The sequence below is a fragment of the Tiliqua scincoides genome, chromosome 3 (assembly GCF_035046505.1).
Source record: "Tiliqua scincoides isolate rTilSci1 chromosome 3, rTilSci1.hap2, whole genome shotgun sequence".
Taxonomy (NCBI): domain Eukaryota; kingdom Metazoa; phylum Chordata; class Lepidosauria; order Squamata; family Scincidae; genus Tiliqua; species Tiliqua scincoides.
The window spans coordinates 23,871,708-24,160,065 of NC_089823.1; the positions used below are offsets into that span (position 1 = coordinate 23,871,708).

The following is a 288,358-nucleotide window of genomic DNA, read 5'->3' on the forward strand; positions in this document are numbered from 1 at the left end:
GAAAACAGCTTTCAAAGAGATCATAGTTACAGTTTTTAATTTTTTTGCCAAGTAATATGTTTCCATTGGAATTTACACTTTATCTGATTAGATTTCTCCATCAGCTACATACTAGGATCAAATGCTAAAAATGCAGCAAGAACAGGACTCTAAAAATGTGTATTTTGTATAAATAGTTTTCGAAATGTTTGATTTAACCAAATTGGTCTTGATTATGTTGCCTATGGCAAGCAATTTTGTATATGCCATATCGTCTAAAATGTTTATGACATTTTAGACGATCTGCTTGCAAGCAAAATGTTTTCCAATATTATTTTTATGCAGAAACTCAAAAGAAAAACCCTGTAAACCTTGTGTACATTTTTATATATTTTTTCTACTTGTTAATAAATGTCCTTTGAAATATCTTGTGTGTATACGTGCATTTCAAAGTATCTTCCCCTAAATAACTATGAGTTGTCTCCAGACATTTTTTTAAACAGCATACAGTATTTTATTTAGAAAAATCCATATGCAAACCCATCTCTGTGAGATATTCTCTTACTTATTATTTAAAAAAATTTTTTGCAGCTTTTCAGTCTTAAAGTGACCATCAAGACAATTTAAGATTAAAATTCACAATTAAAAAATCCAATAAAATGTCAGCAATATAAACATAACACGGTACAACAAAAAATGTGCACAATTTTTAATCTGAATATTTTAATGTTTCTTTAATTTTGTTGTGAGGATTTCAAAAATGCTATTTTTGGCATAGCATCAATAACTGACCCACAAATTACACTATGTAGTTGTATAATATGATGTGTATTACAATGCATTAAGCCAGCATTTCCCAAACTTGGGTTGTGATTTACTAGTGGATTATGAGCCCATGTGTGGTGGGTCTGATGAGATGCTCCTGGAAGTGCTGGAATATCTTATTGGGAGGCCCGGGAGGCCTCTTGTGGGTCACACCATGCCCACAACTCACTATTGGCCTCCATGAGCCTCACAGTGGCCCATGGAAATGACTTCCAGTTTGTGGGCATTTTGACCAGAATGCCAGTATGCAGTTGCTTGAACATGAGCAACCTTCTGGATTATACCTATCTAGTCCCCCTATCTGGCTTCCAGCAACAACCAACCAAAAGCCCCCAGTAGCTGATATTCAGTGACCTACTGCCCCTGAACCTGGAGGTTCCATCATGGCTAATATCCATATGGCTTGAATTATTCAGGGCACAATCCAAAGAGTGCCTTGGGCCAGCGCAAGTCCCCTGTGCCGACCTCCTGGTGTCACAAATGTGCCATAAGTCACTTCTGTGCCCCCGGGTGAGTCGGGAGGCTGGCTCAGGGGACTTAATGCGACCTTAGCAGTGTCAGTGGAGGGAAGTATGCACCAGCAGCAGGCTCAGGGCTCTAGGGACGGCGGGGGGGGGGAGGTATTGTGGGGATGTTCTGGGGAGAGCGGGCCTGTGGCTAGGACCAGGCCCAGGAGGGGGATGGAGCCAGGATCCAGCACTTAGGCCAGATTCTAACACTCTTCTGGGCGACCAGGCCTAGTGCTGGGCTGTTCAGCTCTGTGGCACCTCTTTAGGTGGTGTAGATCCAAGTAGCCCCATTCAGGCATTTGCCACATTACCCAGGGGAAGGGGAGTTGATTCCCTTGCCCTGGATTGCACTGCAGCTAGCTCCAGCTCTGCACTGGATACAGTGCAGGCCAGCCTGCCTGCCTGTTCCAATACAGGATAGGGCTGTCACCAGATCAGAACTGCTGCTTATTACATTAATAGCCTAATGCATTTTTGAGCTTCACGTACATTTTTCCAAACTGCAGCTGATCAGCAAACAGTGCTTGCCATTTGAAATGGAGCAGTTTGCTGACAGAGGTGTGAAATGAAAATGAAAGCTCAGAGATAAACAAATCATTCAAATTCAAAGGGACAAGAAGGAGCTAGCTTTAGATTGTACTGATTGGTGTCAAGGCATCCATAAAACAAAGAAGTTCAAAGGCATCATTGGTGCCAAGCCTGTGTTAGAGGGAGGTTTCTAAAGCCCGGGAAAGAATCTTCTCCGCCTTGACCAGGAAGATAAGAGGATTAGAGACTCCTGCTGTTCTTTGAACCTCACAAAGTCATGCTGGGAAACAAAATGAGGCAGGACAGAAAAGGAGCCTTTGCTGCAGCGGCTCATCAATAACATCAGTGTCCTGGTCCAGCATTTTCCGTGTACAACAATGATGTGCACAGTTTGGAATGTGCACGGGACAACTGCCGCATAGATTGTGTGTTAGATTGTGTGCTTCCACCACCATGGAGAGAAGGATGAGACAAGGTTGAAAATCCACCATATTGTGTCTGTGTATCCTGTCCTTACACACATAAAGTACCATTTCCTACTAGGGAAAAGTAGTGGATGAACATTTAAGTTACGTGCTGTGGTTTCAGTTTAAGCTTGGGACTGCTCCTGCTCCTGTAGAGGGGCTTTTTCTCCCCTTCCTCAGTCTATGGGGATGTAGGACAGGCTGTGAACAGACCTGTAGACTTACCAGCCCAAGTGGCTTATGGCAGAAAAACACTGTTGAACCATTCCAAAATAGACATAGATTCCAACACACGCCTGCTTCTCTGGGTCCAAAAATGAAACCATCTATACGTTATTCTCTTTAAATTTCTTCTTTTTATGTTAGGGCTGACCATGGCTGCAATCCTAATCATACTTTCCTGAGAGTAAGCCCCATTGAACAAACTTCTGAGTAGACCTGGTTAGGATTGTGCCCTAAGTTTTTATTTATATGTTATAATTGTACATTTATTTCTAATTGTATACTGCCTTGAACATAGGAAAGGCAGTATATAATTTTTTAAAATAAGTATGTAAATGTGTACCATATGCTAGGCACCAAATTTTCTCGATTCCAAAGAAATTGGAAAAGAAGCATTCCAAGCGAAAATCTTGATCTAAGTGTGCTCCATTTTGAGTCTGATGTCATTATTATATAGCGGCAAAGAAAACTTTTTCTCAGTCAGACCATCACTCGTATCCTGCACCTCTCCTACAGTAAGTGGTGCCTTTGGGGGCGGGGAGGACTATGCAATGAGGTCAGTGAGTGGGTTTTGGGGGGGGGGCAAGCACTGAGTTAAAACATGTTACTTTTCATTTCTGCGAAACACAAGTATACACTGCGGATTACTCAGCTTTGGAGAAATTACGTGTAATTGTAGCCCAAGGCCTGGAAATCCCATTAGATGCTGTATCACACACAGCTTACTCTTACAGAAACACCTAATTTCATTTAACAGGAAATAAACACTTTTGCTACACTTCTGTGCAACACTTATACTGTACATCAGTGTTTCTCAAACTGTGGGTCACGAGCCAAGTTCAGGTAGGTCCCCATTCTTTTCAATATTTTATTTTTAGGATATTAGACTTGATGCTACCATGGTATGTGACTGCATTGGGGGAAGTGTTACAGACCTGTACTTTTAACAAGCTACTATGTATATTCTTTTAACAATGATAGTTAATGGGACTTAATCCTGGGTAAGTGTAGGTAGGATTGCAACCTAGAATTGTAAAAAATTTACCTGCTTGATGATGTCACTTCCAGTAATGACATAACTTCTGGTGGGTCCTGACAGATTCTCATTCTAAAAAGTGGGTCTCAGTGCTAAATGTTTGAGAACCACTGCACTAAGCAATGGGGGATTTCCTTAGTTACAGTAGTGGTTCCCAAACCAGGGGTTGCAACCCAAATGAGGGTTGCATGGATGGGTCACATGGATCCAGACAATTCTGTGCTAAAATAAAGTTCACCAAGCTGAGGAAGTGACTATGAAACCAATCCAAGTTTGTCGTGTAAATATGCTCCAGGTTCTGTAGCATCTCAAGCTTTCAAGTATTTGAGAAACGCGGTATTCAGAAACGCAGTATATACTTACTGTATTCAGTAAGTGGTAAACGGCAACTCTCGAGGGAGAGAGAAAATAATACCACAGAGGGATGGAGGAAGAAATGGGCTTCTGATACTGTGAGATTATGATTTTGGCAACTTTGGACTGTTTATTCAGAACACTAACATAATTACAAGCTTAACTGTGTGTCTCTTTCAGATGTTGTGCATGAAGAAAATGAGCTTGGAGTCCGTTGTTTTCAGTACAGCCTTTCATGAGACTTCGCTCAAGTTATGTTGCCTTCTGTTGTTGTTTTAACCTTTGTTGGCACGAAGAACCTTAATTAGCTGCTCATTTGACTCTGTTCTTTGAAGCTAGTACTAATTATTGGCATAGGCTCTCGTCCCATTTGCCAGTCCAAACAGTCAGATTTTTTAAAATGACAAAGCCGTACCATCAACAGCTCATGCTTCCCAACACAGGAATTCTTCATAAGTTATCTGCAGTGCTGCTGCATATTACAAGAAGTGGTAAAACCCAGGTAAAAGTTGGAGTGATACCATGACATCACGTGCTAGTGAGGCACATGACATCACGGTGCCCCATGACCCAGAAGTGACATCATGACCTAGAAGTGGCCCTCATAATATGGCCATGATGGGAGAGGGATGCTATAGAGCAGGGGTGTCCAAACATTTTGGCAGGAGGACCACATCATCTCTGACACTGTGTTGGGGGCTGGGAAAAATAATTAATTTACTATTTAAAATTTGAATAAATTTACATAAATGAATATATTAGAGATGGAACTTATATGAATGAATGAAGGTCTTGCAGTAGCTCAAGGCCTATAAAAGGCTTTGCACAAAGCAAGGCCAGCCTTTCCTTTGCTGCCACTGCTGCATCACAGGCATGAAACAGCAAGTAGTGGAGCCCTTGTCCCACAGCTCAGGTGAGATGTTGAACAGTCATCCTCTTGCTAACAGGAGTTGCGGTGGGCCAGCACGGGCTTTAACAAGTCTCTGGAGGGCCAGAGGCTCATTGGAGACTGGGGGCTTCCCGAGGGACTGATTGAGAGCCCCCGAGGGCCACAGGTGGCCCCCTGGCTAGGGTTTGGACACCCCTGCTATAGAGCCTCACCTGCCTCCAATGACCACACGTCCCTGATATAATGGTCGGTATAATCACATTTTTGCCATCTCTTGTAGTGTTGAAAAAGGAAACTTGAACATCTCCAAGCATCTACAAAGTGGCAGTGCTTTCTCTCTTCTTTCACATGTCGCATCAAAATACATCTTTTCTGCTCCCTGAAAAGATACAACGAAGCATCGGCATGTATAACTGTATAGGTTACATTGCCTGTCCCATCATTTTTCATTGCTGTCCAATGTCAAGTTTTACTTGGTTGCTCCAAGTACTCTGAGACTTCCTGAACTCCTTCCTTTTCTCTTCTGCTAAAAGGCACCACATACATTGATCCACTTGTAGAAGTGCTAAACAACATCAATTTCCTCCTTGAAGGGAATGCTTATGCTGCACCAACATCTGGAGCCATGCATGCTCCACATAGGAGAAGGAGACATGCATGAATTCCCTTTTTGCACATGAAAGATCCTTTGTTCATTACTTATTACAATGTGTGGTACAAATGTCAACACTGGGATTTAAACAACTACTTTATCCAACAGCACTGTCACCTTCATCTCCTGAATAGCAAATTTTCTGTACAGTACTATATAACTATAAAAGTATTTTTATATATGGTATCGCGCTCTGAATGGTGGTTCTGGAACAGCGTCTAGTGTGGCTGAAAAGGCCAATTTGGGAGTGACAATCCCTTCCACACTGGGAGCAAGTGCAGTCTGTCCCTGGTCTATCTCCCTGGCTATGGGCCTTCCTTCTTTGCCTCTTTGCCTCAGACTGTTGGCAAAGCGTCTCTCTCTATATATACACACACACAAACACACACACACACACGCACACACACACACCTTTTCAACTTTTTAAAGTACGTTTGCAAGGGGCAAGAGCTGCAGTCCAAAAGACCCAAACCTAGATGCATAGAATTAGTTGCATAGTTCATTGGCTACCAGCCCCTGCATCTAAACTGTGCATGTCACAGTATTTCACTTTACATTTTGGCTTTCAATAACCAGATAAATTTCTCACATATTTCCCGTGTATGCATTTTCTGCTCTTCTGGAACTGTAGGCTCTGATTTGATTTTTAAAAATGTCAATAAATGTTTAAGTTGTGCATGTAAATAGTACACATCCTGATAACCATCATATAAAAGACTCAACATCTGACACGAATCAATTATAAAACCTTTCTGGAAAGGGCCTGCCCAAGTGGGCCCCAGGATGCTGAACTCAGCTCCCAGCTTCTGAACAAGTAATTCAACAATTGTGCTTCATACCACTGTTCCATATGACAGCAAGCTGAACAGGAAGTTAGCTTTTTCGGGGATTAGCTGCAGGTGTAACCTGTTATCCTTGTCACACCAGCCTCTAGCCATCAATCAGCAAATGAGAGAGATGACTGTCATTCAAGTTGATCAAGCTGCTCTTAGAATTGCAAAATTAGCAAGGAGTAAAAGCTGCTGACAATAGCCACAGTGCTTGTGCATGGTTCCTGTTTATTTCAGTGAGGTTTGGACTGGAGAACTTTCCACAAGATTTCACTCCTGAAGCCTGAAGCTCTTACAAAACCCACATTTTGACACCACTCTGCATACCAAATGCACCAGATGAAATCTACTTTACATCTGCTCATTTTAAAGTTGAGACATCCGCATGACACAGTTGACAACACTTTGGCAAGATTAATGCCTTGATCCATAGTTAGTGTAGCTGATGACTTATGCAGTGATTTTTGCCAGCACCATACTGGGGAATTAGAGGGCAGGTCCTCTCCTGGATTAGGAACTGGTTGAGGACCAGGAAGCAGAGAGTGGGTGTCAACGGGCAATTTTCACAGTGGTGGAAAGTGGAGTACCCCAAGGATCTGTCCTGGGACCTGTGCTTTTCAACCTGTTCATAAATGACCTGGAGGCAGGGCTAAGCAGCGAGGTGGCCAGGTTTGCAGATGACAACAAACCTTTCTGAGTGGTAAAGACCAGAAGGGATTGTGAAGAGCTCCAGCAGGATCTCTTCAAACTGGGAGACTGGGCAACAAAATGGCAAATGCGTTTCAATGTAATTAAGTGTAAAGTCATGCACACTGGGGCAAAGAATCAAAACCTTACATATAGGCTAATGGGTTCTGAGCTGTCTGAGACAGATCAGCTCTTGGGGTGCTGGTGGACAGCTCGATGGAAGTGTCGACCTAATGCGTGGTGGCAGTGAAGAGGGCTAATTCCATGATTGGGATCATTAGGAAAGGCATTGAGAATAAGACAATATTGTAATGCCGTTGTACAAATCGATGATAAGGCCACACCTGGAGTATGTGTCCAGTTCTGGTCGCCACATCTCTAAAAGGATATAATGGAAATGGAAAAGGTGCAGAAGAGAGCAACTGAAATGATTACTGGGCTGGGTCACCTCCCTTATGAGGAAAGGTTACTGTGTTTGGGGCTCTTCAGCCATGAACCTGGATGCCTTTAAGAGGGGATTGGACACATTTCTGGAGGAAAAGTTCATTATGGGTTACAAGTCATGTTAGGTATGGTTTTAGAGGTAGGCTATCTCAGATTGCCAGATGCAAAGAAGGGCACCAGGATGCGGGTCTCATGTGTGATCCCGGAAGCATCTGGTGGGCCACTCTGAGATACAGGAAGCTGGACTAGATGGGCCTTTGGCCTGATCCAGCAGGGCTCTTCTTATGGGATAGAGTTGATTGATTGGTTCAGTTTGCGGCACTGACTTATATTGGAGGAGGGATTGAAAAATTCATCAAAGCTCCCTTTCCTGCCCTCATGTCCACTTCAGTAGTGAATAAAATATTTTCAAATGTTTCAGCTGAGATGCTATAGAGTATATGCAAAACCTCCGAGACATCATAAGGCAGTTTGGATCCAGAAGTAAATAATCAGTAAAGACATTCCATTGCAAGTTTTTCTAGGCTCTGACAGATTTAATTAATTTGCTGACAAGGGCAAAGGTGACAGTTGCGTATTGAGAAACTTAATGAAAAGTGGATTATGTAATGTCTGCTCCAGGGAGGGTTATACTGATGTCTTTTGTACATAAGCAGCAGAGCAAGAGAGCTTCAGCCTTTGTGTTCCTCTTCAAGGACTGAAGTTCTGTAAACGGCTGGAGATGCAGCAAGAAATGACCTGACCTCTCGCCTCAGGACTTCCTTGAAAGACACTGAAGGCTACACAGCTGCGTAAATCAGAACAGAACTTGCCCCTGTCAGAAGGTGGTGATTCACTAACATTCACCCCCCCCCCAACAGCAATTACAGTACTACTGTTAGGAGGAGACTGCGTTGACACAGCTCTCCCTCTGTCCTTCTGAGCACTTTTGTCAGCAGAGGAGGGAGAAACTCTTGTCAACATCTCTTGCTTTGTTGCCGCAGTCAAAAGTACCTGGGAAATGAGACCAGAAGCTTAGCCCTGTATGAGATTAGCTTCTGGAAGCATTATTGACTACTGGATCTTCTCTCTCTCTCTCTGTGTGTGTGTGTGTGTGTGTGCCATGTAACTATGGATCATGGAGCCATATTGTGATTTTATATAAATATTGAATTTTACCCATATTTTGCTATGATGTACATGCCAATAAAGGTTATAAAAACAATAACTGTGGTGTGGGTGGGTCGCGAGCCAAGTTCAGGTGGGTCCCCATTCATTTCAATATTTTATTTTTAATATATTAGACTTGCTGCTACCCTGGTATGTGACTGCGTTTGGGGAAATGTTACAGATCTGTTCTTTTAACAGGCTACTATATATATGCTTTAAACAATGATAGTAAATGGGACTTACTCCTGGGCAAGTGTGGGTAGGACTGCAGCCTCGGATTGTTAAAAATTTTCCAGCTTGATGATGTCGCTTTCGGCCATGACATCAGTGGGTCCTGACAGATTCTCATTCTAAAAAATGGGTCCTGGTGCAAAACGTTTGAGAACCACTGCTCTAGAGTCTCTCTAACTACTCTCTGTAGTTGGAGAGTACGCTGGGGGGGGGGGGAGAAAGAAATATTTGCACTAACAATCTAAAATGTCTTATTGCCAACTTTGGTGGGAGGGGTCCACTCTACACTTGCAACCCAGCAGCTCTCTCACCCGCCCCCAGCCTATCAATAAGTGGCAGACATGTGTGGTTAAAATGGGAAAGGTATAATTAGCATTCTCTCTCCCTCTCTAATCTGCCTCTCTCAAGGTGCAATTGGTTGATACCTTGGCATGTAAATTACTAGGTACAGATGTTTAAACGGGTCACATCAAAGGTTTTGTTTAAAAGAAGATCAAAAGAGACTCCTTCAAAATTAGGACAAGAATGAGATGTTTCCATTTTTTGAGAAAGGAAGGGCCTGATCCCATGAGCTGCTGCTCTGCCGTACGAGCCCTTAAGCTAAACATAGCCTCCCAAGGCTTTGATCCACCACCTGGAGTTGCTGCCGGCCCAAGACCTGCAAAATCTGCAAGCCACATTATGTATGTTTGACCTGGTGGTTCACACAGTGTGTAGAACTCCTGCAGGCCTCCTGCAAAGCCTACATTAGCACAACAGTGAGAAAGAGAGCACCTCTGCGCAGACATGATAGCAGTGGCGTAACTAGAGGGGGTGCAAAGCACTAAGTTTTGCAGGAGCCTCACCATGGAGTGCAAGCAGCCCCCCCTCCCCCCGCCTTTGGAGCCATTCAGGGCAGTGGGGAGCAAAATGGAGGTGAATGTGATAATGGGGAATAATTTCCCTTCTAACAAGGTCTTCTGTTTCTTAAATGAAAAAGGATTAGATTTAATTCATTAATTGATCAAGGAGTCAGTTAAATAGTAGATGACTAGTCAACCAAAACAATTTTAATTGACTGCATCCCTAGTTATACATTTTTTAAAAAATTAATTATAATTAATTTAATACTTTTTTATTTAATACAACACAATGTCTTGGAGAGGAACCTCCCCTCCAGCAGATTAGTAACTAAAACTGGTAACTTTTCTCTGAAGTTGGATTTCTGTTCTTGGAACCAAAGTTTCCTGGCTCAGTCTAGGGAGTGGCTCATAGATGCCATTGTCAGGCACACTCCTTTCTGGAAATATCCATTTATTTAATTAGGACAGGGAATTAAAAGCGTGGCTAACGGCAGAAATAGGTTTATGTAATGATAGTTCCAACAATTCTTGACGTTGGAAGCTAGAAACAGAAGATGGATTAGGAATTATCTACCCACTTTGAACACAATAAAAACAATAAGTGAATTTCAGGGAAGACTTTGGCGAGTTCAGATGTCATGCAAAGCCAGAATTAAAACATGGTTTTACGCAGCATCCTCAAGTCTCAGGACTGTGGTTTCTGATTATGGCTTGCTGTCAAAACTGGTGTTAGTACAAGCCAGAATTGACTGGTTTACATGTCACCGCTGATCCTGGCTTGTTACAAATAGGAAGTGGAATTATTCTGTCACGCATGGATGAGGAGGGGTGAATGCATGTCCTTGAGGTTAATGTTGGAGGAAATTAAAAATATTTTTCCCTTTGGGGGAAGCAGAATAGCTTAAGCAGCAGAACCCCCTTTTGGGTATCACCCCAGGGAACCTCCCTCACCGGGCTGACTGCTATTCAGTGAAAAAAGGCAAAGAGGCAATGGCTTGTTAAAGTTGCAAAAAGAAGTTATTTACTTACAGTTCCATTGAGTGTATATTTACAGCATCTGATTAGAATCAGAGGTTCAGCTAACACTTAGAGATAGCAAGGCCCTAGAGCTGCGTTGCCCTGCATGCCTTGTGCTCAAGATGGCCTGGGCATCAGAGCCCTGGTGTGCACCATCTGAACAGGTCGGTGGTCAGAGGACAAGAGGAAGTGCTCAGGGGAGAAGGGAAGGATAAAGGGTTAGGGCCACACCCCACAAGGATCACAGAGAGAACAGACAGAAAGGTCAGATTCACTGGGCCATAGATTGACCCCTTCTGGACAGCATCCTGCCCCCTCTGGACAGCAGACAGAGTTGCACCAACTCCAACAGTTAAGAGATGTCGTACAAAACCACAGCTTAATCCTGACTTCATTTGACATCTGAATCTGGCCATTTTTAAACTCAATTTGACAACATCAGCAATTAACGAACATCAGATGCATCAATGAAAGGAGCATTTCAAGTTGTCTATCCAGTCCCCAAAATCTATTTGAACCTACTGTTAACGTTTCCTGTGTCTAGACGTGAAGATGGACACCTCCGGCAAATCAATCACAATCCATGATTCTCAACAGACCTGCAGGGGGATCTCCTTATCCCCTCCAAATTAGAGAACTTTTGGCACTATCTCTTCCCCAACCCAGAATCCTGAAAAGAAAGAGATCCTCCTGATCAGGAAATCCTCAATGCAGGTCCTGAATCAGCTACCCACTTTGAACAGGATTGCACTCCCCCTGTAAGAATGGGTGAGCAGCCTGGGAGTTCTAGACTCTCAGCTCTCTCTGGAGAACCAGGTGACAGTAGTAGCTAGAAGTGCATTCACCTCACCTAGCTTAGGCTGGTGCACGGAGACCATACTTGTCCTGGCCACGGTGATCCATGCTTTAGTAACTTCAAGACTGGACTACTACAACATGCACTGCACTCTATGTGGGGCTCCCCTCTAAAAGTTTGGAAATTTCAGTTTGGAAACAAATTAATGCAGAATGGTGGCTAAGGTGGTTACTGGAGTTGGACGATATGACTCTTCAGCAGCTGCACTGGCTGCCTATTCCGGTTCCAATTCAAGCTGCCAGTTCTAACCTTTAAAGTTGTCCATGATATGGGTCCAGGCTATCTGAAAGACCATCTCTTTCCATACATTCCAACCCGCCATCTTAAGTCATCTGAGAGGACTCTTCTACAAGTGCCACCTCCATCCCAGGTGAGAGGGGTGGCAGCTTGGGGCAGGTCTTCTCTGGCACCACAGCTATAGAATTACCTTCCGGGGAGTTGAGAACTGCTCCCTCCCTTATGGCTTTTTGGCAAAGGCTGAAAACATACCTGTTTCATCTGGTTTTCAGTTGCTGAGTGGATATTTGTCCTCTGTGCCTCTGAAAGACTGTTTGGACTTGACGGCTTCCCTGGACTTATTTGTTCCCTATTGGCTCAACGAGATTTGTTAGATTTTGCTCTGTTTTGGTTCATGTTTCACTGTGTAATATTAAAATTAATGTTTTAATGCTTTGATGTTTTTCTTTTTGCCTGTTGTGATACTTTGTACTTTATTATAAACATAGCTAACAGTTGATGGGGGGGACGGGACACACCACCATAGTTTATAAGGGGAGAACACCAACAAAGGCTTAATTAGATTTGACAGAAACATGTACAAGACCCCATTAGGACAGACTCCTTCCAATTTCTTTCAGGCTGGATCTGGCGAGGAGGTTCAGGAACCAGTGACAGAAGAGCAGAGACCTTCCCCCTTCTTCCTGTCCTCAGCTTATGCAGTGCTTGGCCCTTGATCTATAAGCAACCATATACAATGGCCAGCTGGAAGAAAAGATGACAGGGCTTCTGTTCCTTCTCTGTTGGAGATGTGCGGCTTTTTTCATCTGTGTACAGCAAGCCGCCTCTCCAGAAATGTGTTTGAACAACATCCCCATTGTTTATTTTATTGAAAAAAAACCCCAGACACTAACAACAAGATGACTAAAAACTGGAGCTATGCCAAAAAAAGGACTCCATTCACAGGCGATGAAATGGGTTTCAGTAATTTTCAGGACAAAACTGGGGCTGTCCCAGTGACCTTTGTCTTGACAGCTGGTGGCTGCCATCCTTTTCTCTCTAGAATTGTCCGTAGAATGACACTACATGATCATATCACATCATTCCCAGGGGAACTCTGGGGGGAACAAGATGGCAGCCATCAACTTCTGAGGGGAGCACTTCCCAGAGAAGTGTCACCATGAAACAGGCAGTAGTAAAATAGTGAGTCCAGGGCCCTCCATCTCTCCAAATTTGAACTGAAAGTTCCCCAGAGAATTTTCAACAGAGCCTTACCTAAAGCAGTAGAGCAGATAAGAGAAATAAAAGTTCAAACTCTAAAAACAGCATGAATACAACACAATGCCATTTTTACCAGCCCCCAAATGGTCTTAAGAGAGGGTACCAGATAAATGGATCAAGAAAGGATATTCCACAGATGGGGTACAGAAAATACTTGATCTCCACTATCCCGACCTCAGCAGGTTGGGGAACCCAGAGAAAGGCCTGACCAGCTGACCTCAAAGCATAAGCATTCCCCTTGCTATCCCAGCAATGGCTGTCACACGTGCTACCCCGGCAATGTCCATCCCATGTGCTATCCTGGTAATGGCGGTGCCATAAGGCACTTTGCTGCCAGTGGCAAGTGTGTTGTGCCAGCAGACAGGCCAGTGCCAGCAGACAGGCCTCAGCACCAAAAGGAAGTGGATTATGAGCGCCTGGCATTGAGTATCCTTGAAAGCGGAGGCTTTTAGGGGAGGGTGGGGGGAAGGTGGGGAGGGTGCGGAACTGGGTAGGGAGAGAGCAGGCCAGTGTGCAGATTGGACCTGGGAGGAAGGTGGGGATGGCGGCACAAGCTGCTGCCAGATCCTATCCCCCCTCCAGAGCTGAGCTGCCCAACATGTGTCTCCTTGGTTCTGCACCAGCGCAAGGGCTGGTGCAAATTTGAGTAGACCCATCAGGGCCAGCCACACTCAACATGGGGTAAGGTTTCCTTACCCCAAGGAGACCTGCGGCATTTTCCCTGACCCCATAGGATACAGCAGCATCCATTTCGGTGCCGCTGTACCTTTGGTCATGGCTACAGAAACCGCAATGAAATATGGTGTCTTTCAAAAGGTAAAGTGAGTAGAGCAAGACAAAGGAAATAAACATTGAGAGTGAATTCTTGAACATTTATGTTGCTAGCTCAGCCCCTCTTTTCTGTGAGTGGAGCAGTGTCTCTCTGGCATCGCCCCCCATGATTGCCATATCGGTGCCACTGTTTTGTACCTCCTTTATGCTTCAGTGCCAACTAAAATGGCGCATTGGGCTCAATTTTTCTACAGAGTCTGCACCTGTACTATTCATCCTGTATGATGTATGATAAACTGAGCATTCCAATTGGTAAAAATCCAGCTGTGACTGCCTGGGTGGAGGAGCACATGTGTGTGTTGAATAACTTTTAACTACAGTTCCTGAACACAGCATGTGTGGAAAATGGCACAGTTACAAGCAACAGAGTTTTACCGTTAACTAGTAAACATTTTGTCTTTTGTTAACTAGGATTCCTGTTTCTCCTATGCCTGCTAAAGCATGCACAGGTGCACGCGTGATTTATCTCGGTTTTAACAACTGATGAAGCATGTAAAGCAGCTGTTTAAAACCGTGCAGGATCTTAGCCACTGTGCCTGTTAGCTTTGCAGCTCTATTAACGGATGGCAACAGGGGAATGCTTTTAAAAAGAGCCAACAAAGTTAGGCTATAACTCAGTGACTGTGAAGCTGCTTTGCATGCTCAAGGTTCCAGGTTTCAATCCCAGTCATTAAGACTGCTGCCAGACTATGGAGATAACACTGAGCTAGATAAACCAATGGTTTTACTCTGCAGAAGCAGGTCCCAATGTGTGCCTGTAAGCATTACGGGTTGGAGAGCTTCAAAGCTGTTCTAGCATTTAAAGAGCAACAGCTGCTTTGGATAACTGAATGAATCCTAGTACTCCTCCACATGTGACTATACCTTTAAAGTTAATTCATTACAGGTGAGCTTTGAACTCTCTTGCTCTGCACTGCTTCCTACCTAGAGTTAAATTTATGAAATTTCTATTGCCAAGCTGAGATCCGTTTTGTGCATACTTAAAATGAACTCAGTGGGCTACTCACATGTGCAGACATTAACCATGGACAAAGATTTGAAGGCTCAAGATACCTCTTAAAGTCTGAGCTGTTCCACCTGAAAACAGCATGTGGGGGGGGGGGGTAAGAACATAAGCCCTGGTGGATCAGGCCCAGGGCCCATCTAGTCCAGCTTCCTGTATCTCACAGTGGCCCACCAGATGCCTCAGGGAGCACACACAAGACCACAAGATACTTGCATCTTGCTGCCACCTCCCTGCATCTAGCATTCTATTTACACTCACACACCCCAGCAAAGACAACAGATTGCAATTGGGTTGGACCTGTGTCACTTAATTAAACACAGTGACCAATTTTTAATGCATGAAACCCACTGAATATACCTTCCCTCCCTCGCCAGTCTGGGGTAGGCAAAAATCATTGAAAACTATTTGAAAACCATTGAGCAAGTACCCACAACTCCACAACTTTTGTTGTTACTGCTGACCCAGCCACAATCATTGTAATCAGACATGCTGCAACAGTGGCCTACAAAAGTTGTCAATGCCTCACAGAAACTGGTAGAGGGTATGGTTAGCTGTTCCAGAGGATGGCCTTGTAACTCATCACTGCTGGCCTACTTGGGACATTTTCTGCATTTAAAAAAAGACAGCACTCAGTACAAACTGAGTGGAAACAGCTAATCCTGTCTTGGGAAACCTTGGGGAGAGTTGTGGTTGAAAGGAAAGAAAAAAAAAACAATCTTTGCTTTACCTCTGGGCTTATCAGTGTGATCTCAACAAATAGAAATGACACTAATAGTGCAAGCCTGTGCATGTCTACTCAGAAGTAAGCCCCAATGAGTTCAATGGAACTTACTTCCAGGTAACTGTGTATAGGATTTCAGCCTAAGCATTTCACAACAGCATCAGTGGGGGAAAAACCCAGAAGCATCCAGTGCTTCTGGGTTGAGCATCTTGCTCAAGTAGACAAGAAGCCAAAGAGGTTATCGGTCATCTGAAGATAGATTTCCTAGACCTGCCAGAGGAGTCGGAGATGGAAGCCACTAGCACCCTTGGAGTGGGGGATCTATTCTTTGACTACATCAAAACATCTAAGCAAACTAACAAAGGCATAAATAGTCTGATTTGGAACAAATATGCATATACTCCCAGTCTTTAGTTCTCCTCAATACGAGCAAAAGAGTCCACAGAAATAAAGGATTGTTAAGTCCAGTTCTGTCTTGATTTTTGTTTAGCTGTGGCAGATGTGCAGTTTGGTCACCATGGTTCAGTAGGCAGTACGTCTGACTAATATGATGCTGGGGATAATGTAAAGTCACTTAAGCATTGTCTGGAGTGGGGGGGGGGAAGATTCTTTCTGTGTCAACACACCCTAATGATTCCTCAACTTGCTGGAGTTCAGGCCAAGTTCTAGAAGGAGCATCTTCTTCCATTCTTCTCTGCAAGCTCTTATGGGGAGAGCTTGCAGAAGGGAAGATTAAATGGTGGCTCTGACTGACAGCCCAAACCTGGACTTGACGTGCTGGCTTACCGCCGGCACGCAATGTCGCAAATGTGCCATAAGGTACATTTGCGAGGCCTAGCGCCAGGCCAGGACCCGTACTAGTAATGTATTGTGGTCTTCCTATGTTACAATGAGGTGGGTATTCCCTTTCTTGCTCTTTATTTTTAAATACTGTACTTCAAAGGAACTGCACATTGGACAGTTGTTCCTATATGGAAGTTGGTGCTGAACATTTTCTGTTTAGACTCTTTGTAAAATGCAGTTTGTTTAGGATTCCTGAATTTAACTTGAAAAAATATCAAGAACATCAGTGAGTTGTTGCTGTTTTAGTTCTGATAGTTTTACTGATGTCATGTATATTAAAGCAGTGGTTCTCACACATTTAGTACTGGGACCCACCTTTTAGAATGAGAATCTGTCAGGACCCATCGGAAATGATGTCATGACTGAAAGTGACATCATCAAGCAGGAACATTTGTAACAATCTAGGCTGCAATTCTACCCACTTACCGAGGAGTAAGTCCCATTTACTATCATTGTTAAAAGAATATACATAGTAGCTTGTTAAAAGTACAGGTCTGTCACATTTCCCCAAATGCAGTCACATACCAGGGTAGCATCAAGTCTAAAATATTAAAAATAAAATACTGAAGTGAATGAGGACCCACCTGAAATTGGTTTGTGACCCACAGTTTGAGAAACACTGTATTAAAGGCTATGTTTCTAGGTTTTTTTAAAGGATATTTTAATAAATGGAAACAGAACAGTTCATCTCCACCTGTCTTAAAAATCGTCTTTGACTCTGTCTTATCTTGTACATACTAAACAATCTCTGGACAAAACCTAAGGTGCACCTGTCATCTTCCACTGGTGTCAGTGCACATTTGTCAAGGGGCCATACAAGCCTTTCTTAGATGGCACATTACACCTGATTGGGGTTAGAAATGAGTGACTAAATATCAAATACAATAGAAAAAGGAATGGGCAGAAACAAGATCAGGGACTGTTGGGAGAGCTCTCACTGATTTGTAACGGTTTCTGACACCCAACTGTTGAGTAACTGCAACAACAAAGAGGCTTTTAATCCTCTACATTAGGCTGCAGAAACACAGAAGCTTTGGGGGAGCACAAGGAGTGGATTTTTAAGCTCAGGAATGACAGCTCAGTTCTGGTTCTGAACACTTAAAATCAGCAATGAGGTGCAAATTCCTTTTTCCACAAGGAGACATCCCTGGTGAGTGGACTGTGCTCTCTAACAAGGTATCAGCTACTGCATTAGAAAAGACAAAGACACAAAATATCACAGATGGTTCATTCTAATTTGTGTACAAGAGGCAGGAATGTAGGAGAACGAAGGCTTCTGAAGCTGGAGTTGTCACCTAATGAGAAATTCATTTTCTGGGTTTCAAGGCCACGTTCACCAAGATGGTAACCCAACGTTTTGCCCTAAACACTGCAGAGCATTATCAAGGGAATAAAGAAAAATACAACTAAGTTTCACTTGACAATGCTGAATGTGGCCTTGAAACCAGGAAAATAAATTCCTCATTAACCCATTTCTGCCCATCCCACAAGTGTGTACACATTTGATCCCTGTTGCATACATGCAACGTTGGGCAGAAATGGCTTAAGAAGTAGGAACGTCAGTGCACCCTATGCCACAAAGGCAACAGCTTTCCTGTAGCTATTTGCCTAACGCTTCAGTCAACGGCCACAATAAGCCACAATTATAAACTCCCTGTTTGCAATAAACACCTTTTATCACTGCCTAATGTCAATTATTCTGATATAGTAAGTTATTTTATGAAAGTTTTTAGTATGTTGTAAAAGCTGTTAGTTCACCTAATTCCCTTGAGGCTCCATTGGAAAAATGTTATAACAATGTGTGTTCCTGAACAAACACAGGGGCATGCTATATTCTCGTACAAAGTGACAAGTTTCATTTCAAAGGACATGGTGCTGTGCTTAGTTCTCAGCATTTTTATGAATTATATTTATAAATAAAGTATAATTTGTTTATTATTTAATTATAATCGCTTTAAAAATATACTAGGTAGGTGATATCGGTGGTATAGTGTCAGCAGATGCAACCACATACATGTGGAGGTGTTAGAGAATGGTATTATTTTTTTGCAGATGTGGTATTTTTTGCAGATGTGCAGATTGGTGGTATAGTGTCAGCAGATGCAGCCACACGCGTGTGGAGGTGTTAGAGAATGGTATTATTTTTGTATTAGAGAATGAGAACTGCAGAAAGCACTGTTATGTGTTTCTACTTCATTATTATGGGAATAAACCCACCACTGCGTATTCATTACCCCTCTCTCTGGACAAAATCCAACAGTGGCGGACCTTCCCTCGAGGCGCCCCAGGGCAAAGGATTGCAATGGTGCCCCCCCCACGAAGCCACCCCCCCAACTCACCTGGAGCAAAACAGAACCTTGCACAGCTCCAGGACCAACCGGAGAAGCCTCCTGAGGCTTTCCTGCCATCTTAAACTGTGTGTCCAGCAAACTGGACGCAGTTTCCAACCATGTTGGGAGCCTCATTAAGGCTTCCCGCGCAGTCCTAGAGGTGTGCTGGTTCTGCACCCAGGCATTTGCCCTGTTCCGTGAATAGTAGGTCCGCTACTGAAATCCAACTACCAGGAGAAAGGGCAAGGCAAGCAAAGGCCTTGTTCCTGTTGCTACTTGCATATTTGGAGAAGGAAAGTGGAAAGGCAGTGATTACAAGAAGGAAAAGAGCAGAACAAGGGAGGTTCCAGGCGTCAGCAGCTGGCCACCTGATGAGAAGATGTGTGCTCAGCAGTGATGCCAAACCCTAATTTCAAGGGACTAGCAACACACCAAGTGACTATGAGACTCATCCGTGTCCCATATAGCCAATTTTTACTTTCTAGACATACAGAAACTGTTCTGTGAAATCTTCGTAAAAGAAGCTTGTACCTTCCTTCGCAATTGTCATACCTTCATGTGGAATCTCATGCTATATATTGAGACACTTGCATATGAGGGTCGCAACAGATACAAGACTCTGTACAAAAGTGCCATCCAGGTTCTGTGTCTATGAGCTTTCTAGAACTGCCAACCTTGAAAAAAATCCATTTTTTCCAAAGCAGAAGTTAAAATAATTTCAACACTGTCATACCAACTTTCTCCAAAAGCAGCGGGGAGCCCTTGGAGGTGCCTTTTCTTTATCCTTATGTACCCATTCCTTATTGGCATCCCATCCAAGGCAATTACATGGGCGTGAATTTTACTGTTCATAAAAATTTCTGCCTACAGGATGATAAAATCTGATAGTTTTTCCACACCATTGTGACTACAGCCAAACTAAAGTACAGGAAAAAAAAAAACTGACATGTTAAAATTACATCTTATTTGCAGGAGGTAGTACTGGGACTGTGGTCGGTGTATAACCATTAAATGTCTTGCGAGACTTCTTAATTAACATTCAAACAGTACAGCAGGAAGATGGCTTAAGGACTGCACAGTAAAAACTGAAAACAGAGTGTGCCCTGAGCACATAGTTTAATGTAACCAGGAGTCAATGAGTGACAAGCTGGGAAAACGTATTTGTAGAGCTTAGGAAAAACTCTCCTAAAGAAACTTCTTAAACAAAAGCCTTTGGTTGAACACTTGTAGGAGCTTGGCGCTAGAAATCTCTGGGAAATTCCAGGGAGGAAATAAGGCCACACCTCTTTATACACATGTCATCTCTGATAGCATTCACCTTCTGGTGTTAGATGTACCAGGCAGACACAAAAAGATAAAACTACTGCTTCTGTTCTTACTTTCCTGCTACTTGATGTTGCATGCCAGTTTTAAAAACATGCAATAACTATTTCACTCTGTACTAAATTTTCCCTTTTAACCCCCTACTTCACTTCAGAGTTTATATTCAGGCAGCAACTTCAGTTGAGTTCTGTAGGCAACACCAACATTAAGGAATAAAGTCCCAGGAAAAGACAGGTAACCTTTCCACCAATATAAGTTCTCCTCAAGGTAAGGGAATATTTGTACTCTTACCTCAAGACTGTGTTGCACTTGCATTAGTGCTGGAATGTTGTTCCGGATTGGGCTGTAAGACAAGCTCAGCTGCCACATACTATATGCACAGTAAGCCCAATTGTGGAAGTGTGTCCTGTGTGTGGTGGCAGGACAAATGCACACATATTGAATTCATTCAGAAGACCTCATTCTTCACAATTCTCACAACATGGTGTAAAACCATTGTCATCGTAGTCTAAAACAGTATTTTTATAGTATTGAAATCAAATGTCTGTTTCTCAACTAATGTTAATTGGCAAGCTCCAATGGTCAAAAAACAGGGTCTAGAGACCCCTGTAACTGTCTCTTTAACAGCAGTTCACATGTAGCAATTAGCAGGTGATCATGTTTAGCTCCCAGCCATGAAAAAGCTCCATCTGCTTCTTCCTGCACCACAAATCTCTGTTAAAGACACAGGACAGTATTCTTCAACCTATGGGTTGTGACCCCAATGGAGTCACAAAAGCCTCACTTGGGGGTTTGCCGCAACCTTTCAAAGCCTATGCAAGAGAGGGCATGGATCCAATCCAATAATGGCACTGCCTTGTCAAAACTGAGTTCTGGATATAATCCTGCAGACCCGTCTTGCTGTCTTGCCTCGCAGTTCCTAAGGCCAGCCCTGCAACCACACAGGGTTGTTGTGATGAAACAAGAAGTAGGGGAAAACTGAGCAGGCAGGGCCAGGAGGTAGACAGATTAGGTACTGAGAGGGGTGCAGAAAGCGGTGGGTTCCAAGTCTCATTATTTATTTGGGTCGTGGCATGAAAAAGGTTGAAGACCACTGGCATCCCTTGCTAACTGGGCAACAGTCATTTTTTCAAGTAATATTTTCAGCAATATTACAATTACTGGTGTTAGTGCCCCTCTTATATTTATCTAGGGGAGAGAAACTGTCCCTTTTTACCCCAGCACAAGGTCTTTTCTAGTGACTGTTTGCTGGTGCTTCCTCTGCATCTTTTTAGATTGTGAACCCTTTAGCGACAGGAAGCCATTTAGTTATTTGATTTTTTCTGTAAACTTTTTGTTGAAAAGCAGGATGTAAATACTGTTGTTGTGATGATGATGGTGATGATGAGCCAGCCAGTGTGGCCCCCTTCTCAGCTGGTAAACCTAGCAGGTGGGGACCGAATGGAAAAAAGCAAGTGACAGTGTGTGCTAAATATATGAGGTACTGGTGGAACACCACTGGAGTTCAAATAGCCTTTTCAGGGAGAAGGAGGATGAGAAGTGAATGTCTGAATAACAGGATGACTCAAACATTATGAAAATGGGGATCACAAAAGATCAGGATCTCACACAATTTTGAAAAAGAATTCTTTAACTAGCTCAATCTCAAGTTATTGCAGAGCTGAAGGCCAAGTATAATTTATGATTCTTTTTGACATCATAATTTGTTTGGGAGTAGAGATAAAAGATTATGAGATTACAGTTAAGATTGTCTTTTTGTTTTACATGTTTTCCATTTGACAACTCGGTCAGGTGGGCTCAGAGACTGGCTGCAGGTCACCCACAACTTCATAACCAAGCGGGAACTAAGCCTAAGCTCCCAGGGCCTAATCTAACACTTTAACCACTACACTGCATGCCCATTCCAAAAGAGAGCTGCAATTTTTTGGTAATGAAAATATACTTTTTCCCTCCAGGCAACAGTGACTATATTCTACATGGTCTTTTGCCCTCTGAAGTCATATAAGCAACTCTTAACTTAGATTCAGTTTTCACTTTTTAAGAACAAATTGTTCAGGTACTCTAACCTGAGTATAAAATATACGTATTTCATCACACATTAACAAGTTACGCAAATATTTCTTTCAAAGGGGAAAAAAATGGGAAGTGGCTTCCAGGTGAAGATTGAAACACCATTTCTGAATTCATTTTATTTTACACAAAAAAAGTTTTACAGGCACTCTGTCAGATACAGCAGGGAGACCCAAAGCATTTCTATGTACACTGTTGATAATACATGTAAAAAAAATTCTCTATCAGTGCATTTGGTTTTCTTTTGTACTATTCAGAGTCAAAAAAGAAAGTTTCAAAATCTTGATCCAAATCTAAAACAAGGGCATCCACAAAATCTTCAACTGATGGACGTTTCTGGAGCATTCCTAAGGAAAAGAACACAAAATTTGGTTAGAAGGAGTTTGCAAGCCTGGTAGCTGCTGATGGGCAGACAACCCTGCACTTCCAGTATTTTGTACCACACTGAAGCACTCCAAAATAGCTGTCAAGATTTTCTGCCAAGAAGCACGGATTTGGCTTGAGTGAGAATTGATTTAGATGATTCATCAGCACTTCCCACTCCCCTCAGAACAAAAGAACACAACAGATTGTCTTCTGAAAAAATTACATTTTCTCCCACATTTTTACAATTTTTAGAAATCTACAAAACTGGGGGTAACCCCCCCCCAAAATTAAGTCTCTTGTAGAAAGGATGCCATGCTGTCGTCTTATTTATTTACTCAATTTTACCCAACTTTTCTCCCCAGCTTCTTCAAATTCTGCTAAGCCAAATCCTGTTACAGTCGCGTTTCTAGATATGATTTAAAGTGAATGGCTGACAGAATGATTCCTGTACTTCAGCGGGCAAAAAAAATAACCCACATTGGTAAGTAGCGGTTATTTCTTTGCCCTCTGACGTACAGGCGTGTGCCGCTTAACAACCTTCTGCTTAACAACAACACATATAAGAGGGTGGTCAAAGCAGAGCAAAAAGGCTCTTAATGAGGCAGTCAGGTCTCCCATAGCCTGCAGCAGAGTGTCTGTTTACACAACAAAGAGGCGCTTGATGCAAAGAAGAGGCAATTGGCCTCCAGTAGCCTGGGCAGCCAGTGAGTGTCTGGCAGGGAGTGTCTGTTTAAACAACAGAGGAACTAGATTGGGCTGAATGTTCGCTTAACAACCTAATCACATAACAGGGATTGTATACCCGTCGTTAAGTGGCACACACGTATAGGAATAATTTGTCAGTCATTCACTTTAAATCGCATTGGTGATTTATTTTGGTTGTCCATCTACTGATATCAGAAGGCATTTTTGAACTGGCCTTTGGAGCTCTAAACAGTTTTTGACCACTTATTCTGTACAGGACATTTACGTCATATATATATGGAAACCATACTTTTTTCTCATAAAGGAAAAAAAAACCATGGAAAACCTTGTATTTTTATGTTATTAATATTTTAAATGTTAAATTAGGAAACTTCCAATGCTGTTTTGAACTGGAAAAAGACACTTTATATAAAGTTTGCGCTACTTTGAAGTTAATCACTCTGTTAGAAATGCCAGTGTAAATATAACCTCACTCTACCCTTTACTGTAGGAATACCAAGCACAATCACTTAATTTTCAAACATGCCTCAAACTATTTTGTTTCCATGGGAATTATACTTGCTGCATTTAGGCAAAGTGAAATCTTCCACTGCACACTTTAATAAGCTTCCACAAGAGTCAACTGGTTTGATTAGGTATTTTTGCATATACTGTAATTGCCCTCCCTCCCACCAACTAGAAAAAGCCCAGATCTCGAGGCAATTTTAAACAGTTACTATAATACTTTTCTTGCTAGGATCTCAGCACATCATGGTTTTAATTAAGCTTAAAATATGTGCTTTGCAAGTGGCAACAAGAACGCCGATAAAAATGGTTGATGAATGGTGTAAATTACAAAAGGAAGAAACAAAAGAATATAATTAAAATGTAGTCAAATAATATTTTCATGATCAAAGGTGGTACAAGAGGTGTTCTGAACACTTTACTAGGCTGGCTGCTCCTCCCTTTAAGTTAAATACATATATGATAGAAAATATGGGAGATTTGTGTATATGTATACTTAATGAGAAGGGAGATAAAGAAGTTTGTGTTGCCAAAACAGGAATAAATTGCATAAAGAAAGAAGCCACCACAGGATTTAACAAAAGCCTGTTGAATGTATCTGCTTCACAATACGGATCACTTTTTACGAAGTAGTTCCCTCAATATCAAATGGAAGCTTACTGTAAAGTATAAAATCTTGTAGATTTAAAGACTTTATCAGTTGCTAGTTGGAAAAACACGTTTTGGACAAGCAGAATAACAGAAGCCAGTAAAGAACCTAAGAGTCAATAATGCCAGAGGAGCTGCATTCAGACATAATTCCCAGGTTCACAGAAATAGCCCAGTTGTGGAACTCACATTGTAACTTCCAACCCTAAAATAAAAAGCACTGAGAGATTACACCTCTTCCTCCATTATCCCTGCCACAAGTAGCAGGAAGCAGCTGTAGGACAGTCCTGTTGTGAGTACCACAAGCAGCCAAAACAGGTCGTCTTCTCCTTCTCGCCTGACCAGTAAGAAGACCAGGAGGGTAAGACGGAGAAAGCAAAGCAACCCCCCCCCACACACACACAATTCTTCCTCTTAGACTTAGGTCCATCCATCTGCCATCTCTTCCTCTTGCTTGCTCCTGCCCAAGCCCTGTTCAAACAAACAGATGGTTGGCAACCTTCAGTCTCGAAAGACTATGGTATAAGCCTACAGCACCTACAGTATTCCCAGGCGGTCTCCCATCCAAGTACTAACCAGGCCTGACCCTGCTTAGCTTCCAAGATCAGACGAGATCGGGCATGTGCAGGGTAACAGTTGCTGTCAAACAGACTGGACAGAAGAATGCTGGGAGAGCTTGCAGCATGCTTTGCCCAGCCCCACCTGTTTGTTATTGCAGGACCATATGGGAGCAAGCAGTGGGGGACTGCTGAACCTAAGGGTCAGGACAAGTGGGGGAATGGTCTGGATTGCTTTGTTCCCCTCCCCTTGATGGAACTGCTATTCCCTTAAACAGTCAGGCAGATGCTAGCGCTGGCAGCAAAACCAGCAGTAGGACACCTGTGTGCCAAGCTTTCTTTTAAGGGCGAATTATCAGAGGACTGTGTGCTGAAAGTGGCAGCTGATCTATACCAATTCAAGAGGAAGATCCCCTAGTACTACCTGGCATTGAGGACATCTTTGCAAAATCTTCCATGCTACCACAAGAGCTAGAAATTTTCATCACACAAAATGGAAACCGAGGTCATATGGAATCCAGAATTCATCAGAGAAGCAAAAGTCCTCACCCTCCAAACATTCCCATTGTTTGAGAACCCAAAGATCAAATGACTAATAACTACAATAGTGCCTTATGGACTATAAAGTCTAAAACAGTTGATACATATTGAAGACATAAGCCTGAGTTTCAAAGGAGATCTAACAAAGACAACTGCCGTTTTTAAAGCTGTGAATTTATTTTATAAGCATATTCTGACTCCAGTTCCAGTTCAGTCTCTCCCAAGCCTAGGGCAACTTCTCAGTTCACCTCCTTTGAAGTCCTACACGTTCCACATTACAACACTAGGGTTTGCCACGCCCTTTCTTGAAATGGCTGCCCCCAGCCTTCAACCACCCACAGCAGGAATACTGCAAAAACTGTGGCAAAAAGTTGCCCTCTCATTTCTTTGAAACTTCATAATTATTTTGGCTCCGTTAGCTTGGTCTATTAAGTTTGCATTTACTGCTGCTTACAACTAAGGCTAATACTACATTTGCTAGAGTCCTTTACCTCATCAAAGTGATAAGCAACCTTTCAGTGAATATGCAATAAGTGTTGCACCTGGTTAAAGCTAACAAATAAAATTCTGGGTACCAAAATATTAGGGACAGATATCTCAGAGTCAGAGTTGGAAGGGGCCTTCAAGGCCATCTTGAACAAGATTCCATTGTTGAATTGCTCTTACCATAAGAATTTCTTCCTATCCAACCAAAATCTTCCCTCTTACAGCTTAATCCTATCAGATTTAGCTGTTCTCTCTGTGGCAGCAGAGAACAAATCTTTGCCCTCTTCCATTTGACAGCCCTTCAGGTATTTAAAGAGTACGATTATGTCTCTTCTCTGTCTTCTTCAAGCTAAACATACTGAGTTCCCTCAACCTTTCCTCACAGGACGTCTTTTCCAGACCCCTGACCATCTCCACTGCCTTTCTCTGAATCTGCCCTAGTTTGGCTGCACCCTTCTTAAAGTATGGTGCCCAGAATTGGACACAGTATGCAGGATAAAGTCAGATTAAGTCTGACCATACCAGACCCTGCAACCATTTTTAACATTTTCAAGCTATAGTTCAGCTCTTGGCCCCAATGGGATCATGAAGATGGGTATGTGTCCACTGAGGAGTTAGTTTGTGGAACTCTTTGCCACAGGAAGTAGTGATGGCATCTTGCCTGGATGCCTTCAAGAGGGGGCTGTACAAATTTCCGGAGAAAAAGTTCATTACGGGTTACAAGTCATAGTAGGTATGTGCAAGCTCTTGGTTTTAGAGGCAGGCTGCCTCTGATTGCCAGATGCAGGGGAGGGCACTGGGACACAGGTTGTGTCTGTTGTCTTGTGTGCTCCTTGGGCCATTTGGTGGGCCACTGTGAGATACTGGAAGCTGGTCTAGATGGGCCTTTGGCCTGATCCAGTAGGGCTCTTCTTATGTTCTTATGTGGAGGAGAGAAACAGCCGCCAAGTACTTGGATCTTGGCTACCTTAAAATGGCTGAATTCACTGGTATTCTTCTGGGATGAATGTACAAAGGCAGGCAAAAAACTAGTGGTGGAGATATTATGCTTCTTAATATTGATGAATGCCTACGGGGTGTGTGTGTATAAAGATGGTATTTGAAAGCATCCTATAGTGTGGCTTCTATGGTTTTGGTTATAATTCTAAGTACTAATAAAGAAGAATTTAAAACCTGGATGGACACATCGGTGTACTCCCTTAAAGCAAACACTATCAAAACTTTAAATTAAAAATACACAATGAGAGGCACGCTTCATTTACAGGTGGTTTTTCTAGTACAAGCAGTGCTCAAGTGCAGTAGAAGAAATCTAGGGGAGTAAAAAGGTGATAATGGTTATATTACCTTGAACCATGAGCATGGGCTCTTTTCCACCACCATGTGCCAGCATTTCTTGGCGATAACGTTCACCCATCACCCTGGAGGGAGAAACAGGTATTTTAATGCAGCCACCTGCAATCACACCCACACCAGCTTCCTGTCACACCTGTCTCCGGGTTCTGTGTAGAACTGACAGAGATAAAGATCTAATGAGGCTGGCCACTTCAAACTTGCATGCCCATTCCAGAAACGCACTCACTGTATAATTTTAAGCTTGAAAGATTAGACTGTATTCTAACCTAAGAACAAAAGAATCCTTCACAACACAGGAGCTATTCCCCCCCTCCCAAAAAAGACCTCTTGCGAAGTAGATGTGTAACAGACTTATGATACCTGTCATTGTTTACAAAATTATGAAAAATGAAGATACTGGAATTTTATATTTCATTATATGGTTCCCTTCCCCCCCCCCACATTAAAATAGGCAGCAGAGAAATATAACAGTAGTCAGGTGTTTGTGGTTTCAAACAGTTGTATTAATCATGGATGGACTGAGAATCCTGTGACAACAATTTATTCCCTAGAAAAATTCAAGGATGTGTTGGGAGATTTAAAATATATGGCTGACATCTTTATACAGGCACAACACAACTGCTTTTCTGCAAGCAGGCAGGTGTGAGTTTCCATGTTATATCAAGGGTAGAAGTCAAGGGAATCCCAATCTGCCTTTGCAGTTAGAAAACATTTGCTTCAGGAAAGGATCCTGGCTGTCTTAGCAGGAGGAGGGGTATAAATGTATTTCAGATCCCTCCTCAAAGTCCCGGAAGCTCCTCAACTCCCCTTAGAATTTTCTACTTGCCTGAAGTCTAGTAAATTTGAGGTATTTTCTACAGATGTGGGAAAGCTAATAATGCATACAGTAATGAACTCTGATGCAATAAATTTATACTTCCAAATCCCCATGGGTTAATGTGGCCAGTTCCATACTGGACAGACCTATTATGACAATGACTGCAAAAGGGTTTGTTAGTTGGTGCAGCTTTTGCTGTCATGATGTGGTGAGAGGTTGTGAAAAGTACATGAGGCCTGTTGAAAACAACCTGTCACACATGCTGCAAATGCCTTCGCTTTATGGGGCGGGGAAGAATCCTCCCAGGTTAGGATGAGGCAATCTATATCGCTGTGTTATCAGTGGTTCTGAACTGGTAATAATGAATGAAAGAAGAATTTCCATTCCACCCTGCAGCATCTTCACTGCCCCCACCCTCATCCTAATCTACAGACATCAAGATGACAACAAGCACAATCTCTGTCTCTATTTACAGCAAATAAAGGGAGAGGAGAAAACAAAGCTGACAACCACAGTTGCAAAGTGATGACTCTAAAGAGCACAGTTGTGGTTCCTTGTCCAACTCTGTCCCAGTGTTGTGATTAGAGTTTCAGACTAAAATTCAAAATAACCAGATTCAATATCCCATGCAGTGATGAAACCCACTGGTGACTCTGGGCCAAATGCACACTCTCCCCTGAATCTACTTCACAGGGTTGTTGTGAGGATAATGCAGGGTGGGGCCTTGTACACCGCCATGAAGTCACTTAGAGGAAGGGGGGGGGGATAAGAACAACTAATTCCTAAGCATACATTTGTGCCTCTGTACTTGGGGGCACTTTATCAGCCTACCTCATCTGAGCTCTATCTCTAAATAAAAGGGAGCCGTATCCGCGGAACCCATATCCACAGATTCAGTTATCCATGGATCAGGTCCACAGTGCCACCCCTGTCTGCACGCCCCCTGGAGGCAAGGAGAGCTCCACTTCCTGCACCTCTGGAGGGTCCTCTGAGTGCAGCAGAAGCTTCAGATGTCCGTATGTGTACTCTGCCAAGCTCAGTTAGCCCTAGAGCTAAAAAAAAAAGTCATTTTTGGTTTCTCCACAAAACCAGAAGTGACATTTTTAATGCCTTATAAGGCATTGGGAGGCCTGAGGAAGCTCTGGAGGGTCCTTGGCTCCAGAGGGTGGGAGGCAAGCGTTCGCCTGTATCTGCGGTTTCAGTTAACCGTGAGGAGTTCTGAAATGGAACCCCTGCGGATGCAGGCGTAGACCTGTATTGTTTTCCTGTGTTTTACTCCTGTATTTGAAGAAAACATTATCACACATAAAAGAATAGTGGTACCGTTGTAGCAAGAATGTTTTATGATACCTGGAAATTGCATAGCACTTGGGTTCATTGTCTATGGAGGCTTGCACAATGCTATTGTATTTTGTACCTGTTGAACGGATCCTGCACAAAACACTGTTTCCATACCATAGATGCCACAGCTCTAGACATGAGGTAAGAATAATATTTGGCACCATAACCCACAAGGTGGCTGAAGCGGAGTTGCCAAGCCTGTGAGTGAGGGAGAAAAAAAGACAAGTTACAAGTTTTGTCACTTATGCAATGGTTCATAATATAAGTGAAAAAACTAACCCTTATGAGGCTTTTAAACAAAATAACATCTTGTAGTAAACAAAATGCCGTACAAACATAACATCTCAGTTACGACAATCTTAAGAATTTATTCATAAAATAAAGAGTGCAAAAGCACTAAAGAACGATACAGTGAAACTGACATGAAAATGCAGGTGTATCTAAATTGTTTCTTTGGAGGGATTAAAGGAAACCACAGTTTACATGGCACAAGTGCCATTGTGTTTTATTTTCTACATAGATGCATGCAGTGTTGCACCTGGAAAAAGTAAGCCTGCAAATGTCTGCCAAAAACAAAATTACAGTAAAGACATGTTCCTGCTACTAAAAAAAATCTTCCCACATGCCAAAGTACAAACTCAGAGGTAGATACAAAACATACCACACTTCATAGGTTTGTTTGTATATTTTTAGTAGATTATCATCACTTGTAATTCCACTTCTATTTGTCCATAAACTGTCAGTGCTTTACAATTCATAGTTTGATTCTTCTATGTAGTGCTACTGAATAGTGCTGAGTACTGGCAATGAAGTCAGTGTTGTCTCTCCAGGATAAGGGAGCTTGTGTCTTCACAAAGTGAGTCCAGCTGAAACGGCCACTAGGATTGTTCAAAATTTCCACTGAATCCAAAATGGAAACAATACAACTGGCACAGTAAAAAAATTACGTAAAGTCTGTTGTGCTCTTTCAACTACATAATGAGGAACAGAGCCTGGAGTGAATTCAGAACGATTGCTGGTAGAAATTACTGATGAATTTTCTTTTTACAGAAGCCAAAATGGCAGCAGCAAGGCCAGAAAAACAAAAAAAAAATGATTGTCCCTCAAAATGTGTTGGATATTGATAGCATTTTAAGGAGCCTGCTTTCAGAATGTTTTATAATTTAAAATAAATCTAAATTAAGAACAAGACCTTTTCATAGATACACTCACTACCTACCTATTGGGATTTCTTTTTAATTAGCCCTTCCATTTCAAATCAACTGAATAAGTACTGGCCAATTTTTCAATAGCTTCTTTTTATAAAACAGAACTGAAATAAAAAACCTAAGGGTGGCTCAAGAATTAATCTGGAACCCAACTGTGTCACTCAAATAATTCTTGGAAAAATACATTCCTTATTCCTACTAAATGAAATATTCCTTGTGTTCTGCCATTACCCAACAAGATTTCCCTATCATTCATTGTGTGGAGGCTGTATGCTACATTAAAAAACAAACAAACCTGCATGTGCCTCGTGGATTTCAGATTTGTTTCCAAATATCAAGCTTTATCCTGACTCTTCCTAAATTGGGGTCTGAAATTACAGTTCAGATTTGAGTGCAATTATTCCATAAACAGGAGAAAAACAACAGTATTTTTAACATTGTCAGGCCTTTTGCATCTCTCAGGCCTGGAATTGTTGTCAGCCAGGATGTGGCAGAGGGGCCTTGATGTTCAGGCCTGGTAAGCAAACGTAAACAAATGTAACTGCAGCACTGTGTATATATGTACGTATGTAATCAGATGCACCTGTGCTAGGTGGGAGCCATGTGACCTGGAGTGATGTGAGCCAAGTCAAGTTGGCAATGGAAAAGTGGTGCAATGCATCACTGGACAGCCAATCAGAGAGGGACACAAGACTGTCTTGTGACTATGAGGTCACCCTACTCTGATTGGCTGGCCCTGGTGTTTATGGGGGTGAGAGCAGACACCAAGTCTGGGTTTGCTATAGTGGAGTTCTGCGTGTCGTGCTGCTGGTCAGTGTTCTGACTTGGACTGCCTTATCGTGACTGTGCTTTGCTGTATCCCTGACTTCTGGACCATCCGACTGACTACTCTTCTGCCTGCTCCTTTTACCAATACATGCTTCTGAATCCAACAAGCCTGTGTCTGTGTCTTTGGCTCTGTTTGGGATCGTCTGCTTCCTGTGCTACCTCCTTATGCTCCCGTGCCGCTCTGCTACTGGGATGACAAGGGTCATCCGCCCCTGCCAACATGATGAACATTAACCATTTTCCCCCCAAATGAGTTCTCTAACCATAATCTACTAAAGAAGATACATTTAAATTATCAGGGAGCCAGGATAAAACAGTAAACAATGCTGGTCTTCATTTTAATTCATAAGTCTTCTATCCAAGAATCTGAAGCTTCAGCTTGTAAGGTTACATATCTTCCAAGAACAAAATCATGTTTCATATGACCAGAATCCTTATAATGTCCAGATAGTTCTACTTACAACATTGTGAGAGTTCAGATACTTTTCCTACTTTTAGATTTTCCCCACTCTTAAGAACGCTTTTGGGGAAGATTATTTTGATCTTTTGAAACAGTGGTTTTCATAGACTCCTAGAGTTGATCATCAAGGCCATTTAGTCACACCCCATGCTTGAAACAAACAACAAATCCTCCCTACACCATCTCTAAAAAATGTTTGTCAAGCCTCTGCTTGAAACATTCCAGTAAGAGAGAACCCACCACTTTCTTGGGTAATCAGTTCCATTGCTAAATCACTCTTACTATTAAAAATTTTCTTGATATTCAACCAGATCTCCTCTCCTGCAGGTTAAGATTGAAGTTTTCAAGCTTTCTGCCTAGAGAAAACCATTTCACCACAGACTTGGTTGACAGGAACTATGTCATGTCTGCCACTGCGCATTGCAAAGAATTTGGGGAGAATGCACGCCCAATTTACATAGCACAGTCATTAGGCTTCACTATTACCATATGTAAAGTGATCACATGTGCCCTATTCCCGCACTGCATCTGTGCACTGCTGAGATATCAGCACAAGTGAAATAACAAAAGTTCATAGATGTGGACAAAAGTTCATAGTTGAAAAGCGGTATATAAATACTGTATATATATAAATAATAACAACAACAACAACAACAATAATAATAATAATAGATATGGACAAACAGGGAATCTTGTTTTCCATTAGTTACCTACTTAATGAGGAACACTTGAGACACTTATGAAGAATCCCAGGGTTTCCCCCAAACAGTCTGAAATTGTTTATTATTTGAAAAGATTTGTTCTGAAACATTCAATAATAGTGCAATAGAAGTCCTTTTTAAAGATGTTTTTTCTGTAACACATAGATAGAAAATTGTTGAATACAGGTGGAGCCTATTTATCCGCGTTAGTTCCGTTCCGTGACTCGGCGTGATTAACAAAAAACGTGTTGTGCTAAATCCCATAGAGTTACGCAAATAGGCTGTAGCCTGACACTTCTGGATGGAAGGAAACTAAGGCAGCTGTTATCAATCCCCTCCCCTCCGTACTCAGCCCTCCCGCTTCTGTCCGATTCTTTCACAGGTGGGATGCTGACCTTTTAAGAGTCCAGTCCTATGCCTGCCTATTCAGAAGTAAGCCCCACTGTAGTCAATGGGGCTTACTCCCAGGAAAGTGTGGATCGTTTCGTTTGTGTCAGCTGGAGCAGGAGAGCCTGTACCATCTGGGAGAGGGGAAATTCGGCAAACACTCCCTGGGTATTTTAAAGCAAACCCCTCTGTTGTTACCACAGCTACCCCTGTGTGTGTGTGTGTGTGTGTGTGTGTGTGTGTGTGTGTGTGTGTGTGTGTGTGAGAGAGAGAGAGAGAGAGAGAGAGAGAGCTCCACCTTGCTGCATGTGCTCTGGCTGCAGAGGTTTTCTGCCCCCCCCTTCCCCCCTTCCCCTCTTCAGCCTCTTTGCTGGCTCAGGTGCTCCAGGAGTTCCTTAGCAAGGGGAGCCTCTTCCATGGCTCCAGGGCTATTTCCCTGCCTGAGCCTTTTTGCAGTGTTTCGGGCTACCTGGAAAAGGAGCCATCGAAGGGCAAAGGGGGCAAAGGTGTGTGTGACTTTCAGTTCCCCCACCCCATTCCCATTGAGACAAATTGGAAGATAAAAAATCCATGGATAAATAGGCTGCAACTATAGTAAATATGAAGAATTTTAAATGACAATTTAAGGAAGTGCTCAAATACTTCCAGGCACGAAGGAGAACTAAAATTTTGACTACTTGTAGGCCAGACAAGAACATAGGAAGAGCCCTTCTGGATCAGGTAAAAAGCCCACCCAGTTCATCATCCTGCCTTTCAGAGTGGCCCACCAGTTGCTTCTTGGTAGTTCACAAGCAGTAGAAGATGCCATATTCCTCTCCCACCAAGGCTTCCCCGCAACTGGTATTCAGAAGACTACTGCATCTGGTCCTAAACATAGCACATAATCATAATGACCAGTGGAAGACTTGTCCTGCATGAATTTGTATGATTTTCTTTAAAAGCCATCTAAACTGGTGGGCAGCTCTACATCTTGTGGTATTGAATCTCAGAGATTATGTGAAGTATTACTTCCTTTTGTCCATCCTGAATCTCTTGTCAATTTCACTGAGTAACACTGGTTAAAATGTTATGAGAAAGAACTTCTCTCTATCCACTCTCTCCAGAACTGACTGTATCACTTCTATCCACATGCTTCCTGATACTTCCAAAGAACTCAAAAAAGGTAATGAAGTGAGACATACCCTTGCAGAAGTCATACCGATCGCCCTTCAGCAAGGCTTGTTCGTCTTTATGCTTCATAATTTTATCTTTCATTACAGTTTTCACCAGTTCACTCAGAATAAATATTAAAGCTAATTGATTCTTTCCAAATATCCCTGGATCCCTTTTTAAAAATCCATTGGCTACTTTCTAGTCCCCTGACATACAGCCATACAAACATACGTATGGCTAAACAAAGCCCATACAAAGTAGTGGACATCCAACTTAATCACACTATGAGGTTAACATCAGGAAACATAAAATCAACACCCTCCAGCTGGTTACCAGTATTATCTAATATACCACCTCCACATCTTAGAAGACAACTAGACTTAAAAAACGGCAAAAACGTGAGGTAAACCAACTATTACCTACACATGAGGATTGTCATGATCAGACTTAGATCCTGGAATCCGTCATGGAAATTTGGACAGCAATTAGTCAGAGAAGATTTTGATATTGAGACAGCATGGCATCATGAGTGGACAACTTCCAAACCCAGATTTCTTTAATCCAGTGCCTGATCCAGCGCAATGTCCCTATGGCTCTGATCTTTGGAGGAGGAACTGGACAACGCTTAACTGAATTTGTACTAACCATAGCAGGTGCCAATAATGGAAATACAAATGGGGGTTGGTTGATAATCCTAACTGTGACTGCAGGAATGTTCCACCAACTTCACATCCCATTGCAATGGAATGCCCTGCTTAGAAGGTATCCCTGCAGGAACTACATTAACTTGAGGATACCGCCATCCAATGGTTAAATGATTCAGATATTTGGCCATATGTATAGTTACTTAGTAACTGTTCCTATATAACATATAGGTATTGGTATAGGTATAGGTAGGTATTGGCAACCTTCAGTCTCGAAAGACTATGGTATCGCGCTCTGAAAGGTGGTTCTGGCACAGCGTCTAGTGTGGCTGAAAAGGCCAATCCGGGAGTGACAATCCCTTCCACACCGGGAGCAAGTGCAGTCTGTCCCTGGTCTGTCTCCCTGGCTATGGGCCTTCCTTCTTTGCCTCTTAGCCTCAGACTGTTGGCAAAGTGTCTCTTCAAACTGGGAAAGGCCATGCTGCACAGCCTGCCTCCAAGCGGGCCGCTCAGAGGCCAGGGTTTCCCACTTGTTGAGGTCCATCCCTAAGGCCTTCAGATCCCTCTTGCAGATGTCCTTGTATCGCAGCTGTGGTCTACCTGTAGGGCGCTTTCCTTGCACGAGTTCTCCATAGAGGAGATCCTTTGGGATCCGGCCATCATCCATTCTCACGACATGACCAAGCCAACGCAGGCGTCTCTGTTTCAGCAGTGAATACATGCTAGGGATTCCAGCACGTTCCAGGACTGTGTTGTTTGGAACTTTGTCCTGCCAGGTGATGCCGAGGATGCGTCGGAGGCAGCGCATGTGGAAAGCGCTCAGTTTCCTCTCCTGTTGTGAGCGAAGAGTCCATGACTCGCTGCAGTACAGAAGTGTACTCAGGACGCAAGCTCTGTAGACCTGGATCTTGGTATGTTCCGTCAGCTTCTTGTTGGACCAGACTCTCTTTGTGAGTCTGGAAAACATGGTAGCTGCTTTACCGATGCGCTTGTTTAGCTCGGTATCGAGAGAATGTGTGTCGGAGATCGTAGAGCCAAGGTACACAAAGTCATGGACAACCTCCAGTTCATGCTCAGAGATTGTAATGCAGGGAGGTGAGTCCACATCCTGAACCATGACCTGTGTTTTCTTCAGGCTGATTGTCAGTCCAAAATCTTGGCAGGCCTTGCTAAAACGATCCATGAGCTGCTGGAGATCTTTGGCAGAGTGGGTAGTGACAGCTGCATCGTCGGCAAAGAGGAAGTCGCGCAGACATTTCAGCTGGACTTTGGATTTTGCTCTCAGTCTGGAGAGGTTGAAGAGCTTTCCGTCTGATCTGGTCCGGAGATAGATGCCTTCTGTTGCAGTTCCAAAGGCCTGCTTCAGCAGGACAGCGAAGAAAATATATTTTATAACATATAATGTAATTTTATTCACGATTACACCATGTTTTCAACAATTTATTGCTTGTTGTTTTTATACACACACACAGTGAATTTTATACAAGTCCAGCCTATATATACACAGATTTTTTATACACGGATTTGACTCAACACAAATGGCCCCTGCAAATGAGAAGGAATGCGCTGATCCCTGGAGAAGGGGAAAAATGCATCCCTTTAAAATCAGTTTAAAAAACTGCAGTCCTTTAAAAATAGCCTCCTTAATGAGAGAGAGAGAGAGAGAGAGAGAGAGAGAGAGGGCAGCTGGCTGGCAATCCATCAATCCAGCAGACCCCTCCTTTCCCCTTGAGCAGGTGAAAGAAAGGTGATCATTTTGCATTGGTGAAGGGAGGCGCTGAGTGAAGCACCTTTGTAAGCTCTTGGAGTAGGGCTGATTGATGGATTGTCTTCTTAATGACTCTTATCTTACATCACAAAGGTCATCAAGGCTGTTTTTAAATCACTGGAGCAAAGAAACTTTGTTTTTTAAATTGATTTGCTATAGTGTGTTTTTTTCTATCCAAGTGAGTGCTTGGAACAGAACCAAGCAAATACTTAGTCTCAACCTGTATAATGATGCTGCATTTTCCATACAATTAAATAAAAATAAAGTTCTCTGACACAGTGGCCAATTTAAGGGAAAAGTTACATATTTTTGCTAGAAGATCAATTTCACATTTGAGTTTTGTAAGAACTTTTGAGGTGGATGCTATCTAGATGCGGTGATTTGTAATGACAATTTTTGGTTTGTCATTAAGTCCAAGCACATTATCCCTTGACACTTGTGTATTTGATGTAGTTCTTCAGACTCCCTTCTTAGTTCAAGGAAGGTATCTGTCCTATATCCAGTATAATGAAGGTGGGTGCAAAGAACTCATTCAGTTTATCTGCAATCTCCAAATCCTCTTTAACTATCCTGTTCACTCCCTCATCACATCAGGGATCATTACTAACCATCATACTCCATGACTACATAGTAAATAAATACAAATATAACAATCTAAATATTACAATACCTAGAATATGTATTATATTTGTGTTTATTTACTGTGTAGCCATGGATTTTGACAGTTAGCGATGATCCTTGATATGACGAGGGAGTGAACATATAATATATAATAACCAGATGCTATACAACAGATTACAACTGAAGTGTTCCAACCCTGGAAGCATATAGAAGACTGTGCCCTTCTAGTAGATAATGGTCAGTGATGTAGGTCTTGCCATCTTCATTGTAGGTCACAGTGATTTAGGTATTTATCTAGGTGTGATGCCTTACTCCTTGTGAAACTTTAATTACTACAGTCTGCCACCACCCTATGAACAAATATGACGCTACTACACAGAAAGACAGACATTTGATCAGTGCCCCAATCTCCTGTGGAATATTATAGTGCTGCATTCAGAGTAATATTCTTTACCCTAAGGGCTTGAGAACTGGTGTGCAAGTTATTTCACAAACTATTTAAGGCTGCGATCCTATACACACTTACCTAGAAGTAGGTCCCATCAAACTCAATGGGGCTAACATCTGAGAAGTTTATGCATAAGATTGCACTGTAAGAGATGCTGTCAATGTGCCATTTCAGTCTTGCATAAGGGCGAAGTTTCCAGCAGAAACCCCAAACCAAACTTCCTCATCACTTGTTCCAAAGTTAAAAATGCAGATACAGATTCCAAACAAATGTGTTTTGAACTTGTGTTTTCTTGCTCCATCTCAGCCAGATTTTTGTACCACCAAACACTAAGAACAGTAACACATTTTTAATCCACTAGCCTCTAGCAAAGGCTTCCCAAACCTCAAAATTGGTTCCAGTTACTCTGCAACAAACCATGTTTTCAATTTAATCTCAGTCTACACCATTACAAAGACCTTCAATATGCTCAACTGTAAGCCAAAATTAAATCTGCTCCTTTGTAACACATCCTGTTAGCACTAGCAAGATGCCCTCTAAGGAAATGGAAAATATGTTTATACTGCAGTACAGAAAGGAGATTAGAAGCCAGCTAATACCATGTTTCAAAGGAACATAGGTATTAATCAATACAGTACCATATTCTGTACCACAATAAAAAGATTTCTAGCAGATTTTAAACGACAGCAACTTAAATGGGTTAGTAGTAGTTACCATTTAACTTTGATATTGGGCTTTTGATGAAAATTTCTAATAAGTATACCTATGGTATTCTGAAGTTTTGAAAATTCTGCCACTGAACAAGCTTGTCTTTCCAACAATGAAAAAAACCTACTGTTTTAAATTTTCCTTTAGAAAAAATCCCCTAGCTATACATACAAATAAGGAGCAAACACATCATCTTGGAGTTTTGTTTCCAATGTTACAAGCAAGGAAGCTAATGAAATCTTCAGCTACATCATCTGCTCCAGTAAGGTACGTACTAGGACTTGAAAAAGCTGCAGAAAAAAATTCCAGGCATTAACTAGTGGTGTGTTCTATAGCATCGCCCAGGGGTTAGGATAACATCCCATCTGTAGGTCATGTTGCTGCCTGTTTTTTTCATATAGTATAACTGACAGAAATGAAGATGCATGACTGATCTACAAAACTAATAGTTAAAGATGCCTGCTTCTCATCAACATAACATCCATCTACCAATGATTAACTTGTCTGAAGATTTTCCAACAACCCATACATGATTTTTATTAGAAAGGATGAAAAGCTAGCTGATCTCTTGTGGGCAAAGAGTCTTTAAAAAGACATACATTTGCCATATTCTCAGACTATAAAACCTAATTTTAAGGGCATTGCTACAGTTCCCCATATTCTACCTAGCATGCTCAAACCTTTTGATGCAAACTGCAGCTGCATGCTCTCTAAAGCGATCCGTTAAATCTTAAAGCTGTTAGCAGTTTTGGTTAGTCAGATCTTGATGGAATTATTTGACTGCAGTAAGTCAGTATTCTGATCCATCATTCTCAAAAGCATAAACAGTTCAAAGATAAAGCCTAGTTGAATGCAGAACTTAATACAGACCAACTTACGGCTTAGCCATAAATACCCAATGTTTTGCATTAAAGTTTTCAGCTGTATCTAAAGGCATCACTTTCAGCGAATGCTTCAGAAATGTTTGCAGGATTCAGGGCTCTCATGCCCTATTGACTATCTGTCCTCCATGATACCACTGTGTAGATGAATTGGCCTCATAGTATCATGATGCCATCTTCAATATGTGATCCCTGATTGCCTGAGACTGCTTGTGTGAGTAATCTAAGAAAATACTTCAATAATTAGGAGATTTCACCACAATGAGAAAATTCAACACAACTTCAGGCACATACTGCATGCAGAAGGTCCCAGTTCCTGGCGCTTCCAGGAAGGGCTGAGAAAAGTCCCTGTCTAAATTCTGGAGCTGCTTCCTATCAGGGCAAACAATATCAACCAATACGGACCAATAATCTAACTCAGTTGAAGGTAGTTTCATATGTTCAGTCCAAACAGAACTATATCTTAAGTGACCATTTCTTCCAACCCTGTCAATTTGCATTCACAAAAAGAAGTTCTACAATATTTGCAAACAATGACCCATGGAATTAAAACTTATAACCCTGTTAAGAAAGGTTGATTTCATAGGTCTTTAGAAGAGTCTGTAGCTCCTTTAAAAAGGGAAAGAGGGGGGACCCGGGAAACTATAGGTCGGTCAGCCTAACATCTATACTGAGTAAGATGGTGGAATGCCTCATCAAAGATAGAATCTCAAGACACATAGATGAACAAGCCTTGCTGAGGGAGAATCAGCATGGCTTCTGTAAGGGTAAGTCTTGCCTCACAAACCTTTTAGAACTCTTTGAAAAGGTCAACAGGCATGTGGATGCGGGAGAACCGTGGACATTATATATCTGGACTTTCAGAAGGTGTTCAACACGGTCCCTCACCAAAGGGACCACAGTCTGAAAAAACTCCACAGTCAGGGAATTAGAGGGCAGGTCCTCTCCTGGATTGAGACCTGGCAGAAGACCAGGAAACAGAGAGTGGGTGTCAATGGGCAATTTTCACAATGGAGAGAGGTGAAAAGCTGTCTGCCTCAAGGATCTGTCCTGGGACCAGTGCTTTTCAACCTCTTCATAAATGACCTGGAGGCAAGGTTGAGCAGTGAGGTGGCAAAGTTTGCAGACAACACCAAACTTTTCCGAGTGGTGAAGACCAGACGTGATTGTGAGGAGCTCCAGAAGGATCTCTCCAAACTGGCAGAATGGGCAGCAAAATGGCAGATGAGTTTCAATGTAAGTGTAAAGTCATGCACATTGGGGCAAAAAATCAAAACTGCACATATAGGCTAATGGGTTCTCTGCTGTCTGTGACAGATCAGGAGAGCGATCTTGGGATGGTGGAGGACAGGTCGATGAAAGTGTCGACCCAACATGCGGCAGCAGTAAAGAAGGCTAATTCTATGCTTGGGATAATTAGAAAAGGTATTGAGAACAAAACGGCTAATATTATAATTCCGTTGTACAAATCGATGGTAAGGCCACACCTGGAGTATTGTGTCCAGTTCTGGTTGCCACATTCCAAAAAGGACATAGTGGAAATGGAAAAGGTGCAAAAGAGAATGACTAAGATGATTACTGGGCTGGGGCACCTTCCTTATGAGGAAAGGCTACGGCGTTTGGGCCTCTTCAGCCTAGAAAAGAGATGCCTGAGGGGGGACATGATTGAGACATACAAAATTATGCAGGGGATGGACAGAGTGGATAGAGAGATGCTCTTTACACTCTCACATAACACCAGAACCAGGGACATCCACTAAAATTGAGTGTTGGGAGAGTTAGGACAGACAAAAGAAAATATTTCTTTACTCAGCGTGTGTGCGGTCTTGCCGCAGGATGTAGTGGCGGCATCTGGCCAGGATGCCTTTAAAAGGGGATTGGACAAGTTTCTGGAGAAAAAATACATTACAGGTTACAAGCCATGATGTGTATGTGCAACCTCCTGATTTTAGAAATGGGCTATGTCAGAATGCCAATGCAAGGGAGAGTACCAGGATGCAGGTCTCTTGTTATCTGCTGTGCTCCTTGGGGCATTTGGTGGGCCACTGTGAGATACAGGAAACTGAACTAGATGGGCCTATGGCCTGATCCAGTGGGGCTGTTCTTACATTCTTATGTTCTCCCTTCTCAATAATGAATTGTATATAAATTATTCTGATGTAATAAGTATTTTGCAGAGTCTGCTGTTTTCATTAAGGAACTGACAGCATACATTTGTATACTGGTATATTCTCTGTAGCACATCATCACTCTTACAGCCAGTGTTACATTATGCTTTGTGACACAATGCTAACAAAGGTACATCCTTGTTTCAGGAAGTCTTTGGTTCGGGTGGCTGGAATATTTTGATTTAGAAGCACTTGGTCCTGTATGAGTAGATAAGATTTCTAACATGACACTGACAGTCTTTCACCAAAATAAGAGACTTCAATACAAAAGTCTACAAAAGTCTTATGTGGGTACAATGAATGCTTCTTTTGTTAACGAGTCACCTCCTAACATGTTTTAAAGTCAAAGAAATTCATGTATCCTAATGCTACAGAAAGCAGGAATGAACAAGGTGAATCACACCAGAGATGTAAGCCTTGGGCAAGTAAACCGAAGTACGTGCTGTAAAAGCAAGTTAGGTTACAAATAAATACAGGATAAAAGCCAGGGTTGCAAGCAAGGAGTCCTTTCCAACCCAAAGTTGGCTTTCTGTTAGACAATGAAGGTGAAGCAAAGCCTACCCCATTGCATCAAGCAGAGGAAAAAGTGGCCTTTGTCTCCTAGTATGTGCCTGTTCAAATTCCAACATACCATCAGACAACAAAAAAACTGCTTCCTGGACAGACTGCTTCCAATCATTGCATTTTTTGTTCATGTGAGTGCATGTACGAGTCACTATAATGAAGTGGACGTGCTTTAGTGACTGCAATGTTTTCTGATTCCTTACTGGTTCACATCTTGTACACTTGAAGTGCTCGAAGTTTTGCTATGCATGGCATTAATCATTCTCCCCAGTGAAATCCTTTGTATCATTTAAATACTTGCATGTTGGCTTGACTGCAACAAACAAACCACTCTGATAGGATCCCCGTGGTCTTGAGGTGGGTGAGGCATGAGCATCCTTCCCTCATTTGAGTGTGAAAGAGCTTCAGTGTAATTGTAGTCAGGCTGATCTTATGGTACAGCCTGGTATGGTTCTGGTATGGTTCTCTCCTATGAAAAATTTCTCCCAAACCTACCCTGATAAGAGTTGCTGGAAGAGAGGGAACCCTACAAAATAAAGGAAAAGAAAGGAAAGAAAATAAAAACAAAAACTATGGAGGTTACTTTACCAGGAACATCACAAAAACCTATTGCCCCTGAGACAAGGTTGCTTGGGCAGGGAGAAATGTCCTCAAAGGGAGGCTTCATTGGAGGGCAGCCTTGTCTATGGACGGGAAGAAGGGTAACCCAGAGCCAGTGCACTGCCACAGTTAAAGCATCGGACTTGGGCCAGAAAGACCCAAGTTTAGGTTCCTGTTCAGTCATGAAGCTTACTGGATAGACTAGTCACTATCTTTCAGCCTTCCTGACTTCACAGGGCTGTTGTATAGATAAAAAGGAGAAGGGGGAGCAACATATGACATTCAGTGCTCCTTGGAGGAAGGGCAAAACTGTATACACATGTGTAAAATAAATAAGAATCCCAATGAGCAGACTGTCCTACAGCCACCAGCAAAAGAGAAGTGAAATTTTTTATTTGTTTGGGGAAAGATAAAAAGTGTACTGTATACTCAAGCCCTCATTTTTCTTAGCATTGTGGCAGTTGTTTTTCAACCTCTTCAAAAAAAGTTTCAAAAATTATTTCAAATCAAGTTTTTTCAAAACTACAGGAAACAAGCTTAAAAGAAAAAAAAACATAAAATAAGAAGTGCTCGGAATAATAAAAACTTATGGGTAGAAGAACTACTTAGCCAGAAATAGCTGAATAGCCAGAAATATCACGTTGGCATCCTTCAGTCTCGGAAGACTATGGTATCGCACTCTGAATGGTGGTTCTGGAACAGAGTGTCCTCTCCAGTGTGCAAAGCCTGGGTAAAGTAGATATGGAGGATAGACTGTTTCCCATGCAGCAAATCCCCCCTCTCCACGTCGCTGAAATGGTCCAATGGAAAGGCAGAAGCCAGTATGGTTGGTTCCAGCGGCGTTGCAGGAGTTGGCAGATCATGACTGTGTTCAGCCATGAACTGCCTTAGGGACTCCAGCTTCGGATTTTGCCTCGAGGTTGACTCCTGAAGCCTTTTCCATAAGTGGATGTAGCCACAAGGCAGTGGAGGTTTGGGATCAGAGTTTTCCTTCTCTCAGATGAGCTGCCCTTCCCAGGCTGACGAGTCCCATCTACCCGGTGGCTGTTTAGTCGCTTCTTACGACTAGTACAGCCAAACTGAGGGCCTCCCTCAGCCCCCAGGGGTAAGCCAGAAATACTGGCTTTGTATTGCATATATATACATATGTGCATACTAGTAAATAAAGATCTAAGGCTTTTTAACTGTAGTTTCTGGTCTTCGTTATAATACTATTTGCTGCTATTGCCACCAGTATTGCTTTTGGCAAAAACACAGGAAGGGCATATTCTGGTCAGGAATGGGGAAGAAAAACACAGTTGCAAAAAAAGGTCCTTGGGCATTTGAAAAGTGTTTAAAATAAGAGATTAAAATTTCAGTTTATAAAACTTCAGTTTATAACACTTACCAACTCATAAATAAGTCCAGCAAGACAAGGAGTATAAATATTTTTGCAGTAGTTTACACTAAAGAAGAGGAAAGGAATTTAACGTGCAATTAATCACTTAGGTGTTTGTGGAGAGGCACCAGATGGTTCTTGGATTCTTAATTTTACCCATTATCTATTGGATGACACGGCCAGTGGAGCTTAAATGAATCAGAAATGCTTCACTTTTCTGTCCAAGCACAACCCTATATATGTCCACTACAAAATGCAGGGCAATGAAGGCTTCAAACATCCACATCCAGACTTCAAGCAGTGATATTTCTTTTATTACGACAGTCTGGAGATGAGATTGGCAGGCAATCTTATTAGACAAAAGGCATCAGGTAATCCGAAGTATTTCCCCGAGGGAAACAGTAACTTTTTAAAAAATAACTTAAAATTAACTCATTCTAATTATAATGGGTTGATCCAAACATATTGGCTAATAAACTGGCATCTGAATCCTAACCGGCATTCGTGCAGCTAGGCCGTGTGGCCTGCACTGTATCTAGCGCAGATTAGGAGGCAGCTGGAGGTCTCCTTAGGCTAAGGGAATCTTTTTCCCCTCGAGTAACGTCTCGCCCTGCCCTACGGGGCTACTCACATATCTGCCAGTTACTTAGCTGGTGGAAGTTCGAGTAGCCCCATGTAAGGCTGCCTGGCCAGGGAGGGAGAATAGGATACACTGGAGGAGGCCTCAACCGATCCCGCTCCCTCCTGGGCCCAATCTGCCCTATTCCGCCTTCCCCGCCTCCGGAACACCCTCCAACCACCCTCTCCCAGCCTCTTGCCGTTTGGCGTGAAACTCACCCTGCCAGAGGCTCTGGGACTGGATGCAGCACCGGCAAGGCGGTGCACTTTTCCACTGGTGTTGCCAACTCTAGAGTAGTCACATATGCGCTTTATAGCACATTTGCAACATCTAGGCCAGCAGAGCGGTGGCTGCATTGGCGGAACAGTGAGTTAGGATTTTTTGTTAAAATGTTTTCAAGTGCATTACATCTTACAACTTCCAAACATTTGACAACAATGGAGTTTTCCTGTGAAAACATTTTAACAAAACCTGACTTAGAAAATTTAAACTAGTCCTTAGCATTTCTGATGTGATGATTCCAGCTGCGGGGAAAAAATTCCATGAAGTTTCATGAAACTTGTTGGCTCCACTACAAAGAAAATTAGTTGTTCAGCAAGTCCCACTGAAATTAACAGTACTTCAGATAGTCATAACTAACTTGTCCCACTGATCTCAACAAGGCTGAAATGTGACTAATTTTTTTGGACAGGGATGATTATCTGTGGTTTTTCTGTCTAAAGGAGGAAATGAATAGCTTTTATTTAAAAAGCCATTCAAGATTCGTGTGCTGGCTTTTAAAGTACCAACTTTTGTTAAGGTTTTGAAATAAATGTTGAGTTTATGAAACCAGTTCTATAAAGCAACCACCACAGACTATTTACAGAAAATTCCACAAAGGGTTTGTTGCACATTCATTTAATTTTTCTTTTCCTATACCCAGTCTCTTAAAAACTGGTTTTACAGTGTACTTTAAGATGACCCAGTTGAAAGTTAATCTGAGGGTACACGGTTTGTATAAACAAATGGGTTTTCCACTTTGGCCAAAGCATCGAGCTACAAGCTTTTCAAAACTAAGAGATGTTTTCACAAGTGACTCTAAAATCTGTATTTGAATTTCCTGTGTTTATAAACTGAATGAAAGAAACACAGTGACCACAACATATATTTGATTTAAAAATGACCCACTTCTGTTTTCTATTGAACATAAACAAAACTCAGAGGTTATATATTACAAACTAAAAACGTTCTTAGCATCACTTGTGTAAAATGCTTTTTAGACTAACCGTTGGTGTATACCTTAGGGAGTTATAAATACCGCAGCACCCATATAATTTTAAGTGATCTCCATAGACTTTTTCTGTACACTGTACTGCAGCCCTACACTGTGGCTAGGGTCCAAAGTGCTACTTTAGACATGCTCAATGTTTACTTTAAACAGCAGGCACCACCCCCTTCTCATGCCATATCACAGACTGCCTTATGAAACTTCTCTCTGTTTCAGAAGAGGCTCTGCCATGTAGTGAAGGTGGGGAAAGGTTTCTGTTTGAGTTACAAATCCAAACCTTCCCAAGATATACAGAAACAGTCATTTGGAGAGTCTATCCAGGGCAGAGTCTCCAGGCTGTGCATACAGCAGGTTAACTTGAAAACCACACCAGGTGTGATGGCAGTTACATCACACAATCCTGTTCAGGAGGATGGATGATTTTTTTTTTTTAAGAGTAAAAGAGGTATGTAAGTGAGGGGGGATTGTAACCTCCCCCTTGCCCAGCTCCCTCCACAGCTTAACTTCACACAGTCTGTCCCTTCACGTGTTTTTCTCTTTAGCTGAGCTCCGTTACTGGATGTGAAATCAGCTAGGAGAAAACTGAATGAAAGTTGTGATTCTTGTCAGCTGAGGTAGGCAGGCAGGCTGTGGTCCTGGACTGAAAGAGAACACAATTGCTTGAGGGGAACTGCTTGCTAGAGGCCATTCAACTCCCCAGAGCTCAGTTCAAGGTCAAGCCTCAATTTTGAAATGAGCCTCAGCGGGGCTTTGGTTGGGCTGACTGGGAACACAGCAGTCCTCGTACCCACCCACCAAGTCAACCAAACCTCCTGCTGCTCTTCTCAGTAACTTGTACAGCAACTAATTCCAGTCATTGGGAAGGGTGGCAGTTATCTGAGCAGTCAAGGGAGCACCTGCGCCTACAGTTCAGTCTTTCCTGGCAGGATCAAACCAAGCCCCTCTGAACATTTTGAAGACGATCCTGCTCCAAACATATACAGAGAGGGATATCATACTGGGCTGGTGGAATGGCACATAGCAGCATACCCTTCTACAAGCTCAGCCAAAGTGCCTCCTGATTGCCCTGGAGTCAAAGATTCCCCCCTCCAAAGCAAGCATTAGAGGCTGTTCGACTCTCTTGCTTATGGTCAACACTCATCACTCTTTGTCATTCCCCACAGATGTGCATGTCATGTGCAGGAAAAAAGTGCATATGTAAAAGGGAACACCGTGGAAAGAGAGGTAAAGGAATGACCCCCTCCCTCAACTGCAGTTTTTGGTGTGTCCTGATTGTTGCTGGTGATTTTAAAGTGGCTTCACATGGTTTTTAAGCAACATCACAGAACTGAAAAAAGAAGACGAAAACACACCACCAATTCTGCCTGTGGAATATGTGGGGAATAGATGCAAGTACGCTAAGAAATCTATGCAGAAAATTTGATACTTAGGAATTTCAATTATCTGTTGAAAGATGACAACCTTCAAAAGGACATCAGCTGTCTAACTCCTGTTTACCTTTAAAAGATGAATTAGAGTAAAACATGATACTCACAGTATTAGGAACGTATGGCAATCCATAAAATTTCTCTTGTGTTTCCTTTAAAATGCCTGTGGTTGACTTCTCTAGAGGATGTTTCCCATGGTAAATTTGGTCCAAGACAGCATAAAAGACCTAGACAGATAATATATACACTTGGCTGTGGTTCACGGTCTTGCCATTCAGCATGTGGTTAACCAATACAGACACAGTACAGAACAAAAAATAAGCAGTTTTAAAAAAACATGCATTTTCTTGCTTTTCTTTAACAGAGCAATATGGAATGACCGATGAAAAAAATGACTCTGCTCATAAGTTTAGTATTCCCAAGGTTTGGGTACAAATGAAGAACAATTTTTTTTCAAAATGAAGCTCCCACTGGACTGCCAGATAGATTCACAAAAAGTTGCTGCGTTGCTACATCAGGTCAGCATGTGCCTGTGCTCTTGCAATACAAAAGGATCTTTCCTTCTCCCTTCACAGAATCTCAGTTTGGAATTGGTGCGGCAGAAAGATACCAGAGCAGTTCTGAGGTTCCCACTTCTTGCACTAGCGTGCATCTTCACTTCTGGGGATAACAGGAACAGGTCAAGAGGGCAGGGAAGGGGAGGAAGAACCAAGGGCTGAGCTGGATCCTCCATGCTCTTCCTATTGTAGTTCTAAGGGCATCACAAAAGGCTTAGAGGCAGGAAGAGACATACTGCAACAATTTTCAGGCTTCTCTTAGAATACCATCACCACAAACACAAAAGACTGGAAGTTCCGGTAACCTCCCCCAACTTCCCAATGCAAGGCTACCACAAAGAGAGACTTACACTTGCCCTTCTAGAGGTTTGGGCAAAGGATACAATTTTGTGAGCATAAGTAGCACTACTTCTAAAGAGGAGGACTGACCCATCAGATTGGAATAATTTGAGGTCCACATGCTTTATCTTCTCAATGAAATCAAAGCGATTTAAACATGCTTAACATTGACTGGATGGTGCGCAGACATTCCTAATTTTTATATAGTCTTTTCTTGGCTCAAGAACCACCAATCAGTCCTGCATTCTGTAGAACTTGGCACTGAATATCATAGCATGACTTTGTTAGGAGCAAGCCACCCACTCTTTCAAATGCAATGTCCTGGCAGCTATAAAAACCAAACACATTCATCATTTTAGAAAAACAAGGTAATATTTCTGACATGGGGCATACATAGTCAATCTGTGTAAAAAGATATTTCATTTAACTTGAGATTCTGAGAAAACCAAAGCCTTGCTGCATTAAGCATGAAGGGAAATATCTGTAAAAACTGTATTACTATGAAGCTCCACAACTATTACAGAAATACCAGTAATTTTGTTGAAGGTTTCTTCATTCTGGTTTTTGGTAAAGGAAATGTTAAATATTTCATATTGCATGTGGGGGATCATACTTGGAGCTTCCCCTCCCAACAAAAAACAAACCCCAAACTTCCTTGCACATAAAATTCAGACAATTAGAGACAGGGCTAGGCTGCATACAACAAGGGTTTTGACAGGAAAAAAAAATTTAAAATAAAATTCCTCATTTCCTGTCTGAAGTGGTAGAGCACAAAAATGACTATCATGTGAAAAAAAGAACTAAAGAATCTCTATCACAGATTTAGTGTTCTATATATTTTCTAGTCCAGCTGTGGGTTTGGAGAAAACTAAAAGGGAAAGAGCAGAGACTTTAGAGATATAATTATCTAAACCTTGATATCCTGCTGTAGCTCTGAGAAGCCAGACATCTCACCACAATTATGTTTCAGAGGGCCCTGGCTCATTGTGAGATGAAATGGGTGACCTAGGCATAACTCTTAGTTACCCTGCAATTTTCAAGGACAGCTTAGTGTTGAAGAAATTGCTATGGCTGCCAAAAGAGAAAGAAAGTGACTAACGGCCAAACTACACATTTTTCCCTTGGCCATGCATACTTAGTATTATAGTATTTTAAAGATTAGATAGGAATTGTGGGGAGAAGGATCTGCAGGGAGCTCAGGATCAGGACTGCAGTGTGCAAGAATTGAGTTGCTATATATTTTTCCCCCTTTGCTATACTCTCAATGAAAACAGCACTCCAAAGCTGCTGTTAGCTCTGTCCCATTGACACCTTCAGCTGCTTAAAATACATTCCATTCCACCCCCACCAAGTGTTCTGGTCTTGATCCTGTCTGTCATCCTCCCACCCAAATGCTGGCTATTTAACCTAAAAAAAACCACACAGGTTTTTTGATACATTTCACTTGAAGTGTAGTTTGACAGGATAAGCCGTGAGTAGAGGTGAGAGAACACTGTTCTATTTTATGTGCGAATTTCAGTGTTTTCCAAAGTCAGAAGTGCAGAAAGCAGTGTTAAGCGTCTTTATTCAAATTTTATATTATAATTATAAACTATAATCACTTTAAAAGATGATATAGGTGGTACAGTGTTAGCAAATGCAGCCACAGTCCTTACTCATACAACCCCCCTCACCATTAAATAATAAATAAAGACCAAATTAAATATGATGACTCTCAATGTCAAGGCTCCAGGATGATATGTTTAAAGCAGGGGTCTCCAACCTTTTCAGCACAAAGGCCACATTGTGTATCTGACACAGTGCTGAGGGCTGGAAAATTAATAAATTTGAATAATAAATATATTAGAAATGGAAGAGGGGGGAATGGATTTTGAAAAAGGATTTGGGGAGCAGAAAGCAAAATTGATTTGTACAAAAAGAGGAGGGAATGGATTTTGAAAAAGAAAATTAATTTTGGGAGAATTAATTTTTGAAAGAAGGAATATAGTAGAGTCAATATTTTGGGGGAAATTAACGAGGAAATTATTTGGAGAGATTGGGGAGACAATATGTTGGTGGGATAAAGAGTTGGGGAACAATTGAGTAATAAGTTGGAAGAAATCTGAGAAATTAATTTATAAAGAGAAAACATGCTTTCAGTATGATTGGATAGATGGGACTGATTGGCCAGCAGACTGAACAGGGTATTGAATGTCTCCGGAACTCCTTCTCTCAGGTTTCCAAAGGATGTGGTTATAATTTTGGGAGTTGAGAATCAGGCAGAAGTTACTCTTGTGCCTGCCTCTCTCTCTGGGCCTTCTGGGGTGATCTTCGGAGAAGCCTCTCCAGCAGAAGCATCTCTCCACACAAAACTCTGCACTCCTGGCCTGTCAGCAGGTGGCTGTGGGCCAGAACAGTCAAGCTTGCCCATCATATGCTGCGGGCCACATCAAATCCTCCCATGGGCCGGATTTGGCCCCTGGGCCAGGGTTTGGAGACCCATGGTTTAAAGACTGCTAACCCAAAACAGGGAGATTCAAAAGCCAAATGCAGGACTAGAATTCTGTATAACAAAGAAAAGGCGTGAAGAATGGCAGTCTATGCAACTTTTCTTTGGAACTCCCTTGGATAGTCACTGAAGGTCAAACCTAGGGGATACTCTGCACAGTGATATCAAACCTTTTCTATAAGCTAGCATTTATTTGCTGGCTTTATGGTTCATAATTCTACTCAGTTTCAATCATTGGGAATGATACCCCACAACTCCATGCAGCAGTCAACCCAAGCACATCTAATAAACTCACAATCACTAACACAATCACGTGGGTGAATCTTGTAATTACTCTCCATGCATATTATTGGAGTACTGCTGACCATTAATACTGCCAAATCATACAGCAAGCAATCAAGGATTGTATAGTCCTGAAATGTGAACAAGGCATGAACTAACTAAATGCAAGGTTGATAGTATTACTGTATACATGTATACATTTCTTTCCTTGTGCAACGTATTTCAGATGGCTTTCTTTAAAAATAATAATAATAATAATGGCTTTCTATCAAGAAATTTTTAATTTAACAGATACAAGCAGAAGAGGGTCAGCAAATGGCTTCCCTCCTACTAAACTAGCAGCTCTAATAATTGAGTCTACTGGATTACCGACTCCTTTTTTGCAGATTAGTTTAGGATAGGGCTGTCCAAACTTTTTGGCAGGAGGGCCACATCATCTCTCTGACACTGTGTCGGGGGCCAGGAAAGAAAAGAATTACTTTACATTTCACATTTGAATAAATTTACATAAATGAATATATTAGAGATGGAACTGATATGAATGAATGAAGGTCTTGCAATAGCTCAAGGCCTATGAAAGGCCTTGCACAAAGCAAGGTCAGCCTTTCCTTCACTGCTGCTGCTGCATCACAGACATGAAACAACAAAGCAGATGAGGGAGCCCTCGTCCCACAGTTCACGCAAGAGGTCAAACAGTTGACCCTCACGCTGAGAGCAGCTGCATCAGGCCAGCGCGGGTTCCAGCAAGTCTCCAGAGGCTCATTGGAGACTGGGGTCTCCCTGAGGGCCAAACTGGGAGTTGTCGAGGGCTGCAAGTGGCCCCAGGGCCGGGGTTTGGTTTAAACCTCTGGTTTAGGGTGCCCAAGGCTGTAATTTTACATACATGCTTACCTGAGGATAAGGTTCATTAAGCTCGATAGGAGTTATATCTGAGCAGACATGCGTATGATTGCGCTATTAATAATTTGAGAGCCATAATAAATTGATTTGAGCCAAATCAAATGTGCTTTTCATAAAAAACAAAGATACAATATGTAATGATAGCCTTATTCAGTATTTTTTGGCACAGGAATAACAGATGAATAGTTATCCTTCTCTGGACATGGAAAAATTTGGGGTGGTTGAATTATTATGCCTGAGTCTACACCATTTGTATCATTTATCTAAAATGAAATCTATTCTAATTTAGAATGTTCAAATGCATTTCTTCTTTAAATTAAATTAGATTTGGGTTGTGGAAAAAAAATTACCAGCACATGTTTAGCTTGCAATTTTGCCAGAATGCATTCATTTATTATAGATTTGTTCTGGCTTATGTCCTTATCTGGGTCTTTACATGTAAAATACAAACATTTCCTAAGGATTAGGTTGCTCCTGTTTGAATGATTAGTTTTTCAAAAACACACTGCAGCTTAAGACACCTTTCAAGTCCATTGCCAGAAAGAAAACATGTAACTGGGCCTGTGTGCTCTTTGCCGAGTGTGTTTATGTGCTACACTGGTAGTTTCCAAGACATTTTATGTACTGGTCCTACCAAATAGCACTACCATCCTATACATACATCCTTGGGACTAAGTCCCATGAAACTCAAGGGAACTTAATTTAGATTGTTCCATCTGCATGCCAAATTTTGATGGCAAAAGCACTCAGGGCTAGCGCAGATGTAACACCGCCATCCTCTTAACCACATTAATGGCAACCAGTCTCAGAAATCTGCATGCCTTTCTCCTCCCTGCTCTCCTCTCCCTTTTAAAGAGAATGAAGAGAAATGTTGGTACTGTCCATAGCCCCAACTGATGCTGGCCATGGCTCCAAGGACTACACTGAAATATGCAGTTTTAAAGCAAATTCATTTTAACTATTCAATATTCATACAGTTGTGGCAGAGAAAGTACACCATATCTGAAAAATGATACTGTGCTAATCATATCTTGTAGCTTAGTAGTCAAATCAACATGGAGCTGGTGAACGTACCTGAAGCTGCATATCAGCAGACGCACAAACCTTTTTGGATTCACAGAGTCTTGACACCATGTTTTTGGGCAGTGGCTTGAATAAAAAGGGGAGATTAAAAAAAGAATGTTAACATACTTGGCCAAAATAAATCGTTGAAAATGTTTTTAAACCGTTTTTACACCTAACTAATGAACAGACAACAGAATAGTCACAGACAGCTAAACTTATGGGTCTAATAGAAAAGGATTACGGCTCAGGGCTCCCAGTGCTTCCTATTTGTCTCACCATCCTCATTTATCAAAGGACAGTTGCTTATTTTAAGAGATCTCTGCCTTGCCTTTCCATTCAAAAAGAACCCTCAAAAGTGGCTTACATAATAGTCAAATAAATATTTCAGTAAAATATTCAAATATTTTTAGTGAAGTAAATAGTCCAGGGAAATATTCATACTGAAACAGCCTTCAGTAGAGAATGAAAAGCAGGTAAAAAAAAGAGGTTACAAGCATTTCCTAAGGCAGGGAGTTTCATGTCCTGCACCTCTAATAACTGCATCCCTGAACTACATCCCAGGACACACAGAAGGCCCTTCTCAGCTGATCCTAACAAATGGGCAGACTGATATGGGGGAAGACCATCCTTTTGGGTGAACAAGACTTTTAGGGCTTTGAAAGGTAGAAACCAGCAGTTTGAAGTGGATTGGTAAGCAACCACTAAGGGCCCAATCCTATCCAGTTTTCCAGGGCTGGTGCAGTCATGCCAATGAGGTGTGTGCTGCATCCTTTGGTGGGAAGGCAGTCACAGAGGTCTCCTCAGTGTTAGGGAACATTTGTTCCCTTACCTCCAGGTTGCATTGAGGTTGCGCTGCTACTGGAAAGTTGGATAGGATTGGGTCCTAAGTTGGTACAGCAATAGAGAAATATGCTCCAAAAAGACATGGTGTGGTCAGAACTTCAGCTAGTCCAACATGGTGCTGCTATAGTTTCTAAACCAGTGGTTCCTGGGGAGCACTTGTCCCTGGCCCCTTAAAGGGGTAGGGAAAGGGGAAAGCAGCAACATGATCTCCAGTATCATGCTGCTGCCGGGGACGGGGACTTCACTTATCTCTCCCTGTGCTGTCCTTCGGGGGTGCGTGGAGCTGGCTTACAGGGGTGCGTGTAAGGATAGTTGGAAATGGAGAGATCTTTCATAGGGTCAATTTTTGCATGAATACACAGTTCTTGTGTGCAAATAATTCCTTTTTTTTTTTTACACAAAATCATACCCTCAAGACAAATATACAAGTAAGCTAATTCAGATGCAGATATAAGCATTCTGTTTAAGACATTAAAAACTATTTATCATTACCTATGTGATGATGTAAAAAGGTGAAGAAGGAATATAGTCAGGCATAAAATCTGTCTACTTCATGTTATACATTATTATTATTAAGAATATTTACATACCACTTCTCAACAAAAATATTCATAAAGCGGTTTATAGAGAAAATAAAAAAATGCTTCCCTGTGCCAAAAGGGCTCACAATGTAAAAAGAGGCAGAAGAACACAGCAAACAACTACTAGAAAAGACACTGTGCTGGGGTGAAAAGGGACAGTTGCTCTCCCCCATTAAATATAAGTGGAACTCCATTTGAAATGTGCCTCTCTGACACACACACACACACACATAAAAAGTACATGGAGGCTAATGTGAATTAAGGGTTTCAAAACATGCTACTAAAAATATATGGTGGGGCAGGGATACAATGCTGTACAAAAATCTAAATCTAAAGTTACTCTAGCTTCTAAAATGGAACCAAGATGTCTGGCATTACAAAGAACTCTTAAATCATGTCTGAAGCTTTACAACTGATGTGCTGAAGTGTTTAAGAATTGCTATATCAAAATGTACAAAAATCTAATCAAACAGCAACATGTTCAGGTTCTGCAACAGTGATGGCATCCAGAAAAACAAACGACACTGAAGTTCAGAGAATAAAAATAGTTGCATAAACAGTATTGAAAACTGTTATCAATTAAGCAGGTAGAATCTGGAAGAGAAAAATGGAGAAGTCATAAGTTGAAAGGCCGTAAGTTGACCGTAAGTTGAAAGACTGCCTCATGGAGTCACTGGCCAGGCAAGATGTATAATTTTCCCATCTAGAAAATGGTAGTATAGTTTTGAAAAAGTTAAGAACATCCAGTGCACAAAGCTGTAATTTTCAATATCATCATCTGACCAACAGGCATTTATTCTGCATCACAGTCAAACTGCTATTCCAGGACTTATTCCCCAGACACAGACCCCTAATTAGAATGATTTTTAAGCTCGAAGAGCAGCTTACTCTGATGTGAAACAAAAACCCCAAAGTGTAAAGACTACAAATATAAACATGAAACACAGACACAAACCTAAGACCACACACACAGGCCTAATCGGCGCTACTGCAGATAAAAGCTAGACAGGTGAACCAAGGCTTACCTCTTCTATATGAAAGAAATATAAATTTGAAGACATAATTAACTTTTTCAGGCTAGTAATTACTACTTTGGCAGTTAATCCTGTACTCATCTGTGATTTGCAGCTATACTGACAGCTGATTCAGGTGGTCTATGTTGTTAACAAGGAGAAGATAAGAGGGGAAAGCCCATAGGTTCAGAAAAAAGCATCACTGTCCTGAATTGTAACCAAAGCCATATTGGAGCATGACAAACCCACCTCATGCAAGACCAACAGGGTTTGTGGCAAAGCACACACAGCTACTGTAATACTTGTGATACAGCCACTGTAAAAGATGCCACGCTGGGGTGAAGAAAGATGGTTGCTCTCCCCTAAATATAAGAGGGTTTAAAAGGCAGCTCTCTGCCCAGTTAGCAAGGGTAACCATCTGAATAGCAAGGGTAACATATCTGAATGACATTTGTCAATTCTGCCAAAGTTATTTCAGAAAGGATCTGATTAGAGGCAACTAAAAATGTGTCATAGGCTACAATCCTATCCACACTTTCCTGGGAGTAAGTCCCATTGACTATAATGGAATTTACTTCTGAGTAGACATGAACAGGATTGAACTGATATTCTCTTACGTTTCCTAAAAAATGACTAAGTAGAAGTTTATACAGTTGTGAACAGTATGAAAAAAATTACCCTTCTTCTCTCATATGTTTCTAGGACTTGGGGGAACCGATACCGTAATTACATTGACAGGCAGTAGATTCAGGATAAATGGGGAGGAAAGAGTACTTCTTTACAGAACAGTTAATTTACATAGAATTTATATAGAAGTACCACAGACATGGTGATAGCCATTAGCCTAGACCAGTGTTTCTTTAACTGTGGGTTTCAAGCCAATTTCAGGTGGGTCTCCATTCATTTCAATATTTTATTTTTAATATATTAGACTTGATGCTACCATGATATGTGACTGCATTTGGGGAAAATGTTATGGACCTGTACTTTTAACAAGCTACTATGTATATTCTTTTAACAATGACAGTAAATGGAACTTACTCCTGGGTAAGAAGGATTGCAAGGAAGGATTGTAGCAAGGATTGCAGCCTAAGATTGTTAAAAATTTACCTGCTTGATGATGTCACTTCCAGTCATGACATCACTTCCTGACAGATTCAGACAGTGGGTCCTGACAGATTCTCATTCTAAAAAGTGGGTCCCCGTGCTAAATGTGTGAGAAACACTGGCTTAGATAACTTTAAAAGAGACCTGGACACATTCACAGAGAAAGACTGACCGAAGTCCACTAGTTACAACCACCTATGTATTCAGAGGCACCATACCTATGAATGTCCAATGCTGGGACAAGCAACAGAAGAGGCTTTTACCTTCAAGCCCTGCTTATGAGATTCTCAGAGGCATTCTTCTGGCTACTGCTGGAAAAAGTGCTGGACTTGACTGATCTTTAGTCATAGCTCCTGTCCAGCTACGTATGACTCACAATGGTCCCTAAACACCCAAGACAGATTCTCTATTTGCACATTTCATGTTCTTTGACAGTAGGCAAAAAAGTGTGCATTACAAAATATAAACACTGAAACACTTGGCAGCAGTGAGTGGATTGGTTTTATAGGGTTGCACTTTTTAACACAGTTACAGCCAAATTGGCTCTTTCAGAATAACTTCAATTTTTCACAGTTTTATATTCTGGCTGTTTCAAATCACATCAAGAAAGAAATCGAGTCCCTGAGCTGTCAGATGGTATCCTGTTTAAAACAGGATGAAGTAGCAGAATTCTCTTAACTGGTATTTCAGTAAACCACAAACCCACCTAATCTTCACTGAAATCTGTGCACCTCTAGGAGACATGGGGGGAAGGGGGAAAACCCATAATTCCAAGCCTACCTAAAGCACTCACTTTAGCAATTGCTCCCTTATGTCTTTAGAAAAGTGAACATAAGAACATAAGAACAGCCCCACTGGATCAAGCCATAGGCCCATCTAGTCCAGCTTCCTGTATCTCACAGCGGCCCACCAAATGCCTCAGGGAGCACACCAGATAACAAGAGACCTCATCCTGGTGCCCTCCCTTGCATCTGGCACTCTGATATAGCCCATTTCTAAAATCAGGAGGTTGCGCATACACATCATGGCTTATACCCTGTAATGGATTTTTCCTCCAGAAACTTGTCCAATCCCCTTTTAAAGGCATCCAGGCCAGTCGCCATCACCACATCCTGTGGCAAAGAGTTCCACAGACCAACCACACGCTGAGTAAAGAAATATTTTCTTTTGTCTGTCCTAACTCCCCCAATACTCAATTTTAGTGGATGTCCCCTGGTTCTGGTGTTATGTGAGAGTGTAAAGAGCATCTCTCTATCCACTCTGTCCATCCCCTGCATAATTTTGTATGTCTCAATCATGTCCCCCCTCAGGCGTCTCTTTTCTAGGCCAAAGAGGCCCAAATGCCGTAGCCTTTCCTCATAAGGAAGGTGCCCCAGCCCCGTAATCATTGCTTTGCAGACAGCAACCATAGCATCACATGTGAAACTTTCCTTCCACAAATGTTCCTTCTACAAATAATAAGAGGGATGGTCCTCTTATGGAGTAGAAACAGGTTGAAGAACCAGAAACAGAGAGTGGGTATCAATGGGTAATTTTCACAATAAAGAGAGGTGAAAAGTGGTGTACCCAATCAATTGGTTTTGGGGCTGTTGCTTTTCAATTGTTTTAAAATGACCTGGGGTTGGGGATATGCAGCGAGGTGGCTGAGTTTGTGGAGGACACTAAACTTTCCCCAATGGCAGATTCCAGAATTTGTTGTGAAGTGCTTCAGAAAGATTCCTCTAAATTGGGGCAATGGGCAGCTAAATGACAGCTGCACCTTAAAGCAAGCAAATCTAAAGTGATGCATATTGGGACAAGAAAGCAAAATTTTGGATATATGCTGATGGATTCTGAGTGGTCTGCGACAAATCATAAGAACATAAGAACAGCCCCACTGGATCACGCCCTAGGCCCATCTAGTCCAGCTTCCTGTATCTCACAGCGGCCCACCAAATGCCTCAGGGAGCACACCAGATAAGGGAGATCTTGGGGCACTGGTGGTCTGCTCGAAATCAGGAGGGAGATCTTGGGGCACTGGTGGTCTGCTCAAAGAATTTGTCAACCAAGTGTGCACTGGCTGTGAAGAAGACCAGTTCCATGCTTGAGATAATTAAAAGGGGGATTGAGAATTAAACAGCCAATATTATTATGCCAAATTGATAGTAAGACCACACCTGGAGTATTGTGTCATGTTCTGGTCACCACATCTCAAAAAGAATGTAGTGAAACTGTAAAAGGTGTAGAAGAGACAACTGAAACGATTAATGATCTCTCAAAGGTGCATGCAATGATCAGTGTACCCTCTAAGGTGCATGACCAAGTGACCACACACCTCCCTGCCGAGCTCCAGAAAGAGCAGAGATCGACAACCCAGAAATTCAGTTATGATGTAATGACATCATTGCTGAATACTGGAGGTAGCGTCACAACGCTGAGCAGCTGTCAGAGGGGTCTAGTCACTGGTGCATATCCCTTACAGGGAACACTGGTTGGAGCACCTCCTTTATGAAGAAAAGTTACAATGTTTGGGGCTTCTAAAAAGAAGGTTCCTGAGGGAGGACCTAATAAAATTATGAATGGGATGTATAGAGGGAAGTTCTTTTTTCTCTTGTACAACATGAGAACCATGGGACATCCACTGAAGATTCGTTCCATGTAGAAAAAATGTTGTGTGTGAAGAGCCCTTAGGCAGCCCCTTCAAACACCCCTCCTTTACCTCACAAGAATACATATACATATTTATGTTTGTTGCTCAAAAGTGACCTAGGTGTATGAGGATTTAAGTCCCATGGTCAGTTCAGTTCAACTTATCTCATACACTCGGCCTTAGAGTCACATGAAATTGTTAAGCTGTTATTTCAGAACAAACAAAAACAAGAACTATTTCAAACACTGACTACTGGACTTGTGGTATTTGCTACTACAATATATGGTGATGGCACAAGATGGCTTTAAAAGTAGTTTAGGAAAAGTCACAGAGCATAAGCCTATAGATGCTAAGGTAGCTAATCAGAACCTCCATGTTTGGAGCAGGATCCCTCTGAGTAGATACTGGAGATATAGAAAGGGGATCAGTTGTTACCATTATGACCTTCTTGTAGGCTCACAAAAGACATCTGGCTGGCCACTATGGGGAAAAGCCTGCTGGACTAGATTAACTTTTGGTCTGATTCAGTGGGGCTCTTCCAATATTCTTATGCAGTACCTGGTATATGTTAAGGCCAAAAGTGAAATGCAGGACTTATGAAAAATTCTCTGCTTCTGTGTAGTTTTGGAAGGAACTGTTTTTAGGGAGGTATGCCTGAAAAGCCATTTATGAATGCCTGAAATAATACAGATTTAAAATACAGTCCTTCGGATTTAAAAATTAGCCAATGCTTTTTGCTCTACAACCAAGAACCCTTGGAGAAAACCTTTTTGCTTAGGTTTCACTAATGCTGACATTAGAAGAGCAATAAATCAAAGGAATGCCTCTTAGTAAGCAAAAATAATGCCACAATAATGCCTGATCTGAGGAAAGCAAAAGCTGGATTTGAGCCTACTTCTAAATCTATGAAAACAAGCAGTTTTTTCTAGAGAACTAGAAAAAAGTACTAGTTTTGCTAGAACAGATTTTTTTTCTATAGAATAGATTGCAAACGACCAAAACAACCACAACAAAGAATAGGTCAGTTCTTAAACTATGATTACTCATTTTTGTGTATAAAGATACAGAAAATAAAGTCTCAAATAGCAAACTTTATTACACTGTTCATAGTTTCTAAAAGAAAAAAATAGGGCAGTAGAGTCTAAAATAATTTTTTTTTAATATTCCGTGAGGTAAAAGAAACACCCATTCACTTACAAGATTGCAAAACAGCAGTTTCAGGCTCAAAGCCTAATCCTACATTACAGCTCATCCTGTTTGCCCTTCAAAGTTGAATTCAAGTTGACTCAATTGCTTCCTGATACATAATGACTTTATGACAAACAAGTTCCACCACAAAACAGAGTAGGGAAGTTTCAGGAATAGGACACAGTGCCTGGCTCCTGAATGGAAAAAAGTAAGGCTTAGGCTGCAATCCTACACACACTTACTGGGGAGTAAGTGTCATTGAACTCAGATGGACTTACTTCTGAGTGGAGATGCATAGGATTGTGCTGTTAGTTTTCTAAAGGCATTTGGAAAATACAAAATCTTGACATTATTACAGTGTAGTTCCCCCTTGAGTCCATATCTGTTCATTCCCATAAGCAAATAAGGCGCGACAGTAGGGCTGGAAAAATACAACACATTCCTAGTTGGCAAGTCCTCTTCATAAAGTCAATATCAATTTTTTAGGCATCCAGTATCTTTCCAGCAGTAGTAAATAACTTCATAGAAACCACTGATAAGGAGCTATTCTAACCGCATCTTTAGGAACAGAGGAAGCTGCTTTTCACCACTGGTCCATCTAGCTCAGGAATCTTTACTGGCAGAAGTTTGCCAGCAGCTGGAGGAGGCCTTTTCCAGCCTACCCTGAGATGCTAGGATGGCACCTGGAACCTCTGATATGCAAAGCAAGCACACACTCTCTCTGCTCAGAACTCCCCCCTTTTCTGTAAAACAGGGCATTGAATGTAATAGATCTTGGTGATGACAGTTCCTACAAAGCACTGAACATCCTTAACTCACACTATTGTCTGTGGGATTTGTAGGCTTCTAGAATTTTGACAAATCTTATAAACACACTCAACAGGTAAGGGTTATTACATTTACTAGGGAGGCTTTAAAAATAAAACAGTATAACTTTTTTTCTTCTCTGTGTAATGTCCTATGTCTTATCACCTGCTATATACAAGAGAGGACATAAGAAAAATGTTTCTCTGCAGAGCATACTAAAAATAACAAAATCATGCCAATTTTTACAATCCACCTTTTCGGTTACCCCTACCTGGCCCGTCTGATAGTGCCTTGCAAACTGATTCACCACTCGATAATCATTTGCAAAGTATTCCATCAAGATTGAGGGAACTTCTGCAAAGTCGGTAGAACATCTTGTCCCTGTAAAGGATGAAGCAGATGTATTAACATGCAGGTAGCCATAACATTTACATAACTCTTCCTGTCTTCTGCAAAGCTCCTGTTAGCTTTACAATTTGCACTTTTGATGAACCAAGATAAATCATTCATTAAAAGTAAATACTTCATTTCTATAAAATTGTACATACTGGCAGAAAAACTAAATTATAATCCCATGTGTTTAGTACAAATCACAAAGTAAAACACAATATTTGCACAGCTGGGTGAGGCACCCTTTAAAATTGTGGATCACACCCTTTGTAAACTTAAGTCAGGCTGCGGCCAATCTGGCCCCACATTAAACACCAGATCTTTAATTGTTTTCACTCTATTCCCAATTACAATAAAAATATCAAACTATGCCTGAAAATTTAATCCCATTTACAAATATTATCAACCCCATCTGTCTGATGAGCTCAAACAATTACAGTTCATATTTGCTTTCTTTTATTGTTCAGGTTGTTAGTCATCTGAAGAGCTTTTTTTCTTCCTTTGGCTACTTTAAGATACATGATGATGACATTATTTCTAACCTATTTTTCAAATCTAATCTTTCTTTCCACATGACCTATGTACCACAAAGCCTTTTTAAAAGATCATTTTCCTGAGCATTAAAAACACAAGTGTTATTATCCACTGTATGGAATCTAGACATCTTTCTCCAAAGGAATGCTTCTGTTTTGGAAATTTTAAATTTTCTCTGCATTCAAGCCGCAATATACAATTGGACTGCTTCTTACATAAAGGTTAGGTTCTGAAGTCAGTTCATAAAGGTAAGATCATGTATAGTCAAACCTACCTCAAATCTGAAAAATACCAACTGTCTCTTTAAGAACTAAAACCACACTAGGAGAGGCATATAAGCAAGTGGAACGGCGAGTGCTCTATTTAAACAGGTTTTTTCTTTCTTTCTTTTTATCGAAAAAATCGTTTACCGAATCGTATTATATAACCATTTCCTAGAGGTGTTTTGCTAGAACCACTTGCTTGGTTTCTAGCTGCCCAGGATGCCAGTGCTCAACCTCCATGCAGCCTAGCATAGCCAGTCTTAGCTGAAGTGGCAGATGTGAGAGCAAACCTAGAAACCTTGACTAAATTAGTCAAGGCATGGACTAAACTTTAGTCCATGCCTTGACCGCATGCCTTGCAAGCTCAGTCTGAGCAAAGATCTTCACAGACCAATAGCAAGCAGCAGAATCATCTCTCCTTCAGAAGACTGATCACACATATATCAATATAAATTAAGAGGGGAAAAAAATATGAATGATCTTCTGGCTAACTGACCAAAGTCCATCTGTAGCCTCTGGTGCTAGCAGTGCACAACCAAACCCTCTAACTGGAGCACAATCAAATATGCAACACACAAATTATATAATGGTTGCTTGTGAAAAATGAAACAAATATGTGACCTTTGGCCAGTAAACTGACACCGACTGCTTACCAGTGACATGCTGATATCGAGTCCTTCCCAGCATGGAATGCATAGCATGGCCCATTTCATGGAAGAGATTCTCCATCATGCCAGGAGTCAGCAATGTTGGTGACCCTCTAGTGGAATGGGGCAAACTCAACATAAGCACAACAACAGGAAGCTGGTATTCTCCATTTTCCTTTAGCCTGCCTCCCCGAATTGTGAAATGGCAATCCTGTTTTTAAAAAAGAATCCGACAAACGTGTCCTTCAGGCTCAAAACTGTACCACAGTAATAACATTACCAACACTGTGGTAAACAGTCACAGAGTCTGCTTGTGACTGCAGCATTATGTGAAATCAAGTGACTGCACAATTCTAGAACAGATACTGAACGGAGGCTTGAATGCTTGGACAAAAGAAGTCAGTCCTTTAATCTGATATTGTGATATTCCTTTTGTCGGGTCATTTGTGATAACTCCACTGAACACTGAGATGCCAGAGTAAAATGTAATATAGACATTCAGAGCAAAATTTTACCTTTCAAGTTCATATATCAGCTCAACGCTATGCTAATTTTCACAGGAGGGAAATGCAAAATGCAACACAATGTGATACTTCTGGAGACTGTGGCACTGAAATAAAAATTAGTGTGCAAGCTCTGGACAACAATCTGTGCTTCAAAAATGAACCAGAGCTGGACACCAATGCCTGATTGAAAGGAGCCAGCGAATATCTAACACAAAATGAAATGCAATATATCCCTTGGAGCCTAAGGGCCCAATGCTATCCAACTTTCTAGCACTGGGCCAGCCGTTATGCAGCTCCAAGGTACGGGAACAAGTGTTCAAGGCCTCCAAGACTGCCTCCCCAACATAGGCAAATCAGCACCGGCACTGGAAAATTGGATAGGATTGGGCTCTAAGACTGCAAACCTAGGCACACACTGAACCCCAGGGAGACTTACTGCCAAATAAATACAGGTTGGTCCTTGTCTTCTGTGGGTTTGCGATCCGTGGATTTGGCTCACTACAGATTGCAAACCTGCATTTTGATGCAACAGGTTATGTTACTGTGGTATCTAAACTTCTGCTTACTCAACAAATCATTACAATAATGTGTGCATTTTAATAAAACAGTTCCAGAAGTTACTTCTGCACTTTATTCAACCTAGAAGAGTGTATTCATTTAAATTTGTTCTCAGAATTTGTTTTTATACAACAAAGTTCAATTTGTATTTTAGTATTGTTAATTTCATTAGCTATTTTATTGTGTCTTTTCTGTATCTTTTATTTTTGCTTTGGCTTGTGGCTGCCTCTTGCCTACCACCAGCTGCGAAAGGAGAGATAGAACTTATTTTTAAAAACAAATGATAATGCACCAGAATTATAGTAGTAATAGTAAAAGTAGTTTTTCATCTACCCCAGACTTGGCAAGGAAGGGAAGGTGTATTCAAGTAGGTTTCATGCATTAAAAATTGGTCACTGTGTTTAATAAAGTAGCACAAGTTAAATCCAATTGCAATCTGGTATCTTCACTGGGGGTGTGTGAGAGTAAATAGAATGCTAGATGCAGGGAGGTGGCATTGAGATGCAAGTATCTTGTGTTCTTGTGTGTGCTCCCTGAGGAATCTGGTGGGCCGCTGTGAGATACAGGAAGCTGGACTACTTGGGCCCTGGACCTGATCCTGCAGGGCTCTTCTTATTACGTTAGAATGCTTTTGGACTGATCTTAAACCAATGGCGTTTCATAAACAAGTAATTCTCTGGGAAGGAAAAAACCCTCATAGCTATCTTAACTTTAGTGAAGTCAGAATAGTTACCTGATGAGGCTTATCTGGTCTTTGGAAGAAATCACAGTAGATGTACCCCAATAAACCTTCTTGTTCATGGACAACTGCCTAAAAATAAAATATGACAGTTCTAATCACCTATGATATACGGGTGCTGGTTTCATTTTTAAAAAAAACAAACAAACTCCAGTGGGACATTTTTGTATGAATGCTTAAGCAACGTTAGATGTGTTAACTGGGCATTAAACTGTATATTACTCATAACAGCAAGAGATCTAGTAAGAAGCTGTTATGAAATATTAGTCAGGAATAAGTAATCAACTTTATAGGGGTGTTTTTTTTAGTAATAGCTCCTGCTGGTACTTGGACTTTGAGGTAGAAATGAAAGGGACAAAGACAAATCAAAAAGAGCATTAAGAAAGGAAATAAGATGTGAAAATCAACATGCACTTGAACATGGCAAATCTGATTTTCAATGAACAGGCTGCTTACCTATAACTGTAGCTCTTCAAGTGGTCATCTGTGCAGAGACATGACCCTCCTGTCTAGTGAGGAAACCCTGGTCACTCTGTGTGTCTTGAGGGTGGGAAGAATGCCCACTCCTTCAGTTCCTTTAAGGACCACCCGCTTAATTCAATGTGCAGCATTTGAAAGCAGTTCTAACACTTGAAGCCAGGGTTGCAGAAAGGATGGGTTGGTGGGCTGTGTGTCTGCACAAAGGATCACTGCTTATCTGGTGTGCTCCCTGGGGCATTTGGTGGGCCGCTGTGAGATACAGGAAGCTGGACTAGATGGGCCTGTGGCCTGATCCAGTGGGGCTGTTCTTATGTTCTTATGTTCTTATCCTTCAGTGCTGCCCAAGTACACGCTCCTCTGCCTGCTATTTGTCTCAAGTTACTGACTGCCCTTGAACCCAAACACCTTACATATTTCTCCAACTTTAAAATGGACTAACAGTAATAAAATTAACAGCCCAATCCTATGCATGCCTACTGAGAAGTAAGTCCTATTGAATTCAATGGGGCTTACTGCCAGGAAAGGGTGCATAGGACTGCAGCCTAAAGCATTAAGGTGGGTACAAACAAAATAAAACTTGTAAAGACCTTTATGCATTTAAATGGTATATAAAATTCTTGTTAACAGTAACACAGATACACTAAGAACTGAAGTCAAGTACTGCCACAATCGCCAAAGGGAAGTAGCTTTACGTTAGACATGAGGAAGAATTTTCTAACAATAAGAGCTGTTCAGCACTGGCCCAGTTTGCCATGCACCATGGGTTTTCAAACAGAGACTAGACAGCTGCCTATCAGGGATGCCTGGTGTATTGTCTGCACTGAGCAGGGGATTGGACTAGCCAACCTCCAAGGTCCCTTTCAGCTCTAAAATTCATGATTCTAATTCAAGTAAATGAGAATTAAGGTAGCTGCTTCAGAAAACCTCTCTTCCTATTGAATCTCATCCATTTGCTCATTGCAGGTTTATTATTTCCCTCTCTTGTTTTGGAATAAGAGCTCATGACATTGAGGAGTTCTTACCAGCTTGCGAACATCCTCACACCACACCTCTCCTTTCTCAGGCTGTTCAGCATAAAGAGAGATTCCTAAAAGTTTACTGAACAAGACGTTGAGACCTTCCATACATGCTCCAAGGGAGAAAAAGGGACAATATAGGCTGGGTTCAATATTGTACCTGAGCAAACAAAAGAAAATACAAAAAGTCACAACATTGTCTTACTGGAACATGCCATCCTATGCATGTCTGTTCCGAAGGAAATTCCTACATTCAACAGGAGTCAATGAGACTTACTCTCTAGTAAGTGTGTCTAGGATTGCAATCTCAATTTGGATATTGTATAGTATGTAACCCATATTTAAAAGACAAACATCAAAACATATGTTTGGAATAATGCTACTGTTCACATTTGGCACCAAGATAGGAACTAGGTATTATGGGAATTGCATTGCCACCCCCAAAACAGAAGTTTCATGTCATGCTTCTTGCTTCCCCTGTAATATCCAGTAATATAAATAACTTACACAAACCCTTCACACTCTGAGCTGTCCAATGACTGCTGCTTGTGGGGAAGGAGAACATCAGTGGGGAGACACTACATCATGTATATCAGTAGACATTATTGGGGAGGGGGGAGAACAAAACATGGAACTGCTGATTTGGCAACAGCAACTTAACTTGAACATAATCTAGTTCTAGCACTAGTGCCATCCTGGTCACATGTGTGACCCATGCCACATTCTATCCCCTCTGGCAACAGACTCTCTGCCTCTGCCTCTCAATCCTCAAACTTGCGCTAGTTAAAGAGCTAGCACAGGTCCAACAAGATGAATTGCAGAACAGAAGGCTTATGTTGGGGTAAGAGGGCTTCAATCCCCTTTCTCTTCTGAAGCCCCCCAAGACACCCTTCCGTGTGTGTCCCCCACCAGATACAGCGTGCTTATTTACAGAGTGGCTGCACCGGGGGGGGGGAGAGAAGGATAGGATTGGGCCGTAAGGCTGCAAATCCACACACATTTACCTGGAGGAAAGTTCTTACTGAAATAAATGAGGTGTGCCTGCCCTTACGCCAAGGTAAATGGAAAGATGTGTGATTTTTTAAGGCTATTTTATTGGCTGTTTCTTTTTTGCTTGTTTTATTTGTTGTCTGTGATGCCAATAAAGGTTTCTGAAATCTGAAATAAATGGCACTTACTTCTGAGCAGACATGCAGAGGATTGCACTGTAAGTGGGGTTATACCAGTGGCGGCATAACGATTTGTTGGAGAAAGACAGAGCAAATGCATAAGGGGGAGCAATGTACAAGTCAAACATGAGTTTTACATCACTGTTTCAAAGAAAGTCCTCATCCTAAATACTGGACCATGTTTTCCAGTTTTTCCGTCATAGTAACAGTCAGCTAAGTGTGCTTAAGCCCTGCTGAGTTTATCGGGATTTATAACGGACATAACTCCATTTTTCTCTTCTATAATTGGAAATGCTTTCCTTCTTCTCACTGCCGTGCAAAAGACTATTACAAACAATAAATGGCACTAGGCCAAAAGGAGAAGCAGATCTGGTTGATTCTACAGCAAATTGTTTCCTGACCCATTGCAGACATATTTCTCATTTCTCATTCACAATCCTCTCCTGCCTTCTCTGTTCCTATCCTCCTACTTACTGGTGAAATGTAGCATAGCAATTCTTTGGTAATAGCAAAACTCTCTTGCATTCTGCTTAGTATCAAGAAATGCTAAAGTGTAGTAATGAAACATTGCCTAGAGCACTGCTACTCAAAATGGTGGTCTTTGAATTCCCAGGGAATATAGAAACACAAGTAATAATATGGCACAAATATGGTACTGTCCCTGGCATACTAGAAAAAAGAATTACCAGTCTGCCGCATCAGACAGATTGAGAAGCACTGGCCTAGAGTAATAAACCAACCAAGAGAAAGTGTTTTCCTTGCCACTACACATAATCATTTTAGGCATACAGTCCCAAAAGAATTCAAATGAAGATAGCAAGGCAATTCAATTGTTCCAGTATGAACAGTACACAGGATACAGCATGCCACACATTTAAGTGCATGATATGTGGTTGACAGTTTCATTGCTGACAGCTATATAAATTAATATATTTCACAGTCTAGGTCCCTTCCAAGCATCTACTTGCTAAAGACAAAATCTTTACATGTTATATTAGGATTGACATTAGAATTAAAAGCCCTCTCCACCATAATACATTACATAAAAGATGAATGGGGGATGGAAAAGCTTTATCATGAGGAAGTACAACGTATGTATTAATAAAAAGCTGATAAACCAAACAGGACATCAGTTTTTTTGATCTAACATCCTGTTGCATTTTAATGGATGAGTTGGAGGGGAATCCAAAAGCTTTAATCATACTTGGCTCACCAAATATTAGGAACAACTGAATAAGAAGTCAAATGCTTAAAAAAAGACATTAAAGTGGCACAATACAATTTGTTCATTTATTCTTAATAAACAGCACAACTAAAAAAATAGAAGTACTGTTATAATGAACAACTGATGTAGTGTGTCATTATTTATCTATATATGGTTTCACTGAGTCTAAATAAAATTCAGGTATTGAAAGTTGTTCTCATTTAAACTATACATCTGGACAGCAGCTTAAACTGTACTGTATATCATAACTGCTATTTTCTTTATTCAAAATATTTCTGACAGACCAAGTTATAAAAGAGAGCGTTGCATCCATGCAATACTTCAAAGTATTGAACATTCAGAATTGTGACAATTATAGATTATCCACTTGGCAACATTCCTTGCAGTATTCTTTAACCACAATGCATAAGAGAAAGGAAGCAGTACTGTGTTGTCAATAAATGCAACATTATAATTTTATTATTTACATAAATATAAGTAATAAAACAAAAGGCCAAGACAGCAAATACTCCAAAAAGCCTATTTATTACTTATATAAATATAATGAGCTTTTTGAAGTATTTGCTACCTTGGACTTTTGTTTAACAACCAGAACACCAGAATATATTACGGGAAAGAAATGATTCATTTAAAACGTACAAATCTTAAGTCAAAGAAAGTCTTTTTCACCATTAAATACACTAACAGCACAATCCAATGCATGTCTTCTCAGAAGTAAGTCCTATTGTGTTCAGTGAGGCTTTCTCCCAGGTAAGTGGGTATAGGATCACAGCCTGTGAGACTTACAACTCAGCCCTAACAGGTTTACTCATATATTTAACTTCCCCCCCCCCCCACACACACACACTTTCTCCAAGGAGTACAGAACTGTGCATATAGGGTTTCCCCATTTTTAACATCAGTTCTGTAATGCAGAGATAAGCCCCCCAAGCCAAGAGAGAGCAAAATGTTCTTATACAAAATATATACTCTTTTTGACTTAAAAATAATGGAAAGATATACATTTTGGACAACGGCATCTGAACACCTGCTAAATGTGCTTTGATATGTTCATCTTGTTTGTACAAAATGTGTGACTAGGCAAACATACAGTCAACACGGATGTCATTACACTGACAAAGCAGTTCTTTATAAAAGCCTATTTCTACACAATTATACTCCTACTGTCTGATGGGAGATCCAAGAGGCTCTTTTTTCTAAAAGAAAGCTTAGCAAGGCTGTGCACAACTGCATCAAAGGTGGTAAACTGATCCAAGAGCTCCCCCTGCTGTTCACAATTCAGAAATGCTTCTATTCATAGGCTTAGACTTCTGCTTATGCCCAGAGGGGGGGCTCCCCATTTTTCACCACTCTTCCATCTACAACCACTAAAAACTGGCTCCCAAGAATGGGTTTTCAGAGACCTGCAGGTGGGGAGGGCAGGCACACAAAGCACGCATATCAGAGACACATAACAGGGACATACGGGACAAGTCCTATCCAATCCTAGTCCCAATCCTATCCAACTTTCCAACACTGATGCAGCTGTGCCAACGGGATGTGCACTGTATCCTATGGTGAGGGTGCAGTCACAGAGCACTCCTCAAGGTAAGGGAATATTTGTTTCCTTACTTGGGAGCTGCATTGTGGCTGCACCGGTGCTGGAAAGTTGGATAGGATTGGACCCTCAAATCACTGCTGGTATATTAAGCCATTTCTGCCCAACATAGCATATATGCAACAGGGATCAAATGCGTATACCTGTGGGTTGTGCATAAACAGATTAAAGTAATGAATGTACAAAAGAATTATAGAAAGTATTATGGAGACTACAGAAAGCAGATTCAATAAGTCTTGAGACAGTTATGTTTATATTGTTATGCAATACAAAATGTCCTTAAAGAACCCAAACATATTCTTATATTCCATTCATTTAAAAAAACAAACTGAAGTTCATGTAAGCACACTTATTCCCAAACACATACGCTTAACATTGGCATTATATTCTTGCGTAATAGTGATTGCCTTCTTTCACTTACTTCAGCAGGTTTTTTAACAGTGTAGCATAATAATATGCTATATATGCAGTGTATATGCATATAATATGCATATAATATGCAGTGTAGCATAAAACGACTGTACCCAGGGCCTAGTCCTATCCAAATTTCCAGAGCCGGTGAAGCCATACTAATAGGGTGTGTGCTGCATCCTGCGGTGGGGAGGCAGTCATGGAGGCTTCTGCAAGGTAAGAGAAGATTTGTTCCCTTACCCCGGAGCTGCATTGTGGCTGCTTTAGTTCTGGAAAGTTGGTTAGGATTGGATCCTCGCAATATTGGTTTAGCTAGCACAGTAGTACAAGGTCTCATAATCCTCATTTTTAAGGATCTACTCAGGTTTGTAACGGAAAATCTCTCACCATATTTAACATACACACCATCTTCCATTTAGTTAGCATTAATATGAACATTATGAAGAAAAGGTGCAATCATGACCTTCTAGCGGGTTCGCGATAGCAACCAGGAAGTGGGATGCGATCACATTCTTTGAACATTCTGAGACATGGGGAGCCCTGCAGGGGACAACATGGGGCTCCCCATGCCGCCACTAGGCTGGTGCAAGAGGGGTTAGTTGAAAAAAGCCTCTCAGTCCCCAGCAGCAGCGACCCTGAGGATTGCACCGCTGTCCCCCCCCCACCCTGCCCCTTAAGGGGAAAGGGGCAGTGGTTCTTAGGCTGGTGGATTGCAACCCACTAATTTGATAACCACTTATTTATACCATTGAAAACCAAGCAAACAGCAGATTTATTTAAGGTCCTGTTTTCCCAGAATTGATCAACATGATTTTGAAGAAGGAGACCAGTCACAACTGCCAACACAGAAAAGAGAGCTAAAATGTGGATAGGTCTGGCACAGCTTCACAAGACAAATGAAAGAGAATGTGCATTTACAAAACTGGTAGGATCCACATATGGTCCTGATGGAAGACCAAAGGCCAGTAAAAAAACTAACAAAAAACAAAGGGATGGATTGCTACAAAAGTGTATAACAACTACAGCAGACTTTTATGGCCAAAGGACATATTACTTTAAGCATGTGCTATGCATCTGTGCACTTATTTCTTCTTTGAAAATGGAATGTGTGTATGGGTCTCCGCCAAATGCCTCCATGGGCATCAACAAGAGCTTTCTTTCTTGGTCAAACAGCAGTCATGGGGGATGCCAATCTGGATTAAGATTGCAGCATGGGCAAAAGGTTGTAAAATCCCTCCTGCAGCACAGTTTTGATGCAGTTTAGTCATCCCATGCAATTTTAAAAACACACACCCACCAAGCAAGCACATGCTTGATGTGGTGATGGAGTCTTAGTTCAGTGGTACTGGACACTGTTTGCAAGTAGACGATTCCAGGATCAATCCCTGGCATATCAGGGCTGGGAAAAGCCCCCTATCTCAACCTCTACAGAGCTGTCTGGTCCTGGAAAGACCCTAGGTCTCTCACCTACAGTGCAATCTTATATATGTCTACCCAGAATTGTTCCACTTTTTTCAATGGAACTTATTCCCAGGAAAATGTGTATAGGACTACAGCCCCAGTGCCTTAAAAGTAAGCTAGTTCCCTCTGCATAAGAATGAATCAGAGGACTACTCAGGCTGGATAGTCTAGAACAGCATTTCTCAACCCCCAGAACACGGAACTCCTGGACACCAAGACCAATGATCCAACAAATAGTGGTAGAAGGCTTGTTTCAGCAGGTAGAGCTCCATCATGTGCTTTATACGGTACATGCTCTAAAAAGCCCTCCTGTCCACCCTGAGCATCTTACTGGGGTTTGTTGTGTGTGCCCTCCCAATCCAGAAATAATTGGTGCTGATGGTATCACCAGTTACGTCCTGTGGTATTTCAATAGGTGGACCATGCGAAGTGGTATGGCAGGGGACAAAACGCTGGCCTAGAGTTTTCTCAGCAAAGCTGAACTTTGCACAAATGAGGATACCTAAGTGGACCATGAAGAAAGCAAGATGATAGTTTCCACTAAGGAAATAGGACCACTAACAAGACCACTACGGTAGAGACCCTCAGATATCAAGAGGCCATGGAAAGGCTAGGAGGCTGAAGGTTGTTTCTGGTTGCCTCCTACTAAGTACAACTTAGCCCACTGGTAATCCTGGCCCTGGTGCTGCCTGGGTCCACGACTGCAAGCTACGGCCCCCCTCCCACCAGTCGGTCTGCTGCTCCCCCAAACTGGTCTTGTCACCTGCCAGGGAGGCCACATGTGGATTCCCCAAACCTCCTAATGATTTTCGGCCCTCCGAGGGCTTCATCCGAGGGATTTCTGAGGACCCCAGTAAGGCACCTGGGACATACAAGTACCACAGTCTCACTCTGTATAAGGCAATACCCTACATGAGACATTTAGTAACTGAAAACCCAGGAATATTATATTACAATGCAAGTAAAGAAGTTAGAAGCAATAGCCACAACTCAAGGCCTCAACGCTCACCTCTCAGCGCGTAGGACTCCACTGTAGTATGGGTGGTCCCAAGGCATCAGTTTCTAAAAACAAAACAGTCCAAGTTTTCAACCTCATAACAGGAATCAAATAATACAAGTCAGCTAAAGAGCTTTCTTTCCACAGCAACTTTTCTGTCATGATTGCTGTACTATCAAAGTTCTTTGGCTGCTAATGGACTATACATGAAAATGCACTTTATAGCAAGGAACCTTGACTATTTTATTGTTCCAAAAGTATTTATAGGTGGGATCTCAGTATCCACTGATTCGACTCACCACTGATACTGAGGTCCACCTTGGAACAAGGAAAAAAGAACCAAAATCCAATTTCCGACCTTTGCACTGTTAAATAATTATAATTTCATTCCATTAGATTCCATTTTTCACCCCATCTAGTGGCTGAATGCGATATAGCAGTGTTTCTCAAACTGTGGGCTGGAACCCACTAGGTGGGTCGCAAACCAATGTCAGGTGGGTCCCCATTCGTTTCAATATTTTATTTTTAATATATTAGACTGGATGCTACCATTGTACATGACTGCATTTGGGGAAATGTTACAGATCTACTTTCAACAGGCTACTATGTATACGTTTTTAACAATGATAGTCGATGGGACTTACTCCTGTGTAAGTGTGGGTAGGATTGCAGTCTAGGACTATTAAAAATGTTCCTGCTTGATGATGTCACTTCCAGTCATGACACCACTTCAGGTGGGTCTCGACAAATTCTCAATCTAAAAAGTGGGTCCCTGTGCTAAACATTTGAGAACCACTGCAATATAGTGCCTATACCAATGCATTCTGGGACGACAACAGAGGAGCGAGAAACCTAGAAGTGAGTCTTTAAAGCTATTTTTCCACTGATTTGGAATCCACTGGTTTGTTTTTTTTAAATCCACTGTGGGTTCCGGAACAGAACCCCCACGGATAACGAGGCACGACCTAGTACTACTTCATAGCCAATGCCAATATTTACACTAAAATTTCACTATAAAAACCACAAACAAACAATAAAATCCAAGGCAAGAATTAGACATGAATCAAGTTAAACATAGCAACTATCCTCCTAATGTTTCAGCAGGGCAAACATCTTCTGAAGAAACAAATATTAAAAAGTGTACTGTATCTGAAGTCCCAAATCATTCATTATTTTATTTTATTTATTTTTCTTACATTTTTATACCACCATACCTCCAAGGAACTCAGGGTGGAGTACACAGTTCCTCTTTTGGCCCTCACAACCACCCTGTGAGGTAGGCAAAGCGGAGAGACAGTGACTGGCCAAAGGTCACCCAGGAAGTTTCATGGCTGAATGGGGACTAAGAACCCGTTAGGCTTTTCCAGGCCTAAATCAAACTCCCAAACCACTACACCATTCTGGCTCTTTTATGAGGCAGAGCTAGGAAAATAATTGTGCACCAAAAATAGCGATGGAAATAGCAAGTTTGTAGACAAAAGTACTGCCAACTTATAAATGTATAAATTAGATGCCTGTGTGTCACCGGGCTGGGCACCACACAGAGGACATGAAACTCAGGGACTCCTCCGGGACACAGCCATGGGACTGGGAACGGCACTCGTGGCTCTGAGGGGGCACCGCAGCAGGGGTGCGCCTGGTGGCTGGTGGACCCAAGCCCTGGACGCTTCCCCATGAAGGGAGATGCCACCTCCCAGGGCCCCCAGTGGTAGGGAGGCATTGCTGCCTGGCGTGCCCAACAGCTGGGTGTCCTTGCTGGAAGCCTTGCGAGGCTTTGGGTGAAGCGCATCCGTGCGGCTCCGTTGCAAGCAGTGCCTGGAAGTAGCCACAAAATGTGCGACCCAGCTGGTCAGGGGGCTGGCCCCGAGACCAGAAGCGATGGGGCCAATTGGCCCTGCTACTGGGCTCATAAGGGGCCAGGCAGCTGCAGGGAGAGGTTGTTCCTCTCCTTGCAGCTGCAGTGCAGATGGGGGGACAGCCAGAGGTGAACACAGCCCATCCTTCCTCTGCCCGTCCCTGGCCTGAAAGGGGTTCAAGAGGCTCCGGCCTTGGGAACTGGAGCTGGGAGCACCCAGGGCCAGAATCCTCCAGGGTTTCAGGCTGGTCCAGGCTGGCCCTTGGGGGACAGGTAGTCCAGCCAATCCTGCTCAAGCACCCCTAAAACACCACAGACTGGGACCTGGGTGGCCGTAGCTCCACAGGGGGCACCCCAGGCTCATGCACTGGCCCCTGCCTTTGGACTGAGGTGCCTGGCCCAACAACCAACTCCAGTTCACCTAGAACTGCCTGGCACGGCAAGGGTCACAACGAGGGGGACTTTTGGGGAGTGGGTGCAATTGTGACAAGGAACAGGAGGCACTCTTGCTAGGGGTACCCTCTGAAGTAACAGGGGCCCCATGAATGCAAAGGCACAAATGAAAATAAATAGTCTCTGCAAAGCTGTTTGTCTGTTGACTCTTCTATCTGTCCGTAACAAAACCGTCAGATGCTAGGGTAAGCGCTCCCTCAACCCCGCCCTCAGGGGGGCAGAGCCCCCTGCCGGAATGGACATCACACTGTGACTTTTAAAATCTGATTTCTGCTTTTTCAAGCAAGCATAAACTAATTCAATGTAACGTTTAACATACTCAAGGGCACTTACATTTTCTATCTTAAATTTCAGTTACTACTTATCCTTCTTTCTCTCAAACTAGTGTTCAACTCATTCAAGTTATAAGAAAAAAATAAATGCAGATTACTTACTGATTTGATAGGATTTAATTTCATTTTCATGCCTTCCATCATTTCGAAATCATTTTGAGTTCTACAAAATAATTTCACCATTAAGTTTTGTTAAAGGGCTTTTTGAGAAATATGCTGTGTAATGACTATAAATTACTTGTCCATTATATAAATATAAATATCACTCAAACAAAAATAAATGAGCTCCTTTTTTTTGTTCTTTTCAATCTTTCCTATTTAGGGATAATACTTCTCTTTATAATCACTGGGAAATAATTAAGACAACTGTACAATTCGGATATCTTAAGCAAAGGCTGATTACACGTAACACTTTTAATCAAGTACTCCAGGAAAAGTAAAATTCATTAAAGGAACCTAGTTAAATTTTCACATCCTGCTGCCTTAAGCCTGGAAGCAAGGCAAATTTGTTATCCAATTTAATAATAAGATTATTTAATACTCTTAATAAGATTAAATTGAAACTCACCGCTTGAATAGCTTGTCTGAAAGTTTTACAAGAAACTGCATTACATTCTCTAAAAAAAGGAGGAAAAAACAAAGGTTCAGGAGGAAAGGCAAAAGAAACACAAGACCAACACATTATCAGTTTCAGATTTTATCTAAAATAAGCTAATATAGTACTAATAAGTAATGTAGAAGTAAATTAAACAGTAATGGAAAAGGCTATCCTTAGTGATAATCTGTTTTCAGTTATGAAAGCCATGAACAAAATTAAACCTGAAAACCTGATGTATATTTGCAGATGTTGATGATAGGGTCATTTTGAGTCTCACATGAACAATAGCTACTTGCAAAACTAAATCTAAAAAGCTGACTACTATGAGAAATTGCAGAAGTCCACATGTTAACTTAGTTCATGGAGACATTTGAACAATGGGAATAAATGTTAAAATTATTAAATATTATTCTTCTACTTTATTATTGTCATAACTAATATAAAAGTTATAAGGCTCATTCAAGCTCCAATTACTTCAATATGATTGTTTCACTGAGACTTCTGACTATGAGACTTCTGCATAACATGATTAGTATTAGGACGTAATTTACTTAATTTTTTTAATATGACAGTCATAAGCACAAGACAAAGAGAGGCCACTGTAGCAAAAACATCACAATCCTACGCATGACTATTCAGAAGTAAGTTCCATTATTCAATGGGGCTTACCCCTTGGAAGGTGTGCATAGGATTACAGCCCTAATCATGGTATAGCTAGCATTTATCCTCAGCCTTTGCATCATCCTCTTCTCCCTAAGTGCTCATCAGTATTACCTGGTGTTTGGGCCATTGTTCCCTGAAGAGCTCGATGACCAAAGGTGTCATATCCAACTAACTGGGCCAGCAAGTTTCTGCTGGTAAGCAATTCCTCTAAACAGTGAAGCTGCTGAGTATTTGGGTATTGAAAAACCTTGTAGGCAACTTCACGGACCTAATGTTAAATAAAATGAAAAGCAATGAATGGACAGCAACAGAGCATAACTAATAAACAATGTTTATGTTAGAGGACTAATTCAGATGCCTCCCACTATCTAAAAATACATGTATAATCTTAAAAATGTATAAGAAAAATAAACAATTCTCACTTCATCGCTAATTATTCCATTGACTTCTAAACCATTTCCTCTCTTTAGCTATACGAACTAGTGTAGCGGTTCTTAGTGGGTCAAGGACCCACCAGAGCAGTGTTTCTCAAGCTGTGGGTTGGGTCCCACTAGGTGGGTCGTGAACCAATTTCAGGTGGGTCCCTGTTCATTTCAATATTCTATTTTTTATATATTGATGCCACCACGGTATGTGACTGCATTTGGGGAAATGTTATAGATCTGTACTTTATATATGCTTTTAACAATGAGAATCCATGGGACTTACTCCCGGGTAAGTGTGGGCAGGGTTGCAGCCTGTTTTCCTGCTTGATGATGTCACTTCTTTTCATGACATCACTTCTGGTGGGTCCCATCAGATTCTCATTCTAAAAAGTGGGTCCCGTGCAAAAGTTTTGAGAACCACTGCACCAGAGGTCATGACCCAATTTTTGGTGGTTCACAAATCTGACAGGGTAGTTTAGGCTATGTGCATCAAGGGTTAATCAAGCTGAAGCATGGCTGCTTCACCACTATAGCCACACCCCTGAATCTGTCAGGACTCACCAAAAGTGAAATCATCAAGCAGGAAGAGTTTTAACAATCCTAGGCTGCAATCCTACCCACACTTACCCAGGAATAAGTCCCATCTATCATTATTAAAAGCATATACAGAGTAGCCTGTTAAAAGTACAAACCTGTAACATTTCCCCAATGCAGTCATATGCCATGGTAGCATCCAATTTAATATATTAAAAATAAATTATTGAAACGAATGGGGACCCACCTGAAATTGGCTTGCGACCCACCTAGTGGGTCCTGACCCATAGTCTGAGAAACACTGCTACTCAGAATGAACTCCCGCTCCAACAGGACTAAGTCTCAAGTATGCGTGTAAAGCACCGCAGTCTAAGATTCTGAAGCTCAAACTACATGTGACTATGACAGACTTGTTTCTTTAAACCTAAGTTTACCTAAGGGCGCAATCCTAACCCCTTAAGTCAGTGCTGGAAAGCTGGTATAGCAGTGCCAATGGGATGAGTGCTGTATCCTGCAGGTGGGTAGCACTCATGGAGGCCTCCTCAAAGTAAGGGAATGTTTGTTCCCTTACCTCAGAGCTTAACTGCCCTTATGTCAGTGCTGGAAAGCACTGACATAAGGGGTTAGGATTGTGCTCTAAGTCACATATGGGGTGAGGGGGCTGAGTAAATGTAAATAAAATTTAAAGTATACATACCAGATCATCTGGATTATCTGCACTGAGACCACTGATTAGGGCATAATTGCCTTCAACTGCAAAATTATGGCGAATGTGTTCTGGTAAAATGTGCTTGTCAACCTTGTTTGGAAGATGAGATCCCATAAGAAATTCATTACACAAATCCAATATTTTGACATTGAGATCTACTGCCCTCCTACGCTGCAAGTGGGAAACACACAAAAAAATTTTGTTTAGTATAGCTGCAACAACATTTAAAAAATTTCTGCATTTTCTCAAATATTTTGGAGCACCAAAAAAAAAAAAAAAAGCTACGGGTGATAATTAGGAATATTCTCAAAAGTAAAGTTCCTCGTGAGATTACCCTGGCAAGACAGGAAAAAAATCATAGAAAAAATCTATAAGCAACAATCTAACAACAGGGAGGGGCACTTGTCGTGAAAACACTGATTTGTCACAACCCATGTCAATTCCAAGTCATAGATGTCACCGACGTGGACCTGATTTGCAGCTTGGGACTAGTGACTTGGAAATGAGTCATGACTTGAACTGACTTGAGTGATGACTTGTTTTTTTGTGTGTGCTTGTGACTGCTTTTGTGTGTATGCATGCTTCCTTTTTTTGTCACATTTGGGTCATGCTAAAGACCTTGTGGCCAATCCAGAAGCTGGCATTCAGACTGACGGTAGCAGCAGACATGGTAGGAGGAGAGTAGGTTGGTTCCAGGAGGTGGGGGCTGGGTAGAGGACAGGACAAAGGCCTAAGGTGTAGGGGGTGTGTGTGTGTGTGTACATTTTTTTTTTACGCTGCATGAGGCTGGGGGAGGACCAAAAGAAGGCAAAGGCAGACTTGGGAAGACCGCAATGGGACTTCCGCAATGGGTCACAAGCCTCCCGGCTGCTGTGAGCAACCCTCCTGTCGCTTCTGTCCCCTCATGCTGCCCATCCCCTCCTGCCTTGCTGAGCTCGGATACCTCCCTGTAGGTCTATGGTGTGCTGCTCAGTGTGCCTGGTGCTCCTTCTGAAGACAGAATCAGGAGTCGTGATGTGAATGGGGGATTTGTTGCTGGGGTTCGTTTGTTTTTCTGTACTACTACACTCACTCAAATAACAGCACAGCTTTTGTTTACATAAATAAAATTAAAATAGTGGTTGAAGTGAAGGACTTCAACACACTGCTAACTGCAAATGGGATGTGAACATCAGCGGAGTGTTAAATGAGAACTTACACACACATACGCAAAGAGACACCACCACCACCACCACCACCACCAGTTTTTTCTGTGGAGTCGCACCTGACTTGTACCTTGACTTGGTTCTCGAAATGATAAATGACTTGAGTCAAAATGACTCTACAAGTGACTCAGGTTGAGTTGCAACAGCTACCTGTTATGACTTGCAAGTTGGGTCAAGTTAGTTGGCCGGCAACTTGCAACTTGTGTGCAGTGAATCCAACACGTCCCTGCCTAATACCAAAAAGACACAGATCTTAAGCAAGCTCTGAGTTTTACCGAACTTGTTAACAGACTGACTGTTAAGCACAGTAAAAAAGGGGGGAGAGGGAAATGGCTGGGCATTATGTAATAGCTCTCAAAGCCTGCAGTTTTTAACAGTCTTTAAATGAAGTACAGGAGGGATTAAGCAGATTCACGTTAATTAGTCTCACTAAGTGCAAGACAGGATCTCACTTGGCACCTGGGGCTTCCAGCATGAGGAAGGAACAGTAATGGTTGTTGCCTCATTGTTATAAATATAAAATCCGGCAGTTATTATACTCATCCCCCATTGCTAATTAAAGTATGCAATCTCCTTTTTAACGCAGAGAACGGAAGCAGAGGAGAAACTGTGGAAGTCTTCATATCAATATATCAATATCAATATCAATATCATGATAGTGGTTGAAGTGGAAGTGGTGTGAAGTGGTGAAGTGGGAAGTGGTGAAGTGAAGTGGAAGTGATGAAACTGTGGAAGTCTTCATATAAATATATCATATCAATATCATGATATTTACAGCCCAATCTTATGGGCTGAAGCTGCCAGCAGAACAAGTATTCTGCTGGTGGCAGTTGCTGAAAAACAGCCTTAAAGCACATTCTGGCAACATGCTGAGCAGTGTACTGCCAGCGTGATGGTAGGAATGCTGGAGCCTTTCACACACATCACTGGAGTGCCAGCCACTGACCAAAGAAGGTAAGATGGCAGAGGAGAAGGGAGGAGTTTGTGGAAGGTGGGAACGGGGTGGAGAGGCTGTGACAGGGAATGGATCGGGTGGTGATGATGTGATCAACATCCAGTTCTCTCCGGTAGTAGCCTCCCTTCCTCTTTTACCTCCTCTGACTTGTTCTAGCAATTTCGCTAGCGCAGGTCCAAGGAGACCCATTACAAGGAGAGAGGTTTATGCAGAGGTAAAAGACTTAAATTCCCTTTTCCCAATCTGACAATCTGCCACCTCCCCCCCCCCCCCCGCTAGTTACTGCGTGCCCATTTTTGGCACAGCTGCACCAGTGGGAGGAGAGAACAATGACTCTAGGCTGTTAGAACATCTTACATTTAATGAAATGAGAGCTTAACGCTACACTATTAAGATCAAGGTTATCAGAAGATCCTACTTAAGATAAGGGTTAAATGAAATTAGTTGCTAGAGGCCTCAGCCAATAAGCTATCTCTTATAATTAAAATAATTACCTTTGCTTCATCCAGGTGAATGCCACTTATCTCAAAATCAAACATGAAAAGTTCTGCCACTCTCCTAAAAGAATAAAATTCCATTAAGACAAAACTATTTTAGGACTAATACTCTTAGAGTTCGATCCTGTTTAAAGTCATAGTTTATATTTTGCAAATTACAGGTCATGCCTCGTTACCAATGATTTGGCATCTACTGATTTGACTCACCACTGATACCGGGGTCCACCTTTAAATGCCTTGTAACAAGGGAAAAAGGCATCAAAATCCAATTTCCTACCTTTGCACTGTTAAACTGCGCCAGTTGGAAGCTGTTTGGGGTTAAAGATACCTTGAAAGACCCACTTACAGGTTTCTTGCTCCTCCATTGCCGCCCCAGAACGCATGAGACGCTGTAACACATTCAGCCATAATTTCATTCCATTCCATTCGATCCCATTATTCACCCCATCTAGTGGCTGAATGCAGTATGGCATCTATATCAATGCATTCTGGGGCAACAGGGGAGCAAGAAACCCAGAAGTGGGTTTTTAAAGCAATTTTTCCACTGATTTTTCTTTAATCTCCTGAGGGTTTTGGAACACAACCCCAGTGCATAACGAGGCACAACCTGTATTATGATACGGTTATACACAGTATACTTGGTTTACTAATCTGCATAATGCTAACCAGCAATTTCAAATTTTGCTATAGAAAACATATGTCCAATTACAGTTTATTAGGCAGAAGGTTCATTTAATTTTGTAGCACATAGAGCACAACCCACATGTTTACTTGGAAATAGGTCACACTAAATCCCACTGCCGCAACTTACCCCGGTTCCCAAACTCCCAAGGAGTTTAGGAACTGCTACCCTAATTCAAAGCCCACTTTAAGCCACAGACTCCCAGATATGACACACATATTTTAAACTATTTGAACTGCTGTAACATACACTGATCATAGCAGACATTTTTGAGGACTAACTCTATCATGAGGATTAACAAAATTACTGTAACAAAATTAACAAGGTGTACCTGGTTTCAGGATCAAGGGAAGCCATTACATCTTTATCAGTCAACAATCTTCTCAGGCTCTGACACAAATCGACATCTGTATTTAATCTAGAAATATAAAAGTTAAAGGATCCAATAATTACCAATATAATACTTGGGTTTACTAGTTTAGTAGCAGAGAATGTTTCTGATATGCCTTATAAAACTACATTTTCAAATCACTGTAATTTCAGACACTATGCAGTATTTCTTATTACCTAATAATAACAACAACAACAACGTATTTATATACCGCCTTTCTTGGTTGTCAGATTTCTCCTCAGACTTTAATTCAATCGCAATTTTGTCAGATTCCTTAATTTAGAAAAATAGTGCAGCCTTGTTTCCACAGACATCTCAGAATACATGGGGGGAATAAGATTAGCTTCCTCTCTACCAAAACTAAAATTTTCATTGAACAGATAGAGCTAGCACTGAGGTGATATAGTGATCTTACTTTTCAACCATAGTACCGATGTTTCTGCAGGCTTCTTCTGCAGCTTCTCTGAAAGCAAGATCAGGATGGGCAATTTTCACAAAGTCAGCCTGATGCAGAAGAAAAGAAAGTAAAATGATGATAGGAAAAAACTGTTTTGGTATTTACAAAAAGGGTAGATACTCAAGCTAGCTTTACACATATTTAAACTGACATGCAAGTCATTCTGCAAAAAAGCCTCTGGCATTTTAAGACAATCACAGGACTGCTTAATACAGGCACACAATCAACATCATATGTGATATATTCCATACAAAATTGTACATGAAAGCAGGAAACAGTTTGCTTACTATCATATGCGAAAATCATCTTATGCATCAGTTTTACTGCATGTACGTGCACTAGCAAGAATTATTTCCAAAATGTGTACATATATGAAGCAAAACAAATTACACAATCTTCAGATCTGATAGTATATATAGTTTGTTTTCCATTCACATAAACCCAAGTAGAGAAAACAACATGTGTAAAGTGGCCCTATGCTGACAATTAGTACTTGCAACAGTCTGTTTGAACATAGCACTATCTGTTCCCAATTACTTCCAATTAACAAGGTCTAAGATATTTTCTTAAAAAGAATTAACGACTGCTTCATAAAAAAAAGAATTTAAGAAAAACGTCAGCATCATGTATGAAGCTTCCACATTCACACTTTATGCTCACAACAGGAGAGGAAACTGAGCGCTTTCCACATGCGCTGCCTCCGACGCATCCTCGGCATCACCTGGCAGGACAAAGTTCCAAACAACACAGTCCTGGAACGTGCTGGAATCCCTAGCATGTATTCACTGCTGAAACAGAGACGCCTGCGTTGGCTTGGTCATGTCGTGAGAATGGATGATGGTCGGATCCCAAAGGATCTCCTCTATGGAGAACTCGTGCAAGGAAAGCGCCCTACAGGTAGACCACAGCTGCGATACAAGGACATCTGCAAGAGGGATCTGAAGGCCTTAGGGATGGACCTCAACAAGTGGGAAACCCTGGCCTCTGAGCGGCCCGCTTGGAGGCAGGCTGTGCAGCATGGCCTTTCCCAGTTTGAAGAGACACTTTGCCAACAGTCTGAGGCTAAGAGGCAAAGAAGGAGGGCCCATAGCCAGGGAGACAGACCAGGGACAGACTGCACTTGCTCCCGGTGTGGAAGGGATTGTCACTCCCGGATTGGCCTTTTCAGCCACACTAGACGCTGTGCCAGAACCACCTTTCAGAGCGCGATACCATAGTCTTTCGAGACTGAAGGTTGCCAATACCTATACTGCTGTTGGCATCCTTCAGTCTCAGAAGATTATGGTATCGCACTCTGAATGGTGGTTCTGGAACAGAGTGTCCTCTCCAGTGCGCGAAGCCTGGGTAAAGTAGTTATGGAGGATAGACTGTTACCCATGCAGCAAATCCCCCCTCTCCATGTCGCTGAAATGCTCCAATGGAAAGGCAGAAGCCAATACGGTTGGTTTCAGCAGCATCGCAGGAGTTGCCAGAACGTGACTGTGTTCAGCCATGAACTGCCTCAGGGACTCCGGCTCTGGATTTCGCCTCGAGGTTGACTCCTGAAGCATTTTCCATAACTGGATGTAGCCACAAGGCAGTGGAGGTTTGGGAGCAGAGTTTTCCTTCTCTCAGATGAGCTGCCTTCCCAGGCTGACGAGTCCCATCTATCCCGTGGCTGTTTAGTTGCCTCTTACGACAAGTACAGCCAAACTGAGGGCCTATTCTTATCCCCAGCCCCCAGGAGTTACTTTACTATACATACATTTGGGAAACCAGGACACTTCTCTTTTAAATAAATGCTAATAATTATGTCATTATATAAACTCAGAAGAACTCATTTAGTCAAAATAATTAAAGCCACAGAAACATACAAACATAAAACAGATACTAGCAACAGTGACAACATTAAGACCACAGAACTCTTTGCCAATTTTCCTCTGAAACACCAAAACTGGAATTCTAATCCCGAATATAAGAATGTCCCACTGATTTCAGTGGAATTTCCAGCTAATCAAATCCCAGCCTAAAAGTGACACATTTACAAGCCCAGTATTCATTCTCTGGCACTATGATTAATTTCTAATGCTACTTAGTAATCAGCAAGAGTAAGATTGATCTGTTTCAAACTAAAGTCATATTTAGTTTCTCATTCCAATATACCATATTGTCAGAATCAGTTCAGTCATTAGATACGCTGCCTCAGCTGGCAGGCAGGTGGGCAAGAGGTACCCTGCATCCATCTAGCCACCTCCGCAGCTGCCTCACTTAGACCCTATTTTCCTCCATGCTGTGCTGCTATATGTTTTGAAATAAGAGTGGCAGAGAATGGTTGAACAAGGTAGCCTGGAGAAGCACTGCCCCACTTCTGCTTCTTTCAGTTTCTCTGTTCCATTCTCACTTTACCACTCTATTTCAAAACATAGGAAAAAGGAAACAAGAAAGCAGGTAGGAGGGTTAACAGAGGGGTCCCAAGCCCCACTGCCTGATCATAAAGAGGGTTGCTACTGTTGTTGCCTCCCTTACAGTGGCAGGTGGGCATCAAAGGCCCACCTCTTCATCTTCTAAATTGAAGGGGGGATGGCAGTGGGAGGCAAAGAGGTCCACCACTACTTCTGAACTAGGCAGAGGAGGAGAGGGGCAACAGAAGTAATTAGGGGTGGCAGAATTCCTGGGATACTTCAGGCACCATTTCCCTTGAGGCCGGGCCTGGACACAGTAACTTGCAACGCTGGTGTATTTTCTGTCACATTTCAAGAAATTACAAGACTACAATTAATTGGCATTTACTGTACTATAATTATTGTCAGTTAACAAAAGGTAATTTCAAAGTTAAAGGTGTCTTACTAGATCTGCTACTCTACACAAGGCATCTGAAAGTTGATCAAAGATCATGACTATTTCCTTCCCAGGAGGTGTAACATATGCTTTCTGTACAAGCTGTTCCGTTTCTCGCAATGACTTTTCTTGAGCTTTTTGAAATCCTTCTGGACAATGCAACTCTGGTACATCAAAGAGTCCCTAAAACACACAGAACAATATAAGTAAATTTTATATTTTCTTTGATCTCCTGTTTCACAGTAACTCTACAGTTTGCAAAACCTAATTTCCACATTTCAGCTTTCTTATATGTGTAAACAATTATACAAATAACCTTTTTTCCAAATCATATTTGTGACTCAATGCAATGATGCCAAGCAAAACTACAGTTACATTATTAAGGCAGCAATTCTATACATAATTAAGGACCAATCCTATCCAACTTTCCAGTGCTGATGCAGTTGTGCCAATGGGGTGTGCGCTGCATCTTTTGGGGGGAACCTCCAAGTTCCTCAAAGTAAGGGAACGTTCCCTTGCCTAAGGGCTGCATCAGTGCTAGAATGCTGGATTGGAATTGAGCCCTTAAACTTGGGAGCAAGACCCACCAAATTCGTAGGATTTATCTTGGTAAGCACACATAGGATTGCCCTGTTAACTATGAAACGGTTTCAGAACTTCACTGCAGATTTGAGGACCATTTCATTGAAGTGGCAATACATTTTTTTTTGTATTTAAATACATTAGTCCTAAATTACTGTACTATTCCAGCATCTATTCTAGACCAAAACTTGCATTCACAGCTTAATAATGGCTGTTGACACTGAGAAATTACACTTGGAAAACTCTGATTTGATGTAAATGAGTGAGTCCTGAACCCAACTGCCATAAATTGCCAGTACATGCACCTGTGCTTACATCAGACACAGTACATTCAAAACATTTTTGCAAAGGAACAACACTTAATGAGTCCTGCAGTTTACCAAGTGAGTAGCTTTTGCTCCTGGACCATTAACAGCTATACAACAGGCAGAAAAATCCATGTGAGAAGTTCTCCCCAGGCTGACAGTTCAGGCCCCAGGGCAAAAAGCTTCTCTTGCTGTATATTAATTACATTAGGGAGTTCAGTGGGGGGAAAAAGCCACAACCCTTCCAAATTAGGATGATTCTGCCACAGGAGCCATCACTCCAGCCCAGAGTTTCTCAACATTTGTCTTCTGCTGTACTACTTCATATGTTCCCCCTATTCGAAGCACCACTGGAAGTAACTGGTGATGACATCATTGCCAAAGTACCACTGGTTGAGAAACACTGCTGTAACCCTAGATGGCGGTTTATGTGTGAGGAGGAAAAGGCACTGAGAACCTGATGCATCCCTTTGATCTTAGGTCAGTGTTTCTCAAGGTTTGTCCTCCACTGTACCCCTTCACGTGGTTCACCTGTTCGAAGTGCCACCGGAGGTAACCTCATCACCAGTAACTTCTGAGTTGAGAGGCTAGAAGCGACGCAACAAACACCAGTAAGAGGCTCGGAGTGGACCGAAAGGCTTTTTGAGCATGGAAAAGCATGCTTTGGAGCTCTGCCCACCAAGTCTCCTACCCCTGTCTGTTGCGCCACATTTCTGGTCTCACTGTCGGGCGATAGGCGTTTAGGGTTCCTGTGAGTACCACCAGGCAAGTACCACATTGGTGGTACTTGTACCACTGGTTGAGAAACATGCCTTAGGCCAGTCAATGTCTCTTTCAGCTTGACCTTCCATGCAGGGCTATGGTGAGGACATAGGCAGGTGGAGAGAGAAAAATCATGACCATCTAGTGCACAGGTTCCCAACCTGTGGTCCATGGAACCACAGTTTTCTCGTGAAACTGAGAAGTGGTCAGCAAGGTCTCAGAAAAAAAAATCACCTTTGAGCACTTCCAGTGTCTTACTGAGCAAGCCATCTTCCACCGACCACCAATGGAGCAGGGAACAGACTGCTCACAGCCACCGCAACTGAAGTGTCAGCTGTGGCTGGTCCATTCTTTGTCCTCTCTGATAGTCTGTGGGGGAGTGCTTGGAGAAGACAGCACTCAGAGATGGTGGAGACTGGACCCCCCCCCCCCAACAGCCATATGTGGTCCACAACTATTTTTGCCCCAGTGGTCTGCAGGTTCCTAAAAGTTGGGAACCACTGATCTGGAGAGACTGATGTAACAGATTGAAACGTTGTACGTGCTCAGGGACACTCTTATCTCAGTCTCACTGCATCCTCTGCTCCAGGTTGGGAACCACTGATAGAAAGACTGAGGTGTGTAACCAATCAGAATTCTATACATGCTCAGGGACGCTGTCACCACATCCTATGCTCCGGTTTGGGAACCACTTATCTAGCGAGTCTGAGGCGTGTAACAGATCAAAACTTTGCACATGCTCAAGGACACTCTTGTCTCTCACTGCATCCTCCGCTCTGGGTTGGGAACCACTGATCTAGAGAGACTGAGGTGTGTAACAGATCAGAACTCTGCACGTGCTCAGGGACACTCTTGTCTCAGTCTCCCCGCGTCCTCCGCTCCGGGACTTGGCCCTGGAGCGGGAGGCGCTGAGGCCGGGGGGAGGCTCCGCAGGGAGGCTCACCGTTTTCCTGCCCGCCTCCCGCCGGTGCTGCTGCTGCTGCCGGGCGTTGAAGGCGGCGCCCACCGGCGACCAGCTGGTGCTGACCCATCTCCCGGCGCCGGGGCCGCCCAGCCGACGCAGGACGCGCCAGCCGGCCCGCTCCACCCGCCTCCAGCCGGCCAGCATCGCGGCTCGCTTCGCCCGGCGCCGCCCCCGCCGCGGCGTTCCGGGTTCCGGCGGCAGGCGCTGACGCGGCGGGGCCACGAGGAGGAGCCTTCGCGCGCGCCCCCGCCCGGCTCTGCGGGCTCCTCCGCCGGCCGCCTCGCGGAGGGTCGCCTGAGCGCGGGACGGGGGCTGTGCCGCTCGGAGGGGGCTGCTGGACGCTCCCTCCCGGGAAGGCTCCGCTCCCGTCCTCACTTACACAGGAGTAAGCCCAGTGACTCTGAGGCGACTTCCTTCTGAGTAGGCATGCACAGGCTTGAGCTCCGGGGCTACGAGTCTAGCCACGCTTACTTTCCTCGGAGTAAGCCCATGGACTGTAATGGGGCTTACTTCTGTGTAGACAGGCACAGGATTGGGCTCTGAGGCTGCCATCCTATCCACACTTTCCTGGGAGTGAGGCCATTGACTGTAATGGGACTTACTTCTGAGTAGAGAGGCATAGGATTGGGCTCAAACAGCACAGAGGGAGGGTCTGGGCTAGACCAGTGTTTCTCAACCAGTGGTATGATGGGTACCACCAGTGGTACTTGAGGTGGTGTCTGGTGGGAGCCCTGCTGCTTGGCAGCAAGACCAGGAACATGAGGCAACAAACAGGTTCAGCGGACAGAGCACCAAAGCATGCTTTTCTGCACTCAAAAAAGCCTTCCAGTCCACCCTGAGACTGTCTTCATAAAGGTGACTGGAACCTGGGGGCTGTCATGCACCCCCCTTCGGAGTAGCAGCCAGGGCAAGTGCCCCTTAGGCTCTGCCCAAGATACACCTCTGCTGAGTAGCCCCTTAGTGGTGGCTGGAACTTTACGTGGGAAAATATATTCCCTTACCCCAAGGGGACCTCCAATCGCCTCCTCAGCTGCACTGGATAAAGTGCAGGCCACGTGACCTGACTGCACCAGCATAGCTTAGGATCCAGGCTGTAACAGCCCAATGCTAGGTGTGTCTACTCAGAAGTAAGTCCCACTGAATTCAGTGGGGCTGACTCCCAGGAAAGTAAGTGTAGGATTGCAGCCTCAGTGTCATCAGAGAAAGCGTCCTTGAGCAGGCTTTCAGGTTGTGCAGATCCATTCACCACAGGGCTAAAGGCATAATGAATTCTGTGTAGCCCAAAAGCTTATAGAAGTACTTGTAGCATCTTAAGTGGGTGCAGTAAAACCTTTCATTTTACTTGAAATATTTCTTGTAAAGCTGTGAGGTGCTTGTTTTGATGCCTTTCTTCGTGAAGATTAGAGTTACTTTTTCCATTTGAAAACTTTAAATCAGGGGTGTTTAAATCAGGGAGGCTGGGGGGTGCTGGATGCAGCCCGTGGAAGCTTTTTATGCACCCCTCAAGCTTTCAGCTGCTGAGTAGTGATGAGGTGTTACTGCTGAAAGGGCAGCCCACATGAAAATTGGGCTCTCCCATATCTTGAAATATGGTCAAGATTCTGTCATTTGCAGCTAATGAGTTCCTAAGTGAGAAAAAAGTGCTTATTTTTGGTTATGACCTGTTTAATGACATCACTTCTTGCCTAATGACATCACTTCCAGCCCTTAGCAGGCATCATGAATGCTACGTGGCCCTCTGTATGAAATGAGTTTGACGCCCCTGCTTTAAATGTACCACTTGACAAAGTAAAAAAGACATCGGTAAAACACAGAAAACAATCTTTAATACAGGTAATTAGACCTGAGCTGCTTTTATATCACAGTAGCTAAGCACAATTAAATTGTCTTGCCCAGCTTCATCAAAATAGCATTTCTTTCCTTTTTCATCACAGCAGACTGTCACAGGCTGTGTTCAGACAAGAGGCTAAGGTCACAAGCAATTCTGCTAAATAACACACAACGTAATCCTGTAGCTGTTTACTCAGAAGTGAATCCTGAGTTGAATGAGATGCACTCTTAAGTAAATGTGCACAGAACTACTGCCTCAGGGCCCAATCCTATCCAATTTTCCAGTGCTGGTGCAGCTGTGCCAATGGGGCATGCGCTGCATCCTGTGGTGGAGAGGCAACCACAGAGGCCTCCTCAAGGTATGGGAACATTTGTTCCCTTATTCTGGGGCACCATTATGACTGCACCAGTGCTGGAAAGTTGGATAGGATTGGGCCCTCAGTCTAGTGTTGCCTTTAGTCTCTCATTCTGGCACCTTCCATATATGTGTTGGCATTAAGACAACATACTCCTCAATTCTAATACATGACCTTTGCAGCACTTGTAACTGACTTGGATCAGGGTGGCCTTTATTACATCTAACTACAAATGCAAATATGTCACAATGTGTGATGCTTACTCAAGTCCTTTATTCAGTAGCACCTGAGTGCTGTTTCTTGTTTGCAGTGGCTTAGCAAGAGGGGGTGCAAAGCACTAAGTTTTGCAGGGAGCCTCCCTATGGCATGCAAGTGGCCCTTCCCCTTTGGTGCCAGGCATTCACCTCCATTTTGCTCCCCTGCTTGGAATGGCTGTGAAGGGGAGGGGCTGCTTGCATGCCACAGGGAGGCTCCCTGCAGAACTTAGTGCTTTGACCCGCTCTAGCTACGCCACTGCTTGTTTTGTCAACCAGAAAACAATTAGCACAGTGGTTTTCAAACTGTCTTGGAGAGTTTGAGCCGCTCTAAGTTCTTGTGGGGGTGGGAGGAGGCAGCGGCACGATCCTGGGGAACTCAGCCCTTCAGGGGGCTTGGGTGCATGTACCTGAGCCTCATGCAGCCAACCAGGGGCACAGGGAGCCCTGCACAACCTTCTGCAGGGCTCCCCGCAGCTTCAGAAGTGAAAGTGGAGCAATCGCACTCCACTTCCGCTTTAGTGGAAGCAGGGCGCAATTACTCCATTTTCGCTTTCAAAGCGGCAGGGAGCCCTGCAGAAGGTCATGCAGGGCTCCCCGCACCCCCAGGAGGCTCAGGAATGTGCATGCCAAGCTCCTGCAGCCTCCTGAGCGGCATGATCCTGGCGCGATCCTCCTCCCTGCCGCCAGGCAGCCCCCGCCCCTTAAGGTGAAGGTGGCCAGGGCCCACAGGCTGGGGTGTCGTGATGCCCCAGTCTGAAAAGCCCTGAGTTGGCAGAATGATTTTTGCAAGATCCCTTTTTATCTTCTCAGGAGAAGTCTCTCAACATTAACAGTAGTAAAAAAATGAATCATTAACAATACAAAGAAGAGATTTGGCCTTCTGGTGATGCTGTATTTCCATTGGAGATAATATTTCATTCCAATTGAAGGATTTGCTTTGCACTCGTTAATTCCGAAATACTGTGCAATTAATCCACACTTGTTTCTTCACCTGTTGCTTAACATGTACCAGTGTGAGTGAAACCACATGGCCTTGACTTTTAAATCTTTCTTATTATATGTTCCATGTCAGAGTCATAAAGTGTGGAAGATGATTTTATCTCAGCTTTTGAAAGGGGCAACAAAAAAAAAAATCACTGTTAATATAACAGGAAGCATACTCATATGGGTCCCAATCCTACAAATCCTTACTTGCTTTATTTCTTTAAACCTACAGATATGGAAATTGGTACCTAAATATGCAAGTGTACTAGTTTCTGATGGGGCTACTTTGCCTTTAAAAGCAGTTCAGAAGGCAATGTCCTACACCAGGGGTCTCCAAACTTTTTGGCCAGAGGGCCGCATCAAATATCTGGCGTGGTGTGGAGGGCCGTAAAAAAAAATTTTAATATAAAATTTAAGTAAATAAATTAGAGATAGAACTTAGATGAGTGAATAAATGAATGGGCTCATTCATTCAACCTCTCTGGCCCTCAGAACACCCTCCAAACACAATCAGAGCACAGTTCTGGTCATGTTCAGTTGAGTGGGCCAGAGGCTTTCAGGGGACAAGAGATTAACTGCGGGCTGGAAAGAGGCTTGCTGCAGGCCCCATCTGGCCCCTGGGCCGGGGTTTGGAGACCCCTATCCTACACGGTATCATTTCTGCTGTCAGTAACAGGCATTGATGGTAAAATTATCAGCTTCTCTGGCAACTCTTAAAGAAACAGGAACACCTTTGAGTCTGGACATGATAACCCTAATTGTGATCTGGCATTCTGTGTCTATTGCCTCTAACCTTATTAACCTGTCCAATTTATTTTCTCAGTTGCTAGCCCGGTGTTCTCCTTCCTGTTCAACATAATAAAAAATAATTTCTCATATTTCCATAGAGAGCTTCATTTTCTACATTCAGGATATGGTATAGGCAAGAGTTACCAGATTGCAACCTGTGGAATTCTTTTGTCTTCTCATCTGGCCCACCTGTTGATGAAGCAGGACAAAGCAGCCGCCTCAGGTGGTGGGCTGGTGGGGCCAGCTGAATGGCAGCTGTTGCCTGGCATGCATCCCACAATTTCCCAACTGACCACTCTGCCTGGCCACTCACATCTTCTCTCAGCTGGCTGAGGAAGAGAGTGGCTGGTATGCCTTCTGGGTCAGGAGCTCACCCTCTCCCTTAGCCAGTCCCAGCCAAGAGAGAGTGAGCACAAAGAGGCACAAGAGCAACTGCTGCTGGCTGGACACAGACCCTTTGGTCAGCAGGCCTGGCCTAGTCCAGAGGGAGGGAGGTGAGTGGCCTGATGGCAGCAGCCACTGACTCCTCAGGCTGGACACTTGCCTTGCCCTCTTTCTTGGCTGGGCCTGAACCTGCCAAGAGAGCAGGTGGCCTCTTGACAATGGTGCCAGGCTACTGTTGCTGGGCTGCTTTTTCTTTTTTCTGGCCAGCCCAGCTGAGAGAGGGGGCAAGCAAACAGCTTGACCATGATTACACTGGGTTACCACCTTTGCTATCTTCTATATACAAGGGGAAAGGAAGAATGGGGAGGGCAGTGGCGTACATGGAAACAACAAATAGGTCAGCAAAGGGGACACACTGCTTTAGGTGCATGGGAGGCTTGAGATGACGCATTATCTGGTTTTTAGTAGCTACGGCTGTCACCCCTATTCCTAACCTCTAAAACAAGTGCAACTTCCTCCTTGTCTGACACCAGGCAAGGTAGGGAGCAAAGGAACTGCGTGGGGGGAGGGGGGAGAGCAATGCCTACATATCTACTGCTGCAGAGAAGTAAAAAGAATTATCCAGGCTGCAAAGAACCTGGCAACTCTTGCCTCCAGCTTCTCCTGGGTGTAGAAAACAGACTATACGGCAATTCAACTTTGAAGGAGTTAATTACAAATTACCTTGACGATTGGTGTCAACCTTAAAATTCTTACTAGGAAGTAACAGAGGAACTCTTCTGTTGTAAGAGTCTTGTCTTATGTTCCATCATGAACAATCAGTTCATTAAGTGATCTCGAGTATTGCCAGATGCTACTGTCAAGATTAATTTCCTCTTGCTAAGTGATGGAGGGGAACCTCTAACTCCTTAGGTCATTTCTGACTGCAGGCTCTGCATAGCTGGCCATTGTTAATTTGACCCATGCAGACTTATCTTCCATTTTTCCAGCTTCTTGAATAGGTCATGCTGGAATACAAGTTGAGCCTCATTATTAACGTGGGTTCCGTTCCAAGCACTCATGTGGATGGCAAAAAACCATAGGATGGTACTATAAAAAACTGTAGGATGGCACTATAGCAAATCAATTTTAAAAACAAAGTTTCTTTGCTCAGGTGATTTAAAAACAGCCTTGCTGACCTTTGTGATGTAAGATGAGAGTAATTAAGAAGACAAACCATCAATCAGTCCTCCTCCAAGCTCTAGGAAAGGCATTTCACTGAGCCCCTCCCTTCACCAATGCAAAGTGATCACCTTTCTTTCACCTGCTGGGGAAGGGAGGGGTCTGCTGGAGAGAGAAGGATTGATGGATTGTCAGCCAGCTGCCTTCTCTCCCTCATTAAGGAGGCTATTGTTAAAGGACTGTTCAGTTTTTTAAACTGAATTTAAAGGGATGCATTTTTCCCCTTTTCCAGGGATCAGCACATTCCTTCTCATTTGCAGTGACCATTCCTGTTGAGTCAAATTTGGGTATAAAAAATCTGTGTATAACAAGGCTGGACCTGTAATATCAGCAACTTGTGGGGAAAATATAAACCACTCTGGTTGCATTAAGACTCTGACCTGCCATCCCATGTGGGTGGATTGCAGCAGCATTGAATGAAAGGCCATATTATGTGTTACTGTCTTCATTGTAGCATGCAAGTTGCACCAAAATAATGGCAATCCTGGAGGTGATGGTTAAACAATATTCAACCAAGATCCTTCTCTCCCTTTAGCTTATTGTTTTGGCAGCGTTCAGGGAATCTGACAGTTGCCCTCTCCTTTTCCTACTTTCCGGTCTTTTCAGCATTCAAGAATCCCTGTCTCATAAGGAAAGACATCAAGAGTTCAAATTGCTATATAGACTGATCAGAGCAAGGAATTGAACCAGTGTGACTTTTCTCTGCAAAGTGAAAAGCCTAAAGTCATAGGTCTTCCAAGCCAAATGGAAACCTATATGGATACTCTTGCCAGGGTTATTAAATCCAAGTCTGATCGTTAAATGCTTTCAGATCCAAGCAAACAAACAAACTCACATTTGGAATATCATAAACAAGACAACATGCAAATGTCGTTTAGCACAAACATGCAGGTTGGCAGGGAGTTGTGGCTTTGTTTCCACACTAATTGTGACATTGCCGAAGACAATTGATCAGCAGCAGCGAATACAACCAATTGACATTGTATGAAAACAACAACTCAGACACTAAGGAGCGGTATAGGTTCTTGTATCTCTGAGGTACTAAACAAAAGGAAGCCAGTGAAGGTTGTATCATCATCAGGGTCTGCGTACAACCCATTGAAGGTTTCGCCTCCATGGGTTTGCAGCCACACTTGATCACCTTCCTGAAGCTCCAGGATGGTTCCTCCTGAGGCCTGGTCTTCCCCACCTTGGTACCTGTCTACAGTGTGTAGCATCCTGATCCCATTTTTAACCAGAGCTACTCTAACATTTCTTGAATAAACAGTGATGTGGTAGGTGAAATAATAGACACCAGAGACAGCACAGGTGAATTTCCCAGTGGCTGGATTATAATGGTTCAAGCCATTGTACATCATTTTGTCAAATTTGATGGGCAAATTGGAAGGTGGAAGCTTAGTAGCAATAGTAAGAGCTACACTGAAGGCACTCCTTGGGATTACTGGCGTTCTACCAATGTTTCCTTTTTCTCCCCTATCCCCTTTCCAGCCCCTTTCACCCTGAATTCCTTTACTCCCCTTTGGTCCTGGGCCTCCGATCTCTCCTTTAGGACCAACCTGGCCCATTGGTCCAGTGGGACCCCTCAAGCCTATTACACCTTGGACTCCAATTTCACCTTTATTTCCCTGTGGACCAATAGGGCCAATGTCGCCCTTTACTCCCTTTCGACCTTGTAGTCCAATCTCGCCCTTTTGTCCTTTGTCACCCACAGGTCCAGGAATTCCCTTGGGTCCAAATTTTCCAGGCCAACCTCTCTCCCCTTTATCTCCTTTGTTCCCCTTCTCTTCAACTCTGCCATCAGCTCCTAAACGGAGAAAAACAATTATCATTTTTTAAAAGTCTGTCTCAGTGTTGGAAGCACACGGGTAAGATAACAGGAAGGATTTGTTGTATAGGCAGATATGTATATTTCCATCCCATTTAAACTCAAGAGATTTATGTACTTTTCAGTAGATAAGAACTGCAATCCTGATTTATTAACCAGCAGACCTGAAGAAAATCGGAAACAATGACCAATATGCAGCCTCATTCCACATTAAAGGTAGCTTACAAATTGAAAAAAAAGATTAAACATTGCTGAAGACTAGCGCAATTGGAATATATAACACCTACAGTCTACTTCCCAGAAATACACCAGATTGCAAAATGTTATATGCATAGACTAGTGAAGCAGTAATCCGTACAATTAGAAAGAGACAGTTAACATAGGTAAGCACAATTTTGGAAAAAAGAGAACACAAATGAAACCATCCAAGCTGCTCATAAATCGCCAACCACCATGTCCCTTCATTTTTAGCCCTCTTGAGCAGTCTTACATCTTAGATAAAGGGTTTTTAATGCAGCGAAACTCCAGACCTACGATGAAGTTAGTTTGTGATTCCAGGAAATTGCTTCCAAATGAAGTGATTAGTTCTACTGCTCACATGACATGACTTCAAAGTACTGTAAATGTCCTCCCTTTCCATGACATTTCCTATAGGTTCCGGTCAGTTATCTAAATTGTGGGCGTCTTTTCCTCATGGATTCAGCAAGACACAAGAGTCAGGTTGGTGGGTTGTTAGAGTTGAACAAAAACCATTCAGTCCGCTTCAGTTTTGTTTTCAACTACACCCAAGCCATCCTGTTTCATATCATTTTGGGATTCTGAAAAGACTTTGTTGACTTTTTCCCACACTAGATGAAGCAAATCCTAAGCAAGCGCCGGAGAGAGATACCTGAAGAAACGGCTCAGCCCCAAGCTGCTTCCTCCATCTTGTAACTTTCCAGTGTCCATGGGGACTAAGATGCCCACTACCAAATATCCTTCAAACTAGAGTTTTTGCCGAGTAGGCCTACGTTTGATTCTGCCTCAGAGGAGCAAGTTTTGACATGAAATTAAAAGCCACAAAGCTGTAACTCTGCCCTCATCCATATTTTGTTAGGAGCATGTTCAGATAGAGACCTACTTCTAATGAAGCCACTTTTTGCTCTCACCTGGTTTCCCCTTTTCGCCACTTACACCGTCCCTGCCAGGTTTTCCTGGATGTCCTGGTTCACCTAGAAGCAGCAAAAGACACTTTGTTTTTTAGTTAATTACATTTTCAAAGAAGGTATCTCATGTATGAGAACTGGGGTGTTATAACTGTGGTCTTTTCGTCACCTATGAAATGTTGGCAGGTATAGTTTTGGCAATCCCTCCTTATAGGCCATAAGCTAAAAGATTCATTCGTGTAGGATGTATGCTTGTGTACCCCTCAAAAATTCTCCTACATGATAAAGAAGATAAAGAACTAGGCATTCTCATACCCGTATCTCCTTTCTCCCCCTTTGCTCCAGGTTGTCCATCCTGGCCGGATAGACCATTGTGTCCAGGGGTCCCAGGGATTCCAGGAAACCCTTCCGTGCAAATGAGCTGTTTTTGTACGTCTTCTGCGCTGACTGCAACAGCCAGCAAAACAATCCAGAGTTTCATCATCTCTAATTTCAACTGAAAGAATAAAAAAACCTCAATGACTGGCAAGCACACTGTGCAATATAAACGCTGAGTCATAATCATAAAAAGAGACATGTGGTGCTGTCATCTTATTTTAAATATGTTTGGGCGGACAGGACGATGCTAACCTCTTGGCAAATCAACAGTTCAAATAAATAGGACTACTTATCCATACTGTCATGAGATCACATTTTACATTGAGATACAGCCAGCACTTCAGGAAATGTTGCATAACATTCATTCAGATATTGGGGAAGGGTTGTTATCATTACTATTATTTAAAATAGTTATATACTTCTCTTCTACAAGAAAGTTAATAAACAGAGCAATCCTAAACCCGCCCCCCCAAGTGGTCCCTTGCGTTGGCTCCCGTGTGTTGCAAATGTGCTGTAAAGCATGTTCGCAGCCACTCGGGAGAAGAGTAGGCCAGCGCAAAGATGTGCACTAGCCTCATGGAGCCAGAGCAGCACCTGAACAGGGTGAGTTTGTGCTGGCTCAGGCAGGAGAGGGTGGTGGGAGGGAGGAACAGAGGTGGGGTGGGGAGTTTCAGGGTGGGGAGAGGGTGGCCCAGGACAGATTGGGCCCGGGAGGGGAATGAGACCGGCTGTGGTGGTGCAGGCCCAAGTGGCATTACTCAGGCCGCTCAATTAGCGCCCTTAAAATCACAGGCGCAGATTTGAGTGGCCCATAGGGTTGCCTGGGGTGTTGCTTGGGGTAAGGGGAATAAAATCTTCTTACTCCAAGTTGCGCCCCAGCCCACACCAAACTTGTGTTGGATGCAGTGCAGGCCAGTTGGCCTGCCTGTTCCAGCTCAGGTTAGGATTGTGCCCAAAGTGGCTTACATACTGGAGTAAAACAATGTTCCATGTCCTTAGAGGGCTCACAATTCAAAAACACTCACTCAAAGGAGACACCAGCTAACACGCATTGGAAAAAATGCTGCGCTGGATGGATAGGGAAAAATTGCTCTTGCCCTGCTTAACCATGACTTAAAAGGGGCCTCTTTAACCCATTTAAGCAGGGTTTAATACTATGAAGGTGCCTTATATTGGTCTCTTACTGGGTGTTGTTCAGGCATACATAAGCACACCATGTTTGGCTCAAAATGGGTTCAAGCTTTTGTGCACATTCCAAGTGTGTGCTTTTTCAAAAACTTTTGTGAGCATTTGAGTCAAACACAGATGTTTACTGAACCTGTTAAATGGTTCCAGATGAAGCATATCCAGATGAAGTTTCCAGATGAAGCATACTTTGATATACTGTCATGGCAAGAGACTAAGGGCCAAATCCTATCCAACTTTACAGCCCTGGTGTAGCTGTGCCAATGGGATATGTGTTGCATCCTGTGGTGGGAGGGTAGATATGGATGCCTTCACAAGGTAAGGGAACATTTGTTCCCTTGCCTCATGGCTGCATTGCAGCTGCACAGGTGCTTGACAGTTGGATAGGATTGGTCCCTAAGGGCACAATTCTAACCAACTTTCCAGCATTGACTTAGCCACACTGCAGCCCCAAGGTAGGGTAGCAAACATGCTCTTATCTTAGGAGGCCTCCTTGACTGCCTCCCCAATGCAGGATGCAGTGCACACCACATTGGCACAGCTATGACAGTGCTGGAAAGTTGGTTAGGATTGCACCCTTAGTTACAAATCAGGAGATTTCTTGTTCAAATTTCACCTCTGTCATGAACTAACTAGGTGACCTGAGGCAGGTATTCCCTCTTAGCCTCAACCCTCTATCTGCAACCTGGGAAGAATAATACTAAACAACGGTTACTGTAAGCTGTAAGTTGTATGTGAAGTACTCTGAACCTTCAAAAGTGCTGTTCAAATGTTAAGATATATTATTTTAAAAGTTTCACCCTAGGCCTTTATCACGGCAGAGGAGCTAACATATGGTGCCCAGTTTGTCCTCCATTCGGGGAGTTTATACAACCAACAGCACAAGCCTATACATGTCTACTCAGAAGTAAGTCCTTCTGAGTTCAATGGAACTTACTCCCAAGTAAGTGTGCATTGGATTGCAAGCCTGCTTAGCTTCAGCAGTTCATATCCCTCATATTATTTGAATCACTCTCTCATCTTGCAGTCCTGTGTGCTAGAGCCAGCACAACAGATTCTCTAAAAGAAAGGCATATACTGTCTTTAACCCCTACAGTCCATTTATCTAATTACAGACATATTTGCATTCAAGACTTACCTCTCCTTTCCACCACTGCCTAGTCGGATTCCATTTTCAGGCATCTTGAACTAATGCACAAAGAGGGTAGGGGAAGGCCAAATGAGGGCAGATGACTGTTTGGTTACTGAGTTCCAAAAGCTGTTACTCAGTTTTCAGACGCGTTCAATGATTAAAACGCAGGTTTATGCCAATGTGAACCACACATGTGATGTGGAATGATTCCAACATTTAAATATCAATCATCACCAATGCACAATGTTTTGACTGCTTTCCATTCTAACCTAAAAAGCCTGTTATCATGAATCATGTAGCATTTTACCAAGATGCCACCCACCAAATTGTGGTAGGTCTGAGCTACTCCATCAAGTAGCTTGATTAAAAATTCTAATTATTCCCAGAAATGATGTTGGTCTGGCAATGTGCAAGAACTGCCTTCTTGGATCTCCAAAAATGCCTCTGGGGACTTACCAGCAGGGCATGGTGGTGATGGACAAGCTTTGTTTGTCATCTTCAACTTCTGCTCATGAAAGCTTTCTTGTCTTTGAACATGAGATGCTTCTTGTGTTACTGCATCAGTGTACCCCTCTTCTTACAGTGTACCCCTCTTCTTGCAGTAAGTACAGATTCCTCCGGGAATCTGTAAAGACTCATCATAAAAGTATTGAAACACCAAAAAATGAGAATTTCAGATTGAGGACTTCATGAAGAGTCATGCTCGAACCCAGTGATTTTCAACCAGTGTGCCGCTGCGTATTGGTGAGCCGTGAATGGTCTGCAGGTGTGCCGCAGGAGTTTGGGGGAGGGTCATTTATTAGTAGGGCCATTGGGGGATGTGAACCTCCCACCAATGTTCCATGTCAATTCTAAGAAAAAACCTGATAGTGTGCCTTGACAATGGTCCATGAGATGAAAAACACTGCTCAAATCAGCAATCACAAAATATGACAATTACTTTTACTCCACCAGAATATTCTGTAGGATGATTTATTATCAGCAGATCAAGAGATTCACTGATAAGTAATCTGACAGACAGGCAGACAGCTTTTCAGAGGTAATGTAGACATGTACCTCTGTCCAAAGAGTGCATCACCAACTTGTGGTTACTTAAAATATTACAAGAAACTCATTACAGTTTCTGAAACTCTTGTTGCAGAAAAAACCTCCTTTGGAGTGCTGAGTTCCTGACCTTTTAAACATCTTTTAATATCTTTTTTAAAAACCTGGTTACAGGCCTGATTCTTTTATGATTTGCTGCTCTATGCTCTTTTACTTGACTACTTTTTGATCTGACTACTGTTTTTATGATGTTGTTAATATGGTTTTATCTGTTTTTAAATTATGTTTTTTAATTTGTTTTAACCTTTGTTATAAGCCAACTTAAGTCCTTCTGGGGAGAAAGGCAGGGTAGAGATAAAGTTATTTTTATTATTATTATTAATTCATGCAATGTTTTGAATAAGGAAGCTCTCACCCAAGATCTCCTTGGATGAAATATGATGTGCTGATATAAACAAATGCCACAAACATATGTGACATATCTCAGCTGTTTGGAATCTGTGCCTAACCCCCAAGTAGTTTTATCTATCAATGTTCCTGGCAGCATGGGCCCAATTCTGTATATTATTGTTGACAATAGTGGTGTTTTAATTCCACATGCACAATTCATACACCAGTATCAATGTATAAAATATCAAGTGATAAACAGCTCACAATGGTAATATCTCTGGCTATTTAGCTTGTGGGCACACATCACACTAAATGTATAGGATGAAGATGTTAGTGTCTGGAAGCAGAAACCATCTTATTTTACATTGGGATAACAGTAAGCCTTTCCATCTCTTGCTATTAGGACTCCGAAAATAGACATCAGCTGGAAAGAATACAACAGCTCATCATGATTACTTGGTGAACAGAAATAGCAGCATCACAACTAGTATTTTGCAAAGGATTTTAAAGAGTGGGTGGGTAGATGGATGACTAGCCAGTAACAGGGAGCATACTGAGCTGGATCTAGGGAGAATGCAATGAAGATTACTGAAGTTGTCTCACCCAGGGACTTTCAAATCCCAGGTCAAACTGGGATACGGCTCTGATGACACCATGGCCCAATACTATTCAGGGATGGCCTTCAGAATGTAGGGATGCTGATGTAGCCTCTGCTGCATACTGCAGACCAGCTGGGGACCATGCTGGTTGGACGAGGTAAAGAAAAATTTTACTTATCTCTTCGGCCACTTCTTGGTCTATTAGCCTACACCAGCTTGGCTGGTGTAGATCTGAACTGCTGCAGAGAAATGTGTCAGGCTGAGGATGCAATTGCCACCAAAATCTGCCCCATCCCAGCCTAATCCCCATCCCAGTCTGCCCCTTTCCTATCATGATGGCTTGTCTGCAGCCCACCTCTGTCTGCTCAGGGCTTATTGGCTGTTGTGAGCAAGCTGTAGAACATCAAGGTGGCAGCAGCAAAGGCGGCCTACAAGATTCACCAGCTTGGTTACTAATTGAGCAGTTAGCATGATTATTTTTTGTTTTTTGTTGGCATCCTTCAGTCTCGGAAGACTATGGTGTCACACTCTGAATGGTGGTTCTGGAACAGACTGTCCTCTCCAGTGCGCGAAGCCTGGGTAAAGTAGGTATGGAGGATAGGCTGTTACCCATCCAGCAAATCCCCCCTCTCCACGTTGCTGAAATGGTCCAATGGAAAGGCAGAGGCCAATACGGTTGGTTCCAGTGGCGTCGCAGGAGTTGCCAGAATGTGACTGTGTTCAGCCATGAACTGCCTCAGGGACTCCGGCTCCGGATTTGGCCTCGAGGTTGACTCCTGAAGCCTTTTCCATAACTGGATGTAGCCACAAGGCAGTGGAGGTTTAGGATCAGAGTTTTCCTTCTCTCAGATGAGCTGCCTTCCCAGGCTGATGAGTCTCATTTACCTGGTGGCTGTTTAGTCGCCTCTTATGACAAGTACAGCCAAACTGAGGGCCTATTCTTATCCCCAGCCCTCAGGGGAAGTTAGCATGATAAGTTACTTGATGCTTAGTATGATCTTCACCACTACTACATTTACCTTAATGTTACCAAGTTAAGAGTCTGGTGCTTCCTCTGTGTGTATGTCTGAAAAAAATTATGGGTTGGAGTAAGGATTGACATTTGATGAAGGCTGGATGAGCATTTTGAAAGAGCTTTCTATTATAACACATTTCAGCAGCAGAAGGGAATGCAGGTAAATGCCTTCTTGCTTCTGTCAGAACTGTGGTTCAAAACTCCAAATATTAGCAGATAAATAACCAGAGGAAATTTTTTGTTAGCCGACTGATGTAGATCTTTGACTGTGAAGGAACATTTTCAGTGAAAAATTACAAGCTCATTGCAGGGGAGATGTGAGCTACCCAATTTGTTTGGATTTGAAACAGCAGATCAAACAGTTCAATGCTGACTGTCCAGTTTGTGGGACAGCTAAACAAATAATTTTATGTCTTAAAATAATGGTTCTGAATTCATAGGGAAAGACTGGATATAAAATAAAGGAAAAACAAACATTTTTGTTGCTATAAAATAGTGAACAAGTACTTGAAGCTCACATACAAGATTTTATAGACTATGAAAAAGTCACAAAAATTAAAACTGTACAGTGACATTTTTATAAGACACAGCAGAGAAATGTTAACATGCATTCTTAATTAAAACATACAGTTAGAGCAAGAAAAAAGGAATGTACACTTGTATTTATTTCCAGAAAATAGACTTGTTTTTACAAAAGAAAAAAACCCCAAGAAACAAAAGCAGCATACTGAATGCAAGTAAATCTGGCAACCACAATTGCTTCACAGCAAATACATATGAAGGTAAAGGGCTCCTATACATTATACTTCAGCTGTCAACAGCCAGTTAATTTTTTTTCTGAAGCCATGATTCCTGGCTTTCAACATATGTAGCAGCACATGGATGTTATGATGCATAAAGCATTTACAGAAGAAAAAAAAACATGTTATAGAACACTTGTCAAAATAAAATATACAGGCAAGTTAGACAAGCAGCCCTAATAGTTACCAGTAACCTTAAATTACAGAGTCGTTTAGAAGGCATCTCCCATATGCAAATGCCATACACATAGAGAAAGGAAGGCAGTTGACAAAAATATATAATTTTATTATGGCTAAAGTCCTTTGGCTCAAACTCCAAGCTAGAAGCGAAAATATTTTTATTAAATGCCCTGCACAGCTAACTGAGGAATATCTCAGCCATCAAGCTCCTTCACTTTGAATATTGAAATGCAAGCCACTGTTAAAATTAGCTTATTTAGGGTGCAATCCTAACCAGCACTGGAACAGCTGGATTGCACTGCCCTTTGCACAAACACAGAGGCAAGTAGCAAACTAGAAAGTTAAGTTGGTATTAGCTTAGCCCAATGGAAAGAAGGTGAACTTTTCTTTCATGCATAAAGACAGGTAACATTTGCACAAGGTGGCTTCTTGCTAAGCTGTGCTTTAGTGAAATGAGGCACTATTGTGCTCAGTAGCTACACTAGAACATGACAAAATAACTTAGAACCATGCAAAGAGCTCAATCCTGATTTTTTGGGGGGGGTGGTGGTGTTGATATGCAAATGTAAAGTCAAAATATTTTATTAGAAAGGACATTAATGGTGAGACTCTGATCAAGGCAAGCTTATGGTGAGCTGAAAACACATTACTGTACTCTTTAATTTACAGTTGATTTACCCATTAATTGGGCCAGGATTTAAAGAACTGTTCCACTATTTCTGCACACCCAACAGCACTTTGGACTTCTCTTTCATAAACCGCAATTTGCAGTGGTACATGACAAAAAACCTTGAAACTGAGGAAAGCTGCAAACGTGATATGAAACTGGGATCCTGTATGCAGAGAAAAAAGGTCAAAAATTCCACCAGGTGAATGCAAGCCTTTGGAATAGCCTAAAGTGGCTCTTTGGATTTTTGCCAGAACCACCGGCATGTTGAATATGGAACCCTCTTTGATTGGTTGAGAGCATTTCTTAACACGAATATCAAAAATAATTTACATCAGGCCTATGGCTTGTCCACGGGTGCTTTCCACTCGTGGAAGGGTTGTTTCTGACTTTGCAGAAAACGGTTGCATGCAAAATACTGTAATCCCCAAATACAAAGGAGTCCCTCTGTTTGCACAAGCTCTTTTCAAAATCTTTTAATGGCCCCAAGTGTTTATGTGCTACAGCCTGTACCGGCTTTATTCACCATGTGTCCTGTACCCTGACGCAGCCCCTGAAACATTGTGGTTCAGCACTGGGAGAAATCTTGTGCAAGAGTTCATGGAAGAGCACAGTCATTTTCTCCTTTCACTCACTAATTTTTGGATCCGAGCCTACCTTTCCAGTCTTCAGCTCCTTCAAAGTCAGAACATACCTGAACCCAATGATTACTGTATTAAGACAGGCATATGTTACAACAATCACCTCTTTCAAATGATGTACAGTTAAACCGCAAAAAGGTCACAATGCCATTAAATAAACATTTGGCATGTGCAAGATAAAGAATATTGTTCCTGTGTAATGATACAATTTACCCTCCCTTCATAATGTTTAAGAGTGTGCTGAAAAATGGACCATCAGTGCATCTAGAATGAAATTCAAAGCTTTTGCTCCTTTTCAAGAAGAATTATTGGGTGTAGTCCTGCAGACAGCAGGCTGCTGAGTGTCTCCCATAGAAGTCTATACTGCTCCCTTCCTTCTTCATCAAGCTGCTGTAATGTGGATATAGCCTGCAATAACCTGCAGGCTACTTTAGCTGGTGCGAGGCAGCTGCTTATTTAGGAGTGTCCTGAGCATTTCCCTTCCTCCTGTACCTAGTGTCTTTCCTGTTTCTAAGAGCAGCCTATGCATAAGGGAAAAAACAGAAGCTAATGGATGTTCCTAGGCAAGCACAGGAGGGTGGAGTTATAGCAGATCTGTGGGCTGTTCACACATTAAGCTGTTCCTAGGTACATCAATGCACCAGGTACAACATTCCAGCCAATGCAGCTGCAGTCTGTGTACCATGTATATTGGCTGTTTAATTGTAAAAATTAACCCAGGTACAGTTACTCACATGAACATGTATACCCAGATACAGAAAGCTATACTCTGGTACAGATATTCAGTGCCCAAGTACGGCATAACATGTGAACAACTCTTACATCTATTTATGTTCTGGCCTTTTGTCAATGATTCTGCACTCTTTTAAGCCTCCCCCCCCCCCAAAAAAAAAAATCTGGCTAGAGAGGGCCTGCAGGTGGAATTTCCACTGACACAAATAGCCTGGTTGCAATAGAATGTGCCCTGAACATGAGTACATCTATGCACAGCATCTAACAGGAGCTGAGAGGAAAACCTCTATGGAAGGTTTTCCATAGAGTAGACCTCTATGGAAATCATTCCACATCCCGCCCTCTGTAGTTTGGCACAACAGAAGCGCTATGCCGACGCTACATTCCTGCGTACAAGGAACATGTGGTGGGGGTCCAGCAGCACAATAGCAAGCTCTGTCCCCATGAACATATGATCCCATCAACATGCTACTGACATGCAGCATGTCATCTTCATTGTTTGTTTGCAACAAGCCTTCACCTTCATTGTTTGTCTGCAGTGACAAGCCCTTTATCTGTGGAGAGACGGCTCAAAGCATTCTAGATCAGGGGTGTCAAACTCGTTGCATACAGAGGGCCGAACAGCATTTATCATGCCTGCTGAGGGCCGGAGGTGATGTCATTAGGCAGGAACTGATGTCATTATAGAGCTCAAAACCAAAAATAAGCACATTTTTCTCACTTAAGAACTCATTAGCTGCAAAAGACAGAAAAGAAAATACACAAATCTTGATCATATTTCAAGATATGGGAGAGCCCAATTTTCAGGTGGGCTGCCTTTCAGCAGTAACACCTCATAAGAACCTCAGCAGTGCTCAGCAGCTGAGAGCCTGAGGGCCGCATCTGGCCCCCCGGGCCTTATGTTTGACACCCCTGTTCTAGATCATGGGAATATTTTCTCCTGTTGTCACAAGTGGCAAATGGTGTTTGTGGCTTCAGAAGCATGTCAGAAGCACATCAGTATATGGGCAAGGCTTACTGGCACACTTTCAGAGCCACCATCATGCTTTCTTTATGCATAGATGCCTGTATAGGGCTGCAGTCTTCTAATAATACAGGATGAATACGTCCTGCACCAATTGATTGTGATCATGGCCTAGACACCTGGCTATACAGCTATGCTGATGGATCAGTCCAAAGTTGAAGGTTTTCTTTAAATGTGCTACTAGTATTGATATTGAGATAAAGGTTAACAGTTTTAAATTCTTAGGCACAATGGCCAACTCCTATTGGAGATCATTTTAAGCCACTCTTCTAGAACAAAAATGAGGCAGTGAAATGAGGGATGAATCTGTGGCCACAAAAATCCTTGCATAGTCCCTAGATGCATAAGTTCAGAAATTTGACTCCCAAAAGTTGGTGACTGTGCAAATCAAATGGATAATCAGAAAAACAACTGCCTTTGTCTTTCAAAACACAAGTCTCCATTGCAATTATTTTTAAAATACTTTTGACAATTGCTAGAAAGTAAAATGACAGTCTATAATGTCACATCAGTTCTCAATTTTTCATCTGAAACAAGTTAATATTGAAAAGCAAGCAATGAGGTTTACAGCATGCTGGAAAATTCAGATTTCAGCATCAATTTTTTTTACAGCCATTGCTGAGCTATGTACAGAAGGCATATCTAACATACCTGACTTTTAAACTCTTACTTCAGTTTATAAATGCTTGTTAGTAAAAGATCATTTTCATGGACATGAAAAATATAAGTGCAAGGATTTCTTTTAATACACATCAGACAATAAATCTACCAGGATATGTCTTCTACCAGCATTTGTATTTTATTAGACAATAAGATTTTATTGTCTATTGCAAAAGCTGCCACTCAAGTTAAACAAGAGAAAGGAAATATACATACATATTTGGGGCATAACCACAGTGCAGTGCTTTTAAGTCTCATTTATTCCAATACGCTGGATTTAAGCATTGGAATAAAAGGGACTTAAAAGGGCTGCATTTTGGTTGAATTGTATGTATACTTTTCACCAGGAGCTCCAAGTGAGATGGAAAGAGAAATAGGAAGTAAATAAACAGCATAGTTCTAACCATGTTTACTCACAAGCAGGTCCCACTGGTTTCAAAGTAATTAAGGACCAAAACCTATCCAACTTTTCAGCATCAATGCAACTGCAATGCAGCCCCAAGGTAAAGAAACAAATGAGGAGGCCTCTATGACTGCCCCCCCCCCAGCAGTATGCAGCACACACCCCATTGGCACAGCTACATCAGCACTGGAAAGTTGGATAGGACTGGGCCCTCACTTCCTAGTAAAAATGTATAGGATTGCAGTCAATGACCTATTTCACTAATGGCTTTTCACCTTCTGATGACAGTGCTTGGCTGTGGTCCATTGTCCTTCATATAGTTTAATAGATTTACTAATACATTAAACTTCTCTTCGCAGTAAAAAAAAAAATTCTGAATCTGTGTTCTCTATCAGACAACAGCCCTTACCAGTATAGTATGCTAATTGGAAGGAATATGGATATCTTTTGGAAACCAGTTTTCAAATACTGTACAGTGTCTGTTGTCTTACTCCATTTCTGTTGATAATGCAGATTAGTATAAGTATTTAGTGTGTGCCATAAATGTCAAGTTATGACATTTTCTCAGGGTAGAATGTTAAGTAAAAGTTATATTAAAAACAACTCCATAGAACCAAACTCCGTGGAACTCCGTGCCATAGGATGTGGTGATGGCATCTTGCCTGGATGCCTTTAAAAGGGGACTGGACAAATTTCTGGAGGAAAAGTCCATGGCGGGTTACAATCCATGATTTGTATGTGCAACCTCCTGATTTTAGAAGTAGCCTACCTCAGAATGCCAGCTGTGAGGGAGGGCACAAGAATGCAGGTCTCTCGTGGTCTTGTGTGTTCCCTCAGGTATCTGGTGGGCCACTGTGAGATCCAAGAAGCTGGACTAGATGGGCCTTTGACATGATCCAGCAGGGCTCTTCTTATGTTATTTTATTAAAAAGGGGCAGTCATTTCAATATTCCATAACAAGGCCACATTTGACCTGATTTTTTTTTAAAGTCCATTTTCAATCAAAGTCAATTCCTGATGCCACCAACTGGTCCCCAGTGCAGGATCCTCTTGACATCACTTCAAAGATACAAGCCTTAACAGTTCTCTGACATGACTACTGCATGCAAGAATGACCAAATCAGAAACCATTTTGGCAGCCTTCTGGAGGCCTTGTCTAAGGCTTACATGAACCTGTTCATCCGTTGGAACCTGTACGTTTCCTGGATTTAGGGACCAAAACCTTGAGGCACAAGTCGCCCAGATTTCTGTTGCCTTGCATTACTCTTATTAATTGTTACAATCACATTGGTACAATTAAAAATAGAGAACACTTTAGTTTTTGTCATGTAAGAGCAAGCATACCACATATCAAGGAGGCAATTCTAATGGGCAAGCAGTTGCAGGTAACAGGAGGAAACAAAACCAGTGTTTTGAAGTGCATACCCATACATGCAGCAAAGTACTGCTTTTGGTAATAATAAACCCAAGATGTGTCAGGTCCTTCTTTCAATATTTGCAAGAGCACATTTAAAAAAGTCTGCTTCTCTTTTTAAGTCACCAAGTTAATATTTTCTCCAATTTTGCCAACAAGATGTTAAGGCCTTGCAGGAAGTCCTACTCCCATTTGGCTAAATTAACATAAACAGAAATTGAGCTCAGACAAATAGGAAGGAGTGAGGTTCACCAGTTCTTGTAGCAGCGGGAATCTGATCACATGAAATCCACTCGCCTGTTTGGTGTTCAAAAACAAGATGAAACCTCTCTTGGTCAAAATGTTACGAGGGGAAAAAGTCCTTTCCTTCCTATTTCTAAATTTGGCCATCAATTCATTATTAAGACAAGCACAATGACCTAGAGATTTTAACCATTCCTTTGGTACAACAAAACCAATATGCTGCTGTTCTGAAATAGCAGCCAGGTGCCCTCGTAACTGAATGGTAGGTTCCTCAGGAGCAATGTTTATTGACACAGGTTGCTTCAGATTGAACCACAGCCTCCTTCATCAAACCACAAGGGCTTCATCCTTCCCAACAAAAGGCTGTGGAAGAAAAGTCAGGAGTATCCTAACTCCTTCTCCCTGCAACAGAATTCATGGTTTTCCAGCTGGACCAACACATTTGTTGCTCTCCTTTCAGATACATCCTTCTAGGTCCTGGGACATTCAGCCTTTCATTTCTTGAATGGAGTCAGTTTGTTAAAAGTGTGCCAGAAAAGTGATGGCTTCCGTTTCGGTTCTGCCAGGGCAAAGACCTGCTGTTGTGGAATGCTAGTGGGCACTGTAATGTGTCGCTGATGGATAGGATGTAAACTCTGGTGTGGAGGGGGCACTGGGCACCCATTGTAACGAACTCCTGTAAATAAAGCACACATTGAGAAAGTATGTTAGTGCAAGTACAAAAATCTAGGGTTGATATCCAACTAAAGAATCCTAGTTTGATTAGGATGAGTTTTACAGCCCAATAGTATGTCGGCCTTCCATGGATGGAACTTGTGTTCCATTGATGGAAGGTCCGGGCCGCTAGTGCTGCAAGTGATGGTGCACAATGGAGCCACCAGCATGCATAGCTGGCAACTGCACACACACACACACCACCAGAGTGCCCAGCCACCACCAGTGCTGGGAATTTGGCAGCGGGTGTAGGGCATGGGTGTTGAGGGGGAAGATCAGGGCACAATGTGAGCATGTTGGGAAAGGACAGGGGGTGGATAGTGGCAGTGTTGGTATTCAATTCCCTTTTGGGCCCACTTGGACTTGTGCCAGCCAAAGAGCTGGCACATATCTGAGAAGACCCATTGGGGTCCAAGGCATGGCAGAGTAGGTAAGTAAAAAATTTCTTTTACTCTGGAGCATTATTGTTCCCAGTTGGCCCATGCCGTGCAGTGGAGTTATGACAGTGCCCCTGTATAATATTTGCCAGCTGAGGACAGAATTGGGTGATTAGTTTATCAGCTAATTCAATTTGCATATGCTTAGAAACAATCATTCTGAAGCAAGAACTCAAAGAAGAAGAGCAAAGAAGCTCTTTGTTTTTAGATGATGCACAGGCAAAATCTTAAGAGGCATTCCCTCTAAAGGTGAAAGAAAAGAGGAATTGTCTCCTTGAGGATCATGCTTGCCATCTGTAGTTTTATTAAAAACTGCACTTTTAAAAAATCTGCTGTTTAAATAATCAGGGTCAATTTTTTTTGTTGATTAAAGGGATTTATGTAGATCAACGTTTTTCAACATTTATCTCCCGCTGTACCACTTCGCATGATCCACCTAGTGGAAGCACCACTGGAAGTAACTGGTGATAACGTAATCGCCAGTTACTTCTGGATTTAGAGGCCAGAGGGAACCTGATAAATACCAGTAAAAGACTCAGAGTGGACAGAGGGCTTTTTAGAGTGTATGAAAAGAATGCTTTGGAGCTCTGCCCACCAAACCAAGCCTCCTACCAATGTTTGTTGTGTCACAACACTTGTCTTGCTGCCGGGCCACAGATGTTCAGGGGCCCCACAAGTACCATCAGGCACCACCTTGAGTACCACTGGTGATACCCATACCACTGGTGGAGAAACACTGATGTAGGTTATTGTGGCTGACTAATTGATTAGCTGTTGCCACCCTACGAAAGCATATAAGATTCAGGGCCAGATTGCGTAAGACACTTTGCTCTGTGCTCAAGCTATCCCAAGTCCCAACATGCATGCATCTGCAAAGATAAACGTTACATCTGAACTATCACATTATTGCCGGCAGCAACATCTGCCATCTTTCCTAGGCAGTTAAACGCACGGACATTGTTGTGACCTGTATTGGCACTTTTAGTTCATCAGCTACCATTTTTTACCACCTGAACAAAAGCACAAGGATAATCAGGACTCTTCAAGAAGACAGGACTTCCCCGTGTGATAATCAGTCTTCAGTCATGTGGGGAGAAAGAGATGTTTCCATATTCACCTTTCATCTTTCCGTGCCTCGACTTCCTTGCATTTTGCATGGCCTGTTTCTTTTGGTTTTCTGAGATCTCCATTCCTACATTGGGGGGGGGGGGGAATAATTTATATTTAAATGCAGTCTATACATTTGATTTAAACACAGTGATTTTTGAAAGCAAAGATTGCTGAAAATGTCATACAATAATAATAAGCATCACAAGGCTGTGCCAAGTCAAAAATAGCAACAATTCCCATCATCTGAGAGCACTGCATAAGCACTGCAGCAGGAAACAAATGCAGATTTTCTCATACAGAATTCAAGAAATAGTTAGTAAAAAAATTAACTGAAGAAGATCTCTAATTAGGACATCATCAAGATCAAGGCGATACCTAAAAACAGCCAGAAAGCACTATGTTTCAGCAACCCAGTCCTCCAAATAGTACTGGTGCTGCTTAATTTCTATGGAACTTTCCAACCTGCTTGTTTCCCTACACTATGAAACACCCTTTCCCTGCAGTATCGCCAAAACTTGCACCTTCTATGAAATTGTTGGAGCTGGGGTTTTGTGAACAGGAATCAAACACTAATTTTAAACAAGGGCTGTCTCTGCACTTTCAACTGAAAATGAAGTTTTCGTATAAACAGCTCGCATTTTCTTTGGATATTTTACTGTGATACTTTGGCTCACCCTGAGCTGGAAGAAGAAGGCAGCCTAAGGGTCGCTTCATGTCCTCCAAAATCACATGCTGTTACGGACGCAGCTCAAAAAGAGAGCAATGTATGAGCTGGCGTGACAACACCGACAGGTGCTGCTTTGTAGCAGCAATCCATGTGCAAGAAATGGCTGAAAAAAGTGCCACTTTGCATTTGTGAACTACGAAAATGGCACCTATCGATACAGATGTGTGACTCCTAAGCAACCTTTTCATGTGTAGGATTGAGAGTGTATGAAATGGTGCAGGTATGGAGACTAGATATTATTTATGTAATGCCATCCATGTACATGGTGCTTGAGAAAGGATGAGATGACTGGTTCCTGCCCCAAGAGGAATGCAGCAACAGAACAGCCAAAAGAGAGACAACACTGAAAGGGGCAAGAAACAGGGCAGGGGTAAACGGGAGAGAAGCCTGGGATTATTACAGTTACATGTACTTGTGTTTCAATGTAGTACTTGGGGTGGGTGGTGGGGATTACACCAAAGTTTGTATGGAAAAGGTGAGTTTTGAGAGAAGAAACAAGCATGAAGGAAGTCCTAGGAGACAATTCTAGGTAGAAAAAGAGGCAGAGTCATTATGGGATTGCTGAGTTCAGGAGTAATAAATGCCTCTTTGGAAGAGGAGCAGTTCCAACTGTCTTGAAAGATACAGTTGTGTGATTGGTCTTGAAGAAATCCTCAGTGGATCTTGAAGACTGCAGTAGCTGTTGGCCACTCACAAATATTCCCTTCTTGGCCAAGGTACTCAAGTGGGTGGTTGCTGGGCAACTCTAAATGTTCTTGGATGAGAGACTTTCTAAATCTATTTCAGTTTGGCTTCAGACCTGATTGTGGTTCATAATAAATCTTTTTTTGCATCCTTTTTTTTTTTTTTTTTTTTTTTTGGCAGTACTGAACATCACCTGCCTACTTCCCATGGCTCAATTCAGGCATCAGTGAAAGCCTGAACAGTGGGTGGCAGGCAGGTACTTGCTGACACAGTTAAACTCTGCATCTGGTAAACAGATGAAGTAACTTTCAAATTCAGGGACTCTACCAGGAACAAACATTAAGAGGTGTGTACAAAAGGCTTCCTCGTGTTTTAATATGTCAGTTTGGTAGATGATGACACTTACCCATCTCTTTATCTTCCTGCACTCGTCTTCTTTCATTTGCACAGGCCTCTAGCCACCGTTTTTTATCCCCTGGCTTTTTCCCACAAAACAGATGAACCTCTTCTGTGGCACGGTTTACAATTTTGAAAGCATTTTTTACATTGATACCAAAGTCCTTTTCCCTTCCATCCTCAATGTCCAGCACTTCCACTTCATCCATGTCCATCCTGCCCTTGTAGTAGAGCATATCCCTCCTCAATAAATCTTTCTTGCAGAACACAAGCTGATGGTCAAAGAGGAAGAAAGTCCTTTGCTGGCTCTTTCCTTGCTTAGAGATTTTGGTCAATTCTCCTGAGTGAATTAATTCTGAGCTTCTGCCTAAAATGTCTTGCCCCTAAAATATTCGCAGAAAAGAAAAAATGTTCTTATACAACAGGTATTGGAATTCCAATTCTGAACTGGGCTCACAAAAAAAGAAGGAAGGCCCTGTGAACCATCTGAGGCTAGGGGGTTAATGTGTGCACTATGCATGTACAAGCCCCAGAATGCATGTGTGACAAATCTAGTCCAAAACCACTTGTTAAAGATCACATTAGTCAATATTAATTATTGCTCTTGGGTTAACATTCAAGATTAAGCACTCTGGCCAAGAAGCAAACCAAATACAAAAACAACAAAAAGACTGAGGTGTTCTGGAACTAAAAGCTATTTAGGGTCCAATCCTAAATAGTGTGCGCCGGCTTACCGCCAGCAACAGTGTTGCAAATGTGCCATAAGGCACGTCTGCGGCCCTCAGTGCTGATCCAGCACTGGTAGACTGCCGCTGCTCCGCTGCTCCATGGTCACATGGACCACCGGGCAGCAGAGAGCGAAGTGGGGGCAATGGAGGCGTGAGGAGGAGGCATTCTGGAGCAGGAGGCAGTGGACGGAGGGCAGGGAGAGGGTGGGGAGGAAGAGTGCCAGGGGGAGGGAGTGGGAAGGGAAGGAGGTGGGACCGGTGGAGCTTCTGTTGTTATCTTTTAATCTAACATATACAAAAGGTAAAATACTGATGTCCCAAGACAACAGCAACTAGGTAGGCTGGCCGACTCAGGTTCACCCTGAATTCTAACCCTTGCTTGTTTAGCAGTAGTTTGATATACCATACCCTGGAATCTTGCTTATCTCACAACTGACCGTTTCAATAGCAATCTAACAAAAGTTTACCTCTTTAGTTTTTTTAAAATATCAGTTGAGTGGTTTCTATCCTAATATTGCTGTTTTATTTTGAAGCTACTGACATTTTTATTATTGTCTTGTTTTCAGGGTGCTGTTAATTGTTTTTGTCTACTGTTGACAGCTACCCTGGAAATATTTGTATGTTGAGGGTGTGGGATACAAATTCTGAACTAAATGAACACACAAATAAAATTAATTTCACAAACCAGTGATCTTAAGTCCACAATTCTGTGTTGGAGTATGGTCTTCTCTGCAATTTCTAGGAAATTATTTGGTGAGAGTACAATTAGCATTCTAAGGGCCCAATCCTATCCAGAGGGGCATGCGTGGGGATTTTCGAGAGCAAGAGTTTCAATGTTATGAAATGGCTTCCAGCAGTGCACATAGCTGTGGCCAGAAGCTATTTTGAGTACGATGCCACAACCAATGGCAGTGCAGGAGGCCAGCCACTGGACCAGCACAGGTAATTGCACTGATGGTGGGGAGTGGGCTGGGGTGGGAGGTGGGGAAACAGGATGTCTCAGGTGGGGTGAAGGGTGAGGAGGCAACCAGTAGTGGGGATGGAGGCAAACCAGGGTGGAATTGGCAGCACTCATATGTGTCAATATCCTAACCCCATTTATCTCCGTTACCACTGCCATTACATGGCTCAGACTTACACCTTCAAAACAGCAGGTGTAGATCTGAGGAGACCCATGGCAGTAGCATACAAATGTTGCTAAAAGTAGCGTACAAGTGTTGCAAATAGATAAATCACTAAGAGAAAATAGGACTGAAATCAGCAATGACAACCACCTTGAAAACAATGCAGTTGAAATTACCATCACCACCGCAAAATCTGTATTTTTAAGTATGAAAAACCTCCTGCACATACAACCTTACCTCCCAGCTGACAATGGACACTTGCCAGCGGGCAATCTTATCTATGCTTTCAAGTCTTCGTTTCCGCTCGTTGATCAAGCAGGCTACATTCTTCATGGCTTCATATGCAGCCTTTATACTCTTATAGTCACTGCAAGGTGAAGGCAAGAATCAGTCATTTAATTATCTGATTTATTTTAATTTTATTTATTTTTTCACATTTTTGTACCACCCTTCCTCCAAGGAACTTAGGGTGGTGTACAATGTCCTTTCCTCCTTTTGTTCTCACAATAACCCTGTGAGGTAGGTTAGGCTGAGAGAGGATGACTAGCCCAAGGTCACCTAGGAAGTTTCATGGCCTAGCAAGCATTTGAGCCCTGATCTACCAGATCCTACACAGGAACCATTACACCATCATAGCTACCACATGAAGGTGACAGTGTTATCATCTTCATATCCTGCTTGTGCGCTCCCCAGATACATTTGGCTAGTCACTATATGAGGCTGAATGCTGGGCTAGACAGATCTCATCCTGATTCAGCACAATAGTTCATTCGTTCATTTGTCTGTTTGTTCATTCATTTCTTTACTAAGATTCAGAAGACATCATAAAGAATTATTTGAATTCCATCCAATGCTACATTTTCTGATGACAGTGCATAAGCTGAATGCTGCTGCATAACTGAGGAATGCTGTTAAGTCAAACCATAGAACTGCTAGCACTAAAACTGCCAAACAAATCTTTTAGAGAAATTGTTATAAACCTAGAAATAAGTACACAAGACCAAATCTGTGGCTTATTAACATCTACAGGTGGGACCTTGGTAACTACACAGGATCCATTCTCAGACCCTTCCCCACGGATACTAAAAACCATGGATAAGCAAATCTGCAGTTTTGGGTCCCTTAATCCCTCTGAAGGCAACTGCCTCCAGAAGGCTTTCTGAAGCCCACAAAGGCCGCGTCCCCTAGCCCTGCATTGAGCCAGACATGGCCCAACCTGAACCCTCTGAAGGCCAGAGGGCTTTCTGAAACACGCAGAGACCGCATGCATCCGCCCACAACCTCTGCAGGCTTCAGAATGCCTCTAGAACAGCGGTTCTCAAACTGTGGGTCGGGACCCACTTGGTGGGTCGCGATCCATTTCTGGGGGGTCGCGAGAAGCTGATGGCAGCCATCTTGGAAGATGGCAAAAGACCTAGGTGGCACCATTTTGGAAGTGGCATCGCCCGGGCATCGCCATTTTAAGTTTCCCAGATTGAGATGTAACTAAGAGCTGCTTGCCCATGCGCAAAGAAAGCAGCGTGCCACTTTTCCCCAGAAAGCATGCTGCTGCCTTCCAGTTGGACCTCCCTCTGCACTTGGAGGCTTCCCTCAGGGGGGCCAATCGCGGAGTGCAGGCTTGGATTGCAGGCAAGGAAGGACCAGGAGAGACGTGGACGAGCCAGCCAGGTTTCTCCCCACCAACGTTTGTCAGCTTGGCTGCCTTGACGGGATGGGCTGCCTTGGGGTTGCAAGGCAGAGCAGCTCCCCCCCCCCCCCCCGCAGCTGGACTGGGCTGGAGAGTGTAGGCGGAGACCTGAACACAGGGCTTGGGTGAGTAGAGGCAGACCCACGTGATCTCCCTCTTGTGAGCTTGCCTTGAAAGCAGCATCACCGCCCCCACCACCCCACTGCCGTTCTCGTCCTTTGCATCACGACCTCTCTCCCTCTCTGAAATCACCTGGAAGCTGTGATCCTTTCCTGCCCTGACTAGCACGTCCTCTCTTTATATCTTTGCTGGGGTGAGGGGGGGGATCCCTGGTTGCCTGGCTGCCAAGAGAGCAGCTGGGGGGGGAGGGAGGGCAAGCCTGGCATGTGGGGGAGAGCACCCAGGGAGAGTGCTGCTCCCCCAGTCACTTCTCTGATGTGCATCCTTCCCCTCTTCTAACTTCTCTCTTAGGCTGCAATTCTGTCTACTCTTACCTGGGAGTAAGCCCCATTGCCAATAATGGGAGTCAGTTCTGAGTAGATGTGCTTGGGCTTGGGGAGATGAGGGGAAGCGTCCCTGCTTACCTTCCTTCTGAGGGGGATACTACTTTTTTATTTCCTTTATTTACAAAAACTCAAGCTACTTCATGTATTGAGGTGCATGAGTAGGGTGCACTTGTTTCTGGCTAATGCTGTGCACAATATCAATAGCCACATCAATGTTTGTTAGTTTCAAGCGCAATACAAGAATTAGCTTGAGATTTTGTAAATAAAGACAAATAAAAACAGTAGTAAATAAATACACAAATATTTTGTTCCAGATGTTTTATTTTTTGCTTGATAGCAATGGTAGCGAGGGCAGGGAGAATTGGAAGAAGCTTCTGAGCTGGAATACTGTCTCTTGTCATTTACAGTTTGAGTTTCTAGGCAGGAACTTCCTGCTTGATGACATCACTTCCAGCTCTGACATCACAGTGATGTCACTTACTGTTTGATGTCATTTCTGGCTATGACATCACTTCCAGGTTGCGGACATCACTTCCGGTGGGCTCCAGACAGATTGTCATTCTCAGAAGTGGGTCCCAGGCTAAAAAGGGTGAGAACCACTGCTCTAGAAGCAAAAAAAGCACTACTTCCAGTTTTCGAAGGGATTCCTTTTAAAGGCATAAAAACATCACTTCCAGTTTTCCTTTGAAAACTGGAAGTAGTTTTTTTTGCTTCTAAGATGCATTCTGAAACCTGCTGAGGCTGTGGGGAGATACATGCGGCTTCTGTGCGCTTCAGAGAGAGTGCACAGAAGTACTATGCATATAAGTTCCACATGCAGCTTTGCTTAAACTTGTTCCTTTTATATTACTGGTGTGACAGATTTTTTTTCTTTTAGTGCTTCTCCCTAGAATTTTAATATTTAAAAAATTCAACAAGCAGTTGTTAAGGACACTATATATTGTAGGTGTCCTGGTTTCACTGAAAAGGGCCTTTTCATTTAAAGGTTGGTTTTACATTTAAAGCCTGGTTTTACATTTAAGGGCCTGGGTAAGGAGAGAGAGGAGAGTCTACTTCTGCTCCTTCTAATCTGGGATCCTCACGCTGAGTCTGGACATTTGCTCAAACAGCAGTCTTTTTGTGTATGCAGAGACTACCATTGAACAGCTCAGATGAAGGGAAATCCCTGGCCCCCTTTCTGCACAAAGCTACGATTTGTGCCCTTTTCATTTCAGAGACAGCACTGAACAAAAGCTGAAAAAAGAAACTTGGAGAGAAAGGAAGCGGCAGATAACAAAGCAGCCTGTCCCCCCCCCCCCCAAAAAAAGAGCACTACTCTGTTGAAATCATGAGGGCTGCTTGAAAAAAAATAGAACTTGAAGAGGATTACTGTGCTGAAAGAGAGTGTGGCATCAGCAGTGCCACTTCCTGGATTGATTGAACATTAACTACAACGTTAAGGATTCACATGCTTCATTGGCTCTGGTCACTTAGAGCATGAATCAGCGCTTATCTCCTGATCAGAGAAGTTTTGCCTGTGCAGCAATTGCTGAAGCTTTCTTTAGGTTGTCCCAAGCCTCGTTTGCATTGATTTACCATATATCAAAATATGCTTGAAGCAAATATTAACAAACACCTTACAACTGATTCAAACAAAACAAGGTGATACATAGCCCAGTCCTAAGCTGCCTGGAGCATGGGGCTGCTGTGGTGGTGAAAATGGCTGCCGCAGCATCCAGCACACCTCAGGCAGCCGCTGCCACCTCCTTGGAGAAGGGGACATTCATCATCCTTTATATAGCTCAGGGTCTCACCAAGTCTAAATCTGACACTGTCCACTACAACACTGCAGCACTGTGCAGTGATTGCCCAATTGTAACACTACAAGTATACTGTTCCCCTTTACTTGACTATTCAAATGCTCTAAATATACATTGTTCCATTCAGATAACTGGAACTTGTACCAGATCACGTAGCCTTCATATTAAAAGGTATGACTCACAAACTAGTTAAGGCAGAGTACTTGTACTTATCTAGTTAATCCTGCAGACTTTGTAAGGGCTAAGCAAAATTTAAGTGATTTGTGGATTGACATGTAAAACTGCTTTGTTGGTCAAAGTGAACACGGCCAGCTAAAATGGATAAGTTACCCAGCTCAAAGAAATCGTATGCTTCCCGGCGCCGAGGGTTACAGTGGTGCTGAAATGGTTACATTCATTCTCTTACTCCAGAAAAGTCCCTGTCCCCATAATGGCTAAATCACTGGCGCAGACTTGAGGAGACCTGTGTTGGGCTTCCAAGCCCAATAGGGGGGACAGGAGTCCTCTGCTGGTTCCACGCCCTCCTGGGATGGTTCAATGCACGTTTCACCCTCCCACACACTCCCGCCACCAACCCTACACTGCCCGGCTTTCACCTTTCTTCCATTGGCAGCTGGAGCCTCTTTGTTAGCGCTGATGGCACAGTGCAGGCCTCCCCACCAGCATCGCTTACCCCACTGGGTGCTGTGAACTTGCCTCATGGCACGTTTGCAACAGCCGGCACTGGTGGTGTGAGCAGACTGCCGGTGCTGAGGCCCATAGGACTGGGCTCTTAATCATTCTAGATGTTCAACACCATCAATACAGCTTAGAAAAAGATTAATAATCTTTCCATCAGTTCATATAGAAAAGAGACATACACATTAGAGTCAGCGCTGGTAGGAAAAGAATGAATGAGAGGTAGCTATTGTGGATTATCCTCAACACAGTGGTGTAAACTTGTAGTTCCTGTGTCCAAAAAAATTTGCGCGTCTTACCTGTGCTCCTGAGTGGTGTACTTGAGTAATTCTGCAAGCTGTAAAGGATATTTACAGATTTTCTGAACAGGAGTAAGAAGAAAACCATCAATGGCAATGTCAATCATTTGCTGAAGCAGACGACAAGCCTCAAAGAAGTGGCGGTACTTGCTCTGTTTCATCAGGTTGGACAGCTCAATGCAGGCGCCAGGATGGTTATTACAATACTCTGAGTAGATAGCAAAGCCTTCTTGCTAAAAGAGAACAACAGCACTTCAGTTAGAATGTCAAAATCTCTCTCTGATCATCTCAATGAAGAGCTTCCAAAGGGTGTTATCTGGTTTCCCCTGAGTCATGACCTCTTCCCTTTGCTTTATTCCATACTTGTTAAAACTACCCAGAAGTACAGGAGAGAAAAATACAGAAAGGCACATGAGGCGAAAATTACACATACACACAGATAAGAGCCAATCAAATGAAAAAGCAAAAAGGCACATGATGGAGAAGGGATTGTCATTTGCATGCTCTTGTATGTACATACATACAACATGCATATTGTATGTTAGCAGGAATATCTAGTACCATCTATTTCGATGGTGGTGCTGTGATTTATTCTGCAATGTTTCCTCACTGTATGTAGTGGCATAGCTGGAAGGGGGCAGAGCACTCAGCCTGGCGGGGAGCCTCAGCGCAGTGGGCAAGTGGCCCCTCCCTTCGGAGCCATTCCCAGTGGGGGGGGGCAAAATGGAGCTATACAGCTCCGTTTCCCCCCCCCCACCGGAAATGGCTCTGAAGGGAGGGGCCGCTTGCTCACCGCGCTGAGGCTTTCCGCCAGGCTGAGGGCTCCACCCCCTCCAGCTATGCCACTGACTGTACGCAATCTGGCTCACAAGACTACCTTTCCTAGCAAAAGACACATTAACTATTTTACTAAATGAGAAGTAATCAACTCACATGTTGAAGAAAGCAGGATCCTATTTCACTTAAGTGGGGCTCTTCTTTGTTGTACTGCTTCTCTAGATCTTTTAAGAACTTTCGCTGGAATTTGTAGATCTCCTCGATGTTTCCAAATATGGTGTTTAACTGGGTCGCAGTAAACATTCCTGTATGTTTACGACATTGTCGAATGTACCCCTAAAATGACACAGCAGGACTCTTAAAAATATACTGCAAGTAATTTTTGTATTCAGTAATCTCACTATTTGGCTTTCCTACATCAAAGAGTCTTAATTGTTTCTCACGCCTTCTTTGAAACCTGTATTAAAGATAGCATGATGTCCAAAACTTAAGCTGCATAGTCTGAATTCTAGTTTATTGTAGAACACAAGTGGTGAGACGTTCTGATTGATAATCATACAGAAATCCTATGTAGCAGTCATCATTATGCTGCTGCTCTTGAACACGTAGCACTTACCCCTGGAAAGAAACTCAGTTGCACTCAGTATCTGGCTGCCATAGAACTGCACTACAGTTTCCTGATTGAGGAAACCCTACCTAGTACTATTGTAGCAGCTTGGTTTTCTGGTCAGGAAGATACAGCTATACTACAAGTGGTTGCATGTGCCCTGCCTTTTATAAGACAAAAGGTGCAATCCTAACCCACTTTCCAGCACCGACATAAGGGTAACGCAGCTCCGAGGGAAGAGAACAAACATTCCCTTACTTTGAGGAGGCCTCCATGAATGCCACCCAATTGCAGGATGCAGCACATATCCCATTGGCACTGCTATGCCAGTGCGGGAAAGTTGGTTAGGATTTGGGCCAAAGACTGACTTAACACAAGTACTTTTTTCCTTGAGTCTTCAAGATTCTCTGCAGCCTCCCAAGCTCACCTCACAGATATCCTTGAGATGTTTGATATAAATCCGCTCAGTGTTCATGATTTCCTGAATAACATTTGTTCTCATCTGATCTTTGTTCTCAGCAATTTTTTGACGGTGCTTCCCGGGGTCTGCACTTGGCTCTTCATTTTGGAGGCTTCCATTATTTTCTGGAAGTTCTTCCTGATTGACCCGTAGCTGGAATCACAACAGAGAAAACCAAGTTGAAGTGTAGCTGTAATACAGGGAGTGCTAGAAATAAGAAGACCCAACATGGAGTCTCTCAAGTTGGCACCGGCAAAACAGCCGGCGTAGACCTGAGAAGCCCCACTGTGGGGCTTTCCCCAAGGGACCTCTGGCTGCTTCCCATCACCCGCTAGATATAGCGGTAGCTGCTTTGGCACTGCTGTTCCAGTGGGTGCCAGAAAGTTCAGGAACGAGCAGACATTCTCTACTGAAGACTGAATATGGGCAGTTTATAAGCCTAGTTGTGTTCAGCTTACTGCAGCCACACAGTAAACATTCTGGAAGAGGGCTTTCTGACAGAATCTTTAAAACAAGATCTTTAAAGAAGTTCACCTTCCTTAAAATCCTTTTAATGTTCAATACAGTTAATTTGTAACAGACATGCAGGTTTGGACTTATTTTCTGCAGTGTAAGAGGTGAATGGGATAACCTGTTGTTTCAAAATATTAAAGTCTGAAAAACAGCATTAAGAGACCGCTTTAAAATAGACAAAATCAAACAGATGGTCTAAAGAGTGGTCTCCAATTAATATCAACTTATCTTCTATAGAAGACTTTTTTTAACCTTTATACCGACCTTTTAGCCTTTGCAATAGGCTTTTAAAGTTATTATTTATTTATGCTGTAAGTAAAAATGGACCCATGAAAGAGCAATTTGGAACACTGTGTACCTGGGAACTTGACCAGACTGTGTTGTTCATTTCAGAAGGTTACTTTGGGGAAAGACAAAGGTTGCTTTTGGTCTCTGTCTCCTTTAAGCCACAGTCAAGTTTAGTTGCCATAATTAAGGAGAAAGCAAAGAAAAAGGAAGAGATGGGTGAGCCACCCCCAGCTTGCATTAGATTACCTTGGACAGGAACTAAGCTACGCTTGGCTTATTTCCAAGGCCATCCAAATTCTGTCTACCTATGCCATAAGCTCTGAAACCATCTTCTTCTAACCTACCTAAACAGTTTCCCACACCTACCAATCTCTGAATCCAATTCTCCATTCCGACCCCACATGCACTTGTTAATACAGAGATACTGGGAAGTGTTTCTCACCAACAAAAATTGGGTAACTGAAGAAAGTTTTTACAGTTCACATGGAGGAAGGGCGATACCAATGTGAAACCACTGACTCATGCCCATTTCTTCTTCTCTTCCCCACTTATTCCCTTTCTTATTATAGAAAACAAAGTACTATGCAGCCAGACACATTTTAAGCCAGACATGCAGACAGATTCTATATTTGAAAGAAATTCCACTAACTTCAGTGGAACTTAGCCTCAAGTAATTGTGTAGGAGGGCATTTTTAATATCTTATCCAACAAAATATTCCACAAAAATTGTAAAATTAAGAAAAAAGACAGGGTACTAGCAAAGGGTTATTAGCAAAGGGGTCACAAAAGTTGGTTTAAACCAAATCCCTCTGATTAGCTAAAATTGACTTCCTCTGTCAAAATCAGACAAATTAATTTTCCATCCTTGTGGAATTGAATGCAAAATTTCATTTGCAAATTATTCAGAATGGCGTGTTTTATAATAAATTGTCAGGGCCCAGCAGGATCAGGCCTGCAAATGGTTAGATGAAATGGCCAGAGGTGACAACGAATCTGGGTCAGCCCGATCCAGAGCAGTGGGTGAAGGTCAGAGACAGGCAGAAGTTACAGAGCAGCAGGCAGTGATCAAGGTCACAGAGATGGTCGGGTTTCAAAAGCAGTAGTCCAGAAATGAATAAGAAGTATGGATGGATACATATATATTTTTATATTTTGATTAGAGGGTAGGGAATTTGTAGTATTAGGATACGCTTCATACTTGCATGATATTTATAGGTATTTTATGGAGGTAGTATGCTGGTGTTTTTAAATGTTGTTTGTATTGTTTATTGAATTTGTTCATTTGTTATTCTTCTTATTGATTTATAAATCAATATAAATATACACCAAGGGGAAAAAGGCAACAGTCCAGTAGAAGGGCAGGTCATAGGAGTCTATAGGGCTGCTCTAGCTGCAGGTTGCTCAGACTGAGAAACCAAGTCTGATGCAGCAGTTATTTAGGGGCAGTCAGCCTCTATAAGCTGTCCAATCCTGAGCTTCCTGGTGCCCAATGGAGCAGCGGCGCTTAAGTGGCTACCACTATCCAGCGGGCACTGGGAAGCAGCTGGTGGTCTCAGGGAAAGGGGACTTTTGTCCTTTCCACCCGGCAAAAGCCCCAAGACTCGCAATGGGGCTTCTTAATTCTGTGTCAGCTATTTTGTAGGCACAGATTTGAGAAACTTTGTGACCTTATAGTCTGACAAGGAGTTCAGGATACAATATAAAAGAACAGCCCAATATAAAAAAGAATCTTGTCAGTAACAAGACTGATTGGTTCCTTGGGCTCATTTATATCTGTACATGTTATACAAAAAAAGCCGTCACTGTAATCTGCAAATTCAAAGTAGTAGGGGAACAGGATGTTCTGACCAGTGGTATTATAACAGTTGGACTTCACTGAAGCCAGCCAGAAAAAAAAAATACTGTTATAAATTGTATCACTTCAGTCATGACATTACAGTGGGAAAGAAGGCACTACTGCTAATGTACCCACTACCCAAGGTTACACAAATGTACAAAAGACACAAAAATCTTGTATCACTCACCCTGACAAAACTAGCTGGAAACCAGGCTTCCTTCTCCTCATTTCTTCCCCACCACCAGTCCTTGTTGGAGGCCTCAAGGACTTGGATGACGTCCCCAGCTTTGAAGGCTAATTCCTGATCATCCATGGTCACGTGATCCCAGAGCGCTTCTGCACAGACCACACTCCCATCGCTTATCAGCTGAAACAGAAATGGTTTGTCAAGGGCAAAGATTCTGAGCAAATGGCCAACGATGAATGAGTTAAGTCGCGGTGTTCAGAAGCAGGCACAGAAATAGGAATATGAAGTCTTGTGTTGCATCATCTGAGGAAAGGATTGATTGTTCTAAATGGTAATAAATAAAACAATAATTTGGAAGGTCTCAATAAGGGAGTGGGTTACAGAGCCAAAGATCCAACTGTTCTGCTATGAAACAGTGGACCAGCAAATTAGCAGAAAAGGTTCGCTACAAGAGTTGTTTTATTACCTCATTAATGGCTAGCTGTTCACCTCCAGGTTGCAAGTATCTAGGGCTGGCTTGGCAGAGATCCTCGTAGCTGTAATCTTCCTCGCTGCCATTATCATCAACTAAGGCAGAAGATTCTGTGCCACCATCAACAGCACCTGGCAAAAAATACAGTATTGAGAAACTGCATATTCAAAAGTATGAAATTTTATGTATTTAATTCCACCTTACAAAAGCCTGGTGTCCCAAATCTCTGCTTCTCAGGTCCACTGGAATGAACCACAAATTCCAATGAAGGAAACAGTTATGGTAGCAAAAAATTTGAACCTATAGTTACAGCAATGATGCATTAGGTTTCGCGTCACCCAATGCGCCTCCCAAGCATGTCACCCCCATAAGGGACTTCCTCCCATGCAGTGGGGGAGGGGAACACCCTGGGTGGGGGGCATGGTGATGCACCATCACCCCACCCCCATTGGTATTTCGGCTATAATTTTTGATAAAATAGATATATTTCAACACTGTTTCAACACTGTTTGTTTCATTGCATTCTGCATTAAATTACACATCAAATGGTACTATTCAAAAATACCAAGATTTAAAAATTTTTGGCCAGTAGTGGTGTCGCCCTCCTGTGTGCGTCACCCAGGCCATCCCACACACCCTGCACCCTCCTAGCGATGTCACTGAGTTAGAGCAGAACTTCACATCATGCAGAATGAGCTAGTAAAATTGTGGGTCATATTAATGCCCCCCTTCCTGTATTTTTTTCAATGTTCCCCCTTATTAAGAAGGGGTGTGTTAAATCTGATGTGTTCATTTATTATATATACTGTTATTTATTACATATATAGCACTGTAGTAGTTTATTGCAGGGGAACAACATTCAAAAATAGGACCCCTCCCATTTGCAGTGCTTCAATTCTGATTCTACCAGCTTATTTACTATCAGTTTTGCCTAATGTATTCTTTTTCTTTTGTTTTTGAAGTGCTGGCAAGATTTAGGTGGGCTTCAGCCCCTTTTTTGTTTTTATCCAACAGATAAAAATGAAACCGTCTTCTCTCTTCTCAATGGAACTGAAGCTCTGGACCATCTTGCATAGTCATTTAAGGTTCAAACTCTTTCAATTAGTTATTTATAACTTGTGAGAGTCATTTTTCTACACTAAGGTAAAAAGTTACACCCAATATTTAGGATGACCATAAAACCATTACAATTTAAAAACATTGTAAAGCATTAAAAATAGTAACCATATAAAAAGCAACTGTAGCTTTAAAGGTGGATTGTATCCAGCGCAGGTTTGGTACCACCCAGGGCACAACATGAAGTATGGGAATTTCATTCCCCTTGCCCTTGCCCTATGGGCTATTTGGATCTGCGCACATTATATTGTGGGCGCAAATCCAAGATGCCCAAATAATGCCAGTTGGGCCGGGGACAGAGACTGTGCCACTGCCTGCTCAGCCCACCACCACGGCCGGATCTGCACCCCCAGACTGCCCTTCTTCCACCCAGAAAAGCCTCCTCCAAACCTTCATTCCTAAGAACATAAGAACAGCCCCACTGGATCAGGCCATAGGCCCATCTAGTCCAGCTTCCTGTATCTCACAGCGGCCCACCAAATGCCCCAGGGAGCACACCAGATAACAAGAGACCTCATCCTGGTGCCCTCCCCTACATCTGGCATTCTGACTTAACCCATTCCTAAAATCAGGAGGTTGCGCATACACATCATGGCTTGTACCCCATAATGGATTTTTCCTCCAGAAACTTGTCCAATTCCCTTTTAAATGCGTCTAGGCTAGACGCCAGCACCACATCCTGTGGCAAGGAGTTCCACAGACCGACCACACGATGAGTAAAGAAATATTTTCTTTTGTCTGTCCTAACCCGCCCAACACTCAATTTTAGTGGATGTCCCCTGGTTCTGGTATTATGTGAGAGTGTAAAGAGCATCTCCCTATCCACTCTGTCCATTCCTGCATAATTTTGTATGTCTCAATCATGTCCCCCCTCAAGCGTCTATTTTCTAGGCTGAAGAGGCCCAAACGCCGTAGCCTTTCCTCATAAGGAAGGTGCCCCAGCCCCGTAATCATCTTAGTCGCTCTCTTTTGCACCTTTTCCATTTCCACTATGTCTTTTTTGAGATGCGGTGACCAGAACTGGACACAATACTCCAGGTGTGGCCTTACCATAGATTTGTACAACGGCATTATAATACTAGCCGTTTTGTTCTCAATACCCTTCCTAATGATCCCAAGCATAGAATTGGCCTTCTTCACTGCCGCCGCACATTGGGTTGACACTTTCATCGACCTGTCCACCACCACCCCAAGATCTCTCTCCTGATCTGTCACAGACAGCTCAGAACCCATCAGCCTATATGTGAAGTTTTGATTTTTTGCCCCAATGTGCATGACTTTACACTTACTGACATTGAAGCGCATCTGCCATTTTGCTGCCCATTCTGCCAGTCTGGAGAGATCCTTCTGGAGCTTCTCACAATCACTTCTGGTCTTTACCACTCGGAAAAGTTTGGTGTCGTCTGCAAACTTAGCCACTTCACTGCTCAACCCTGCCTCCAGGTCATTTATGAAGAGGTTGAAAAGCACCGGTCCCAGGACAGATCCTTGGGGCACACAGCTTTTCACCTCTCTCCATTGTGAAAATTGCCCATTGACACCCACTCTCTGCTTCCTGGCCTCCAACCAGTTCTCAATCCACGAGAGGACCTGTCCTCTAATTCCCTGACTGTGGAGTTTTTTCAGTAGCCTTTGGTGAGGGACCGTGTCAAACGCCTTCTGAAAGTCCAGATATATAATGTCCACGGGTTCTCCCGCATCCACATGCCTGTTGACCTTTTCAAAGAATTCTATAAGGTTCGTGAGGCAAGACTTACCCTTACAGAAGCCATGCTGACTCCTCCTTCTGCCCTCTCCCATCCCCTGTGCTGGTCCACCCATGCCGGCACAGACTCACGCTGTCCCAGCGCCTCTCTGGCTCCGCTGGGCCAGCACCCATCCGTGCACTGTACCAGGCTGAGTAGCTGCAAACATGCTTTACAGCCCATTTGCAACACTATGGGATTTGTGGCAGCTTAGGGTAGGGGATAAGACTGCACTGCAAACAGTTTAATATGTTTATATTCCACCATTTGGAATGACAACAGGTATTCCAGGCAGCCGACAATAAAAAATAAGTATATCCAGTTGTTCCCCTACTGTGAGCCATGGCTCCCCAGGGAGCTGCGGAAATTAGCCAGGGGAGCTGCGGAACCGTTGCAAAAATCCCACTACCCTATACAACATATAGTATTGTAGCTCTAATGGGGAGCAGTAGCCAACGGCCCAGTAGGTCAATGGAGCTGCCTGTTGAAAGTGTTCGGGAACCACTGTCTTAGGGTATGAACATAGAACCTTAAGGGTCCAATCCTATCAAACCTTCCAGCATTGAGGTAAGGGCAATATCACTCCGAGGTAAGGGAACAAACATTCACTTACTTTGAGTAGGGCTCCGTGACTACCACCCAACTGCAGGATGCAGCACATGCCCCACTGGCACAGCTATATCAGTGTGGGAAAGTTGTTTAGGATTTGGACCTTGGTTTATTAGCTGATTTGTTTGCATTTTATTTTTTTATTCTTTGTAAGCCATCTTGCAGCAACTTTGTTAGGGAAAGTAGAATATAAATCCATTTTTAAAAGAAATAAATCTTTAAAAAGTAATGCTAAGAGATAGCAAAGGTCCCTCCCCTTCCTGAAACAAGAAAATTTTCGCTGGTAGCAGAAGCTAATCAAGAAAAGTGGCTAGTCTCTTGTTTTTTTACGTGAATTGACTTGGGAGCATATTTATCATGTGTGTGCTATAAAGGAGAAGGTCCAAGTTTTTATTCTCATCAAAACAGAACAAAAAGCAGGACAGGACCGTCGGGTAGGACAACTGGAGTATGATGCATGATGGGACAATAAGCAGAAGGACTTGTGGACCTGAGCAGGCTACAGAATCATTCCTACTGATGTCCTTTCCAGTGATGCAGAGTTGCTGGCTACCCAAATGAGTCGTCTCAAGGCAAAATCAAAGCACAGAAGAGCTTTGTACAAAATATCCTGCATACTAGCACTGGCACTATCATGTACTCTAACCTTGCCCAAAAGTTGGCCACTAAGTTCTTTCAATAACACAGCATGAGAACAAGAGACCCAAACACCAACATTCCTTTCTTTCTGTTTTTGGTGTTATTAGAGACCTAATTTTTAGACCTGCTGAAACCCTTTGTGGATTTTTTTCCTCAGGAGAGCAAATCTGCCTTCATTTCTAGGTCAGACTAACCATCTTAATTTCAAATGAACGCATAATTCTGTTAGTCTGGCGCAGCTCACAACAGCTGAAATATTCTAAAAATACTAGACTGCAAACAGAAATGAAAGGTGATCATCTTATAGAGCCGCATGCTTTTTCTATGCAATTCACTAGAAAATCACTTTCCTGAGATCTGTAAGTAGCTCTCAGCCTCCTTCATCCTCCAGCTCATTCTCACTGCCATGGTAAATCGTAAATACTGTACTGACACACAAATATTTTAAAAGCAGTGGGTACCAACTGAAGGCAGTTCATTTATATCTCAATCCTCCCTTGCAATCTGTAAGCCTAGATTCTGTACAATTAATTTGCAGCCTCTTGCTCTCTGTAGCCATTTCTCTATTGTTTACTGACTGGAATAGACCTACCGGGCATGAATGGGCATTCCTTATCTCCTAATAGAATGGAATGTTAAAACTTACAAAAAATACAATGCAGAACTGGGTTTCAGTTTTTGTCTTGTTCTAGCTGCCTTGCTGATACAAGTATTCTTTTATACCCAAATCGAGCCCTTTGATTATAACAGTTCAAATGCCACATAGAATAAATGGAGCTTATCTCCTACTCAAACATACCTATCTGAAGGCTCTCCAGGCTCCAAAACCGGGCCATTTCCCCTCGGGCTACCATCCTGCCATCCAAAAAAGGCAGACACAATGTAGAGCTTAGTTTTTAATAGGCAAGGTTTAGTCCTTACCCAAAAAAAAAAAAAAAAAAGAAGTTCACCGAGAAGCAGGGAGGCTGCAAGCTACTGGAAATGCAGAAATAGCTTATTCATCGCTTTGAGCTTCTGTTTGTGCATTTCAGGCCAGAGTCTACTTTGAAACTGACAGCTTGCTCTCTGTTCAGCGTAGCTGTGAGTTTACTGCCTTCAGTGACATCATGGGGTACCCTTAGGGAGAAAGTTGCAGGAAAGAAACACACACATGTTCACCGTGCTCAGCTACATAATGCATGCAGTCTGGTGCACTTACAGTTGACAAATTCAACAAGGAATTATGCCTTAAGTGCTTTCAGTACAGATTTACTATTGTTATTCTGGACTAGACTTTCACTCTGCACTTGGATATGACCCTGCTTTCTACTCCAGCACTCAGAGAAGGGCTCCATCACCTACGCACCAGATTCTTCTCCCCCCCATGCACAAAAATGTGTCACCTGTGCAATCTGCAACATTATTCTAGAATAACGTAAAATGTAATTTGCTCACAATGCAAATGCAAGCTTTGAAATAAAAATATATATAAACTTTTGGTAAAGGTGTACAATTTACTACTAAAATGACAACATCTGCTTAGGCTGTGTACAAATGATTATCTCTGTGGGTCTACAGAAGAGATTTCTCCTTTTTGCTACAGGACTCTATTTCCAATCCAGCTTTGATATCTGGACAACAATTGAATGTAATAAAGGAGTTGGGGAGTCTTGTTTTGGGATAAGATGGGAGAAAAGCCTTACTACAGGGAAAGAAGTTTGCATGTTCTGAAAAATACATTAAAAACCAAAGGAATGTTCAGTCTATTATTAAAGGAATAGGAAATCACATACTGTTCAGTGAAAATTTCATTTTAGCAAATGAGAAAAGTTATTAAATGACAGGGAGTTGCTATGGAGCTTGGAAAAGAATATATGTTGATGCACAAATGCATTCATCCTTCCCTGAAGCAACTTAAAAAGCAAATACCCTTTAAAATCAGTTGCAAAACTGCTCTAGATGTGGGAACGGGGTGAGGAAACTTTGTGGTTCATGAAACCAACAGAATGGGCCAATAGGAGTCGGCAAAACTGTAAAAACATATATGAAATCATTCTCTCTCAACCCTCTGAAAGGAAGAATCAGATACAGTTTGAAATCTGCCCAAAGCTTGCAAAACCAAAGATTACACACATGGGAAAAAAAGAATTGAAAAGAATACTGCATACAATTAGGGTCTTATGATAACTCCCCCCAACATCCTGTAAATATTACATCTGTAGGCAGCCTTTAGCACAGAAACCATTTCTGCTTCCTGTTTATTTACACCTTAACAGCAGAATTCTACTCTAAAGGATGTTATATAGCATAACCACTTTAGAGTGCAAGAGGAGGATTTTAAAAAATTCTGGTGTTGGGGAAGGGAGGAATCCATCCAGCTATATCTTCGGTTTCCCCATACCTGAATAAAGCAGTGACCTCACCAGACCTCAGCTTGTCAGAACCCAAGACGTTTTTGTGAAGAGCTGCCCTCCAGACTGAAATACCTTTCCTAAGTGTAGCAGCACTATACCTTCAAGCACTATACCTTCACTGTACCTCTGGGTTTATCTGACCGCATCTTGTTCTGAGCCCACCTGAGCACCTTAGCATAGTTTACTCTTGCCTTCCACACATTGCTTGCACTTAAATCACCTTTTTAAAAACAAGTACCAAAAAAAAGCTTCAGGAAATGCAGCTCCATGTCTATGACATGCAATACTCAGATTGCTTTTCAGATACAATGCAGCGTAGTTATGCTGATTCTTTAACCAAAGCATTTTTCCCTTGGACTATTGACTTGCTGAGAAGACCTGAAAGGCCCCACTACATTCAAATAGAGTCAAAACACCCACAGACATCACATGACTTCCTGAATGTTGCTGGCTCAAAGGGAAAATGAGAAGTCAGACATTCTACTGCAACCTCTTATATTTCTTGCTTACAAAAAAATAAAATAAAAAACGCATTTCTCTAAATTTTGGAAGTGGCTGTCCCATGTGAAGAAAATCCAAGATACCCTTTGCAGCAACAGACATAAGATGATTCCTCTTAGCTCAGACCAAAAATCCAATTCCAACATTCTGTTTCCAATAATGGCCTGTCAGATGCTTCCAGGACACTGAGCATGTTTGAATAACAGATGCTTTGGACAAACATGCTCATATAAGGCACTACAGAAACACTATAAGAAACACTTATAAGAAACACTATAATTATAAGAACATATATATAAGAATTATAATTATAAGAATTATAAGAAACACTATAAGGCAGTGTTTCTCAAACTATGGGTCGGGACCCACCGGGTGGGTCACGAGCCAATTTCAGGTGCGTCCCCATTCATTTCAATATTTTATTTTTAATAAATCAGACTTGATGCTACCATGATCTGTGACTGCATTTGGGGAAATGTTACAGATCTGTTCTTTTAACAGACTACTATGTATATCAGTGATTTTCAACCTTTTTCATCTCATAGCACACTGACAAGGCACTAAAATTGTCAAGGCACACCATCAGGTTTTTGACAATTGACAAGGCACACCATGCTGCCAGTGGGGGGCTCACATCCCCATTGGCCGTACTAATAAATGATCTTCCCCCAAATTCCTGTGGCACACCTGTGGACCATGTGTGTGTGCCATGGCACAGTGGTTGAAAATGGCTGATGTATTGTATTGTATTGGCAACCTTCAGTCTCGAAAGACTATGGTATCGCGCTCTGAAAGGTGGTTCTGGCACAGCGTCTAGTGTGGCTGAAAAGGCCAATCCGGGAGTGACAATCCCTTCCACACCGGGAGCAAGTGCAGTCTGTCCCTGGTCTGTCTCCCTGGCTATGGGCCTTCCTTCTTTGCCTCTTAGCCTCAGACTGTTGGCAAAGTGTCTCTTCAATCTGGGAAAGGCCATGCTGCACAGCCTGCCTCCAAGCGGGCCGCTCAGAGGCCAGGGTTTCCCACTTGTTGAGGTCCATCGCTAAGGCCTTCAGATCCCTCTTGCAGATGTCCTTGTATCGCAGCTGTGGTCTACCTGTAGGGCGCTTTCCTTGCACGAGTTCTCCATAGAGGAGATCCTTTGGGATCCGGCCATCATCCATTCTCACGACATGACCAAGCCAACGCAGGCGTCTGTTTCAGCAGTGAATACATGCTAGGGATTCCAGCACGTTCCAGGACTGTGTTGTTTGGAACTTTGTCCTGCCAGGTGATGCCGAGGATGCGTCGGAGGCAGCGCATGTGGAAAGTGCTCAGTTTCCTCTCCTGTTGTGAGCTTTTAACAATGATAGTAAATGGGACTTATTCCTGTGGGTAGGATTGCAGCCTAAGATTGTTAAAAATGTTCCTGCTTGATGATGTAATTTTCAAACATGACATCACTTCCTGTGGGCCCTGACAAATTCTCAGTCTAAGAAGTGGGTCCTGGTGCTAAAAGTTTGAGAACCACTATATAAGGCATAAGATGAATTGTTGGTAATAAACCAACTCCCTATGAATTTGTCTTTTAAAGCTACTTGTTAGTGGTCATCACTGTGTCTTTATAGCAATGAATTCATACACACTCTTCTTCCCTGTTGAGAAAAAAGTCTTCCTTGATAACACAAGAAGACAATACAATAATGGCCCAATCCTAAGGGCCTGCTGTGCCACCAGAACCCATAGTCTGACAGTGCAGCATGCTTTACGGCAAACAGCAAGCCACTGTTGCAAACAGCAAGCCTCTGGAGAAGCCCTCACTAGTAAGTCAGAGGGGGTGGAACAAAGAGAAGACGGGGTGAGAAGAAGGGTGTCAATGCTGAGAAAGGGGCAGTATCAGAGGCCGCAGCTACACTAGTATCCTATCTCTCTTCCCGTTCTTGACACACCTTCCAGGGAACACATGGACCTGCACTGGCAAAATCGCTGGCGCAGGTCCGAGTAGACCCATCACAGTAGTTGAGGCTGATCCGCGGGCAAGGGAACAAATGTTCTCTTACCTGGAAGTGACCTTGGGTATTGCACCCCTGCAGGATGCAGCGTGTGTATTTGTTACACCTTCATCTCACTCCAATGTCACTATCATGCCTGTGTGAAAAAGGAGGAGGAGGACTGCACCTTGTGCAATGCAGCTGTCCTTAAGTTGAGATTCCTGAAGTCAGGGACTACCTGTACATATGAGGCAAATGACTGCTGTTCCTGCTGCTCCACTTATTTAAATAAATCTTTGTACTTATTTATATATTCAAATTTGTATCCCAATGTTTTCTTTCAGCAAAACAACTCAAAGAAGGAACATATAAATATTAGGTCCAATTCACACCTAATGCCAACACTTGGGGTTTAGAGTTCTAAATGCAGGCTGCTGGAGAACCATTTTGATATTCCATGTGATCATCAACAACCATTAACCCACATCAACCATCAACCCAAAGAGAATATTTGGTTTAATTTTAATCTGGCCTGCATATTTTTTTTATGAACATGTAGTATGAAAATTGTGCGTGCATGAAAGGAATTCACGCATGAGGGGGAAGGGTGCATATAATCATTAAGTGTTATGTGAATCAGCAGGAGAACACTCAGAGAGGCAGAGGGAGGGAGACACATTGGATTGAAAAATATTTCCAATTCTGGGGTCCCAGAATTAAATTGTAAGGAACTAACACATTGTTTTTAAGTGCTTGAAATTTATTAGCTCTGTGTATGAAAATCAAAGTAGGATTGTTTCCAAGTTAACAACTGTGCAAGGATATTCCAAGTGAGGTGAAGATTCCTAAAGAGCTTGTGCTGGTTTCTAGGCCAATGTTAATGAAAAATTAGCTGGTGAAGAGGACGTTCTCAAGTATAACATGGACCAGAAGAACAACTTCTGCTAAATAATTCATGAGTCAGTACTGAAGATAATGCAGTGAGCAAGTGATAAAATGGAGGATGGGGGAGGACCCCATGCAAATAGTGACTAATATGTAAAAAGCACAAAACGTTTCTAAAGTCCTTAGCACAACAGTACTGTATACACAGAAATGTCATTTACTAAATTTACCTCTGGCAGAAAATGATGTAATTGAATTGCAGGAAAAATGAGCAGCATTTTGTAAAACAGTATAACTTGGAGGTAGAGAAACAAGTGGGCTGGAAAATTCAGGCTCAACTGCACTCATTTTGCATGCCAGAACTATGCAGAGTAAATGCAATGAACTGTAACAGGAAAGGCAGCTGGCAAGAATGCCACTCTGTTCCCAGTAAGCATTTCCCACTTGAATTTTACTCCTACCACCATGTATGGCCTATTAAATGTCTCATAGTTATAATTTATGCAGCACATTAAATATTGCAATCTTAAGTTAACCTACTAAGGAATAGGATAGTAACATTCAACTGATAAATTAAACACCTTTTAAAGCACCTTTTCAATTTTTAAGAACATGTTGATTATTTTTAAAGCAACTTCTGTAAAACTATAGATGGGAGGCTCCATGTTCGATGAGGTGTTCCTTCTTCACTCTCACAAAGGCAAGGATGCTTTTTTTTTAAAGTAGCTGCTATGATACAGACATGAACACCATCTAAAAACCAAGAAAATGTGCTTTTTCCTTCAAGGCTATTGTTTGGATCATTTGCAAATTTAAGCAAATTAATTGATTAATCAATCAATTAATTTAATTAATTGACAAAGATTTCCTTAACTGGGTGACAGCGCTATTAGGCAGCAAGTCCCAATGAACTTAGTAGAACTTCTGAGTGAAGATGTACATGACTGCAATGCACTTCCATTATCTCTTGTTTGACCTCACAACTTTTACAACTCTTGCCATTTTAAATTTTCAGATAGAGCAACTGAAACTGAAAGGCACTGGCCTGCATTCTAGGATTACTTAGGACGCAATCCTGCCCTGCACTGGAACAGGCAAGCCAAGAGGCTTGCGCTGTATGCAGTGCAGGATAGGGACCCAAGGCAGCTCAGCCAGAAGCAAGGGGAAACTTCCCCCTTACACTTGGGTAAGGTACCTTTGACCCAAGGGTCTGCTCAGACTTGCGCCACCTCCTCATTTTCAGGATTGTACCCTTAGTGTGTCAACGGCTGAATAGTGGACACAGATGCTTCTGGGTTAATATACAATAACTTGGAGTACAAGGGGCTCATAAGAACATAAGAACATAAGAACAGCCCCACTGGATCAGGCCATAGGCCCATCTAGTCCAGCTTCCTGTATCTCACAGCGGCCCACCAAATGCCCCAGGGAGCACACCAGATAACAAGAGACCTCATCCTGGTGCTCTCTCCTACATCTGGCATTCTGACTTAACCCATTCCTAAAATCAGGAGGTTGCGCATACACATCATGGCTTGTACCCCATAATGGATTTTTCCTCCAGAAACTCGTCCAATCCACTTTTAAAGGCGTCTAGGCTAGACGCCAGCACCACATCCTGTGGCAAGGAGTTCCACAGACTGACCACGCGCTGAGTAAAGAAATATTTTCTTTTGTCTGTCCTAACCCACCCAACACTCAATTTTAGTGGATGTCCCCTGGTTCTGGTATTATGTGAGAGTGTAAAGAGCATCTCCCTATCCACTCTGTCCATCCCCTGCATAATTTTGTATGTCTCAATCATGTCCCCCCTCAAGCGTCTCTTTTCTAGGCTGAAGAGGCCCAAACGCCGTAGCCTTTCCTCATAAGGAAGGTGCCCCAGCCCCGTAATCAGCTTAGTCGCTCTCTTTTGCACCTTCTCCATTTCCACTATGTCTTTTTTGAGATGCGGCGACCAGAACTGGACACAATACTCCAGGTGTGGCCTTACCATCGATTTGTACAACGGCATTATAATATTAGCCGTTTTGTTCTCAATACCCTTCCTAATGATCCCAAGCATAGAATTGGCCTTCTTCACTGCCGCCGCACATTGGGTCGACACTTTCATCGACCTGTCCACCACCACCCCAAGATCTCTCTCCTGATCTGTCACAGACAGCTCAGAACCCATCAGCCTATATCTAAAGTTTTGATTTTTTGCCCCAATGTGCATGACTTTACACTTACTGACATTGAAGCGCATCTGCCATTTTGCTGCCCATTCTGCCAGTCTGGAGAGATCCTTCTGGAGCTCCTCACAATCACTTCTGGTCTTTACCACTCGGAAAAGTTTGGTGTCATCTGCAAACTTAGCCACTTCACTGCTCAACCCTGTCTCCAGGTCATTTATGAAGAGGTTGAAAAGCACCGGTCCCAGGACAGATCCTTGGGGCACACCGCTTTTCACCTCTCTCCATTGTGAAAATTGCCCATTGACACCCACTCTCTGCTTCCTGGCCTCCAACCAGTTCTCAATCCACGAGAGGACCTGTCCTCTAATTCCCTGACTGTGGAGTTTTTTCAGTAGCCTTTGGTGAGGGACCGTGTCAAACGGCTTCTGAAAGTCCAGATATATAATGTCCACGGGTTCTCCCGCATCCACATGCCTGTTGACCTTTTCAAAGAATTCTATAAGGTTTGTGAGGCAAGACTTACCCTTACAGAAGCCATGCTGACTCTCCCTCAGCAAGGCCTGTTCGTCTATGTGTTTTGAGATCCTATCTTTGATGAGGCATTCCACCATCTTACCCGGTATGGATGTTAGGCTGACTGGCCTATAGTTTCCCGGGTCCCCCCTCTTTCCCTTTTTAAAAATAGGCGTGACATTTGCTATCCTCCAATCTTCTGGTACCGTGGCTGTTTTGAGGGACAAGTTGCATACCTTAGTCAAGAGATCTGCAACTTCATTCTTCAATTCCTTAATAACCCTTGGGTGTATGCAATCAGGGCCCGGTGACTTATTGATCTTTAATTTATCAATGAGGTCTGAAACATCTTCTCTTTTAACCTCTATCTGACTTAACTCCTCGGTCAGGAGGGGCCGTTCGGGCAGCGGTATCTGCCCGAGGTCTTCTGCCGTGAAGACAGATGCAAAGAACTCATTTAATTTCTCTGCCATCTCTAAGTCTCCTTTTATCTCCCCTTTCCCTCCCTCACCATCCAGAGGGCCAACCGCTTCTCTGGCGGGTTTCCTGCTTCTAACATATTTGAAGAAGCTTTTATTATTCCCCTTAATGTTGCTGGCCATGCGTTCCTCATAGTCTCGCTTGGCCTCCCCTATCACCTTCTTACATTTCTTTTGCCACAGTTTATGTTCCTTTTTATTCTCTTCATTAGGGCAAGACTTCCATTTACGGAAGGAAGCTTCCTTGCCCTTCACAGCCTCTCTAACTTGGCTGGTTAGCCATGCGGGCACTCTCCTGGATTTAGTGGAACCCTTCTTTCTTTGCGGTATACACCTCTGCTGGGCCTCTATTACTGTTGTTTTAAGCAGCCTCCATGCACTCTGGAGAGACTGGACTCTTTTTACCCTCCCTTTCAACCTCCTTCTAACCAGCCTCCTCATTTGAGGGAAGTCCGCCCGTCGGAAGTCAAGGGTTTTTGTTAGAGATTTGCCTGGTATTCTTCCCCCAACGTGCACATCAAAACGGATCGCAGCATGATCACTGTTCCCCAATGGCTCAGTAACGTTTACATCTCTAACCAGGTCCTGCGTACCGCACAAAATTAAATCCAGAGTCACCTGTCCTCTGGTGGGCTCCTTGACTAGCTGATCTAAGCCACAGTCATTTAGCACGTCAAGAAATCCGGTTTCCTTATCGTGACCAGAACACAAATTGACCCAGTCAATATGAGGATAATTGAAGTCCCCCATGATTACAACCCTGTCCTTCCTTGTCACCTCCCTGATCTGTTTCCTCATTTCAAGGTCCCCATCAGATTTCTGGTCTGGAGGACAATAGCACGCCCCCAGTATTACATCGCTGCACAAGCCTGGTAATTTAACCCACAGAGATTCTACGGTGGAGTCGGACCCACCTTCAATCTCTACTTTGCTGGATTCTATCCCTTCCTTAACATAAAGGGCCACCCCACCTCCAACACGCCCCTGCCTGTCCCTCCTGTAGAGTTTATAGCCCGGGATTGCGGTATCCCACTGATTCTCCGCATTCCACCAGGTTTCCGTTATGCCCACTATGTCAATATTTTCCCTTGTCACCAGACATTCCAGTTCTCCCACCTTTGCTCGTAGACTTCGGGCATTTGCATAAAAGCATTTATACACGGAATGCCCCAGGATGGGCTGCTTATTTGCTCCTTTGTCCCCGCATCCTCTCATTGTGCCAAACCGTCTATCACATCCCATCACCCTACCTTTCCCAATTTCTTCTCCTACCCTGCCTTTGTCTTGTTGTTCTCTAACCTCCCCATCCTCATCCCATAGGGATGAGGAGTCCCGAACCGGATGCCCCTCGGCTCCTGTCGGCCTTCCCCCAGGGATCAGTTTAAAAGCTGCTCTGCCACCTTTTTAATGTTATGCGCCAGCAGTCTGGTTCCATTCTGGTTCAAATGGAACTGAGTTCAACTGAGTTCTCATCAATTAATACAATGTCTGAGTCATTTTGGATTAGTGCTTTGCACTAGCCGCATGAGAAACTCACCATTAGATGTTCTCATTTGCCGCTTACATCCAACTCTGTCCAGACCGATGGGCGTGCTCTGAGAAAAGGTGAAGGGACGGAATCGGGCAGAGACCGCTTTATAAGGAGGAACCTGATGTGCTGGGACTGGAGGGCGTGCAACTGGCTAGAAAAGCAAGAAAACTGGTTACCAAGAAACTCTAACTGGAAACCAAAGCCAAGCAAGAAATGTTTATTTAGACACGATGTTTACGCAGGCAAAAGGTGTTCTCTGCATTATATTAAACAAATCAACTCCATAGCCTTTGAAATATGGAGCCATAGAACTTACCACAGAATGATTATTTTCCATTTTTATGACTTTCTTAAAAACTTTTCTCTTCCCCATGCCTATTTTTTTTTTTAAGCTACATGTATGCATCTCTGGTCTGTGGTTCTGTTACAAGTTTGGTGCAAGAGAGCAGAGAAGCATTTCAACATATTTTGGCCACTATCCTAACCAACTTTCCAGCACTGACATAAGGGCAATGCAACTCTGTAAGGGAACAAACATTGCCTGACCTTGAGGAGGCCTCCATGACTGCCCCCCAACTGCAGGATGCAGCACATGACCCACAGGCACAGCTGTGCCAGTGCTGGAAAGTTGGTTAGGACTGCGCCCTTTATTACTGTTTGTTTACCTGGGTTATTGTGTGTTATTTTGTTGTGTTTTTTCATCTGATTTAATGTATACTATTATTTGAGATTTTTACAGTTGTATTTTCAGTTGGTTTGGGTATGTTTTTATCAGTGCAATCCTATGCATTTCTGCTATCATGAGGACCAGTATGCTGCCAACAGCATGCTGCCAGCAGCAGCCAGAAGATAGGTTGGCAATGGACCTCAGCGGGTGAAGAGATAAGTTTGGGGATGGATTGGATGGAGATCTGGCCAGACGGGGGTGAATTGGGTAGGACAGGGGGTAGATCTCTGTGGCAGTGGCACTCACAAAATCCGGCATCCTGTCCTGGGCCTGACATGCCCTCTATGGCAGTTCAGATTTACACCAGCAAAATAGTTGGTGTAGATGTGAAAGGGGGTCCAGAGGGGACCAGGGAATGGAGGATGAGGTAAGTAAAATGTTTCTGTGTTTATCTTCCCCAGACAACCTAGTCCCCATTAGGTCCACAAGATGCAGTGGAGGCTGTGTCAGCGATGCTGCACCTTGCAGGACAGTCCTGGATAGGACTGGGCTATCACTCTGTGTTACAAGTGTTTTCATATGTTTTTATTTTATCCTATAACAGTAGTATTTTGATTATGTTAGTAGAAGCAGCATTTCGTTTGTCCCCACTACTAATTTTGACTCATAAGAACAGCCCCACTGGATCAGGCCATAGGCCCCTCTAGTCCAGCTTCTTGTATCGCACAGCGACCCACCAAATACCCCAGAGAGCACACCAGATAACAAAAGAGACCTGCATCCTGGTGCCCTCCCTTGCATTGGCATTCTGACATAACCCATTTCTGAAATCAGGAGGTTGCACATACACATCATGGCTTGTAACCCATAATGGATTTTTCCTCCAGAAACTTGTCCAATCCCCTTTTAAAGGCATCTAGGCCAGATGCCATCACCATATCCTGTGGCAAGGAGTTCCACAGACCAACCACACGCTGAGTAAAGAAATAACACGCTGAGTAAATAAATAAACAAACAAACAAGATACTAGTGTTTGAGAGAATGTACAGTGGTTATTTATACTGTCTGTTTGTTTAGTAGTCTTAAAGGCCCAACACAATATACCAAATTGTGTTGGGCCTTTAATAATATTTTAAAATAAGCCATTTGGATGTCCCTCCTTTTTCCCCCTCTTGCAGCTCTTTGGGCGCTGCTGCCTTTTTTGCTGCACTAATATTCAAAAGTCCCTATTTTCAATGGTTGAAATGCTGGAATGCTGGCTGGAATGCTTGAAAAAAGTATCACAATAATGAAATAATGTTCCCAGTACATCCATAGTAACAAGGTTAGAGAATTCTCCGTTTCAGGCCATCTTATAAAATTGGGAATGGCATTATTGTAAAATATAAACCCACTAGCACCCACTATCACACAGAAGGTGTATCACACTAACCAAGGTGAAAATACCTTGATCTCATACTCCAGCCCTTTCAGAGCAAACCTCAATTCATTTTTGTTCACTGGGATGCAAAATCATGTTATTTATATTTGAGTTCAGAGAATCATGATTTCATGAGAGATCTAAATAAACATGTATTTAAAAAGAGGGGTGCCAGAAATCCCTCTTACAAGAGACTGAACAAATCCTTATAATGATTTTAAAATTAATGAGGTGACTGTTCCTTTCTACAGAAATTGTAGTTTTCCACTATGAAGTACCTTCCCAGTAAGAGGCACTGTCCCAAGGGAAAAACAGAAAGTTTGAAAATATACCAGAATTTTTGAAGATAACATTGAAGTACAGCCTTCTTAAAAGTTCCAGCGTATTTGAAATTAAAATTCTGATTATGTAGCACGTAATTGACTCAATGGCAATATGTCAGTGGGTGCCCTTTGGGGAGAAAGGTGGAATATAAATCTAATAAATAAATAAATCATCAACAGCCACGTTTCACTTATGTGATTAGCCCTTTTTCAAATCTATCTGCTCTAGGATTAGATTCCAGAAGGAAAGTCATCTTGTAGCACCTGAAAGCCTAACAGCCCAATCCTATGCATGTCTATAAGGAAGTACGCCCCATTTATTTCAGCTGGATATGCAGCATTCCCAGAGAAGCATGCATAGGATTGTAGCATAACACATTTATTATGACTAGAGGCATTTGAACAATGGTGCTATTTACTCAAAAGTAAGCCCATTGTGATAATTAAGACTTAGGCTGTAAACCTAACTTACAGTTTCAAAGAACTAATAAACACCTTTTCAAGTTCATGTTGTTATTTATATGTGACCATAGCCTATATTGCTTATTAAATAGGCTGAACCAGGATACACAAAAATTAAAAAAGAACAATTATTTGAAACCTCAACCAGAAGTAGAAGGAACCCACGAAGGAAACTGTTAGTATGAAATGCAAACCAGAATCATTCATCTAGTGGTATTAGTTAATCAGATTTTATGCTTTTTAAAAAACAGTGTTTGATGCTGAGTTGAGAGAAGCAGGAAGAAGGAACAGATGGGTCCATTATTTTCCTAACTTGAAGATTATAAGCAGGGAAGAAGAATAGTCTTTGGAGTGCATTTTACATCTTACTTGTGTGAGGAGATCTGTTATTTCTTCAGTTTGGTTGTTCTCATAGAAGCTGACCCCACCAATGACAGAGATGGGTCTTCTTTTGCGCCCCCTTAGGCTGGCTACCACACAGGTTGCAGAGTCAACAGAAGGTGACGCAGGCTCGCTGCCATCATCCACACTGCTTGCCTTCTGAGACTCCACAGCAATGGAATCTTCTGGTATTGAGAAACTCCTAATTGCCAACTGTCCGTAATCTGAGAGGGGCCGCGGGCGAGATCTTTTTCCAGAGCTCCATCGCCTGGTTGTGACCTTCTGAGCTTCAGTTCTTTCTTCATCCTGGTACGAGGGCTTCTTCCAGTGATCATCAGTAACAACCTTTTTAAATGTGAACAAGTCAAATAAGCCAAAGCTCTTTAAGAAGTAAACTATGGTATATCCTTCACATGGTATATGGATTTAATCTTCTTACAAGGGAGTTAAATACCCATTAAACACCCAAAAATTAAACTGTTACACATAAAACAAAGCACACTAAGGTAAATAAATGTGACTGGCAGCTTAGGAGCAAAATAAGACCATAACTGATCTCAAATGTGGTGTCTTGTGATAAGCTATGATAAAGCAGAAAGGTTAATTCAGCGGCATTGCCTCTTCCTAACAGCCGTACAAACAATGGTTTGTTTTGTTGTGTTTTGTTCTGCTAACAAAATTATCTTCACTTAGAAATTCAATAGTAAGTACTAATTTGCTATCCTGTTAATAGTGGAAAAATAAGAAGGATCAGGGGGCAGCCAACAAATAAAAGAGATCTTCAGCAGGATCATACAAAATGGCCAACCCACTGACTCACGCCACTGGTCACTGCACTTCACCCCCACAGGCGTAACAGATTTCCACTGGGTATGTGTGTAACATGTGTTCTAAACAACATACCCAGTAACAATACCAGCTCCTATAAAATATCAGTGCATTATGAGAAAAAGTAGTTGACTGAATCTTCCAATGGCCGTGGTTACTATAGCTGCTTTCATTGCCTGTGCTGGACAGTATGGGGAAATTTAACTCATGATTATGAAGAAGAGCATAGAGATACGGGGCAGCTATGGTGCCTACTAATCTATAACAGTAGCTGACATTTCTAGTACAACGCTTTGCCACAAAGTTAAATCTTTATGGGCTCAAGGCAGTTTCCTTAACACCAGGGAGCAATCAGATACGATTCCCATTGTACGTGTTTACAATTTAAAAAAAAAAGTAAGTTAAACTCATAGATAACATTCTTCTATAATTTAATTTTGCAGCTTTTCTGGCATTCAGCCATGCTCCAGTTTACAACACAAGCAGGAAATGCATGTACATCCCACACTTTGGCTACACTCCATATTTTAGAAGAAAACTTCCTATAGTATGGAGGTCCGGTAATCTCAATTACTGTTTCATTTCTGACTTTGCAGGTGACCATTACAGAAGAACAACAGACTGCCTTCTCTGGCAGAGTAATTTGCACCTTCTTCACAGTGTTAAGACCCAATAAGCTTAGTATTAAGAACTAAGTTCAAGCTCCATCTTACTTTGTAACCCTGTTCAGTGAAATTTATCATAAATGTATTATTATTAAAAATACTAAAATACTGTTTTTCACCCTAGTTTCTAAAACTTCATTCGCTCACAAGTTTCAGTATGACTCACATACCTGCAATCAATATAATGGTCAGATGGAGAGGAAATGTAACTTGACCTACATCCCTAAATATACCTGTTCCATATATGGAACCATAAACATGGTACAGATGTAGTAAAGTATAAAGTTCATGTTAGGCCTTTTCACCTTTTGAGCCCAATCCTATCCAACTTTCCAGCACCAATGCAGTTGCCCTGCAGACCCTTGACGAGGCCTCTGTGACTGCCCCATCACCACATAATGCAGTGTGCACCTTGTTGACGTGGCTGCATCAGTGCTGGGAAGCTACATAGGACTGGGCCCTTATCTGGTAAGTTAGATGAGAAACTCATGGACAGCTGTGTGATGGTGGCCCAAGGGGGGGGGGAAAGCAATTTGGATTAACAGCCCAGTCCCATTCAACTTTCCAGCACCAACGCAGCCATGATGCAGCCCCAAGGTAAGAGAACAAACCTTCCTTTAATCTTGAGGAGGCCCCCATGACTGCACCCTCACAGCAGGATGCAGAGCATCAGAACTGGAAAGTTAGTTAGAATTGGACTGTCATTTTCATGGTTTGAGTGGTTTAGGGTCCTAAAATTCTATCCAATTTTCCAGTGCCGGTGCAGCCATGCCAATGGGGCGTACACTGCTGCGGCATTCACGGAAGCCTCTTCAAGGTAAGGGGATGTTTGTTCTGTTATCTTGGAACTGCATTGTGGTTGCACCAATGCTGGAAAGTTGGATAGGATTGGGTGCTAAATCTTTAAAATTCCATTGCTAATAAAAGGAAAGCCAAAACACTGGTTAATTAGTTCCCTCCAATGAGGGATTCCCCAGGTAAAGGAATATCCATTGGAAACAGTAAACCCACGTTCTACCTTGGTACTGGCAGAATTAAAACAGTATACATCTTACTACTTTTTTAAAAAAATTGTAATTCTGGTTATAGAAATTTTCATCTATTCTTCATCTGTTAATTGCTCACAAAATACTGTCATCTGTTCTAAAACATTTTGCTTATCTAGGTTAGTAAGTTCATTTCTTCAGTCATCTTAATGTACATAAGATTCATTATTTCTGTGTGGCATTTTACAACCTCTATGATGCAAGACATCCTCCTACCAGTCATTAACCTTATAGTATTGATATTGGTATGATGAAACAAGTTAGAATTTAACAAAAATTACTGAACTCCCTTGATCTGATTTTTGATCAAACGTCCCACACTGGGACAGCAGCCTGACTGGGAGCTTGGACACATTTGAACCTAGAAAATGGGGAGCCTATCAGGGGCCTAAAGCATCGAATACAACGAATACAATCACTTTCCAAAAAAGGTGAAGGAAGTTTTATCCTAAAACTGTACACAGGTCCCAAAGGGAAAATAATTTGATAACCACTTGAGTGTTTCCTCTCAGGAGCATCTTGCTATGTCATTAGTTCTACTGAGAGAAGGAAGTCCCAGAAGAAATTATTATCATGGTCTTAATATTTAATATGGTCATGAAAAGAAATAGAAACAAAATTCAATACTCTGCACTAAACTACACCACTATGGGCCCAATCTAACCAAATTTCCAGCCCTGGTGCAGCCGCAGTGCAGCCTTGAGGTAAGGGAACAAATATGCCCACACCTTGAGGAGGCCTCTCTGTGACTGCCTTCCCACCACAGGATACAGTGCATGCCCCATGGACACAGTTGCACCGGCACTGGAAAACTGGATAGGATTGGGCCCTAAGGCTGCAAATCCTATGTAGACTAAGACCCACTGGTTTTGCCTCATTAATTATAATTTGGCTGTCTTCTCAGTGGACATGCATAGGATTGGAATGTAAACTGTTGAAACCTTTGTATGTTTACTAATAAGCTACCCTCACTATATTCACTGGAACATCCCTCAAGGTAAGTATGCATAGGAATAAAGCCACCGGAAGCATGTTTGTATTCTAAGGGCAAGAATGCACAGAACTACAGCACAATCCTATGCATATTAACTTGGAAGTAAGTCCCCACTAAGTTCAATAGGGCTTATTCACTAGTAAACTTGGATATGATTGTAGCCAAACACTGCAATCCCATGCACGTCTACTTGGATGTAAGCCCCACCGAGTTTAACTCAAGTTACTCCTGGATCAATGTGTACGGGATCGCAACCTTTATCTCTAATGCTAATCACAAAATATTCTATTATTATTTTTGCATTATTATGCTTTATTATTTTTTACAAAACTCTTGTGCAGGGGGAGAAGAACTTCACCCCGCCACTCTGAAGACAATGAAGTTTAACTAAGGCAATCCTATACACAATTTCCTGGGAGTAAGTTCCACTGAACATAATGGTACTTATTTCTAAGTAGACATGCATAGGAATACATTGTTAATCTGTCTTGCACTTCTTTAGTTACATTTACAAAAAAGCTGTACAGCTTCTTCATCATGAACTGCAGCATCAGTCAATCAATATTTTCCTCAAATAAATCCAGATTACCATCTGGTAAAAATCAGTGTAACTCATAGAGAGTTACATTGAATTACACCAAGTAAGGACGTGGCTCTATAGAGTTAGGCAGAAAATCACAATCAGGCTGCAGGAACCTACCTTGTCATCAGGCACAGACAGAGAAGCCCCCCACACACACTGACACAAAGAACTATCTTTGTCAATCATCCTTTGGCTATTTTCATTTAATTTTACATGAGCCACAAAAAGCAGAATGACTCTGCCTCTCCGTGCGGCTAGCCGGGAGAAGTGTTCATGAACATTTTCATGACCTTGTACCTTTAAACTAAGGAAAGAACACGTTGCATGACCTCTTCTTGTCTGTTATTCATTGTCCTAGCTTAAGCAATAAAATTATGTGAACAATCAGAGCGATTACAACCTGCTGCACTCTGCCCGAATTACATTAGCAGAACCAGAGCACAGCCTGTTCTGCATTTGCTAAGTATGGGGTCCAATATTCTTTGATTTTTATATATTTCTACATTGCTTATTCCTAAAAGTAGCTAGGACTAGGGCTCAGCAACCAAGATTTCTGGAACTAGAGGAACGGTGATAGCTTAGTGGGAGAGCAAGTGCAATCACTGGCAACTTCAGGTAGAACTGGGAAGAACCCCAGTCCGAAATATGAAAAGTCACTCCCAGTCAGTGTTGACAGTAATGAACTAGATGGATCAGTGGTTTGACTCTATACCAGCTTTCTATATTCAGTTATAAGTATTTTGTTTGGTATGGTACTGGCAAAGAAAAAAACCAGGATTTCTTCACAAGCAAAATTATAAAATTGCTACACATTTAATGTTGTGCAACCTTGAATAAGAAAGAGTTGTATCTGCTGTCATTCAGAAAACATATCAGCACTGTGACAATGAGTTCTTACTGTGACACATACAATGCAATCGCACAAGCAACTGAGCATGTTTTTAGGTTCTTATTAGCATGACACATGACTTCCACAGAACTTCCGATTTCTATAAAACATATCATTTAGGCTGCTATCTCCAATATATGCTTTATGTCTACGGTACAGGGGAGCACCCATATCTGCTGATCCCATATTCTGGATTCACTTATCTGCAGATTGGGGATCTGCGAGCCTCCCCCGCCCCGTTCCTAGCCCTCATAATGCCTTTTAAAGGCATAAAAACATCGCTTCTGTTTTTTCTGAAAAAACTGTAAGTGATATTTTCTCACAAGAAAATTTTTTTACTCATTCTGAGCCCAGCAGAGCTCCACTTGCCTCTAAAGGTTGGGGGTAAGGCATCCCACTATATTCGCAAATTTCACGTATCCATGGGGGTTTCAGAACACCTATATTGAGAGCAAATAAACTACTCTTGAGTTAACAGTCAATAATTATTAGCTCACACTTGTTTATATTGTTATCCCTCCTATCTTCCATGGAGGTCAGGACAGCATACAAGGTTCTGCTCCCCAACATGCTATCCTCACAACAACCCTGTAATGTTGGTTAGACTGAGAGAATTTATCCAAGTAATCTTCATGGACAAGTCAGAATTTGAATGCTGGCACTAGTCCATGACTCTAACCACGAAACCATGTAGGCACTAGAAAAATTGTACAATTTTTCTGCCCATCTATGAACATTAGTGGTCTGGCAGCTAAAGCTTTGGCTTATATATTCCAGTCAATTCAGCCCCGTTCACTCACCTAGCTGTTGGCCTCCTTTTTGAGCCAGGATGGTGTAGTGGTTTGGGAGGTGGACTTCAACCTGGAAGATCCAGGTTCGGATCCCCCCTCAGCCACAAAGCTTCCCGAGTAACCTTGGGCCAGTCACTTTCTCTCAGCCTCACCTACCTCACAGGGTTGTTGTGAGGACAACAGGAGGGGAGCAGCTGTGTACACTGCCCTGAGCTCTTTGGAGGAAGGGTGGTATAAAAATGTGAAAAATAAAATAAAAAATAAATTTTGTGTTCCATAGCACCTCAGAGATCCCAGCATGCTCTGTTCATTCTGTTTATTTCAAAGAGAACAGCATGGAGGAAGAAGGTACCACTGGAGCTCAAGTTAAGTGGGCAGTACCAGGCTCCCAATCGGCATGCCTCACTATGTCTCGGCCCCTCTTTTTTTTTGCCCACCTGGCTGCTTTCCCAAGCAACTGAATGGGTGAAGAGGAGGCAGCAGCAAGAGCCTTGCTAATGGTGGGTGGGGTTAAATGCTAATGAATACATGAAGTTGGCATGCAGTGGCAGGGTGCATTTTTGCAGGACCAGCAGGTTCCCTTGGGCCACCTTATCCAAAATTCTGAAATCTGAAATGCTCTAAATATCCAAAACTTTGTGTCTGTTGTTTAACAGCTGATACAAGTATTCTGGTGATGCTGCTGTGCTGCTTAATTACCTTGAACACATTTTTTACTGTATTAATGGTATGTCATTTTTTTTTTTACTGCTAAGTACTTGTATGTGAATAAGACTTGATCTCACCTCCAAGATATTTCATTATGTATACGCAAATATTCTCAAATCCCAAAAAAATCTGAAAACACCGGACAAACATTTTGGATAAAGGATACTCAACTTGCAGCAGCAGAGAACACAATCACAAAACTCCATCCCTGGTTTTCTCCCTCACCAAAGGGCTTCACCCAAATCTTGCCTGCATGTTCCTAACGGGCAAGTTCTCCATTCTTTGCATCATCCAAGCTCAGACAAATCTATTTTTAGTAGCAAGACTAGCTGAACAGAGATACCCCTGGTCGTGCCACAAAAAAAGTCCAATCTAGATTCCACTCTTCTTTTTAGTAAACACTCTTTGCACATACCCCCAATGCTCCATGTGCACTGTTCTTGGACTGCACTGTTAGTGATGTAAATTTGTGAACTGGGAAAGAGTTCTTTAAAGCCTTAAAATTCAGGAACAGGCTTGAGTTACAGACACAGATTCCACATTTAAGTCTGCCTAAGTCTGGTGTTATAAAAGCCCTGAATCTACACCATGCTAACACCTGCAACTGAACTGCCATTTCCCTTTTGATATATTCCAAAAAAAGGGAAAGCAAGGAAGTGTTCCTGCAGAGTTCTCTGCAGAGTCCTGCAGAGATCACCATTCATTCATGTACAAAAGTTAATTGGGAAATTAAACATTTCTTCCAGTGCTTGTTTGTTTAACTTTTTGTATATACAGTACTTGCTCCTTTACATACTAAAACATCAGCAACATACACAGTACTCTAAGAAAGGAAGCTTCTGCCAAAAGCGTCTAAAAATAGCTAGAAGTGATGATTCAATTAATCTTGAATACGTGTGCAATTCTCTCTGATGTTACAGTAAGTGTACAGCATATAGAATTACAGCCTATGATCAAATCAAACTGGCACTCAGTCACCTTCAAAAACCAACCTTAGACATTTCAGTGCAAGGTGACTGAAAAACCCATTACTCTGGAGCCAATATTCACATTGCACATGTTCTCTCTCTCTCTCTCTCTCACACACACACACACAAACACACACACACACACACACACACAAAACTGGTAGCGAGACTGGTAGCAAGAAAGTGGCATCCTCTCTGGGCTCTGCCTTCTGGAATTAGCTGGATATTACTTCAGCATAAAGTATGGGCCAATATACCCTGTAACACTTTCAGAAATTCAAGATACCTAGGCAATTGGGAAGAATAAGTCATCATGTATTTGCTTAATTTTAGATATGTTGTACCAGCTAAAACTAAACGGACTCCCAGCATTAATGTCTCATCTATAGCTTTTTAAGATACCACAACATTTGCAGCTATGAACTGCTCCGACATTCATTGATAGGTCATTATTACATTTCTGTGCTATGTCTGCAGACCCATCATCCTTAACGTCCGCAAAGTCAACTGTCGCTTCATATTGGATATCTTAGCTCAGTCTTTACGGAAAGATGGTAACTGATGCCTTGCAGCCATTACCTTAACAAAACAAGCTAGTTCTTCTAGTCAAACCCATTCAGCTCCAACTTAAGTGAGAGTTTTGTCTTCAAACTCTTGCCATTGGTAGTGGTGTTCATGTAAGACCATCAGGTCATTCTGAATTAGATGTATTTTCTTGATGCCCATCAGGAAACTAGTAAATATCTTCTTCTCCAAGTGACTGTGTCTAGATGTTCTTCAGATCTTAACTGCAGTCGCAAGGTCTATTAGGTGTTGTCTTTTTAAAGTCACAAAAACGTTAAACACATCCACCAACAGTGTTCACTTTACACCATGCCAATGTACTCTGCATTCAGATTTGGCATGAATATTGCCAGGTTAAGTCTAATTAAATGAATTACCCGCACTTTGTCTCTCTGGATTCCTCAACAGCAGGACTTTTCATTTCAACAACCCTGTATTTCAAAATATTGCTTGCTGCCTCCGAGTTGTACTACCCAAGACAGCCTTTTCTTTGCCGTTTTCTCTAGAAGCTTGAACTCACTCTGGTTCCCATGCACATTTCATTGTCCTTTCTCGGTTGATGATGGTGCCAAGGAATGCAACGTTCTTAACATCCAAAGCAGCTAAGGCAGATTGTGCAAGAAGAACAATGCTATCATTAATGGCCCCAAGAGTTTTCTCATTGCTCCGGCTACTTCTCTAATCTTCTGAGACTGGAACACCATTATTAAATTCATGCCTTTCATGTTTCATTTTAGTTTGATGAGAACAAAGAATGGATAGAAAGATTTGTAACCCAAGTTGTAGCAATGGCCCTGCCGCCCACACTCAAAATGGCGTCTTAAGCAGTTTTGAAAAGAACAATTGCTTATTTATCTATTTCTAAGACAGTACTTTTTAAGACAGCAGACAAATACGTTAATGCTAGCCAGTTATATCACTTTTTGCTTTTTGCATAATCAAAACAATTTTTGCTACCAATATAACTGGTAGCCCAATCCTATCTAAATGCCCCCCAACTGATGCAGCCATACCACCAGAAACACACATCATGCTGTGGGTGGGGGCAGCCTGAGAGGTCTCTTCCAGATAAGGGAACATTTGTTCCTTTGCTTTGGAGTAAGCCTCCATTGCTACAAAGGGCCTACTCTCTACTCACTTGCAATTTTGCTAGTGCAAATCTGAGTGGAAGTGGGAAGGTGGATCAATAGCAGGAAGAGGGATAGGATATTGGTGGAGCCGGCTTTAGGGATAAAAGTAACACCTGGAAGTTGGAGAGACTGTGAGTAGTTGAAGGAGGATGGACTAATTGGAGACTGGTGTGTGGCAATGGAGCTACTGAGAGCCAAGGTGTTGCTGTGGTGGCTGAAGAAGCTGCTGGTGGGAGAGGAGAGAAAGAAAGACCTCTGCAGGTTGAACAGGTGAGCAACCCTGGTGGTGGGGTCCAGCAGAACTGCAGTGCAGAACTAGGGCCATTGTTGGGGAAAGAAGGAGAACTAATTAGCTTCAGGTGGGTATAAGTTCTCTAGACCAAGTCTGAAAAGGGAATTTGGCAAAATAGGCTGTTCAGAAGGCCAGTGGCATGTGGCTGATTGTCACAGCAGCCCAGCTATGTGGAATGGCAGGTTGTGCTTTGTGATTATCATAAAGCATGCTGTGCTGTTGGAACTCAAGTTCCAACAGTGCAGCAGGCCCATAGGATTGGGCCATAAAAAGCAGCAATTGTGCGATTCAGTTGGACTTGCTCGTAAGCAGGTATGATTTTAAATTTTTAATCTTTATAGGTGTGTTAATCAGAGTGTTGAGAAGCAAGCAACAGAAAATAAAGGGAAAAGATAAATAAAAATATAGGTTTTGGGCACCCACTGGAAGATCAGCAGGTAGAGGGAAGTTCTTAGCTCAAATGGGAGGGACTTCCACAACTGTGGCACCATGACAGAGAAGACCCATCCCCTCATTGCCACCAACCTAGCTTTAGCTAAAGGCAGCACATTCAGGAGCCCCCCACCAAAGACTTCGGCGGGAACCTTGTCATATGGGAGGAGACCATCCCTCAAGCACCTTGACCCCAAACCATGAAGGGCTTTGAAAGTAGACACCAGTACCTCGAATTGGGCCCAGAAACAAATTGGTAGCCTGTGCATCCAAAAGAGCAATGGTTTGACAGAGTCAAACTGCTTAGCCCCCATGCAGCATGCTGCATTCTGTGCTAATTGCAGTTTCCATATGATTGTGAAGGCAGCCCCGCATAGAGTACATTACCGTAATCCAGTCTGGATGTCATCAAGGTGTGGACCACTGTGGTCTAGTCTGATCTGGTCAACTCAGGTAAGGCCACAGTTGGAGCACCAGTCTGATTCAAGTAAATGGTCCCCTGGCTATCAACGCCACCTGGTTATCCAAGTGGAGCAAAGGGCCCAGGAGAACTCCTAAGCTGCAAACCTGCTCCTGCAGAAGGAGTGCAATTCTATTCAGAACAGGCTGACAGTTCAATACCTGCATCACAGCTATCTGGGCTAAAAGGATCTCTGTTTTATCCAGGTCTAATTACAGTTTGTTAACCCTCATTCAGCTTGTTAACACCCCTACCATCTCCAGGTAATACTCTAGGGCAGGGGGATCCAAACTTTCGGCCAGAGGGCCACATCAAATATCTCGCGTGGTGTGGAGGGCCGGAAAAAGTTTAAATATAAAATTTAAATACATAAATTAGAGGTGGAACTTAGATGAGTGAATAAATGAATGGGCTCATTCATTCAACCTCTCTGGCCCTCAGAACACCCTCCAGACACAATCAGAGCACAGTTCTGGTCGTGTTCAGTTGAGTGGGCCAGAGGCTTTCAGGGGACAAGAGGCTTGCAGCGGGCCGCATCTAGCCCCCGGGCTGGGGTTTGGAGACCCCTGCTCTAGGGGGTCCACAGCCTCCCAAGCAATAAACAGTACAGAGAGATAGAGCAGAGTGTTATTTGCATATTGATGGTACCCAACTCCAAAACCCGGATGATTTCAGCCAGATGGGAGACAAAATGGATTGTGCTGTATTCCACAAGTCAAGAGGTCAGGGTGCCAAAAAAAGTCCCCCAACACCACCTTTTGGAATCTGTCAGCTTGGAAGGACCAGAACCACCATAAATCAGTATCTCCAAGTCCCAACCCAGTCTACTAAGAAGGACACAATGGAAATTATTCCTGAATTTTTTTTTTATTGGCAGCTCCTCTGACCTACTGGGCAATTGGCCATGGCTCGCATTAGAGCTATAATCCAATACACTGTATAGGGTGGCGGATTTTTTGTGATGACTCTGCAGCTCTTCTGGCTGGTTTCCATGGCTCCCAGTTTGGAAAACCACTCGTCTATGGTGTTGATTGCCACTGAGAAATCCAGCAGGATCAAACAAGGATACACTCTCCCTGTCCAGATCATTCATAATGGAAATCAAGGCTGATTCTCTCCCAAAGTCAGGCCTGAAGCCAGACTGAAAGAGATCCAGGCATTAGTTTCATCCACAATATCTGGAACTGAGACACCACTTGCTGCTTGATTTTCCTACCCAGTATCAAGAAGTTGGATACAATGGATGGAAATTTTCCAATATGGTGGGATCAGTGGCATACCTAGCATATGTGGCACCCAGAGCAGACCACTCCCACTACCCCTAGTTTCTCAACACCATGGGTAGAACTGGCCTCCACCTCAAGTTACCCCTGGTTGAGGCCAGGTCTACCCGATATTCAAAACAGACACGTGTCATGGACACCCCCTTATTGCTGGCACCAGGGGTGCACCACCACGCCCTTAATATGCCACTGGGAGCAATCCAGGGATGTTTTTCAAGTCATTTCTGCCCAACACTGCATATATGCAACGGGGACCAAATATGTAACCTTGTGGGCTGAGAAGAATGGGTTAAGGAGGGGCAAACTACCACTAACTTCATTGCAACAGCCCTCCTTTAAAGATGAATTAACCACTTTCCATAGCCACTCCTTATTAACCTCTTGTGATATTACAATGGGCCATGATTTAAGGCAGCCATTTTCAACCACTGTGCTACCGCACACTGGTGTGCCACGAATAGTCTGCAGGTGTGCCGTGGGAGTTTGAGGGAGGGTCATTTGTTAGTAGGGCCATTGGGGGAAGTGAGCCCCCTCCACCAACAGCATGGTGTGCCTTGTCAATTGTCCAAAAACCGATGGTGTGCCTTGACACCTTGTCAGTATGCCGTGAAACAAGGTTGAAAATCACTGATTTAAGGAGTTCATAAGAACGAAAAAGATACTTGGGGCCCAATCCCAACCAACTTTCCAACACCAATGCAGCCACAATACAACCCTAAAGTAAGGAAACAAGTGTTACCTTGAGTAGGCCTCCATGATTGCTTCCCCCCACTGCGGGATACAGCGCATGCCCTGTTAGCATAGCTGCATCAGCACTGGATAGGATTGGGCCCTTACTGGAGAAAAAGTCTTGGTCCCTTTCACTGCATAGTCAGAGACCCCTAGCAAACATGATAGCAGGACGTTCTAATGGTTCAGAAACTAAAAGATAAAGCAGAAGAGACCAATGTTTATTTTTCCCCCAGGTGAAATACTTTCTTATTTCACCTGGGGGAAAAATAAGAAAAGTTCTAGTATGGGAAAACCTTGCCAACTTTACATTAATTTAAATAATATTAAAAGCTTTTTTGGAATACATAATTTTCATTTTTTTAAAAAAACATATACATGTCCAACCTTGTTATACATGGATTTGACTCAACACGAATGGCCACTGTAAATGAGAAAGAATGTGTTGATCCCTGGAGAAGGGGAAAAAATGCATCTCTTTAAAATCACAGTTTGTTGTTTTTTTTAAAAAAAACCTGCTTTTCTTACTGTTGTAGAGAGAGAGTCATGCAAGCAATCATTCCATTCTTCAGTTGAGCCAGGCAAAGGCAAGGGGTCCTTTCCATTCCTAATTGCTGACTGCCTCTCCACAACAGTAAGAAAAGCGGTTTTTAAACCACAGTTGTAAAAGGATGCACTTTTTAATTCTTTTAAATTGCTTTTATTTAACACATTTTATGGTATCAGCAGGGAGTCCCAGAATCAAACCCCTGTGAATGTTGAGACACGACCCTATTAGGAGCAATGGAGGGGTAAGAAACCTGGAAGTGAGTCTTTATTTTTCCACTGTTTTTTTATCCACGGATTTTTTTTACCCACTGGTGTTCTGTAACAGAACCCTAGCGGATAACAAGGCATGACCTGTACCAAGGGTAGGGCAATACAAAGAGATTAGCCTGGTGGATATAAGCAAGCTTGTGCACCAGTGATGCTGTGTAAACAGTATTTACAATGCTGCCATTGATATCTTGGCTCCAATCCTACACAAACAAAACAGACAGCAGAACTACTCTCATATGACAACATAGCCTGCTGTCCCCTCCTCAACTAGGGTGCCTCCACAGGTTAGGTTACATATGAGAGAATGCTATGCACATTTCTCCATTTTCACAGTGTGCAGGATTCCAGATGCCAAACATATTACACACCATGAGTGGAACACAAATAGAGCTGAGTCTGGGTGGCGATAAGCAAATTCATGATTCACACTTGTATAGAATGGTGCAGACAATGCAGCTCCACCCTGGGAAGTCATAACACTGAACTTTACTCTCTTGGTCTCAGTCTTCATCTTAAGCTGCTAAACCAAAATGAGAACCTTTCATTGACATTCACACAGATGGAGCCTACCTGCTTGCTACAGTCAGCAACAATTTGTGTTTCTTTAACGTACTCACTGGATGTGATAAAAGCAGATTTAATCAAATGGCAACTACTAAGCCAATCCTGCTTGTCAAAACAAATTTGTTTTATTTTTCTGTAACTTAAAACTGCAGAAAGAGCAGATGTGGTGGCTAAGAAAGTGAAGCATGAGCTAGGAAGGCCTCAGTTCAAGCCTTACACCAGCTACGATTTCAGGAGGCAAGACCCTCTCTTTAAGCCTGAACACATACAAACATAATAAGAAGACAACAATACTGACCTGCCTTGGAAAAATTACCACAAGTATGTATGTTAAGGGTTCTGAATGCACCAAGAGTGCAATCCTAACCATACTAATCTTCTTACTTCCAAGAAAATATGCATAGAATTGGGCAGCACAGCATTATATAAATACTAATTATTACTTTAAATGGGTTTTATTGATTCAGTATTGGCTGACAGTGCAGAGTGCCTTGTCAGCTGTCAAAAAAAGATGGTGTGCCTTGACAATTTTAGTGCCTTGTCAGTGGGCCGTAACATGAAAAAAGGTTGCAAATTGCTGCTCTGGATTAAGGTAAGCCATTTTCAACAGACTCTGGGGCTGCTTGCAGATCCCATTATTTTGGGATAACAATAATGCCTAAACTCACTTCAGCCACTGCTCTGTTCACACATGCAACATGTGCATCAGGAGCTGAAGTGATACAAGTCAATAACCCCTGAAAATCAAGTTATGCCGACTCATGTCTTTTCTATCCTGGGATGAGTAGCAGTAGATTTCTTATTTCTAGGAGCTGAAGTTCAAATGTCCATAGAGAAATATATACACTACAGAAAAACAAAAACTGAGCACTTTTAAGTAGCATTACTTTCACTGGAAAAGGTAAGCATATGCTTATATCCATCCCACTGAAATCAAGGGGACCCAAACAGCCCGATCCTATCCTTTTCCCCCACCATAACATGCAGCCGTGCCAAAACAGGCTGTACTGCATGCTGTGATGGGGGAGGACTTATTAGGAGGCTTGAGAGAGATAAGGAAAATGACTTCCCTTACCTGGTGTAAATTCGAGGAGAGAAAGGAGGAACGTCATGAGGCGAGAAAGGGGATAGCATACTAGTACAGGTTGTGTGCACCATGATACACCCCTTTCTGCCCCCAAAAGGCTCCTCCCCCCCCCCGGTCCCCATCCACCCCGCCAGCTTACCTGCACTGATGTGTGGAGCCGTGTGCTAGAGCAGGCCACCACCACTGTATCCATTTCGGATCGTGGAGCTGAAATGGCTGCTAGTGGCCCACTGTTCATGATACAGTTAGGCCTTTGCAATGTTGTGTCAAGTGTTACAACATCACAATGGACCTGATAGGATTGGGTTGAAAAGTGCTCATCTTTGACTGGATTTTGCCTTACACAATTCCAGTATACACAACGAGAAGCATAGACGCTCACCTGGTCACACTGGGATTTTTCATTGCAAGTCCTTTTCTCCCCATCAGCAGTTCCTTACATTAGATCTCATTTCTGAAATTCTCCTGATGCATCTTTAGAAATAGAGATTGGCTTTTTCTATCATTTAAGAGTACTCGAGGAGCTGTCTGCTTCAGGCTATGCCTCAAATACCCATCAACAATTTATTTAACATCACTGCGATTTAGATTCAAGGGAATATTTGACCGCTCATATCCAGAAATCACACATTGCTAGGGTATCCTCATTATACTAAATCACACATCTGTGTGATTTAATTAAACTCCATCCATGCTGTAAAAGCTTCCTCACCAAATGATATATTATGGTTAAAATTCTGTGAGCAATAGGCAAGCTTGTCCCATTGATTTCAAGAGGACTTAAACCAGGGGTTGGCAACTTTCTTCCATATAGGGATTAGACATTCGGTCCATAAGAACCCACGTGTGTAAGATACACATGTGCAAACCTCCTGATTAGGCCACAGGTGGGCTGGATCTAGCCTGTGGGCCACAGGTTGCCTTCCCCGACTTAAACGCACCAAAAAATATTCTGGATTACAAACAATCACTACTACAAATTTGTTTTTAAATTGCATGTTTTTTTTCTTTTAGTATTTTTCTCTGTCGTAATTGCTCTAATTGACATGAGTTATAGGAATTTCCTCCACCACCCCATCTCTCTGAAACATCTCAGCAAGGGGAAGATCAGCCAGGCCCAGTCATTGACTAGAGAAGGAACAACTGCAAAGAATTCACTTCCCCTCTACTCTGTGCGAGAAAGATTGCAACCTTATTCCGAGGTCTGTAGGGATTATAGATTCTTCTGACCTCTGCCACTGGATAGAGCAGGGATTCTCAAACGTTTTAACACCAGGACCCACTTTTTAGAATGACAATCTGTCAGGACCCACTGGAAATGTCACACCAAAAGTGGGCGCGGGGCTGTGGAGGTCTGCTGCTGATCCTTCTCCAACCACACAGCCCTCCTCCCTTTCCAGCATCCCATCTTCCCACCTATTCAGGGCAAAGCACCAGGCCTCTCTCCCACCAGGAGCCACCCCCCCCCACAGCAGCTCTGTACCCAGTATTTTCAGTTCTGTCTTTTCAATGACAGCTGAGCTAGGTACCCACCTGAAATTGACTCATGACCCACCTAGTGGTTCCTGATGTAATGTTTAAGAAACACTGGGTTAGAGAACGAAGGGCTGCTGGATTGTGCATCCATGTGTTTACATTCTTATCACAATCTATTGTAAGTTGTCTTGTGGCTCATTTGAACAAAAGCTAAGGTTTCTTCCCACACTGCAATCCTATGCAGGTTTACTCAGAACTAAGTCCCACGGGGTTTCCATGAGCATAGACTCCCAGGAAAGTGAGCACAGGCTTGCACTATTAAAAAAATGAAGTGGTAGTTCTCAAACTGGTGGGTAGCAACCACCAGCCTAAGAACCCCTGCCCTTTTTCCTTTAAGGGGTGCAGGCAGGGGCAAGACAGCGACGCAATCCTCAGAATCCCACTGCTGCAGGGGAAGGGAGTGTTTTAGTTAACATCCCTTACCTGCTGCCGGAGTCTGGGAGGTGCAGAGAGCCCCATGGAGCCCTCTGCAGGACTCCCCACAGCTTGTAGAAAGTTTTTTTTTAAAAAAGCGATTGCGACCCACTTCATCCCACTTCATGATCGCAACCCAATTGCGATAATGTGTTTCATGATCACAACTTGAAAGTGGGTGGCGATCACTTTTTTTTTTTTTTACTTTCTACAAGACATGGAGAGCCCCGCAAAGAGCTCTGTGGGGCTACCCACACCCCCTGGACCTTGGCAGTCGCTGACATTAACTAAAGCCCCCTCTTCCCCCGCAGTGGTGCAATCCTGAGAATCGCATCACTGCCGTTTTGCCTGCACCCGCAAAGACTTACCCCGGGGCTCAAACTTCGAGTTTGAGAACCAGTGAAATAAAGCATTAAAGCAGCAGAATCAATAAGGTCCATGACAATTTACAAAGAAATGCAAGCAAAAAATATGGATACTGCCCTAAGGAGCTTAAACTTCACTAGCAAAGACAATAATGAGGAACAGAAATATTCTCTTTCACTAAACTACTGTTTTTACTATTTTATTGATTATGTTACTGCTTTTAAAGTTGTAAGCCACCTAAGTGCCCTCCTGAAGAGATGACAAAAATTCATTAAAGAAATAAACAAAGCTTCAGTCTTTGCCCTGTAGGACTGCATTTAAGAGATAACTAACAATACAGAAAATAGAACATTCCCACAGAGAAGTCCTCTAACTTCTATCTTCCTATGTACAGGTCCCGGATGCCATATAATCAAGCAGCTCTAGCAACTTAGGGGAGTTTCAAAATGCTACATTTGGGTTCGCTGTTCATAGAAAAACAAAGCTCAAAATTCCCAGTAAACGTAAACAAAGCATGCCTAAAGAAAAGGGATGTCTTCACAGTTTAGGACATGTCTCAATAAGATTCCAAGTCAAAACTCAAACCTGACGGAATTTCTGCCACAAGTCTAGCAGTATCACATCCCATCACTAGGTGGCAGATTGAGACCATGAACAGATTATTCCATCACACTTGCTGCCTGATGGCTTTGCTTTCAGAAGTTGTATCAGACAGAATAAGTCCAGGGGGGTGTAGTTTCTCATACTTTTTCTGTATGCTTCAAAGCATGAATTCACATTATCATTATGTTCCTGCACATCTTGCTGTTCAAGGCCAGTTCCACTAGTATAGTATATTCTCATATGCCTGCACAGATCTACACCAGAGGTGTCCAAACTTTTTGGTAGGAGGACCACATCATCCCTCAGACACTGTGTCAGGGGCTGGGGAAAAAAGAATTTTTTAAATTCTTTTAAATTTAATTTTAAATTAAATAAATTTACATTAATGAATATATTAGATATGGAACTTATATGAATGACTGAAGGTCTCGCGATAGCGCAAGGTCTATAAAAGGCCTTGTACAAAGCAAGGCTGGCCTCTCCTCCACTGCCGCTGCTGCTTCACAGACATGAAACAGCAAGCAGCGGACAAAAGACTCAGCCCGCTCACGCAAGAGATCAAACAGTCAGTCCTTGTGCTGAGAACAGTTGCGTTGGGCCAGGCAGGCTTCAGCAAGTTTCTGGCAGGCCAGAGGTTCACTGGAGACTAGGGGCTCACCACAGGCCAGATTGGGGATCCCCGAGGGCTGCAAATGGCCCCAGGGCTGGAGTTTGGGCACCCCTGATCTACACATTAGAATTAGGAAAGCTTCTCAGCTGTCAGTAAAAATGTTTCTAGTGGTCATGGAGGCTGAAAATCCAATTTGTTTTCAATGAATACCAGTGGAAACAGAAGGACCACAGTTCAGAAAACCTGACACACAGGAGAGCTTTGCATTACAGCAAACCACTGTAATCCAAAGCATAAAGCTGACTTACACCAAGTCAGACCACTGCTCCATTTGTTCTGTTATTGTATATTCTGACTGGCATCAGCCCCCTTGATCTCAGACAGGGGCTTTTCTCAATTCTGCTGCTTGCTATTTTTTGGGCTGGACCTCAGAATGCCTTAAGGAAGCAACTGAAAGCAACTTCCGGTCTGCACTCACACCTGGTTTACTTCCTTGTTGCTTTCACAGGTATTCTGAGGACAGTGGAGGCCAATGGAGTGGGGCATGGGCCTGGCGCAAGCCTCCCAGTAAGGCTTTGCAGCATGGCAGAGAGCATCGGATCACAAACCACTGCAGAGAACAGGGTGGGTCACAGCGCTAGAAAGTTTGGGAACCGCTGCATTGTTGGGTTCTGAGCACTCTGTGTCGGGCTAGGAGGGAGATCTTGAAAGGATGGTGGACAGCTCAATGTAACCGTTGACCCAGAGTGCGGTAGCACTGAAGAAGGCCAATTCAGTGTTTGGAATAATTAAAAAAAAGATTCATTCTGACAGCCAATATTATTATGCCATTGTATAAATCAATAATAAGGAATTTGGGGCTCTTCAGTCTAGAAAAAAGGGTCTGGGAGGGACATGATTTGAGACAAACAAAATTATGCAGGGGATGGATAGAGTGGATAGAGCAGGGGTGACAAACATAAGGCTCGGGGGCTGGATGCAGACCGTGGAAGCTTTTTATCTGGCCCTCAGGCTCTCATCTACTGAGCAGTGCTGAGGTGTTACTGCTAAAAGGGCAGCCCCCATGAAAATGGGGCTCTCCCATATCTTGAAATATGATAAAGATTTGTGTGTTTTCTCTTCTGTCACTTGAAGTTAATTCCTAAGTGAGAAAAAGTGCTAATTTTTGGGTAGGAGTTATTTAATGACATCAATTCCTGCCTCATGACATTACTTCCGGCCCTCAGGAGGCATCATGAATGCCATTCAGCCCTCTGTATGAAACGAGTTTGACACCCCTGAGATAATGTTCTTTTCCCTCTCACACAACACTAGAACCAGGGGATATCCACTAAAATTGCGTGTTGGGAGAGTTAGAACAGACAAAAGAAAATATTTCTTTACCCAGCATATAATTAATTTGTGGAACTCCTTGCCACAGGATATGTGGATGGCACCTGGCCTGGATGCCTTTAAAGGGGGATTGTACAGATTTAGGTAGGAAATGTCCATCACAGGTTACAAGCCATGATGGGTATACACAACCTCATGGTTTTAAGCTTTTTCTGAATTCCAGACATAAGGGAGTGACAACAGAATACAGGTATCTTGTTGTCTTGGCTGTTCCCAGGGGCATCTGGTGACCCAGTGTGAGATACAGGAAGCTGGACTAAATGGGGCCCTGGCTTGATCCATGTTTTTATGACAGGACAAATGGGACTATTACAAGGCACTTAAATGCTCCATAGATCTCTGAAGTCCTGACCAATGGCGTTTGGGGATGGGTGGGTGGGTAAAAAGATAAGTTTTGCAAGGCGCCTCAATACACCCTGTAAGCAGATCTTCCCCTTTATTGTCAGAGTCATTCTGAGCAGTGAGACAACGTGGAGACGCCTCCACGTTGTCTCACTGCTCGGAATGGGTCCAACAGCGAGGGGAAGGGGCAGCATTCAGAGCCCATTGTGGTGCCTTGCAAAACTTAGCATTTTACACTTAGTATGCCTCCCCCCGGAACACTACTGGTTCTGACCAGTTTACCACTGGTTTCCAACTTTCACCAAGCAAAGTTTAAAGCTATTATCTGCAAGTGTGAGGATAAGAAACCTACATTTAAAAAAAAAATCTCAAAATACTAATATGAGACCACAGAATAGACTTGCTGAGAGAGGGATTGGAGATGCAGACAGCACCTAAAATGTTAATATGGAAAAAAATCCATCCATGACAACTTAATTATTATCACACTACATATCCAGTTGTCATTTTAGACTACAAGAAAGAGCAGTTTCCCTTTGAAACAAGCCTCTGACTATGCCTCTTTAAATAATTTATCACTACCATTCAAAACCAGTAAAACTGTAGAAACCTTAACATGCTTGGGACCCCAAGGTCATCCACCAGCTTACAACCATCACTACCATGTGTTTGCACTTAGTGTTCTTTGTCAGGGCCCAACCAAGAACAGTACTAACAGGATCCTGCTTGTTCTTGATCATGTCACAAGGTAGTGCAGTGAACCTGCCCTTGAAAATGCACACAGGCAGTCTCCCTTCTGGTGCTTTCTTTGTTAATGTTCGCAGGACGCACAACAACTTGATAACAACTTCAAACCTGAATTCTTTATGAAGGATAAAAAACAGGCACCTGCACCCAAATGAGCCGAGCCATCTGCCAGTATCTCTTAGTACTAGCCAATGCTCCTTGCACCTGGAAAGTGGGGTGCTACAGCTGCCCTTATAGAAACAAGGTTTGCTTCCCTTCTTACCTCTTCCTTCGTTTCATCAGCACTCGGAGCTAAATTGAGACTCAGCTGCGAGTGGCTGCTGATGCCGCTGTCTTCATTCGCATCGTCGTAGTACACGGCTTGCACAGAGTCCTGGAAGCACACGGGGCTCTTGCACAGCTTGGTGGAAGGCCCCTCCCCTCTTTCCTCACTTTCCATTGAGCTGAGAGACAAGGTGCTGCACCGATCGGGACAATGAAGATTCATATTGCACTTGACATTTTCAGCATTCGGGCTCTGAGGCTTCGGGATGGTGGGTCTAACAGGGACGCTGGGATTTTCAGTGCTGCATATAAACTGGCTGGAATTTTTTGGTTCATCTAAGTCTTCATAGAATACTTCATTAGGACTTGGGTCAAGGTCCTTAAGTGGAGGTGATGAACACTGTGAAACTGGGTAGTCACAGGAGGATATTCTGAGGCTATTGGCATCAAGGGTTACTATAGTGGTCCCAACAGTGTTGTCCCCAGAACTCTGGAGACTAGTTTTGGAAACAGCAGAGTCCAGGCTACACTTGGGAGGAAGGCATCTCCGCCTTTCATTTTCAGTGCTGCTAGAAACCCTTCGTGAATAATCATCGTGAAGCCTGCTATTTGGTCTTGTCCTCTGGTTCTGTTCATTGGATGAGGATGTTTCTTTCTTCAACGCTACATCAGCAACATTGCTGACAAGCTTCAAAACTCTGTCAAAATCCTTGGCTCTAATTGGACTCTTCCAGCGTTTTGATCTCTGCTCTGAGTTCCTGTTGGTTTTATCGGAATCCGCTGAGGATGTGCTTGTTGTCCTCTGCGGCGTTTGCTTCTCATTCGCAACTCTGAGGTCAGTGAGGTTTGAGGTGGACTTCCTTTTGAAAGAGCTCTTTTTCAAAAAGTTCAGGTTATCTGTACTTTTGCTTCTCCTGTAGATAACCTTGTTGGTTTCAGAATCTTTCACAACTATTCCACACATCTGGGATTCCTGGATGACAGGGGATACTGGACTGGGACTGTTCTGATGATCTTGAATTTTATCCGTATCTAATAAATTTATACGACCGATACCATAGGCACGCCTGATGCTGCGAGACCGACGAGTGTTCCTCAAGAAGGAATCATCACTTTCCTCTCCATCAGAATTATCAGAAGTCAAAATGTTATCTGCTGTGCTATGCAAATCTTGTAAAGGCCCTGAATAAGAATACCTGTTTGCTTGAACTCTCACCACTGTACTGTTTGGGACACGCTTTCTGAGTTCCAGTGCGCTGTCATTTAAGTGGTCCATGTCTTCCTTGGCTTGAATTCCTTGGAGAACAGAGGATTTTAACTTCTTGAAAGACCCCATTTTTCGAATGGAAGACAAAGCATTCCAAGTTGAGGGGTTCCCCATAACTATCAGAGAACGAGGCCTTTCCACATTGGAGCAGGATCTTTTCCGAGGAGTAGAGAAAAAGCGCATGATTTTGGAAGGGCTGGCCTTATCCTGGCCTTCCTCTTTATAGCTGCTTGGGTCACACCCTCCATTGTGACATAATGAGGTAGTGTTGTTTCTTGATTCTTTATTATCCATCACAATACAGGTACCAGAGGCGCTGTTTCCATAGCCATTCTGGCACTCTGTCATGCTTTCACTGTCATAAGCAGGAGGATTTAGGGCATTGCAGCTCTCATCCAAAACCTTGTCTTCTTCATCCTTTTCAAACCGAAGCCCTTCGTCAGTTGTGCATCTTTTTGAGTTGTTGTTTTCACATCTATTGTGTGAATTTAGCTCTCCAGTAGTCTGTACTGCCTGCACCAAGAAAACAAAGCCAGTATTAAGCATTTCTCTCCACGGAAATGAAGGAGTCTTTGTATAAAACACAAGAAATTCTTAACAAACCTTCCTTTTGGCATTGAGAAAGATTTTGAGAATGGCACCAACATTAACCTAGCTATTAATTAAAAGAATTATACAATAAGCATGTATTTATTTCTGATTTGGATTCTGACAGTGTGGTATAGTGGGTAGAAAGCCAGTCAAGGACCAAGGAGTTCCTAGTTCAAATCTCTGCTCATCCATGAAGCTCCCTAGGGGCCCAATACTATTCAACTTTCCAGCACCGATGCAGTCACAAGGCAGCCCAAGGTAAGGGAACAAACATTCCTCTACTTTGAGGAGCCCTCCGTGACTGCCTCCTCACTGCAGGATACAGTGCACACCCCGTTGTCAGAGCTGCAGCAGCACTGCAAAGTTATATAGGATTGGGCCCTAGATGACCTTACTAGTAATTTTCCAACCTACCTTACAGGGTTGTTGGGAGGATAAAATGGTGTTGATGTGAAGAATCATATTTGCCACCCTGAGCTCTTCAGAGGAAGACATGATAAAATATAATAAATACTGATACTAGACAAAATCTGAAGAGCTGTGAAGGGGTACACAAATGGCATTTTTTCCTGTGGCCAAGATCCACCCGAGGCTCCCATTGGATTTCCTTACCCTTATGTCATTGTGCCTGGTCTTTGCAGGGTTAAAGGACCGATCTGTTTTTGGTCCTTGGCCCACAGATTTTTATGCAGATTGCATGCCTGACTTGACACAGAAAGCTTCACACCTGTGGAGCAGAAATTTCATGCTGAACATTCTGTTGGGGTCTAGGAGGCAGGAAGGTCTGGATTCAGAGCTCTTAGAGTTGACTGTATCCACCTTCTGTTATGTGATGTGCACCTGATCCAGGAAGAGATCACTGAACACACAGTCCACTCTAAGATGGATGCAGGAAACTTTACTCCACATCAAGCTCTTTTAAGCATCCTATCACAGTTGCTGGATCAAAGCACCTACAGCTCCTCATTGGAAGGCACTCCTTTGATCATGTGAATTTCCTGAGCAAATTTGTAAGTAAAGTCCTTGTTACTAAGAGGCAAACCAAGGAAGCAGGAAAACAGAAAGTTTCCCTGTTCACCAGAACACATTCCCTGTAGCCCTGCAGTTTAATTAATATTAATGAGGTGAGGGGAAAAAAGAGACATCCCAATTGAAAAATGAAGCACTCTCTAATCCACATCAAGGAACAGATTAACTTTCTACACTGAGTCCCAGCAATTCAAACTTATTAAGCTTTTCCATCTTGTTATTATTAAACAAAAAATACACTGCATAAGTAATACCTAGTGAATGCTTGACGTATTCACCTAGTAATTCTTCATACCATCCCCTCTCAAAGTGCCCCAGCTTTGAGGGGGTCCACTCTTCTCCTTACATATGGATTTGATTTTATTTAAAGCAAGCGTAACACTAGGAATAGCCAGGGTTTTACAGAGCAATTCTATCTACACATGTTTACTCACAAGTAAGTTCCACTGAGCTTATTCCCTGGTAAGTGTGTTTAGGATCGGGAGGGTTTCCATCTCTCTTGTATTTTTAATCTCCTCCTGCTACCCCTATTCAAATGTTCACAGCTTAGTCCTCCCTGCTGCAACAGGGGTAATGAGCTCATGTTATGGCATGCTGAAGTTTAAATATTTACAAGAAGCTGGGTTTTTTAAGGGATCTGGAACAATATTTCAGATAGCATTAAGAGGTTTCAGATTTAAGTGCTTCCTCAAGTCAAGTCCACACTCCTCTACTTCAGATTCTGTTTTGAAATAAAAACAGGGGAAAGAGGGGGGAAGATGCAGAGTCAACGGCTTTCGCAGAAAAGCATGACAATGGTTCCTAAGCAGCACATTTCCAAAAGGGTCAAATGTAAGAGGAAGAAAACCATAAGCTGTGGAGAGGGAGGAAAAAAAGTTTCTACAGGATACTGCATTATGATTTAAGATGGTAGCTGTTCAGAGAGTTATACCTTTAAAAATAACAATGGGGAGATGCACCAAAACATTAATGCAAGGATGCACTGCTACTGAAAAGCTTTCCAAGAATCCGGTGGCATTGCTAGAGGGGGGGGGCAAAGCACTGAGTCTTACAGGGAACCACACCCCTGCAAGACTTAGGGCACATGCCTAACCAGGTCTACTCAGAAGTAAGTCCTATTTTGTTCAATGGGGCTTACTCTCTGGAAAGTGTGAATAGGATTCAAGCCATAGTGCTTTGCCCCCCCCCTCTAGCTACTCCACTGCAAGAATCCTCTGGCTGGCCACAGACCTGTTCTCCCCCCCCCCCCCTTTGGCTCCAAAGTCCACTTTGGTGTAACTTTTCCCCAGAGCAGCTGCAGCACAGAAGCACCTGCCAGGCTCTGCGCAGCTCCTCAGAGCAGAAGCAAGGAGCAGAGCGGGTGGGTGGCCTGAAGGGGACTGCCATGCGGTCGCCCTCCCCAAAGCCCCCCAGCAGCGGTTACCTGGGAAGGGCTGGAGTCCTGCAGGCGATGGACAGAGGAGCTCAATGGAAGCAGCCCCAGTCCCTCTCAGTCCCCTCACTCACTTAGCCCAGCCCAGGAGGGTGGAGGAGGAGCAGAAACCCAACCCACACACACCCCTCCTGTGGCTGCTTCTCCCCTGGGCATAGGCTAAGCCGCTTCCACACATCACTATGGCAGCAGCAACAGGAACAGAGGGGAGGAGCAGGCGCACACCAGCAGCAGGAGGGGAGGGGCGCCCGCCGGCCCGCAAAGGTGCTTTGAGGGGACCAGCCAAGGGAGGACTGGCAAGAGGAAAGCGCTCTCCTGCCCTGGGTGGAGAGGCAGAGCCCAAGGATGCTCTCAGGCTTCCTACTGCTTGGTCCTGCCTCACGGGAGGGGGAGGGGGATGCAGGGCCACAGCTGATGCGCCCCCGCCCCGCTCTGGCCTCTTCACCCTCTCCAGGCACAGCCTGTGGCCCTTTAGCTACAAAGCACCAGAGCCAGGAAGTGGGGAGGGGAGGAATGCTGAGGGCTGGAGCATCTCCCTCCCCCCCCCCAGCCGCCGCCTGAACAGCATGAGGTGCATTTGGGCAGACTCCCTTCCAAGCGTCCACTTTTCCCCCCTTTCTTCCCACTCTGCACTAGGGACAAAGGAAAGCTCTCTGGCTGGGGCTTGTCCTTGCAACAGCCCATCACTTAAGGAGTGCGGGCAAGGCAGATGAGCCCTGGGCAGCAGTGGCGTAGCTAGAGGGGGTGCAAAGCGCTAGGTTTTGCAGGGAGCCTCACTGTGGCGTGTAAGCAGCCCTCGCCCTCCCCTTTGGAGCCATTCCAAATGCCTCTGTTTTGCTCCCACCGCCCGGAATGGCTCCGAAGAAGAGGGCAAGGGCCACTTGCACATCGCGATGAGGCTCCCTGCAAAACTTAGTGCTTTGCACCCCCCCTAGCTATGCCGCTGCTGGGCACCAGCCTTTATATGGTGCTCCTGGTTTGGCAAAGTCGCCCACATCCATCGACATGAGATTCTGCACTGGGAGCATTCATTTCAAAAACAAGTCTCTCAAGGGGTCCTTAGGAACTTTGTGAAATTCTGCCCCACTTAGTCCAAGGTGTTGAGTGGTCCATATTGAGTTTCATGCTACGAAATAATGAGCGCTATTTACATACTGTACTTTTGAAAACTTTAAAATCTTGTCATTTTCTGTCATAATTTTCAGAAGTCTGACTTCTGCTTACTCAGTTCAAACTGAGGAGGGGAGGAGGAAAGCAGGAAGGGGGTTGAACAGGGAGGGGGCAGAATGAGGGAGGCATGGGCAGAACAGGGTGGTGATGGGTGGGAGGATCAGGCCCAGGAAGGGGGTGAGATTCTCAGAGATGACTCATGCCAAATCACTGGTGGTGGTGATGACTCTTGCCTTCCTGGGTTGAAGTGGACTTGTGCCAGCGATTGAGTGTACCCCAGGGCCCCTTTCCCTGAGGCCTCCAACAGCCGAAAATCCCTTGCAGGATGCAGCGAAAACTACACCTGCGGCGCTATCTCACCACACAGACAAATATAATTCCCATCAGAAGAGGAGAAAGGAACATGTGATCCCAACTGGTTCCCAACTGCTTAACCATCATTAAGTAATATGAAAAATGCTGTATCGGCACAGGGCCTGAGAGATGGAAATACAGACCATTAATAAGCATTTATAGGCGCCAGTTCTAAGAAGTTGCAGTACACTATTTTGCAACCCATTACCTTACTCTCAGGTGAATCATACAAGGTGAAATTCAATCGGTGTCCTGCTGACATAAAGTTTGGAAGACTCATGTTAATGAACAGAAAAGCTTGGAGAACAAATTCCAGATTAATGTGGGACAAAGAGCTATTAGGAGCAGTTTGATGATAATGGTCACAAGTATGTATAGCAACAAAATGAAAAGCGCATTTTAGAATTTTAAATCTCTGATTTAAAGAAGGTTTAATGTGCATGTGACAAAGAATGAGGGGGATTACAAACTGAAGCAGTGTGTGAAATGATTCCAAAAATGCAACAGGAAACAAGGCATATTGAAATGTTGTATGTCTAAAGATGAAACAAATGAAGAAAGCAAATTGTAATGTGTTTCATGGATACTGAGAATTATCAATATAATAAAATACAATTATGTATCTGCAGAGTACATTTGAATCTTTTATTGTATTTGCCTTCATACAACCTCGTGCGATACCATTTCTGTTCCCATTTTACAGATGAAGACAAAAAAGCTGGAAGATAGTCTTGCTGAGAACTAGGCTGTCCAAGGCAGAAGGTACCGGTATGTCTAATTTGCATTGGAACTGCACCCAATGGTCACCCATTAATTAAATTACTAATTTATGGTGGTAAATTACTTATTTCACTGCTGATCTGTCCTCTTACTATTTTCAAATTTGATCCACCACTCCAAATTTGTTTTGCTTTGGTCATTTTCATTCAAACCTTCTAAACAAACTTCAGAACCAATCTTATAATTTTTTTGCTGTGGTGGTGGTGATGTGATGTGGAAATAGACCCACAGGGTACATCAAAATAACCAAACTTCCAGTAATAATCAGATTAGCTACTTCCTCGGGTCAAAGATAGCAGATTCCTCACTTGATACAATTCTCAAAATCTAGAAGTTCGCAGAAATATAGGTGTGCTCCTATATAACTCTATGGTGCAGCCACGTTTTGAATACAATGTTCAGTTCCGGTTGCTGCACTTCAAGAAGGGTACTGTAGAGCTGGAAAATATGCAGAAGTAGGTGACCAAATTGATCAGAGGGTGGAGGTGATTAGAAGGACATGATTCCCAACTTATAAAATTATGTATGGTGTAGAGAGAATAGATAGACAGTTTTCTCCCTCTCTTACAATACTAGAACCAGATCATTCAATAAAACTGATTGTTGGGAGATTAAGGACAGACAGAAGGAGGTACTTCTTCACTTGGCACATAATCAGTCTGTGAAATTCATTTCCACAATATATAGTGATGGGCACTAGCGTGGATGGCTTTAAAAGGACAAAGTCATGAAAGAAAAGTATCAATTGCTATATACTACCTCTGGGTTCAGGTGCAGTATGCCTCTGAATATCAGTGGCAGGGGAGCAATGGTGGGAGAGGAGTATAACTTTCTCTCCTGCTTATGACTTCCCAAAGGCAATAAAGACTTCCCAAAGGAGGGGCACTATGGGAAACATGATGCTGGACTAGTTGAACTAGATAGACTTTTGATCCAGCAGGGCTTTTCTTACAGTCTCATGATATAAAGTGTCCATATGAGAGAGAAGACTTCCAAAGTAACACAGACTTGCCAGCAGTATGGCCAGTGGTGTTGCTAGGGGAGTGCGGACCGCACTGGGTGATGTACTCGGGGAGGGGAACACTACTACTAGACAAAAACTGAAATCTTGGTATTTTAAAATAATGCCATCATGCTATATTTCACACGATGTGGAGTTTCATGCAGAATGCAATGAAAGAATCCACACTGAAATATCTGTATTCTATCAAAATTTATGGCTGAATAACGAAAAGGAAAACACAACTGCCTTATGTAACAAAAAGTGGTTTTTCATAACTAAAAAGCCATCAATGAGACTGATTGTTCTGAGAGCCAGTGAGGTGCTGTTACGACTCAGCAGAGAACCAGTGAGGTGTTAGTATAAGTCAACTCTCATTTCCATCCATCAGAGCTAATTCTAGAACTCTAATTCATTTGTGTGAGTAACATCAAGTTGGTCACTGGATTTTTGTTGGTTACTGATTTGTTGGGTGATCTGTTTTGTTGGGTGATCATTTGTTGGGTGATATATGAAAATAAATAAATAAAGCAAATGCGTGTTACACCAACCATAGTGCTGCAACTGCATTTAGGCTGTGCTTATATTTTAATTCTGTATAGTCTAGTAAGGGAAGAGGTCCATCATGGGGGTAACACAATGAGCTCTCACATCAGGTGACACTAACGCTAGTGATGCCTCTGATTATGACACCAAAGGGTAGTTGGCTTCAGACCAATCCTGAGAATGCTCAGGCTCATCTTCCAAGGCATTCTGGTAACACGATACTGGTAAAAGAACCACATTCTCATGTTTCAAAGCAGATGGGAAGAAAATCCCTCTCAATTGGCTGGATTGCTCTACTGTAGAACTGCCACAAAGCAAATGTATGTCTTCCTCACTATTGGCTTGCCTAGCAAGGAAGCTGCCCAGCCTGCTGTGACGATCCACAGTCAGGTGTCACCTCCACTAGGTGAGGTGAGAGACAGAATGGAGATGCTTGGGTTGAAAGAGGGAGGGAGCCAAAAAATGACATGGATCGAACTGAGGGATAAAATTAAAATATGGGTGTAGGATGAGACAAAGTGGAGTGGAAGTCAGAGGGCCAAACTTCATATAACATGAGGCTCATGACAGGGGGAAACTTTCTTGATTTTTGCAATTTGAATAGCAGCCATAGAGATGAGGGACCTCAGTCCCTCTAAGATTGATTGGAAAGACTGAATCCTGGAAAGACCATGGTGAGCCTTAACCCTTTATCCCCACTGTGGTCCCAATCTTGATTGGGCCCTTGCAGCTATTCATAAAGTTTTAAAGATCAAGTACACAAGCTGCATTCACACGTTTAATATGTAGTTATGGCCCACAGAGACAGAGGAACAGAAGGTACAGAATGAAAGGAGTGTGCTGGAGAGTGTATTTGGGTGAGGGCAAAGAAGGAAAAACTGGGGCTGAAAGTTAATTTGCCCCAAACGAAAGAGCTGGGTATGGGGGGGAAGTAAGTGTGAGAGCATATGAAGTGAGAGGAAGCAGATGAAGGCTGATACACGGACACCCCTTTCTGTGAAATGTCCTGGCTGCTCATTTTAATATTTAAAAGAAAGTCTGAACACATTTACAGTGTAATCCTATGCAGGTTAACTCAGAAATAAGCCCCATTTGATCAATGGAGCTGGCTTCCACAAAGTGTGCATAGGATTACCTAACAATATAATTAACCCGTTTGGACCTAAACATGGTGAAGATCTTCCTGCAGAGGAAGTGCTCTCCCCATACATCCCCTAGTTCTTTGCATATTTGCCAACTCTAGTAAACCACAAGCCTGGCCTACAGACAGAAGATGTGTTCTACTTAGTTCTGAGGAGAACTAACCTGTCTCCACATAAGAATGAGATCAGTCAGTTGTTGACAGAAAAGTAATAGATCCGGCAGTTTTATGTCACTTCATGTCTCCTTTACATCTTCCCTAAGGTGCACTTCACCTGGGTTTTCTCAAGCAAAGTGTATTTTGTTAAAAAGTGCCAAGCACCAACAACTTTCAGTGCCAAGAAAATAATTCACTGGTAGACTTATCAAACTGGCCCTGACAAAGACTGCAATCCTAAATACACTTACTAGGAAATAAGCCCAATTGAACAAAATAGAACTAACTTCTGAGTAAACAAGTATCAAATCATCCTGAAAGTTACTGATATTAAAAAAAAAGTTTTGCAAACATAGAGCTGCTGACATTTGAAAACCAGTTACTTATACTTCTGTTAATTTGCACTGAACAGAGTAATCCAAATTCAAGAGATTGACCACACATTTCAGGGTTACTGACCATCCATTCAATTCCAGAGTTTAGTTAATGTGAGGAATGGATTGGTAATATGCATGTAGGAAACTGACTATCTTCTTAATTTGAAAGAAGCATGTACAAATAATTTGCTCTTCACTGAAGATTCCCAAAGTCCCAAATATTTGTTCAATTATCAACATCCATGAAGTCCAGTGGAAAAAAAATTGTTGCAACTACCAAGGTGGAAGTATAAGACAAGTAATTGAATACAAATTTTAGTTTCATCAGTCACTTCAAGTTTGCCAAGAGCTTATTGCACTTCACTCTACTTGGCAGAGAGATTTAATTTAGGTTGGGGAACAAAAGCTTTGTGGAATGACGTAATCTGAGAAACAGGACCTTTGTGTACCAGGTTACTATTATACTCTATGGGAGCTGCTTCTACCCACCCACCTACACCATTGCAGCTGCATGCAACCTAATGATGGATTCAGCCTTTCAGTCTGGTAGAAAGCTATTTATATCCTCATTGAGCCTGCCTATGCAGCTATTATTGTGTTCACATCCTCAAGAGGCATTATTCAGGCAGCATGACATGAAGGGACACTGGTTCATACTACAGAAGAACAGTTTCTGATAAATAGATCATTGTGCCCAAACATAAAGAAAACTTCCTGTGACCAATTAAGAAGACTGCAACTCTACCTTTAACTCCCTCTTTTTATGACTCAACATTTTAAAAATGGGGAAGTGAAACCATGCATGCTAAAAAGGAAAAAGCAACAGAGATAAAGAGATCAGATTTCTTCAACCCTTAATTTCACTGAATTATTTTCTGGATCCAGGTTTTTAATGCAATTATGGCTAATACATTTCCTGTTAAATGAAAAGTATATTGGGATTATGGGAAATCATATTTCAGTAAGAAAAAGGAAAGATACAAACTGGAATCTCTCTCTGTGCAACTTTCAGTGATGGTGATTTTCAAATGCAACATCTTGGGGCCATTTCATATGGCACTGGAATCAGTTTCGTCGAAGATGACATGAACTCTTATGAGAAGGAACCATATAATGGGTGTTGCAGATGTGAATTTTGAATTTGCAGTTGTCCATAAACTATGGGGAAGGAACTTCCATTCTGCTATGGCACTGTATGAACTTGTCTCAAGGAAGCTTTTTAAAAAAGATTAGACAAATTTATGGAGGATAGTTCAATCATGCCCATTATTAACTGTGACAGCTGAATACTACTCCTTAGTGTCCAGAGACAGTTTACCTGTGGCTGTCAGCTGCCAAATAGAAACAGAAAATTTACATTATTTCATGCCATCCCTGTGAGTTTTCCAGAGGCATCTGGCTAGACCATCAGAAAAGGAACTGTAGGTTAGATGGACCCTTGGGGCGCAATCCTAACCCCTTATGTCAGTGCTTTCCAGCACTGACATAAGGGCAATGCAGCTCTGAGGTAAGGGAACAAACATTCCCTTACTTTGAGGAGGCCTCCATGAGTGACACCCAACTGCAGGATGCACCACACGTCCCATTGGCACCGCTATGCCAGTGCTGGAAAGAACTGACATAAGTGGTTAGGATTGCGCCCTTCATCTGCTCCAACAAGATGTACTTTTAAAAGTATGCATTTGGGCTGAAAACCTGCCCATCTGAGACTTGGTAAAGATATTCCAAGAATATAGAAGACATTGATTCCTGGATCCACATGATCTGCAGCCTTCCATGCACCTTTTCTACTGTTCAACATATATGGGGAATCAGTTTGTAGAATCCCCACAACCGGAAGAAGACTAGATAGATCAACTGTCAAAATACTTTATGATGTGCCAGCCTTTCAATCAGTTGTGTACGAAGTTGCATGCTTAACTCACAAATTATAAGTTGTGAACAAAAAGTAATCTCAGAAAGATTTCCAGTTTCTTTTCAAAGATTGTAATAACAGAAGCATTTCACAACAGCATCACTAATCTTGCATGATGCAAGAAAAATACCCCAATGAATTCGGTATGAGCCTGTTACCTTAGCTGCCTCTTTGGTTGTTATTTCCAAAAGGCTCTAGGCAATTGCAGTTTTGTAGATGTGTATAGAAAGACACAGCAAAAAGTCAAGCTTCCTGGAGTTCCACTGAACAAGTGCTTAGGTGTGTGCCCAAGTCCCATTGATTTTAGGGAGATTTAGGGATTTGAGCAAATGGACACAATTCAGGAGCAGTCAGGAAACTGTTCAATGTGTTCATGCTGGGATGGCTCTCACTTTAGCAGCTCTCTTCATTCTATCCAGCCACTTCTCTTCTTATCCACCCACCCCGCAAGGCACCATGATCACTTGGTTGACTATCCATGTCTGCCATTTATTTCCCCTGTGCACTTTGTCTGTGATCTTGCCACCCCACCCCACCCCCCGAAGTAACACTGCTTGGTTTATCATCACACCATCATAAACTGTTGTACATATATGTCAGGACACAGAGTTTTTGAGATTTCTCTTCTTACCCTTGTTGGCAAGGCAATGAACGAGATATAAACCTTCAACCTCAGGAGGAATGTGATGGAGGTGAACTCACTGCCTGCTCCTCCTAATGCTAGCCTACCATAGTAAAGACATCTGCTAACTCTCGGGGGAACAGAGAGGCAGCTGGCACAGGTTTTTATTGATAAATACAAGTTTTGGAATAGGTTTTGACACTATCACAGCAACATGAGATTGTCAATAGATTTGTTTGGACCACAGCCCTTAGCCTCTGCAAGCTGCATGACAAAAAGCAGAGTAAGAAGAACTGCATCCCCCAACTGGGTGCTGCTGCACCTGCTACATTTCTGCCTGTCATGCTTCTGAGAGGCAAAGAAATTCAGGAATGAAAAAGAGAACGACTCTACATAAATCATTGCTGCTACAAGCCTTGTTTGTGCTTTGCATGGCACTGGTGGGGTGGGGGGACATTGTTGCCCCGGGAGTATTCAATAGCTACTCGGTTACCTGTGGAGAGACAAGACAGTTGTGGGGATAGCAATTAATAATGAGTAGCAAATGCAACAGCCTTGTGACTGGGTGCTCATGTCTGGTTGGGAAATATATTTTCAAGAAAGGATCTTTCTACCTAGGGCTAGGTGGGTGCTCTTTCATTCTGCATAGCCCAGTCTGCTTTCCTACTGGCCTTCCCTGAAAGGTCAGTGTTTGGGAAGACATAATGGTTATTGAGACAATACTCACCTGTTCAATGTAGGGAGTTGTTTTGTTATTCTGTTTCCAGTTTATTCTGCTCTGTGTGGCCTGACTCCAGTCCTGCAAGGAAGAATGAGTAATTTGCAAGGAGTTCCAATAAGAGGAGCAGACAACAACAGTGGCTATGCTCTCCACAGCCTTTCCAGTGCATGCTGGGAGCTTATGTGAATTGTAGTCAACAAGGCTCTGCCTTTTTGCACAATAGGAGACACTGGTTCATAAGAAAAGGGATGCGAACACAGACACAGCTTCTGTCTATTGCTAGAGAAAGGACGAGGAAGACATTCTGTGGCCATGAGCATCTTAGTACTCTGTCCACCTTGCCGTGCTTAGGGTGGAACATGTTCAGGAATCACAGCTGGAGAAATGGCCCCCCTCTTCTTGCTTACCTGTATGGGGTGTCTTGTCCTGGCAGCCCCAGTTGCTGCTAAGGTGAGGTTCCCAAGGGACATCTGAGTTTGGAGTCCTGCTGCAGCATAGCTGTAAGGGTCCTGAGAGAAGACAAGCGTTATTCATCTGCTCTTCCTACTTCTTTGAGGGTGTTGGGGGTTTGGTGAAAGGGAGGACTTTCCATAATACAAGCACTTTGCACTAACAAAGGTCCCCACCACCAAAAGTTCTAATTGTGCCCAGTATACTTATAAGGCTATAGTTCATGGGGTATACTGTAGTTCATGGTGTATACTGCAGACATGGGGGCAAAGCACTGTATGCTACCTGTCTTGATATTATTATTAAGAATATCTACACACAGCTTTTCAACAAAAATATTCACAATGTGATTTCTGTAGCAAAAGGAATGACAAGTTCCTTGTCCTGGGGGGCTGATAAGCTAAAAAGAAACACAAGGGAGGCCCCAGCAGACAGTCACAGGGAAGGACGTGGTGCTGGAACTAAGTAAGACAGCTGTTATCCACCCACTAAATATAAGAGTGCAACCACTTTAAAAGGTGCATCTTTGTAATTTGTACAGATAGCAAGGGACATGTGATCTCAATAGGTGATCTAGGTTCTATAGGTAAGGCTTCCTTATAAGAAAGGAGCATCTCACATTCATCAAAAGTCTATTCCAAATGCTGAGGAATTGACACTGCAGTCCTATCCTGACTTGCATCCATGGGGTGAAGATGGGATCGCTACCAACTTCTGCTTCAGTGAAAGGTAAAGCTATACCAGTGTCTATATCGATGATGGATACTGTGCCATAATTGACTGCTGTGTGAGTTGGAATCCTGCCCTGTGGGGAAGGAAGAGGTGAGGCAGTTATCTGGGGATCTCAGCTGGGAATCTTTTTACTTATGCCACCTTTTACTTGTAATGCTATGCCATCCTGAGTAGAATTAACCCCTTAAAAAAGGCACAGAACCGACACTAAGTCCCTAGCCTCCTTATCCATGTCCCAACTTGCCCAGATTTTCTTCTTGTGCTGGCAAGGACCTGCTAGTGCAGGAATTATGCTAGCAACACATACCATCAGCACCAAGGTGGTACAACACCAGACCATACACTACACTGCTGCTGCTGCTTCTCCTTCCATCAGTGCAGCACAATTCAACAGCAATCCATCTCCATTTAAAACATCTAGGTCAGGGATAGGATCATGCTGTCAATCAGGGACACAGGCGAGTTTCATTACATTCAAATTTGGGGGGAAAAATTATAAGGTTTGTGAAACCTGCTTCAACAGAGAGACACAACTCTCCTTTTTCACTCAGCAAAAATCACTGGATTTCTCCCACTTCTCTTCTAAGTCACTTCTGTAGAGGTAATGGCGAAATGGAGGGCAGTGGCAGCTTCAGTGTGTATGTGTGGGGGAGGTTTCTGCCCTCTTCCCCCTTCATTCCCCCACTGTTCAGTAAAACCTGCTCTGACTCAAGAGCCAGGTCAGTGTTTTCTATCTCTCTCCTCTCCACTGGCCCAACATTCTGCTCCTTAGCATCCCAAGACTACAGCAAAATTCACAATGTCTTTTGGGACTTACTGGCAATTTCTGTAGTCACTCAAAAGACTACAAGTCTCAAGGAACATTGCAGTATGCAGGGACAAGGGGGGGATGAGGAAGAAAAAGCTCTTTGGGACCCTATGTTCACACCCCAGGTTGTTCTGGTGCTTGCAGTGCAAAGAAGGGAGTAGAGATAAAGAAAAGATCCCCCCACCTTCAGCCTGTTGTCAACACTACCATCTATCCCATTGCTGCTCTGGACTTGTAGGTAAAGAGAAGGGGGAACTGTTGGGGCTTGACAGGGTGAAAACCTGATTATTTACTCTCTTTTTTTGGAAGGTGAGACTAAGCCAACTTGCCTATCTGTGCAGTCAACCTTTGGAAGCTGCTTATGATAAATATAGGATGATCCCTTCTTGCAATAAAAATGCTTGAGAGCTATATTGTAAATGCCAGTTCACAAACCATCTGGGCAAGTAGGTTATGCCTTGTGACAAGGCACAGAATTAAGCCTTGAACACACACACATTCTTCCCATCACAGAAGACAATATCTTAAAGCCGCTTACAACACAATTAAAATGATTTACATAATAGGATATGATTAAAAATTTAGAAAAAGAATAAACTGCTTTGTGAACTACTACTATAAAAGTGGTATATAAATATTCTTTATGTTTGCACTGCTGTGCATAAGTTGCAGTTCGAATTACAGGTTATGTGCATGCGAGGAAGGGTATGCAAGAGGCTCACTCCCATACCTCCATAGGGTTGTGGCCCGCAGAATGTATGTTTTGTGGAATATACCCTGCATACATTACAGCCAATTTTGATGCCTGCAATGCAAGCATTGCAAGAAAATAGCATATCAGATAAATTATATTTGTTATGACTGAATATAGGCAAATAGTAGGAATATAGGATGAACATCATATCATGAGAAAAATCAGCTCTCTTTTGAAGAGTTGTTGATTTGTCATCATTCAAATGAATAGGCAGGTGTTAGAACAGCTGTACTGTACAACCAAATCTCAGTTTGGGCTTGAGCATCATGCATCTGGGAGACTGCCTGTGCACATATACAGAATTATAGACTCCTCTGCATCTTGTGTAAAGGTCAATAAAGTGAATTTTATATGTACAACCAGTACTCTAGCTTTTAAAAGGGCTTTAATGCCAAAATCCTGTAAAACCTGTTTTCAGACAGAAAGGAAAACCTGATTCTCTCATTCTTCTCTTACAAATACAAATGGTTTCAGCTTTGCCTTCTGCAGGAGCCCCTTAGATGAGGGGTGTCAAACATAAGGCCAGTGGGTCAAATGCGGCCCCCCCAGAAGCAATTTACCTGGCCCCCATTATAATTGGGCTCTCTCGTATTTTGAAATTATGAACAAGATCTGCACATTTTTTCTTCTGTATTTACAGCTAATGAGTTGCTATGTGAGAACAAGTGCACATTTCTGGCCATCATTTTCTTAATGATGTCACTTTCTGCTTATTTATGTCACTTCCAGCCCTCAGCAGGCACCACGAATACTCTTCAGACCACTGCAGGAAACGAGTTTGATACCCCGCCTTAGACACTGTGAACCAAACATGGTTCCACGCTTGCTTCAAAGAAATAAACAAGAGCTGCTCAGAAGTAAGATTTGGTGGGCTGTGCATGCCTCTTGTCAGCACCGTTGGGTAACTTCCTAGCACAGATGAGGTTTGCATAAAAGGCTTTCATCACAAACAGTGGGTAAGTCTTTATGGGTCTGAATAAAATGATCTTTTCACAGAACATGCTGCAAGCATTGCCGCTTGCTCCACAAAAACAGGAACATGCAGCAAACAAGAGAATAAGAAGTAGACCATTGTGACAGTCTTGGATGACCAACAGCACTAAACCAAGAAACTATGCTTAATGTGTTCAAAAGCCCTTTGGTATTCAGTGGATTAAATATTTCCATTTAATAGTCAGTCCGGATTGTCAAAGTATTGGAAAAGTTCATTCAGACTGCAGCTTGATTAAGTACAATAAATAGTTGCCACAGCAGTCTGTTCACAATGCTCTGTCTTTTCGAACACCACCACCAGACAATATTTTTTAAAGTCCTCCAGGAACTCTGTGCTTTGAAAGGTAATCATGTTTCTGCATCAGATTTGACAGCAGGGTGTATGTTTTCCAAAGTCCATTCTGCCCAGATGTAGAGGTAAATGGAACAAGAAAAGATTTTGCTTAGTCTTCCAACAGTTGACACAGGAAAGCTTGTTTTCAGAACTTGGATACTCTGAACCAAACAAGGACACAACACACGGGCAGCTTTAAATTACCAGATGTAGCAGAGAAAAGACTGTTGTGGCTCCTCTGTCTTGCACATATAAGCAGGGCTTCAAATCAACAATCTAAATACAAAACAGTTTTCCTGTGTAATGTGTTCTCTGTGTTATGACCTGGCAACATCAAGTAAACAAGGGGAAAGCAGAGCAATAGTGATTGTGACATGGACAGGCACCTTTCATAAAGCCATTAACATACTAACAGCCGCGGACCTCCCCAGCCCCATGCCTGGGGCAAAGGTCTGCGATGGCGCCCCCCCCACGGGCTTTCACCCCCCATGCAGAAATCTGCCCCCCCTCAACTGAGGCTCACAGAGCTTCGCGCAACCCAAGAACGCTTCGGGGAAAACCTCTGTGAGGTTCCGCGATGCTTTAACCTATGCTTCCGGAAAACCAGAAGTACAGTTTCTACCCATTGGGAGCCTCAGAGAGGCTTCCACGGGGTCCTGATGCCTCGCGCCTGGGGCTTTTGCCCCATCGGACCTAATGGTAGGTCCGCAACTGCATCCTACAAATATGAAATACCAACTTCACCATATTTATTTATTTTATTTTATTTTTAAATCCTGCTTTTATTTAACAATAAAAATAACCATAGGCTGCACATCAATTAGAAGAAAAACATTCCAGTTGTAATAATGAAATCAGCACAGAAAGGGAATCCGTCCCAATCAAAAGAAATCCGGCCCAGATGCTAGCAAGGGCTTCTCTGTAAAGCCTGGGTCTTTTCTACAAAGAAAGCAGCTCGTCTGTTTTAGAAACTATTTTGTAATTTTGACCTTTTAAAAATTCCATTCTCTTTCAAATGTAGACTAAAGTAGGGTATGATTTGGGAGCATCTCCGCACTAGATGTGGCAGTTGTACTTGCTATAGTTTCCTATAGCAAACAGTGGGAAATACAGACATACACCTTAAATACTCATATGCTCATACAGGGGAGCCACAGGACATTCAAGGCTCTGAGGAAAATATATTCAGCCATTTAAGGGTGTGTTATTCATACTGTATGCACTTGCTGTGGGAAAGCTCTACAAATATTCCATTTAGTAGGAGTTTGAGTGTTCAGTGGTATGCAAGTATGGGTTAATCAGTTCCCATTTCAGAACAAAAGCAATTGAACGTGCAAGTTTCGACACACTCACTTACTAGGGCTGCTAACATTCTTTTTTGGGCTAGGTCAGTGGTTCCCAAACTGTGGGTCAGGACCCACTGATGGGTCACAATCTAATTTTGGTAGGTCCCCAAAAGGTGATGGAAAGATAACTAATAGCTGTAGCTGCAAAGTTTGAGGGTCTTTTCTGGTTATTATATATAAATAAAATATTCTTACTAGATCTCCTTTTTAAAAAGTCTGGGTCCTGATAAGAGTGTCATTTTAAAAAGTGGGTCCCAGTGCTAAAAAGATCGGCAACTACTAGGCTGGGTTCATGTGCTTTTAAGAGCTTTATGGTTGGATGAAATTCTGCAATTGAAGCTTTTCCTCATCACTGCATGTCCAGCCTGAGAAAAGGTTTCCCTGCCTGAGTATGTGGTGCAGCTGCTAAAAGCCAAGCTTATCACTCACTGATGGATTGATTGAAATTGTGACAGTACTTTGTGAGGAGCTGCTGTCCTGAACTTTGGTATATTTGCAGATGAAGGCCCCCGATTACTAGACAAATCTGACAGGGGGATATTGTGTAACTTTTTCCCAGAACCGGGAACTGTAGCCATAGCCTAGATGGTAACCACATGGTAAAACATGGCACACATGTTGCCATTTAGTACACATGTAATTCAAGATATCTTATGTGGACAGTTGGAAGTCTATTCCAAGAAACATAAGCAAAGAAGTACCCCTAATTAGTTAGTACTTCCACACAATCCAGAAACCTTGAAATTAAGCACATATAAAAACACTGATTAATAGAAAAGTCGAAAATATTCTATTGAAAATTTATTTCCTAGAACTTCAGAGAAGAACACAAAGTCTAAGAAGTAATTAACAGCACTCTTTATACCTAATTAAATTAAAGTATTTAGAAAGCAGTGAGGTAGGATTTGGGTTACCTTTTAAAATAAGATTTGAGCACATGGGTATCTCTCATGGCTACAGAAAGAAACTTACTCAGCTGGGAGCACCAAAAGAAACACAAAACTTTGTTTGGCTTCTGATCATTAAATGTTCACTATTGCCTGAGTGTTAACTGGTTCCACTTGGCAAGGTGCTGAGAGCATAGCCCATAGTTTCAAGTAGGGCACTAAGGACTACACAAACCCGAAATCTGAGTTAATACATAACACATATTCGCAAACCAGTGCATTAGATCACTGAGTTAAGCATATACTTACAGAAGTACAACAGACACATACCCCCCCCCCCAAAACACAAAAATCCAGCATAATTAATGATTGCATTTCATGAAGCATATCAGCAAGTTATTATCAGTATTCCAATAATCACAAGCCAAAATGACAGATGTATTGCTGGACACAATAAATTAATCCACAAGGGAAAACTCTTTGTTTATTTAGGGAATATGTTGCCTCTGTTAATAATAGATTCCTAGTTAGATATTATGCAAGTTGTGAGTAGCTTGCCGTGACTCAAGACACTGCCATAAGCATAGATGAATTTGTCCACCCTGAAAAAATAGTAAGTTACTGCCTTGGTAGCTTTTTCAATCAAGTCTGTACATTACCACATCATCCAAATATGCAGGTGAATAATTTTCATAAAGCCAAAACATCTGCTCCATCAACTGCTGAAATGTAGCCAAAGACCCACACAAACAGAAAAGCATGGGTGCAAACAGCTAGTACTATCATAATGTAGCAAAGGCAGTCTTACACTCTGACTTTTCTTCCAAAAGAAATCTGACAAGAAGACCTTGGCTAGATCTAATACAGTAGTATGCTTGGCATTCACCAGTGACTCCATCAAGTCAACTTGTCACCTCCAGTTATAGTTTTTCTAATTACTTTCAGTTGAACCGAAAGCTAGAGATGTCTGAAAATAGTGTTATTTATTTTACTCAGAAGTAAACCCATTGTGCTCAGTAAGACTTAGGCTGTAATCCTGTCTTATTGGAAACAAACACCTCTACCCATAGCCTCTTAACCATTTGCTCCTTGCCTAGAAGAACAATTAATCCCAGATTACTAACTTTTCTTTGAGCACAAGCCTATGCATATCTACTTAGAAATAAGTCCCACTGAGTTCGGTTACTCTCAGAGAAGCATGTATAGGATTGCAGCCTCTCTCTCCAGGGTTCTAACAAATTAATGTGGCTAGTTTTTGTCTTCTTTTAATTTAATCTTTTAATCCAGTGCTTCTCAAACTGTGGGTCAGGACCCACCTCGCGAGCCAATTTCAAGTGGGTCCCCATTCATTTAAATATTTTATTTTTAATCTATTAGACTTGATGCTATCATGGTATGTGACTGCATTTGGGGAAATATTACAGACCTGTACTTTTAACAAGCTACTATGTATATTCCTTTAACAATGATAGTCAAAGGGACTTACTCCTGGGCAAGTGTGGGTAAGATTGTTAAAAATTTTCCTGCTTGCTCATGTCACTTCCGGTCATGACATCACTTCTGGTGGGTCCTGACACCCACCAGAATGACAGAGACTCATTCTAAAAAGTAGGTCCCGGTGCTAACTGTGTGAGAACCACTGTTCTAATCCATAGGTAGGTCTCACCTGTTTAACACGTCAAAAAGCCTTTGCCATCTTGCTAATAACTTCTTGTCACAAGTGGGCAACCACAATTTGTTGGCATCCTTCAGTCTCAGAAGACTATGGTGTCATGCTCTGAATGGTGGTTCTGGAACAGAGTGTCCTCTCCAGTGCATAAAGCCTGGGTAAAGTAGGTGTGGAGGATAAGCTGTAACCCATGCAGCAAATCCCCCCTCTCCACATCGCTGAAATGGTCCAATGGAAAGGCAGAGGCCAATACGGTTGGTTCCAGTGGCGTCGCAGGAGTTGCCAGAACGTGACTGTGTTCAGCCATGAACTGCCTCAGGGACTCCGGCTCTGGATTTTGCCTCGAGGTTGACTCCTGAAGCCTTTTCCATAACTGGATGTAGCCACAAGGCAGTGGAGGTTTGGGATCAGAGTTTTCCTTCTCTCAGATGAGCTGCCTTCCCAGGCTGAGTCCCATCTACCCGGTGGCTGTTTAGTCACCTCTTACGACAAGTACAGCCAAACTGAGGGCCTATTCTTATCCCCAGCCCCCAGGGGAACCACAACACAACCACAACAAAACTTGTTACTCTTGCTTTGATATACCTGAATGATCTTGATATATTTTGGGATACTTATTTAAAGGGCCAGAGTCACTTGGCTGGACAAATATCCCCTGCTTACAGGAAGTGATATATCCCATTTCCCCAAATCCAGACAGCCTAATTTGCACATTTATGCAAATTATTTACTAATCGTATAAATCACACCTCTTAATTGTTGCACTTTCAGTAGCTTTGCCTCTGCTCCTGGCAATTACCTCAACAATGCTTTACAGATTGCTTGTTAACAGCAGACTATGGCTGCCTCCCCACCACCCAGTTTTCAGAGCCTGAACATGCTCTTTGTTGCTGAAGAAGGTCCTTAGACAAAGCATATAATACAAGAAAAAAGGACTCTATTTAAACCAAAAATAAAATACAGCAGTGTATCTATTCAGACACTATCAGAACCTCAAATTGGCAGGTTAGTAAATTCTGCACTTTTAAATAATTCAATTCAGACACAGAGAATCTCTTGCAAAACCCAAACCAATACATATTTGCTTAGAAATGTAAGGTTTAACTCTCCCTTGCTGGCTTACATGCGGATTGTCTTCACTGCTAACTTATCTATGGAGCAGGAATCACTTAAGATCTGGGTGGTTGAAGTTCACACTGGATTCAACTGTGTTTGAATCTTGAACCAAAATGTCTTGCATATTAGACTTGCAGCCAAGCCCAATTCCTTGCATGAGTGCTCAGAAGAATCCAGAAGGTATCACTCTCTCAAATCAGCACACACAGGTCTGAAAGCGGCATTCTCAAAATCCAAGTTTCATAGAACTGAGCCATATGCATAATTTGTTTTTCACATTTTTATAACATCTTTCCTCCAAGGAACTCAGGGTAGTATACATGGTTCTTTTTCTTCTTTTCCCCCTCACAACAACCCTGTGAGGTAGATTAATGACCCAAGGTCACCTAGGAAGCTTCATGTCTGAACAGAGATTTTAACCTGGGTCCTTCAGGTTCAACTCCAGAACCACTATACCATCTTGGCTCTCTTTACTTTTTAATCAAAAGTAAAACCAACAGAACTACTATTCAGGCATTATCAGAATATCATATTCACAAACTTGCTCTGCCTGTAAATTCTACATGTAGCTCAGCAGGTCCTAAGAAACTATTAGACAAATTCATGGAGAGCAGACATCTATCACAGGCTGTGAGACTATGAAGAACACTAGTTGTGTAACCAGTATCCTGCTCACTGGGCTAAGAGGCACCTCTTAAAGTGGCAGGTATCTTATATTTAGCAAAAGGAGAGAAACTATCCCCATTTACTCCTGCACAGCATCTTTTCCAGTGATGTTGTTAATGCCTCCCTATGTAGTGTTTTAGATTGTAATTCTCCCCCCTTTTAAAGTGTTATAGAAATATTTATAATTATATTAGCAAGTTTGTAAAATCTTATACATTGCCCATTGAGTCATATGCCACTACTAGGCAATCTTATCTCTCTCTCTGCCTAATCTACCTCACAGGGCTGTTTGTGAAGATAAAAAATGAGAGATCTTTATTTATGTAACACTTGGGATTTATGTAACACATTTATGTGAAGAATATGTAACTTTACATATTTACAACACCTTGAGCAAATTTTAACACTAAGATTTTAAATCATTGGATGTGAAAGTCACCCTGCACCAGGGCCTAGGAGAGGGGGGCAAAGGGGGTAATTTGTACCCAGGCCCAGGGTCAAGAAGGGGGCCCAGGAGCCAAAAGAGGGGGCCCTGAAATTTCCTGGCATCTTACATTTTCCTATCTACTCAGACTTGTTGCCTGCACAGAGTGCTGGGGACACTACCACAAGCCTGTGGCTGCAGCTACTACAGCTACTTGCAAGCCATAGATGCTGGGCTGAGGAATGCATACATGACAGTCCTTAACACAGAGTCAAATCTGGGAGGAAACTGGACTGCTACAGTAGCTCCTTGGCTTGTTTGATCTGCTTACCATGAAGGAGTGTTGAAGAGCTCAGGGACACCACTGCAGGACTACAGCTGCTGCAGAAGCAAGTTTTGGTACACACAGGAAGCTTTCCATTCTAGTGTGAACCCAAATATGATGATGCTAATTTTCTGCATGATTTTCTATATTTAAAAGATTTTAGAGAGGCTTAGGAGTGTGTTTGGTTTTTCCGTTACTACTGCATCCAGCTGCCAAAGCCGCACGCGTGGGTAGACCTGTGCTCCAAAGACTTTTCAGCTGTCACCACCCTCCCCCCACCCTGTTTCGCCCCTCTGTGCCCCTATTCTGCTTGCCCATCACCATGCTCCCCCATTGTTTCACCCCTCCCCCTTTGCAAAGGGGCACTAAAGAAACTTTGTATCCCCTGATAAAATTCCTCTCAGAGGCCCTGCCTGGCACCCTTTCTAACAAGTCCAATTTCAGAAAAGGAACATACTGCATTTGTGTGTTTGCTTGATTTCAGCAAGGCTAGAAGGTTTCCACCTGTATCAAGTAAGAAGGCTGGGCCATGCTAATTTGCAGATTTCAGCAAATGTAACATTTTCTGTGTCACATTTTCTGTGTCGTACACATGCAACACAGGTGAAGTGTGAACAGCACGCACATCAGGCTACATAAGACCTGCACAACCAGCCAATAGACAAACTGGGCTTGTATTTGAGATCTACAAAGATGACAACAGTTTATTAGAGGAAACCTTTACACACTGTTATAACTAAACAATTCTTTAAAAAAATTGTATATCTCAGCGAGTGTGGTTAGGAGGGACTTCTAGGAGGATAAAGGGTCAAGGAATTGTGGGTATTGATGACAGAGCAAGAGAAAATTATAGGGTCATGTAAATTAGCATTACTGACATAAAATGATTCACTCCTCTTAGATGAATAGTTGGCATATTACCTGATCTTATGCATATTTACCCAGAAGGAAGTCCCATTGAGTTCCCTGGGCTTACTCTCATGTAGATGAACTCAGGATTGAAGAAGAAATGTATGGAGAATAAGATAGGAAGGAGTGAAGAGTGATTGGAGGGGGCAGGTGGCAGTGAGGCCAAGAGAGACAGTGCTAAGAGTCCCAGTGTCGGGATGGCACACTTCCTCCCAATGGCAGCCAAATACACTTTGTCTCCTACTGTTGCTGCTGGGCTGTGCCCCATCAGCACATGAACTCAGCAGCCAGGCCAGGGCAGTGATCCTGTTGGTCTGCACAGGAATTGGTTAGGCGGGTGAAAAAGTGGTGGGTTTGGCAAAGCCAAGCCTCCAAACACATCTGGAAATAAAGGCAATGCCAGGACACCAGAAGAGCAAGTGAGCTTACATGGGTGGGTTTGGTGTCTTCCCTACCCCTCCGCCAGACCATACAGGTTCTCTCCAAGCAGGCTGCAACTGCATCCTTCTAAGGGCCAGGAGTTTGCCAATTTTGCCCAGGCAGCAAAAGAGAGAGAGAGAGAGAGAGAGCACTCACAGCCTATCACAGGGAGGAGAGCATGAATAACTGCTTTGATTATGGCTTCTGCTCTCCTCCGTATCCATTTTTTTTCTGTCATCTGAATTGGCCATGAATAGCATTTTTCTCACCTACCCCAGACTGGCAAGAGAGGGAAGGTATATTCATGGATTTCATGCCTTAAAAATGGGTTACTGTGTTTAGCACAAGTTCAACCCAATTGCAATCTGGTGTCTTCACTGGGGGGGTTTGAGGGTAAATAGAATGCTAGATGCAGGGAGGTGGCAGCAAGATGCAAGTTTCTTGTGGTCTTGTGTGTGCTCCCTGAGGTATCTGGTGGGCCGCTGTGAGATACAGGAAGCTGGACTAAATGGGCCCTGGGCCTGATCCAGCAGGGCTCTTCTTATGTTCTTATTCTTCTTCTGTCACCAAAGAAGATTCCAGAGCTGCTTTAGGGAACAGAACCACAAGACATTGGTGCCCTTCAACCCCAGCAAGGATATAGCCCTGAGAGCGAAGATTTTGTTTTTAAAAGAGAGCTAGTCACTTGTCTGGGCCAACAATGAATGAAATTGATCACAGGCTGGAATGCTCAGATTCCAGATTATTCCCAACCGAGTTAAATGGCAAGCCCACACATACACGTCAAAGAAAGACGCAGTCTCTTATTACTGCTGTTCATGCTGGACAACTCAACAAACTGCAGAGCAAGTAACATAAATGCACGAACTGCTGACATAATAATAGGAATATTAACATGGGCTAGTTTAGAGGCAAAACAAAAATTAATCTTTGATTACATGTCAACAGTGATCTATTGCCTCGTTACCTCCAGGTTTAACTATGGTAACACACTCTGCATGGGACTGCCCTTGAAAAGCATTCAATAATGTCAAACAATGCTAAATGCAGCAGTCAGATTGCCGATTTGGAGTTGTTGCTTGAAGCACATTATTCCGGTCTTCTTCAGCACATACTGGTTACCTGCTTGTTTCTGGTCTCAGCTCAAGCAAGCTCAGGTTCAGTGTCAGATTGTGGCAGGCCTGGGAGCAATGCCCAGTTCTGGGTAGCGCATATACTTTCCCCTGGGGGCTGGGGATAAGAATAGGCCCTCAGTTTGGCTGTACTTGTCTTAAGAGGCGACTAAACAGCCACTGGGTAGATGGGACTCGTTAGCCTGGGAAGGCAGCTCATCTGAGAGAAGGAAAACTCTGATCCCAAACCTCCACTGCCTTATGGCTACATCCAGTTATGGAAAAGGCTTCAGGAGTCAACCTTGAGGCAAAATCCAGAGCCGGAGTCCCTGAGGCAGTTCATGGCTGAACACAGTCACGTTCTGGCAACTCCTGCGACGCCGCCGGAACCAACCGTATTGGCTTCTGCCTTTCCATTGGACCATTTCAGCGATGTGGAGAGGAGGGATTTGCTGCATGGGTAACAGTCTATCCTCCAAAATCTACTTTACCCAGGCTTCGCACACTGGAGAGGACACTCTGTTCCAGAACCACTATTCAGAGCTCGATACCATAGTCTTCTGAGACTGAAGGATGCCAACAAGATACACTCTCGTGGGTTCTCTTTCAATCTTTCTCTCCTCCTCAACTTCTCTCTTTTTTTCTTCCTTGTTTTCTCTTGCTTTCCTTCTTTGCCAAGCTTCTGGGGCCATGGAGCAATGCCTGCACAATGCCCTACATGGCACCCATCACCTGCCCCGATGTTACCCTGGGCACTATCACTGGCAAAACAGGTTCGACTCAGCTAGGTGGACTCTCAGATGAGGACCTGAACTGTCCAAGGACCCAACTCCATCCCTGCTCCAAGCCACTATTTTGTATCTGGCTGTAGCTGAGGACTGGGGAGTATAAGTAAAAAATAAATAGATCCCTGCAAGACTGATGTCTATCCATGCAAACTCAAGTGTTATGTAAAATAGTTTAAGGAAGCAGAGAAATTAGTGTCTTGGTACCAGTAAGAACCAAAAGCTAGGTGCCACCATAGGTGAAGGTAAAAGGTGAATTCCCAGCCAGTTCATAGGTATGAGGAAGGAGAGCATCATGTGGCATTTCCTCCAAAATCCACAAAGAAAAAGAAACTGTCAGTTTTTCAGGCCTACAGGTAAAACCCCATTTGGCAAACCAGCTTTCCCCCTTGTCTTCCTGTTCTTTGATACATTCCCTCCAGCAATGAAAAGACACCTGTATTTTTTTGTGCTCAGAGAATCAAGCCCAAATGTAGGCAGCTTCCCACAGTAGTGTTCTGTTTTGTTCTTTTTAAAAGACGCTGAAGGATCTTGACAGCTCACGGAATGACAATGCCTCTGTGTACTACACAGAAGAAAAACAAGTCCTGTAATTGGGAGTTCTGAAATTTAAAAAATGTTCCAAAGCACAAAAGTGAATTAATTATGCTCCCCAACTGTCTTGTGAATATGGCATCATTAAAACAGATCTCAAGCACATTATTAATATTTTGGGACTTAATGCTGCTCACTCTTTCAGAAGAGGGGATTCTCCAAGGCAAGTCCAGTGAAAGGAATAGCAATTTGTCCCCAACACAATCATCTCATATAGTCCATATTGTATTGTATTGGCAACCTTCAGTCTCGAAAGACTATGGTATTGCACTCTGAAAGGTGGTTCTGGCACAGCGTCTAGTGTGGTTGAAAAGGCCAATCCGGGAGTGACAATCCCTTCCACACTGGGAGCAAGTGCAGTCTGTCCCTGGTCTGTCTCCCTGGCTATGGGCCTTCCTTCTTTGCCTCTTACCCTCAGACTGCTGGCAAAGTGTCTCTTCAAACTGGGAAAGGCCATGCTGCACAGCCTGCCTCCAAGCGGGCCGCTTAGAGGCCAGGGTTTCCCACCTGTTGAGGTCCACTCCTAAGGCCTTCAGATCCCTCTTGCAGATGTCCTTGTATCGCAGCTGTGGTCTACCTGTAGGGCGCTTTCATTGCACGAGTTCTCCATAGAGGAGATCCTTTGGGATCCGGCCATCATCCATTCTCACGACATGACCGAGCCAACTTAATGACTTAATGCTGCTCACTCTTTCAGAAGAGGGGATTCTCCAAGGCAAGTCCAGTGAAAGGAATAGCAATTTGTCCCCAACACAATCATCTCATATAGTCCATATAGTGCTGTTAATTTCAGCAGGCCATGAAGTACAGGAGAGGAATGGTAAGGCCAAAACTGCAGGCCCTTCAGGTCAGCACACAGAAAGCCTTCTAGCCAGATAATCAATCCTTAATAAATCAATCGCCTCCTGTTTCCTTCTGAACAGGCCTCAAGGTCTTCTGTTCTTTTTCAATCTGAGCAACAGGTTACCTGGAGAAGCCACTTGGTTGCTCCTCAGCACGTACTGGCCAAGCAGTCTGCTGGTTTCTATTTAATTGTTTTATTATTTAATTATTTAGAAAAATATTTTTATTCTGTCTCTCAGACTAGAATCCTGAGGCACTTAACAGCCTTTTAAGACAACACACATATATATGCAAATCACAAAAGGTATGCACGCAATACAATAAAGGCTACTAAAACCAAGTCACAGCCCAATTCTATCCTGCCCCACTGGCAATGATGAAGCCGTACCAACTGAGGGCGCAATTCTGAACTGTGCACACAGGATGACCACTGGTGAGCCCACACTGGGACGGCACTGGTTGGAGGCCCACCCTCTGCTGCCAGACACTCTGGCGGCAGAGAGGTAGGTTGGGGTGTGGGGGAGGCAGGGAGGAGGCATTCCGGGGGGGGGAGAGGGTGAGGGAAAGGATTGGCAGGGGAGGGAGCAGGGCGGGAGGGGGCGGGACAGGCAAAGCTGAGCTCTGCCAGATCCGGAGCCCCATGTTGGGCCGCGCAGCCTGACACGGGATGCCTTGATTCTGTACCAGCTGAAGAGCCACCGCAGAATCGAGTAGCCCCATTGTGGGGCTACTTTCCTTACCCGAGAGAAGGAGGCAAATGTTTCCCTTCCCCCAAGGAGCTGCCAGTGGCTGTCTGGTACAGTTAGGATGCTGCTGCAGCCGTTTATGGCACCATGGCAGCTCGACACACTGGGCAGCTCAGGATTGGGCTCTGAGTCATTTAAGTTACTGGCCATCACACACTCCTACTTTAGCGTAGCTACAGGGGGTAGCAGCGCAGTAAATATTGCAAGAGCCGCAAGCACTATTGTAAGCAGCCTCTCCCAGTCACTGTTGGAGCAATTCTGGATAGTGTGTAGTCTGTGGAACTCCTTGCCACAGGATGTGGGGGTGGTGTCTGGCCCGTATGCCTTTAAAAGGGGACTGAACAGATTTCTAGAAGAAAGTCCATCACAAGTTACAAGCTGTGCAACCTCCTGGTTTTAGAAGGAGGCTACCTCAGAATGCCAGGTGCAAGGCAGTGGCGTCAGGATGCCAGTGTCATGTTGTCTTGTGTGCTTCCTAAGGCAACTAATGGGCCACTGTGAGATACAGGAAGCTGGACTACATGAGCCTTTGGCCTGATCCAGCGGAGCTCTTCTTATGTTCTTATGCCCCATTGTGGCTGCTGGGGTTTACCTCAGGCAAGGGGCAAATTTCCCCTTTGTTGGGGGAGACCTCCCACCTGCAAATTTCCCTTGCAGGATGCAGCACAAGCCATGCCAGCACTGCAGCATTGGTGCAGGGACATTTGCGCTGGATTAGGCTGCCTGTTTCATCAACCAGACCTGCATTCTGGTGTTATGAGAGAAGGAGATAAACTTGTATCCATCCATTTCCTCTATGCATAATGATATAACCAGAGAAATGACAGGCTGTGCCTCTTCTGAGGGGCCAGACAGCTGCACAGCCACAACTTGCCACTGGTGCACCATGGCTTCAGCCATCCCCATTTTCAGTGAGGCTGGGTCAGTCAAGGCGGTGCCACATGGTGGTGCCAAGTACTACCTACCATGCCATCAAGTCCCAGTGGTTGAAAAAGCCCTGCCCTGGATGCTTCTGATGATGCTCAGCTTATGGCGGGCCTCCATTTCAATAACCTCTCTTATGTTTTCATCTCAGGAGCTGTGGGATTTCACTGCTAGGATAGATGAAAGATAAACACCTGGGGGATGCTGCGGAAATGTTTAAGCAGCACAGCAAAGTGCTAACCAAGGTCTTTCAAGAAAGGCTAACTGTGTAATTGAAATAGCTGTGCTATTATGCATAGCTGAACTACAAAACTTTCCACTCCTTATAGTTACCGGGAACATTTTTAATAAGAAAAGCAACTTATAAAAACAAAGACTGTTCTTGTCACTTATTAAGTACAACAAAAAGCAGCTGTTGAGAACTAAACCTCCCCTGCCTTTTATAAATAGCACAGCTTTGCGGTATGGGTAGCACCCCTTGCAAGGCCGAGTGAGGAAGGAAAGAGTTGGCCCACTATTGTGGAGTCTTGTTTTAACAAAAGGGTGCCTATCTGTTACATGCCGCTGGGAAACCAATTTGAGGCTATCTGCACACAAAGTAGTGTCCGATAACAGGCTACAAAAGGAATCTTTATTCTTGGAAGTACTCGCATACACAGTGCGGAGAATCCTCTCTGGGAGCCAGTCCAGGTTGTGCGATGTCCAGAAATTTCTTGGACTTGGTTGGAACAAAAACTGCTTGTCTGTTTTGGGGATTTTTAAAAAAGTGCTAGTGCAATGAGGGGGATAGTTTCACAGTACATAATTATAAAACTCTGATATTACCAGATGTTATCCCACCCCACTCCCACCCCCACACTTTGCATTGGACTAGGATCAGAAATTAAGCAGAGTTTTTTCTCAAAACTCAGGATATGGCTCAAAATTTTTCTGATCCAAATTTGACCTCACCCCCTCATCCTCCAAATCTTTCCTCCAGCAGTAGGAGCAGTAAGCTGGAGGAAGGGGGGGGGGAAGGAGGTCTTGTCCATTCTTCACTCTGGTACTGGTTGCAAAATCCAACTAGATCCTGAAACTTGTGGTTTCCAGATCAGAGAAAAGGGGTTTGAAGGACTGATGGGAGAATGGGGAGTTGGTAGCAGGCGAGGGAAGGGGAGGTAAGAGGGAAATTCTCCAGTTCAGGTTTCTTATTCAAGCTGTCAAAGAATTTGGTAGTTGTAATTCTCAATCATTTTTCTGAGCTGTATTAAGAGCCCCAGGAAAGACACGCATTTCCAAAATATGCATCTCAGGGACAGTATTACCAGGTATACTATAGACACACCACTTTGTTCTGGCATCGTCAAACTGATCTCCCTCCTCTACTATCTTCTTCCTCTGCCACCACTTGGATATATTGTCTTTAGAAAGGCCGAGGACAGGACCTGAGATCTGCTACCACTTCTCCCACTTTTTGGGGTAGACTTCAGACAATCATTATAGACCTATGAAGCTGTTGTGTACCCTTTACGTCAGTGCTTTCCAGCACTGACATAAGGGCAATGTAGTTCTGAGATAAGGAACAAACATTCCCTTACTTTGAGATTGCCTCCGTGAGTGACATCCAACTGCAGGATGCAGCATGCGTCCCACTGGCACCGCTATGCCAGTGCTGGAAAGCACTGATATAAGGGGAAAGGATTGCACCCTTAGTTATGTATTGTCTACAATGATTGACAGGAAATCTCAAGGGTGTTAGGTAGGGGTCCACCCCCCCCCCCAGTCCTACCTGGAGGTGCCAAAGTTTAAACCTGGGACTTTCTGCATGCAAGACATATGCTCTACCGCCAAGCTTTGGTTCCACCTCCAATTCTGTGCCTTGTGCGTAGCTGCTGAGTAGCTTGTGTAATTTGGATGCGTCAAAGCCATGGGGAAAAGAAAAGTGGAAATGAATGAAATGTTTCTTAGAACGGAGGCTTATGACTGTAGCATATTACAACAGAAGACGGGATGCAAATCCAACCAATCAAACTAGTTCTTCTTTATCTCACTTATTAGGATCAGAGGCAACCAGGATAAAGAGAGCAATAACAATCCTTCTGAGCAAATCTTTACATACCTACTGCCAGAGCCAGAGAACTATACAAAGGTGTATAAAGCCATGTTTCTCCATTTAGTTTCAACCTTGATAGCAACTTGTTGAACCAAATATCACTGTTCTGAGAAAGGGACAGTAGAACATTAGGTTGATGAGCCTTACAGCCCAATTCTACCTTAACGCCTCTGTGCCAATATAGTGGCACTGGCAAGGGATATGGTGCATTCCATGGGGGAGTTTAGCTGGCACAAAGTCTCCTTAGGGTAAGGGGATATGTCCCCTTGCCCAGGGGTAATCCCAAGTCTGTGCAACAGGTCAGCTTGGACCTGGGCCAACTACAAACTGCAGCTGATGCAAGTCCGCACTGATCCATTGATCCATCTCAGCAGATCAGGCCCAAGAAGGGGGACAGGATATGACCTTCCCATCAGTGTTCCTTACTGTAATACAACTGCAAAGTACTTTATGGCATTTTTGCAACGGTAGTGCCGACGGAGCAATGATGAGGAATAGGATTGGGCCATGGGCTTTCATCAAAAATTGTCTAGAGCAGCGCTTCCCAATCTTCAGTGTATGGTGATACCACCACACGCTGCAAACACAACACAAGGCTCTCAGAGGTGACTGGCGATAATGTCATCATCAGTCACTTCAGGGATCAGAGTCCATGTGGGATGCTGAAAAGGCTGTTAAGAGACAGGGTGGGTGGAAACACCCTTTGCAGCATGCAAAAACCATGCACAGGAGGTTGGCCAGCCAAGCTCAGTCTCTGTGCAGTCTCACCATGCAGTCTCGCAGCAGTGCAGCCCCCCCCCCCCCCCGGTGAATGCCGACATCCCAAGACTTTGCGATGCACAGTACTCTGGTCTAGAGTATTGGTCAATCAATAATAATAATAATATAATAATATACAGTATTTATATACCGCCTTTCTCGGTCTTTATTCAAGACTTTATTCAAGGCGGTTTACATAGGCAGGCTTATTAAATCCACGCAGGGATTTTTACAAATTGAAAGAAGGTTCTCTCTTTCAAGAACCACTACATTCAAGGTGTTACACTCCGATCTGGTTTAACATTCTGGCCTCCATCCTCCCACGCTCCGAGCAGATGGAACAGCTCAGCTGCAGCTTGCCAGCTGCTCAAGGTCGCAATGTGCCGGTGGCCTCGAACTGGCGACCTTGTGGATGTTAATCTTCAGGCAAATGGAGGCTCTACCCTCTAGACCAGACCTCCTGCCCAACAAATCAACAAAGCTCAGGTTACATTATAATAACTTAGGCATATATGTCTAAGGGTTAAAAGCAACCCTTTCTTTGGTGCTTGCAAACACTACAAGGGACCAGGAGATTTCACACAAATCAGCAACAGCAGTATCAGTACAATCTGAAAATGTCTCATTAGAAGATAATGCAAAATATTGTTTCTTGCTATCTTGCTGTTTTTTGAGATTGACACCATCTTATCACCTCTGTCTGAAGTCACCTTAAAATCCAAAAATCCTTGTTAACTGACTTTACAATTTTTCTAGAAGTCTGCATGCAGTTTTGGAAGAACAAATGCTTCATGTTATTGGGTTTCTCACTGGAAGCCCTTCACCCTCTGGGGCTAATTTAACTAACAGCCTAATAATTATTTACTTAGCGATCATTAACTATCTTGTGTCATGGGGCTTCAAAACAACAAGGACTTACACAGTCACTCTCTGTGCTGGGAAAGAGAACCAACTGTGTTTTCCATCACAGTATGGGGTCAGCTTTTAAACTGTGCAGAACTAGTTACCGTGAGATAGAATATAGGCATACTTGTAGACTACCCTTTGATTCCACTCCCCGATTCACATCCACAAATCCTTTCACAAGACCAAGTCACACCTTATGTAGCAGACCTGTTTGTCTGTGAGTACACTGCATGTCTTAGTAAGGGGATCTGTAAGTAAGAAGGGGATCTGTAAGTGAAATCACCTGCAAATCTGGCTACCTAACTATTCACATACCTGACTCCTGGTACCATATGACAGCCTGATCCTATCCACATTAACCTAGAAGTGAGCACGATTGACTATAATGAGTAGGCATGCATAGGATTGGGCACTGAATAAGCTAAATCACATTAGTGCCGATATGGACATACTTATTTTACATCATAAAGAATTCTGAGCCCAACAGTTTCTTCCTATTAGTGTTAATCTCTTATTTTCAAGCATACAGGCTGCCAGCAGTCTGCCTGAGCATCGCTATAAGTTCGCTGTACAAGCAAAAATATTTTCGCCCTAGTAAGTTTTGCTACAATGTTAATGGGGGTATGTGGGCCATGGAGACAGGGTTCCTCCATATTCAATGTTTCCGTACCTGGGGAGGACCTGGAACAGATCCCCTGTGGATACGGGGGCCAGCCTGTACATGTAAAAAGCTTTGCACACTGCAAAAAGCATTATACAAATGCTCTTTCTGTCTGGAGAAACCAGAGCTTGCACGTAGGACCTTCCACATGCAAAGTTGCAGCCTCTCAGGTACATATCCATTCATAGCTATGGTGTTTGCCAGGTGGTCTTGGACTGTCTCTGTCTTTCAGCCTGACCTACTGCACAGGTTTCTAGTGAAGGAAAGCATGCCACAACCTTGTGAGCATTTTCTTCAGCTACTTAGAGAAAGTGCAGGATACAGTTAAGACAAATAAATGGGTGTTTCCTATAAGTATCCTGTGACTGCACAAATCACCCCAGCTTTTGTTATGGGGCAGATAATTTAGCATTTTGAGAATTGCAGCCTTCATTACAAAGACAGGATTTTAGCTCTCCTGCATCGATTAATACAGGTTGCAGTTAACATAATTTTCTTTGTTGCTTTTCTGATGAATTAATGCTTTAGAGATTTGACTGGTATGTTTTTCTACAAAGAGCTATGTTCTTCAAACGCCATCTCCCCTCCCCCTTCCTTTTCCATATCTCGTAACAGAAACTTGGAACTTGGTGGAAGGGAGGTCATGGTAACACTAAAAAGTGCATATTACCCCAAATCTGCACCAGGCACCTTCAATTCATGCAAAACTGCAGTAAATCTGTACACATCCAGTTCTAGGAAGTAAAATATGCTTACCTTAAGGTGGTCACAAGGGAAGATTTGCAGCAGCTAATTTCCCCCCCCCCCCCCCCACAGTTAAAACACAACATTTTAGGCTACACTTTGCCTTCAACAAGCAAGGTGTGTAATTCTTTGTAATGATGCATGTTTTTCCTTCCCAAATTGGCAACTGCTTGCCAGCAGGGACAACTTCATGCAGATAAGGTAGCAGTTTTTGTATTCCACAGACCATCTGTTCCAATCTGCATTTCATTAGCACTCATACCCACTTGTAACTGGCATATCATTGAGTGATAGGCAATCTCCTTAACCACAATAGAGCTCATTAGAACAGTTCTGGCTACTGCAAACACCTTTCAAAATGCAGACCTATGCAACAGCAGTATTTTGATACACTAAGGCTAGCTATGACAAAACTCTGCATAGTTCTAATACAAGCCTATACTGTTTTCACTTAACATTTAAAGATGGGCTGCTAGCCAGTTAATTTTAGTTGATCTATCATCTGTCCTGTAATTAATTAAACCTTCAGGTTCTAATTCAAAGACAGCCACAACTCAAGAGCCCTTAATTGTATATGTTCCCTCTGGTATCCATGTTATCCTCTGGCATACAAAAAAACAAACATACACATACAAAATATTTCCAAAAAAACAACAGATTTGATCCAAGCCCCATTGCCACTTTGAGCAGTGTGTAAATTCCACCCCTCTTAGAAAAATTGCATTTGTGTCCATACATGGCTGACTGAAACTTTTGGGCTGCAGGCTACCATTCCACCCCAACCCCCAAAACAACATACTTCTTACCTGTATCATAGCTAAGGAGGTGCAGGGGGTAGCAATTGCCCTGGGCAACAAGCTGTAGGGGGCAACAAGCTAATCTTGACATTAGTGGCCAAAACTGTGAAAACCTTGGTATGTACAAATAATACCATCATGTTATGTATTATAGGAAAGGTAATTTAATGCTGAATGCAATGAAACAAACTACATTGGAATATCTGTATTCTATCAAAAGGTATGGCCAATTAACCCAAAAATGTTTTATTTATTTAATAAATTAAATTTGATTTTGTCATGGGGGGGCTACAAAATCTTCTTTGCCCCAGGTAGCAGATGCCTTGGCTATGTCACTGCCTCTTACTTCTCTCCTTCCACTGCGTGTTCCAGTGCGTGTTCTGCACTTCCTGGTTTTTTTAAAGAATTCACAGGAGGAAGGAAAGAGTTCAGGGGCCAGATCACCACATCCCAATCCTAGCAGTGGCTCTGTTGGCAGGTAGAGCTGGGATGTAAGGCACCCCTCATCTCAACTCACCACTTAATGCGACTAGCATCACTTGTACCACAAACAAAAGGGACCTGCAACCAAGTGTTGCATTGCTCTAATCCTAATCAGGGCTGGCCAATAATGAGCCCTCATGAGATTATGTGTCTCTGGCAGCATATTGGGGGGACCCTATCTGCCTATTATGGCAGTGGCAAATGGAGGGGCCACCATCATCTTCCTTCTGCTATCCCTGCCCCCGCCTGCTGTCATTGCAAAAGGCAGAGAAGACAGAGGAGGGAAGCGGTAAGGAAAGGAACTACTCTACAATACCTGTTTTAACTCTTCTCTCCATGTCCCCCCTCTCTGCTATCTGAAATGCCAGGAGATGGAGGAGGGTAACAGGGGTGAAAGAAGTGGGAGGACAAGAAGTGAGTAGGTTTTGTGATCAAAATGGGTAGAAGTAATCAAAAGTAATCAAAGAAGTAATCAAAATAATCAAAGGAGTAATCAAAGGTAGAAGATGATCAGAGGGGATGGCAAGTGGGAATAGTGGGGGGGGGGGAAAGGTGTAGGAAGCAGTTCCCAAACTATCAGGACCCAATTTTTGGTAGTTTGTGAAACTGACAACATAGATCAGGCTATGTGCATCAAGGGTTAAACAACCTGCTGCTTAGGGGGAGCACTGCTGCTCAATCACCATTATAGCCACAGAAGCTTGAGCAGCTGGTAAAGTGAAACTTTTTTTAGCTGCCTCCCAAAGTTTTAGAACCACTGGTGTAGGGTGTTCAAACCACACTACAAGGAGAGGACGCCTGGATCTCATAGTTTCAGGCTCCAGAGGGGCATGGGGAAGGCCTGACCCTAATCCCACTACGAGCTGTTAAAACCCACTTCAAGCAGGCCAATCCCCACCTCACCCCCATGTTCTGCTGTTGTTTTTTCTCCAGCTCCCACCTCAGCTTTCAGTGGTTCCTGGGGCCACAGAGCATGCATAGTTTGCATCAGGCCATTCTGGGGTGTGCATGTTTACTTTTAATTTACAGACTCATGTACTCTGTGTACAAAAGCAGCTCTCCAAGTATGCTGAAACCACATTTGAGGGTGGGTATGTTTTGCTCACCACTCACATGGGAAATATGTGATGGTTTCATCCACGAACCACACTATATGCAATTTGTACTGACTATGACAGCAAGATGCTTTTAGCTGAGATTTCAGAATCTGAACCTAGGATTCAAATCTGTACTCAGCCATCAGGATCATTGGGTGACCTTGGGCCAGTCTCTCTACTGTATAGTTTTCCAAGTACTAATTCTTTGCAGGGGTAGGGAGGAACATGATCTGCACGGGAAGGGGGGCCTGTTTTTAATGTTATTTGCTGCTGGGGTCTGAGAGGTGTGGGGAGTCCCACAGAGCCCTCTGCAGGGCTTGTAGAACGTTAAAAAAATGATCGCAACCCACTTCCAGTTACGATTGTTCCAGAGTGCTCTGCAGGGCTCCCCATACCCTCTGCAACCCAGCAGCAAGTAAGTAGTGTAAAAAACAGCCCCTCCCCCCCGCAATGGCACAATCCTGGGAATCATGTTGCTGCTCTCCCTCTGCCCCACCCCATAAAGGGAAAAGAGCAGCACTTCTCAGGCTGGTAGGATGCAACCCACCAGTTTGAGAACCACTAACCAGGAGGTCTGGTCGAGAGGGTAGAGCCTCCATTTGCCTGAAGATTAACATCCACAAGGTCGCCAGTTCGAGGCTACCGGCACCGTGCGACCTTGAAGCAGCTGGCAAGCTGCAGCTGAGCTGTTCCATCTGCTCGGAGCGTGGGAGGATGGAGGCCAGAATGTTAAACCAGATCGGAGTGTAACATCTTGAATGTGGTGGTTCTTGAAAGAGAGAACCTTCTCTCAATTTGTAAAAATCCCTGCGTGGATTTAATAAGCCTGCCTGTGTAAACCGCCTTGAATAAAGTCTTGAATAAAGACCAAGAAAGGCGGTATATAAATACTGTATATTATTATTATATTATTATTATTAACCTATTTGATAAGGCGACTGTGAGGATAAAAGGAAGAACTTTGGATACCACACTGAGCTCCTTAGGGGATGCACGGGATAATTTATTGGTTGGATTTGATATTGTGAGCTGCCGAGTCCCCCTAACTGAGGAGAGGACACAAATTCTTTAACTATGGTAGTAAACAAAGTGCAAAATAACAATTAGAACAGTCCTGTGACTCCCTGCCATGGGCAACCGGACTGGCCCCTATCCCTGACAGTTTTCCACTGACTGCTGAAGACATTCTTGATCCAACAGGCATTTAACCTGACCAGATGATCCTCCTGGATTACCCTCTGTGGCCGTGGTTCTCAAACTGGTGGGTTGTGACCCACCAGTTTGTGTAAAGGTTCCCCCTTCCCTTTATGGGGCAGAGGAAGGAGAGAGACAGGGAAGCAATTCTCAGGATCGCGCCCATATGGGGGAGGCGAGGGGGGATGCTTGTGACTTACTTTATGAAGACAGGACTGCAGCAGGCTGCAGGAGGTGCGGGGAGTCCAGCGCAGGCCTCCACAGTGCTCCCCGAGGCTTGGAACATTTGGAGAAAGCGGGCGCAAAGTGCTTCCGTTTTGTGGAAAGAGCTTTGCACCCGCTTTCTCCAAACGTTCCAAGCCTCGGGGAGCACTGTGGAGGCCTGCGCTGGGCTCCCCGCACCTCCTGCATGTAGCAGCCCTGTCTTCATAAAGTAAGCCACAAGCACCTCCCCACCCCCCCTCTTAGCAGTGTGATCCTTGGGATCGCGTCGCTGCCCTAGCCCCTCCCCCGCAAGAACTTACTGCAGGATTAAAGCTCCCTCAAAGTTTGAGAACCATTGCTCTATGGGTTTTGTTAGCTATATCTGCTGCCTCATCTGCCTGGGTTTTTAGATTGCTCTGAAATATGTTCTGTATATTTTCAACCAAATAGTATTCCCTGTTTTATCAACTGTTCATTGTTAGCTGCATTGGGCATTTTTTTTTCCTAAAATGGAAAGAAGGGATGAAAATGCCCACAAATAAATAAATGTAGACATATGTGCATAAAGAAAAGCCTGTAAAGATCAAAACAAGGATGGTGAGGTCCAGGTTCAAAAAGTAAAGAAAAGCAATTCTATTCTGCATAGGTACAGACATACCCTAATAGTCCTATCCTATCTAGGGTTGGCTCAGAGTGCGCAGCAATGTTGAGGCAGAATCTGCTGCATGTTTCGGGCTGGCAGGGAACCAGGCAGCCTGGAGAGGTAAGCAAAAGACTATTTTTACTTACCTCTCTGTAGGCTGTCTGGTTCCCACTGGGGGCCCAACCGTATCCAACATTCCAGCACTGGTGCAGCTGCAATGCAGTTCCAAGGTAAGGGAACAAATGTTCCCATACCTTGAGGAAGCCTCTGTGACTGCCTCATTATCACATGATGCAGCGCACACCCCATTGGAATGGCTGCACCGGCATTGGAAAATTGGATAGGATTGGACCCTGGGTCTCCTCAGACCTACACTAGCTCTTTTGCTGGCCTAAATTTGAAGAGCTTCAGAAGACAGGCCTGGGCTGGGAAGGGGGGATAAGGTCCAGTGTGTGCAGCTGCCACCAAGATCCTCAAACAGCCCAGCATGATCCCTTTCCAGATCCTCCTCTGCACCAACTTACCAGCATTGGTGGAGGTTCTGATAGCTGCTGTCACCCATGCATGACCTTCTGGCCTTTGCATTGGTGGCAGCTCTGCAGAGCTCCTGCTGTGCCAGTGGCCCACGAGATAGTGATGGCAAGATCTACCATTGTATTCTGTGAATAGAATTGGGCTGTAAGTTGAGAGAAAAGAGAAATTAAATGCAACACAGGAGCTAGTGTGGACTCACACCCTTATGCACTACAGTAGGTCTTCTAATGAGATGTGACTGTTCTCAGCAGCAATTTCATTCTCTGAAGAACAACACCACCAAAATATCTTCTGGTTCTTTGAACACCCAGCATAAGATGATAAAAGTCCCCTTCTACCAAAGGAGTGAGCCTGTCACACCTACACCTGAATCAGCAGATCAGGAGCAGCGTGTAAGAGGCTTTCCTCCCTTTTTCGCTTGACTCCACTGAAACGCCACTGCCCAGCTGTGTCAGGTATTTTATTCAAAACTAAATTGGTCCCCCTTGCCTTTTAATAACATTTTAATGACTCAAGCTGCGCACTTCTGACTCTTGGTCGAGATTTAGCAGTTTAGCTTTGAACGTCTTTCCTTATAAAAAAAACAACAACAACCAAGAGCTCTCATTTGTGTGGCTGCTTCAAACTATTAAGAAAAGAGTCTAGTGCAAACTGCACACCAAAGGAAAGAGCAATTGGTGCTTTAAGATGTCTTATTAATCTTGTGGGACTGGAAAGAACCATAAGGAAAATGTGATGTGTACAAAATCATCAGCATTCTCCTACCACTTTTCCTTGTGGGGTGAAAGGAAATACTTCTTTACATACCACGGGACTCATCAGTGGCATATACAGAACCTCTGCTAAGCATATGTTTTGTTGCTGTGGCCATTTCCAGTGATTAGGAAGAAGTAGGGCAACCCTGCAAAACCTTCCTAGCTTCCTTCACTCCTTTTTAATTTTGTGCTGCCCAGTATAATCTGAGAAATTGTCACCATCCCTGTGGTTAAGAAGAAACCTGCCAAGTCCATCTGCAAAGTAGGCGGCCTCCCACACTCCATCTCCGATACAGGCAGAACATTCACAAGACTTCCAGTACTTTGTGGCTGTGGCTGCGGCTGCCTTAATGATAAAGAAGGACTAATATGAACCTCTATATTATCAAAAAGCTAGATTTTTTAAAACAAAACAAAAAAAATGCTTGAAATATTTAAACCACTGTTAGATGAAACAAACTAATATCAAACGATGGTTACAGATCCTGGTTTAGATCTGAATTATACCCAACTGTAGTTTAAATAAACTGGTTCCCCAAATGTATACATTATGGAAAAATCATGTTTAGTCAAAAGTGAAAATGCAATTTTACTCAAGTCCAAGGAGGTGCAGGGAACCCAAAAATGGAGGGGATAGGATGCAGTGTGTGCCATTACTGCTGGATCCACCCCCTCCTTCCACCTCCCCACCCCTATTCCCCCCTCCCTCCCCAGTTTTGCCCCCTACCTGCCCAATCCCAACACTGCCTTATCTGATCATAGCGAGGTCCATCAGCACAGTTGCGGTGCTGCCACCTCTAGCAAAATGGTCACTGACAGAGCTCTGAAGAACTGTGTTCTGCTGTCATAAACACTTCTGCATGACAGTCCAATACTGAATAGCTGTCAAAACTGTTGTAAAAAAATAGTTGTAAAAAAGCTATTTAAGAACAGCAACCAAGACATCTGCTTTATGAACCACACAAAATCAAAGTCCCTGGAATTTACACCAGGGTTGGTCAATCCACAAGCTTCTTCTTGTCTGTCATTTAAAGGGGCTGATATTGGGGGGACTGTTCCCCACTGGAGTTAATGGGCTCTGTGATAACATATTGTCCTAGAAGCCCACTAAGCTAATTATTTACCTTGGCTTTAGCTCTCTTCCCCACTCCCCAAGATAACAGATTCTAGAGACCAATACCTAGCAGAATCTTTTTCTGCATAAAATGAGAAGCTGAGTGATTTCAGTGCAGGCAAACTGATCCAAGTCATATATGGATTTATATGGAATCAGTGGATTTGATTTTATGAACAAAAATCTTGGCAGCCCTTTCTTCCAAGTATTCTGTCAGGGCAAGCTCAGGAATCGTGAATCAAGTTTGCAAAAGTAAAGAATTATGGAGCGTTCGTGTAAAGAGATCACCCAGTCTTGGATGCTGATGGTAATAGTCAAGAAAAAGAAATGACGGCAGCCCGTGTGGTCACTGGAGCTAGGCGGTTTGACTCTGTCAGCCCGCTTCTCCGGGGGCTACATTGGCTGCCCATTCGTTTCCGGGCCCAATTCAAGGTGCTGGGTCCCTTTAAAGCCCTATACTGCTCTGGGCCAGGTTATCTTAGAGATCGCCTACTCCCGTACAATCCGGCTTGTCCTCTCAGGTCATCAGAGAAGGCCTTTTTACAAGTGCCACCGCCTAAGGAGGTACGTGGGGCGGCGGCAAGAAATAGGGCCTTCTCAGTAGTGGCACCAACGTTGTGGAACTCCCTTCCCCTTGACTTGAGAATGGCTCCCTCCCTCGAGACCTTTCGGCGAGGCCTGAAGACCTTGTTGTTTAACCAAGCCTTCTGACATTATGGCCTTTTTAACATCTTTTATATATCTTTTAGTTTTTTTACAGGCCCGATTCCTCTAAGAACTGCTGTTTTATGCTCTTTTATTCTGACTCTTCTGACTACTGTTTTTATGGGTTCTGCTAATGTGTTTTTTAATATGTTTTTATCTGTTTGTGAAATTACGTTTTAATCTGTTTTATATGTTGTTAGCCGCCCTGGGTCCCTTTTTGGGAGAAGGGCGGGATAAAAATAAAGTTTTATTATTATTATTATTATTATTATTATTATTATGACAGACAGCTATAGGGATACCTCAATTTTCATCCACTGACTTCATTTTGTTCTTTCAACTGCTTTTGATTATAACCACATTTCAAATTTTGTCCACTTGCTTTCCTCTTTCATGCAACCTTCCACGATTTCATCAATGACCTTAGGTTTATTTTTTTCCTGTTTATGTAGGTTTTGCTTATATTTGCAAGTGTTATATAGTTAGTTCTTCATGGAGATCGCCTAAGGTCTAACAGATCTTGGCGGATTTGCAGGAATTTTATTTTCACGTGGATAAAATGTTCTCAAACTATTTCATCAACGTACTTAGCACAGGCCAAGCTTTGGTTTAAGAGCCTGTGAACAAAATATTAACTGAGGCTTTGGCCAGTGCAGTGGCAGCTGACATAAAGCTGGTCCACAACCCACTGGGAGTCAGCAGCATCAGCTGGTGGCAGAAGTAGACTTGCAGGAGGCATCACAGAGGTGGCAGGAGGAAGTTTCAGAGGTGGGGAAGGTCATTTCTGGACGACTGTATGTGCCATGGAGGATTACCCCTGGGTAAGGGAATGAATGTTCCCTCATCCAGAGGAGACCTCCATGATTCCCCATCCACCCACACAGGATGCAGCAATAGCCATTTTGGTGTCACTACATAGGTGGAGGGGGGGGGGAGAATTGAAGAGGATAAAATTGGGCTCTATAAACTACAGGGAATTTTCAAGAAGTCCAGTGCCAGTGTTGCATTTTGAAAAAGAAATGGGTTAAGCTCTGGGCCCCCTGGTCTCTGTTAGGAACCTCACATGCCCTGGAAGCCCCTAATCCTTATTATTGAGCTATTCATTAATTGTATACAGTTGCAGCTTTGTTATATACAAATGTGACTCAACATGAATGGCCACTGCAAATGAGAAAGAATGTGCTGATTCCTGAAGAAGGGGAAAAATACATTCCTTTAAAATCACAGTTAAAAAAACTGCTTTTCTTACTATTGTAGGGCGGCAGTCATGCAAGCGATTACGCATATAACCTAATTATCCACAAATTTCTCACCTGTGGAAAAATCTCAGCCTGATGAGAAGGGCCCTTATTAAAGGAAAACAATTGTTTAACCTGTTAATGCAAGAGAGGGCAGCCAGCTGACAATCATTCTTTCTCCAAGCTTCACTCCAAGGCAAAGCAGACCCCCCCTTTCCCCCCCAGCATGTGAAAAGAAAATCACTTTGCTCTGGGTGAAGGGAGGGGGGTCACTGGCTCACCTGGAAAGAGACTGATTGATGGATTGTTTGCCTAATGACTCTGTCTTAACATCACAAAGGTCAGCAAGGCTGTTTTTTAAATCAAGGAGCAAAAGGACTTTGTTTTTTAAATGGATTTGCTTTAGGGCTATTTTTGCCATCCAGTGAGTTCTGGGAAGGGAACCTCATCTTCTCCTACATTCAAGGCAGCTTACTCCATAAATATAACATGCCCCACATGTTACTGAACCCTGCATTTCCGAAGACAGACTTGACTTACACAATAAGGAGAATAAACTCTGCACATGCTCAAATGTATTTTGCATGATTTTTTTCTGCACTTATTCCATATCACCAAGAAAAAAGCTTTGGAGGCAGTGTCCTCCTAGTTAGCCCTGGCACAAACTATGTTTTGTTTAATGCAGAATGGGAGGAGAGCAAAGGGCTGCAGATGGGACACTGAATGATTGATTTGATATGCTAAAACTCAATAGTGTCATTAAATGATGATATTCTTATGTTCTCTTAGTTCTACCAGCCAATCTCTTTTCCCACATGACTAGTTTGATACCAGGTGAAATATGAATATCAAAGGAGAGGGGGACAAAAAAGACTCTGGCAGTATCAGTGGCTGCCTAACACACCACTGTGGTTAAATTCTTAAGAACAGCAGCAGGAGGAATAATTGCATAAGTACACAAAGATAATATCTATCATAAATGTTCACTGATTATTGCAGGGTCGGACGATCACATGTACAGAACACACACATGTACCATTCCTGCTCACTTAGGGCCTGTGTGCACAAGCAACTGACCATACCATGAAGGTGGGCAGTCACCACAACACCACAACACCACTCCCCCCCCCATTCAATCAATCAAATGTTATTTGCCATCATTAGTTTTGAACAGTCAGAAAGTACTTCCCACTCTCTCCTGGGATAGCCCTAATGTCAAGGCAATCCTGAGTAAACAGCACACTTCTTATGTTGGCTTTTGATCAGGCCGCTCAGTTTGAACATTTGCTGTACAAATTGCACCCTTCCCCTTCCCAACACTTTCATTGCTTTGGAGCCATTTACAACTGGAGAAAGGAGGGATATAAAAAAAGAACAAACTCTTGCTGGTTCAGTTGCTCTCCAATAAGTATACAGTATCATAGCCATGGGCAGCCAAACAAGAATACAAACCCTCACACCCACGTTACCCCCAGCTCCAATTCATGTATCCAGTGGCATAGCTAGAGGGGGTGCAAAGCACAAAGTTTTGCAAGGAGCCTCACTGCTGCATGCAAGTGGCCCTACGCCCTCCCCTTTGGGGCCATTCTGGGCAAGAGGGCCGCTTGCAAGCCACAGTGAGGCTTCCACCAAACTTAGTGCTTTGAAGCCCCTCTAGCTACACCACTGTATGTATCCCTAACTTTAAGAACCTCCAGAAACCAAACTGTTCTCCTTATCAGACACCAAGATCAGCTTGTTCAAATCTGTGTTTAGTTTTTCAAACCAAACCTTTCTTTTAAAGATTAATATTTTTAAAAACATTAAGACCCTGCCTTTTCCCTCTAAAAAGAGGTACACAGAATGTCTAACAATATGCCTAAAAACTATTAAAATCAAAGTATCTGTCTCATTTATTGCTCATTTCTCTGCAGGTGTTCTCAGAATTAAGTCCCACTGAGTGCAGTGACACCCACTTCCCAGTAAATGTGACACACGGCAGACTCTACAGCATAAGGATTAATAAAATAATTTTGAGGTCCCAGTGCTTGTAGATGAGTTTTTTTTTAATGCACTAGTGCCAATTTTAGTCACGTTCATATAATCATTGGTCACAGGGTGACCAGATGTCATAACTGAAAAAGAGCACAAGGCATCCCAAGATGTGGGACATCCAAGAAAAATGTAGGACATGATAAAATACAGGCTAATAACACTCGTATAAGAATTTCATGTGGTTAATTTAAACACTATTACTTATTATTAAATTTAAAGCTACATTGCATAATTTATTATGTAGAATTTATTAGTTACAAGTAGGCTATGCACTGCTTGCAGGGACCCACTCACAGGGAAAAGGAGGGCGTGTAAGTTCTTTTCCAGGGCTAAAAGAAAAAAGAAAAAAAAGAGGACATCTGGTCACCATGATTGCTCACCCCACAAGAAACCAGTGTGCCTGAACACACCTTTTGCAGGACTGATGCAACCTTCCTGAGCCCCAAAGAAAGCCAACAAGGAAAGAAAAGGTAAAGGTGTCAGGGAACAAGCAGAGCAGCCCTACCTGTCTGTGACTACAACAGGAAGCAGCCCAGGCATCTGCAAGTCCTTCAGAGGAGTCAGAAACTGATCCCAAATGGCTTTTTTCTCCAGCAGCACGTACAAAAAAGCTGCAGCCTTTTTTTCAGCAAGCCACCCCCCAGAGGCTTTTGGTGACTAATATTTGCCCTGCCTAAGCCTGGGCGAAGTACAAGGGGGACCTCCAGCTTTTGAACTGGAGCCTGAGTGCTCAGTACACTTCACTGCTTTCAGCAGCTGTGGAATCCACCAATCAGAGGCCTCGTGGGCAACCTCTCCTCCCTCTGCCTCTTCAGCCCTCCCTCCCCCCTCCCTTCCTCCCTGCTCTCTACTGCAGGAGGCAAGAGATGGGAACAGGGGTCGAAAGAGCCCCTAAGGAGCACAGTTGCCCTCTCTCTGCAGAGATCTCCTCCTCCTCCTCCTCCACAAAATAAACATAGATCCTGTAATTTGTTGACCACAACTAATTGGATTTTCTTTTTCTCTGAGTGACTGTATAAAAGAGCCTCTTATGGAAAAGACTGACTTAAAGCCTAATCCAGTGATTTTCAACTTTTTCATCTCACAGCACACTGGCAAGGCACTAAAATGGTCAAGGCACACCATCGGTTTTTTGGCAATTGACAAGGCACACTGCGCATGGGGGGCTCACATCCCCCAATGGCCCTACTAATAAATGACCCTCTCCCAAATTCCCACAGCACACCTGGGGACCATTCATAGCACACCAGTGCGCCACCACACATTGGTTGAAAACAGCTGGCCTAATCCTATGTGTGTCTACTCAGAAGTAAGTCCCATTGTGTTCAATGGGACTTACTCCCAGGAAAGTATGGATAGGACCTCAGCCTTAGCCTGCAACAGCCTTGAGATGTGTCTTATGCTTGCAAATGAGATGGGAGGTAGAACAGACAATAAATAAAGGATGGGGGATTTCAGGGGAGCAAAGACTTTTCCATACACACCTAATATTTTTTATGCAAGACTGGAGGGGCTGTACACCAGTACAGAAAACTCCCCACCAACCCTGTATTTTCCTCCCAGTTAGACTCCTAGGGTGTCTGCTGCAAATGGAAATTACTTTGCCAATAAGTGACCAATACAAATAATACACTTTACAACTACTAGAGAAGGGTTAAAAGTGATGCCAGAAAAACAATGCTACATAAGAAAAAGATTAAACACTAATAAATAATATCGAGTTATCCAGTGTGGGAGAGAAGACTTGCCCACACTTAAATATAAAAGCTCCCAAAGCCTTTGAACATGAAATTTTCTTAGAAATGTGCACACACTCAAGATTGTTTAAGGAAAACAACATGCTCCTTAATACCCTTGGATCACCCTTATACTCACAGTCAAGATGTAGGGTGGGACTTTCTCCCTTTTCCATGCATCTTCCTCCTTCCGGAGGGTGGGTTTGTTCCCCATGCAGTGATTATTCTAATCCACGATGGTGGTAGTAAGTTGAACCTGGGTGTAGTTTTTCTGGATTGATTGAGGCGGCAATCGGGAGTGTGATCTTATGTCTCAGGTATAAGAGAAAACGTTAAATTGCAGTACAATCCGATACATGTTTACTTGGAAGTAAGACCCACTGTGTATATCTCCCTCCTGTCTTCAGGATTTGGTCATCTCTGGTCCAGGTACAGTAAAATATGCAAATCCAAATAGGTAATGCCATGGACATATTTCTAGCTTGGCCTGGGGAGGTGCCCACAGGTTCTTGTGATGACAATGGGTGCTAAATATAGTCTATCCAGTTTTGGAATAGTGCCACTGCCACATGAGCTCAGGCATTCAGTGCAATTTTTATGTTATTTGAGATGCTTATACAGTATTCTGCCTTTCTTCACAAAGGGTCCAAGCTGGATAACAACCATTGAGTTCTTGTGTATGGAAAGAAGACAGTTCCACAAAACAACAAAGCTAAAATGTGTGCCGTGTTTGTTTAGGTACAATGGCCATTTCCTTTGCAAATATAATTAAAAATCATAGCCAGAATGGCAGTGAGTAGAGTAGAGTTTCCAAAACTAGGTGAGGACTGTAGCACAATCCTCTCTATGCATCTTCCAGAAGGGTAGCCATGGTACTGCAGCAAAAAACTCACATACGGCACAATCCTAAGGGCGCAATCCTAACCCACTTTCCAGCACTGGCATAGCTGTGCTAGTGGGACGTGTGTTGCATCCTGCAGTTGGGTGGCACTCACAGAGCCCTCCTCAAAGTGAGGGAATGTTTGTTCCCTGACCTCCAAACTGCATTGTCCATATGTCAGTGCTGGCAAATGGGTTAGGATTGCAGCCTAACACAGGCACAGTGACACTGCGCAGGTGTAGGGTATCACAAAAGCACTCTGCAACACCTGGTAAGTAAGCAGTGCTGGCAGGAAGACCCATGCCATCCTGCAGGCACTGGATTCAAAAGGAGCACCTGACAGAGCAGGTAAGCTCCCATTGGGAGAGGGTATTCCAGGGCAGGGGAGAGTGAAGATGGGGCATATCAGGCCCAGGAGGGGGCAGGATTCACAGTGCTTATGCACACCAAATCCTATGCCTCTTCCCAGGCCTGAATACCCAACATGGGGTATCTCGAACTTGCACCAGCCATTTGGCAGGCACGGATCTGCGTAGCCCTATTGGGCATGGTGAGGCTTTACACAGGGTAAGAGGAGAAATGTCCCCTTACCCTGAGGAGATCTCCAACCTGCTCCTTCCCAGTGCTGGATACAGTGTGGGCCGAGGAGCTCTACTGCTCCAGTGCTGGTTAGGACTGGGCTGATAAACGTAGAGCACCTTCAAGACTGATAGAATATCTATTTCAGCATGAGCTTTCATGGACTCCAATCCATCAGGTACATCATATGAACACTTTCTTGGTGGTAAGATCCACTGTGTGTCATGGAGATTCTTTTCCAGGAAGCATGCATAGAATGGCAGCCTTGGCACACATTTTCTTGGATTAAAATTGGTGCCATTAGAAAGGAATCCAGACATTGCTATAAGGGTTGACATTTCTGCCCAAATATGGACAGACTGCGGCCTTAGCACAGGGTTTTCCTAGTGTCCTTTGAGGCACCTGGTGGCAGAGTGCCCATTTCGCCATTGTAAGGTTGCATTACAGTGTGCACATGTAAGGGTGATTCAAATACAAGAATCATTTTTTTTGTGATGTATATTCCTTGCTCATGGGGCACACCCTTAGGCAAACACCAGGGTAGAAATACAGAGCTGTTGCTAGCAGTCAGAATGCAAGGCACCAGTCAGGCTAATCTCTGCAATTTATTCTGGATACTCTTGTTTGTGTTTCTAAAAAATGTTAGCTGATCAGAACATTCTGTCCATTCTTCAGAGGCACAGCAATAACCATTTCCTTTTCTCTCACTCAATTAAGGCTTTTCCCCACAAATATAATTATTTCAAGCAAGGTAGCCAAACCCTGCTTGATGTATCCATCTGTCATAAAGATCTGCAAGTAGTTGCAATGAACGAAATGTTGAGATTATTCATCTGCCTCTAAGGTCGGAATCCTAACCAACTTTCCAGCACTGGCATAGCGGTGCCAATGGGACGTGTGCTGCATCTTGCAATTGGGTGTCACTCATGGAGGCCCCCTCAAAGTAAGGGAAAGTTTATTCCCTTACCTCGGAGCTGAATTGCCCTTTTGTCAGCACTGGAAAGTGGGTTAGGACTGACCCCTAAGTCACTTGCAGAGTCCCATTTTAAAGCCATTGCCCTCTATAAAAGGTGGTATCTTTATGACAAGGAAGGCAGTGAGCAGGGGCAGCCGAAACAGTTGCTACAGCTGCTGAATTGTGGCTAGGAGCACATAGGGTGATCCAGGAATCAATGGCCTGATTGTTAGGTGTTAGATAGACTGCTATCTCCTTAGGCCAAGCCAGACAATACACTAATAGCCCAATCCATTCCAGCAGCAATAGATGCTGTTTACAGTCATTGTAAATGGATTACAAGATAGTGAGAGTGAAGCACCAAAAGTCTCCCAAAGTACTACATAAATGTTGTTAAAATTCAACTCTCCCATCTAAATGTACTGTGAGGTCTCATTCATTTAAATCAGTGGTTTCCAACCTTTAAGAGTCTTTTGATCATTGAGGCAAAAATTGGAATCTTTGTGGACTACATGCAACCCCCCACTCCCCCAGCACACAAAAAAATGGAATGAGCTTTGTCATAGTTAGAGAATATTTATTAGAGATTTATTAGATTTGTATATTGTGTGCTCTTAACTTGGATTGAATCGAGTCAGTTTCTGGGATCCCAATAAAATCAGTGCTTATGTTTCCTACCAAGTTAATACAGTTTCTCTGGGCCAACACAGACAGTCCCCTTACTTCGTAGGTATTTATAAGATGCTACTAAATGTCTGCTTGACATACCATTCCTGGTGAAAAATAAATACTGGAATTGTGCTCAATGTTAGCTTTGCTTATCTAAAGCCAGTTTTGCCCAAAACATCGTACTTATGATTGTTTACCTTTTTCTTACAAGCAGCAAAGAATATGTGCCTTGGAACTGACACAAGGAAGCAATTCCATTTCACTAGGAGCCATGCACAACATCTCCTCTTCACCCATCCTGTACCACTGCCAGCCCAACCTTGACGCAAAGCAGACTGCATTAGAGGCAGACGGCAAGGGCAGTGATTCAGGGTGTGCTTAACCCTAATTCTGCTGCTGCTGCCTCACTCCAGCCCACTGCTGATGCCAGCCACAAGGATATATTTCCCACCTGCTAGAGTTAGAAGCGGATCATTGACCTCTTTATTTTTCTCCCTGTGCAGTTTTCTTAAAGTCAGAAGTGCAGTACTTCTGGTTTTACTTACAGGGGCTCCTCAGACTGTCCTTTAAAGTAAAACTGGAAGTCTTGCATTTCTAGGTTCAAGGAAACTGCATGAGAAGCATGGCAAGGAGCTTCTCTTTTCTACCGCACTTTAGCAGAGGTGGTGTGTGTACAATTAAACTGAGCAGCAGTTTTTCTAAGGCCTCAGAACATCACTTCTGCCCTCCTGGAAGCCTTAGAAGGCCTTCTGAGGCCTGGAGAGTCCATGTGCAGCCTCCCTGGGCTTCAGATCACATTCTGGACATGACTGGAGCACAGCTCTGGTCACGTTTGGAGGTCTCAGAGGCAAGCAAAGGGGAGCAGGGCCACAGCAGCCATGCCAGAGGTGGCACGGCCATCCCAGAAGAGTGTTGCCTGGGGTCCTGTGACCCCTTTGACCCCCCTCAGCTATACTACTGGGTCCAGATGTGTTGTCCAGGCCAGGGTCAATCTAGATGTTACAAGGAGTGCAGAGTTGGCGAATCCATGCTTGTACTTTTTCCCTCATAACCCACAGCCCACCCTCAGCGGATGGAAACTGCAGTACGATGAGTTCCCTAGCTGAATTGGTTCAAGGATTTATTGCCACTTAATAACGTTGTGTGTCTGTGTGTGTATCTGTGTGTGTATATCTGTGTGTGTGACATTGTCCTTCCTGTTTGTTGCTGTAAGTAGTTAAAAGTTTTTTGGCTAGCCAACAAAGTGGACTGAAATTGAAAATGATATTTGCCACGATTCTGCCAAAATAGAACATTATTATGTCCTTAGATTTCCTGGCTTACGGATCATTTTCCTAATCATAGCATAGCATAGTGGTCTCACGCTCCCACATGTGTTTTCCAGGCCTCCTCGACAAATGTACCTTAACTATAATCTATATTTTATTGGGGCAAAGGAAATATAAATTCCACATAATTCACTGGCACTGAATATGAAAAAGAAAAGAAAAGGACGCATTTGAAAGATGATGGCTGCAATCCAGCCTTTCTCATGATGTGGGTATAACATCATGTGCTCTGGGAGCCCCTCCCTGGTTTATTGCCAGCCCCTCCCCCAGCATTCAATAAGAAGTACTTATTTGATGGGTAGGGATCAATTTGTTGGCTTGTGGTCCTTGACTTTAGTGTCTGAACACTACCTTCTGTACAAAGTTTCAACTTGGTTGGCAAAAACATTTAAACACATGCATTCAAACGAGTAGGACTTAAGTATACGTAAATGCCTAGTGAATCAGCAAGATACAAACTAACATTGAAAACCCATTTATAGTTCCTTGGAGGTAAATTCCACTGGGTACAATTGAGTTTACTCCCTAGTATCAAGGTTTTTTCTTCTCATACTGGATTGTTTCAGGTGCCATCAAGGCTAGATTGGCAGCAACAAGGGAAGGGCTGATTCTATGAAACACTGTCCCAATTGAGATGAGACCTATGCCCTCTCTGTTGGTCTTCTGGATAGGTTAAAAACTATTTTATTTCTGTTAGCCTTCCTACTTCAGCTGTTTCTGTTTGCTCTTTCTGCTCTTTAATAATCTGCTTTTCTGTTGCCTTTTTGCAGGTTTTTACTATTTTATTTATTGTGTATGTGTTACACACACACACACACACACACCTTAATGCTGGTTTTTTACTGTGATTTTTTTAATGGTATTTTAATTTATGATTAAAAACCACTCTGGGTGCTCTGTTGTTTGTGGAGAAGGGTGAATTATAAATCTTTTAACTAACTAACTAACTAACTAACTAACTAACTAACTAACTAACTAACTAAATAAATAAATAAATAAATAAATAAATAAATAAAATACTAAGTGTAGGATTGCAGCCCAAGACAGTACATGTGGTGTGGTGTGTGTGTGTGTGTGTGTGCATATGTGAGTAGAAAGTAAACAGGTAAATAGACCAAGTCCTTAAGCCTCATTTGTGTTCCTATCTGTTGTAGCTCCTGGACTCATTCATAAATTGAACTGTCTCCTTGCATGGGGAATAAATACTAGTTTAACGTTTAAACTAGGTTTTAGAATTTTAGATTGCATGTGAAGGAAGGCTTCAGGTGACCACCTGTGCACTGCCCCAATAGCTCCAACAGGTAGTGGGAGGGACCGCTTACATAGTGCATTGCAGCACCTGCAGTACTTACTATGCAGCACCCCCAATAGCTATGCCACTGGCTGCCCAAACTTTTGAGTTGGTTCACACAGGGGAATGGGGTTTTCATGTGGTTGTGCTGTGGTTTATGCAGGGCAGAATCACTGGGCAGAGCAGTGTTCGTGCTACATCAGTGCTCACTCTATTTAAACATGGAAAAGCAGCATAAAATTATTTTAAATATATATGACTCAATTAAAAACGAGTTGCCACACAGGGGCCTACTTCATCAGGAGCTTGAGCTGCTCATTTAATTTTTGTTTGTGATTAATTTAATTTAAAGTATACATTTGTGATTAATTTAATTTAAAGTATACATTTCTATTACATAGAGGAGGTAGGCCATTATCTACAAAGGTCACACTGCAAGGAAAAAATAGCCTTTAAAGTGTGCCATGGCTATCTTTGTTCTTGTCCTGCCCCAGACCGACTGCTTTCCTGGACAGTGTCCCATTAAAGAGTTAATATCTATAAGGTCACAGCTTTGCAACATTCACAGTGGCTTCAGGCCACAGTTCTACAAATGGGAGCAGTTCCTGATGATGTAATCTTGTAATTTGATAACCTGCCTTTAACAATTTCTGGGCAACAAAAGGAGTCAAACATGTTCCTCTGGACTTCCTTGTGCAGTTTCACTTCAGCAGGGTTGCATCAATGTCTGGAGAAAATCAGTTATTTGCCTTGGGACTGCTTAAGTGCAAACAGCACTGCTCTTTGCTGTGTGCCAGCAGCAGGGTTAGTGAAACTGTCACTGCAATGGAAAATAATTAAAGGCCAGCAGAGAATACCTGAGCAGAGGAGAAAAGAGGTGCACACAGAGTGAAATATCCACATGAAAATGCAAACATTGCAGATGGTTTCTTTCATCTCACTCTATTCTATATTCACAGGGCTTGTCCACATCTTCACTTCACAGGATGACTTTGGTCTATAATTAGTTACTTTTTTGCAGGCATTTTATTTAGGTCAGTGGTTCCCAAATGTTTTTGACTGGGGGCTCCCTTGACCTACTGGGCCATTGGCTACGGCATCCCATTAGGGCTACAATCCTGTATAGAGTGACTGGTTTTTTATGAGGATTCCATGGCTCCCCTGGCTGGTTTCTGTGAGAATCCAGGGAACCACAGCTCACAGTTTGGGAACCACTGCGTTAGGGATTTAGGTGGTGTTTTTTTTTTTTAATTGGTCATCCTGAACCTTCTATCTAACTCAATTCCTGCATATACAGGTTAAAAGACTAAGAGCCCAATCGTGGGCTCGGTGCTGCGGCTTTGTGCAGCTGTGCATTGTGTTACCGCCCATGTTAGCCCAGCGCCAGCTGGTGCTGGGCTAGTACTGGGTTAGTGCGGGGCGGGCACCCAGCCTCTGCCACTTGGCGGTCTCACGGACTGCTGAGCTGCGGCATGGTAAGTGGGGGTGGGGAGGAGGCATTCTGGTGAGGGGGGAGGCCGGCAGGGGGTGAAGAGAGGGTGGGGGCAGGCGTTACAGGGAGGCGGGAGCCGGTGGGAGGCGTGCCGGCGGAGGGAGCGGGAAGGGAAGGAGGTGGGCCCATGGAGCTCCGCTCCACCAGATCCAAGGCGTTCGTGTGGGGCTTACGATAAAGTGAGTAGCCCCATTGCGGGGCTGCTTCCCTTACCCAGGAGAAGAGGACGAAAGTCTGCAATAGCCCAAGGCGCTCAGGATCCGGCGGCAGCCATTCTCTGTGCCGTTGAGGTTGGGTGCCCTGGGCAGCTCAGGATTGGGCTGTAAAGGTGCAATCCTAACCAACTTTCCAGTACTGACATAGCTGTGCCAATGTGGCATGCACTGCATCTTGCAGTGGGGAGGCAGTCAAGAAGACCTCCTCAGGATGAGGGCATTTTTGTTACCTTACCTTGAGTCTGCATTGTGGCTAGGTCAATGCTGGAAAGCTGGTTAGGATTGCGCCCTAAGAGCCCAATACTATCTCCCTCCCCCCACTGGTGCAGCTGCACCAAGAATGGGTGCGCTGTATCCAGTGGGGGCCAGATTTGGAGACTTCAGAAGTCAAAAGGTATTTAAATCCCATTACAGCCTTCCAGTGTGCTATTGGCCTCCTTGGACCTGCGCTAGCAATTTTGCTAGGAAGTCCAAGGAGTGAAAGGGGGCGCAGAGGCTGCAGGAAAGAGGGATAGAATCTGGTATGTGCCATTGCCACTGGAACCACCCCCTCCCACAGCCTCCCTGCCACCTGTTATGCCTCCCTCCCCACTCAGTTTTGCCTCCAGCCTCCACTCCACGCAGTCTCCTGCTGACTTACTGCTCCAGCAGGTGGTGGGAGAGCCAACAACACAGGCATGGAGGCAGGGCACTGAGTACAGTGCTGCTGGAGTGCCTTTTATGACTGGCACTGACTGCTTTACGGTAGTCAGCGCCAGCAGAAGAGGTGTGATGGTGGTGGCTGGTAAATTGTGTAGAGGATTGGGCTGTGAGGGGAAAATCAAGGAAGTGGGACTATATTGGAGCTCCTGGCTGCAGGTGGACAATGGACACAGTTATCCAGCAGGATCTGATTTCACCATTCAAACAGCAAAGTAAAAGTGTGTTTACTTTTAGCTTGTTTAAGGCTTTCAGGGCAAAGTCTGAATGGTGGCTTAAAAAAACAAACTTCCCAACCCACACCCTGCCAGTGAGGAGATGTTAATAATTAAGTAACAACCAGGAATTTGTTTGGGAAGTGATCATTATATTTTGTTCCCTTTTAACATGGTGTTCAAAACGTTGACTGCTTCTGCTTTTTTACGTTTTGTGCAAAAGACCTTGGATATGTGTTGGTGGAGAGCAGCTGAGTAGTGCAAGAGCTTGTGTGCACAGTTCTTTGCAGTGCTATTTGGTATAATTGCACAAGCAGAACTTGCACCTTGTCATTCCATGAGAATCACAGCACCGGGTGCTGAGTTTTGCCCACTTTGCAACAGTGTCCCCAATGACAGCACTTCATTTTTCTGCTAGATCAGGGGTGTCAAGCTCGTTTCATACAGAGGGACAAAGTTAGCATTCATGGTGCCTGCTGAGGTCCAGAAGTGACATCATTAAGCAGACGATGGCCAGAAATAAGCACTTTGTTCTCACATAGAAACTCATTACCTGCAAATGACAGAAGAGAAAATGTGCAAATCTTGTTCAAATTTTCAAGATATGTGAGAGCCAATTATCATGCTGGGAGAGCCCAATTATATCAGGGGGCCAGATAAATAGCTTCCAAGGGCCACATTTGACCTGCAGGCCTTATGTTTGACCCCCCTGTGCTAGATGAATGAATGCCAATAACTTGCTTTTGTGGGGAAAAATAATGGGAGATATTTAAAGACACTATAAGGGTGGTATGTTATGCACACACTATAGTTATGCTATATAGTTATCCATCTGCAAGAGGGATCTGAAGGCCTTAGGAATGGACCTCAACAAGTGGGAAACCCTGGCCTCTGAGCGGCCCGCTTGGAGGCAGGCTGTGCAGCATGGCCTTTCCCAGTTTGAAGAGACACTTGGCCAACAGTCTGAGGCAAAGAGGCAAAGAAGGAAGGCCCATAGCCAGGGAGACAGACCAGGGACAGACTGCACTTGCTCCCAGTGTGGAAGGGATTGTCACTCCCGGATTGGCCTTTTCAGCCACACTAGACGCTGTGCCAGAACCACCTTTCAGAGCGCGATACCATAGTCTTTTGAGACTGAAGGTTGCCAATATATAGTTATGCTTGCTCCCTGTCCGGAATGCCCCCAGCTATTGAGAACTTAAAGCTCACACTTGAGCTGAACCCCCCCCCCCAATCTTATATCCCCTTGGGCCATCTCCTGCCCTCTTTCTTTCCCTAGTCCAGTTCCAATACCAGAAGTGAACCAACCTGAGAAAAGAGTTGTTGAAGCAACACAGCGTAAGGTAAGGTAAGGTACCAATACAGTAAGGTAGGGGAGGGGCTCATCCCCCTCATCCAGACACCCCTTCTGATCAGACCCCACATCTTTAGACATGATAGATAAAGCAAACAGGTGAATAAACAAACATGGCTGTCCTTTTCATATTTTGTTTGGGCCTAAGCCTGCACGACCCCATCCTGGTTACTGTTTCTTGCTCATGCTAACAGTGTGAAGGAAAAGATGTGGCTTTTATGTATATGATTGTCATACTATATAGGAAAGTTATGCTAAGATTCAATCATAACAAGTTTCTAAATTATCATCATGGAGCTGTCAGGTAACAGAAGCAGAAAACCCTTGTGGGCTGAGAGTCATACAGGGGAGGTGGGTGGTATTTAGCTGAGAGATCCACAAGTTGTGCAGGTCTCCATTACGACATAACAAGCTGCACACTTATAGCACCCATTTCAGTTAACTACTTTGACATGTAAGTTTAGTATGTAATTTCATACTAAAATGTATGAAATGAAGGGGACTTCTTCTCAAATAGATCTGTACTTAGGACTAGGGCTGAATGTGTCCAAATTGCTTTATACTGGGAGCCAATTTGATCCGGTAGACAAACTGCTAGATTTGTAATTGGGAGAACGGTACTGGAATCTTGCCTCATCTGTGAGCTGGCTGGATAGCCTTGGTGGGCAGTCCAATTCCAGGTAGCTCTGGTACAGTGGGGCAAGCACTGCAACTGAGCAGGCAGAAGTTCTTTTCAGGGGTAAGGGAACATTTGTTCCTTTACCCTGTGTAGTGCCCAGCCTATTCAGTTTGGGCTCCTTGGATCTGCACCACCTATTTACGTAGCCAAAATCCAAAAAAATCCAAAATTACTGGGTAGCCCTGTGTAACATTGACAGGCCTAGGACAGAGGTTAGGATGCAGCAGAGGCCTTCTCTACTGTCCCTACTTCCCTCCTGGGCCCAATCTGCCCCCCATTTCACCCTTCCCCGCCAAGAAACATCCCCTCCTCACCTTACCTTCACTGGCAGCTGTCGGACAGAATGTGGCACCTGCAGGATGGCATGGGCCTTCCTGCCAGCCCTGCTTACTCGCTGGGTGCTGTAAAGCAATTTACGGTGCTTTTATGACACCCAGAACCAGCACTGTGGGTACAGCACCAGTGCTCACAGTCCATAGGATTGGGCTCTAATTACAGTCCAGTCTGAGTTCCTTGTCTTTAAAATGGGAATAATCTGGGCCTTCCTCACAGATTGGTAGCATTTTGCACATTAAAAGGGCTATGTGGTTCATGATGACATTTTGAAAAAGAAAGTACTCAGACAAGATTGAAAATGTTATCATACGTGAAAAAAAAATCCAAAATTGAAAATATCGATTTTCTTCTCCATCTATTAAGTTTGCTAATATGAACTCTTTTGGGATAGGAAATCATTTATTTTCCTATGTAAACCACTTTGTGAACATTTTTGTTGTTGTTGAAAAGCAGTATATAAATATTCCTAATAATCAATCAATCAATCAATCAATCAATCAATCAATCAATCAATCAATCAATCAATCATACTATTTCACCATACAAATTCTATGTAAGCAGCATTTAAGCCATCAGCTTACAAAAACTGTTAAGGTTGTCTGGACTCTTTCACTAACAGAAAACATTTTTTTGTTCTTTCAGAACACTAAAGTTGCAGGGCTTGTGCCCAGTTGGCCTGAAAAGTGGTAAGACCAGTTTACATGTCATTTTCATGGTGGGTTTTAATTTCCCCTTTAACTGTGAATTCTTCCCGCAGCTGAAAACAGCCTCAAAAAAAGGGCTGTCTTCAGGTTGCGTGGTTACCCAGGCATATCCCCTGTTGTGGGATGTTATTACTTGATCAGGTCTCACATCATTTAAAACACAAATCTCTACCTTCTTTTAACCCAGAGTTGAACCCTAATATACCCTTATCAAGTGGTTCAGCCAGACAATTCTGGAATTTGTGTCACTGAAACCAAGGTGTCGCTGTCCTTCTTGCTGAGAAGAGTGCAACTCTTGTGTGCTCAAAAACATCCAGTGTGTTCAAAACCTATCCTAATACAGGACCATTTAAAAAGTGGGTTTGGTATTTTAACTTTCCAATTCGGGTTCAGCTCTGATGCTACTTTCAAAATGTGATTTAGGAACTGGTTCAGGGCCCAATCATACCCATCTTTCTAGTCCCAATGCAGCCATACCCATGAGGCATGTGCCACATTCTGCAGTGGGGTGGGGCAGTCACAGATATCACCTCAAGGTAAAAGAATGTATATTCCCTTACTTCTGGGCTGTATTGCAACTGCATCAGTGCTGAAAGTTGGATAGGACTGGGCCCTCAGTCACTTTGCACAGGGTTTGAACTGGTTTAGATGTATTTCATGCAGGGCGCAATCCTAACCCACTTTCCAGCACTCACATAAGGGCAGTGCAGCTCCGAGGTAAGGGAACAAACATTCCCTTATAGTGAGTGCCTCCCAACTGCAGGATGCACCACACATTTGATTGACACAGCTGTGCCAGTGCTGGAAAGTTGGTTAGGATTTGGGTCACAGAAGGACATCAGATGCAGAAGTGACTGAAATCTGTCAGAAAATAACTGAACTGGATGTTGCTGTTTTTATCCCCCTTCCTCTCCACTCAGTGTCAGCCCATGGCACCCTCCAGCAAGTGCTGGGGCCCCCTGTTCACATTCCTTTACCTGAGTAAGTGGCTTTATGACATTTTTGTTGAAAAGTGGTATATGTATAAATATCTGTCATCATCAACATCATCTGCAATAATTCTATGCTGGGAAGGAAAGTCTCCTCAGCTAGTGGCCAGAGGAGGAAAAACTATAGGCCTAGGCAGTGGCATAGCTAGAGGGAGTGCGAAGCCCTAAATTTTGCAGGAAGCCTCACTGCAAAGTGCAAACAGCCCCTCTCCTTTGAAGCCATTTGTTTTGCATATGCCTCCATTTTGCTCCCCCCCATGGCTCCAAAGGGAAGGGGGAGGGGCTGCCTGCAGGCTGTGGTGAGGCTCCCTCCAAAACTTAGTGCTTTGCACCCCCTCTAGCTACACCACTGGGCCCAGCTATGCAGAGACATCTCAGGCAAAGTGGTCGTTTTATTTATGGCCCAAATTTATTTTATTTATTTATGATTTAATTTACAGCATGAGCATTTGTAGGCAGAAGCTGACCGTCATATATTTAGTGAATACTACCGCTGGAATAATCTTTCTTTGGCAGATTATTTGACCAGTGTTCAGGGCCACTGTGCCAAGCCCTCATGGTAGAGATCTTAGCACGACCATTGCATTAAAGGAACAAAAGTACTTTGCATCCTTCACATTCCATATTTTGCAAATACTTCTTAGATAATGTGGTGGTCGGCTGGGGACATGGCATTCTTAGTGGAGAGCTCTCATCTCTGGAATGCATTCCATAGTAAGCCAATCAGAGACCAAGAACCCAGTCCTATCCAACTTTCCAGCACTGATGCAGCTTTGCCAACAGGGTATGTGCTGCATCCTGCTGTGGCCGGAGGGCAGTCACAGAGTCCTCCTCAAGTTAAGGGAACACCAAGAGGCTGCACTGTGGCTGTATCAGTGCTGGCAAGTTGGATAGGATATGTCCCCAAATCTATTCAGTGAGTTCTTCAGCTGTCTACACTGTGCTTTCTTCTGGAAGGAGTTGTTGCCTGATGTTCTCTGACATTTGCATGTTTACATGGTGCTGGGTGCATGCCAGGAGATCATGCCTACCTGCCTTGAGGAAGAAGCCCAACTTTTCAGAGATCCACCTCCCCGCCCTCTAGAAGACTGGCTTAAGTGAAGCCTTGCCTTTTGTTTCTTTCAGAACAGACTATGGGTCAGGACCCACTAGGTGGCTCACAAGCCAATGTGAGGTGGGTCCCCATTCATTTCAATATTTCATTTTTAATATATTAGACTTGATTCTAACCAAACCGTATTGGTTTCTGCCTTTCCATTGGATCATTCCAACGACGTGGAGAGGGGGGATTTGCTGCATGGGTAACAGCCTATCCTCCATACCTTCTTTACCCAGGCTTCGCGCACTGGAGAGGACACTCCAACTTCGCCATACGGCGTCGGCACAACACGGGAAGCAGCAGTTACCGGTTATAAGTCTGCTCGATTGGCGTAGGGCATGACGCCAGGGGCTGCTTCCGACGGTGGGAGAGATCATTGCATCTCATTGGGCAGCTACCGCCCGCCTTAAGCTGGGCAGTCCCCAGCCAGTAAGGTGTTGCCTCGCCACGGTCCGTTAACCTCACGGGGTGCGTGGGGTTTAGGGTGAAAACCGACAAGCGGATCGACAACTCTGCACCATGCAATAGAAAACAGAAAACTCCTGCCCTAAAGCTGGGCACCTGGAATGTAAGGACAATGACACCTGGCTTCTCTGATGACCTGCAAGAAATAGACGACGCACGCAAAACAGCTGTCATCGACATGGAGCTGAGCAGACTGCAGATGGACATCGTCGCCCTTCAAGAGACAAGGCTGCCAGATTCCGGATCTGTCAAGGAGCGAAATTTCTCATTCTTCTGGCAGGGAAAACCACCAAATGAAACCAGGGAACATGGTGTTGGCTTTGCGGTCAGAAATACCCTGCTGAAATCCATCATCCCACCTACTGTGGGAAGTGAAAGAATTTTGTCCCTGCAGCTCCAGTCATCAGCAGGACCTGTCACTCTCATCAGTGCTTATGCACCGACTCTGTCGTCTCCAGCAGAAGCCAAAGACAAATTTTATGATGACCTGGCCACCACTATCAAGAAGATCCCCGTAAAAGAGCCATTGTTCATCCTCGGCGATTTCAACGCTAGAGTTGGTGCTGATAACAGTTCGTGGCCCACTTGCTTAGGTCAGTTCGGCACTGGGAAGATGAATGAAAATGGCCAACACCTGCTAGAGTTTTGCTGTCATCACGGTCTCTGTGTCAGCAACACGTTCTTCAACACGAAGCCCCAACATAGAGTCTCTTGGAGACACCCAAGATCAAAGCACTGGCACCAGCTCGACCTGATTCTCACCAGACGCTCCAGCCTTCCCAGCATCAAGATCACACGCAGCTATCAGGGTGCTGCCTGTGACACCGACCACTTGCTGGTGTGCAGCAGAGCGAAACTGCAAACAAAACGACTGTATCACACGAAAAGGGAAGGAAGACCTCGCATTGATACGAGCAAGACCCGTGATCAGAGAAAATTGGAGGAATTTGCACGAGCGCTTGAGGAATCTCTTCCAGGCCCGGTCGATGCAAACGCATCCAACAGATGGGAACATTTCAAGAATACCGTTTACAACACCGCCTTGTCCATATTTGGCAAGAAGACCAACAAAACAGCAGACTGGTTTGAAGCCCACTCTGAGGAGTTGACACCAGTCATTGAGGAAAAGAGGAGAGCTCAAGCAGCATACAAGGCCTGTCCCAGTGAGCGCAACCTGCAGGTCCTCCGAGGTGCTCGCAGCAAAGTCCAGCAGACTGCCAGGAGATGTGCTAACGACTACTGGCTCCAGCTCTGTTCCGAGATACAGATAGCAGCTGACACGGGCAACATCAAGGGGATGTATGATGGTATCAAGCAGGCCCTAGGTCCAACACAGAAGAAAATTGCCCCTCTGAAGTCTGCAACAGGCGAGGTCATCCAGGATCGGGCGCAGCAGATGGAACGCTGGGTGCAGCACTACTCTGAGCTATATTCCAGAGAAAATGTAGTCACCGAAGAAGCGCTGAACAACATTGAGTGCCTGCCTGTGCTGGAGGAGCTTGACAGTGAACCAACCCTAGAAGAACTTCACGTGGCCCTGGACTCCCTTGCCTTTGGCAAGGCACCTGGAAAAGACAGCATCCCTGCTGAAGTCCTAAAGTGCTGAAAAGAGATCATCATCACTGAGCTGCATGAAATCCTTTGTCTCTGCTGGAGAGAAGGTGGAGTACCTCAAGACATGAGGGATGCAAACATCATCACGCTGTACAAGAACAAAGGTGACAGGGGTGACTGCAACAACTACCGTGGCATCTCTCTCCTTAGCGTTGTAGGAAAGTTGTTTGCCCGAGTTGCACTAAAGAGGCTCCAGGTACTTGCAGAGAGCGTTTATCCAGAATCACAGTGTGGATTCCGAGCCAACAGGTCCACCACTGATATGGTATTCTCCCTTAGACAACTGCAGGAGAAATGCAGGGAACAACGACAGCCACTCTTTATAGCCTTCATAGATCTCACGAAGGCTTTCGACCTGGTCAGCAGGGATGGCCTCTTCAAGATTCTCCCCAAGATTGGATGTCCACCCAGGCTCCTCAGCATCATCAGATCCTTCCACAAGGACATGAAGGGCACTGTTGTCTTTGATAGCTCCACATCACACCCCTTTGACATCCGAAGTGGCGTGAAACAGGGCTGTGTTCTTGCACCAACCTTGTTTGGGATCTTCTTCGCTGTCCTGCTGAAGCAGGCCTTTGGAACTACAACAGAAGGCATCTATCTCCGGACCAGACCAGATGGAAAGCTCTTCAACCTCTCCAGACTGAGGGCAAAGTCCAAAGTCCAGCTGGAATGTCTGCGTGACTTCCTCTTTGCCGACGATGCAGCTATCACTACCCACTCTGCCAAAGATCTCCAGCAGCTCATGGATCGTTTTAGCAAGGCCTGCCAAGATTTTGGACTGACAATCAGCCTGAAGAAAACACAGGTCATGGTTCAGGATGTGGACTTACCTCCCTGCATTACAATCTCTGCACATGAACTGGAGGTTGTCCATGACTTTGTGTACCTTGGCTCAACGATCTCCGACACTCTTTCTCTCGATACCGAGCTAAACAAACGCATCGGTAAAGCAGCTACCACGTTTTCCAGACTCACAAAGAGAGTCTGGTCCAACAAGAAGCTGACGGAACATACCAAGATCCAGGTCTACAGAGCTTGCGTCCTGAGTACACTTCTGTACTGCAGCGAGTCATGGACTCTTCACTCACAACAGGAGAGGAAACTGAATGCTTTCCACAAGCGCTGCCTCCGACGTATTCTCGGCATCACCTGGCAGGACAAAGTTTCAAACAACACAGTCCTGGAACGTGCTGGAATCCCTAGCATGTATGCACTACTGAAACAGAGACGCCTGCGTTGGCTCGGTCATGTCGTGAGAATGGATGATGGCCGGATCCCAAAGGATCTCCTCTATGGAGAACTCGTGCAAGGAAAGCGCCCTACAGGTAGACCACAGCTGCGATACAAGGACATCTGCAAGAGGGATCTGAAGGCCTTAGGAGTGGACCTCAACAAGTGGGAAACCCTGGCCTCTGAGCGGCCCGCTTGGAGGCAGGCTGTGCAACATGGCCTTTCCCAGTTTGAAGAGACACTTGGCCAACAGTCTGAGGCTAAGAGGCAAAGAAGGAAGGCCCATAGCCAGGGAGACAGGCCAGGGACAGACTGCACTTGCTCCCAGTGTGGAAGGGATTGTCACTCCCAAATCGGCCTTTTCAGCCACACTAGACGCTGTTCCAGAACCACCTTTCAGAGCGCGATACCATAGTCTTTCGAGACTGAAGGTTGCCAACTAGACTTGATTCTACCATGGTATGTAACTCAGGACGCAGGAGGAGTCTGAGTCTGTGGCTGTTTGGTCGCCTCTTACGACAAGTACAGCCAAACTGAGGGCCTGTTCTTATCCCCAGCTCCCAGGGGATGGCTGCCTCTGACGCATTCTCGGCATCACCTGGCAGGACAAAGTTCCAAACAACACAGTCCTGGAACGTGCTAGAATCCCTAGCATGTATGCTCTGCTGAAACAGAGATGCCTGCGTTGGCTCGGTCATGTCCTGAGAATGGATGATGGGCGGATCCCAAAGGATCTCCTCTATGGAGAACTCGTGCAAGGAAAGCGCCCTACAGGTAGACCACAGCTGCGATACAAGGACATCTGCAAGCGGGATGTGAAGGCCTTAGGAGTGGACCTCAACAAGTGGGAAACCCTGGCCTCTGAGCGGCCCGCTTGGAGGCAGGCTGTGCAGCATGGCCTCTCCCAGTTTGAAGAGACACTTGGCCAACAGACTGAGGCAAAGAGGCAAAGAAGGAAGGTCCATAGCCAGGGAGACAGACCAGGGACAGACTGCACTTGCTCCCAGTGTGGAAGGGATTGTCACTCCCGAATTGGCCTTTTCAGCCACACTAGATGCTGTTCCAGAACCACCATTCAGAGCGCGATACCATAGTCTTTCGAGATTGAAGGTTGCCAACAACAACAACTTGGTATGTAACTGTATTTGGGGAAATGTTACAGAACTGTACTTTTAACAGGCTCCTGTGAAGATGCTTTTAACAATGGTAGTAAATGGGACTTACTCCTGGGTAAGTGGATTGCAGCCTAGGATTGTTAAAAATTTTCCTGCTTGATGATGTCACTTCTGGTCATGACATCACTTTCGTTGGGTTCTGACAGATTCTCATTCTAAAAAGTGGGTCCTGGCGCTAAATGAGTGAGAACCACTGTGAAAATAACAGAGCCAGCTGCACTTTCCTTGTATAGCAAATTTTGAAACTGTAAACAAGTCACATCCTGACAGCTTCCTGACCTGGAGTATACAAAGTTGTGTTAGTGACATAAAAGTAGGGCCCCCAAACTCCATGGCCACATATAATCAAGAGTTGTGTGCACCTGCATCCGGCGTTGCTTGCATTGGGCAAAAGCACCTTGCTTTTATATATGTTTTTATAGTGATTGTTTTGTTGTATGATGGTTTGGGGTTTATGTCTGGAACTGCTCTGAGTTCCAGAAAAGCAGTTTATAAACAAAAGTTAATGCGCAAATCTGCACAACACAGGCAGCGGAAGTGTTATTCTTGTGTTCTCTGACCTCTGTTTAAACCATTTGTGTCTCAAAGCAAGTTTGCCCAGAGCACCTGATTAGTTAGTAAACTAGAGTGGGGACTAAAATGAGAACTCTTCATCTAGTCCTGACTGTGAGAGTAGAGATTGCTCACCTCACTGCTGCATTGCTTCATGCAACCCCAGGAGCGAGCCCAAGAGTTTTCAGTGTTCTCGCGTTCTCCATCTGTCAATCGATCATGCTACTGTGCATGTTCCACATTCATATCTGACCTCTTGGAAAGTCATTCCAATGGCAGTGGAGGGTGGGTGAGCACTGAGCAGTAATATGGCACGCATGATTTTTCATGGATGGTGATATGTCACTTTCATAATTTCAGAGAGGAGTGTAGATGCACATATTTTTTTCCAATTTTTTTTTTTTGCACAGAAAAGTATTCTTGGTTCAAACTAAGAAAGTGAAAGAATTAACGTTTTAAAAACAGAGATGGGCAAATCTAGCATGGCTTGACTTGAGTCAAGTTACAAGTCTCCATGCCCTTTAACTCGACTCAAAAACGAGTCCTAATGCATGGACTTTCCAAATCACCCAGAGTGTTTTGGTGACTCGAAAAGACTTGAATCCTGAGCTTTTTCAGTAAAAAAGTCAGCCGTGGCTCCACAGAAAAAAATGGAGCTGCTGCTGGTGTGTGTGTCTGTGAGAGAGAGAGAGAGAGAGAGAGAGAGAGAGAGAGAGAGAGAGAGAGTTCTCTTTAAACACCCCCCTGATGTCCCCATCCCATCTATAAACAAGGAAGGGGTGGGTGGGACGAACTGGATGAGAGTGGGAATAGAAGCGGCAAGAGGGAGGAGGGCCGACACAGAACCAAAACATTAACCCTTCCCTGCCTCCTGGCTGAAACTTCCCTGCTGCTTGCCTGGTCCGAATGACAGCCCCATGAGGTCTTTCACGCTGCAGAAAAAGTAAACAAGCACACCCAGACACAGACTTAAGTCTGCATGCTTGGGGACTCATTTCCAAGTCAGTGGCCTAGACTCAAGTCAGTGCTGGAATCATTGACACACCTGACTTGAATGTACATGAGTCAGTAAAAAAAAGTGCTTTTGCGACATGGATGAGTCACCTGACTTGAGTTCACATCCCTGTTTAAAAAAAGACATGGCTTGTATGGTAAATATACAGTCTTATAATGAAAGTGTCCAGGGTTGGACTTACTTGACCCAGGGAGTGGCCTGCCTGGCAAGTAAAGGGCCGGGTAGAGGCTGGAAGGGGCTAGAAAGGGGCTCAGCGGGGCAGAGTCTGGGCTATTTGCCAGTTGATCAGAGCAAATGATAAGAGACTTGAAGCACACAGCAAGTACCTGCAGGAGCCTTCCTGTTCCTAACTAGAGGACCCAAAGGGTGAACAAGTTGGGAGAGCGGACTCAGGAAAGGGGCAGGGACCAGCCAAGGCCAAGAGAATATAAGGAGTGGGTCAGGAATGAAAAGCGTCTGGATGAGGGCTGGAGCAGTAGCGTATGATCGTGTAGCCCGGTGCCAAGCTCAAAATGTTGCCCCGGAAGTGATGTCACAACAGGAAGTGACGTCATGCCCGGGCTTTTTAAAAGTGAAAATTGGGAGGAGCCCACCTCCTCTCCCAAGCAGCTCGAGACCCACTTGCTCTGCTGCCTTCCCCAAGTCAGTGGCATAGCTAAGGTATCTATCTGCTACCTAGGGTCAAAGAAGATTTGTAGCTTCCCCCAGACAAAATCAAATTTAATTAAGTAAATAAAAAGTGTGCCCCTGATTGGTTTGAGACACTGTATTGGGGTGAAGAGGGATTGTTATGCTCCCCTTGCTTAATATAAGAGGGGCACCACTTGAAAAAGGGCCTTTTTACCCAGTTAGCAGGGGTAAATGTATTATGATACATGGAAATGAGAGCTGACTCATATTAACACGTTATTGGTTTCATGCTGTATCATGATAACATGTCATTGCAACATGTCAATAACATAATAACATGTCTTTGGCTCTCAGAACAATCAGTCTCATAGGTTAGTTTTGAGTTAAGAAAATCCACTTTTTGTTCCATAAGGTAGTTGTGTTCTTCTTGGTTAATTTTCTGGTTAATTGGCCATAACTTTTGATAGAATACAGATATTCCAATGCAGTTTGTTGCATTGTATTCTGCATTCAATTACCTTTCCAATGATATATAACGTGATGGTATTATTCATACATACCAAGATTTTCAGGATTTTGGTCACTAGTGTCAAGCTCAGCTTGTTGCCCCCCTAAAGCTTGATGCCCGGTGCAACTGCTACCCCCTGCACCCCCTTAGCTACACCACTGGGCTGGAGGCTGGCTGGAAGAGAAATTCCAGAGCTCTGGGATAGAATGCTGTGAGCTCCTTCCTTCCTTCCTTCTGCTGAGGTCCAGGGGAGGAAGAGGGAGACAAGTCAGGTGGGCATGGCCCTGGAAGCCTTATGTAGGCTACTGACTGGGGGCCCCAATGGTGGGCAGGAGCCAAAGTCCGCCTTTTTTGGCCAGACTGACAGAACTTTATCATGACACCAAGTCAATAGTAGGAGCATCCCATATGCCTTAGTAATTCATTGTTTAACAATGGCAATTACTCACTTAGGTAAAGGAAGAGACAATAAGACTACAGTATGTGCACATTTCAATTTTGCATCCTCTGTGCTCACTTGATTCTAACAGGATAATTATTGCATGGATGGGCTTGCCGGATGGCACATCCAGACAACTTCTCCATGTTCTCTTGGTCTGATGATACATCAGGACAAAACCAGAAGTTTACAAAGGGGAAAAAGCTTTTTCCCCGAAAACTGAATTTTGCCATAAAGACCTTAGGCCCACAGGGCTCTTGCAGGTCCCCCTGACTGCAGCGTGGATGTGAAGAGACTATTATGGGGGCTGAAGCCACCAGGGCATGCAGGCTGCGGAGACCAAGTGTATATTTGAGACAAAACTACCGTGATACTCACAGGGCTATCACAGGATAGTAAACAACACAAGAAGAGCTGTGTTTGGGGGACAGCTGTTCATACTGTATGCCAAAATAAAGATGAGCCCATAATCCTGCAACCCACACCTTTGTACTTCAGGATTTTGCACTTAAAAAAATTAATTATGTAAATCAGTACTTCTGGATATTTACACATTCTGGATAAACTTGTACAGTATGCCTCTTTTTTCTGAACTGTGACTCAAAAACTTGTAAATCAAGCAACACTTGAAGTTAGCACACTGGTGGCGCATGGGTTAGGATGTTTAAGCACAAGGTGCTTATTTATTTATTTATTTATTTATTTATTTATTTATTTCCTCTGTGCGTATTTGGCACTATATAGAACAAAGGATGTTCCTGCTGGGAAGAGCATATGATTTAGAGTTTAAGCAGGCATAATGTGACTATATTCATATCGTTCGTTATGGTGCTGCTGCTCATTATGTTAGCACTGCATAATGATTTTTCTGGTGTGCTCCCGTGATCTCAATCCTCTTCATTATGGGGGATCCTGATTACCAGTGGCGTAGCTAGAAGGGGTGCAAAGCACTAGGTGTTGCAGGGTGGAGGATCAGGCTCTAAATCAGCTGTGCGAGCTGTTCACGCAAATACCTGTGCACGTGCACCCAAGTCACAGGAACTGCTCATCTGTGGGAGTCAGCAAGCATCTGGAAGCTGTAAGTCTTCACTTTCCAGCACTAAATTATTGCTGTAGCTCAACTATGGCATATTTATGTTTCAGTGAGTAAGAGCCAGAGATTATATGGCTTTAGACTGATGCAATTTGTTTGCAGGAACTCCAAAAATGAAGCTGAGTGTGCATGCTAAAAATCTAGATAGATGAGTTAATTGGTGCGGGGGCAGGCAGTGGGACAGTGGTGGTGGATAGGATAGGGGATAGGGACAGGATAGGGACTAAGGCCAGGGTGTATCAAGGGCAGGAAGGGAATGGTTATCTGTGGCAACAGCTCCATTGATAACCTATCCCCTTCCCTATCCTAGTTTTGGAGACACAACATAGCCTCTTTAGTGAATGGTTCAAGCAGCTTCCTCATCAGGAAGCCTACACCTTGGCTTTCTCATGAGGAAGCTGCTTGAACCATTCAGTAATGAGGCTATACTATATCTCCAAAACTGGACGTGATAGGGCAAAACGGATGCCATTTTTGGAATCGGCACCCCAAATCATATCAAACCACCATAAAGTTTGGGAAAAACTTTTCTGACCCTCAATTTTGTAGGCCTGTGTAATTATGGCATGTTAAGGATGCCTTTTTTCTGATATGATAACCAATTAAATCAAAGACCAAATGTCAAGCTTCCAGTTGCACTATAATGATATGTCAAAAGAAATAGTTGTATGCATGGTGTTCTTGGTTTTTTCCTTTTCTATGTAAATAGTATCATCCAACTGAACCCAGGTGCTCTGAGAAGCCCCTAAGTATCATCAGCAGAAGCCATTTTCCAGACTTGGTCTTAGGACCTGAAGCGAAACTGAAGAGCTGCTTCACGAAGAAAAAACTGCTGTTTGCTAAGAATCCAATCTCCAGTACTGCCAGACAAGTCCTAAACGGTCACTGGAAACGATCAGTAGAAGTACCCCATGCTTCATAGAACTGGACTCTTCATTCTCTTCTGCGTCTTACTTATAATCATTGCAAAGAAAAAATGCTGGAGGTGAAATGCTGGAGGTGGGAATCACTTTGGGAGGGGGGTCAAGTTAACCTTATCTAAGAACAACAAACAGCATACTGTATATAGTATCGTGTAGGTGGTACGTAATTTGCGATTAAGTCACACTCTGGCACAGAACTTGACTCCCTGTGTAGAACTATGAGCTCTGGAAAGGAGTATCAGCCAGAGAGCAAATATACCAACCCCAAGGCTAAATATTGTACTATATTTGGAAATGGTGTTGTCCTCAGTAGCATTTGATCATGAATATGACTACTGTAATCTTATTCCAATGGTACATTGGTATACATTAGACACTAGATTTGTTTATTTTTATCCTGACATATCCTCAAGAGCAGTAAACTCATTTGAAAACAAACAAAAATAAGTGAGCTCAATATTGAACCAGCTGCTCTTATAAATAATCCCTCACTTCATCCTCCTCACAAATTCAAATCTTCTTCAACCGGCTTGCCCATTTCACCAGTTCAAACCATGAGAAGGCAAGGAAAGGTGCTGGGGTGATTCATCCTTCCACTCCTCTTTCCTTTATGATGCAAACACAGAGCCATCTCCTGGCCAGAGCTGTAACTAGGGCAGAGCCTGAGGGGCACTACACCAAGAGGAGGCAGCCCCTCAGGCTCCACCCTTGTTACTAAGAAGTGCTGCTGGCTTCATGTCCCCTGTTCCTTGAAGGGAGGCCTCCTCAGGATTAGGAATGGGGGGGGGCACAAACCCGTTGCTGCAAGAGCCTCTCCTCTAGGAAGGACCCGTAAGTGATGTCATGTGCCATCATGATGTCACTGCCCCCGGCACCATGACAGTGCATTATGGCTCTGCTTCTGGCTAGGAAAAGATATTGGGGGGGGGGGGAGGAAACAGGTGGATGAAGGATTCAAATGCCTTCCTTCTGCTGCTTTGCCTCAGTAGCAACTGGGATTCCTAGCCATGCAAATGGTTACTGAACATGATGGTCCATCCTCAGAGAAAAGGATTCATCTCACCTGTGTCACCTTTATTTCTGGAGATACTAATTTCTTCTGCAAGATGCCATTGCTCTTTTATAACTACTCCAGACCATTTTGTGACATAGATCCATCTTAAGAAAGCTCACCAACCCAGGACTGGTTCGAGACCGCCAGGCAGATGCCTTCCCTTACCTGGTGATGTGCCATCTTCTGCTCCTCTAACATGCTAATCCACGCTCTCCTTTCCCCCATACTTCTGCTCCGTCTCCCTCCTCCTTTTCCATCCAAGGAGTGGGAGGAGGAGAACCAGTGGAGGCACATGGGTGGACAGAAGGGAGCGCTCCCCCACCAATCTTCTACCTGATTCAGTTGGCTTCATGGATAAACCAGCCCTGCCCATACCTGGAATCTGCAATAGTAAGGAGTGTGGCAACCATCAACCCCCCCCTTCTCATCCCAAATTGGCCACAGATATTTTAAAGCTATCCACAGGTGGAAAGAGGACTGCTACATTCTCTGCCATGACATCAAGAATGCCCAGCCACCAAGGTTCTCTGCTTTGAGGGAATGCTCTCATGGTACAGGCTCACACAGTCTCTGCTGCAGGGAGTTTTAAAAAACAAAATCACTACCAAGAGCTCTATTCTATAGTAGCATCTTTGACATAATTAATTCAGCCCTGCCTACAATTGTTTTGTTTCAGTAACCAACGTTATTGAAGTGCGGCATCCTGGATAGTTTCAATAGGAAATGTGTTTTTTGAAGATTCTTACCACTAAAACAGGCACAGAATAAGAAAAAAAGATCAAACACAGGAACAGAGGACCCAATGTGACTTTCTGAGGGGGAGCCTAGAGGGCCCCTTTACTCCTACATATGACAAATTTCCCACTTTGTACTTTGAATGCTGACTGACCTCCACGACTCCTTTTTTCCCTCTTGACATCACCCTAGTGTGAGAGAAATTCTCCTTTGCTCAAAACATTTTATCTATATGCTCATTTCAATCATTGTCACCTATAACTTCATGTCAAACGTATCTCAATCTGCTTTCAGCAAAAGCTGTGTAGCTCTAGAAAGGTCTAGAAATGTTTGACATTCTCATTAAAAGTAACTTTGTATTTCTGTGGCAAATTTAAAAAAATAAAAAATAGACCAGCTTGGGTAATACCTTATAGCCCTAACCAGCCTATTAGATGTATGCGCATCTCGTGGTGAGCAGTTGTGTTGCCAGGCCTGTTGGCTCCTGGGATTGGGTGACATCACGGAGCAGCATGGCATACCCCATGCCTATGCTGTCACCCCTATCACCAGTGCAGACACAGGCCTCACCACCAAAAATGGCTCCATTTGGAGCTACGGAGCCAAGAGTGGGTGGGAGGGCTGATTTTGTGGCATTTGCCACATGACTGAAGTAAGTGCTGTCACCCTCCTCAGTGAAGATGGCAGGAAACCGCCACTCTGCCATGGAGGAACCTGTGCCTCCCAGCCTCACCTTAGCTGTGCCACTAATGGCTCAGGTGCTCAGCTTCTGGCACCTCCCGTCACTTACAGGTAAGTTTGCTTAGTTGCATGGGGTGGTCTGAACCCCCTCCCTTGACATACACATTGAAATAGCATTAGCAGGTTGTGTAAAGGGGCAATTTGGGTGAACCCGTTTCCATGTAATTATGCAAAACCAATCAAACACAAGGAGAGGGGTCAAGACATGCATACACCATGAGCACACACTTCTTTAATTAGGTGAGGCTGGTTGGGATGATAAGGAATCATCCAAACTGGCACGGCATGAAAGATTATGTCATTTGCACACATGTTAAAGGTCCTTTAAATAATATGTAATGGTACAAAATGGCTGAACACAAAGACTATTCTTTAGTGCCAAAGCATATTCTGTCAGCTCCATTTACTCTTAGATGAAATGGATTGTCCACAATTCATAGTGGCCTGTACTGAGAGAGAGAGAGAGAGAGAGAGAGAGAGAGAGAGAGAGAGAGAGACAGACAGACAGACAGACAGACAGACAGACAGACAGACGCAGGGGGAGTGTGACCTTGCTGATTCTCTGGGATCTGTCAGCAGCTTTTGATATTATCAATCACTTTCTGGATATTACCAATATCCTTCTGGACCAGATGCATAAACTGGGAATATGGGCAATATGGGAATATGGGCAATATGCTTGGGAATAGTTTTCCTCTTATCTCACAGTACAGTTCCAGTGAGCCAACTGGGGTACCACCATACTGACTAAACCCAGCCAGTAGTGTAAAAATGTCAAGAGTTTTTCTAAGTACCAAATAGTTTGACAGTTTGTTATTATCTTCCACTTTAAAAGTAGACTTGACAGCACGAAGTCAAACCACTTTATCTGCCTGCTGTAAACTGCAGCTCATCCTTCAAATAAGGTGTGAGCTCCAGCTTCATTTTAAGAACAGATGAAAAGAACCCTTAAGTTTCAAACTGTGTTTATCACGAAGAAGCATCTTATTACATTCACCACACCCTTTTAAATTCCTGTAATAAAATGTGTCATACCTCGGAAAAATCCATGGGTTGTTACACCTGAGGCCATATCACTTCTATCCTTCTTTGCACCTTTCTCTTCCATCTACCTTATTTGTTTTCCTGTTCCCAGGTCCTACATAGTTCTTCCTCCCACTTCTTATGATCTTAGGAATAGATGATCTCACTAAACACAGGTTCAATTATGATGTCACTTGTAAATCATCACTGAGCCATGCCAACTGTGAGGTGTATGTTGGTGCCCTTGGTCGCCCCTGTAAGTTAACTTTAGCCTTATTCAGGCTTTTCTAACATGCACCTTCTGAAGAATGCACAAGAGGAGAACAGTAGTACATTGGTGAGCCATGTTCCTCCCTCCCCACTGATACACTGGCCACCTACACCTTGAGGAACTCATGCTTACAGAGCTTGTCCGCCACAATCAGAGCTGAATGCACAGAGGCGTTCTCCGCATGATTTAGAACCCACTTTCATTGTGTTTAGTGCCGGCTTTTATAGCCAAACACTGAACATGTGGACACTTGGCTGGCTAATGCACTCACATAGGCCCTGCATAAAGACATAATGTCTACACAGGACATCCCCTTTTTGGTGAGTCGGCTCACACAGGTATATTCATTACTTGCTGACTGTAGCATTAACAGTCCAATCCTTTCCTTTCCTCCCCACTGATGCAGCTGTGTCAAAAACAGGTGCACTGTACCCAATCAGGGGAGATTGGGAATTTCAGAGGTGAAAGGAGACTTAAATTCACTCCCTCCCACAGCCTGCCCACCTTGGTTATGCCCCCTCCCTGCCCAGTTTTGCACCCCGCCATTTTCACTTCCCCCACCCCTCCTGACTCCCTCACCATCTTATCTTGATCAGCAGGTGGATTGGGATCCACTGATGCGGGCAGGAAAGCTCTGGGCTTCCCGCCAGCACCCCGGCAGCATGCTACATTGCTGGAGGGCCTTTTACAGACAGCGCTGACTGCCTTGCCAGTGGAACTCATGTTCCACTGCCACCTGGACTCAGTAAGACTGGGCAATAAGTGTGGCCTTGCATGTCTGAATGAGTCATCACAGATCAAGGACTGCAAGCAGAACTTGCGTACCATTTCAAATGCAATACTTTTAAGTGGAATCAGTTCACAGATGGAGCTGCGAGATATTGAGTGTGAACTAATGAAGTTTCATAAATATAGGCCCATGGGGTAGTGGCACATTTTGAAGTGGGGGAGCAGCTTATGACATCCCCACAGCCATGTCCCCACAGCAAGTCATGTATCCTGTAACGAAGCCACGGAGAAGTTTCAGAATGTAAGATTCTGATGAGAGAAGTCCTGATCAGGGAAAGGATGAAATTCCTGCATGTTTTCTTCCTCTTAGTTGACAGAACCCAACCTTTGCAAAATAGCTCTAGGCTGAGAGCTATAATTTAATTTAAAATACTACAGTACACACATGGGGGATATTATTTCAAACACAATACAGTGCCTGCCTTAAAATATTTCAAATGTAGTTCGGTTTTTCCCACAGCAGCATTAGTTTTTAGTTAGGTGTCTTCTACTTCTCTTTACTTTCCCCTAGTAAAGGTGTTTTCCCAAAAAGAATAACTGTCTCTCAGTCCCAACTGCAATCTAGGGAAACAATAATACTGACCTACCTTACAGGGATGTTGTATGGCTGTTGTACCTCTTCCCAAGACCAGATCAGAAACGTCCACATCTATTTGAAACTCTGGATAGCCACTGAAAGTCAGCATAGATAATACTGAGCTAGACAGACCAAAGGTCTGACTCAGGGGAAGGCAGCTTCATATGCTCATTACAAGTTATACAACAGTTTCAGGACTTCATAGTGCCTTGCATACTGTTCTACGCTTGTTGTAACCTTTGCAACAATCCTGTAAGGTAGGTTGGTATTCTTATTCCCCGTATTGCAGCTGGGGCTGCAAAACCCGCAGCTTGTCTAAAGAAATCAAGTGGGGACCTGGTGAAGGGAGGATCCAAACCTTGACAGTTCGTGGCTCAGTCACTTCATTCACAATTTGGTTACACAGAGACTTCACACTTTTCTCCAAGGCTTTTCAAATGTTGCTGATGCTCCATTTGAGGGGGGTGGGGGTGGAAAAAGGCTGTGTGTGTTGTCTGTTTTGTATTTTCCTGTTTTTGTCTTTGTATCCACTTCAGGGGCGGTTTTGTTTCCATGGTTTCTTTCTTTCTCTTCCCCTGTGATGGGCTCTCTTCTCTGTCTTTTCCAGATCTGGCTGGCAAGCTGGCTGGCTCTTCTCTTTCCTTTTGCCTTCTGTTAGAGATCTCTTTGTCTTTCCTCCTCTCTCTGTTCGCCTCTTTTCTTCTTTCTCTCCATCACCCTTGATTGACTTTCTTTCTTTCTTTCTTTCTTTCTTTCTTTCTTTCTTTCTTTCTTTCTTTCTTTCTTTCTTTCTTTCTTTCTTTCTTTCTTTCTTTCTTTCCCTCCCCCCCCATGGCTGCCATGCATATGGTCCCTCACTTGGGTTGCCAAAAGAATTGGGTGTGCAATGCTCTGGGGAGCTGAAGGACAACTGAGCCTCTAGAACTGGCCCTAATGCTCCATCCTTGTTGAATTCTAGAGAGAGTCTAGGTTAGAGCTCCAGTGAGACCTCATTGCACATCCATCCTACCTGCTGCTGCTCCTTCCTTGGCCATTGGATGCCCTGCTACACTGCCCTGGCTTCCAAACTGATAAGGATCAAGTGGTGATATACAATCACCCAAGCAATTTAGACAGTCCTTTTGCCACATCCACAGGAGAATCTGAGCTGTGTGAAAAGGAACTGGTCGCACATGGAAAACATAGGTAGAAGCTACCGCAAATATTCTGATTTTAATGGAAAAATCACATTTAATAAGATTTTGCAACTCAGTTTTAAATTTAGAATAGTCACCATGCTCCCAGGTAGGCTGTACAACATCTTCAGAAAAAGAGGCAGACTCAGCCACAGAATAGTGCCTGAAAATGAAATGCATTTTCACCGCATTGAAATATGAAAAAGTCAATTATATTCCTGCTGCTGTGTGTTGGACTGTAGGAGTTTCCCTGTCCTCTTAGGAAGGAAGCCATCAAAAGAAATGTTACTGACATTAATACACATTTAATGGAGCAGCGTGATGGTTATATAACCAGTGGCTGTGGAAGGTTCCAATTTAGAAGCACATGGCATTTTATGATCATGTTCTAAACTGAATCTGAACAGACAGTGTCCGTGGCAAGCAATAACTATTGCAAACAACTAGGTATTGCTATTTCTGTCTGTGCTGCAACTGTAGCTAGAAATACAAGACCAAATCCATGTGAGTATTCAGTTCTCAGCTACCATCTCATCATTTTTGCCACCCTCCTTCCTGGCATGGACTGTTATTTTGAGAGTTTGGTCAAGCAGCCCAGACTTTGGCCAAGATTAGTGTTTAGGAAGCTACAGGAAGGAGATGGAAGCCTTCTCACCTCTGATACAAGTAACCTCGTTTAGCCTTTGGTCAGATCCTGGTTAAGCATTCATGGTCCCTTGATTGCTTTGCTGTAGACACTGAATGGGTGTTTTATGCCCCAATCTCATGCACTTGCTTGAGATGCCTTAACTCAATAAAAGCGTATTCACTGAAGAGTCACAATTCTTTTGTTTTCTCACCAACACCCTATCAAACCAGCTCCTCTGGTTTTTGTTATTAACAGTCATTGGGTTTGGGACCATCCCATTTGTTGGCTTCCCCTGTCCACCGGGTCTTGTCTTCTTGATGGAACTACTGAGATCTGGACATTCTAATATCCTTTTCCTCTGAGTTCTGCACTCTGTTCTTGAAGACAGAAGGTAGGTCAAGAACCCACACATGATCTCCTCCCAAGATTCCAGTCACTGTTTCTGTATTCCTTGCTTTGGGCCTGAAACCACTGCATTTTCTTGGGAAAAGCCACACTTAATGTACGTGCAGCGCTTACTTTCTTAGCATCTTCCCTGGCTCCCCCTCTCACATAAGCCTCAAGTGGCACCAATCAGCTAACAGTATAGCATGATTGGCAGCTTGGGGTTTTATTGCCATTTCCCACTTTTTCCTACTTATTGTAAATTAATCTCTCAACAAAGTGTACATTTCAGCCTAACCCTATCCCCCTCCTCCCGCCAATGCAGCCATGCCACTAGAGTGCATGCTGCATCCTGTGGGGGAACAGTTCTGGGGTAAACCTCTCAGACCTCCAGTCAAAATTGCTGGTGCAAGTCTACATGGACCTGGATTAGTGGATTGGATCTGGGAAGGAGGTTTGAATTTGCCAGTGGTAGCCACTGCATCGCCGTGCAGGGATTTACATAGGATTGGGCTGTTATTTTTCTTTCCCTGCTACTTTTTTCAACTTTGAAACTCATTATAGTTAATTTAAAGATCTAATTTATCTCATATTAAAATCCTGGAATGGGTTGTAATAGCTTTAGAACAATTATATAAATATTGAAAATGGAATCTAAAAATATCCCAGATAAATATAATGGATATATTAGAGTGCTAGTCTGTGCACTTTTTGTCAGTCTGTGTTCAATAGAACTTACTGTCTAGTAAATCTGCCTAGGACTGCAGTCTTACTGTAACATGAGTTACATACAGCTGTTTCTCAGGTAGCCGTTGGGAAAGATAATGGTCTAGATATTAACATACCCCTAGGCAACATTCACAGTTTGCCACCTGCTGAGCTTGATACTTCTTAGTAAGGTCTTTTAAAGAAAAGTTTCAAAGTCAGTACTTGATTACTCCTAGTGATGACATCATAGCTTCTGCTGCAGAAAAAGTTCTGGAGCTCCACTCCCCCTTGACTACGCCCCACTAATAAAAGGTCTCATAAACCGCAGGATAACAAGCACAGGTAGGCACATTTGATTGTGAAATGAACATAATTAAATTATGGGAGCGGAGAAAGCCATCACAACAGGGTTAATTTGTGTCTGGCAATCAATTCATCAACTTTCACTGAATTTTCTTGGCAAGTCATTTGTGGTGAGTCATTCTAGCCACGTGTTCAAGGCATCTGAAAACTCATTGCTTATGGAAATCTGCACCCCGTAGCAACTCATTATTTTCGAAATGACAGATCTCACTTCTAAAGTCACTCTCTTTCCTATATAAGTGTGTTATAAACACCCTTTACAATGGACTAGAAAACAGAAATGCAGAAACATGCAGCTGCTCAAGGAATGGAATCTCTGGCAAGAAAAAGAAAACTTGGCAATCCTAGACCAGACAGGCACACTTCCTGGACACAATGTCAGGTGGCAGGACAGAGCTGGAACCATGCAAGGCCATGAAAGTTGAAGGTTGAATTCACAGTTGTTTGGTCACATTTGGGAGGTCAGGTGAGACCCTCCAGCATGTGTCCAGCACCCGCGCTAAGTCAAATCCATGGGTGCCAAACCCATGGATAAAGAGGCCCCACAGTTGACTGAGAATATGGTAGTTCAAGATATTCTTCTGCATTTTACACATGATGACCTTTCCCACAGAGATTTAACTTCCAGAGACGTGAAGAGGGTTCAGCTGAACTTGTAAGAAAAGTAATACTAGCAATTCATACTTACTAAAAACATTAACAAGACATCTCCAAAAGACAAAAAATAGGGACCATGATTTACTAGAGACAGACACTATGATCACATAAGTATCAAAAGCAGTGGTTCTACTGGTGGGTTGTGACGCACCAACTGGAGAACCACTGTCCCCTTCCCTTTAAGGGCGGGGGGGCCAGGGGGAAGGCAACAATGCAATCCTCAGGATCATGCTGCTACGAGGGAAGAGGGAGCTTTGTTTTAATGTCCCTTACCTGCTGCCAGGGTCCAAGAGGGTGTGGGGAGCCTTCCAGAGCCCTCTGCAGGGTTGCCCACGGCTTGCAGAAAGTGAAGAAAGCCATAGCGACCCCCTTTTGGTTTTGCCATCGCAACTCTGAAGTGAGTCGCGATTGCTTTTTTTACTTTCTACAATCTGTGGGGAGCCCTGCAGAGGGCTCTGTGCGGTTCCTCACAAACACACCCCGGACCCCAGCATCAGGTAAGGTATGTTAAAACAAAGCGCCCTCTTCCCCCACAGCAGCACGATCCTGAGGATTGTGTCATCATTCTCCCCACCCCTGCGAAGACTTACTTCCTGGCTCAAATTCCCAGTGAATTTGAGAATCAGTGATCGAAAGTATATATTTAAAAGGAAAGAAAATCAGGCCAGTAGGGACACATTCCTACCAGGTTTAGACTGAATATTGCTCCACATGATTAACACTTAATACCTTTCAAATACCCAGCAAATCCCACAAAATCCATTGTAAGACGTAACAAGCATACTTCTGAGTCATTTTATAAACTATGTTTTTCCTAACCTGCTGGGAACTGGAAATCCTATAACTTGTATGTATGGTGAAACTCATAAAAGCCAGATGGAGGCCTAGAATCCCCTGCCTTGATCTTAGGAATATGCAGTCTTCCTATATTTCTATAAAGTGGCAATATCTCGTGCTAAGAAATAGTGTAGGTGGGCTGCGTTATCTCTTCTACCAAGGGAGGATAATTAAGGGAGCAAAGAAAAATGAACTATGAAAACTTTTTGGAATGCCTGTTAAAAGAGACTGTCAGAAAAAGGCAGGGCGTCTCATTTGGGCTCACTCAAGGACTGTCAAGGGTAAGAATTTTAATGGGGTAGAGGCCAGGAGGAAAAAACTTTTGGAGAGCAGAAAAAGGAATATGAAGTTGTCAGCAGCAATGGATTAACCTCATAAAACCTTGGGTGAGCACTCAAGAGTCTGAGTGTTTATGGGAAGCCTATTTCTAGTCTTCTGAGTAGAAAGGGACACAATCTAGCAAGGGTCCTCTGACTCCATGAGCCCTACTGGAATGGATGGGAGTTGCGCAAGAGCACAAAGACTTCTGGCAAACAGCCCAATTTCTAGGAGAGCTGATTTAAGAATTGAGAGGTAGTGAAGCAGCATCTCAACCCACAGTGCCCTCAACTTGCCTGGTGGTCACTTTGGTGACTACAAAAACCAGTTTTACCACACTTCTTTTTCTTCCAGGAGCCTCTAGTTCTGTGATTTTCAACCTTTTCCATCTCACGGCACACTGAGAAGGCACTAAAATGGTCAAGGCACACCACCAGGTTTTTGACAATTGACAAGGCGCGCCATGCTGCCAGTGGGGGCTCACATCTTCCATTGGCCCTATTAATAAATGACCTTCCCCCAAATTCCTTTGGCACACCTGTGGACCACTCGCGGCACACCAGTGTGCCACGGCACAGTGGTTGAAAATGGCTGCTCTAGTTGCTAACCTCTGTGCCAGTGATCTTCAGCTAATATGCCATGGCACATTGGTATGTCGCAAAAGGGCTACAGGTGTGCTGTGCAAGTCTGGAGCACAGCAATTGAAAATCACTTAAAAGCTCTTGTGGGTTCTGTGGCTCAGTTTCTAGGAACACTGCCTGTAGTAATGAATTGTCTGTCCCTCTTCCTCTGCCAGACAATTGGTTACTGCTAGTTGCCCTAGAAACATAGCTGCAGAACCCGGAGGTGTCTGCTGGAAGCCAGAAGTGACATAACAAGAGGTGAAGACCATGGAGAAGACAATAGAAAGGGTGCTGAGAGAAAAAAAGTGTTGAAAATTGCTGCTCTACACCAAGCAGATTGCTGTTAATACCTGAGCAATCTAATCCTACCTAAGTCCCCACGTGATAATGCAGCAGTGCTGGCACAGCTTCTGCTGTGTCCTGCAGGGGCTTTTTGGGTGCTAAGGTCTCTTCAGGGTTAGGGATATTTGTCCCCTTACCCCACAGTAAGCCCCAGCAGCTGCTATGGGGAAACTGGGACCTGCACCAACTATATCAGTGGTGCAAGTCCATGGTGCTCCATGCAGATGGATCAGGCACAGGAAGGGAGTTTGGATTCAGTGGTGCCACCATGGAACCTGCCCCTGTCCCAGGCCTGATCTGACCTGTTCTACTCCCTCTTCATCCTCTTTCTTCCTGTAGGTCTTTCTTCCACTATAGAACTGAGGGCCTAATCCTATTCTGTCCTCAGCAGGTCTTTGCGATGCAGCACTGCTGATGTAGCCTCCACTGCATCCGCTGGGTTGGCTAGGGACTAGGCCAGTGGGGAGGTATAAGTAAAGGCATTTTTTTTACTTTCTCCTCTGCCACTCCCTTCTCCTCAATGGGCCTACTCAGTTATACATCAGCTATTTTATTAGGGTAAATCTGTTAGGCCAAAAGAGGTGTGTTGGACCCTGGCCAGGGGCTCCAGATGTTGTGGATGCTGCTGTTACCAATACCCCCCACCAAACCACCCCTGACCCAGCCCTATGCCTGCTCTGATCTGACCCCACCATCACCTTACTTTCTCCAATGGCTTGCCTGCAATCTTCCACCATCAGCACAGACCTGCTGCACCATTGGTAGTGGGTCACAGAATGACGGACCTGCTGCAGCACCAGTGGTCCAGTAGCTACGCTAGTGGATTGGGCTGGGAATATGGTGTCCACAGAGGCACTGACCAGACCTAACTCTGCTTGGTTTCTATATGCCTTCAGACCACAGCTGTAGGAACATTAAGAACATTATCAGAGCTAAGCCACTGTAGCATCCACTGTGTAACTATATGTACACCAGTGAGAGAACAGAATTGATCTTTCCATTATAACATTCTCTGTCTTGGTGTTCTTGGTGTCCTACTGTCTGGAGCTGCATAAAAACTCTACCTCAGATGTGGGGTCTCCTAAATGCTTCATCTTTCATGTTTAGGTTCCCACATCATTCTTCAGAAGGCTGAAACAAACTTCCTCAGCAATTAAGTGTGCAATGTTTGGGGAGGCGCTAGAATCAACATGGATACAAATTCCAACTCAGTCCTCCTCATCCATTCATTCCCTCTCTCCTAAAGCTAACAAACATCATTTATGTAAGGAGAAGTGTTTCTTTTTCCAAAGCTCTTTGCTTGTTCTCAGGTTACTTGTATTTTATCCTGGCAAGCAAACGAAAGCGTGGCTCCTCAACTGCAACCATGAGGGACTTTTGATGTCAGTTCAAACCTTCCACCATTTAACAAATGAAAAAGGGACCTGTGAGTAACTTTCCAATTCTCATAACAAGAATGTCTGCTCGAGATCACCCCATACTGAAAGCCCTGATGGGCCTGCTGTTTTCAGCCCACATCCATATACACGAGAACAGCCTGTCCTCCACTGATTTCAAAGCCAAACAGATACTCTGCTCTCTTCTGAACTCCCTTTGCCTCCCCTTCCCCCTCTCCCCACTTTTCAAAATTGAGCACATGTTGCCATGCCATTCTCTGCCCTTCCTCTTCTTCCAAATGGCCTGAAAGGAAAGAAGAAGCTGAACCACAGCAGCATGGCTTGCTGATTTGTTGTCACTGGGCGAGAAAAGAACTTTGTGCGCGCCCCTCTGGCCTGCTGAGCTTGTGAAGCTTGGTCCCGTGTTGCAGGTTGGAGATTGAGGTGGGTCTCAGCTCTTGACACGTTGCAGACCATTGATGTAGGAAGCAGAGTGCTTGATATGGACTGAAGGGACCTGACTTCAAATTCCCATGCAGCAATGGCTTGGGGCAGTTCCTGCCTCTCAGCCAACCACCTCACAGAACTGGTGTGACAATAAAATTCTTGGAGGAAGTGCAGGATGCACATGATTGATCAAACACTGTAAGCCTGCGGGCATAGACCGTATCTGCATACCTATTTCTACATATAGTGCTGAAGTATTTGAGAAATATTTCTAACATAATCAGGATGAGCCGTGTGCTTCACTCTGGAGTCGAGGCCTACTTTTTATTACCCAGTCCCAGAAAGTTTGTGCAAAGCAGTTGCCATGCTTGTAATTTTCCACAAGCACGAATGGTGGCATTTCCACCTGAATACTTGCTTCAGAGAACAAGGCTGTTGCAACCAAAAACTGGGTGAAATTTCCTTAGCGCTTAGTTGCCAAGCGTGTGAGCAAACCAGAGAGTGAGACATGGAGCGACAGTGTCTGCGGCCCCACGTGGAGAGGAAAGTCAGACAGCCGAATTGCGTTTTTTTGACTGGAAAACAGTCTGTTTTCACTCCTCTCTCTGAATGAGTGTTGTTTGTCACAGTGTTAAAAGGTCAACACAGCCAATAAATATCACTGAGTGGCCACTGTGCCCCTTTGTGATCTTGACAGATTATTTAGAAACTGCATGAATAGCTGGAGAGCTCTCTCAGGGTCGCTGGAAGATGTTATCTAATGAAGACTAAAAGGGCTTGCGCTAAACTCCATACATATTGTATACTGAGGACTAAACATGGATTGTAATTGTGAAATCTTTGGTGGTGGCAGTATGACTGCCATTGACTTTTGTGTGAGAAAGTACAGGGGTAGCAATTGGGACACCACTGAGGAGGGGGCAAAACCTGCCCCTAATCTCTAACACCGAGGCCACAAGTGTTTGTCACTACCTCAGCACTGTCCCTGATGGCAAGCAATTCATAGACTCCATTCGTGGGCTCTTTCTACAAAAGAAGACACATCTCTCCAGTGACCCATGTCCAGGGTTGGGAGCAGGTTATGCCCTGTCTACGTTTTTCGTCTCTTCGTGACTACAGGTCAATGGAAGCTATTAATTTATGGAAGGAGTAAGTGCATGACAATTGTGGGAGAGGGTCTGGGAAGATCTCTGGGAAGCAAATAATTAAGGGATGGGACAATGTTTCTTCACAGGCCTATGGAACTGCCCATTTTTCATTTAAAAAACATAGAACCCTTGGCACTGCTAGGGCAAGCATAACCAGGGCAGAATCTAACAGGAATTCATGAAGGTTAAAAGTATTCTTAGGGCCAAATCCTATCCAACTTTCCAGCACCAATGCAGCCACAGTGCAGCACCAAGGTAAGATGCTCCCTTGAGGAGGCCTCTGTGATGCCCCCCCCCCCGCAGGATGCAGTGCACCCCCCATCTGTTGGCATGGTTGTATCAATGCTGAAAAGGTGGATAGGATTGGGCCTTCAGCTGATTATGTCATCTGCCTTATAACTGATCATCAATTTACGGCCAAATCTTAATAGGCCCTTACACCAGCATAACACGTGTTCTGCCATGTAAACTGCTTTACAACCATTGCAAACATGACTAAGCCAGTGTGTGGGGCATGGCCACAGCTGCAAGCAGCAAGCAGCTGGGTCTGCATGAATACGGACACTGGACAGCCACTGGTGCAAGTAAGCCAGTGCAGGGGGTTGGAGGGAGGAGGGGAGGGGGGTGAACAGGGTGGAGTGGGCAGAATGCAGTGGCAATGGGATGGGGGAGGGCGGATCAGGCCCAGGAGAGGGGAAGATTCTGTGTCAGTGGCACATGCCAAATCCTGACCCCCTTCCAGTCCTGATCTGCCTTCATGGATGAACGCAGACTTGTGACAGCAATCAAACCGGCGCAGGTCCAAGTTGACCTCTGGCAGTGGCTGGGAGCTATCCCAGGGCTGCCCATTTAAATAATTTTTCATATTGCCCAAACTTCAACATAGGTGCCTCTTTGAGACAAAGAAAGTGTCACATAACTCACAATATAATGTCAGGAGGGGCTCTAAAAGTCAGGATTTGTGCTCTCTTCCATGTCTTTATTTATATATTTTTAAAACATTGACAGTTGCACTGAGTTAATCTCAAGCAGTGTGCCACTCTAGAGAAAAATATTGAAAGAATGGCTCAAATACTTCACCGAAAGATTCCCACTTGATAAGAATCTCTTAGACTGCAAGTCCATTAGCACTTATCCAGTAGTAAACTTGACTGAACTTAGTGGGGCTTACTTCTGAGTAGAGATATGCTTAGGATTGCACTATCAATTATAATTTCCCACCATTCAGTCTATTACAGACATGTGTGTGGGAGTCACAGCTATGCAGATGGAGGCTCAGTAAGATTCCAAGTTCTGTGAATGTCCTGCTCATCATATCCACTGGTTTTTTTGCCCATGGCAGCCCCCCTTTCACCTTCATCAGGCAGCGATCAAACACCATTGCCATCTGTTGGGTGTCTGGGTCTGCATGCTAGCAAGATCCAACACTCTTTAGCTGGAAAGGCAGAAAGTACAGTATCTCAAGCAGGAGCAGTCACACAGGGACAGGTAAGTGGGCAACTTGTTGATGAAAGAGGCCAAACTGAGGAGAACTTCAGCCTTTGGCACTACATAGCAAGCAATGGCATGACAGTAGCTCTCCAGGATCAGCCAGTTTCAAGAACCAGGAAGATTCTAGTCTCTGGTGTTTGTATCCTGGCTTGAACTGCATGCAATGCACTCCTCCAACCAGTTTAATTGGTGGCTGCGCTCCCACAGCTACCATCCGCAGGGTTCTGTGCCGATCTGAAGGCCGCCCTCTTCTCTTCCCCATTAAAGAAAGGAGGGTGGCCCTCAGAATGTCCGGGTAGCTGGTTGGAAGCTTGCTTGCCTCCTCTGATTCTGGAGGAGGCATGCACCCCTTCTAGCTCTGATAGAGCCTTTTGTGCCGCTCCTATGCAGCACAAATGACTCCATTTGAGCTGCACCCAGAAAGCAAGTGCTGCTTCCAGGAGACAGATGACACTTGCCTCCTGGGCACCACTTCCAGTGTTGCGGAAAAAGCTCCTATGGAGCCTTTCACACCTCTTAGCAGCATCAGGGAAGGCTCCATCAGAGCCTGGGCCACCTCTTTCCTCCCCTCCCCCTTTTTTCAAAGGGGGAAAGGAGGAGGTGGCGTGGAAGTAGTTGTGGTGATGCTGACGTCACTGCAATTACTTCTGGGTTGGGGAGGGTGGCCAATGGGGGGCAGCCCCCAGTGGTAACAGCGCCGGACCGCCACTGCTCAGCCTCTTTGGCAGGCAGCCAGAGACAGGCAGTGGGACTCACCTGGAGGTTGAAGAGATGATGTAATGCCCGGTGAACCTATGGGGATAACCCTAAGGGGGGGCAAAGTGGAAAGGGAGCTTCAGGAGACACTTTTACACACACACACCCCCTTTTGAGTGGGTCCAATTGGATGTGCCAATACAACAGAGAGCAACAGCAGAATTTCTGGAGATTCTTCTAACCCAAAAGGGAGGGGATGTCAGTTCCTAACCCCTATGAGGCGGAACCTATTCTCCTGGAAAGAGGCCACAGAGGTGGGGATTTCTCACAGCATGAGCCTCTCCTAATATGCCACTCTTAGCCTCATAATTTTCTTCCACACAAACCCTAAATGACAGGTTCTTTTCTTTCTTTTAATTTCCAGACATGAGTAGGAGAGAAAGTTACATTTATTTCAAAATTTTAATCCCCATCTGTTTTCTTTCCTGAGGAGAGAAAGGGAGAAAATGCTATTCAAAGCAGAAACCAAAAGAACCTTCTGGTTTTTGCAATATTATACCAATGTCACATACGTAGGAGTGGATTTGTTCAAAGCAGCATGAACAGGCTCTGTGGTAGTCCATTGCCCAGTGTCACAGAACAGTCAAAGTGAACAGGCTGGCTGGGATCTTAATTGGGGCTCTGAACCTTTCCAATCACCAGTATCAGAATATACCAGATTACTTAAACCCAGATATACAGCACTGTAAACCGAGGAGACAGAAGTACATGAGGGATTAGACTCCAGCATGCTTTTAGCCACCATGCAACTAATGTTTCACTCTGATAAATGTTTGCATGGCTAGAGAATTTCAAAGCAGAAGATGTGGTCACTGGGACTGTGAGAACATCTCTTTGACTCTGTGCTCACAGGGTAGCCTTGATGCTGCTAAATCCATTTTTTTATTAATGCCACCAAATGAGTGTTCCTGGCACCTGTGATTTTATGGGGAATGATTGAGAAGGACACCTCCAAGAGTGCTGCAGTGAAGAATCAGTATCTTCTCCAAACAAAGAAGACAGAAACCCCTAACTCATTTTTCTTTAATTAACTCCTGCCTAGGTTGCTTCACGTTCCATTTGCACCCCTCTGGTCCAAAACAAAGGGAGTATCCTCTGACTGTTTAGGGCTTACGTCACCATGCTCCATGCAGCCTAGGTCACAGCTTTCTCACAGCAGCCGGGAACATGGAGAATGATTAATCTGAACATTTGGAGCTGCCCCATACCAAAGAAGAGTCTTGGTCCACCTAGTTCAAAATTTGTCTACTTTGACAGCCAGTGACTTTCTAAGGTGCCAGGCAGCGGTTTTTTCAGCCCTATTACCCAGGACCCTCTGGGAAAATTAGCAGCAATATTCATAGCATATTTTACTTTGGATTTCCAAAGGGTTTAAACACCATCTCATTCTATTCTGCTTGTTGGCTTTAATTGTTTTGCGATTTTAACCTTTGGAAAAGAGAGGAATGCTGATTTATATTGTTGTACAAGATTGTCTTGAGCACATAAATGGAAAAGAAATTAAAACACTGTCAGCCCAATCCTATTCACACTTTCCTGGGAGTGAGCCCCACTGACTTACTTAACTAACGGGACTTACTTCTGAGTAGACATGCATAGGATTGGGCTGTGTGTCGGGTACAAAGCCAGACTGGTCATGCACACAATTCTGAGACCATTTGGACTGCGCCACCTAAACTGGCTCTGCTAATCTGACCCCCATCTGCTGTTTTGACAACTGGTTTCAGATCCTGTGGGGACCAGTGGGTGTGGTGATTCACTGTGGGTGCAGTCTGAACCCCTTATGTCAGTGCTTTCCAGCATTGGTATAGCGGTGCCAATGGGACGTGTGGTGCATCCTGCAGTTGGGTGTCACTTATGGAGGCCTCCTCAAAGTAAAGGAATGTTTGTTCCCTTACCGCAGAGCTGCATTGCCCTTATGTCAGTGCTGGAAAGCTGCACATCAGGGATTGCACCCTGTTTCTATTAGCCCCCACCCCACCCAATCCTTCAGTGGGAAAGACTCAGCAGAAATGGAGCACAGGAACTACTGCCTACAGACATTAGGAGAGCTAGAGCTGACTCACAGAACTCACACAATGCATTTTTTGGCATTAATCTGGGGTGAAACCACTTTTTAAAATGTCCTTCTGTATTTAAAGGAGAGAGAAAAAAATGACTCACTGGGTTGGAATTGTTCTTAACGTTGGCTTGGAGGAGGTCCATTTAGAATAGCTCATTTTTGTTGTAAAATATTTTCCTTCTATGAAGATAATAAACCTTGACATTCAAGTCAATTTGTCCCCTTTGGAGACAAGGCTGTGATGCTGGCATTCAAAGACATGAGCTGGCATTTAGCCATATTAGTATCGATGGGACTTTTTTGTGCAGTGTTTAGAAGGGCCAGCCGTATCAACTGCCAAATGCCCATATGAATAAGACCATTGGAATTTCACAACTCCTTAGTAATACCCTTTCCTTTGAATAGCCATTATGGTCTTTAAAAAACCCGCACAAGATTAGTCATGTGCTTTTTGAGGAAAGAGAGAGAGAGAGAGAAAGCACCCTTTTTCCTTTCTAGGGGGTAGTGTAAATCGAAGGTTGTATTCTCATGACTTTTCAGCTCATGGCAGCTGATACAGACAGCTGGGCCACTTGCTACCTGCAAAATGCTACCTGTGCCAGTCTATAGAGCCAGTGTGAACACAAACCAAAGTTCAAGCCCCCACTCTGCCATGATGCCCTTTGATAGGATAGGATTTTTAAAAAGTAATGAATGATAAATAAATAGCTAGAGACTCCAGCACAGATCCCATTGGTTGAACACACACTGTTTAGGCCAGATCAGTTCCAGAACGAAGTCACTTTTCCAGTCACCCTTTTTTTCCTTATGACCTATCCAAATAGACAAGATCATGTTAGAAAAGCTGTACAATATTGATCTTTCAACTATTCTCCCCCTGTGTTTAAAATAAAACTCTAGACCAGTGCCCCCAGTCTCCTGATTCAGAGATATTTTCATGAATTGGATGTCATTGCAGAAAGACACCAGAAACTACAACAAGGCACTAGGATTCAGCCAGCACCATTCAGCTCCAACCACTGATGGCTCAGGCAGCTATTCTGGATAAGAAAAGCCAGTTTGATTTAGAAATCCCTTCCACTACTCTTCTTCTGTGCTTTTAAAGTCACCTGGAGCCCTTTCTCTGAAGGCAATAAAGTAACAACTCTTAAGCGACCACCTTTTGTTGCTTTATTGCTTGGTAATGGCCAGAGATAATGGCTTGATATTTTCTCAGTAGGAGTTAATGGCTGGGGATTTTTTCTCATGGGAATCTACCTGTAGAGTAGGTCTCAAACCAATATTCAGCCAGGCCTTAATTTGTGCCAGGGCATTTATTTTCACTGCCAGGGCTCCACATTTTAGGCTGCATTGTGTTAATGGATACTTACTATGTTTTTTTTTAAATCCTCTTCTTGTTTACCACTTTGAGCATCTGTTTTAGATGGAAAACTGACTTTAAAATTTTAATACAATAAACTCTGAGTCATGCAAAGAAAAAAAATAGATTGGCATGCCCCTGAGTACATATCTAAAATGCACTATCCTCATCATCACTGAGTCTCCGCAGAGCCCTCACACTGCAGAAGGCTCCAGACCAGGGCTTTCTTCTAGATCAAAACATGATGTTTCCACAGCAATGTGAAGCCTGGCACTCCCTGTCTCTAGATTAAGGAATGTGTATTTGAGGGGGGGGGGGGAGGAGAAACTATGAATTGGGGAGGGAGACACATAGAGAAAACTAGGTACATTGGGAAGCAGTATTGGGCAGGAGCCCATGCTGTGCTGTTGGGTATCTGATGCAGTATTAGCAGTTATGCTGTCTGCTTTAGGAGCCTGCTTGCATCCAGTGATTTACACTCAGGCAGAGGTGCCATAGGAGCAGCAAAGAACATGTTTTGTATGCAAAATATTCCAGGTTCAGTTCTGGTATCTCAAGGTATGGCTAGGAAGGACCACTGCCTCAAACCTTTGCCAGTCACTTCATCATCCTCATACTATCCAGGCATCATTTTTGGAAAAGAGATCTGCAGGAAGGATTCTGGGAATCGAATACTTCCACTCTTAGTATCCTCATCCCCTGGACACTTTGCAAGAAGTGCCTGAAAAGGGAAGGAGACAGCTTTGGTTCTGACTCTTTTCCTGAGCACTCTCCTGAGTGCACTCAGGAAAAGATGACAGCAGTGGGAGTGCAGCTCAAGGATGAGGTGGTAAAGCTTCTCCCACCCCCCTCTCGCATGCTCTAAGATGGGCCAGGTAGGTAGGGTAAAGGTAGCTGGCAGGTTGATTAGGTGAGTTGGCAGGCAAACACAGGGAATCCCCTGCCAGGTTGCTGACTCCCCCAGGGTTCAGCCGGTCTTTGGCAGAACAAACAAGTTTTCAGTAGTCCCTAGAACTTTGAGGAGGGATGGGGAGTCCACATCTCCTGAGTGAGGAAATCCCTGAGCTTGGATGCATCTACTGAGAAGGCCCTATTCTGTATACCCAACAGCCAAGTCTCTACAGGCAATGGATGCAGAGCAGAGACCCTCCCAAAGATCTTAATGAGTGGATAGATTCACATGGGAACAGACAGTCCTTAAGATACCTTGAGTCAGGGGTGATCCTCTTGGATAATGAGGTCAAGGGGCTTGACTAGAAGAAGGTCACCTCCCTCTTTGATTTCCCAATGCCCCATCTCTCCTTCAAAACCTGCTCAGCTTGTCTTATTACGTAACTGACCCTGACATTGATCCTGAGCAATAAGGACCAAAATGTCAGTGCAAAGCCAGAGGTGAAACTGCAGCAGAGAAGCATCAACAGACACAAGGAAGACTAGAGGTTTGACACATTGAAATTCATTCTGTTTACCTGAGATCAATAACTATAATCAGAGATTTTCTCAAGTATAGGTGCATTTCTTTATGCAAGGGGTGCCAATGCAATAAGTGCAGCCATTTATAAATGTTGATTAAACCATGTGCTTTCACTCTGTTGGATTTGCAGTCCCTATATTGAACTTAACTTTCCTGTATTACATTCTTGGGAAGTCTGTGAAACTAAGGCTAGGTGATGGGCAGTGCAAGCCTAACTTGTGTTGCAACAGGCAGGCCGGTGGGCCTGCAGCACAAGTCTGGGACTGGTTGAGGCTTGGCCCGAGGCAAGGGGAAAAAATTCCCCTTACCCCCGGTAGAACTGCAGCAGCCCCATTGGGTCTACTCGGATCTGTGCCACCTAAATTGGTGACACAAATCTGAGCAGCCCGGGACTGCCACGGGTTGCCTGGGAACAGGGCTAGGATCTGGCATAAGTGCTGGATCGTGACCTGCCTCTCATTCCCCACCTTCCCGCCTGCCTGCCCACAGTGAACAGTGTTCAAAACTCACACAAGCACAATGCATTGTGCTATTCTAATGGTGCTGTATAGTAATTGGAGATCGCTTGTTTCCTGACATATGTAGTGAAAAGGCCTATAACCCTCTGTTATTAATTCATAACACAGTCCATTGTACAGAAACATGGGCCACACTAGGATCCTTGTCAGGCCAGTTTAGCAGCTTATCCCAGGAAACAATAAAGTCACCATGATTTACCAGAGGCACAATAGAACACATGGTTAACTTATAACTGGTTCTACCACATTTGTTATCAAGCAGGGATGATGAGATAATATTTTGCTTCCTGGTTTGGGTTTTATTGGCACAGTGTGGAATGAGAGATCCTTCTCACATGTGACGAGACTGCAAACCTGAGAGAATGACGTCTACTGATGAGTGGTGACCGGGCAAACAATGTTTGGGTGGCTATCTCTGCACAGTATCGATGGAATTTGGAGTTTATCATACTTGATTCCACAACAAATGACAAGGTAAATCTTATTGATGAATATTTATTGCAAGTCCTATTCTATTATTTTATTACTATCTAAGAACTCATCATTATGTTGGGTTGCACAATGCTATGGGAGTCAAGTTCAGGGTTGAAATCCCTACTACTGGCTAGTACAAGCTGCTCCTACACTGACTGCCTATCTCCTGTGCCTAATTATGTGCTTTGCATTCCACCACTTCTACATACGCTCTATTGTCTTGAATTCAATACACATGCATGCACGTAGTTGTTTTACTTACAGCTTATGTCATCTCAAATAGTTAACCAGCTAAAATCACAAAACAAGGACAAGGGTTAAGTGATGCTCCACTCACCTGCCTGTCCACCAAAAACCAAACTTCATGCCTTACACACTTCCAAGAGATGCACGGACTTCAAGCAAGTCTCCAAGAATACCTGGGCATTCCTCACCATTACTCCTACGTAGCACCACCACTTGGGGCAATGGCCAAATCCACCTACTGTGCTTGTTGCAGTTTCCAGTTTGTCTCTGAACCACCCTCCCACCACCCCATGCAACCTGGTGCATTCCTTACCTGCGCCAGTGGCCATTGTTGTAGATGTCATGTTGGTGGAGCAGTGCAAGCCTCCCCACCAGTGCTGCTTATTCCCAGAGTGCTGCAAAAGTGCTTTATGGCATGTTCGCAACACCCTTGGCCACGCGGAGCACTTGGCATTGGACTGCACTGTGAATGCCTTCTTTAAGGCAGTGATTTTCAACCTTTTTCATCTCGTGGCGCACTGACAAGGCACTAAAATTGTCGAGGCACACCATCAGGTTTTTGACAATTGACAAGGCACACCTTGCTGCCAGTGGGGGGCTCACATCCCCATTGGCCCTACTAATAAATGATCTTCCCTCAAATTCCTGTAGCACACCTGTGGACCACTCGCGGCACACTAGTGTGCCACAGCACAGTGGTTGAAAATGGCTGCTATAAGGTATTCCAACACATGACTACGTATACTCCCACTTTCCCTTGCTACCTGGTAAACCACTATCCTTAATTTTCCCTTTTGGGAATACCTACTTAACATTTTGTGACTTTGGGGTGCTACAGACATTCTTTAGGATTCAGCTCCCTTTCCAGCTTTTGTGGAATCCTTCAGGGGATATGAGGGGTAATGAATTTTATCAGTGGCATATATCCATGCAAACATGTTTGCATATGCATAAAATAAAGATTGGGATAAGTGGGGCTGCAGTAGATGCAGCATTGCTACGAAAAGTTTGCCTACCAGTATAGGAACACAGTTAGGTTTCTGTGGTTAAAAAGTTAAAAGCTTAACTTTTAATTTCTTTGCATTTGTGGTTACTTCGATGGCTCCACATGTCTGCGTGACTTCCTCTTTGCCGACGATGCAGCTATCACTACCCACTCTGCCAAAGATCTCCAGCAGCTCATGGATCGATTTAGCAAGGCCTGCCAAGATTTTGGACTGACGATCAGCCTGAAGAAAACACAGGTCATGGTTCAGGATGTGGACTCACCTCCCTGCATTACAATATCTGAGCATGAACTGGAGGTTGTCCATGACTTTGTGTACCTTGGCTCAACGATCTCCGACACTCTTTCTCTCAATACCGAGCTAAACACGCGCATCGGTAAAGCAGCTACCATGTTTTCCAGACTCACAAAGAGAGTCTGGTCCAACAAGAAGCTGACGGAACATACCAAGATCCAGGTCTACAGAGCTTGTGTCCTGAGTACACTTCTGTATTGCAGCGAGTCATGGACTCTTCGCTCACAACAGGAGAGGAAACTGAACGCTTTCCACATGCGCTGCCTCCGATGCATCCTCGGCATCACCTGGCAGGACAAAGTTCCAAACAACATAGTCCTGGAACGAGCTGGAATCCCTAGCATGTATGCACTGCTGAAACAGAGACGCCTGCGTTGGCTCGGTCATGTCGTGAGAATGGATGATGGCCGGATTCCAAACGATCTCCTCTATGGAGAACTCGTGCAAGGAAAGCGCCCTACAGGTAGACCACAGCTGTGATACAAGGACATCTGCAAGAGGGATCTGAAGGCCTTAGGAGTGCACCTCAACAAGTGGGAAACCCTGGCCTCTGAGCGGCCTGCTTGGAGGCAGTCTGTGCAGCATAGCCTTTCCCAGTTTGAAGAGACACTTGGCCAACAGGCTGAGGCAAAGAGGCAAAGAAGGAAGGCCCATAGCCAGGGAGACAGACCAGGGACAGACTGCACTTGCTCCCGGTGTGGAAGGGACTGTCACTCCCGAATCGGCCTTTTCAGCCACACTAGATGCTGTTCCAGAACCACCTTTCAGAGCGCGATACCATAGTCTTTCGAGACTGAAGGTTGCCAACAGTTGTGGTTACTGTGTCATAATCATAAGACATGCCAGATCAACCTTCATTCAGTGATGATGATTGCTACTGATTGCATTCAGCTGCAAAAACTATGTTGCTAAAAGAACAAAAAACAGTCACTGCTCTTCTGAAACAAAACCTCTTTCCCTCTCTGCCAATGGTTTTGAGACTACAGACTGAAGTGGGGGGAAAGGCACTCAAATCTCGATGGGCTGCGGTGGATGCTAATTTTATGTCGTATTAAATAATAGGATTTCACAATACCAAGCAAAAATTTCATGGGAAAAGTCAACAGAAATAAAAACAAAGAAATCAACTTCTTGAAGGTACTCCACAGACAAATAAAAATGGTGGACTTTATTCAGAAAGAGGTTTAGAGTACAGTGTTCATTCTGTGCTGATATGATTACTACATTATCATATTGATGCCTATAGGTAGTTCTTAATAAAAGCCTTAGAAATTCTGCAAACCTTTAGGGTCCATAGTAAAAATAACTCCATGTGAGTAACCTAGTAAACTTTAATCTTATTCTGGTCTTATAGTGGCGGATCTTGTGATCCACCAGTCCACTGTAAGTCCCAGACCAACAAGCTATGACAGTGCTTTGCAGACACCAGATCAGGCAGGTAGGTGGCAGGTGATGTTTGGGACAGGATCAGGGCCATTCAGGGTGAGGAGTGGGCTGGGCAGGGGCGGGAGGAGAAGGATCTTGGCGGCAGTCATATATGCTGCTATCCTGTTTTTCCTGCACTGAACCATCCCCCTAAATAACTGTTACAGGTCCAAGGAGACCCATTGGAGGCCAGATGGCCTATGGGGAGGTAACAAAGATTTTTACTTCCATTTTCTGGACTGTCTGGTCACCCTCCCATAGGATGCAGCATGTGCTCGATCGGTAGGATATATAGAATTGGGCCCATATTTCTTAACATACCCTACAACCATTTTTTGTACTCAAGGTTTCCACACTTTCAGTGCATATTACTATGGGGTAGTGATTCAAATCCACCCTGGAGATTATAAATTAGGAACTAGGTAACGGTAGTCATTCTGGTGTTTGAATCAGGAGTGTAAAGGTGCAAATGATATTGATGATCTGAGTCCATTTTAATCTGGTTTTCTAACCTACAAGAGTTTCAGCACTGAAATCACTTTAATAACCCTGATGAATCATCTGCACTTGGTGAAGAAAAGGGGCAATTTTCTTCATTCACATTTCTCCTGTTCTACACTACACATCTAGAATGGGAATTTGGTCGCACTGTACCTACTTGTCACCTAGGCCCAGCCCATGTGGCCTGGAGCTCCTCAGGAGCAGGGATCTCCTCAAGGGTAGGGGCCTCCTCGGGAGCAAGACGTAAGCACTGTCAGGACTGGGGTCCCAGGCAAGACACCTCCCTGGGAGTAGGACCTAGTGCCTCCTGGGAGCAGCCAGCAGACACGTGGGCAGAAGGGGTGGGGCTGGCCCAGCCAAGGCTGGCTTCATAAGGAGGCTGGATAGCATAGAGAGAGGTCACTCCTCTCCAGTTGGGAGCAGGGTTGAAGGGAAGGCCAGAGGTGGTAGCCACCCCGGCCTTATGCTGGCAACCCAGGACCCGAGGGGAACTTTGCTGACCTTGGCCCTGGAGAAATGGGCCGGGGCCTGGGAACTCCCGGATCCTAGGCCCACCTGGGCCCCGGGGGTGATAGCAGGAGAGGTGAGGCTGCCGAACCGAAGACCCGGTACCAACTACCTCCATCGGAGGCCAGCAGATCGGGAGGCGAGCCTGTAGATACTGGGGGCCCTCCTGAGGACTGCTAAGCTGACCCCAGGCAAGAGCACTGCCGCCCTCGGGAACCCATACCCTTGGCCGACAGGCACCAGCCAGAGAGCTTGGCTGGAAACCCCAAGGGGTTGGGAAGGAGCAGGGAAAGAGCATATTGTGCGCCAATGCCACGAGTCTGTGTAAGGCAATGGGGCCTGTGACGTAACAGGCCCCATGAATGTCAAGACTTTGACATGAGTAAATCGCCTGTGCAAAACAGCTGTGCCTGCCTCCCGTCCTTCTTTCTGCCAACAACCGACTTGCCTCGACAGGGTAAGCTCCCCGCGCTCGGTCGCACACCAAGGGGTGGGGTCTCCGCCCGCCATGGACATTACACTACTTCATGGTTTTTTCCAGAAGGTGCGCATTTCTTTATTCCATAGCTCATTCTATGGTATTTTGCAAAGTTCTATTTTGTCCCCCTTGCTATTTAATATCTATATTAAGTAGCTGAGAGAGTTCACTTGTATCTTGGAGTGAGGTTCCATTAGCGTAGTAATAACAACCAGTTCTACTTCAGAATAAAGTTAGCTGGTGAAATTCCTGTAGTGGACTGGATCAGGGCCTGTCACGAACAAGCACTCTTCTCCTAACAATAAAAAAATTCCCTAAAAGACAGCTCTTTGTTTACCCCGAGTACTCTGAGGCTGACCTAGGAAGCAGCAGGTCACATTCTCCATTCTGATCAAGGCTCTGGGTCATGCATCACACATTGGCTTCCTCTTTCAAATTAAATTGAAAGAGTCCCAGGACTGCCTGCTATCTCCAGAGAACAAGAGCCTTGAAAAAAGCCTAGCTCATACTGGGTCATTGGTCTGGTGCACTCACCTTCATATTCCCAAGGCTTAGACTGCACCTCTGGTTTTGGCTCAGGCTCCCTAAAGCCTTAAAAGTTGCTTGCAGTGGTTTTCTCCCTTTTCTTTTGCTTTGGTGCTGAAAACCTATTGCCCAATTCAATGTAAGTCCCCATGTGATGATGCAGTGGTACTAGCATGGGCTACACTGCATCCAGCATGGAATTTTTGGCTTCTAGAGGTCTCCTTGAGGTAAGGGGACATCCCTTGCCCTGGGGTAAGCCTAAGCAGCCACAATGGGTCAACCTGGACCTGCACTAGTGATATCACTGGAGCAGTCCATGCAGATTCGTGAAGGCAGATCAGGCCCTGGCTTGCCAGCTCTGGTTTGTTCAGTGTTCCTCCTTCTCTTATGAAATTGATATTGTGGACAACTGTGAGGAAAATTCATTGAAGAGCTTGAAATTCAATGAAAATTTCCATATTTTATCAGGCTTTTAAAATTCAATTATTTGAAGCATTTGCAATCTCAAGAATAACTAGAATGTTACATTTTTCCCCTGACAAGTTGTATTCTTATGAGTAAGAATAAGTACAGTGTCAAATCCTGGCATATGCATCATTTAAAAATGTGCTTCTTGGTTGCCAAGCAATGGAATGTAAAATTACTTTCTGAGAATCATAATGAAGTTCTGAACAGGCTTCCCACTTGCAGCTTTTCTGGTTGTGTTTCCATCTGACCTCTAGTGGCATAAATAAGAATTGTTACTTCAAACACCCTGTTTATTGGATACTTTTATTATTTGCTTTGTGATTTTACATCTTAGGTCTTGGTAAGACTTTGGCAACAACCCAAGCAAGTGTTCCTTCCTGTCACAACCTTCCTGTCCTGGAATTCTGCCAGGCAGCAGTCCCATCACTTGGGAGTGTAATGGGGATGGGAAGAAGGCAGAAGTGGGTACTCCCCAGCAGCCAATAGGGTTTGCTCCTGGGAGAGCTCCTGCGAGGACCCCATTGTCTGCCATAGAGCATGCAGCAACCAAAAAATCCATTTTGAAAATCTTAAATCAGATGACTAGATTTTCAACACAGATTTTTAGACTGCTGCAAGTCCTGTAGCAGCTGTGGAGCAGTTCAGTGGGGCCCCTGAAATGTGTAGGCCCCTATCACGCACCTAAGTAGACTTGGACTCTGATACCATAACCAAAATAAAGTATGCGGTAGAATTTGCCAAACACATGCCTCTGAAGCTGCACATCACAGGTGAGAACCAGCAAACAACCATCTTTTCAGCAGTTTGTCCCTCATGGCCGATCCTCTCATCACAAAACCTTAATAAGCTTAAAATCCACTGATCTAGAGGGATTTCCTCCTCTCCTTGTATCTGGACTGGGGGCTTGTTCTTTGAGATAGGAACAAGCTATTAGCTGCAAGCTGTGTAGTGTCACTCCAGCAGATGATTAATCATCTCACATGCAAGCTCTGTAAATTGGCTTCTATATGTTAATTGGGCTGTAGTGATTTTGTTGGCTACAAGTAGCAGAAAAGGGATAAAATCTATGCCTTGATTTAATATATGCTCCCACCCAAGTCTGCATTTACATGGTTCAATGTCTTGAAATAACAGCCCCCTTAATGAACTTCAGTCTCTGATCTGTTTATACAATCTGCAGGTGAATTAAAAGCTCAGGCAAGCAGAAAGAGGGGGAAAGACTCTGGATACTTAGATAACCCAGATAATTAGATATTTTTTATTTTGTTCTGTCTCATGGTATTACAAAAATATCATGATAATGATTTCAGGTATCATTTGGATTTATAGCCCATCAGAACCAAAGGGATCAATGCAGGTAAAATTATTTACAGAAAATAAACGTATATTTATCTAGTACTTAGGCTTCATTTGAATACCTGTACAAAACCAGTAAAATGAATGTCTACAATTGACATTAGGTCTGGTCAGAAAGCAACTAGGAAAGATCCATGTGATCATCTTGGCCCCATCATATGGTTATAGCATTTGCATACATTCCACAATTATAAAGGAAGCAGCTCCCATATAACTCAGGCAGTGTGTGAAACAGAGTCAGAATTGCAGGCAACTATGACACTGTTTGCAGAGTATTTAGTGCCCTGCCCCTACTGTTCACCAATTCTCACTTTTACCCCTGAAACTAAATGTTTCAAAATGTTGCGTTACTGAACTAGATGACCCAGATAATCTGAAAGCTCCATCTTCAAAACTCTGAAGAAAGAGATCAATATATACTACACATTCATACAAAGAAACTCAAGAGAAAGATCACTGTAAAACCCAAGAAAATCATAAAGGTTAGAACTAAGAAATATAACTGAGGGTCCTCATAAACATGTGAAAGTCACTTCCCCCCAAATAGGTGTGCTCAGCTCAGAAGTCTACAATAATGCATGCTGGCATATGGCAATATTGCGTAGTTCATCTCTACAGCACTTGGCTTAACTTAGTTCTCTAATTGTAAATATTTCTCTGGCATATCAGTTTGCAAAATCAATGACACTGCAACATTGCTAACAGAAGGAAGTACAATCCAGCCAAAACGTAAGCACGTCTGAGTTGCCCTGGGAAAAATTTAAGCACATGCTTAACTCATTGAAATGGATGGAACTATCCCACTCATAAAGTTTTGTGCTGTTTCTCTATCACCACAATCTACGTAGTCACCCTACATTAATTAGTTTCTGGTGCAATAAATCTCAGAGTGAGGGCATAAGATGTTAATTTTGTATCATCTGCCATTCTTGTTGGTGTCTCTGTATTGTGAGTAATTAAATTTGTTCTATTCTCTATTCTTCCTACATTTTTCTTTCAGCTAGTCATTTTTCCACAACTTCAAAGTGCTATGATGCATCTGTAACAATTTATGAAACTCTGCTGTGCAATATTGGCCTCCTCAGAAATTTATGTTAGGATTATCCATTGACTCTTTCCACTATGAAAAGCAATTACTTTTGAAGTTACCCATGCTTACTTTTTGAAATGAAAAGCAATGAGCCTTGAATGTTTGTCGCAGAATTGGTACCAAAATTATTTTGGGGTCGAAACACAGCAATGTTATCGAACAGCAAGAGGATTTAGGCTTTTTCTTGGGCCTTGATGCTCTCCATGAATCCCATCTTTCTGCTCTCAAATCCCAATATAATTCCACAGCATTTGGTCCTCCAGCTCTATCATTGTCAGCCACTGAGAGCTCTCTGGCTTTGTTGAATGAATCTGCCCACTCTCCCTTCACCCCTGGGGGCTGGGGATAAGAATAGGCCCTCAGTTTGGCTGTACTTGCTGTAAGAGGCGACTAAACAGCCACCGGGTAGATGGGACTCATCAGCCTGGGAAGGCAGCTCATCTAAGAGAAGGAAAACTCTGATCCCACTGCCTTGTGGCTACATCCAGTTATGGAAAAGGCTTCAGGAGTAAACCTCGAGGCAAAATCCGGAACTGGAGTCCCTGAGGCAGTTCATGGCTGAACACAGTCACGTTCTGGCAACTCCTGCAACTCCGCTGGAACCAACTGTATTGGCCTCTGCCTTTCCATTGGACCATTTCAGCAATCTGGAGAGGGGGGATTTGCTGCATGGGTAACAGTCTATCCTCCATATCTACTTTACCCAGGCTTTGCGCACTGGAGAGGACACTCTGTTCCAGAACCACCATTCAGAGTGCGATACCATAGTCTTCTGAGACTGAAGGATGCCAACATGACTCTCCCTTGCTGCCTTGTATACTTGGCATGACCACCTCATAGACCTCCCAGACCACTTATCTGACACCAGCCTTCAAATCCCTCCTTCAAATTTATATTTTGCAGTCCTGCCCTTAGCTCTTGGTCCTCACCCCCAACACAAAGTTCAAGCCATGTCTAAGACTGCGTTGCTGCATTTGCTTTTATTCACCCATTGTTAATCTTGTCTCTCCTCAGTGGAGTTCCTTGCGACTGTACCACCCAGGGGGCACACTTCGAGGGATGCCGCCTCCCACCTAGGGGTGCTGCCCCCCCGTGCCTGCTGCCTCCCCCCCAGGCAGCAGGAAACTGGAGGTGATAGTTTTAGACCTCTAGAAGAACTTACAAGGCCTTCTGATGGCTGGGGAGGTCACGCGTAGCTTCCCCAGCCCCCCGAACGCCTCCAAAGGGGAGGCAGTAGGTGCAGGGGGGGGAACGCCATCCCTAAGCACCTACCATTCTGGACTGTGTGGCCCCCTGGATTCCTCCCTCCCCAGGTACGCCACTGTGTCTCCTTCCCCTCTGTTGCCTTCTAAATTTAGAGAACATGCTCCTTGGAACCTGCCTTCTTCATGTTACTCAGTAGCATGCCATATGTTGGTGCAGCAATGGTGGTGCTGCATGAAATAACATTATACAGTGACTGCACTTCACTAACTGATTTATTCCTGATGCTTCCACCAGGAAAAACAGAACAGGAAAGCATGCATGCCCACAGTCATAGTATCATGCTTATCTATTCAAATAGAGTCCATGAAATAGTAGATTGCTTGGTGAAACAGAACTCACATGAGTAAGGGATAAAATTAGTAAAGTAAGAGAAAAGGTACCTTCTACCACAAGGTGGAGCTTTCACCAGGATTCTACAAAAGGGCATGCACTGCAAAGGAATGATGTGTCTGCAACACGGTCCCAAGACTGTAGCGACAAGAAGTGTGTATCAACAGTTGTGACTTCTGACCACTTTATTGGGGTATGAGTTTCTGAGGACAACAAACTAGTTCAGCCAACAGACAGTCTGAATCCAAGCACAGCTGACTTTACCATAAGCTTTTAAAAGAAGCACTCACTGAAGAAATACTACAGAGACTAAGGGCGCAATCCTAACTCACTTTTCAGCACCATCCAAAGGGCAATGCAGCTCTGAGGTAAGGGAACAAACATTCCCTTACTTTGAGGAGGCCTCTGTGAGTGACACCCAACTGCAGGATGCAGCACGTGTCCCATTGGCACAGTTATGCCAGTGCTGGAAATTTGGTTATGATTTGAGCCCAACAGATATTAGACAGCTTCAAACCCTGATTATGAATCCTGGTTGAGCAGGGATTCTGGTTAGCCTTAACCACAGCTAACACCAGTGACGCATATTCCTTAATTACAGTTAAGGTGAATGGGGACATTTTTCTAAATGACCGAACTGTGCGATCCCACAGTCAGCTTCTGACCTCTTAACTAAATACTTGAGAAGTTTGTATTTAAGAGTTTCTGAGAAGCAGACCCAATCACAAACAGGTTCTCATTGTTTTTCTCCAGATGAATTAATCCAGAAAAATGTCTGCTTCTTTGGTCTGCTCTTGATTATTGAAGCAGTTTAGAATTGCCTCTTTTACTAAAAACACACTTACCACTATGACTACACACATGGTAGATTAATTAAAGGTTATTAACTGATAATAAATCCCTGCAAAGTGATGTTGCGTTTGCAGCATAAGAATATGAGCGTGTGCGTTTATATTTACGTAAAAACTACCATGCTTCTTTTTTACTTCTATTCTGTGCCTAACAAGGGGCCTGTGGGCTTCAACTAGAGCTAGGATGGTACAGAGTATCTATTGGAACTATCCAAGATTGGGCTGCCAGTCAGTATACATTGCTACAGCAGAAGACCCTTCCACTAAGATGGCTGTTGACGGCATGCAAGGCACTCCATCCGCGGCCGTTGCTAATTCTTCCTGTGCCTGCCGGAGCAGTTAAAGCAGTGGTGGGACGTGGATGGGGAGGGGGCAGAACTGAGTAGGAAGGAACAGAGGTGGGGAGTCCACAGGAGGGGTGGGTCGAGTAGTGATGGTACACACCAGATCCTATCCCCTCTTTGAGCAGCCTCTCCGCCCCTTTCTTCTCCCTGGACTTGCGCTAGCTACAATGCTGGCGCAGGTACGAGGAGACCCGTTTCAGCGTGGGAGGTTTATGGAGGGGCAAGGGGAAATAATTCCCCTTTAGTAATTCCTCAGTTAGTGCACGCTAAGAAAAACGAGTACAAGAGACAAAGATTCTGTAATTTTGACCAAGAGAAAATATTTTTCTGGTTAAGACTCCATTCTTCAAGAGAAACATGAGTAATGCCAATTGATAGCAGACTCATGGGGACTATGGACCATTCTGAAGTCTTCCCCAAAACAACATGAGCAAAGAAAAACTGGCAAGGGACAGGCCTAAGCTGAATCTTCCTCCATGACATGGTGATTTTACCAGCATTGGGGGTTCTTTAGATGGAGTAAGACATTCACAAATGTAACTCTCCCTCCCTATCAATGTCTGCAGCCTGAAATGGCATGGCAGAAAAAGCTTGACCACTTGATGCTGCTGAATGAACACACTAGTCCTTGGTGAGAAATAAGGAATGAGATGAGCTTAGCAGGGGTAGGCACCACCAGATGACATGATGGACCCTAAACAACACTACCAGGCATAGTCACAGACATTGGCCCATTTCTGAGTTCAAGTTTCTGCATGATACAAGTCCAAAGTTTAGCATTGTACAAGGTCTATCCCCAACTTTTCCCCTTCTTGTCCTTGGTGCACAGAATACACAAAACCCACAAGCCTTTGAGGTTCATCCCTTACTTTTCCCCCCACCACTGCCATCTTCTTCAGAAGTGTCCTCCCTCCAGAACTCATAATTCTTTGCTGAACCTCCTAGATCCCCCCCTACTTTTCCATGTTTATGTTGTCCTTGGGTCATAGACAGCACTGAACCCCCAAGGCTTAGGTCCACTCCACGATTCTTTTTCTACAATTGCCTTCTTCTCCTTGGTGGTGGCAGCTTCTTCCTTTCTTCGGCAGCAGTTCTGCTATTGCCACAAATTTCCTTCTCCCATTCAGTCCCAGGCTCTCACTATCTGCCCAATGAACATTAGAGAGGAGTGGAGGTACTAACTAGGGTATTTGCATCCTGGAAGATTGTGTCTGGGTCAAATGCATTCTAGTCATTGGCATCGCTGGACATTAATGTCTGGGGTTTTTTTTTGCACCCTGGTTATTTGCATTCCACTATAACTGGGCAATGAACCCCATGTTATATATCCTCAGCCTCTTATCACAGTCCTAACCTGAACAATACTTTCGCATTTAAAAAAATAAAAAAGTATGCATATATCAGGAAACAAATGACCAGGACACAAAAACCATGAGTGCAAATGTCCAATATTGGAACACATTTGATAGGGACACAGTTGTCCACAATGCAATGGTCCTCTCACTAGGAGTGGAGACACCTTTGGCTAGAGCAGGGGTGTCCAAAGTTTTTGGCAGGAGGGCCACATCATCTCTCTGACACTGTGTCGGGGGCTGGGGAAAAAAGAATTAATTTACATTTAAAATTTGAATAAATTTACATAAGTGTACATAAATGAATTTTTTAAAGATGAACTTATATTAATGAATGAAGGTCTGCAATAACTCAAGGCCTATAAAAGGCCTTGCACAAAGCAAGGCTGGCCTTTCCTTTGCTGCCGCTACTGCATCACAGACATGAAACAACAAGCAGTGGAGGAAGCCCTCATCCCACAGCTCATGTGAGAGGTCAAACAGTCGCACACATCCTGAGAGCAGTTGTGTCGGGCCAGTGTGGGCTCCAACAAATCTCTGGAGGGCCAGAGTCTCATTGGAGACTGTGGGCTCCCTGAGGGCAGCATTGAGAGGCATCAAGGGCCGCAAGTGGCCCCAGGGCCGGGGTTTGGGCACCCCTGGGCTAGAGTGATGACATCTGTACTCTTTCCTTCTGGTCCCTGGTCCCACTCTCTGTCTTTGCAGCAGAGCGAGGCCAAGATGGGACAGGAAGGAAGAGCTGATGATGGTGGCAAGCCACAAACACTCACTCATTATCTTGCCAGCTGCTTCTGCGCTTGCTGCCCTTCATGCAGCAGAGAAGTCTTCTCAGCCTAGAGGCAAGGGAAAGGACCATGGACTTCAACATTTTTACCATGGATTCTTGAGTCAGTCTGTGCCAGCCTGCTGTGTCTAGACCCAGGTTGAGGTATCAAGGCCAGGAAGCGAGTTCTATATCAGCATGTGCCATTGCTGCCAATACCACCCCCTACCCATTCCAATCTGCCCTCCCACCCACCTCCCATAGCATATTTTCCCTAACAACTGCATTTTCCCTAACATAGGTATTCTTGGGTTAAGTATAGTATTTTCTAATTAAAATGTATAGTACAGGTGTGCGCCACTTAACAGGGGATACGTTCTCCAATCTCCATTGCTATGCGATTAGGTCATGAAGTGAATATTCAGTCCAATCTAGTGCCCTTGTTGTGTAAACAGACACTCCCTGCCAGAAACTAGCTGGATGCACAGGCTACTGGAGATAGATTGCCTCTTCTTTGTATTAAGAACCTCTCTGTTGTGTAAACAGACACATTGCTGCAGGCTATGGGAGATGCAATTGCTTCATTAAGAGCCTCTTTATTGTGCTTTGACCACCTTCATATATGCAGTCCGTCATTAGGTGAATTGTTGTTAAGTGGTGGACACCTGTACACTTTTGTTATTTTTTATAGCCCAAAGCAGTAAAGCTTTCAAGATCATGGTAGACAAAATGAAGATGCCAAACTTCCTTACTTGGCTTCCTTCCTTCAGTAAGGAACTTCCTTACTGAAATTTCTACTTCCTCGTGAATTAGATAGCCATTTAGGCATATGATTACACTCTAAATTGAAATGGACCAATTGCATATTCCAAAATCTGTCCTACAGGTTCTCAGACAAGGCCAGAACTCTGAATTTGGCATCACTGCAGCTACACCTTGGGTTTTTTCTTGTTGTCTAAAACCATCACATTCCCATTCAAATTCACATTCTTATTTTGCATCACACACAACACTTATGCCTACAGGCCAGAGCTACAACTGCAACAAAACTGCAAGTATTAGGCTCTGTGCAAACAAGAAGAAACCTTTGCATTTTGTAACATCCTTGCCAAGAAATGTGGCAGACAACCCAATCCCCCAGGACATTCTTGAATGGAACTAAGGAGGGCTGTGCAGGAGGGATAGTACGATTTTACATGTTCCCTGTTAATTTCAATGGAAGCAGGAGAGATCTCCAAGGGTTGTCCTTCTGCAGAAAGCAGGTCAAAGTTATTTAAATGTTATTTATAGTGTTGGGTTATATTTTTAATTTATATAACCATAGGTAAAATATCAACATGCCCCCTCCATGAAACTATAAAAATGGGCCAATTCTCTACAAGACATATTTACGTCAGCTACTGTATTGCCTCTCCTTAAAATACATGACTTGCGAACAGCAGACTATACGGCATCTTGCAGGACATACATATCTGCCATGGGTTATGCATATACTGTATTTTATAACTTATGTACCAATTCTCCGCAATAAAGAAGTCAAGCAGTGCATGTGAAAAGAAAAACAGAATACAGAAGACAGAATACAAACAGCCCAAGCTTATGCATACCTACTCAGAAGTAAGTACCATTGAGTTCAATGGGGTTTACTCCCAAGAAAGTGTGAATAGGATTACAGCCAAAAATACACATATAAAACATAACATTAAAACAAACAAACATAACAAGCAAGACAAAATGTAATGCCTGATTGTAATTCCCCAAACAAGTTTTGTGGTATTCCTGATAACATTTTCCAACTGCAGTCTTTGGTTAGAAGAAAGTCTGTGTAGCACAAAGTGATGTTATTGAGATCACTGGGCAGTGTCCTAGTACTTAATAAATGAATCTAGGAGTTGACTTTACAACCTTAATTTCATGGTGTAGGAAAGCCGAACCTTATTATTAATGTCTTTCAGTGAAGTCCTCTGCCCAACCTAAACTTACAATCCCGAAAGCAAACTCCATTCTGCTTTTGCACAACAAGGACACCTCTTTTCTGATTTGTATCATCATTTTATTAGATGAGAACCCCCTTTATGAAATCTCACAAATATGCTGAAAAGTGCTTCAGAAATGTAAAGGAATTTCCATATTTCTGGCTATTTTACCCATTAGAATCTCCTCATTTCCCATTTGTCTTGATTTGGATTTTCCATTATCCAAACCACTTGACCATGTTCCAAAAGAAAGGCCAGGCTACAGGAGCTTCCCCAAACCAAATACAAATATTAAACCCTCCAATCATAACATTGTCTTTGAACATGCAACTTTTCACCCTGGGAATCCGCAACCGAGAATATTAATAAAGTGACTTGTCCTTTATTCTCCTTAAATTCACTTGTATTCTTCATACATTTTTTGGCACTTACCTTCCATGTGATGGAGGGACAGGCTGTCAAGGTGAAGGTAACTTTCTCTGTCACCACATCGAATGTGACGCGAAACATGGTTCATATTTGTGTGGTCCCAAGGCTCAGGTTAGAAAGCAGAAGTATTGTACTTCCCCCGCTTGTACGCCTGCTGGATCCACACTGATGTCACAATGTGCTGATGCATTTAGTGGCCCCCTAACCTACTGATTCATGCAGAAGCCTGCCATAAAGGCCGTTTTTTCCCAGCAGTCTTCTGTCTTCTGTGTATGTGTGTGTGTGAGCGCGTATGTGTGTGTGAGAGAGAGAACTAATCAGATTAGCTGGTTTTACCAGTCTGAGTTGAGACTAACAGGTTAGCCAAACAGTTTGTGTGGGGGAAGGGAGCAGAGAACCGAGTAAACAAATCAAATTGGCGCATTTATTAAAGCAGAGGAACCAGACCTCTGAGAATCGGTCCTTTGTCTTTCCCCTCAATGCTGACACAGAGCCTTGACACGCATTGTACACTTAGACATGCTCCTTGGGGAGTCGGGCTTCTATGCGTCTGTCTTAACTTTGAACCGCTGTTCATGGTAACAAAGCCCACCAAGAGATGACCTTTAATAAGGGGTCGTGGTTGTTGCTGCTGCACAGATAGATCTCTATCATACAGAGAATGAGAATTTATCTTTCAGAAAAATATAGGCACTGCCATATGAGTTGCTCTGTTCAGCCTTATTGACAGATCGGCAAAACATACATGAGAAGAACAAGCTAACATTGGGTTCAAGTATTGATTTCCATAAGAGGAAAACTTAGAATACTTCATTCTTAAGAAAGAATGTCAGTATATAATAAATAACTCAATTATTGGTACATGCAGTTCAAATATGGTTCCCCTCCTCAAAGTAAACCCAATCAATGATTTTTGAAATGCTGTTGCATTGTAGGTTGTGAATCAACACATTTCCTTTAATTAGAGATGCCACATAGGAAGGTTCTAAATTAAAACGAATTTTTTCTGCATTCCAGTGCAGCTGTACTGAATGTGCAGGACAACTTGGAAAGAAAGGGGGAATATTGCTAGGTAGTAAATAAGCATCAACATTATTATTTTTTAAAAATCTGATACACTCACATACTCAAATGCCCACTTTGTTCCATTAGCCACTCTGCATCCTGTCTCAGTTAAAGTGGAACCACTAAATACAGCTCCCTTGCATGCATGCTTGAGATGCTTTTATCACCATTGAATGTGTGTAGCTTTTAGCACTGGCATTCAACAAAAGCAACATTTTATGCTCATTCATGACAGTGTAATTGAAGCAATAAATATCAAGCATTTTACAAAATGAGTCACTAGCTTTATCCCGTTCTGTGAGCATAACAAAATGGCACAATCTTAAAGGAACCAGCTATTTAAATGGGCTTCCTTCATTGATGGAAATTTGCTGAAGTTCAAATATATTTCAGTTTGTAGTACAGGTTGAGCCTACTTATCTGCGAATTTTGGACCTGCAGATTTGGCTCAATGCAGGTTCTCTGGACGTCCACTGAGACAGATTTGACCCAATCTGAAGCCTCTGGGGCAACAGAAACTGGCTGCATTTGGAACTCGGTGGTGCCCAAAGTCCACATGATTTTATTTCACATGGAATTCAGTATCTTCCAGGGGTCCAGGAACAGACCCCACAGTTATTGAGGGTTCACCTGTATAGTATTACTGTCCTGAAAGCTGCACTGGCCAAGGAAGCCAAGGTGGCACACATGTCTCTCTTCTGTATCTGTCTTATCCTTATCAACAAGGAAGTAGGTTAGGCTGAGAGACATGGGGTGGCATCCAGAGTAACACTTCTAGGGGTGTTTGTGCTCTTTACTCTCTCTGCAGGAAAATAAGTGCATAGCAGTATGCAAATGCCCTATTCTGTCCTCCTTCTGCCTATTATGTTTGGACACTTCTAACCCCTAAGAAGCTCCTTTGCAAGTTCAGCAGCCTACAAGCAAACAGCCCTTGACTGAAACACCATTATCAGTCAACCATGTGCATTTTTGGATTCAGAGTCCTCCTCCCTGTCTGGGTGGTATATGGTTATCAATTGGACAAACAAAACTGTCTATCTAGGTAAAGGGGTGGGATGGAGAGGCCAGATGGGCTCCACACTTCCAATCAGGTAATGTTAAGACATCATCAAACATGGGTTACTTTAGTTCAGACACAGGAATGCTTGCAGGTCTTCTGCCATGATATCTAATGTTGGTTCATAGAAGTCACATTTGCTTACTCTCCAGTAATTGCAGGAGCCAGGATTTCTTGGACAATGCAAGTAGTTTGTGATAAGGGTTGCAATCCTAACCAACTTCCCAGTACTGGCATAGGTGTGCCAGTGGGGCATGAGGTGCATCCTGCCTTTGGGGGACAATCATGGAGGCCTCCTCAAGGTAAGGCAATGTTTGTTTCCTTACCTTGGAGTTGCATTGCCCTTAAGTCAGTGCTGGAAAGTTGGTTAGGATTGCAGCCAAGGACTATAATCCTAGCTATATGTGCCAGGGAATTACTTTATTTTGCTCTCTTTTCTGTTTTCACTCCAAGCCATATTCAAACTCCACTGGTCCAGAGAAACTTTGGTGGTTCTAAGTACTTGGCCCTTGAATATCACCTCAGCTCCACCTACTGGGCATTATAGGCTTGACCCCTTACTCACAGGGGTTCCATTCTGGAACAGCCCACGGATTTCTGAACCCGTAGATATGGGTGAATGCCTGTCCCAGCGGTCCCTCCAGGGTTCCCTGGACCTCCCAATGCCTCATAAGGCATGAAAAAAATCACTTCCGGTTTCTCTGTGAAACTGGAAGTCACTTGTTTTCAGCCTCAGAGCTCAGTTCTGAGCTTGGCAGAGGCCGGAGATGGATGTCCTCAGGTTCTGCTGAGCTCAGAGTCAAGGAGAGCGGAGTTCCCCTCACCTCTGAAGAGGGTGCACGAGGGGGTGCATGCATTGGGGGGGCCTCAGATCTGATCCACAGATAAGTGAATCCATGAATACGGACTCTGCGGATACGGCCCCCCCCCCGTATTGGTTATTGAATCTATTTAATAAACCTTTTTGCACCCATGCAGCCATTTTCTATCAGTTTGCTTGTATTTTTCCCCACCCCCATTTTCCCCATTTGGCTTAATTCCCTTTCTTTTGAGATTGTTAATAAACTAGTTAGATTTTGACTCTTTGCTTGCTTAGTCTAAGTCCAGAGGTAATTAAGTGGGTTGCAACATCTGATAACTCTCACAGTTTTGTCTTTCAGTAAGGAATTCTGGGGTTCAGTGCTCCCCTCTGGTGGTTTCCCCCCCCCCCCAGAGAGAATGTCCCTCTCTGTCTGGTCTCTGTAGCCTGGGATGGTGGCAGAGGGGAGTGGCTGCCTCTCCATTCAGTAGGAAAGAGTGCATTTGTGCTAGCCACTAGGCGAGAGATGTCAAATATAAGATCCATAGGCTAGACGTAGTCCCTGGAAGCGCTTTATGCACTCCCCCTTATTATAATTGAACTCTCCAAAAGCTCTTGAAAACATGATCAAGATTTGCACATTTTCTTTTCTGTCATTTGCAGCTAATGAGTTTTTATGTGAGAACAGAGTGCCTATTTCTGGCTATCATCTGGCCATCATCATTATGACATCACTTCCTGTTTAATGGTGTAACTTCCGGCCCTCAGCAGGCATCACAAATGTTATTCGGCCCACTGTATGAAATGAGTTTGACACTCCTGCACTAGGCAGTACTCCCCTCAGTCAGCCTGCCTTATCCCAGTACAATCCCTGACAACCGGTCAGTCACAAAAACCCATACTGATGTATCAATCAGTCACGTGCCTTACCATCCTTGTGACCAACTTTTGTCTACACAGGGCAACGCTGGACACATGAAAGGTGTCCAATGGGCGTGGAGAAAATAGCTGCTTCAGAGAACTAGTGTCACAGCAAGTTCTACTCTTCAAGGTGTTTAATGACTGTTGAACAGGCATTGCAGAGCAGAAGACCATCCAAAGGAGCCAACATAACCTTTGGCCAAACTTCTGCTATATCAGTGGTTCCCAAACTTTTTAGCACCAGGACCCACTTTTTACAATGACACTTTATGGGGACCTACCTAGATTTACCAGATTTAGGGCGCAATATTAACCCCTTGATAACAGTGATAACAGTTCATGATAACAGTTCATGGCCCACTTGCTTAGGTCAGTTTGGCACTGGGAGGATGAATGAAAATGGCCAACGCCTGCTAGAGTTTTGCTGTCATCACGGTCTCTGTGTCAGCAACACGTTCTTCAACACAAAACCCCAACATAGAGTCTCTTGGAGACATCCAAGATCAAAGCACTGGCACCAGCTCGACCTGATCCTCACCAGACGCTCCAGCCTTCCCAGCATCAAGATCACACGCAGTTATCATGGTGCTGCCTGCGACACTGACCACTCCCTGGTGTGCAGCAGAGTGAAACTGCAAACAAAGCAACTGTATCACACGAAAAAGGAAGGAAGACCTCGCATTGATACCAGCAAGACCCGGGATCAGAGAAAAGTGGAGGAATTTGCACAAGCGCTTGAGGAATCTCTTCCAGGCCCGGCCGACGCAAACGCATCCAACAGATGGGAACATTTCAAGAATACCGTTTACAACACCGCCTTGTCCATATTCGGCAAGAAGACCAACAAGGCGGCAGACTGGTTTGAAGTCCACTCTGAGGAGTTGACACCAGTCATTGAGGAAAAGAGGAGAGCTCAAGCAGCATACAAGGCCTGTCCCAGTGAGCGCAACCTGCAGGTCCTCCGAACTGCTCGCAGCAAAGTCCAACAGACTGCCAGGAGATGTGCTAACGACTACTGGCTCCAGCTCTGTTCCGAGATACAGATAGCAGCTGACACGGGCAACATCAAGGGGATGTATGATGGTATCAAGCAGGCCCTAGGTCCAACACAGAGGAAAATTGCCCCTCTGAAGTCTGCCACAGGCGAGGTCATCCAGGATCGGGCGCAGCAGATGGAACGCTGGGTGCAGCACTACTCTGAGCTATATTCCAGAGAAAATGTAGTCACCGAAGAAGCACTGAACAACATTGAGTGCCTGCCTGTGCTGGAAGAGCTTGACAGTGAACCAACCCTAGAAGAACTTCACGTGGCCCTGGACTCCCTTGCCTTTGGCAAGGCACCTGGAAAAGACAGCATCCCTGCTGAAGTCCTAAAATGCTGCAAAGAGATCATCGTCACTGAGCTGCATGAAATCTTCTGTCTCTGCTGGAGAGAAGGTGGAGTACCTCAAGACATGAGGGATGCAAACATCATCACGCTGTACAAGAACAAAGGTGACAGGGATGACTGCAACAACTACCGCGGCATCTCTCTCCTTAGCGTTGTAGGAAAGCTGTTTGCCCGAGTTGTACTAAAGAGGCTCCAGGTACTTGCAGAGAGCGTCTATCCAGAATCGAAGTGTGGATTCCGAGCCAACAGGTCCACCACTGATATGGTATTCTCCCTTAGACAACTGCAGGAGAAATGCAGGGAACAACGACAGCCACTCTTTATAGCCTTCATAGATCTCACAAAGGCTTTCGACCTGGTCAGCAGAGACGGCCTCTTCAAGATTCTCCCCAAGATTGGATGTCCACCCAGGCTCCTCAGCATCATCAGATCTTTCCACAAGGACATGAAGGGCACTGTTGTCTTCGATGGCTCCACATCAGACCCTTTTGACATCCGAAGCGGAGTGAAGCAGGGCTGTGTTCTTGCACCAACCTTGTTTGGGATTTTCTTCGCTGTCCTGCTGAAGCAGGCCTTTGGAACTGCAACAGAAGGCATCTATCTCCGGACCAGATCAGACAGAAAGCTCTTCAACCTCTCCAGACTGAGAGCAAAATCCAAAGTCCAGCTGAAATGTCTGCGTGACTTCCTCTTTGCCGACGAAGCAGCTGTCACTACCCACTCTGCCAAAGATCTCCAGCAGCTCATGGATCGTTTTAGCAAGGCCTGCCAAGATTTTGGACTGACAATCAGCCTGAAGAAAACACAGGTCATGGTTCAGGATGTGGACTCACCTCCCTGCATTACAATCTCTGAGCATGAACTGGAGGTTGTCCATGACTTTGTGTACCTTGGCTCAACGATCTCCGACACTCTTTCTCTCGATACCGAGCTAAACAAGCGCATCGGTAAAGCAGCTACCATGTTTTCCAGACTCACAAAGAGAGTCTGGTCCAACAAGAAGCTGACGGAACATACCAAGATCCAGGTCTACAGAGCTTGCATCCTGAGTACACTTCTGTACTGCAGCGAGTCATGGACTCTTCGCTCACAACAGGAGAGGAAACTGAGCGCTTTCCACATGCGCTGCCTCCGACGCATCCTCGGCGTCACCTGGCAGGACAAAGTTCCAAACAACACAGTCCTGGAACGTGCTGGAATCCCTAGCATGTATTCACTGCTGAAACAGAGACGCCTGCGTTGGCTTGGTCATGTTGTGAGAATGGATGATGGCTGGATCCCAGAGGATCTCCTCTATGGAGAACTCGTGCAAGGAAAGCGGCCTACAGGTAGACCACAGCTGCGATACAAGGACATCTGCAAGAGGGATCTGAAGGCCTTAGCGATGGACCTCAACAAGTGGGAAACCCTGGCCTCTGAGCGGCCCGCTTGGAGGCAGGCTGTGCAGCATGGCCTTTCCCAGTTTGAAGAGACACTTTGCCAACAGTCTGAGGCTAAGAAGCAAAGAAGGAAGGCCCATAGCCAGGGAGACAGACCAGGGACAGACTGCACTTGTTCCCGGTGTGGAAGGGATTGTCACTCCCGGATTGGCCTTTTCAGCCACACTAGACGCTGTGCCAGAACCACCTTTCAGAGCGCGATACCATAGTCTTTCGAGACTGAAGGTTGCCAATACAAAATTAACCCCTTATGTCAGTGCTTTCCAGCATTGGTATAGCGGTGGCAATGGGACGTGTGCTGCATCCTGCAGTTGGGTGTCACTCACAGAGGCCTCCTCAAAGTAAGGGAATGTTTGTTCCCTTACCTCAGAGCTGCATTGCCCTTATGTCAGTGCTGGAAAGCACTGACATAAGGGGTTAGGATTGAGCTCTTATTTATTTATTTATAAGTAATAGTAACCAGAAAAAAGACCCTCATGCATTTATATCCCTGTATTTACATATGCTTGCAAACTGCAGGGGATGAGCTCTTCACAGAGTAATTAGCAGCTACAATATCTGGTTTTAATAATAATAATAATAATAATAATAATAATAATAATAATAATAATAATAATAATAATAATAATAATAATAATAATAATAATAATAATTTTTGAATAGCTTCAGGGCTTGAGGCAATTAGTTGATCTTTCCATCACCCTTTGGTGACCCACCAAAAATTAGGGCACAACCAACCAGTGGGTCCTGACCCACAGTTTGGAACCACTGTACTATATAATTCTATACTGCATAGCAAAGAAGTCCCACAAAATCTACAAGGTCATGATATCCTCTGAAGGCACACAGAACATGTGACAAATTCTGAGGGGTGATACTTTAAGTATTTTACCATCCATATTCATGCACATGCAAACAAACCTTTAGCTAACAGAAGGCACCAGTGATCCTATTACTGTCACCATTCATCACCCTCCTCCCACTCTTGCCATCTACACCCACCTGCCCTACCTAACTCCTCTGAAAATGACAGAATAAGACTTGTGAAGTCCTCACCTAATATTTTATTGTTGGAGACTGTCTTCAGCCTTGTTGGGCAGCACTTACCGGATTTTCATTGCCACAAGGAAGATTTTGCTCGCTGCATTTCCCAATATATTAGATAGCAAATAACAGCTGAACACCCTGGGACTCCACTTTAATAACGTAAATTTCCTTGTTGAATAACCTTTCCTTGTACCTTTGGATTAAGCTCTGTTTTGTCATTGCACACTTGGGGTTTGTCTCCCCCAATCTCCGGAAAGCAGTTTAAGGGCTGAGAAGTCAATTTGAATTAGCAAAGAAATGCTTCTTTGGTAGAACAGGGTAGCCAAGTGGGGAAACCTACTTACATGTTTGAAAGCAAAAAGGTGCTGGAAAGCAAGGCAGCACTTGAAGCAAAGTTGAATATCTTATTGCAGCCAGAGATTCCGCACATGGAATTTCTTCTTCTGCATAATTCCCTCTTCCCCTTCCAATTAACTGAATTATAGTGTATAATGGGCGCATCAAATGAGGAAATGAAACACTCACTCTGATGAAATGTGCTCCTTTAGTCCATGAACTAAAGTCCATGCTTACGTAGATGGTCTCAGATCACCGGATATTATGTTCTGCCCCCCAAGAGTACTGAGGTGATGTTGCAACTTCCAACAGTTCAGAAGATCAAACTATAATTTGTTGGATAGGGAGTGCAAGCTGAAGTACGTAGTAACAAGTCTGCTCCTCATTTTTTATGAGGAATCCTGGCTTGTTAAATCAAAGCATCTCTGTTGTCTGAACTTCAGAGCTGTGGTTTGACTGTGGTTTTCCAACTGAAGTAAGAACCCAGGATTTGATCTTGTTTTTATATCCTAATTTGTAAGCCATAGTTACATGACAACATAGCTCCTGAGCATGGATGACACATGGAGCTGTGGTTTAACAAACTAGGATTACCCAGCTGAGAAGGAAAGGTGGAAGAAAGTGAGTGGGTTTGGTGTTCCTGATACAACAAACCATGGTTTCTTGGATAGTACAAACTGGGATCTTTGTTGTTTTTGTATATAAAGCTATAAGGCACTGTTTTTCCTAAAGGCTACCTGAAAGGTAGTATATGGCTCTTGTTACTGTAAGACTACAAAGCAAGGAAAATTTATCAGGGATAGAACCAGGGGACACCCACGAAAGTTGAGTGTTGGGAGAGTTAGGACAGACAGAAGAAAATATTTTTTTTGCCCAGCATGTAATTAGTTTGTGGAACTCTTTGCAACAGGAAGTAGTGATGGCATCTTACCTGGAAGTTATGAGGGAATTGGACAAATTCAGCAGGAAAATTTCATTATGGGTTACAAGTCATGGTAGTTATGTTCAAGGTAGAAGTAGGCTGCCTCTCATTGCCAGATGCAGGGGAAGGCACCAGGACACAGGTTGCGTCTGTTGTCTTGTGTGCTCCCTGGGGCATTTGGTGGGCCACTGTGAGATACAGGAAGCTGGACTAGATGGGCACTTGGCCTGATCCAGCAGCGCTCTTCTTATGTTCTTAAGTCCTAGGGAACACAGTGGGACTTACTTCTAATACCGTTTATATTTATTTGGGATATTTTTATATTCAATTTTTCAATTGCTATATATTTGTTTTAAAACTATTGTACCCACTCCGAGACTGGGATGAAATGAGCTAGATTTTTCATGAGTCATAATTAAGTTTCAAGATAGGAATAAGTGGCAGGTGAAGAAAATACTCTAATGAAAAATAATTTTTTTTTGTTATAGTACTAATGGGGCATATGTAGCTATCTTATGGGGCGTCAAGATGAATTCCTGTGCTTTCAAAGTTACCACTACATCACTGCAAAAAGTTAAGCCATTTCTGCCCAAAGTGGCATATTTTCAACAGGGACCAAATGTGTACTCCTATGGGCCACACAGAAATGGGTTAAGGCCATTTCTCCACCTTAAGAAATTGCTGTACCATGGTGATGGGAGTGAACTTATGAATTTGGGGAGCTGGGCTTGAGCAGATGGAAAACAAAAGCAGAGAAACAGCTGTAGACCAGGGTTTGCCTCTTGTACCTCCAGGTGCTCAAACCATGATGTGGGTTCTTAGCTATGGTTAACACAAACCATGGTTTTGTTCAGTCTTTATGCAACTGCTTTGTAAAATGTTTATTAAAAGTGGAATATAAACACTACTACTACTACTACTACTACTACTACTACTACTACTACTACTACTACTAATAATAATAATAATAATAATAATAATAATAATAATAATGTGTTACCTTTTGAATCCAGTCATTCCAAATAAGCAAGGCTTCCCATGGTTTGGCTCAGCATACCAAAAAACAAAAAATAATGTCAGAGAAAATTGAAATATAGATTTCTAGAACCAATATGCAGATGCAAACCAATTCTGTTGTTAACTTCAAAGCTTAGTCATTCCTAAACCAATAGAAATTGGTCAATTAATGACCTTGCTTTATTGCCTTAGTACAATCTCAGGGATAAACACAGCACAACTGTCTACACCACACTAAGGCAATGGAGCTGCAGCAGAAGGCCATTCAGATTTTCAAAGAACGCTCTAATTAAGTATATTACTTAGAGTGTACTATAATCCCTTTGAAATCAACAGATCTGCTACTAATGATTTAGCTAGCTATGGACCTCAGCAGGGAGTTTTAGATTTCCACATACCTGAAGCAACACATTTTAGTTGCTAATACATAATATAGATGGAAGCTTGAAAACAAACACACATTGGCCACTGGTTGCATAAACACCAAATAAATCTCAAGTTGGTGGCATTAGCTCTCCAGCTAATGTCTGAGAGCAGATTTGGGTTTCCTCTTTAGCCACTCTTAGTCAATGATACAAATCTTTGAGAGTGTCCATTAATGCAAGCTTTGCTGACTAAACATTGCATTCATCATCCCTGTTCCTTTAAGAGTTGATGAAAATAAATGTATATTCTAAAATTTCTAATTCAGTCATCTATTCCTGGAAAAGCTTGTGGAGCGCCACTTCTACTGGCAAGGTCACACAGTCCATGAGTGCCTTGCCCAGCTGACTGGGTCACCCCAGGATGCTTGAAGATGTTCTCATCCCAGGCACCCCAGAGCTTGCAGCAGTCTGAGGTAGCCAGACCAGGTGGCGCTAGAAGGGGGCGGAAGCATTAAAAGGCTCTAGAAGAGAGAGTGTGGGGAAGGATGGGAGATGAGAATGAGTCAGGTAGAGAGCAGAAAGGAGGTGAAAGAAGGAGAAAGGAAGGAGCAAGAAGACAGCATGAAGGTGAAAGCACCTGGGAAGCAGACAGAGTGAGAGGGAGGAGCAATTGAGCAGAGGAGGTACAACCAGGGGATTGGGTGGACAAAGCAGAAGGAAGAGGGGATAGGGGCAACAAGGACAAGAGAGAAAACTGGAGGTGGAGGGAGGGGGCAAGTGGTAAGGAGCAGCAGGGTGGAGGAAAGACAAACTCTCTCTGAATAGGAGGTGGGAGATTCCCATATCTAGGGGAGAGCCAGGAGCAACATCCCACCCCTACAGTACACCAAGCCTTTACCTTCATCTTAAAGGGTTCCAGGTAGGCATGCCCCTTCCTCCTGGGCAATCCAGTCGCCCTAATTAGAAGAGGCTCCATGTAAACAGGTGCCAGCAGCAATCCTCCCTCCCAGTGGAGTCATATAGTTTTTTATGTGTTTATTGTAAGCTGCTTTGAATGCCCACTTGGGAGATAATGCGGGATATAAATGAATGAATGAATGAATTCTTCTATTATTATTATTTCTTGCATATCACAGCTGGCAGTTCTTTAACTGGACTTGGCGTTAATTACTAGACGGGCCCCACTCAGGGGTCTAGGACAGGGGTCTCCAAACCCCAACCCGGGGGCCAGATGCAGCCCGCAGCAAGCCGCTTTTCAGCCCGTAGCCAACCTCTTGTCCCCTGAAAGCCTCTGGCCCACTCAACTGAACATGACCAGAACTGTGCTCTGATTGTGTCTGGAGGGTGTTCTGAGGGCCAGAGAGGTTGAATGAATGACCCAATTCATTCATTTTTTCACTCATCTAAGTTCCATCTCTAATTTATTTATTTAAATATTATATTTAAATTTTTTTTCTGGCCCTCCACACCACGCTGGATATTAAATGTGGTCAAAACGTTTGGAGACCCCTGGTCTAGGATGTTGTAATGTCTTTACATATAATGTGTGTTGAACCAAGCAGGGTAGCTTTTTGAAATTGATCAATTATTATTATTCCCAGCCTGTTTGATGTGGAAGATTCCCCCAAGCAGGGAGTAAGGTGGCAAGCCTATAAAGCTCTTCACAATTAAGAAGTCACATTTGATGCAATAGGTGGGCTCCAAGCCTGCTCTGCATACCTTTAAGATCAAGTTAGCAACCCTGTAATATATGTCAGTGCTACAGTTCTCATCTTGGACATGCAACAGTGTCCAACATGAACAGTGCAACAGTACTGAGTCAGATTATTGGTCCACCTGACTCAGAACCATCTGCACTGATTGGATCAGTTCTCTGGGGTTTCAGACAGGGGTCTTTCCAGCTCTACCTGGAGATACCAGTAATTGAGCCTGGGATACCAGGGATTAAGCCTTTGCAGGCAAAGCATAGGCTGAGCTACAACCCCTTCCCTTTGCCTCTTGCAGACAAGGAGGGTTGAGGCTAAGACACAAAGGTTTGCCAAAGACCATTCCACACAGTGAAACTAGGGTTGACCACTTTCTTACTGGCCTTGCCACTATGCTTCCAACACCTGTAGTACAAGAAACTACCAGCAATTTACAGTAAGTTAGCCTGACCAGGCACATGCCCTCCCTTTTGCAGCAAGTTAATCCTTCCTTGCCAGCTCAGTACTGAAATATTTCATGAGCTTCCTAAAGCAATAAACACGTCAGGAACATGGAATCTTGCTAATTTTTCCCTTTGAAAGTTATCCGGTCATGCCCTGCTATGTATCTACTTTTGCATCCTGTCCTTCTTCTTCCCCAACGGCAACGAGTTGGCAGCAGAAACGAGCGTGGGATCTGAATTAAGAATAGAAAAAAGTCTGTGTGTCTGTGTGTCTGTGTGTGTGTGAGAGAGAGAGAGAGAGAGAGAGAGAGAGAGAGAGAGAGAGAGAGAGAGAGAGAGAGAGGCAGGCAGGCGGGCGGGCGGGCGGGCGGGGGTGAGTGCCCATCTGACATGCTTAGTTTTCAATGAACTGGAAGAATCGAGGTCAGTGTAGCACAGCCAATCTCTTCTGCTGCAAAAGTTCACAAACCACCCTGGCAGGCATCCGGCCCAGACCCGCATGCTGCTATTTTGTTACTTCTTACAGAGAGGCAGAGTTTAACTGAAACTTGATGGCTGCTCAGTAGCCTTGTGGCAGACAATCAAAAGGCCCTTGCTGGATTTGTAAAGGACTTGGAAACAGAGAGCAATTGCTGACAATGCAAATCTGCTGCAGATGACAGGTGTGGAAGAACCCCAGAAGCACCACTGATGCCCAGAAAGCACTGGAGGACAGAGCACCAGGATACAAAAAGGGCTATCGTACAACTGCAAGGACAATGCCTATACACTGTATTTGAGCAGATGGAGGGGGAATGCAGTGGTGTCCCTGGTGTTAGAGCCAGGGGGCTATGTGGTACTGGGCAATGAGGCATCACACAGTGTTGTGGAAGATTCAGAAAGCCTTCTGAGCCTCCAGAAGATCCTTTAAACCAGGGGTCTCCAAACCCTGGCCCGGGGGCCAGATGCAGCCCACAGCAAGCCTTTTTCTGGCCTGCGGCCAACCTCTTGTCCCCTGAAAGCCTCTGGCCCACTCAACTGAACATAATCAGAACCATGCTCTGGTTGTGTCTGGAGGGTGTTCTAAGGGCCAGAAAGGTTGAATGAATGAGCCCATTCATTCATTTATTCACTCATCTAAGTTCTAGCTCTAATTTATTTATTTAAATTTTATAGTTAAATTTTTTTCCCCGCTCTCCACACCATGCCAGATATTTGATGCGGCTCTCTGGCCAAAAAGTTTGGAGACCCCTGCTTTAAACAGTAAAACTTCCAGTTTTCTGGAAGTACTGTTTAAGGGCCCTTCAGAGGCTCAGAAGGTTTTCCGAGTGCTCTGGGATGCTGCACAAGGCTCTGAGCGCCCAGCTAAGCAAGGTGGGGTGCCAGCCGGGGGGGGGGGGAGAGACGGGACGACGGGACATTCTGCAGTCATGGCCCTGGGTGATGTCACACTCAGGGTTGCCACTGGGGAAATACATATCCCCCATTTTACCCCAAAGTGTGTGTGTATACAGTACTTGTACACTTGTACAGTTAACTCCTGCTAACTGAGTAAGAGGCACTTTTTCAAGTGGGTGTTCCTCTTTTATTTAGCAGGGAGAGAATAACTGGCCCTCACCCCAGCAGTGTCTTTTCTAGTGGCTGTCTGCTGGTGTTCTTTTGCATCTTTTTAGATTGTGAGCCCTTTGGGGGCAGGGAGCCATTACTTGTTTGTCTGATCTTCTCTGTAAACCACTTTGTGATCTTTTTGTTGAAAAGCAGTATATAAATACTGTTAATAATAATAATACTTATATACCGTGTTATATTATTATATACTTATATATATATATATATATATATATACTTATATTGTATTGGCAACCTTCAGTCTCGAAAGACTATGGTATCGCGCTCTGAAAGGTGGTTCTGGCACAGCGTCTAGTGTGGCTGAAAAGGCCAATCCGGGAGTGACAATCCCTTCCACACCGGGAGCAAGTGCAGTCTGTCCCTGGTCTGTCTCCCTGGCTATGGGCCTTCCTTCTTTGCCTCTTAGCCTCAGACTGTTGGCCAAGTGTCTCTTCAAACTGGGAAAGGCCATGCTGCACAGCCTGCCTCCAAGCGGGCCGCTCAGAGGCCAGGGTTTCCCACTTGTTGAGGTCCATCCCTAAGGCCTTCAGATCCCTCTTGCAGATGTCCTTGTATCGCAGCTGTGGTCTACCTGTAGGGCGCTTTCCTTGCACGAGTTCTCCATAGAGGAGATCCTTTGGGATCCGGCCATCATCCATTCTCACGACATGACCAAGCCAACGCAGGCGTCTCTGTTTCAGCAGTGAATACATGCTAGGGATTCCAGCACGTTCCAGGACTGTGTTGTTTGGAACTTTGTCCTGCCAGGTGATGCCGAGGATGCGTCGGAGGCAGCGCATGTGGAAAGCGCTCAGTTTCCTCTCCTGTTGTGAGCGAAGAGTCCATGACTCGCTTTTATATATAAGATATTCTTTATCTATATAAGATATTTATATATAAGATACTTTATCTATATAAATATCTTATATATAAATATCTCTTATATATATATATATATAAGATAAGATAAGATAATATATATACTTATATATAATAATAATAGTTATATACCGTAATATATGTATATATTTCCCCCCTAAGGGTATGTTTCTCTTTCTGATTGTTTAATAAAATGTACCACCAATATTTATTAGACAAGGCACTAATAAGTCCCTGGCTTGTTTACTTTATAAAATCAGTGTAATATTTCAGGATAAATGTGTTGAATCACTTTGCTATAACCTACACCTCAAGCAGTTTTCTATCAAATTTTTCATTAATAATAGAGGGGCAGCCCAATTCTTGCTGTGTTTGTGCAGCATCCAGTGGAATTTATTCTCACCTGTACATGGGATTGCATATTATATCACTGTATATACTATATAACTTGTATGATGGCCCTACAAACAAAACCGGAACACTTATACTGAAGTGTCAATATTTGCTTTGCCCCCCTTCCTTCCACCACTCTGTTTGAATATGAAAGCCGATCAAAGTCCATATGCTGGGGTTTAGCATGCTA

General features: G+C 43.6%; 3 protein-coding genes across 7 annotated transcripts; all 3 read right to left on the reverse strand.

Annotated features, from left to right (window-relative positions):
- Positions 1 to 22,222: 22,222 nt before the first annotated feature.
- Positions 22,223 to 88,426, reverse strand: MIPEP (mitochondrial intermediate peptidase). The gene is made up of 19 exons (XM_066620669.1): positions 88,239 to 88,426; positions 85,656 to 85,829; positions 82,788 to 82,876; positions 82,313 to 82,399; positions 81,297 to 81,360; positions 78,631 to 78,813; positions 77,086 to 77,242; positions 76,282 to 76,330; positions 75,816 to 75,876; positions 73,086 to 73,138; positions 66,220 to 66,373; positions 64,712 to 64,789; positions 62,921 to 63,125; positions 61,352 to 61,461; positions 52,922 to 52,996; positions 47,389 to 47,508; positions 29,529 to 29,650; positions 27,286 to 27,359; positions 22,223 to 22,482 (listed from the first exon to the last, which is right to left on the reverse strand). Exons 1-19 carry the CDS (start codon positions 88,401 to 88,403, stop codon positions 22,385 to 22,387), a joined length of 2,118 nt encoding a protein of 705 aa, XP_066476766.1. The 5' UTR covers positions 88,404 to 88,426; the 3' UTR covers positions 22,223 to 22,384.
- A 6,652-nt stretch (positions 88,427 to 95,078) lies between these two features.
- On the reverse strand, positions 95,079 to 97,531 carry LOC136644988 (complement C1q and tumor necrosis factor-related protein 9A-like). Its single transcript, XM_066621247.1, has 3 exons — positions 97,366 to 97,531; positions 97,054 to 97,116; positions 95,079 to 95,884 (listed from the first exon to the last, which is right to left on the reverse strand). The coding sequence occupies exons 1-3, from the start codon at positions 97,529 to 97,531 to the stop codon at positions 95,079 to 95,081; spliced, it is 1,035 nt and encodes a 344-aa protein (XP_066477344.1).
- A 5,852-nt stretch (positions 97,532 to 103,383) lies between these two features.
- Positions 103,384 to 211,041, reverse strand: SPATA13 (spermatogenesis associated 13). Of its 5 annotated transcripts, XM_066619001.1 has the most exons (15): positions 199,611 to 199,813; positions 178,007 to 178,108; positions 177,606 to 177,677; positions 164,476 to 166,278; positions 143,381 to 143,737; positions 140,146 to 140,290; positions 125,582 to 125,718; positions 125,116 to 125,295; positions 122,258 to 122,443; positions 121,380 to 121,559; positions 120,447 to 120,679; positions 115,715 to 115,844; positions 113,636 to 114,008; positions 111,826 to 111,900; positions 103,384 to 110,233 (listed from the first exon to the last, which is right to left on the reverse strand). In XM_066619001.1, the coding sequence occupies exons 2-15, from the start codon at positions 178,067 to 178,069 to the stop codon at positions 110,052 to 110,054; spliced, it is 4,116 nt and encodes a 1,371-aa protein (XP_066475098.1). In that variant the 5' UTR covers positions 178,070 to 178,108; positions 199,611 to 199,813; the 3' UTR covers positions 103,384 to 110,051. The 5 variants fall into 5 exon arrangements, with proteins under 5 accessions (XP_066475098.1, XP_066475095.1, XP_066475094.1 ...); XM_066618998.1 differs by lacking the exons at positions 143,381 to 143,737; positions 199,611 to 199,813 and adding an exon at positions 210,902 to 211,041 and having other exon boundaries at positions 164,497 to 166,278; XM_066618997.1 differs by lacking the exon at positions 143,381 to 143,737 and having other exon boundaries at positions 164,497 to 166,278.
- Positions 211,042 to 288,358: the final 77,317 nt, after the last annotated feature.

Bases quoted from the DNA above. Each gene is read 5' to 3' on its own strand.
- LOC136644988 (XM_066621247.1), bottom strand. From the start codon at position 97,531: ATGAAACTCTGGATTGTTTTGCTGGCTGTTGCAGTCAGCGCAGAAGAC. The intron at 97,117-97,365 runs GTATGAGAATGC...TGCTGCTTCTAG, and splicing joins GGGGGAGAAAGGAGATACGG to GTGAACCAGGACATCCAGGA. The intron at 95,885-97,053 runs GTGAGAGCAAAA...TTCTCCGTTTAG, and splicing joins TGGCGAAAAGGGGAAACCAG to GAGCTGATGGCAGAGTTGAA.
- SPATA13 (XM_066619001.1), bottom strand. From the start codon at position 178,069: ATGTCCCTTGGGAACCTCACCTTAGCAGCAACTGGGGCTGCCAGGACA. The intron at 121,560-122,257 runs GTGAGCTTGGGA...GTGTCATTTTAG, and splicing joins ATCTCAAGGATATCTGTGAG to GGGTACATTCGACAATGTCG. The intron at 114,009-115,714 runs GTAAGGTTGTAT...CGAATATTTTAG, and splicing joins TGTCCATTGTCAGCTGGGAG to GGGCAAGACATTTTAGGCAG.
- MIPEP (XM_066620669.1), bottom strand. From the start codon at position 88,403: ATGCTGGCCGGCTGGAGGCGGGTGGAGCGGGCCGGCTGGCGCGTCCTG. The intron at 85,830-88,238 runs GTGAGCCTCCCT...TGTGTGTTTTAG, and splicing joins GGGAGGCGGGCAGGAAAACG to GGACTCTTTGATGTACCAGA. The intron at 64,790-66,219 runs GTAAGAACTCCT...TTTTATTTTTAG, and splicing joins GTGAGGATGTTCGCAAGCTG to GCAGTTGTCCATGAACAAGA.